The sequence below is a fragment of the Lagopus muta genome, chromosome 5 (assembly GCF_023343835.1).
Source record: "Lagopus muta isolate bLagMut1 chromosome 5, bLagMut1 primary, whole genome shotgun sequence".
In the NCBI taxonomy this organism is placed as follows: Eukaryota; Metazoa; Chordata; class Aves; order Galliformes; family Phasianidae; genus Lagopus; species Lagopus muta.
This window is the reverse complement of record NC_064437.1, coordinates 30406237-30694594: the sequence shown is the minus strand read 5'-3', so window position 1 is coordinate 30694594 and position 288358 is coordinate 30406237. Positions and strand designations below refer to the sequence as shown.

At 39.5% G+C, this 288358-nt stretch overlaps 1 long non-coding RNA gene across 2 annotated transcripts; it reads right to left on the bottom strand.

The window, feature by feature from the left end:
- Window positions 1-71394: 71394 nt before the first annotated feature.
- On the bottom strand, window positions 71395-241881 carry LOC125692936 (uncharacterized). Of its 2 annotated transcripts, none has more exons than XR_007376939.1 (3): window positions 241811-241881; window positions 75791-75973; window positions 71395-75760 (listed from the first exon to the last, which is right to left on the bottom strand). It is a non-coding gene; the product is annotated as an uncharacterized LOC125692936 (long non-coding RNA). The 2 variants fall into 2 exon arrangements; XR_007376938.1 differs by lacking the exon at window positions 241811-241881 and adding an exon at window positions 237057-237171.
- Between the last annotated feature and the right edge of the window lie 46477 nt (window positions 241882-288358).

Genomic DNA, 288358 nt, shown 5'->3' with positions numbered 1-288358 from the left:
CAGCAGAGACTTGGACATAGTCCCCATCATATCCTTCTTTCAAATTCAAAATGTGTGGATTTGAAAGGTGGACTGATGAACAAAGTTTAGTCTAGTCATACCTTGAGAGTGGTGGTCATTGGCTCAATGTCTGGCTAGAGAAGTAACAAGTGGTGCTCCTCAGGGGTCGCTCTTTAATATCTTCAGCAGTGACATTGACAGTGGGATCAAGTACATTCTCATCAAGTTTGTGGATGACAGCAAGCTATGTGATAAGGTGAAGATGACTGAGGGATGGGATGCCACTGAGAGAGACTTAGCCAGCCTTTGTCAGTGGGACAAGGAGAAGCTCATGAGGTTCAAAAAATCCAAGTGCAGGGTACTGCACATGGGTAATGGCAACCAACCCCTTGTATCAGCACAAGTTGAAGGATGTCAGGACAGAGAACAGCCCTGCCACAATGGGCATAGGGATACTAGTAAGTAGCAAGTGGACATGAAGTAGCAGTGTGTACCCTCACAGCCCAGAAAGCCACTCCTGTCCTGGACTGCACCAAAAGAATCGTGGTCAGCAGGTCAAGGTAGATGATCCTGCCCCTCTGCTCTGCCTTGGTGAGACCACATCTGGAGTACTCCATCCTGAATGCAACCCTAGCATACTGCTGACCGTCCCTGTTTTGTATCGTCAGAAAAGTGTTACTATTGCCATGAAGTGACATATTACCTTTCATTAACCCTTACGTTTCCTAGATGATTGTGTTTTTTCTCCTTTTGTGACATCCATTCATCACCCTCTCAGTTGGAGGACTGATAGGATTGAGATCTTACTTCTTCACAAGTGATCTTACTTCTTTAGAAGTTTAAAGCAACTATTTCTTCTTCCTGGTGATTATAGCGATAGTGAATCTTTCAACTGAAATGTAAAACTCGGGGGTGTTGTAGAATAAATAGAGTAGATATGCTAAGCCAGTTTAAGTGACAACACTTTTCGGGAAGAGAGGATAAAGATAAGGAATGAAGCAAGTCATTAATCTGAGCAAAAGTGAAAAAAAAAAAAAAAATCAGGGGAGCAGAAAAATGAATAGATAGGGCACGCACGAATCAATAGCAGGACTGTCATTAAACTCAAAAGGAGGCAAGTTTTGTTCCCTAAAGAAGGACAATTTTTGCAATGACCCTCATTGTCCACTTTGCATCATATCTCTTTGAAATTCTAGGCCCCTTTCTTCCATCTTGAATGCAGGATTGCATATCTGCAATACTGTGAAACAAGAACATTCTGCCTCTAAAACAATTTTGCTCACACTTCCACCTGCTCACCCTGCCACATCATCTGCCTCCTGGAGCAGCCCAGCCTGGCCAAGGGGTGGATGGGGCCAGGCTGAATGAATGAATGAATGAATGAATGAATGAATGAATGAATGAATGAATGAATGAATGAATGGGGCCTTATACATACTTCTAGAATTAGTCCAAGCACAGTAATTTTTTTTCCCTACAGGTTAAAGACTGCTGATTAGCTGCTTACTTTTTAGAAAGTTCTCTGTCCTTAGTATTTACACGAGTCTTTTTCTGACCTGCCGTAAGCCCGTTAGTCCAAACCAGATAAGGAGTCTAATTTTACAGCTGGAGATAGTGTAACACTGTTACTAGTTGATACTTGCTATGTCATTGCATTCTAGGATTATGTAATAAACAAAAGAACTGCCTCATAGAAGAGAAGGACTTATTAATTACAATGCAGTAGTGATCTTGTTTTTGGTGTTATTATTGCATATGTATATCTGCCTTTGCATTGTTAGTTCTAGAAGATACTGTCTACAGGTATTGCTGACAATTAAAAAAAAAATAAAAAATTACAATTCTTATTTATTCTTGGAAATATATTTCTTTGCTTGCTATGAATCAGTTAATACTGAGGCACGATATTTTGCTGTGCTAGTGCACTTTATTGAATGTATCAAAGTACATAAGACATATTGATATTGGAACAAGTAAACACAGAAACAAAGACTGTGTCTAAAAAACCATTCCAAAGTTTTAGGAAGGAAGGATTATTATAGAATTCTGAGACTGCCTGATACAAGAAGAAAGTGGTTTAGGCAGATTCACATCATTTGACTTAACACACTCATTCTATATAAAAGAATTTAATCTCCAAGACTGGCAAGCCGAATTTTTAACAGGAACACTACAACGCAAATCAAAGAGCACTTCTGTTGTCATGCTATGTACTAACTGCCAGACACTTGTTTGCTTTACAAAATATGCATTAATTTATCAAATTACCCTGCAAAGTAAACAAAACTGAAGAAAACCTATGCATTTAAAGTGGTTAGGATTTGTCAAAGAAAAAATAGAAAAGGTTCAAAAGTAGCAAATCCAATTTTTGGTTCTTCAGAAACAAGCTCATTTCAGGTAAAAGCTATTAGCTACTGCTATGTAAAGAAAATACAATTGATAATGTTCAGTGTTACAAATAAGAACTAATTTTGAAAAGATAACTAGTGGATTTCATGATGGCATGACTACATGAGCGGATGAGGAAAATGCTTGATGTCATCTACCTTAAGGTCAGCAGAGACTTGGACATAGTCCCCATCATATCCTTCTTTTCTTTACAAATTCAAAATGTGTGGATTTGAAAGGTGGACTGATGAACAAAGTTTAGTCTAGTCATACCTTGAGAGTGGTGGTCATTGGCTCAATGTCTGGCTAGAGAAGTAACAAGTGGTGCTCCTCAGGGGTCGCTCTTTAATATCTTCAGCAGTGACATTGACAGTGGGATCAAGTACATTCTCATCAAGTTTGTGGATGACAGCAAGCTATGTGATAAGGTGAAGATGACTGAGGGATGGGATGCCACTGAGAGAGACTTAGCCAGCCTTTGTCAGTGGGACAAGGAGAAGCTCATGAGGTTCAAAAAATCCAAGTGCAGGGTACTGCACATGGGTAATGGCAACCAACCCCTTGTATCAGCACAAGTTGAAGGATGTCAGGACAGAGAACAGCCCTGCCACAATGGGCATAGGGATACTAGGAAATAGCAAGTGGACATGAAGTAGCAGTGTGTACCCTCACAGCCCAGAAAGCCACTCCTGTCCTGGACTGCACCAAAAGAATCGTGGTCAGCAGGTCAAGGTAGATGATCCTGCCCCTCTGCTCTGCCTTGGTGAGACCACATCTGGAGTACTCCATCCTGAATGCAACCCTAGCATACTGCTGACCGTCCCTGTTTTGTATCGTCAGAAAAGTGTTACTATTGCCATGAAGTGACATATTACCTTTCATTAACCCTTACGTTTCCGAGATGATTGTGTTTTTTCTCCTTTTGTGACATCCATTCGTCACCCTCTCAGTTGGAGGACTGATAGGATTGAGATCTTACTTCTTCACAAGTGATCTTACTTCTTTAGAAGTTTAAAGCAACTATTTCTTCTTCCTGGTGATTATAGCGATAGTGAATCTTTCAACTGAAATGTAAAACTCGGGGGTGTTGTAGAATAAATAGAGTAGATATGCTAAGCCAGTTTAAGTGACAACACTTTTCGGGAAGAGAGGATAAAGATAAGGAATGAAGCAAGTCATTAATCTGAGCAAAAGTGAAAAAAAAAAAAAAAATCAGGGGAGCAGAAAAATGAATAGATAGGGCACGCACGAATCAATAGCAGGACTGTCATTAAACTCAAAAGGAGGCAAGTTTTGTTCCCTAAAGAAGGACAATTTTTGCAATGACCCTCATTGTCCACTTTGCATCATATCTCTTTGAAATTCTAGGCCCCTTTCTTCCATCTTGAATGCAGGATTGCATATCTGCAATACTGTGAAACAAGAACATTCTGCCTCTAAAACAATTTTGCTCACACTTCCACCTGCTCACCCTGCCACATCATCTGCCTCCTGGAGCAGCCCAGCCTGGCCAAGGGGTGGATGGGGCCAGGCTGAATGAATGAATGAATGAATGAATGAATGAATGAATGAATGAATGAATGAATGAATGAATGAATGAATGGGGCCTTATACATACTTCTAGAATTAGTCCAAGCACAGTAATTTTTTTTCCCTACAGGTTAAAGACTGCTGATTAGCTGCTTACTTTTTAGAAAGTTCTCTGTCCTTAGTATTTACACGAGTCTTTTTCTGACCTGCCGTAAGCCCGTTAGTCCAAACCAGATAAGGAGTCTAATTTTACAGCTGGAGATAGTGTAACACTGTTACTAGTTGATACTTGCTATGTCATTGCATTCTAGGATTATGTAATAAACAAAAGAACTGCCTCATAGAAGAGAAGGACTTATTAATTACAATGCAGTAGTGATCTTGTTTTTGGTGTTATTATTGCATATGTATATCTGCCTTTGCATTGTTAGTTCTAGAAGATACTGTCTACAGGTATTGCTGACAATTAAAAAAAAAAATAAAAAATTACAATTCTTATTTATTCTTGGAAATATATTTCTTTGCTTGCTATGAATCAGTTAATACTGAGGCACGATATTTTGCTGTGCTAGTGCACTTTATTGAATGTATCAAAGTACATAAGACATATTGATATTGGAACAAGTAAACACAGAAACAAAGACTGTGTCTAAAAAACCATTCCAAAGTTTTAGGAAGGAAGGATTATTATAGAATTCTGAGACTGCCTGATACAAGAAGAAAGTGGTTTAGGCAGATTCACATCATTTGACTTAACACACTCATTCTATATAAAAGAATTTAATCTCCAAGACTGGCAAGCCGAATTTTTAACAGGAACACTACAACGCAAATCAAAGAGCACTTCTGTTGTCATGCTATGTACTAACTGCCAGACACTTGTTTGCTTTACAAAATATGCATTAATTTATCAAATTACCCTGCAAAGTAAACAAAACTGAAGAAAACCTATGCATTTAAAGTGGTTAGGATTTGTCAAAGAAAAAATAGAAAAGGTTCAAAAGTAGCAAATCCAATTTTTGGTTCTTCAGAAACAAGCTCATTTCAGGTAAAAGCTATTAGCTACTGCTATGTAAAGAAAATACAATTGATAATGTTCAGTGTTACAAATAAGAACTAATTTTGAAAAGATAACTAGTGGATTTCATGATGGCATGACTACATGAGCGGATGAGGAAAATGCTTGATGTCATCTACCTTAAGGTCAGCAGAGACTTGGACATAGTCCCCATCATATCCTTCTTTTCTTTACAAATTCAAAATGTGTGGATTTGAAAGGTGGACTGATGAACAAAGTTTAGTCTAGTCATACCTTGAGAGTGGTGGTCATTGGCTCAATGTCTGGCTAGAGAAGTAACAAGTGGTGCTCCTCAGGGGTCGCTCTTTAATATCTTCAGCAGTGACATTGACAGTGGGATCAAGTACATTCTCATCAAGTTTGTGGATGACAGCAAGCTATGTGATAAGGTGAAGATGACTGAGGGATGGGATGCCACTGAGAGAGACTTAGCCAGCCTTTGTCAGTGGGACAAGGAGAAGCTCATGAGGTTCAAAAAATCCAAGTGCAGGGTACTGCACATGGGTAATGGCAACCAACCCCTTGTATCAGCACAAGTTGAAGGATGTCAGGACAGAGAACAGCCCTGCCACAATGGGCATAGGGATACTAGGAAATAGCAAGTGGACATGAAGTAGCAGTGTGTACCCTCACAGCCCAGAAAGCCACTCCTGTCCTGGACTGCACCAAAAGAATCGTGGTCAGCAGGTCAAGGTAGATGATCCTGCCCCTCTGCTCTGCCTTGGTGAGACCACATCTGGAGTACTCCATCCTGAATGCAACCCTAGCATACTGCTGACCGTCCCTGTTTTGTATCGTCAGAAAAGTGTTACTATTGCCATGAAGTGACATATTACCTTTCATTAACCCTTACGTTTCCGAGATGATTGTGTTTTTTCTCCTTTTGTGACATCCATTCGTCACCCTCTCAGTTGGAGGACTGATAGGATTGAGATCTTACTTCTTCACAAGTGATCTTACTTCTTTAGAAGTTTAAAGCAACTATTTCTTCTTCCTGGTGATTATAGCGATAGTGAATCTTTCAACTGAAATGTAAAACTTGGGGGTGTTGTAGAATAAATAGAGTAGATATGCTAAGCCAGTTTAAGTGACAACACTTTTCGGGAAGAGAGGATAAAGATAAGGAATGAAGCAAGTCATTAATCTGAGCAAAAGTGAAAAAAAAAAAAAAATCAGGGGAGCAGAAAAATGAATAGATAGGGCACGCACGAATCAATAGCAGGACTGTCATTAAACTCAAAAGGAGGCAAGTTTTGTTCCCTAAAGAAGGACAATTTTTGCAATGACCCTCATTGTCCACTTTGCATCATATCTCTTTGAAATTCTAGGCCCCTTTCTTCCATCTTGAATGCAGGATTGCATATCTGCAATACTGTGAAACAAGAACATTCTGCCTCTAAAACAATTTTGCTCACACTTCCACCTGCTCACCCTGCCACATCATCTGCCTCCTGGAGCAGCCCAGCCTGGCCAAGGGGTGGATGGGGCCAGGCTGAATGAATGAATGAATGAATGAATGAATGAATGAATGAATGAATGAATGAATGAATGAATGAATGAATGAAGCCTTATACATACTTCTAGAATTAGTCCAAGCACAGTAATTTTTTTTCCCTACAGGTTAAAGACTGCTGATTAGCTGCTTACTTTTTAGAAAGTTCTCTGTCCTTAGTATTTACACGAGTCTTTTTCTGACCTGCCGTAAGCCCGTTAGTCCAAACCAGATAAGGAGTCTAATTTTACAGCTGGAGATAGTGTAACACTGTTACTAGTTGATACTTGCTATGTCATTGCATTCTAGGATTATGTAATAAACAAAAGAACTGCCTCATAGAAGAGAAGGACTTATTAATTACAATGCAGTAGTGATCTTGTTTTTGGTGTTATTATTGCATATGTATATCTGCCTTTGCATTGTTAGTTCTAGAAGATACTGTCTACAGGTATTGCTGACAATTAAAAAAAAAATAAAAAATTACAATTCTTATTTATTCTTGGAAATATATTTCTTTGCTTGCTATGAATCAGTTAATACTGAGGCACGATATTTTGCTGTGCTAGTGCACTTTATTGAATGTATCAAAGTACATAAGACATATTGATATTGTAAGAAGTAAACACAGAAACAAAGACTGTGTCTAAAAAACCATTCCAAAGTTTTAGGAAGGAAGGATTATTATAGAATTCTGAGACTGCCTGATACAAGAAGAAAGTGGTTTAGGCAGATTCACATCATTTGACTTAACACACTCATTCTATATAAAAGAATTTAATCTCCAAGACTGGCAAGCCGAATTTTTAACAGGAACACTACTACGCAAATCAAAGAGCACTTCTGTTGTCATGCTATGTACTAACTGCCAGACACTTGTTTGCTTTACAAAATATGCATTAATTTATCAAATTACCCTGCAAAGTAAACAAAACTGAAGAAAACCTATGCATTTAAAGTGGTTAGGATTTGTCAAAGAAAAAATAGAAAAGGTTCAAAAGTAGCAAATCCAATTTTTGGTTCTTCAGAAACAAGCTCATTTCAGGTAAAAGCTATTAGCTACTGCTATGTAAAGAAAATACAATTGATAATGTTCAGTGTTACAAATAAGAACTAATTTTGAAAAGATAACTAGTGGATTTCATGATGGCATGACTACATGAGCGGATGAGGAAAATGCTTGATGTCATCTACCTTAAGGTCAGCAGAGACTTGGACATAGTCCCCATCATATCCTTCTTTCAAATTCAAAATGTGTGGATTTGAAAGGTGGACTGATGAACAAAGTTTAGTCTAGTCATACCTTGAGAGTGGTGGTCATTGGCTCAATGTCTGGCTAGAGAAGTAACAAGTGGTGCTCCTCAGGGGTCGCTCTTTAATATCTTCAGCAGTGACATTGACAGTGGGATCAAGTACATTCTCATCAAGTTTGTGGATGACAGCAAGCTATGTGATAAGGTGAAGATGACTGAGGGATGGGATGCCACTGAGAGAGACTTAGCCAGCCTTTGTCAGTGGGACAAGGAGAAGCTCATGAGGTTCAAAAAATCCAAGTGCAGGGTACTGCACATGGGTAATGGCAACCAACCCCTTGTATCAGCACAAGTTGAAGGATGTCAGGACAGAGAACAGCCCTGCCACAATGGGCATAGGGATACTAGTAAGTAGCAAGTGGACATGAAGTAGCAGTGTGTACCCTCACAGCCCAGAAAGCCACTCCTGTCCTGGACTGCACCAAAAGAATCGTGGTCAGCAGGTCAAGGTAGATGATCCTGCCCCTCTGCTCTGCCTTGGTGAGACCACATCTGGAGTACTCCATCCTGAATGCAACCCTAGCATACTGCTGACCGTCCCTGTTTTGTATCGTCAGAAAAGTGTTACTATTGCCATGAAGTGACATATTACCTTTCATTAACCCTTACGTTTCCTAGATGATTGTGTTTTTTCTCCTTTTGTGACATCCATTCATCACCCTCTCAGTTGGAGGACTGATAGGATTGAGATCTTACTTCTTCACAAGTGATCTTACTTCTTTAGAAGTTTAAAGCAACTATTTCTTCTTCCTGGTGATTATAGCGATAGTGAATCTTTCAACTGAAATGTAAAACTCGGGGGTGTTGTAGAATAAATAGAGTAGATATGCTAAGCCAGTTTAAGTGACAACACTTTTCGGGAAGAGAGGATAAAGATAAGGAATGAAGCAAGTCATTAATCTGAGCAAAAGTGAAAAAAAAAAAAAAAATCAGGGGAGCAGAAAAATGAATAGATAGGGCACGCACGAATCAATAGCAGGACTGTCATTAAACTCAAAAGGAGGCAAGTTTTGTTCCCTAAAGAAGGACAATTTTTGCAATGACCCTCATTGTCCACTTTGCATCATATCTCTTTGAAATTCTAGGCCCCTTTCTTCCATCTTGAATGCAGGATTGCATATCTGCAATACTGTGAAACAAGAACATTCTGCCTCTAAAACAATTTTGCTCACACTTCCACCTGCTCACCCTGCCACATCATCTGCCTCCTGGAGCAGCCCAGCCTGGCCAAGGGGTGGATGGGGCCAGGCTGAATGAATGAATGAATGAATGAATGAATGAATGAATGAATGAATGAATGAATGAATGAATGGGGCCTTATACATACTTCTAGAATTAGTCCAAGCACAGTAATTTTTTTTCCCTACAGGTTAAAGACTGCTGATTAGCTGCTTACTTTTTAGAAAGTTCTCTGTCCTTAGTATTTACACGAGTCTTTTTCTGACCTGCCGTAAGCCCGTTAGTCCAAACCAGATAAGGAGTCTAATTTTACAGCTGGAGATAGTGTAACACTGTTACTAGTTGATACTTGCTATGTCATTGCATTCTAGGATTATGTAATAAACAAAAGAACTGCCTCATAGAAGAGAAGGACTTATTAATTACAATGCAGTAGTGATCTTGTTTTTGGTGTTATTATTGCATATGTATATCTGCCTTTGCATTGTTAGTTCTAGAAGATACTGTCTACAGGTATTGCTGACAATTAAAAAAAAAATAAAAAATTACAATTCTTATTTATTCTTGGAAATATATTTCTTTGCTTGCTATGAATCAGTTAATACTGAGGCACGATATTTTGCTGTGCTAGTGCACTTTATTGAATGTATCAAAGTACATAAGACATATTGATATTGGAACAAGTAAACACAGAAACAAAGACTGTGTCTAAAAAACCATTCCAAAGTTTTAGGAAGGAAGGATTATTATAGAATTCTGAGACTGCCTGATACAAGAAGAAAGTGGTTTAGGCAGATTCACATCATTTGACTTAACACACTCATTCTATATAAAAGAATTTAATCTCCAAGACTGGCAAGCCGAATTTTTAACAGGAACACTACAACGCAAATCAAAGAGCACTTCTGTTGTCATGCTATGTACTAACTGCCAGACACTTGTTTGCTTTACAAAATATGCATTAATTTATCAAATTACCCTGCAAAGTAAACAAAACTGAAGAAAACCTATGCATTTAAAGTGGTTAGGATTTGTCAAAGAAAAAATAGAAAAGGTTCAAAAGTAGCAAATCCAATTTTTGGTTCTTCAGAAACAAGCTCATTTCAGGTAAAAGCTATTAGCTACTGCTATGTAAAGAAAATACAATTGATAATGTTCAGTGTTACAAATAAGAACTAATTTTGAAAAGATAACTAGTGGATTTCATGATGGCATGACTACATGAGCGGATGAGGAAAATGCTTGATGTCATCTACCTTAAGGTCAGCAGAGACTTGGACATAGTCCCCATCATATCCTTCTTTTCTTTACAAATTCAAAATGTGTGGATTTGAAAGGTGGACTGATGAACAAAGTTTAGTCTAGTCATACCTTGAGAGTGGTGGTCATTGGCTCAATGTCTGGCTAGAGAAGTAACAAGTGGTGCTCCTCAGGGGTCGCTCTTTAATATCTTCAGCAGTGACATTGACAGTGGGATCAAGTACATTCTCATCAAGTTTGTGGATGACAGCAAGCTATGTGATAAGGTGAAGATGACTGAGGGATGGGATGCCACTGAGAGAGACTTAGCCAGCCTTTGTCAGTGGGACAAGGAGAAGCTCATGAGGTTCAAAAAATCCAAGTGCAGGGTACTGCACATGGGTAATGGCAACCAACCCCTTGTATCAGCACAAGTTGAAGGATGTCAGGACAGAGAACAGCCCTGCCACAATGGGCATAGGGATACTAGGAAATAGCAAGTGGACATGAAGTAGCAGTGTGTACCCTCACAGCCCAGAAAGCCACTCCTGTCCTGGACTGCACCAAAAGAATCGTGGTCAGCAGGTCAAGGTAGATGATCCTGCCCCTCTGCTCTGCCTTGGTGAGACCACATCTGGAGTACTCCATCCTGAATGCAACCCTAGCATACTGCTGACCGTCCCTGTTTTGTATCGTCAGAAAAGTGTTACTATTGCCATGAAGTGACATATTACCTTTCATTAACCCTTACGTTTCCGAGATGATTGTGTTTTTTCTCCTTTTGTGACATCCATTCGTCACCCTCTCAGTTGGAGGACTGATAGGATTGAGATCTTACTTCTTCACAAGTGATCTTACTTCTTTAGAAGTTTAAAGCAACTATTTCTTCTTCCTGGTGATTATAGCGATAGTGAATCTTTCAACTGAAATGTAAAACTCGGGGGTGTTGTAGAATAAATAGAGTAGATATGCTAAGCCAGTTTAAGTGACAACACTTTTCGGGAAGAGAGGATAAAGATAAGGAATGAAGCAAGTCATTAATCTGAGCAAAAGTGAAAAAAAAAAAAAAAATCAGGGGAGCAGAAAAATGAATAGATAGGGCACGCACGAATCAATAGCAGGACTGTCATTAAACTCAAAAGGAGGCAAGTTTTGTTCCCTAAAGAAGGACAATTTTTGCAATGACCCTCATTGTCCACTTTGCATCATATCTCTTTGAAATTCTAGGCCCCTTTCTTCCATCTTGAATGCAGGATTGCATATCTGCAATACTGTGAAACAAGAACATTCTGCCTCTAAAACAATTTTGCTCACACTTCCACCTGCTCACCCTGCCACATCATCTGCCTCCTGGAGCAGCCCAGCCTGGCCAAGGGGTGGATGGGGCCAGGCTGAATGAATGAATGAATGAATGAATGAATGAATGAATGAATGAATGAATGAATGAATGAATGAATGGGGCCTTATACATACTTCTAGAATTAGTCCAAGCACAGTAATTTTTTTTCCCTACAGGTTAAAGACTGCTGATTAGCTGCTTACTTTTTAGAAAGTTCTCTGTCCTTAGTATTTACACGAGTCTTTTTCTGACCTGCCGTAAGCCCGTTAGTCCAAACCAGATAAGGAGTCTAATTTTACAGCTGGAGATAGTGTAACACTGTTACTAGTTGATACTTGCTATGTCATTGCATTCTAGGATTATGTAATAAACAAAAGAACTGCCTCATAGAAGAGAAGGACTTATTAATTACAATGCAGTAGTGATCTTGTTTTTGGTGTTATTATTGCATATGTATATCTGCCTTTGCATTGTTAGTTCTAGAAGATACTGTCTACAGGTATTGCTGACAATTAAAAAAAAAAATAAAAAATTACAATTCTTATTTATTCTTGGAAATATATTTCTTTGCTTGCTATGAATCAGTTAATACTGAGGCACGATATTTTGCTGTGCTAGTGCACTTTATTGAATGTATCAAAGTACATAAGACATATTGATATTGTAAGAAGTAAACACAGAAACAAAGACTGTGTCTAAAAAACCATTCCAAAGTTTTAGGAAGGAAGGATTATTATAGAATTCTGAGACTGCCTGATACAAGAAGAAAGTGGTTTAGGCAGATTCACATCATTTGACTTAACACACTCATTCTATATAAAAGAATTTAATCTCCAAGACTGGCGAGCCGAATTTTTAACAGGAACACTACTACGCAAATCAAAGAGCACTTCTGTTGTCATGCTATGTACTAACTGCCAGACACTTGTTTGCTTTACAAAATATGCATTAATTTATCAAATTACCCTGCAAAGTAAACAAAACTGAAGAAAACCTATGCATTTAAAGTGGTTAGGATTTGTCAAAGAAAAAATAGAAAAGGTTCAAAAGTAGCAAATCCAATTTTTGGTTCTTCAGAAACAAGCTCATTTCAGGTAAAAGCTATTAGCTACTGCTATGTAAAGAAAATACAATTGATAATGTTCAGTGTTACAAATAAGAACTAATTTTGAAAAGATAACTAGTGGATTTCATGATGGCATGACTACATGAGCGGATGAGGAAAATGCTTGATGTCATCTACCTTAAGGTCAGCAGAGACTTGGACATAGTCCCCATCATATCCTTCTTTTCTTTACAAATTCAAAATGTGTGGATTTGAAAGGTGGACTGATGAACAAAGTTTAGTCTAGTCATACCTTGAGAGTGGTGGTCATTGGCTCAATGTCTGGCTAGAGAAGTAACAAGTGGTGCTCCTCAGGGGTCGCTCTTTAATATCTTCAGCAGTGACATTGACAGTGGGATCAAGTACATTCTCATCAAGTTTGTGGATGACAGCAAGCTATGTGATAAGGTGAAGATGACTGAGGGATGGGATGCCACTGAGAGAGACTTAGCCAGCCTTTGTCAGTGGGACAAGGAGAAGCTCATGAGGTTCAAAAAATCCAAGTGCAGGGTACTGCACATGGGTAATGGCAACCAACCCCTTGTATCAGCACAAGTTGAAGGATGTCAGGACAGAGAACAGCCCTGCCACAATGGGCATAGGGATACTAGGAAATAGCAAGTGGACATGAAGTAGCAGTGTGTACCCTCACAGCCCAGAAAGCCACTCCTGTCCTGGACTGCACCAAAAGAATCGTGGTCAGCAGGTCAAGGTAGATGATCCTGCCCCTCTGCTCTGCCTTGGTGAGACCACATCTGGAGTACTCCATCCTGAATGCAACCCTAGCATACTGCTGACCGTCCCTGTTTTGTATCGTCAGAAAAGTGTTACTATTGCCATGAAGTGACATATTACCTTTCATTAACCCTTACCTTTCCGAGATGATTGTGTTTTTTCTCCTTTTGTGACATCCATTCGTCACCCTCTCAGTTGGAGGACTGATAGGATTGAGATCTTACTTCTTCACAAGTGATCTTACTTCTTTAGAAGTTTAAAGCAACTATTTCTTCTTCCTGGTGATTATAGCGATAGTGAATCTTTCAACTGAAATGTAAAACTCGGGGGTGTTGTAGAATAAATAGAGTAGATATGCTAAGCCAGTTTAAGTGACAACACTTTTCGGGAAGAGAGGATAAAGATAAGGAATGAAGCAAGTCATTAATCTGAGCAAAAGTGAAAAAAAAAAAAAAAATCAGGGGAGCAGAAAAATGAATAGATAGGGCACGCACGAATCAATAGCAGGACTGTCATTAAACTCAAAAGGAGGCAAGTTTTGTTCCCTAAAGAAGGACAATTTTTGCAATGACCCTCATTGTCCACTTTGCATCATATCTCTTTGAAATTCTAGGCCCCTTTCTTCCATCTTGAATGCAGGATTGCATATCTGCAATACTGTGAAACAAGAACATTCTGCCTCTAAAACAATTTTGCTCACACTTCCACCTGCTCACCCTGCCACATCATCTGCCTCCTGGAGCAGCCCAGCCTGGCCAAGGGGTGGATGGGGCCAGGCTGAATGAATGAATGAATGAATGAATGAATGAATGAATGAATGAATGAATGAATGAATGAATGAATGGGGCCTTATACATACTTCTAGAATTAGTCCAAGCACAGTAATTTTTTTTCCCTACAGGTTAAAGACTGCTGATTAGCTGCTTACTTTTTAGAAAGTTCTCTGTCCTTAGTATTTACACGAGTCTTTTTCTGACCTGCCGTAAGCCCGTTAGTCCAAACCAGATAAGGAGTCTAATTTTACAGCTGGAGATAGTGTAACACTGTTACTAGTTGATACTTGCTATGTCATTGCATTCTAGGATTATGTAATAAACAAAAGAACTGCCTCATAGAAGAGAAGGACTTATTAATTACAATGCAGTAGTGATCTTGTTTTTGGTGTTATTATTGCATATGTATATCTGCCTTTGCATTGTTAGTTCTAGAAGATACTGTCTACAGGTATTGCTGACAATTAAAAAAAAAAATAAAAAATTACAATTCTTATTTATTCTTGGAAATATATTTCTTTGCTTGCTATGAATCAGTTAATACTGAGGCACGATATTTTGCTGTGCTAGTGCACTTTATTGAATGTATCAAAGTACATAAGACATATTGATATTGTAACAAGTAAACACAGAAACAAAGACTGTGTCTAAAAAACCATTCCAAAGTTTTAGGAAGGAAGGATTATTATAGAATTCTGAGACTGCCTGATACAAGAAGAAAGTGGTTTAGGCAGATTCACATCATTTGACTTAACACACTCATTCTATATAAAAGAATTTAATCTCCAAGACTGGCGAGCCGAATTTTTAACAGGAACACTACTACGCAAATCAAAGAGCACTTCTGTTGTCATGCTATGTACTAACTGCCAGACACTTGTTTGCTTTACAAAATATGCATTAATTTATCAAATTACCCTGCAAAGTAAACAAAACTGAAGAAAACCTATGCATTTAAAGTGGTTAGGATTTGTCAAAGAAAAAATAGAAAAGGTTCAAAAGTAGCAAATCCAATTTTTGGTTCTTCAGAAACAAGCTCATTTCAGGTAAAAGCTATTAGCTACTGCTATGTAAAGAAAATACAATTGATAATGTTCAGTGTTACAAATAAGAACTAATTTTGAAAAGATAACTAGTGGATTTCATGATGGCATGACTACATGAGCGGATGAGGAAAATGCTTGATGTCATCTACCTTAAGGTCAGCAGAGACTTGGACATAGTCCCCATCATATCCTTCTTTCAAATTCAAAATGTGTGGATTTGAAAGGTGGACTGATGAACAAAGTTTAGTCTAGTCATACCTTGAGAGTGGTGGTCATTGGCTCAATGTCTGGCTAGAGAAGTAACAAGTGGTGCTCCTCAGGGGTCGCTCTTTAATATCTTCAGCAGTGACATTGACAGTGGGATCAAGTACATTCTCATCAAGTTTGTGGATGACAGCAAGCTATGTGATAAGGTGAAGATGACTGAGGGATGGGATGCCACTGAGAGAGACTTAGCCAGCCTTTGTCAGTGGGACAAGGAGAAGCTCATGAGGTTCAAAAAATCCAAGTGCAGGGTACTGCACATGGGTAATGGCAACCAACCCCTTGTATCAGCACAAGTTGAAGGATGTCAGGACAGAGAACAGCCCTGCCACAATGGGCATAGGGATACTAGGAAATAGCAAGTGGACATGAAGTAGCAGTGTGTACCCTCACAGCCCAGAAAGCCACTCCTGTCCTGGACTGCACCAAAAGAATCGTGGTCAGCAGGTCAAGGTAGATGATCCTGCCCCTCTGCTCTGCCTTGGTGAGACCACATCTGGAGTACTCCATCCTGAATGCAACCCTAGCATACTGCTGACCGTCCCTGTTTTGTATCGTCAGAAAAGTGTTACTATTGCCATGAAGTGACATATTACCTTTCATTAACCCTTACGTTTCCGAGATGATTGTGTTTTTTCTCCTTTTGTGACATCCATTCGTCACCCTCTCAGTTGGAGGACTGATAGGATTGAGATCTTACTTCTTCACAAGTGATCTTACTTCTTTAGAAGTTTAAAGCAACTATTTCTTCTTCCTGGTGATTATAGCGATAGTGAATCTTTCAACTGAAATGTAAAACTCGGGGGTGTTGTAGAATACATAGAGTAGATATGCTAAGCCAGTTTAAGTGACAACACTTTTCGGGAAGAGAGGATAAAGATAAGGAATGAAGCAAGTCATTAATCTGAGCAAAAGTGAAAAAAAAAAAAAAATCAGGGGAGCAGAAAAATGAATAGATAGGGCACGCACGAATCAATAGCAGGACTGTCATTAAACTCAAAAGGAGGCAAGTTTTGTTCCCTAAAGAAGGACAATTTTTGCAATGACCCTCATTGTCCACTTTGCATCATATCTCTTTGAAATTCTAGGCCCCTTTCTTCCATCTTGAATGCAGGATTGCATATCTGCAATACTGTGAAACAAGAACATTCTGCCTCTAAAACAATTTTGCTCACACTTCCACCTGCTCACCCTGCCACATCATCTGCCTCCTGGAGCAGCCCAGCCTGGCCAAGGGGTGGATGGGGCCAGGCTGAATGAATGAATGAATGAATGAATGAATGAATGAATGAATGAATGAATGAATGAATGAATGAATGAATGGGGCCTTATACATACTTCTAGAATTAGTCCAAGCACAGTAATTTTTTTTCCCTACAGGTTAAAGACTGCTGATTAGCTGCTTACTTTTTAGAAAGTTCTCTGTCCTTAGTATTTACACGAGTCTTTTTCTGACCTGCCGTAAGCCCGTTAGTCCAAACCAGATAAGGAGTCTAATTTTACAGCTGGAGATAGTGTAACACTGTTACTAGTTGATACTTGCTATGTCATTGCATTCTAGGATTATGTAATAAACAAAAGAACTGCCTCATAGAAGAGAAGGACTTATTAATTACAATGCAGTAGTGATCTTGTTTTTGGTGTTATTATTGCATATGTATATCTGCCTTTGCATTGTTAGTTCTAGAAGATACTGTCTACAGGTATTGCTGACAATTAAAAAAAAAATAAAAAATTACAATTCTTATTTATTCTTGGAAATATATTTCTTTGCTTGCTATGAATCAGTTAATACTGAGGCACGATATTTTGCTGTGCTAGTGCACTTTATTGAATGTATCAAAGTACATAAGACATATTGATATTGTAAGAAGTAAACACAGAAACAAAGACTGTGTCTAAAAAACCATTCCAAAGTTTTAGGAAGGAAGGATTATTATAGAATTCTGAGACTGCCTGATACAAGAAGAAAGTGGTTTAGGCAGATTCACATCATTTGACTTAACACACTCATTCTATATAAAAGAATTTAATCTCCAAGACTGGCAAGCCGAATTTTTAACAGGAACACTACTACGCAAATCAAAGAGCACTTCTGTTGTCATGCTATGTACTAACTGCCAGACACTTGTTTGCTTTACAAAATATGCATTAATTTATCAAATTACCCTGCAAAGTAAACAAAACTGAAGAAAACCTATGCATTTAAAGTGGTTAGGATTTGTCAAAGAAAAAATAGGAAAGGTTCAAAAGTAGCAAATCCAATTTTTGGTTCTTCAGAAACAAGCTCATTTCAGGTAAAAGCTATTAGCTACTGCTATGTAAAGAAAATACAATTGATAATGTTCAGTGTTACAAATAAGAACTAATTTTGAAAAGATAACTAGTGGATTTCATGATGGCATGACTACATGAGCGGATGAGGAAAATGCTTGATGTCATCTACCTTAAGGTCAGCAGAGACTTGGACATAGTCCCCATCATATCCTTCTTTCAAATTCAAAATGTGTGGATTTGAAAGGTGGACTGATGAACAAAGTTTAGTCTAGTCATACCTTGAGAGTGGTGGTCATTGGCTCAGTGTCTGGCTAGAGAAGTAACAAGTGGTGCTCCTCAGGGGTCGCTCTTTAATATCTTCAGCAGTGACATTGACAGTGGGATCAAGTACATTCTCATCAAGTTTGTGGATGACAGCAAGCTATGTGATAAGGTGAAGATGACTGAGGGATGGGATGCCACTGAGAGAGACTTAGCCAGCCTTTGTCAGTGGGACAAGGAGAAGCTCATGAGGTTCAAAAAATCCAAGTGCAGGGTACTGCACATGGGTAATGGCAACCAACCCCTTGTATCAGCACAAGTTGAAGGATGTCAGGACAGAGAACAGCCCTGCCACAATGGGCATAGGGATACTAGTAAGTAGCAAGTGGACATGAAGTAGCAGTGTGTACCCTCACAGCCCAGAAAGCCACTCCTGTCCTGGACTGCACCAAAAGAATCGTGGTCAGCAGGTCAAGGTAGATGATCCTGCCCCTCTGCTCTGCCTTGGTGAGACCACATCTGGAGTACTCCATCCTGAATGCAACCCTAGCATACTGCTGACCGTCCCTGTTTTGTATCGTCAGAAAAGTGTTACTATTGCCATGAAGTGACATATTACCTTTCATTAACCCTTACGTTTCCGAGATGATTGTGTTTTTTCTCCTTTTGTGACATCCATTCGTCACCCTCTCAGTTGGAGGACTGATAGGATTGAGATCTTACTTCTTCACAAGTGATCTTACTTCTTTAGAAGTTTAAAGCAACTATTTCTTCTTCCTGGTGATTATAGCGATAGTGAATCTTTCAACTGAAATGTAAAACTCGGGGGTGTTGTAGAATACATAGAGTAGATATGCTAAGCCAGTTTAAGTGACAACACTTTTCGGGAAGAGAGGATAAAGATAAGGAATGAAGCAAGTCATTAATCTGAGCAAAAGTGAAAAAAAAAAAAAATCAGGGGAGCAGAAAAATGAATAGATAGGGCACGCACGAATCAATAGCAGGACTGTCATTAAACTCAAAAGGAGGCAAGTTTTGTTCCCTAAAGAAGGACAATTTTTGCAATGACCCTCATTGTCCACTTTGCATCATATCTCTTTGAAATTCTAGGCCCCTTTCTTCCATCTTGAATGCAGGATTGCATATCTGCAATACTGTGAAACAAGAACATTCTGCCTCTAAAACAATTTTGCTCACACTTCCACCTGCTCACCCTGCCACATCATCTGCCTCCTGGAGCAGCCCAGCCTGGCCAAGGGGTGGATGGGGCCAGGCTGAATGAATGAATGAATGAATGAATGAATGAATGAATGAATGAATGAATGGGGCCTTATACATACTTCTAGAATTAGTCCAAGCACAGTAATTTTTTTTCCCTACAGGTTAAAGACTGCTGATTAGCTGCTTACTTTTTAGAAAGTTCTCTGTCCTTAGTATTTACACGAGTCTTTTTCTGACCTGCCGTAAGCCCGTTAGTCCAAACCAGATAAGGAGTCTAATTTTACAGCTGGAGATAGTGTAACACTGTTACTAGTTGATACTTGCTATGTCATTGCATTCTAGGATTATGTAATAAACAAAAGAACTGCCTCATAGAAGAGAAGGACTTATTAATTACAATGCAGTAGTGATCTTGTTTTTGGTGTTATTATTGCATATGTATATCTGCCTTTGCATTGTTAGTTCTAGAAGATACTGTCTACAGGTATTGCTGACAATTAAAAAAAAAAATAAAAAATTACAATTCTTATTTATTCTTGGAAATATATTTCTTTGCTTGCTATGAATCAGTTAATACTGAGGCACGATATTTTGCTGTGCTAGTGCACTTTATTGAATGTATCAAAGTACATAAGACATATTGATATTGTAAGAAGTAAACACAGAAACAAAGACTGTGTCTAAAAAACCATTCCAAAGTTTTAGGAAGGAAGGATTATTATAGAATTCTGAGACTGCCTGATACAAGAAGAAAGTGGTTTAGGCAGATTCACATCATTTGACTTAACACACTCATTCTATATAAAAGAATTTAATCTCCAAGACTGGCAAGCCGAATTTTTAACAGGAACACTACTACGCAAATCAAAGAGCACTTCTGTTGTCATGCTATGTACTAACTGCCAGACACTTGTTTGCTTTACAAAATATGCATTAATTTATCAAATTACCCTGCAAAGTAAACAAAACTGAAGAAAACCTATGCATTTAAAGTGGTTAGGATTTGACAAAGAAAAAATAGGAAAGGTTCAAAAGTAGCAAATCCAATTTTTGGTTCTTCAGAAACAAGCTCATTTCAGGTAAAAGCTATTAGCTACTGCTATGTAAAGAAAATACAATTGATAATGTTCAGTGTTACAAATAAGAACTAATTTTGAAAAGATAACTAGTGGATTTCATGATGGCATGACTACATGAGCGGATGAGGAAAATGCTTGATGTCATCTACCTTAAGGTCAGCAGAGACTTGGACATAGTCCCCATCATATCCTTCTTTCAAATTCAAAATGTGTGGATTTGAAAGGTGGACTGATGAACAAAGTTTAGTCTAGTCATACCTTGAGAGTGGTGGTCATTGGCTCAGTGTCTGGCTAGAGAAGTAACAAGTGGTGCTCCTCAGGGGTCGCTCTTTAATATCTTCAGCACTGACACTGACAGTGGGATCAAGTACATTCTCATCAAGTTTGTGGATGACAGCAAGCTATGTGATAAGGTGAAGATGACTGAGGGATGGGATGCCACTGAGAGAGACTTAGCCAGCCTTTGTCAGTGGGACAAGGAGAAGCTCATGAGGTTCAAAAAATCCAAGTGCAGGGTACTGCACATGGGTAATGGCAACCAACCCCTTGTATCAGCACAAGTTGAAGGATGTCAGGACAGAGAACAGCCCTGCCACAATGGGCATAGGGATACTAGTAAGTAGCAAGTGGACATGAAGTAGCAGTGTGTACCCTCACAGCCCAGAAAGCCACTCCTGTCCTGGACTGCACCAAAAGAATCGTGGTCAGCAGGTCAAGGTAGATGATCCTGCCCCTCTGCTCTGCCTTGGTGAGACCACATCTGGAGTACTCCATCCTGAATGCAACCCTAGCATACTGCTGACCGTCCCTGTTTTGTATCGTCAGAAAAGTGTTACTATTGCCATGAAGTGACATATTACCTTTCATTAACCCTTACCTTTCCGAGATGATTGTGTTTTTTCTCCTTTTGTGACATCCATTCGTCACCCTCTCAGTTGGAGGACTGATAGGATTGAGATCTTACTTCTTCACAAGTGATCTTACTTCTTTAGAAGTTTAAAGCAACTATTTCTTCTTCCTGGTGATTATAGCGATAGTGAATCTTTCCACTGAAATGTAAAACTCGGGGGTGTTGTAGAATAAATAGAGTAGATATGCTAAGCCAGTTTAAGTGACAACACTTTTCGGGAAGAGAGGATAAAGATAAGGAATGAAGCAAGTCATTAATCTGAGCAAAAGTGAAAAAAAAAAAAAAAAATCAGGGGAGCAGAAAAATGAATAGATAGGGCACGCACGAATCAATAGCAGGACTGTCATTAAACTCAAAAGGAGGCAAGTTTTGTTCCCTAAAGAAGGACAATTTTTGCAATGACCCTCATTGTCCACTTTGCATCATATCTCTTTGAAATTCTAGGCCCCTTTCTTCCATCTTGAATGCAGGATTGCATATATGCAATACTGTGAAACAAGAACATTCTGCCTCTAAAACAATTTTGCTCACACTTCCACCTGCTCACCCTGCCACATCATCTGCCTTCTGAAGCAGCCCAGCCTGGCCAAGGGGTGGATGGGGCCAGGCTGAATGAATGAATGAATGAATGAATGAATGAATGAATGAATGAATGAATGGGGCCTTATACATACTTCTAGAATTAGTCCAAGCACAGTAATTTTTTTTCCCTACAGGTTAAAGACTGCTGATTAGCTGCTTACTTTTTAGAAAGTTCTCTGTCCTTAGTATTTACACGAGTCTTTTTCTGACCTGCCGTAAGCCCGTTAGTCCAAACCAGATAAGGAGTCTAATTTTACAGCTGGAGATAGTGTAACACTGTTACTAGTTGATACTTGCTATGTCATTGCATTCTAGGATTATGTAATAAACAAAAGAACTGCCTCATAGAAGAGAAGGACTTATTAATTACAATGCAGTAGTGATCTTGTTTTTGGTGTTATTATTGCATATGTATATCTGCCTTTGCATTGTTAGTTCTAGAAGATACTGTCTACAGGTATTGCTGACAATTAAAAAAAAAATAAAAAATTACAATTCTTATTTATTCTTGGAAATATATTTCTTTGCTTGCTATGAATCAGTTAATACTGAGGCACGATATTTTGCTGTGCTAGTGCACTTTATTGAATGTATCAAAGTACATAAGACATATTGATATTGTAAGAAGTAAACACAGAAACAAAGACTGTGTCTAAAAAACCATTCCAAAGTTTTAGGAAGGAAGGATTATTATAGAATTCTGAGACTGCCTGATACAAGAAGAAAGTGGTTTAGGCAGATTCACATCATTTGACTTAACACACTCATTCTATATAAAAGAATTTAATCTCCAAGACTGGCAAGCCGAATTTTTAACAGGAACACTACTACGCAAATCAAAGAGCACTTCTGTTGTCATGCTATGTACTAACTGCCAGACACTTGTTTGCTTTACAAAATATGCATTAATTTATCAAATTACCCTGCAAAGTAAACAAAACTGAAGAAAACCTATGCATTTAAAGTGGTTAGGATTTGTCAAAGAAAAAATAGAAAAGGTTCAAAAGTAGCAAATCCAATTTTTGGTTCTTCAGAAACAAGCTCATTTCAGGTAAAAGCTATTAGCTACTGCTATGTAAAGAAAATACAATTGATAATGTTCAGTGTTACAAATAAGAACTAATTTTGAAAAGATAACTAGTGGATTTCATGATGGCATGACTACATGAGCGGATGAGGAAAATGCTTGATGTCATCTACCTTAAGGTCAGCAGAGACTTGGACATAGTCCCCATCATATCCTTCTTTCAAATTCAAAATGTGTGGATTTGAAAGGTGGACTGATGAACAAAGTTTAGTCTAGTCATACCTTGAGAGTGGTGGTCATTGGCTCAGTGTCTGGCTAGAGAAGTAACAAGTGGTGCTCCTCAGGGGTCGCTCTTTAATATCTTCAGCACTGACACTGACAGTGGGATCAAGTACATTCTCATCAAGTTTGTGGATGACAGCAAGCTATGTGATAAGGTGAAGATGACTGAGGGATGGGATGCCACTGAGAGAGACTTAGCCAGCCTTTGTCAGTGGGACAAGGAGAAGCTCATGAGGTTCAAAAAATCCAAGTGCAGGGTACTGCACATGGGTAATGGCAACCAACCCCTTGTATCAGCACAAGTTGAAGGATGTCAGGACAGAGAACAGCCCTGCCACAATGGGCATAGGGATACTAGTAAGTAGCAAGTGGACATGAAGTAGCAGTGTGTACCCTCACAGCCCAGAAAGCCACTCCTGTCCTGGACTGCACCAAAAGAATCGTGGTCAGCAGGTCAAGGTAGATGATCCTGCCCCTCTGCTCTGCCTTGGTGAGACCACATCTGGAGTACTCCATCCTGAATGCAACCCTAGCATACTGCTGACCGTCCCTGTTTTGTATCGTCAGAAAAGTGTTACTATTGCCATGAAGTGACATATTACCTTTCATTAACCCTTACCTTTCCGAGATGATTGTGTTTTTTCTCCTTTTGTGACATCCATTCGTCACCCTCTCAGTTGGAGGACTGATAGGATTGAGATCTTACTTCTTCACAAGTGATCTTACTTCTTTAGAAGTTTAAAGCAACTATTTCTTCTTCCTGGTGATTATAGCGATAGTGAATCTTTCCACTGAAATGTAAAACTCGGGGGTGTTGTAGAATAAATAGAGTAGATATGCTAAGCCAGTTTAAGTGACAACACTTTTCGGGAAGAGAGGATAAAGATAAGGAATGAAGCAAGTCATTAATCTGAGCAAAAGTGAAAAAAAAAAAAAAAATCAGGGGAGCAGAAAAATGAATAGATAGGGCACGCACGAATCAATAGCAGGACTGTCATTAAACTCAAAAGGAGGCAAGTTTTGTTCCCTAAAGAAGGACAATTTTTGCAATGACCCTCATTGTCCACTTTGCATCATATCTCTTTGAAATTCTAGGCCCCTTTCTTCCATCTTGAATGCAGGATTGCATATATGCAATACTGTGAAACAAGAACATTCTGCCTCTAAAACAATTTTGCTCACACTTCCACCTGCTCACCCTGCCACATCATCTGCCTTCTGAAGCAGCCCAGCCTGGCCAAGGGGTGGATGGGGCCAGGCTGAATGAATGAATGAATGAATGAATGAATGAATGAATGAATGAATGAATGAATGAATGAATGAATGCGGCCTTATACATACTTCTAGAATTAGTCCAAGCACAGTAATTTTTTTTCCCTACAGGTTAAAGACTGCTGATTAGCTGCTTACTTTTTAGAAAGTTCTCTGTCCTTAGTATTTACACGAGTCTTTTTCTGACCTGCCGTAAGCCCGTTAGTCCAAACCAGATAAGGAGTCTAATTTTACAGCTGGAGATAGTGTAACACTGTTACTAGTTGATACTTGCTATGTCATTGCATTCTAGGATTATGTAATAAACAAAAGAACTGCCTCATAGAAGAGAAGGACTTATTAATTACAATGCAGTAGTGATCTTGTTTTTGGTGTTATTATTGCATATGTATATCTGCCTTTGCATTGTTAGTTCTAGAAGATACTGTCTACAGGTATTGCTGACAATTAAAAAAAAAATAAAAAATTACAATTCTTATTTATTCTTGGAAATATATTTCTTTGCTTGCTATGAATCAGTTAATACTGAGGCACGATATTTTGCTGTGCTAGTGCACTTTATTGAATGTATCAAAGTACATAAGACATATTGATATTGTAAGAAGTAAACACAGAAACAAAGACTGTGTCTAAAAAACCATTCCAAAGTTTTAGGAAGGAAGGATTATTATAGAATTCTGAGACTGCCTGATACAAGAAGAAAGTGGTTTAGGCAGATTCACATCATTTGACTTAACACACTCATTCTATATAAAAGAATTTAATCTCCAAGACTGGCAAGCCGAATTTTTAACAGGAACACTACTACGCAAATCAAAGAGCACTTCTGTTGTCATGCTATGTACTAACTGCCAGACACTTGTTTGCTTTACAAAATATGCATTAATTTATCAAATTACCCTGCAAAGTAAACAAAACTGAAGAAAACCTATGCATTTAAAGTGGTTAGGATTTGTCAAAGAAAAAATAGAAAAGGTTCAAAAGTAGCAAATCCAATTTTTGGTTCTTCAGAAACAAGCTCATTTCAGGTAAAAGCTATTAGCTACTGCTATGTAAAGAAAATACAATTGATAATGTTCAGTGTTACAAATAAGAACTAATTTTGAAAAGATAACTAGTGGATTTCATGATGGCATGACTACATGAGCGGATGAGGAAAATGCTTGATGTCATCTACCTTAAGGTCAGCAGAGACTTGGACATAGTCCCCATCATATCCTTCTTTCAAATTCAAAATGTGTGGATTTGAAAGGTGGACTGATGAACAAAGTTTAGTCTAGTCATACCTTGAGAGTGGTGGTCATTGGCTCAATGTCTGGCTAGAGAAGTAACAAGTGGTGCTCCTCAGGGGTCGCTCTTTAATATCTTCAGCAGTGACATTGACAGTGGGATCAAGTACATTCTCATCAAGTTTGTGGATGACAGCAAGCTATGTGATAAGGTGAAGATGACTGAGGGATGGGATGCCACTGAGAGAGACTTAGCCAGCCTTTGTCAGTGGGACAAGGAGAAGCTCATGAGGTTCAAAAAATCCAAGTGCAGGGTACTGCACATGGGTAATGGCAACCAACCCCTTGTATCAGCACAAGTTGAAGGATGTCAGGACAGAGAACAGCCCTGCCACAATGGGCATAGGGATACTAGTAAGTAGCAAGTGGACATGAAGTAGCAGTGTGTACCCTCACAGCCCAGAAAGCCACTCCTGTCCTGGACTGCACCAAAAGAATCGTGGTCAGCAGGTCAAGGTAGATGATCCTGCCCCTCTGCTCTGCCTTGGTGAGACCACATCTGGAGTACTCCATCCTGAATGCAACCCTAGCATACTGCTGACCGTCCCTGTTTTGTATCGTCAGAAAAGTGTTACTATTGCCATGAAGTGACATATTACCTTTCATTAACCCTTACGTTTCCGAGATGATTGTGTTTTTTCTCCTTTTGTGACATCCATTCGTCACCCTCTCAGTTGGAGGACTGATAGGATTGAGATCTTACTTCTTCACAAGTGATCTTACTTCTTTAGAAGTTTAAAGCAACTATTTCTTCTTCCTGGTGATTATAGCGATAGTGAATCTTTCAACTGAAATGTAAAACTCGGGGGTGTTGTAGAATAAATAGAGTAGATATGCTAAGCCAGTTTAAGTGACAACACTTTTCGGGAAGAGAGGATAAAGATAAGGAATGAAGCAAGTCATTAATCTGAGCAAAAGTGAAAAAAAAAAAAAAATCAGGGGAGCAGAAAAATGAATAGATAGGGCACGCACGAATCAATAGCAGGACTGTCATTAAACTCAAAAGGAGGCAAGTTTTGTTCCCTAAAGAAGGACAATTTTTGCAATGACCCTCATTGTCCACTTTGCATCATATCTCTTTGAAATTCTAGGCCCCTTTCTTCCATCTTGAATGCAGGATTGCATATCTGCAATACTGTGAAACAAGAACATTCTGCCTCTAAAACAATTTTGCTCACACTTCCACCTGCTCACCCTGCCACATCATCTGCCTCCTGGAGCAGCCCAGCCTGGCCAAGGGGTGGATGGGGCCAGGCTGAATGAATGAATGAATGAATGAATGAATGAATGAATGAATGAATGAATGAATGAATGGGGCCTTATACATACTTCTAGAATTAGTCCAAGCACAGTAATTTTTTTTCCCTACAGGTTAAAGACTGCTGATTAGCTGCTTACTTTTTAGAAAGTTCTCTGTCCTTAGTATTTACACGAGTCTTTTTCTGACCTGCCGTAAGCCCGTTAGTCCAAACCAGATAAGGAGTCTAATTTTACAGCTGGAGATAGTGTAACACTGTTACTAGTTGATACTTGCTATGTCATTGCATTCTAGGATTATGTAATAAACAAAAGAACTGCCTCATAGAAGAGAAGGACTTATTAATTACAATGCAGTAGTGATCTTGTTTTTGGTGTTATTATTGCATATGTATATCTGCCTTTGCATTGTTAGTTCTAGAAGATACTGTCTACAGGTATTGCTGACAATTAAAAAAAAAATAAAAAATTACAATTCTTATTTATTCTTGGAAATATATTTCTTTGCTTGCTATGAATCAGTTAATACTGAGGCACGATATTTTGCTGTGCTAGTGCACTTTATTGAATGTATCAAAGTACATAAGACATATTGATATTGTAAGAAGTAAACACAGAAACAAAGACTGTGTCTAAAAAACCATTCCAAAGTTTTAGGAAGGAAGGATTATTATAGAATTCTGAGACTGCCTGATACAAGAAGAAAGTGGTTTAGGCAGATTCACATCATTTGACTTAACACACTCATTCTATATAAAAGAATTTAATCTCCAAGACTGGCAAGCCGAATTTTTAAGAGGAACACTACTACGCAAATCAAAGAGCACTTCTGTTGTCATGCTATGTACTAACTGCCAGACACTTGTTTGCTTTACAAAATATGCATTAATTTATCAAATTACCCTGCAAAGTAAACAAAACTGAAGAAAACCTATGCATTTAAAGTGGTTAGGATTTGTCAAAGAAAAAATAGAAAAGGTTCAAAAGTAGCAAATCCAATTTTTGGTTCTTCAGAAACAAGCTCATTTCAGGTAAAAGCTATTAGCTACTGCTATGTAAAGAAAATACAATTGATAATGTTCAGTGTTACAAATAAGAACTAATTTTGAAAAGTTAACTAGTGGATTTCATGATGGCATGACTACATGAGCGGATGAGGAAAATGCTTGATGTCATCTACCTTAAGGTCAGCAGAGACTTGGACATAGTCCCCATCATATCCTTCTTTCAAATTCAAAATGTGTGGATTTGAAAGGTGGACTGATGAACAAAGTTTAGTCTAGTCATACCTTGAGAGTGGTGGTCATTGGCTCAGTGTCTGGCTAGAGAAGTAACAAGTGGTGCTCCTCAGGGGTCGCTCTTTAATATCTTCAGCAGTGACATTGACAGTGGGATCAAGTACATTCTCATCAAGTTTGTGGATGACAGCAAGCTATGTGATAAGGTGAAGATGACTGAGGGATGGGATGCCACTGAGAGAGACTTAGCCAGCCTTTGTCAGTGGGACAAGGAGAAGCTCATGAGGTTCAAAAAATCCAAGTGCAGGGTACTGCACATGGGTAATGGCAACCAACCCCTTGTATCAGCACAAGTTGAAGGATGTCAGGACAGAGAACAGCCCTGCCACAATGGGCATAGGGATACTAGGAAATAGCAAGTGGACATGAAGTAGCAGTGTGTACCCTCACAGCCCAGAAAGCCACTCCTGTCCTGGACTGCACCAAAAGAATCGTGGTCAGCAGGTCAAGGTAGATGATCCTGCCCCTCTGCTCTGCCTTGGTGAGACCACATCTGGAGTACTCCATCCTGAATGCAACCCTAGCATACTGCTGACCGTCCCTGTTTTGTATCGTCAGAAAAGTGTTACTATTGCCATGAAGTGACATATTACCTTTCATTAACCCTTACCTTTCCGAGATGATTGTGTTTTTTCTCCTTTTGTGACATCCATTCGTCACCCTCTCAGTTGGAGGACTGATAGGATTGAGATCTTACTTCTTCACAAGTGATCTTACTTCTTTAGAAGTTTAAAGCAACTATTTCTTCTTCCTGGTGATTATAGCGATAGTGAATCTTTCAACTGAAATGTAAAACTCGGGGGTGTTGTAGAATAAATAGAGTAGATATGCTAAGCCAGTTTAAGTGACAACACTTTTCGGGAAGAGAGGATAAAGATAAGGAATGAAGCAAGTCATTAATCTGAGCAAAAGTGAAAAAAAAAAAAAAAATCAGGGGAGCAGAAAAATGAATAGATAGGGCAGGCACAAATCAATAGCAGGACTGTCATTAAACTCAAAAGGAGGCAAGTTTTGTTCCCTAAAGAAGGACAATTTTTGCAATGACCCTCATTGTCCACTTTGCATCATATCTCTTTGAAATTCTAGGCCCCTTTCTTCCATCTTGAATGCAGGATTGCATATATGCAATACTGTGAAACAAGAACATTCTGCCTCTAAAACAATTTTGCTCACACTTCCACCTGCTCACCCTGCCACATCATCTGCCTCCTGGAGCAGCCCAGCCTGGCCAAGGGGTGGATGGGGCCAGGCTGAATGAATGAATGAATGAATGAATGAATGAATGAATGAATGAATGAATGAATGAATGAATGGGGCCTTATACATACTTCTAGAATTAGTCCAAGCACAGTAATTTTTTTTCCCTACAGGTTAAAGACTGCTGATTAGCTGCTTACTTTTTAGAAAGTTCTCTGTCCTTAGTATTTACACGAGTCTTTTTCTGACCTGCCGTAAGCCCGTTAGTCCAAACCAGATAAGGAGTCTAATTTTACAGCTGGAGATAGTGTAACACTGTTACTAGTTGATACTTGCTATGTCATTGCATTCTAGGATTATGTAATAAACAAAAGAACTGCCTCATAGAAGAGAAGGACTTATTAATTACAATGCAGTAGTGATCTTGTTTTTGGTGTTATTATTGCATATGTATATCTGCCTTTGCATTGTTAGTTCTAGAAGATACTGTCTACAGGTATTGCTGACAATTAAAAAAAAAATAAAAAATTACAATTCTTATTTATTCTTGGAAATATATTTCTTTGCTTGCTATGAATCAGTTAATACTGAGGCACGATATTTTGCTGTGCTAGTGCACTTTATTGAATGTATCAAAGTACATAAGACATATTGATATTGTAACAAGTAAACACAGAAACAAAGACTGTGTCTAAAAAACCATTCCAAAGTTTTAGGAAGGAAGGATTATTATAGAATTCTGAGACTGCCTGATACAAGAAGAAAGTGGTTTAGGCAGATTCACATCATTTGACTTAACACACTCATTCTATATAAAAGAATTTAATCTCCAAGACTGGCAAGCCGAATTTTTAACAGGAACACTACTACGCAAATCAAAGAGCACTTCTGTTGTCATGCTATGTACTAACTGCCAGACACTTGTTTGCTTTACAAAATATGCATTAATTTATCAAATTACCCTGCAAAGTAAACAAAACTGAAGAAAACCTATGCATTTAAAGTGGTTAGGATTTGTCAAAGAAAAAATAGAAAAGGTTCAAAAGTAGCAAATCCAATTTTTGGTTCTTCAGAAACAAGCTCATTTCAGGTAAAAGCTATTAGCTACTGCTATGTAAAGAAAATACAATTGATAATGTTCAGTGTTACAAATAAGAACTAATTTTGAAAAGTTAACTAGTGGATTTCATGATGGCATGACTACATGAGCGGATGAGGAAAATGCTTGATGTCATCTACCTTAAGGTCAGCAGAGACTTGGACATAGTCCCCATCATATCCTTCTTTCAAATTCAAAATGTGTGGATTTGAAAGGTGGACTGATGAACAAAGTTTAGTCTAGTCATACCTTGAGAGTGGTGGTCATTGGCTCAATGTCTGGCTAGAGAAGTAACAAGTGGTGCTCCTCAGGGGTCGCTCTTTAATATCTTCAGCAGTGACATTGACAGTGGGATCAAGTACATTCTCATCAAGTTTGTGGATGACAGCAAGCTATGTGATAAGGTGAAGATGACTGAGGGATGGGATGCCACTGAGAGAGACTTAGCCAGCCTTTGTCAGTGGGACAAGGAGAAGCTCATGAGGTTCAAAAAATCCAAGTGCAGGGTACTGCACATGGGTAATGGCAACCAACCCCTTGTATCAGCACAAGTTGAAGGATGTCAGGACAGAGAACAGCCCTGCCACAATGGGCATAGGGATACTAGTAAGTAGCAAGTGGACATGAAGTAGCAGTGTGTACCCTCACAGCCCAGAAAGCCACTCCTGTCCTGGACTGCACCAAAAGAATCGTGGTCAGCAGGTCAAGGTAGATGATCCTGCCCCTCTGCTCTGCCTTGGTGAGACCACATCTGGAGTACTCCATCCTGAATGCAACCCTAGCATACTGCTGACCGTCCCTGTTTTGTATCGTCAGAAAAGTGTTACTATTGCCATGAAGTGACATATTACCTTTCATTAACCCTTACCTTTCCGAGATGATTGTGTTTTTTCTCCTTTTGTGACATCCATTCGTCACCCTCTCAGTTGGAGGACTGATAGGATTGAGATCTTACTTCTTCACAAGTGATCTTACTTCTTTAGAAGTTTAAAGCAACTATTTCTTCTTCCTGGTGATTATAGCGATAGTGAATCTTTCCACTGAAATGTAAAACTCGGGGGTGTTGTAGAATAAATAGAGTAGATATGCTAAGCCAGTTTAAGTGACAACACTTTTCGGGAAGAGAGGATAAAGATAAGGAATGAAGCAAGTCATTAATCTGAGCAAAAGTGAAAAAAAAAAAAAAAATCAGGGGAGCAGAAAAATGAATAGATAGGGCACGCACGAATCAATAGCAGGACTGTCATTAAACTCAAAAGGAGGCAAGTTTTGTTCCCTAAAGAAGGACAATTTTTGCAATGACCCTCATTGTCCACTTTGCATCATATCTCTTTGAAATTCTAGGCCCCTTTCTTCCATCTTGAATGCAGGATTGCATATATGCAATACTGTGAAACAAGAACATTCTGCCTCTAAAACAATTTTGCTCACACTTCCACCTGCTCACCCTGCCACATCATCTGCCTCCTGGAGCAGCCCAGCCTGGCCAAGGGGTGGATGGGGCCAGGCTGAATGAATGAATGAATGAATGAATGAATGAATGAATGAATGAATGAATGGGGCCTTATACATACTTCTAGAATTAGTCCAAGCACAGTAATTTTTTTTCCCTACAGGTTAAAGACTGCTGATTAGCTGCTTACTTTTTAGAAAGTTCTCTGTCCTTAGTATTTACACGAGTCTTTTTCTGACCTGCCGTAAGCCCGTTAGTCCAAACCAGATAAGGAGTCTAATTTTACAGCTGGAGATAGTGTAACACTGTTACTAGTTGATACTTGCTATGTCATTGCATTCTAGGATTATGTAATAAACAAAAGAACTGCCTCATAGAAGAGAAGGACTTATTAATTACAATGCAGTAGTGATCTTGTTTTTGGTGTTATTATTGCATATGTATATCTGCCTTTGCATTGTTAGTTCTAGAAGATACTGTCTACAGGTATTGCTGACAATTAAAAAAAAAATAAAAAATTACAATTCTTATTTATTCTTGGAAATATATTTCTTTGCTTGCTATGAATCAGTTAATACTGAGGCACGATATTTTGCTGTGCTAGTGCACTTTATTGAATGTATCAAAGTACATAAGACATATTGATATTGGAACAAGTAAACACAGAAACAAAGACTGTGTCTAAAAAACCATTCCAAAGTTTTAGGAAGGAAGGATTATTATAGAATTCTGAGACTGCCTGATACAAGAAGAAAGTGGTTTAGGCAGATTCACATCATTTGACTTAACACACTCATTCTATATAAAAGAATTTAATCTCCAAGACTGGCAAGCCGAATTTTTAACAGGAACACTACTACGCAAATCAAAGAGCACTTCTGTTGTCATGCTATGTACTAACTGCCAGACACTTGTTTGCTTTACAAAATATGCATTAATTTATCAAATTACCCTGCAAAGTAAACAAAACTGAAGAAAACCTATGCATTTAAAGTGGTTAGGATTTGACAAAGAAAAAATAGAAAAGGTTCAAAAGTAGCAAATCCAATTTTTGGTTCTTCAGAAACAAGCTCATTTCAGGTAAAAGCTATTAGCTACTGCTATGTAAAGAAAATACAATTGATAATGTTCAGTGTTACAAATAAGAACTAATTTTGAAAAGATAACTAGTGGATTTCATGATGGCATGACTACATGAGCGGATGAGGAAAATGCTTGATGTCATCTACCTTAAGGTCAGCAGAGACTTGGACATAGTCCCCATCATATCCTTCTTTTCTTTACAAATTCAAAATGTGTGGATTTGAAAGGTGGACTGATGAACAAAGTTTAGTCTAGTCATACCTTGAGAGTGGTGGTCATTGGCTCAATGTCTGGCTAGAGAAGTAACAAGTGGTGCTCCTCAGGGGTCGCTCTTTAATATCTTCAGCAGTGACATTGACAGTGGGATCAAGTACATTCTCATCAAGTTTGTGGATGACAGCAAGCTATGTGATAAGGTGAAGATGACTGAGGGATGGGATGCCACTGAGAGAGACTTAGCCAGCCTTTGTCAGTGGGACAAGGAGAAGCTCATGAGGTTCAAAAAATCCAAGTGCAGGGTACTGCACATGGGTAATGGCAACCAACCCCTTGTATCAGCACAAGTTGAAGGATGTCAGGACAGAGAACAGCCCTGCCACAATGGGCATAGGGATACTAGTAAGTAGCAAGTGGACATGAAGTAGCAGTGTGTACCCTCACAGCCCAGAAAGCCACTCCTGTCCTGGACTGCACCAAAAGAATCGTGGTCAGCAGGTCAAGGTAGATGATCCTGCCCCTCTGCTCTGCCTTGGTGAGACCACATCTGGAGTACTCCATCCTGAATGCAACCCTAGCATACTGCTGACCGTCCCTGTTTTGTATCGTCAGAAAAGTGTTACTATTGCCATGAAGTGACATATTACCTTTCATTAACCCTTACGTTTCCGAGATGATTGTGTTTTTTCTCCTTTTGTGACATCCATTCGTCACCCTCTCAGTTGGAGGACTGATAGGATTGAGATCTTACTTCTTCACAAGTGATCTTACTTCTTTAGAAGTTTAAAGCAACTATTTCTTCTTCCTGGTGATTATAGCGATAGTGAATCTTTCCACTGAAATGTAAAACTCGGGGGTGTTGTAGAATAAATAGAGTAGATATGCTAAGCCAGTTTAAGTGACAACACTTTTCGGGAAGAGAGGATAAAGATAAGGAATGAAGCAAGTCATTAATCTGAGCAAAAGTGAAAAAAAAAAAAAAATCAGGGGAGCAGAAAAATGAATAGATAGGGCACGCACAAATCAATAGCAGGACTGTCATTAAACTCAAAAGGAGGCAAGTTTTGTTCCCTAAAGAAGGACAATTTTTGCAATGACCCTCATTGTCCACTTTGCATCATATCTCTTTGAAATTCTAGGCCCCTTTCTTCCATCTTGAATGCAGGATTGCATATCTGCAATACTGTGAAACAAGAACATTCTGCCTCTAAAACAATTTTGCTCACACTTCCACCTGCTCACCCTGCCACATCGTCTGCCTCCTGGAGCAGCCCAGCCTGGCCAAGGGGTGGATGGGGCCAGGCTGAATGAATGAATGAATGAATGAATGAATGAATGAATGAATGAATGAATGAATGAATGAATGGGGCCTTATACATACTTCTAGAATTAGTCCAAGCACAGTAATTTTTTTTCCCTACAGGTTAAAGACTGCTGATTAGCTGCTTACTTTTTAGAAAGTTCTCTGTCCTTAGTATTTACACGAGTCTTTTTCTGACCTGCCGTAAGCCCGTTAGTCCAAACCAGATAAGGAGTCTAATTTTACAGCTGGAGATAGTGTAACACTGTTACTAGTTGATACTTGCTATGTCATTGCATTCTAGGATTATGTAATAAACAAAAGAACTGCCTCATAGAAGAGAAGGACTTATTAATTACAATGCAGTAGTGATCTTGTTTTTGGTGTTATTATTGCATATGTATATCTGCCTTTGCATTGTTAGTTCTAGAAGATACTGTCTACAGGTATTGCTGACAATTAAAAAAAAAAATAAAAAATTACAATTCTTATTTATTCTTGGAAATATATTTCTTTGCTTGCTATGAATCAGTTAATACTGAGGCACGATATTTTGCTGTGCTAGTGCACTTTATTGAATGTATCAAAGTACATAAGACATATTGATATTGGAACAAGTAAACACAGAAACAAAGACTGTGTCTAAAAAACCATTCCAAAGTTTTAGGAAGGAAGGATTATTATAGAATTCTGAGACTGCCTGATACAAGAAGAAAGTGGTTTAGGCAGATTCACATCATTTGACTTAACACACTCATTCTATATAAAAGAATTTAATCTCCAAGACTGGCAAGCCGAATTTTTAACAGGAACACTACTACGCAAATCAAAGAGCACTTCTGTTGTCATGCTATGTACTAACTGCCAGACACTTGTTTGCTTTACAAAATATGCATTAATTTATCAAATTACCCTGCAAAGTAAACAAAACTGAAGAAAACCTATGCATTTAAAGTGGTTAGGATTTGACAAAGAAAAAATAGAAAAGGTTCAAAAGTAGCAAATCCAATTTTTGGTTCTTCAGAAACAAGCTCATTTCAGGTAAAAGCTATTAGCTACTGCTATGTAAAGAAAATACAATTGATAATGTTCAGTGTTACAAATAAGAACTAATTTTGAAAAGTTAACTAGTGGATTTCATGATGGCATGACTACATGAGCGGATGAGGAAAATGCTTGATGTCATCTACCTTAAGGTCAGCAGAGACTTGGGCATAGTCCCCATCATATCCTTCTTTTCAAATTCAAAATGTGTGGATTTGAAAGGTGGACTGATGAACAAAGTTTAGTCTAGTCATACCTTGAGAGTGGTGGTCATTGGCTCAATGTCTGGCTAGAGAAGTAACAAGTGGTGCTCCTCAGGGGTCGCTCTTTAATATCTTCAGCAGTGACATTGACAGTGGGATCAAGTACATTCTCATCAAGTTTGTGGATGACAGCAAGCTATGTGATAAGGTGAAGATGACTGAGGGATGGGATGCCACTGAGAGAGACTTAGCCAGCCTTTGTCAGTGGGACAAGGAGAAGCTCATGAGGTTCAAAAAATCCAAGTGCAGGGTACTGCACATGGGTAATGGCAACCAACCCCTTGTATCAGCACAAGTTGAAGGATGTCAGGACAGAGAACAGCCCTGCCACAATGGGCATAGGGATACTAGTAAGTAGCAAGTGGACATGAAGTAGCAGTGTGTACCCTCACAGCCCAGAAAGCCACTCCTGTCCTGGACTGCACCAAAAGAATCGTGGTCAGCAGGTCAAGGTAGATGATCCTGCCCCTCTGCTCTGCCTTGGTGAGACCACATCTGGAGTACTCCATCCTGAATGCAACCCTAGCATACTGCTGACCGTCCCTGTTTTGTATCGTCAGAAAAGTGTTACTATTGCCATGAAGTGACATATTACCTTTCATTAACCCTTACCTTTCCGAGATGATTGTGTTTTTTCTCCTTTTGTGACATCCATTCGTCACCCTCTCAGTTGGAGGACTGATAGGATTGAGATCTTACTTCTTCACAAGTGATCTTACTTCTTTAGAAGTTTAAAGCAACTATTTCTTCTTCCTGGTGATTATAGCGATAGTGAATCTTTCCACTGAAATGTAAAACTCGGGGGTGTTGTAGAATAAATAGAGTAGATATGCTAAGTCAGTTTAAGTGACAACACTTTTCGGGAAGAGAGGATAAAGATAAGGAATGAAGCAAGTCATTAATCTGAGCAAAAGTGAAAAAAAAAAAAAAATCAGGGGAGCAGAAAAATGAATAGATAGGGCAGGCACAAATCAATAGCAGGACTGTCATTAAACTCAAAAGGAGGCAAGTTTTGTTCCCTAAAGAAGGACAATTTTTGCAATGACCCTCATTGTCCACTTTGCATCATATCTCTTTGAAATTCTAGGCCCCTTTCTTCCATCTTGAATGCAGGATTGCATATATGCAATACTGTGAAACAAGAACATTCTGCCTCTAAAACAATTTTGCTCACACTTCCACCTGCTCACCCTGCCACATCATCTGCCTCCTGGAGCAGCCCAGCCTGGCCAAGGGGTGGATGGGGCCAGGCTGAATGAATGAATGAATGAATGAATGAATGAATGAATGAATGAATGAATGAATGAATGAATGGGGCCTTATACATACTTCTAGAATTAGTCCAAGCACAGTAATTTTTTTTCCCTACAGGTTAAAGACTGCTGATTAGCTGCTTACTTTTTAGAAAGTTCTCTGTCCTTAGTATTTACACGAGTCTTTTTCTGACCTGCCGTAAGCCCGTTAGTCCAAACCAGATAAGGAGTCTAATTTTACAGCTGGAGATAGTGTAACACTGTTACTAGTTGATACTTGCTATGTCATTGCATTCTAGGATTATGTAATAAACAAAAGAACTGCCTCATAGAAGAGAAGGACTTATTAATTACAATGCAGTAGTGATCTTGTTTTTGGTGTTATTATTGCATATGTATATCTGCCTTTGCATTGTTAGTTCTAGAAGATACTGTCTACAGGTATTGCTGACAATTAAAAAAAAAAATAAAAAATTACAATTCTTATTTATTCTTGGAAATATATTTCTTTGCTTGCTATGAATCAGTTAATACTGAGGCACGATATTTTGCTGTGCTAGTGCACTTTATTGAATGTATCAAAGTACATAAGACATATTGATATTGGAACAAGTAAACACAGAAACAAAGACTGTGTCTAAAAAACCATTCCAAAGTTTTAGGAAGGAAGGATTATTATAGAATTCTGAGACTGCCTGATACAAGAAGAAAGTGGTTTAGGCAGATTCACATCATTTGACTTAACACACTCATTCTATATAAAAGAATTTAATCTCCAAGACTGGCAAGCCGAATTTTTAACAGGAACACTACTACGCAAATCAAAGAGCACTTCTGTTGTCATGCTATGTACTAACTGCCAGACACTTGTTTGCTTTACAAAATATGCATTAATTTATCAAATTACCCTGCAAAGTAAACAAAACTGAAGAAAACCTATGCATTTAAAGTGGTTAGGATTTGACAAAGAAAAAATAGAAAAGGTTCAAAAGTAGCAAATCCAATTTTTGGTTCTTCAGAAACAAGCTCATTTCAGGTAAAAGCTATTAGCTACTGCTATGTAAAGAAAATACAATTGATAATGTTCAGTGTTACAAATAAGAACTAATTTTGAAAAGATAACTAGTGGATTTCATGATGGCATGACTACATGAGCGGATGAGGAAAATGCTTGATGTCATCTACCTTAAGGTCAGCAGAGACTTGGACATAGTCCCCATCATATCCTTCTTTTCTTTACAAATTCAAAATGTGTGGATTTGAAAGGTGGACTGATGAACAAAGTTTAGTCTAGTCATACCTTGAGAGTGGTGGTCATTGGCTCAATGTCTGGCTAGAGAAGTAACAAGTGGTGCTCCTCAGGGGTCGCTCTTTAATATCTTCAGCAGTGACATTGACAGTGGGATCAAGTACATTCTCATCAAGTTTGTGGATGACAGCAAGCTATGTGATAAGGTGAAGATGACTGAGGGATGGGATGCCACTGAGAGAGACTTAGCCAGCCTTTGTCAGTGGGACAAGGAGAAGCTCATGAGGTTCAAAAAATCCAAGTGCAGGGTACTGCACATGGGTAATGGCAACCAACCCCTTGTATCAGCACAAGTTGAAGGATGTCAGGACAGAGAACAGCCCTGCCACAATGGGCATAGGGATACTAGTAAGTAGCAAGTGGACATGAAGTAGCAGTGTGTACCCTCACAGCCCAGAAAGCCACTCCTGTCCTGGACTGCACCAAAAGAATCGTGGTCAGCAGGTCAAGGTAGATGATCCTGCCCCTCTGCTCTGCCTTGGTGAGACCACATCTGGAGTACTCCATCCTGAATGCAACCCTAGCATACTGCTGACCGTCCCTGTTTTGTATCGTCAGAAAAGTGTTACTATTGCCATGAAGTGACATATTACCTTTCATTAACCCTTACCTTTCCGAGATGATTGTGTTTTTTCTCCTTTTGTGACATCCATTCGTCACCCTCTCAGTTGGAGGACTGATAGGATTGAGATCTTACTTCTTCACAAGTGATCTTACTTCTTTAGAAGTTTAAAGCAACTATTTCTTCTTCCTGGTGATTATAGCGATAGTGAATCTTTCCACTGAAATGTAAAACTCGGGGGTGTTGTAGAATAAATAGAGTAGATATGCTAAGCCAGTTTAAGTGACAACACTTTTCGGGAAGAGAGGATAAAGATAAGGAATGAAGCAAGTCATTAATCTGAGCAAAAGTGAAAAAAAAAAAAAAAATCAGGGGAGCAGAAAAATGAATAGATAGGGCACGCACGAATCAATAGCAGGATTGTCATTAAACTCAAAAGGAGGCAAGTTTTGTTCCCTAAAGAAGGACAATTTTTGCAATGACCCTCATTGTCCACTTTGCATCATATCTCTTTGAAATTCTAGGCCCCTTTCTTCCATCTTGAATGCAGGATTGCATATCTGCAATACTGTGAAACAAGAACATTCTGCCTCTAAAACAATTTTGCTCACACTTCCACCTGCTCACCCTGCCACATCGTCTGCCTCCTGGAGCAGCCCAGCCTGGCCAAGGGGTGGATGGGGCCAGGCTGAATGAATGAATGAATGAATGAATGAATGAATGAATGAATGGGGCCTTATACATACTTCTAGAATTAGTCCAAGCACAGTAATTTTTTTTCCCTACAGGTTAAAGACTGCTGATTAGCTGCTTACTTTTTAGAAAGTTCTCTGTCCTTAGTATTTACACGAGTCTTTTTCTGACCTGCCGTAAGCCCGTTAGTCCAAACCAGATAAGGAGTCTAATTTTACAGCTGGAGATAGTGTAACACTGTTACTAGTTGATACTTGCTATGTCATTGCATTCTAGGATTATGTAATAAACAAAAGAACTGCCTCATAGAAGAGAAGGACTTATTAATTACAATGCAGTAGTGATCTTGTTTTTGGTGTTATTATTGCATATGTATATCTGCCTTTGCATTGTTAGTTCTAGAAGATACTGTCTACAGGTATTGCTGACAATTAAAAAAAAAATAAAAAATTACAATTCTTATTTATTCTTGGAAATATATTTCTTTGCTTGCTATGAATCAGTTAATACTGAGGCACGATATTTTGCTGTGCTAGTGCACTTTATTGAATGTATCAAAGTACATAAGACATATTGATATTGGAACAAGTAAACACAGAAACAAAGACTGTGTCTAAAAAACCATTCCAAAGTTTTAGGAAGGAAGGATTATTATAGAATTCTGAGACTGCCTGATACAAGAAGAAAGTGGTTTAGGCAGATTCACATCATTTGACTTAACACACTCATTCTATATAAAAGAATTTAATCTCCAAGACTGGCAAGCCGAATTTTTAACAGGAACACTACTACGCAAATCAAAGAGCACTTCTGTTGTCATGCTATGTACTAACTGCCAGACACTTGTTTGCTTTACAAAATATGCATTAATTTATCAAATTACCCTGCAAAGTAAACAAAACTGAAGAAAACCTATGCATTTAAAGTGGTTAGGATTTGACAAAGAAAAAATAGAAAAGGTTCAAAAGTAGCAAATCCAATTTTTGGTTCTTCAGAAACAAGCTCATTTCAGGTAAAAGCTATTAGCTACTGCTATGTAAAGAAAATACAATTGATAATGTTCAGTGTTACAAATAAGAACTAATTTTGAAAAGTTAACTAGTGGATTTCATGATGGCATGACTACATGAGCGGATGAGGAAAATGCTTGATGTCATCTACCTTAAGGTCAGCAGAGACTTGGGCATAGTCCCCATCATATCCTTCTTTTCAAATTCAAAATGTGTGGATTTGAAAGGTGGACTGATGAACAAAGTTTAGTCTAGTCATACCTTGAGAGTGGTGGTCATTGGCTCAATGTCTGGCTAGAGAAGTAACAAGTGGTGCTCCTCAGGGGTCGCTCTTTAATATCTTCAGCAGTGACATTGACAGTGGGATCAAGTACATTCTCATCAAGTTTGTGGATGACAGCAAGCTATGTGATAAGGTGAAGATGACTGAGGGATGGGATGCCACTGAGAGAGACTTAGCCAGCCTTTGTCAGTGGGACAAGGAGAAGCTCATGAGGTTCAAAAAATCCAAGTGCAGGGTACTGCACATGGGTAATGGCAACCAACCCCTTGTATCAGCACAAGTTGAAGGATGTCAGGACAGAGAACAGCCCTGCCACAATGGGCATAGGGATACTAGTAAGTAGCAAGTGGACATGAAGTAGCAGTGTGTACCCTCACAGCCCAGAAAGCCACTCCTGTCCTGGACTGCACCAAAAGAATCGTGGTCAGCAGGTCAAGGTAGATGATCCTGCCCCTCTGCTCTGCCTTGGTGAGACCACATCTGGAGTACTCCATCCTGAATGCAACCCTAGCATACTGCTGACCGTCCCTGTTTTGTATCGTCAGAAAAGTGTTACTATTGCCATGAAGTGACATATTACCTTTCATTAACCCTTACCTTTCCGAGATGATTGTGTTTTTTCTCCTTTTGTGACATCCATTCGTCACCCTCTCAGTTGGAGGACTGATAGGATTGAGATCTTACTTCTTCACAAGTGATCTTACTTCTTTAGAAGTTTAAAGCAACTATTTCTTCTTCCTGGTGATTATAGCGATAGTGAATCTTTCCACTGAAATGTAAAACTCGGGGGTGTTGTAGAATAAATAGAGTAGATATGCTAAGCCAGTTTAAGTGACAACACTTTTCGGGAAGAGAGGATAAAGATAAGGAATGAAGCAAGTCATTAATCTGAGCAAAAGTGAAAAAAAAAAAAAAATCAGGGGAGCAGAAAAATGAATAGATAGGGCACGCACGAATCAATAGCAGGACTGTCATTAAACTCAAAAGGAGGCAAGTTTTGTTCCCTAAAGAAGGACAATTTTTGCAATGACCCTCATTGTCCACTTTGCATCATATCTCTTTGAAATTCTAGGCCCCTTTCTTCCATCTTGAATGCAGGATTGCATATATGCAATACTGTGAAACAAGAACATTCTGCCTCTAAAACAATTTTGCTCACACTTCCACCTGCTCACCCTGCCACATCATCTGCCTCCTGGAGCAGCCCAGCCTGGCCAAGGGGTGGATGGGGCCAGGCTGAATGAATGAATGAATGAATGAATGAATGAATGAATGAATGAATGAATGAATGAATGAATGGGGCCTTATACATACTTCTAGAATTAGTCCAAGCACAGTAATTTTTTTTCCCTACAGGTTAAAGACTGCTGATTAGCTGCTTACTTTTTAGAAAGTTCTCTGTCCTTAGTATTTACACGAGTCTTTTTCTGACCTGCCGTAAGCCCGTTAGTCCAAACCAGATAAGGAGTCTAATTTTACAGCTGGAGATAGTGTAACACTGTTACTAGTTGATACTTGCTATGTCATTGCATTCTAGGATTATGTAATAAACAAAAGAACTGCCTCATAGAAGAGAAGGACTTATTAATTACAATGCAGTAGTGATCTTGTTTTTGGTGTTATTATTGCATATGTATATCTGCCTTTGCATTGTTAGTTCTAGAAGATACTGTCTACAGGTATTGCTGACAATTAAAAAAAAAAATAAAAAATTACAATTCTTATTTATTCTTGGAAATATATTTCTTTGCTTGCTATGAATCAGTTAATACTGAGGCACGATATTTTGCTGTGCTAGTGCACTTTATTGAATGTATCAAAGTACATAAGACATATTGATATTGTAAGAAGTAAACACAGAAACAAAGACTGTGTCTAAAAAACCATTCCAAAGTTTTAGGAAGGAAGGATTATTATAGAATTCTGAGACTGCCTGATACAAGAAGAAAGTGGTTTAGGCAGATTCACATCATTTGACTTAACACACTCATTCTATATAAAAGAATTTAATCTCCAAGACTGGCAAGCCGAATTTTTAACAGGAACACTACTACGCAAATCAAAGAGCACTTCTGTTGTCATGCTATGTACTAACTGCCAGACACTTGTTTGCTTTACAAAATATGCATTAATTTATCAAATTACCCCGCAAAGTAAACAAAACTGAAGAAAACCTATGCATTTAAAGTGGTTAGGATTTGTCAAAGAAAAAATAGAAAAGGTTCAAAAGTAGCAAATCCAATTTTTGGTTCTTCAGAAACAAGCTCATTTCAGGTAAAAGCTATTAGCTACTGCTATGTAAAGAAAATACAATTGATAATGTTCAGTGTTACAAATAAGAACTAATTTTGAAAAGATAACTAGTGGATTTCATGATGGCATGACTACATGAGCGGATGAGGAAAATGCTTGATGTCATCTACCTTAAGGTCAGCAGAGACTTGGACATAGTCCCCATCATATCCTTCTTTTCTTTACAAATTCAAAATGTGTGGATTTGAAAGGTGGACTGATGAACAAAGTTTAGTCTAGTCATACCTTGAGAGTGGTGGTCATTGGCTCAATGTCTGGCTAGAGAAGTAACAAGTGGTGCTCCTCAGGGGTCGCTCTTTAATATCTTCAGCAGTGACACTGACAGTGGGATCAAGTACATTCTCATCAAGTTTGTGGATGACAGCAAGCTATGTGATAAGGTGAAGATGACTGAGGGATGGGATGCCACTGAGAGAGACTTAGCCAGCCTTTGTCAGTGGGACAAGGAGAAGCTCATGAGGTTCAAAAAATCCAAGTGCAGGGTACTGCACATGGGTAATGGCAACCAACCCCTTGTATCAGCACAAGTTGAAGGATGTCAGGACAGAGAACAGCCCTGCCACAATGGGCATAGGGATACTAGTAAGTAGCAAGTGGACATGAAGTAGCAGTGTGTACCCTCACAGCCCAGAAAGCCACTCCTGTCCTGGACTGCACCAAAAGAATCGTGGTCAGCAGGTCAAGGTAGATGATCCTGCCCCTCTGCTCTGCCTTGGTGAGACCACATCTGGAGTACTCCATCCTGAATGCAACCCTAGCATACTGCTGACCGTCCCTGTTTTGTATCGTCAGAAAAGTGTTACTATTGCCATGAAGTGACATATTACCTTTCATTAACCCTTACCTTTCCGAGATGATTGTGTTTTTTCTCCTTTTGTGACATCCATTCGTCACCCTCTCAGTTGGAGGACTGATAGGATTGAGATCTTACTTCTTCACAAGTGATCTTACTTCTTTAGAAGTTTAAAGCAACTATTTCTTCTTCCTGGTGATTATAGCGATAGTGAATCTTTCAACTGAAATGTAAAACTCGGGGGTGTTGTAGAATAAATAGAGTAGATATGCTAAGCCAGTTTAAGTGACAACACTTTTCGGGAAGAGAGGATAAAGATAAGGAATGAAGCAAGTCATTAATCTGAGCAAAAGTGAAAAAAAAAAAAAAATCAGGGGAGCAGAAAAATGAATAGATAGGGCAGGCACAAATCAATAGCAGGACTGTCATTAAACTCAAAAGGAGGCAAGTTTTGTTCCCTAAAGAAGGACAATTTTTGCAATGACCCTCATTGTCCACTTTGCATCATATCTCTTTGAAATTCTAGGCCCCTTTCTTCCATCTTGAATGCAGGATTGCATATATGCAATACTGTGAAACAAGAACATTCTGCCTCTAAAACAATTTTGCTCACACTTCCACCTGCTCACCCTGCCACATCGTCTCCCTCCTGGAGCAGCCCAGCCTGGCCAAGGGGTGGATGGGGCCAGGCTGAATGAATGAATGAATGAATGAATGAATGAATGAATGAATGAATGAATGAATGAATGGGGCCTTATACATACTTCTAGAATTAGTCCAAGCACAGTAATTTTTTTTCCCTACAGGTTAAAGACTGCTGATTAGCTGCTTACTTTTTAGAAAGTTCTCTGTCCTTAGTATTTACACGAGTCTTTTTCTGACCTGCCGTAAGCCCGTTAGTCCAAACCAGATAAGGAGTCTAATTTTACAGCTGGAGATAGTGTAACACTGTTACTAGTTGATACTTGCTATGTCATTGCATTCTAGGATTATGTAATAAACAAAAGAACTGCCTCATAGAAGAGAAGGACTTATTAATTACAATGCAGTAGTGATCTTGTTTTTGGTGTTATTATTGCATATGTATATCTGCCTTTGCATTGTTAGTTCTAGAAGATACTGTCTACAGGTATTGCTGACAATTAAAAAAAAAAATAAAAAATTACAATTCCTATTTATTCTTGGAAATATATTTCTTTGCTTGCTATGAATCAGTTAATACTGAGGCACGATATTTTGCTGTGCTAGTGCACTTTATTGAATGTATCAAAGTACATAAGACATATTGATATTGGAACAAGTAAACACAGAAACAAAGACTGTGTCTAAAAAACCATTCCAAAGTTTTAGGAAGGAAGGATTATTATAGAATTCTGAGACTGCCTGATACAAGAAGAAAGTGGTTTAGGCAGATTCACATCATTTGACTTAACACACTCATTCTATATAAAAGAATTTAATCTCCAAGACTGGCAAGCCGAATTTTTAACAGGAACACTACTACGCAAATCAAAGAGCACTTCTGTTGTCATGCTATGTACTAACTGCCAGACACTTGTTTGCTTTACAAAATATGCATTAATTTATCAAATTACCCTGCAAAGTAAACAAAACTGAAGAAAACCTATGCATTTAAAGTGGTTAGGATTTGACAAAGAAAAAATAGAAAAGGTTCAAAAGTAGCAAATCCAATTTTTGGTTCTTCAGAAACAAGCTCATTTCAGGTAAAAGCTATTAGCTACTGCTATGTAAAGAAAATACAATTGATAATGTTCAGTGTTACAAATAAGAACTAATTTTGAAAAGTTAACTAGTGGATTTCATGATGGCATGACTACATGAGCGGATGAGGAAAATGCTTGATGTCATCTACCTTAAGGTCAGCAGAGACTTGGGCATAGTCCCCATCATATCCTTCTTTTCAAATTCAAAATGTGTGGATTTGAAAGGTGGACTGATGAACAAAGTTTAGTCTAGTCATACCTTGAGAGTGGTGGTCATTGGCTCAATGTCTGGCTAGAGAAGTAACAAGTGGTGCTCCTCAGGGGTCGCTCTTTAATATCTTCAGCAGTGACATTGACAGTGGGATCAAGTACATTCTCATCAAGTTTGTGGATGACAGCAAGCTATGTGATAAGGTGAAGATGACTGAGGGATGGGATGCCACTGAGAGAGACTTAGCCAGCCTTTGTCAGTGGGACAAGGAGAAGCTCATGAGGTTCAAAAAATCCAAGTGCAGGGTACTGCACATGGGTAATGGCAACCAACCCCTTGTATCAGCACAAGTTGAAGGATGTCAGGACAGAGAACAGCCCTGCCACAATGGGCATAGGGATACTAGGAAATAGCAAGTGGACATGAAGTAGCAGTGTGTACCCTCACAGCCCAGAAAGCCACTCCTGTCCTGGACTGCACCAAAAGAATCGTGGTCAGCAGGTCAAGGTAGATGATCCTGCCCCTCTGCTCTGCCTTGGTGAGACCACATCTGGAGTACTCCATCCTGAATGCAACCCTAGCATACTGCTGACCGTCCCTGTTTTGTATCGTCAGAAAAGTGTTACTATTGCCATGAAGTGACATATTACCTTTCATTAACCCTTACCTTTCCGAGATGATTGTGTTTTTTCTCCTTTTGTGACATCCATTCGTCACCCTCTCAGTTGGAGGACTGATAGGATTGAGATCTTACTTCTTCACAAGTGATCTTACTTCTTTAGAAGTTTAAAGCAACTATTTCTTCTTCCTGGTGATTATAGCGATAGTGAATCTTTCAACTGAAATGTAAAACTCGGGGGTGTTGTAGAATAAATAGAGTAGATATGCTAAGCCAGTTTAAGTGACAACACTTTTCGGGAAGAGAGGATAAAGATAAGGAATGAAGCAAGTCATTAATCTGAGCAAAAGTGAAAAAAAAAAAAAAATCAGGGGAGCAGAAAAATGAATAGATAGGGCAGGCACAAATCAATAGCAGGACTGTCATTAAACTCAAAAGGAGGCAAGTTTTGTTCCCTAAAGAAGGACAATTTTTGCAATGACCCTCATTGTCCACTTTGCATCATATCTCTTTGAAATTCTAGGCCCCTTTCTTCCATCTTGAATGCAGGATTGCATATATGCAATACTGTGAAACAAGAACATTCTGCCTCTAAAACAATTTTGCTCACACTTCCACCTGCTCACCCTGCCACATCGTCTGCCTCCTGGAGCAGCCCAGCCTGGCCAAGGGGTGGATGGGGCCAGGCTGAATGAATGAATGAATGAATGAATGAATGAATGAATGAATGAATGAATGAATGAATGGGGCCTTATACATACTTCTAGAATTAGTCCAAGCACAGTAATTTTTTTTCCCTACAGGTTAAAGACTGCTGATTAGCTGCTTACTTTTTAGAAAGTTCTCTGTCCTTAGTATTTACACGAGTCTTTTTCTGACCTGCCGTAAGCCCGTTAGTCCAAACCAGATAAGGAGTCTAATTTTACAGCTGGAGATAGTGTAACACTGTTACTAGTTGATACTTGCTATGTCATTGCATTCTAGGATTATGTAATAAACAAAAGAACTGCCTCATAGAAGAGAAGGACTTATTAATTACAATGCAGTAGTGATCTTGTTTTTGGTGTTATTATTGCATATGTATATCTGCCTTTGCATTGTTAGTTCTAGAAGATACTGTCTACAGGTATTGCTGACAATTAAAAAAAAAAATAAAAAATTACAATTCTTATTTATTCTTGGAAATATATTTCTTTGCTTGCTATGAATCAGTTAATACTGAGGCACGATATTTTGCTGTGCTAGTGCACTTTATTGAATGTATCAAAGTACATAAGACATATTGATATTGGAACAAGTAAACACAGAAACAAAGACTGTGTCTAAAAAACCATTCCAAAGTTTTAGGAAGGAAGGATTATTATAGAATTCTGAGACTGCCTGATACAAGAAGAAAGTGGTTTAGGCAGATTCACATCATTTGACTTAACACACTCATTCTATATAAAAGAATTTAATCTCCAAGACTGGCAAGCCGAATTTTTAACAGGAACACTACTACGCAAATCAAAGAGCACTTCTGTTGTCATGCTATGTACTAACTGCCAGACACTTGTTTGCTTTACAAAATATGCATTAATTTATCAAATTACCCTGCAAAGTAAACAAAACTGAAGAAAACCTATGCATTTAAAGTGGTTAGGATTTGACAAAGAAAAAATAGAAAAGGTTCAAAAGTAGCAAATCCAATTTTTGGTTCTTCAGAAACAAGCTCATTTCAGGTAAAAGCTATTAGCTACTGCTATGTAAAGAAAATACAATTGATAATGTTCAGTGTTACAAATAAGAACTAATTTTGAAAAGTTAACTAGTGGATTTCATGATGGCATGACTACATGAGCGGATGAGGAAAATGCTTGATGTCATCTACCTTAAGGTCAGCAGAGACTTGGGCATAGTCCCCATCATATCCTTCTTTTCAAATTCAAAATGTGTGGATTTGAAAGGTGGACTGATGAACAAAGTTTAGTCTAGTCATACCTTGAGAGTGGTGGTCATTGGCTCAATGTCTGGCTAGAGAAGTAACAAGTGGTGCTCCTCAGGGGTCGCTCTTTAATATCTTCAGCAGTGACATTGACAGTGGGATCAAGTACATTCTCATCAAGTTTGTGGATGACAGCAAGCTATGTGATAAGGTGAAGATGACTGAGGGATGGGATGCCACTGAGAGAGACTTAGCCAGCCTTTGTCAGTGGGACAAGGAGAAGCTCATGAGGTTCAAAAAATCCAAGTGCAGGGTACTGCACATGGGTAATGGCAACCAACCCCTTGTATCAGCACAAGTTGAAGGATGTCAGGACAGAGAACAGCCCTGCCACAATGGGCATAGGGATACTAGTAAGTAGCAAGTGGACATGAAGTAGCAGTGTGTACCCTCACAGCCCAGAAAGCCACTCCTGTCCTGGACTGCACCAAAAGAATCGTGGTCAGCAGGTCAAGGTAGATGATCCTGCCCCTCTGCTCTGCCTTGGTGAGACCACATCTGGAGTACTCCATCCTGAATGCAACCCTAGCATACTGCTGACCGTCCCTGTTTTGTATCGTCAGAAAAGTGTTACTATTGCCATGAAGTGACATATTACCTTTCATTAACCCTTACCTTTCCGAGATGATTGTGTTTTTTCTCCTTTTGTGACATCCATTCGTCACCCTCTCAGTTGGAGGACTGATAGGATTGAGATCTTACTTCTTCACAAGTGATCTTACTTCTTTAGAAGTTTAAAGCAACTATTTCTTCTTCCTGGTGATTATAGCGATAGTGAATCTTTCCACTGAAATGTAAAACTCGGGGGTGTTGTAGAATAAATAGAGTAGATATGCTAAGCCAGTTTAAGTGACAACACTTTTCGGGAAGAGAGGATAAAGATAAGGAATGAAGCAAGTCATTAATCTGAGCAAAAGTGAAAAAAAAAAAAAAAATCAGGGGAGCAGAAAAATGAATAGATAGGGCAGGCACAAATCAATAGCAGGACTGTCATTAAACTCAAAAGGAGGCAAGTTTTGTTCCCTAAAGAAGGACAATTTTTGCAATGACCCTCATTGTCCACTTTGCATCATATCTCTTTGAAATTCTAGGCCCCTTTCTTCCATCTTGAATGCAGGATTGCATATATGCAATACTGTGAAACAAGAACATTCTGCCTCTAAAACAATTTTGCTCACACTTCCACCTGCTCACCCTGCCACATCATCTGCCTCCTGGAGCAGCCCAGCCTGGCCAAGGGGTGGATGGGGCCAGGCTGAATGAATGAATGAATGAATGAATGAATGAATGAATGAATGAATGAATGAATGAATGAATGGGGCCTTATACATACTTCTAGAATTAGTCCAAGCACAGTAATTTTTTTTCCCTACAGGTTAAAGACTGCTGATTAGCTGCTTACTTTTTAGAAAGTTCTCTGTCCTTAGTATTTACACGAGTCTTTTTCTGACCTGCCGTAAGCCCGTTAGTCCAAACCAGATAAGGAGTCTAATTTTACAGCTGGAGATAGTGTAACACTGTTACTAGTTGATACTTGCTATGTCATTGCATTCTAGGATTATGTAATAAACAAAAGAACTGCCTCATAGAAGAGAAGGACTTATTAATTACAATGCAGTAGTGATCTTGTTTTTGGTGTTATTATTGCATATGTATATCTGCCTTTGCATTGTTAGTTCTAGAAGATACTGTCTACAGGTATTGCTGACAATTAAAAAAAAAAATAAAAAATTACAATTCTTATTTATTCTTGGAAATATATTTCTTTGCTTGCTATGAATCAGTTAATACTGAGGCACGATATTTTGCTGTGCTAGTGCACTTTATTGAATGTATCAAAGTACATAAGACATATTGATATTGGAACAAGTAAACACAGAAACAAAGACTGTGTCTAAAAAACCATTCCAAAGTTTTAGGAAGGAAGGATTATTATAGAATTCTGAGACTGCCTGATACAAGAAGAAAGTGGTTTAGGCAGATTCACATCATTTGACTTAACACACTCATTCTATATAAAAGAATTTAATCTCCAAGACTGGCAAGCCGAATTTTTAACAGGAACACTACTACGCAAATCAAAGAGCACTTCTGTTGTCATGCTATGTACTAACTGCCAGACACTTGTTTGCTTTACAAAATATGCATTAATTTATCAAATTACCCTGCAAAGTAAACAAAACTGAAGAAAACCTATGCATTTAAAGTGGTTAGGATTTGACAAAGAAAAAATAGAAAAGGTTCAAAAGTAGCAAATCCAATTTTTGGTTCTTCAGAAACAAGCTCATTTCAGGTAAAAGCTATTAGCTACTGCTATGTAAAGAAAATACAATTGATAATGTTCAGTGTTACAAATAAGAACTAATTTTGAAAAGATAACTAGTGGATTTCATGATGGCATGACTACATGAGCGGATGAGGAAAATGCTTGATGTCATCTACCTTAAGGTCAGCAGAGACTTGGACATAGTCCCCATCATATCCTTCTTTTCTTTACAAATTCAAAATGTGTGGATTTGAAAGGTGGACTGATGAACAAAGTTTAGTCTAGTCATACCTTGAGAGTGGTGGTCATTGGCTCAATGTCTGGCTAGAGAAGTAACAAGTGGTGCTCCTCAGGGGTCGCTCTTTAATATCTTCAGCAGTGACATTGACAGTGGGATCAAGTACATTCTCATCAAGTTTGTGGATGACAGCAAGCTATGTGATAAGGTGAAGATGACTGAGGGATGGGATGCCACTGAGAGAGACTTAGCCAGCCTTTGTCAGTGGGACAAGGAGAAGCTCATGAGGTTCAAAAAATCCAAGTGCAGGGTACTGCACATGGGTAATGGCAACCAACCCCTTGTATCAGCACAAGTTGAAGGATGTCAGGACAGAGAACAGCCCTGCCACAATGGGCATAGGGATACTAGTAAGTAGCAAGTGGACATGAAGTAGCAGTGTGTACCCTCACAGCCCAGAAAGCCACTCCTGTCCTGGACTGCACCAAAAGAATCGTGGTCAGCAGGTCAAGGTAGATGATCCTGCCCCTCTGCTCTGCCTTGGTGAGACCACATCTGGAGTACTCCATCCTGAATGCAACCCTAGCATACTGCTGACCGTCCCTGTTTTGTATCGTCAGAAAAGTGTTACTATTGCCATGAAGTGACATATTACCTTTCATTAACCCTTACGTTTCCGAGATGATTGTGTTTTTTCTCCTTTTGTGACATCCATTCGTCACCCTCTCAGTTGGAGGACTGATAGGATTGAGATCTTACTTCTTCACAAGTGATCTTACTTCTTTAGAAGTTTAAAGCAACTATTTCTTCTTCCTGGTGATTATAGCGATAGTGAATCTTTCAACTGAAATGTAAAACTCGGGGGTGTTGTAGAATAAATAGAGTAGATATGCTAAGCCAGTTTAAGTGACAACACTTTTCGGGAAGAGAGGATAAAGATAAGGAATGAAGCAAGTCATTAATCTGAGCAAAAGTGAAAAAAAAAAAAAAATCAGGGGAGCAGAAAAATGAATAGATAGGGCACGCACGAATCAATAGCAGGACTGTCATTAAACTCAAAAGGAGGCAAGTTTTGTTCCCTAAAGAAGGACAATTTTTGCAATGACCCTCATTGTCCACTTTGCATCATATCTCTTTGAAATTCTAGGCCCCTTTCTTCCATCTTGAATGCAGGATTGCATATCTGCAATACTGTGAAACAAGAACATTCTGCCTCTAAAACAATTTTGCTCACACTTCCACCTGCTCACCCTGCCACATCGTCTGCCTCCTGGAGCAGCCCAGCCTGGCCAAGGGGTGGATGGGGCCAGGCTGAATGAATGAATGAATGAATGAATGAATGAATGAATGAATGAATGAATGAATGGGGCCTTATACATACTTCTAGAATTAGTCCAAGCACAGTAATTTTTTTTCCCTACAGGTTAAAGACTGCTGATTAGCTGCTTACTTTTTAGAAAGTTCTCTGTCCTTAGTATTTACACGAGTCTTTTTCTGACCTGCCGTAAGCCCGTTAGTCCAAACCAGATAAGGAGTCTAATTTTACAGCTGGAGATAGTGTAACACTGTTACTAGTTGATACTTGCTATGTCATTGCATTCTAGGATTATGTAATAAACAAAAGAACTGCCTCATAGAAGAGAAGGACTTATTAATTACAATGCAGTAGTGATCTTGTTTTTGGTGTTATTATTGCATATGTATATCTGCCTTTGCATTGTTAGTTCTAGAAGATACTGTCTACAGGTATTGCTGACAATTAAAAAAAAAAATAAAAAATTACAATTCTTATTTATTCTTGGAAATATATTTCTTTGCTTGCTATGAATCAGTTAATACTGAGGCACGATATTTTGCTGTGCTAGTGCACTTTATTGAATGTATCAAAGTACATAAGACATATTGATATTGGAACAAGTAAACACAGAAACAAAGACTGTGTCTAAAAAACCATTCCAAAGTTTTAGGAAGGAAGGATTATTATAGAATTCTGAGACTGCCTGATACAAGAAGAAAGTGGTTTAGGCAGATTCACATCATTTGACTTAACACACTCATTCTATATAAAAGAATTTAATCTCCAAGACTGGCAAGCCGAATTTTTAACAGGAACACTACTACGCAAATCAAAGAGCACTTCTGTTGTCATGCTATGTACTAACTGCCAGACACTTGTTTGCTTTACAAAATATGCATTAATTTATCAAATTACCCTGCAAAGTAAACAAAACTGAAGAAAACCTATGCATTTAAAGTGGTTAGGATTTGACAAAGAAAAAATAGAAAAGGTTCAAAAGTAGCAAATCCAATTTTTGGTTCTTCAGAAACAAGCTCATTTCAGGTAAAAGCTATTAGCTACTGCTATCTAAAGAAAATACAATTGATAATGTTCAGTGTTACAAATAAGAACTAATTTTGAAAAGTTAACTAGTGGATTTCATGATGGCATGACTACATGAGCGGATGAGGAAAATGCTTGATGTCATCTACCTTAAGGTCAGCAGAGACTTGGGCATAGTCCCCATCATATCCTTCTTTTCAAATTCAAAATGTGTGGATTTGAAAGGTGGACTGATGAACAAAGTTTAGTCTAGTCATACCTTGAGAGTGGTGGTCATTGGCTCAATGTCTGGCTAGAGAAGTAACAAGTGGTGCTCCTCAGGGGTCGCTCTTTAATATCTTCAGCAGTGACATTGACAGTGGGATCAAGTACATTCTCATCAAGTTTGTGGATGACAGCAAGCTATGTGATAAGGTGAAGATGACTGAGGGATGGGATGCCAGTGAGAGAGACTTAGCCAGCCTTTGTCAGTGGGACAAGGAGAAGCTCATGAGGTTCAAAAAATCCAAGTGCAGGGTACTGCACATGGGTAATGGCAACCAACCCCTTGTATCAGCACAAGTTGAAGGATGTCAGGACAGAGAACAGCCCTGCCACAATGGGCATAGGGATACTAGTAAGTAGCAAGTGGACATGAAGTAGCAGTGTGTACCCTCACAGCCCAGAAAGCCACTCCTGTCCTGGACTGCACCAAAAGAATCGTGGTCAGCAGGTCAAGGTAGATGATCCTGCCCCTCTGCTCTGCCTTGGTGAGACCACATCTGGAGTACTCCATCCTGAATGCAACCCTAGCATACTGCTGACCGTCCCTGTTTTGTATCGTCAGAAAAGTGTTACTATTGCCATGAAGTGACATATTACCTTTCATTAACCCTTACGTTTCCGAGATGATTGTGTTTTTTCTCCTTTTGTGACATCCATTCGTCACCCTCTCAGTTGGAGGACTGATAGGATTGAGATCTTACTTCTTCACAAGTGATCTTACTTCTTTAGAAGTTTAAAGCAACTATTTCTTCTTCCTGGTGATTATAGCGATAGTGAATCTTTCAACTGAAATGTAAAACTCGGGGGTGTTGTAGAATAAATAGAGTAGATATGCTAAGCCAGTTTAAGTGACAACACTTTTCGGGAAGAGAGGATAAAGATAAGGAATGAAGCAAGTCATTAATCTGAGCAAAAGTGAAAAAAAAAAAAAAATCAGGGGAGCAGAAAAATGAATAGATAGGGCAGGCACAAATCAATAGCAGGACTGTCATTAAACTCAAAAGGAGGCAAGTTTTGTTCCCTAAAGAAGGACAATTTTTGCAATGACCCTCATTGTCCACTTTGCATCATATCTCTTTGAAATTCTAGGCCCCTTTCTTCCATCTTGAATGCAGGATTGCATATATGCAATACTGTGAAACAAGGACATTCTGCCTCTAAAACAATTTTGCTCACACTTCCACCTGCTCACCCTGCCACATCATCTGCCTCCTGGAGCAGCCCAGCCTGGCCAAGGGGTGGATGGGGCCAGGCTGAATGAATGAATGAATGAATGAATGAATGAATGAATGAATGAATGAATGAATGAATGAATGGGGCCTTATACATACTTCTAGAATTAGTCCAAGCACAGTAATTTTTTTTCCCTACAGGTTAAAGACTGCTGATTAGCTGCTTACTTTTTAGAAAGTTCTCTGTCCTTAGTATTTACACGAGTCTTTTTCTGACCTGCCGTAAGCCCGTTAGTCCAAACCAGATAAGGAGTCTAATTTTACAGCTGGAGATAGTGTAACACTGTTACTAGTTGATACTTGCTATGTCATTGCATTCTAGGATTATGTAATAAACAAAAGAACTGCCTCATAGAAGAGAAGGACTTATTAATTACAATGCAGTAGTGATCTTGTTTTTGGTGTTATTATTGCATATGTATATCTGCCTTTGCATTGTTAGTTCTAGAAGATACTGTCTACAGGTATTGCTGACAATTAAAAAAAAAAATAAAAAATTACAATTCTTATTTATTCTTGGAAATATATTTCTTTGCTTGCTATGAATCAGTTAATACTGAGGCACGATATTTTGCTGTGCTAGTGCACTTTATTGAATGTATCAAAGTACATAAGACATATTGATATTGTAACAAGTAAACACAGAAACAAAGACTGTGTCTAAAAAACCATTCCAAAGTTTTAGGAAGGAAGGATTATTATAGAATTCTGAGACTGCCTGATACAAGAAGAAAGTGGTTTAGGCAGATTCACATCATTTGACTTAACACACTCATTCTATATAAAAGAATTTAATCTCCAAGACTGGCAAGCCGAATTTTTAACAGGAACACTACTACGCAAATCAAAGAGCACTTCTGTTGTCATGCTATGTACTAACTGCCAGACACTTGTTTGCTTTACAAAATATGCATTAATTTATCAAATTACCCTGCAAAGTAAACAAAACTGAAGAAAACCTATGCATTTAAAGTGGTTAGGATTTGACAAAGAAAAAATAGAAAAGGTTCAAAAGTAGCAAATCCAATTTTTGGTTCTTCAGAAACAAGCTCATTTCAGGTAAAAGCTATTAGCTACTGCTATGTAAAGAAAATACAATTGATAATGTTCAGTGTTACAAATAAGAACTAATTTTGAAAAGTTAACGAGTGGATTTCATGATGGCATGACTACATGAGCGGATGAGGAAAATGCTTGATGTCATCTACCTTAAGGTCAGCAGAGACTTGGGCATAGTCCCCATCATATCCTTCTTTTCAAATTCAAAATGTGTGGATTTGAAAGGTGGACTGATGAACAAAGTTTAGTCTAGTCATACCTTGAGAGTGGTGGTCATTGGCTCAATGTCTGGCTAGAGAAGTAACAAGTGGTGCTCCTCAGGGGTCGCTCTTTAATATCTTCAGCAGTGACATTGACAGTGGGATCAAGTACATTCTCATCAAGTTTGTGGATGACAGCAAGCTATGTGATAAGGTGAAGATGACTGAGGGATGGGATGCCACTGAGAGAGACTTAGCCAGCCTTTGTCAGTGGGACAAGGAGAAGCTCATGAGGTTCAAAAAATCCAAGTGCAGGGTACTGCACATGGGTAATGGCAACCAACCCCTTGTATCAGCACAAGTTGAAGGATGTCAGGACAGAGAACAGCCCTGCCACAATGGGCATAGGGATACTAGTAAGTAGCAAGTGGACATGAAGTAGCAGTGTGTACCCTCACAGCCCAGAAAGCCACTCCTGTCCTGGACTGCACCAAAAGAATCGTGGTCAGCAGGTCAAGGTAGATGATCCTGCCCCTCTGCTCTGCCTTGGTGAGACCACATCTGGAGTACTCCATCCTGAATGCAACCCTAGCATACTGCTGACCGTCCCTGTTTTGTATCGTCAGAAAAGTGTTACTATTGCCATGAAGTGACATATTACCTTTCATTAACCCTTACGTTTCCGAGATGATTGTGTTTTTTCTCCTTTTGTGACATCCATTCGTCACCCTCTCAGTTGGAGGACTGATAGGATTGAGATCTTACTTCTTCACAAGTGATCTTACTTCTTTAGAAGTTTAAAGCAACTATTTCTTCTTCCTGGTGATTATAGCGATAGTGAATCTTTCAACTGAAATGTAAAACTCGGGGGTGTTGTAGAATAAATAGAGTAGATATGCTAAGCCAGTTTAAGTGACAACACTTTTCGGGAAGAGAGGATAAAGATAAGGAATGAAGCAAGTCATTAATCTGAGCAAAAGTGAAAAAAAAAAAAAAATCAGGGGAGCAGAAAAATGAATAGATAGGGCAGGCACAAATCAATAGCAGGACTGTCATTAAACTCAAAAGGAGGCAAGTTTTGTTCCCTAAAGAAGGACAATTTTTGCAATGACCCTCATTGTCCACTTTGCATCATATCTCTTTGAAATTCTAGGCCCCTTTCTTCCATCTTGAATGCAGGATTGCATATATGCAATACTGTGAAACAAGAACATTCTGCCTCTAAAACAATTTTGCTCACACTTCCACCTGCTCACCCTGCCACATCATCTGCCTCCTGGAGCAGCCCAGCCTGGCCAAGGGGTGGATGGGGCCAGGCTGAATGAATGAATGAATGAATGAATGAATGAATGAATGAATGAGGGGCCTTATACATACTTCTAGAATTAGTCCAAGCACAGTAATTTTTTTTCCCTACAGGTTAAAGACTGCTGATTAGCTGCTTACTTTTTAGAAAGTTCTCTGTCCTTGGTATTTACACGAGTCTTTTTCTGACCTGCCGTAAGCCCGTTAGTCCAAACCAGATAAGGAGTCTAATTTTACAGCTGGAGATAGTGTAACACTGTTACTAGTTGATACTTGCTATGTCATTGCATTCTAGGATTATGTAATAAACAAAAGAACTGCCTCATAGAAGAGAAGGACTTATTAATTACAATGCAGTAGTGATCTTGTTTTTGGTGTTATTATTGCATATGTATATCTGCCGTTGCATTGTTAGTTCTAGAAGATACTGTCTACAGGTATTGCTGACAATTAAAAAAAAAAAATAAAAAATTACAATTCTTATTTATTCTTGGAAATATATTTCTTTGCTTGCTATGAATCAGTTAATACTGAGGCACGATATTTTGCTGTGCTAGTGCACTTTTTTGAATGTATCAAAGTACATAAGACATATTGATATTGTAACAAGTAAACACAGAAACAAAGACTGTGTCTAAAAAACCATTCCAAAGTTTTAGGAAGGAAGGATTATTATAGAATTCTGAGACTGCCTGATACAAGAAGAAAGTGGTTTAGGCAGATTCACATCATTTGACTTAACACACTCATTCTATATAAAAGAATTTAATCTCCAAGACTGGCAAGCCGAATTTTTAACAGAAACACTACTACGCAAATCAAAGAGCACTTCTGTTGTCATGCTATGTACTAACTGCCAGACACTTGTTTGCTTTACAAAATATGCATTAATTTATCAAATTACCCCGCAAAATAAACAAAACTGAAGAAAACCTATGCATTTAAAGTGGTTAGGATTTGACAAAGAAAAAATAGGAAAGGTTCAAAAGTAGCAAATCCAATTTTTGGTTCTTCAGAAACAAGCTCATTTCAGGTAAAAGCTATTAGCTACTGCTATGTAAAGAAAATACAATTGATAATGTTCAGTGTTACAAATAAGAACTAATTTTGAAAAGTTAACTAGTGGATTTCATGATGGCATGACTACATGAGCGGATGAGGAAAATGCTTGATGTCATCTACCTTAAGGTCAGCAGAGACTTGGACATAGTCCCCATCATATCCTTCTTTTCAAATTCAAAATGTGTGGATTTGAAAGGTGGACTGATGAACAAAGTTTAGTCTAGTCATACCTTGAGAGTGGTGGTCATTGGCTCAATGTCTGGCTAGAGAAGTAACAAGTGGTGCTCCTCAGGGGTCGCTCTTTAATATCTTCAGCAGTGACATTGACAGTGGGATCAAGTACATTCTCATCAAGTTTGTGGATGACAGCAAGCTATGTGATAAGGTGAAGATGACTGAGGGATGGGATGCCACTGAGAGAGACTTAGCCAGCCTTTGTCAGTGGGACAAGGAGAAGCTCATGAGGTTCAAAAAATCCAAGTGCAGGGTACTGCACATGGGTAATGGCAACCAACCCCTTGTATCAGCACAAGTTGAAGGATGTCAGGACAGAGAACAGCCCTGCCACAATGGGCATAGGGATACTAGTAAGTAGCAAGTGGACATGAAGTAGCAGTGTGTACCCTCACAGCCCAGAAAGCCACTCCTGTCCTGGACTGCACCAAAAGAATCGTGGTCAGCAGGTCAAGGTAGATGATCCTGCCCCTCTGCTCTGCCTTGGTGAGACCACATCTGGAGTACTCCATCCTGAATGCAACCCTAGCATACTGCTGACCGTCCCTGTTTTGTATCGTCAGAAAAGTGTTACTATTGCCATGAAGTGACATATTACCTTTCATTAACCCTTACGTTTCCGAGATGATTGTGTTTTTTCTCCTTTTGTGACATCCATTCGTCACCCTCTCAGTTGGAGGACTGATAGGATTGAGATCTTACTTCTTCACAAGTGATCTTACTTCTTTAGAAGTTTAAAGCAACTATTTCTTCTTCCTGGTGATTATAGCGATAGTGAATCTTTCAACTGAAATGTAAAACTCGGGGGTGTTGTAGAATAAATAGAGTAGATATGCTAAGCCAGTTTAAGTGACAACACTTTTCGGGAAGAGAGGATAAAGATAAGGAATGAAGCAAGTCATTAATCTGAGCAAAAGTGAAAAAAAAAAAAAAAATCAGGGGAGCAGAAAAATGAATAGATAGGGCACGCACAAATCAATAGCAGGACTGTCATTAAACTCAAAAGGAGGCAAGTTTTGTTCCCTAAAGAAGGACAATTTTTGCAATGACCCTCATTGTCCACTTTGCATCATATCTCTTTGAAATTCTAGGCCCCTTTCTTCCATCTTGAATGCAGGATTGCATATATGCAATACTGTGAAACAAGAACATTCTGCCTCTAAAACAATTTTGCTCACACTTCCACCTGCTCACCCTGCCACATCATCTGCCTCCTGGAGCAGCCCAGCCTGGCCAAGGGGTGGATGGGGCCAGGCTGAATGAATGAATGAATGAATGAATGAATGAATGAATGAATGAATGGGGCCTTATACATACTTCTAGAATTAGTCCAAGCACAGTAATTTTTTTTCCCTACAGGTTAAAGACTGCTGATTAGCTGCTTACTTTTTAGAAAGTTCTCTGTCCTTAGTATTTACACGAGTCTTTTTCTGACCTGCCGTAAGCCCGTTAGTCCAAACCAGATAAGGAGTCTAATTTTACAGCTGGAGATAGTGTAACACTGTTACTAGTTGATACTTGCTATGTCATTGCATTCTAGGATTATGTAATAAACAAAAGAACTGCCTCATAGAAGAGAAGGACTTATTAATGGGCAATGGGATACAATGGGCATAGGGATACTAGAAAGTAGCAAGTGGACATGAAGTAGCAGTGTGTACCCTCACAGCCCAGAAAGCAAAATATCTTATGGCTCACTTAAATACTGTCCTTGCCCTGTATGTTTTAGCAAGTCACTTAAATTAGTGGTTGTAACACAAAGAAAAGCACGACAGTGATAGCAGAGTAGCAAGACCCCAGGCTGCAGTGAGTGAAAACTTGCTAAACAGAGCAGTCATGGAGACAGAAAGAAGAAACAAAAAACCTGCTTATCCTTGGAAGGCCTCAGCTATGCAGGGATCTCCAGATGAGATACCCTCACCTCCACTGCCAACACTTAAAAGAGGTCTGGGAAGAGGAAGATCCTGTCAATACCCATACTGGTCATTCATGTGCACTGCATACACTTCAGCTCCCCTGGCTTGGCTCTGCCCCATCTATTCATTTTTCTGCTCCCCTGATTTTTTTTTTTTTTTTTTCACTTTTGCTCAGATTAATGACTTGCTTCATTCCTTAACTTTATCCTCTCTTCCCGAAAAGTGTTGTCAGCAGGTCACAGCATCAGCAGATATGGCTTAGCATATCTACTCTATTTATTCTATAACACCCCCGAGTTTTACATTGTAGTTGAAAAATTCACTATCTCTATAACAACCTGGAAGAAGAAATAGTTGCTTTAAACTTCTAAAGAAGTAAGATCGCTTGTGAAGAAATAAGATCTCAATCCTTTCAGTCCTCCAACTGAGATTGTGACGAATGGATGTCACAAAAGGAGACAAAACACAATCATCTCGGAAATGTAAGGGTTAATGAAAGGTAATATGTCACTTCATGGCAATAATAACACTTTTCTGATCATACAAAACAGGGACGGTCAGCAGTATGCTAGGGTTGCATTCAGGATGGAGTACTCCAGATGTGGTCTCACATCTGAGTGCCCATATCTATGGGAGTGCAGACAGGGCTAGGCTCTGGGAGTTATATGCTCATATTCTGAATCCAGCAGGCCTACCGTCTCTTTCAGTAGTTCTCTAAAAGTATCGGACTTACCGTGCGAATGAAATGCCGTTTCTGCAGTGAGAAGCAGCAAGATGAGTATTTCATGGTCTCTGCTGCCATCTATTGTCACTTATTGGTACTAACAATTCTTGTTGGGATTCTCTTCATAACGGGAAACAGCACTTATGTACTATACTGTTGCAGGGACTTCAGAAGCTTGCTTCCTGTGACAAACCTAACTGCAGCTTTTCCATCTTTGAGTATGTACTGGGGATTATTGCCAAGCCCCAAGTAGGGGTATGAAAGAACAACAAAGGAATTCCATGAATTGTTATGGGCTGTGGATATATCCAGTTCTGCTTACTAATTTAAAAATAAAAATAAAATTAAAAAACAAAAATTCTATGCTTTGTGGAAAGCAGCATCTTCTCTTGAAATCTTATCTGTCTTAGGAAAAAACACCTTTGTTTCTCAGCTTTGGTGCTGTCTTGTTCTTGATATGCTTTGTGAATTAACATGACAGTTTTCTAATGACAGCTCTCTCCCACGATCATCCCAGCGAACATCTGCTGCATCAACACAGGAATCTTCCTGAATTTCATTTCTCTATGTGCAGATTTCCAGAAGAGTGCAATGGAACCAGCAACAGGTTTTGCAAGAATGGGACTTATTTATTTCTCTGATCCATACTCCAATAATATTATTGTGTAAATAAATATGAAGCTTGAATTTTGCCAAGTTTTGAACTTTGAATGGACTTTGGCCTGTTTAAAGAAAGAATGTTCCTGAGCCTTTTCAGCATCACCAATCATCCGGCTTGCCTGGGTGGCATTAGCTGAAGAGTCATTGTCTTGGGCTGAAGATAACGTGTCCTTAGTATACATGAGTAACAAAGCTTCTTAGTAACGTATGACTAAAACATAAAATGAGAAAGCATAACACTAGTGGGAATCTGGACCTTGCTTTTGTGAAGGGAATGCATCAGTGTCTGATTCAAGGGAAGCAGTTGCAATTTTGAAGGAGTTCTCCAGGTGTTTGCCAGAGGTTTTTGATGAAATATTGCTCTGTCTCTGGGGCTATAACCTTGTTTTTCCCTGTTTGTGTTAAAGGCAGATTTACAATTCGCAATCAGTTAATATTGTTTGATCCTTAATTTCAGTTTTATTTACTTTCTTGCCAGAGTAACCTGGCATGTACAAGAATTTATGTCTTCCTACTTGTTTTCTCGGGCCGTATTCAATTAATCCCAAAAAGTAAGCCATTATTGGTGTGTTTATTGGGGATTGGCTGCTTCTGTTGTTACAAAATCATCTACGGGCAGTAAGATGCACCCGCGTGGATATCATCCACGAAAGATAAACTTCTTTATCCTGCTCTCCTAGCTGTAATTTAACCAGTGGAACTGCTAGGGTAGACTTCCCAAATTCTCATCCTTCATTTATGCAAGCAGAAATTGTCCCCTCTTTCTCAGTAATTTACGCATTACTTTCATTCCGATGGGGAAGAGCTCTCTCTGGGCTCTTCCAGCCCCCCCTTCCCCATTTCTCTCTGAGTGGATCCCTGGATCCTACGGCCCTACTCCAGTGCCGTGACACTAACAGCTGCTGTTATTCCCAGTTTACCTCCTCCTCTCCAGAGGCTCCCAGTACCAACACTGGGATTCTCTCTGCAGAGGCTAGTCTCACTTCCAGTGCCCTGCCCTCTCCTCTCACCTCCCCCTTTGCAAGTAATGCTGTTTGCAGCAGAAGTCTCCGGCTGCAGCTCACTCTCTCACACCAAGTTCTGCTCGCGGGGAAACGGTGTGGGGGGTTGCTCTCACACCAGCACTGATTAACTCACTTTCTCTTTAACCCTTTTTCCTTTGTCGCACCCTCAGTTACACTTCCACATACCCTCCATTCTACTTCTGTATACCAGTAACAATTACCTTTCTTATACCACCAAAACAGTTTGTCTCATTCCTTTCAAAATCCACAAATCAAACCGCACAATTCTTCAACTTCCACAAACATCCAGCACTTGGTCTCTCCTGATTAGGTACTCAATTAGAAAACTGGTCCCACTATTCCCTTTATGTTCCTAGTTTCTTATTTAATATTCCTCCGGGCGCTCCTGCAACACCCTTCCAATGTGACAACATACACCTGAGAGGTGTTTTGTTCGTTTTTCTGTTTGTCTGTTTGGTTTGGTATTTTTTCTGGTGTGAGAGCAACCTCTCCACCACCGAATAACTAACTAACTAACTAACACTTGAGGAGCATACACATACATTATGGAATTTCGAGCGACCATTCTTTGTAGTGTGGTTCTCTGTGGCTCCACTTCTGTGTTTTGTGATGACAAGGGTAGAAGGGAAAAGCCTCTCTTAAAGAGGCAGCTGGAGATTCGAGGAGCGACAGATGCTGTGCTCTCAGGGAGCACTTTGGAAGAAGTAGGGAGAGATCCTTTCTGGACTGCGCAGTAAATAACCCCCTGCGGAGGAAAGGCAGCAGGCTGAATTCGGACGTTCTGGGCTTCAGAACGGCACAACTTCGCTCTCACGGCTCGGAAGTGGCACTCGCTCCGGAAGCGGCACTTGCTCCGCAGCGCAACTTGGTCCTGAGCGCCTGCTGTTGCTGACCGAGTAGCGGTACTATCCAGCTGCCTCTTTAAGAGAGGCTTTTCCCTTCTACCCTTGTCATCACAAAACACAGAAGTGGAGCCACAGAGAACCACACTACAAAGAATTGTGGCTCGAAATGAAGGCACGGACACAACATTCAGAGCCAGGCGTAGTTCATTCTGCATAGATGTACGCACGGCGAAGTCCAAACCGCTCCTTTCGGATGTGCGGAGAAGAGCCCGCAGATCGGAGAAAAGCCCCCGGCTGCAGTGGCGCTTTCTCGGGTACGGTTTAACAAGACACCGCGGCTGGAGGCTGAAAGCCGCAGTCGGCGATAAGCGCGATTCTCGGGCAGCAACGGCAATCGCTCCGGAGCAGTTCACCGCGAGTGCCACTTCCGAGCCGTGAGAGCGAAGTTGTGCCGTTCTGAAGCCCAGAACGTCCGAATTCAGCCTGCTGCCTTTCCTCCGCAGGGGGTTATTTACTGCGCAGTCCAGAAAGGATCTCTCCCGACTTCTTCCAAAGTGCTCCCTGAGAGCACAGCATCTGTCGCTCCTCGAATCTCCAGCTGCCTCTTTAAGAGAGGCTTTTCCCTTCTACCCTTGTCATCACAAAACACAGAAGTGGAGCCACAGAGAACCACACTACAAAGAATTGTGGCTCGAAATGAAGGCACGGACACAACATTCAGAGCCAGGCGTAGTTCATTCTGCATAGATGTACGCACGGCGAAGTCCAAACCGCTCCTTTCGGATGTGCGGAGAAGAGCCCGCAGATCGGAGAAAAGCCCCCGGCTGCAGTGGCGCTTTCTCGGGTACGGTTTAACAAGACACCGCGGCTGGAGGCTGAAAGCCGCAGTCGGCGATAAGCGCGATTCTCGGGCAGCAACGGCAATCGCTCCGGAGCAGTTCACCGCGAGTGCCACTTCCGAGCCGTGAGAGCGAAGTTGTGCCGTTCTGAAGCCCAGAACGTCCGAATTCAGCCTGCTGCCTTTCCTCCGCAGGGGGTTATTTACTGCGCAGTCCAGAAAGGATCTCTCCCGACTTCTTCCAAAGTGCTCCCTGAGAGCACAGCATCTGTCGCTCCTCGAATCTCCAGCTGCCTCTTTAAGAGAGGCTTTTCCCTTCTACCCTTGTCATCACAAAACACAGAAGTGGAGCCACAGAGAACCACACTACAAAGAATTGTGGCTCGAAATGAAGGCACGGACACAACATTCAGAGCCAGGCGTAGTTCATTCTGCATAGATGTACGCACGGCGAAGTCCAAACCGCTCCTTTCGGATGTGCGGAGAAGAGCCCGCAGATCGGAGAAAAGCCCCCGGCTGCAGTGGCGCTTTCTCGGGTACGGTTTAACAAGACACCGCGGCTGGAGGCTGAAAGCCGCAGTCGGCGATAAGCGCGATTCTCGGGCAGCAACGGCAATCGCTCCGGAGCAGTTCACCGCGAGTGCCACTTCCGAGCCGTGAGAGCGAAGTTGTGCCGTTCTGAAGCCCAGAACGTCCGAATTCAGCCTGCTGCCTTTCCTCCGCAGGGGGTTATTTACTGCGCAGTCCAGAAAGGATCTCTCCCGACTTCTTCCAAAGTGCTCCCTGAGAGCACAGCATCTGTCGCTCCTCGAATCTCCAGCTGCCTCTTTAAGAGAGGCTTTTCCCTTCTACCCTTGTCATCACAAAACACAGAAGTGGAGCCACAGAGAACCACACTACAAAGAATTGTGGCTCGAAATGAAGGCACGGACACAACATTCAGAGCCAGGCGTAGTTCATTCTGCATAGATGTACGCACGGCGAAGTCCAAACCGCTCCTTTCGGATGTGCGGAGAAGAGCCCGCAGATCGGAGAAAAGCCCCCGGCTGCAGTGGCGCTTTCTCGGGTACGGTTTAACAAGACACCGCGGCTGGAGGCTGAAAGCCGCAGTCGGCGATAAGCGCGATTCTCGGGCAGCAACGGCAATCGCTCCGGAGCAGTTCACCGCGAGTGCCACTTCCGAGCCGTGAGAGCGAAGTTGTGCCGTTCTGAAGCCCAGAACGTCCGAATTCAGCCTGCTGCCTTTCCTCCGCAGGGGGTTATTTACTGCGCAGTCCAGAAAGGATCTCTCCCGACTTCTTCCAAAGTGCTCCCTGAGAGCACAGCATCTGTCGCTCCTCGAATCTCCAGCTGCCTCTTTAAGAGAGGCTTTTCCCTTCTACCCTTGTCATCACAAAACACAGAAGTGGAGCCACAGAGAACCACACTACAAAGAATTGTGGCTCGAAATGAAGGCACGGACACAACATTCAGAGCCAGGCGTAGTTCATTCTGCATAGATGTACGCACGGCGAAGTCCAAACCGCTCCTTTCGGATGTGCGGAGAAGAGCCCGCAGATCGGAGAAAAGCCCCCGGCTGCAGTCGCGCTTTCTCGGGTACGGTTTAACAAGACACCGCGGCTGGAGGCTGAAAGCCGCAGTCGGCGATAAGCGCGATTCTCGGGCAGCAACGGCAATCGCTCCGGAGCAGTTCACCGCGAGTGCCACTTCCGAGCCTTTGAGCGAAGTTGTGCCGTTCTGAAGCCCAGAACGTCCGAATTCAGCCTGCTGCCTTTCCTCCGCAGGGGGTTATTTACTGCGCAGTCCAGAAAGGATCTCTCCCGACTTCTTCCAAAGTGCTCCCTGAGAGCACAGCATCTGTCGCTCCTCGAATCTCCAGCTGCCTCTTTAAGAGAGGCTTTTCCCTTCTACCCTTGTCATCACAAAACACAGAAGTGGAGCCACAGAGAACCACACTACAAAGAATTGTGGCTCGAAATGAAGGCACGGACACAACATTCAGAGCCAGGCGTAGTTCATTCTGCATAGATGTACGCACGGCGAAGTCCAAACCGCTCCTTTCGGATGTGCGGAGAAGAGCCCGCAGATCGGAGAAAAGCCCCCGGCTGCAGTCGCGCTTTCTCGGGTACGGTTTAACAAGACACCGCGGCTGGAGGCTGAAAGCCGCAGTCGGCGATAAGCGCGATTCTCGGGCAGCAACGGCAATCGCTCCGGAGCAGTTCACCGCGAGTGCCACTTCCGAGCCGTGAGGGCGAAGTTGTGCCGTTCTGAAGCCCAGAACGTCCGAATTCAGCCTGCTGCCTTTCCTCCGCAGGGGGTTATTTACTGCGCAGTCCAGAAAGGATCTCTCCCGACTTCTTCCAAAGTGCTCCCTGAGAGCACAGCATCTGTCGCTCCTCGAATCTCCAGCTGCCTCTTTAAGAGACGCTTTTCCCTTCTACCCTTGTCATCACAAAACACAGAAGTGGAGCCACAGAGAACCACACTACAAAGAATTGTGGCTCGAAATGAAGGCACGGACACAACATTCAGAGCCAGGCGTAGTTCATTCTGCATAGATGTACGCACGGCGAAGTCCAAACCGCTCCTTTCGGATGTGCGGAGAAGAGCCCGCAGATCGGAGAAAAGCCCCCGGCTGCAGTGGCGCTTTCTCGGGTACGGTTTAACAAGACACCGCGGCTGGAGGCTGAAAGCCGCAGTCGGCGATAAGCGCGATTCTCGGGCAGCAACGGCAATCGCTCCGGAGCAGTTCACCGCGAGTGCCACTTCCGAGCCGTGAGAGCGAAGTTGTGCCGTTCTGAAGCCCAGAACGTCCGAATTCAGCCTGCTGCCTTTCCTCCGCAGGGGGTTATTTACTGCGCAGTCCAGAAAGGATCTCTCCCGACTTCTTCCAAAGTGCTCCCTGAGAGCACAGCATCTGTCGCTCCTCGAATCTCCAGCTGCCTCTTTAAGAGAGGCTTTTCCCTTCTACCCTTGTCATCACAAAACACAGAAGTGGAGCCACAGAGAACCACACTACAAAGAATTGTGGCTCGAAATGAAGGCACGGACACAACATTCAGAGCCAGGCGTAGTTCATTCTGCATAGATGTACGCACGGCGAAGTCCAAACCGCTCCTTTCGGATGTGCGGAGAAGAGCCCGCAGATCGGAGAAAAGCCCCCGGCTGCAGTGGCGCTTTCTCGGGTACGGTTTAACAAGACACCGCGGCTGGAGGCTGAAAGCCGCAGTCGGCGATAAGCGCGATTCTCGGGCAGCAACGGCAATCGCTCCGGAGCAGTTCACCGCGAGTGCCACTTCCGAGCCGTGAGAGCGAAGTTGTGCCGTTCTGAAGCCCAGAACGTCCGAATTCAGCCTGCTGCCTTTCCTCCGCAGGGGGTTATTTACTGCGCAGTCCAGAAAGGATCTCTCCCGACTTCTTCCAAAGTGCTCCCTGAGAGCACAGCATCTGTCGCTCCTCGAATCTCCAGCTGCCTCTTTAAGAGAGGCTTTTCCCTTCTACCCTTGTCATCACAAAACACAGAAGTGGAGCCACAGAGAACCACACTACAAAGAATTGTGGCTCGAAATGAAGGCACGGACACAACATTCAGAGCCAGGCGTAGTTCATTCTGCATAGATGTACGCACGGCGAAGTCCAAACCGCTCCTTTCGGATGTGCGGAGAAGAGCCCGCAGATCGGAGAAAAGCCCCCGGCTGCAGTGGCGCTTTCTCGGGTACGGTTTAACAAGACACCGCGGCTGGAGGCTGAAAGCCGCAGTCGGCGATAAGCGCGATTCTCGGGCAGCAACGGCAATCGCTCCGGAGCAGTTCACCGCGAGTGCCACTTCCGAGCCGTGAGAGCGAAGTTGTGCCGTTCTGAAGCCCAGAACGTCCGAATTCAGCCTGCTGCCTTTCCTCCGCAGGGGGTTATTTACTGCGCAGTCCAGAAAGGATCTCTCCCGACTTCTTCCAAAGTGCTCCCTGAGAGCACAGCATCTGTCGCTCCTCGAATCTCCAGCTGCCTCTTTAAGAGAGGCTTTTCCCTTCTACCCTTGTCATCACAAAACACAGAAGTGGAGCCACAGAGAACCACACTACAAAGAATTGTGGCTCGAAATGAAGGCACGGACACAACATTCAGAGCCAGGCGTAGTTCATTCTGCATAGATGTACGCACGGCGAAGTCCAAACCGCTCCTTTCGGATGTGCGGAGAAGAGCCCGCAGATCGGAGAAAAGCCCCCGGCTGCAGTGGCGCTTTCTCGGGTACGGTTTAACAAGACACCGCGGCTGGAGGCTGAAAGCCGCAGTCGGCGATAAGCGCGATTCTCGGGCAGCAACGGCAATCGCTCCGGAGCAGTTCACCGCGAGTGCCACTTCCGAGCCGTGAGAGCGAAGTTGTGCCGTTCTGAAGCCCAGAACGTCCGAATTCAGCCTGCTGCCTTTCCTCCGCAGGGGGTTATTTACTGCGCAGTCCAGAAAGGATCTCTCCCGACTTCTTCCAAAGTGCTCCCTGAGAGCACAGCATCTGTCGCTCCTCGAATCTCCAGCTGCCTCTTTAAGAGAGGCTTTTCCCTTCTACCCTTGTCATCACAAAACACAGAAGTGGAGCCACAGAGAACCACACTACAAAGAATTGTGGCTCGAAATGAAGGCACGGACACAACATTCAGAGCCAGGCGTAGTTCATTCTGCATAGATGTACGCACGGCGAAGTCCAAACCGCTCCTTTCGGATGTGCGGAGAAGAGCCCGCAGATCGGAGAAAAGCCCCCGGCTGCAGTGGCGCTTTCTCGGGTACGGTTTAACAAGACACCGCGGCTGGAGGCTGAAAGCCGCAGTCGGCGATAAGCGCGATTCTCGGGCAGCAACGGCAATCGCTCCGGAGCAGTTCACCGCGAGTGCCACTTCCGAGCCGTGAGAGCGAAGTTGTGCCGTTCTGAAGCCCAGAACGTCCGAATTCAGCCTGCTGCCTTTCCTCCGCAGGGGGTTATTTACTGCGCAGTCCAGAAAGGATCTCTCCCGACTTCTTCCAAAGTGCTCCCTGAGAGCACAGCATCTGTCGCTCCTCGAATCTCCAGCTGCCTCTTTAAGAGAGGCTTTTCCCTTCTACCCTTGTCATCACAAAACACAGAAGTGGAGCCACAGAGAACCACACTACAAAGAATTGTGGCTCGAAATGAAGGCACGGACACAACATTCAGAGCCAGGCGTAGTTCATTCTGCATAGATGTACGCACGGCGAAGTCCAAACCGCTCCTTTCGGATGTGCGGAGAAGAGCCCGCAGATCGGAGAAAAGCCCCCGGCTGCAGTCGCGCTTTCTCGGGTACGGTTTAACAAGACACCGCGGCTGGAGGCTGAAAGCCGCAGTCGGCGATAAGCGCGATTCTCGGGCAGCAACGGCAATCGCTCCGGAGCAGTTCACCGCGAGTGCCACTTCCGAGCCGTGAGAGCGAAGTTGTGCCGTTCTGAAGCCCAGAACGTCCGAATTCAGCCTGCTGCCTTTCCTCCGCAGGGGGTTATTTACTGCGCAGTCCAGAAAGGATCTCTCCCGACTTCTTCCAAAGTGCTCCCTGAGAGCACAGCATCTGTCGCTCCTCGAATCTCCAGCTGCCTCTTTAAGAGACGCTTTTCCCTTCTACCCTTGTCATCACAAAACACAGAAGTGGAGCCACAGAGAACCACACTACAAAGAATTGTGGCTCGAAATGAAGGCACGGACACAACATTCAGAGCCAGGCGTAGTTCATTCTGCATAGATGTACGCACGGCGAAGTCCAAACCGCTCCTTTCGGATGTGCGGAGAAGAGCCCGCAGATCGGAGAAAAGCCCCCGGCTGCAGTGGCGCTTTCTCGGGTACGGTTTAACAAGACACCGCGGCTGGAGGCTGAAAGCCGCAGTCGGCGATAAGCGCGATTCTCGGGCAGCAACGGCAATCGCTCCGGAGCAGTTCACCGCGAGTGCCACTTCCGAGCCGTGAGAGCGAAGTTGTGCCGTTCTGAAGCCCAGAACGTCCGAATTCAGCCTGCTGCCTTTCCTCCGCAGGGGGTTATTTACTGCGCAGTCCAGAAAGGATCTCTCCCGACTTCTTCCAAAGTGCTCCCTGAGAGCACAGCATCTGTCGCTCCTCGAATCTCCAGCTGCCTCTTTAAGAGAGGCTTTTCCCTTCTACCCTTGTCATCACAAAACACAGAAGTGGAGCCACAGAGAACCACACTACAAAGAATTGTGGCTCGAAATGAAGGCACGGACACAACATTCAGAGCCAGGCGTAGTTCATTCTGCATAGATGTACGCACGGCGAAGTCCAAACCGCTCCTTTCGGATGTGCGGAGAAGAGCCCGCAGATCGGAGAAAAGCCCCCGGCTGCAGTGGCGCTTTCTCGGGTACGGTTTAACAAGACACCGCGGCTGGAGGCTGAAAGCCGCAGTCGGCGATAAGCGCGATTCTCGGGCAGCAACGGCAATCGCTCCGGAGCAGTTCACCGCGAGTGCCACTTCCGAGCCGTGAGAGCGAAGTTGTGCCGTTCTGAAGCCCAGAACGTCCGAATTCAGCCTGCTGCCTTTCCTCCGCAGGGGGTTATTTACTGCGCAGTCCAGAAAGGATCTCTCCCGACTTCTTCCAAAGTGCTCCCTGAGAGCACAGCATCTGTCGCTCCTCGAATCTCCAGCTGCCTCTTTAAGAGAGGCTTTTCCCTTCTACCCTTGTCATCACAAAACACAGAAGTGGAGCCACAGAGAACCACACTACAAAGAATGGTCGCTCGAAATTCCATAATGTATGTGTATGCTCCTCAAGTGTTAGTTAGTTAGTTAGTTATTCGGTGCTGGAGAGGTTGCTCTCACACCAGAAAAAATACCAAACCAGACAAACAGAAAAACGAACAAAACACCTCTCAGGTGTATGTTGTCACATTGGAAGGGTGTTGCAGGAGCGCCCGGAGGAATATTAAATAAGAAACTAGGAACATAAAGGGAATAGTGGGACCAGTTTTCTAATTGAGTACCTAATCAGGAGAGACCAAGTGCTGGATGTTTGTGGAAGTTGAAGAATTGTGCGGTTTGATTTGTGGATTTTGAAAGGAATGAGACAAACTGTTTTGGTGGTATAAGAAAGGTAATTGTTACTGGTATACAGAAGTAGAATGGAGGGTATGTGGAAGTGTAACTGAGGGTGCGACAAAGGAAAAAGGGTTAAAGAGAAAGTGAGTTAATCAGTGCTGGTGTGAGAGCAACCCCCCACACCGTTTCCCCGCGAGCAGAACTTGGTGTGAGAGAGTGAGCTGCAGCCGGAGACTTCTGCTGCAAACAGCATTACTTGCAAAGGGGGAGGTGAGAGGAGAGGGCAGGGCACTGGAAGTGAGACTAGCCTCTGCAGAGAGAATCCCAGTGTTGGTACTGGGAGCCTCTGGAGAGGAGGAGGTAAACTGGGAATAACAGCAGCTGTTAGTGTCACGGCACTGGAGTAGGGCCGTAGGATCCAGGGATCCACTCAGAGAGAAATGGGGAAGGGGGGGCTGGAAGAGCCCAGAGAGAGCTCTTCCCCATCGGAATGAAAGTAATGCGTAAATTACTGAGAAAGAGGGGACAATTTCTGCTTGCATAAATGAAGGATGAGAATTTGGGAAGTCTACCCTAGCAGTTCCACTGGTTAAATTACAGCTAGGAGAGCAGGATAAAGAAGTTTATCTTTCGTGGATGATATCCACGCGGGTGCATCTTACTGCCCGTAGATGATTTTGTAACAACAGAAGCAGCCAATCCCCAATAAACACACCAATAATGGCTTACTTTTTGGGATTAATTGAATACGGCCCGAGAAAACAAGTAGGAAGACATAAATTCTTGTACATGCCAGGTTACTCTGGCAAGAAAGTAAATAAAACTGAAATTAAGGATCAAACAATATTAACTGATTGCGAATTGTAAATCTGCCTTTAACACAAACAGGGAAAAACAAGGTTATAGCCCCAGAGACAGAGCAATATTTCATCAAAAACCTCTGGCAAACACCTGGAGAACTCCTTCAAAATTGCAACTGCTTCCCTTGAATCAGACACTGATGCATTCCCTTCACAAAAGCAAGGTCCAGATTCCCACTAGTGTTATGCTTTCTCATTTTATGTTTTAGTCATACGTTACTAAGAAGCTTTGTTACTCATGTATACTAAGGACACGTTATCTTCAGCCCAAGACAATGACTCTTCAGCTAATGCCACCCAGGCAAGCCGGATGATTGGTGATGCTGAAAAGGCTCAGGAACATTCTTTCTTTAAACAGGCCAAAGTCCATTCAAAGTTCAAAACTTGGCAAAATTCAAGCTTCATATTTATTTACACAATAATATTATTGGAGTATGGATCAGAGAAATAAATAAGTCCCATTCTTGCAAAACCTGTTGCTGGTTCCATTGCACTCTTCTGGAAATCTGCACATAGAGAAATGAAATTCAGGAAGATTCCTGTGTTGATGCAGCAGATGTTCGCTGGGATGATCGTGGGAGAGAGCTGTCATTAGAAAACTGTCATGTTAATTCACAAAGCATATCAAGAACAAGACAGCACCAAAGCTGAGAAACAAAGGTGTTTTTTCCTAAGACAGATAAGATTTCAAGAGAAGATGCTGCTTTCCACAAAGCATAGAATTTTTGTTTTTTAATTTTATTTTTATTTTTAAATTAGTAAGCAGAACTGGATATATCCACAGCCCATAACAATTCATGGAATTCCTTTGTTGTTCTTTCATACCCCTACTTGGGGCTTGGCAATAATCCCCAGTACATACTCAAAGATGGAAAAGCTGCAGTTAGGTTTGTCACAGGAAGCAAGCTTCTGAAGTCCCTGCAACAGTATAGTACATAAGTGCTGTTTCCCGTTATGAAGAGAATCCCAACAAGAATTGTTAGTACCAATAAGTGACAATAGATGGCAGCCGAGACCATGAAATACTCATCTTGCTGTATCTCACTGCAGAAACGGCATTTCATTCGCACGGTAAGTCCGATACTTTTAGAGAACTACTGAAAGAGACGGTAGGCCAGCTGGATTCAGAATATGAGAATATAACTCCCAGAGCCTAGCCCTGTCTGCACTCCCATAGATATGGGCACTCAGATGTGAGACCACATCTGGAATACTCCATCCTGAATGCAACACTAGCATACTGCTGACCGTCCCTGTTTTGTATGATCAGAAAAGTGTTATTATTGCCATGAAGTGACATATTACCTTTCATTAACCCTTACATTTCCGAGATGATTGTGTTTTGTCTCCTTTTGTGACATCCATTCGTCACCCTCTCAGTTGGAGGACTGATAGCATTGAGATCTTATTTCTTCACAAGCGATCTTACTTCTTTAGAAGTTTAAAGCAACTATTTCTTCTTCCAGGTTGTTATAGAGATAGTGAATTTTTCAACTGCAATGTAAAACTCGGGGGTGTTATAGAATAAATAGAGTAGATATGCTAAGCCAGTTTAAGTGACAACACTTTTCGGGAAGAGAGGATAAAGTTAAGGAATGAAGCAAGTCATTAATCTGAGCAAAAGTGAAAAAAAAAAAAAAAAAAATCAGGGGAGCAGAAAAATGGATAGATGGGGCAGGCACAAATCAATAGCAGGACTGTCATTGAAATCAACAGGAGGCAAGTTTTGTTCCCCAAAGAAGGACAATTTTTGCAATGACCCTCATTGTCCACTTTGCATCATATCTCTTTGAAATTCTAGGCCCATTCCTTCCATCTTGAATGCAGGATTGCATATCTGTAATTCTGTGAAACAAGAACATTCTGCCTCTAAAACAATTTTGCTCACACTTCCGCCTGCTCACCCTGCCACATCATCTGCCTCCTGGAGCAGCCCAGCCTGGCCAAGGGATGGATGAGACTGATCAATTTCCTCAAATTATGAGCCACACTGATATTACTGATAAATACAAACGTTCAGATAATAGATGCAAAATATATTATATTGCATAAACATCATCTTTAAATGATATAAAAAATTAGTCTCACCATCTTATTTGTCTGATAAATTGACAAATAATTTAGAAGGACATGGAAGAAGATGAATGGGCGAAACACATCCATCTGTTCCAATAACAAGTAAAGTGCTGTAAGTTTCCCTTGAATTTGTCGAATAACCTGCACAGATCTTCAAAAAACATTGTGAATTCTAACCAAAATGTATCTGTTACAGAGGGATTAAACCATTATAAGTATATATAGTATAAAGTACATACAGTACTAAACATTTTGAAAAAGGCAATGAAAAATGAAAATTTGTATAGAATTAAAATTGAGATTTTGAAGTAGTGAGTGAATGGTAATCAAAGAAATAAAGTGAAAATTTAGATTTTGTTGAATCCCAGGGAGTATACTCATGCAGGCAGTCCAGTTCGCTAATGTAGCTATCATTTCATATGGTCCTAAACTAAACCCATATGGTCCTAAACCCTAAACCCAACCCTAACCCTACCGTAAACGTAACCCTACCCTAATCCTAACCCTAATCCTATCCCTAACCCAAACCCATACCCTAACACTTACTCTAACCCTAACACTAACCCTAACCCTAAACCTAACCGTAACCCTAACCCTAACCCTAAACCAAACCCTAACCCTTACCTTAACCCTAACCCTAACCCTAACCCTAACTCTAACCCTAACCCTAACATTACCCTAACCCTAACCCTAACCCTACCCTAACCCTAACCCTAACCCTAACCCTACCCTTAACCCAATCCTAAACCTAACCCTAACCCTAAACCTAACCCCAACACTAAACCTACCTTAACCCTAAACCCAAGCCTAACCCTACCCTAAAGCTAACCCTAACCCTACCCTAACCCTACCCTAAACCCAAACCTAACCCTAACAATAACCCTAATCCTAAACCTAACCCTAACCCTAACCCTAACCCTAACCCTAACCCTAACCCTAACTCTAACCCTAACCCTAAACCTACTCCTAACCCAAATCCTAAACCTAACCCTAACCCTAACCTTAACGACAACCCTAATCCTACCTTAACCCTAAACCCAACCCTAACCCTACCCTAAACCTAACCCTAACCCTAACCCTAACCCTAACCCTAACCGTAACCCTACTTCTAACCCAAATCCTAACCCTAACCCTAACTTTAACCTAACCCTAACCCTAACCCTAACCCTAACCCTACCCTAACCCTGACCCTAACCCTAACCGTAACCCTACCCTAACCCTACACATACCCCTACCCCTAACCCTAACCCTAACCCTACCCTAACCCCAACCCTAACCCTAACCCTAAACCTAACCCTAACCCTAACCCTAACCCTAACCCTAACCCTAACCCTAACCCTAAACCTAACCCCAACCCAAAACCCAACCCTAACCCTAACCCTTACCCTAACCCTAATCCTAACTGTAACCCTAACCCTAACACTTACACTAACCCTAATCATAAATGTAACCCTAACCCTAATCCTAACCCTACCCTAACCCTAACCCTAACCCTACCCTAACCCTAACCCTAACCCTAAACCTAACCGCACCCTAACCCTAACCCTAACCCTAACCCTAACCCTAACCCTAACCCTAACCCTAACCCTAACCCTAACCCTAACCCTAACCCTAACCCTAACCCTAACCCTAACCCTACCCTAACCCTAACCCTTACCCTAACCCTAACCCTAACCCTAACCCTACCCTAACCCTAACCCTAACCCTAACCCTACCCTAACCCTAACCCTAACCCTAACCCTAACCCTAACCCCAACCCTAACCCTAACCCTAACCCTAACCCTAATTATTCGTCAATTTATCAGAATAACAGTACTATACATTTTGAAAAATTCAATGAAAAATGAAAATTTGTATAGAATTGAAATTGAGATTTTGAAGTAGTGAGTGAATGGTAATCAAAGAAATAAAGTGAAAATTTAGATTTTGTTGAATCCCAGGGAGTATACTCATGCAGGCAGTCCAGTTCGCTAATGTATCTGTCTTTTCATATGGTCCTAAACTTCTACATTAGATTCAGTTGTTGCTTGCCTGCTTGTAGTCAGAACTCCAGAGAGATTTCCCTTTGGAATGTTAAAAATTGAGTTCTCCTGAATCAGCTTCCACAAAACAAATGTTCCTCACACAAACTTCCTCACACAAGGCTACTTTGTAAGAAGAAAAAGATTAAATACAAGGCAAAATATCTCCTGGCTCACTTAAATACTGTCCTTGCCCTGTAAGTTTTAGCAAGTCACTTAAATTAGTGGTTGTAACACAATGAAAAGCACGACAGTGATAGCAGAGTAGCAAGACCCCAGGCTGCAGTGAGTGAAAACTTGCTAAACAGAGCAGTCATGGAGACAGAAAGAAGGAACAAAAAACCTGCTTATCCTTGGAAGGCCTCAGCTATGCAGGGATCTCCAGATGAGATACCCTCACCTCCACTGCCAACACTTAAAAGAGGTCTGGGAAGAGGAAGATCCTGTCAATACCCATACTGGTCATTCATGTGCACTGCATACACTTCAGCTCCCCTGGCTTGGCCCTGCCTTACTACTAGGTGCTCAATCACTGTTTCAAGCCCAAGAGATGGGGCTGTCTACAGGTATTGCTGACAATTAAAAAAAAAAAATAAAAAATTACAATTCTTATTTATTCTTGGAAATATATTTCTTTGCTTGCTATGAATCAGTTAATACTGAGGCACAATATTTTGCTGTGCTAGTGCACTTTTTTGAATGTATCAAAGTACATAAGACATATTGATATTGGAACAAGTAAACACAGAAACAAAGACTGTGTCTAAAAAACCATTCCAAAGTTTTAGGAAGGAAGGATTATTATAGAATTCTGAGACTGCCTGATACAAGAAGAAAGTGGTTTAGGCAGATTCACATCATTTGACTTAACACACTCATTCTATATAAAAGAATTTAATCTCCAAGACTGGCAAGCCGAATTTTTAACAGAAACACTACTACGCAAATCAAAGAGCACTTCTGTTGTCATGCTATGTACTAACTGCCAGACACTTGTTTGCTTTACAAAATATGCATTAATTTATCAAATTACCCCGCAAAATAAACAAAACTGAAGAAAACCTATGCATTTAAAGTGGTTAGGATTTGTCAAAGAAAAAATAGGAAAGGTTCAAAAGTAGCAAATCCAATTTTTGGTTCTTCAGAAACAAGCTCATTTCAGGTAAAAGCTATTAGCTACTGCTATGTAAAGAAAATACAATTGATAATGTTCAGTGTTACAAATAAGAACTAATTTTGAAAAGTTAACTAGTGGATTTCATGATGGCATGACTACATGAGCGGATGAGGAAAATGCTTGATGTCATCTACCTTAAGGTCAGCAGAGACTTGGACATAGTCCCCATCATATCCTTCTTTCCAAATTCAAAATGTGTGGATTTGAAAGGTGGACCGATGAACAAAGTTTAGTCTAGTCATACCTTGAGAGTGGTGGTCATTGGCTCAATGTCTGGCTAGAGAAGTAACAAGTGGTGCTCCTCAGGGGTCGCTCTTTAATATCTTCAGCAGTGACATTGACAGTGGGATCAAGTACATTCTCATCAAGTTTGTGGATGACAGCAAGCTATGTGATAAGGTGAAGATGACTGAGGGATGGGATGCCAGTGAGAGAGACTTAGCCAGCCTTTGTCAGTGGGACAAGGAGAAGCTCATGAGGTTCAAAAAATCCAAGTGCAGGGTACTGCACATGGGTAATGGCAACCAACCCCTTGTATCAGCACAAGTTGAAGGATGTCAGGACAGAGAACAGCCCTGCCACAATGGGCATAGGGATACTAGGAAATAGCAAGTGGACATGAAGTAGCAGTGTGTACCCTCACAGCCCAGAAAGCCACTCCTGTCCTGGACTGCACCAAAAGAATCGTGGTCAGCAGGTCAAGGTAGATGATCCTGCCCCTCTGCTCTGCCTTGGTGAGACCACATCTGGAGTACTCCATCCTGAATGCAACCCTAGCATACTGCTGACCGTCCCTGTTTTGTATCGTCAGAAAAGTGTTACTATTGCCATGAAGTGACATATTACCTTTCATTAACCCTTACGTTTCCTAGATGATTGTGTTTTTTCTCCTTTTGTGACATCCATTCGTCACCCTCTCAGTTGGAGGACTGATAGGATTGAGATCTTACTTCTTCACAAGTGATCTTACTTCTTTAGAAGTTTAAAGCAACTATTTCTTCTTCCTGGTGATTATAGCGATAGTGAATCTTTCAACTGAAATGTAAAACTCGGGGGTGTTGTAGAATAAATAGAGTAGATATGCTAAGCCAGTTTAAGTGACAACACTTTTCGGGAAGAGAGGATAAAGATAAGGAATGAAGCAAGTCATTAATCTGAGTAAAAGTGAAAAAAAAAAAAAAATCAGGGGAGCAGAAAAATGAATAGATAGGGCAGGCACAAATCAATAGCAGGACTGTCATTAAACTCAAAAGGAGGCAAGTTTTGTTCCCTAAAGAAGGACAATTTTTGCAATGACCCTCATTGTCCACTTTGCATCATATCTCTTTGAAATTCTAGGCCCCTTTCTTCCATCTTGAATGCAGGATTGCATATATGCAATACTGTGAAACAAGAACATTCTGCCTCTAAAACAATTTTGCTCACACTTCCACCTGCTCACCCTGCCACATCATCTGCCTCCTGGAGCAGCCCAGCCTGGCCAAGGGGTGGATGGGGCCAGGCTGAATGAATGAATGAATGAATGAATGAATGAATGAATGAATGAATGAATGAATGAATGGGGCCTTATACATACTTCTAGAATTAGTCCAAGCACAGTAATTTTTTTTCCCTACAGGTTAAAGACTGCTGATTAGCTGCTTACTTTTTAGAAAGTTCTCTGTCCTTGGTATTTACACGAGTCTTTTTCTGACCTGCCGTAAGCCCGTTAGTCCAAACCAGATAAGGAGTCTAATTTTACAGCTGGAGATAGTGTAACACTGTTACTAGTTGATACTTGCTATGTCATTGCATTCTAGGATTATGTAATAAACAAAAGAACTGCCTCATAGAAGAGAAGGACTTATTAATTACAATGCAGTAGTGATCTTGTTTTTGGTGTTATTATTGCATATGTATATCTGCCGTTGCATTGTTAGTTCTAGAAGATACTGTCTACAGGTATTGCTGACAATTAAAAAAAAAAAATAAAAAATTACAATTCTTATTTATTCTTGGAAATATATTTCTTTGCTTGCTATGAATCAGTTAATACTGAGGCACGATATTTTGCTGTGCTAGTGCACTTTTTTGAATGTATCAAAGTACATAAGACATATTGATATTGGAACAAGTAAACACAGAAACAAAGACTGTGTCTAAAAAACCATTCCAAAGTTTTAGGAAGGAAGGATTATTATAGAATTCTGAGACTGCCTGATACAAGAAGAAAGTGGTTTAGGCAGATTCACATCATTTGACTTAACACACTCATTCTATATAAAAGAATTTAATCTCCAAGACTGGCAAGCCGAATTTTTAACAGAAACACTACTACGCAAATCAAAGAGCACTTCTGTTGTCATGCTATGTACTAACTGCCAGACACTTGTTTGCTTTACAAAATATGCATTAATTTATCAAATTACCCCGCAAAATAAACAAAACTGAAGAAAACCTATGCATTTAAAGTGGTTAGGATTTGTCAAAGAAAAAATAGGAAAGGTTCAAAAGTAGCAAATCCAATTTTTGGTTCTTCAGAAACAAGCTCATTTCAGGTAAAAGCTATTAGCTACTGCTATGTAAAGAAAATACAATTGATAATGTTCAGTGTTACAAATAAGAACTAATTTTGAAAAGATAACGAGTGGATTTCATGATGGCATGACTACATGAGCGGATGAGGAAAATGCTTGATGTCATCTACCTTAAGGTCAGCAGAGACTTGGACATAGTCCCCATCATATCCTTCTTTTCAAATTCAAAATGTGTGGATTTGAAAGGTGGACTGATGAACAAAGTTTAGTCTAGTCATACCTTGAGAGTGGTGGTCATTGGCTCAATGTCTGGCTAGAGAAGTAACAAGTGGTGCTCCTCAGGGGTCGCTCTTTAATATCTTCAGCAGTGACATTGACAGTGGGATCAAGTACATTCTCATCAAGTTTGTGGATGACAGCAAGCTATGTGATAAGGTGAAGATGACTGAGGGATGGGATGCCACTGAGAGAGACTTAGCCAGCCTTTGTCAGTGGGACAAGGAGAAGCTCATGAGGTTCAAAAAATCCAAGTGCAGGGTACTGCACATGGGTAATGGCAACCAACCCCTTGTATCAGCACAAGTTGAAGGATGTCAGGACAGAGAACAGCCCTGCCACAATGGGCATAGGGATACTAGGAAATAGCAAGTGGACATGAAGTAGCAGTGTGTACCCTCACAGCCCAGAAAGCCACTCCTGTCCTGGACTGCACCAAAAGAATCGTGGTCAGCAGGTCAAGGTAGATGATCCTGCCCCTCTGCTCTGACTTGGTGAGACCACATCTGGAGTACTCCATCCTGAATGCAACCCTAGCATACTGCTGACCGTCCCTGTTTTGTATCGTCAGAAAAGTGTTACTATTGCCATGAAGTGACATATTACCTTTCATTAACCCTTACGTTTCCTAGATGATTGTGTTTTTTCTCCTTTTGTGACATCCATTCGTCACCCTCTCAGTTGGAGGACTGATAGGATTGAGATCTTACTTCTTCACAAGTGATCTTACTTCTTTAGAAGTTTAAAGCAACTATTTCTTCTTCCTGGTGATTATAGCGATAGTGAATCTTTCAACTGAAATGTAAAACTCGGGGGTGTTGTAGAATAAATAGAGTAGATATGCTAAGCCAGTTTAAGTGACAACACTTTTCGGGAAGAGAGGATAAAGATAAGGAATGAAGCAAGTCATTAATCTGAGTAAAAGTGAAAAAAAAAAAAAAAAATCAGGGGAGCAGAAAAATGAATAGATAGGGCAGGCACAAATCAATAGCAGGACTGTCATTAAACTCAAAAGGAGGCAAGTTTTGTTCCCTAAAGAAGGACAATTTTTGCAATGACCCTCATTGTCCACTTTGCATCATATCTCTTTGAAATTCTAGGCCCCTTTCTTCCATCTTGAATGCAGGATTGCATATATGCAATACTGTGAAACAAGAACATTCTGCCTCTAAAACAATTTTGCTCACACTTCCACCTGCTCACCCTGCCACATCATCTGCCTCCTGGAGCAGCCCAGCCTGGCCAAGGGGTGGATGGGGCCAGGCTGAATGAATGAATGAATGAATGAATGAATGAATGAATGAATGAATGAATGAATGGGGCCTTATACATACTTCTAGAATTAGTCCAAGCACAGTAATTTTTTTTCCCTACAGGTTAAAGACTGCTGATTAGCTGCTTACTTTTTAGAAAGTTCTCTGTCCTTGGTATTTACACGAGTCTTTTTCTGACCTGCCGTAAGCCCGTTAGTCCAAACCAGATAAGGAGTCTAATTTTACAGCTGGAGATAGTGTAACACTGTTACTAGTTGATACTTGCTATGTCATTGCATTCTAGGATTATGTAATAAACAAAAGAACTGCCTCATAGAAGAGAAGGACTTATTAATTACAATGCAGTAGTGATCTTGTTTTTGGTGTTATTATTGCATATGTATATCTGCCGTTGCATTGTTAGTTCTAGAAGATACTGTCTACAGGTATTGCTGACAATTAAAAAAAAAAAATAAAAAATTACAATTCTTATTTATTCTTGGAAATATATTTCTTTGCTTGCTATGAATCAGTTAATACTGAGGCACGATATTTTGCTGTGCTAGTGCACTTTTTTGAATGTATCAAAGTACATAAGACATATTGATATTGGAACAAGTAAACACAGAAACAAAGACTGTGTCTAAAAAACCATTCCAAAGTTTTAGGAAGGAAGGATTATTATAGAATTCTGAGACTGCCTGATACAAGAAGAAAGTGGTTTAGGCAGATTCACATCATTTGACTTAACACACTCATTCTATATAAAAGAATTTAATCTCCAAGACTGGCAAGCCGAATTTTTAACAGAAACACTACTACGCAAATCAAAGAGCACTTCTGTTGTCATGCTATGTACTAACTGCCAGACACTTGTTTGCTTTACAAAATATGCATTAATTTATCAAATTACCCCGCAAAATAAACAAAACTGAAGAAAACCTATGCATTTAAAGTGGTTAGGATTTGTCAAAGAAAAAATAGGAAAGGTTCAAAAGTAGCAAATCCAATTTTTGGTTCTTCAGAAACAAGCTCATTTCAGGTAAAAGCTATTAGCTACTGCTATGTAAAGAAAATACAATTGATAATGTTCAGTGTTACAAATAAGAACTAATTTTGAAAAGATAACGAGTGGATTTCATGATGGCATGACTACATGAGCGGATGAGGAAAATGCTTGATGTCATCTACCTTAAGGTCAGCAGAGACTTGGACATAGTCCCCATCATATCCTTCTTTTCAAATTCAAAATGTGTGGATTTGAAAGGTGGACTGATGAACAAAGTTTAGTCTAGTCATACCTTGAGAGTGGTGGTCATTGGCTCAATGTCTGGCTAGAGAAGTAACAAGTGGTGCTCCTCAGGGGTCGCTCTTTAATATCTTCAGCAGTGACATTGACAGTGGGATCAAGTACATTCTCATCAAGTTTGTGGATGACAGCAAGCTATGTGATAAGGTGAAGATGACTGAGGGATGGGATGCCACTGAGAGAGACTTAGCCAGCCTTTGTCAGTGGGACAAGGAGAAGCTCATGAGGTTCAAAAAATCCAAGTGCAGGGTACTGCACATGGGTAATGGCAACCAACCCCTTGTATCAGCACAAGTTGAAGGATGTCAGGACAGAGAACAGCCCTGCCACAATGGGCATAGGGATACTAGGAAATAGCAAGTGGACATGAAGTAGCAGTGTGTACCCTCACAGCCCAGAAAGCCACTCCTGTCCTGGACTGCACCAAAAGAATCGTGGTCAGCAGGTCAAGGTAGATGATCCTGCCCCTCTGCTCTGCCTTGGTGAGACCACATCTGGAGTACTCCATCCTGAATGCAACCCTAGCATACTGCTGACCGTCCCTGTTTTGTATCGTCAGAAAAGTGTTACTATTGCCATGAAGTGACATATTACCTTTCATTAACCCTTACCTTTCCGAGATGATTGTGTTTTTTCTCCTTTTGTGACATCCATTCGTCACCCTCTCAGTTGGAGGACTGATAGGATTGAGATCTTACTTCTTCACAAGTGATCTTACTTCTTTAGAAGTTTAAAGCAACTATTTCTTCTTCCTGGTGATTATAGCGATAGTGAATCTTTCAACTGAAATGTAAAACTCGGGGGTGTTGTAGAATAAATAGAGTAGATATGCTAAGCCAGTTTAAGTGACAACACTTTTCGGGAAGAGAGGATAAAGATAAAGAATGAAGCAAGTCATTAATCTGAGCAAAAGTGAAAAAAAAAAAAAAATCAGGGGAGCAGAAAAATGAATAGATAGGGCACGCACGAATCAATAGCAGGACTGTCATTAAACTCAAAAGGAGGCAAGTTTTGTTCCCTAAAGAAGGACAATTTTTGCAATGACCCTCATTGTCCACTTTGCATCATATCTCTTTGAAATTCTAGGCCCCTTTCTTCCATCTTGAATGCAGGATTGCATATATGCAATACTGTGAAACAAGAACATTCTGCCTCTAAAACAATTTTGCTCACACTTCCACCTGCTCACCCTGCCACATCATCTGCCTCCTGGAGCAGCCCAGCCTGGCCAAGGGGTGGATGGGGCCAGGCTGAATGAATGAATGAATGAATGAATGAATGAATGAATGAATGAATGGGGCCTTATACATACTTCTAGAATTAGTCCAAGCACAGTAATTTTTTTCCCTACAGGTTAAAGACTGCTGATTAGCTGCTTACTTTTTAGAAAGTTCTCTGTCCTTAGTATTTACACGAGTATTTTTCTGACCTGCCGTAAGCCCGTTAGTCCAAACCAGATAAGGAGTCTAATTTTACAGCTGGAGATAGTGTAACACTGTTACTAGTTGATACTTGCTATGTCATTGCATTCTAGGATTATGTAATAAACAAAAGAACTGCCTCATAGAAGAGAAGGACTTATTAATTACAATGCAGTAGTGATCTTGTTTTTGGTGTTATTATTGCATATGTATATCTGCCTTTGCATTGTTAGTTCTAGAAGATACTGTCTACAGGTATTGCTGACAATTAAAAAAAAAAAATAAAAAATTACAATTCTTATTTATTCTTGGAAATATATTTCTTTGCTTGCTATGAATCAGTTAATACTGAGGCACGATATTTTGCTGTGCTAGTGCACTTTTTTGAATGTATCAAAGTACATAAGACATATTGATATTGGAACAAGTAAACACAGAAACAAAGACTGTGTCTAAAAAACCATTCCAAAGTTTTAGGAAGGAAGGATTATTATAGAATTCTGAGACTGCCTGATACAAGAAGAAAGTGGTTTAGGCAGATTCACATCATTTGACTTAACACACTCATTCTATATAAAAGAATTTAATCTCCAAGACTGGCAAGCCGAATTTTTAACAGAAACACTACTACGCAAATCAAAGAGCACTTCTGTTGTCATGCTATGTACTAACTGCCAGACACTTGTTTGCTTTACAAAATATGCATTAATTTATCAAATTACCCCGCAAAGTAAACAAAACTGAAGAAAACCTATGCATTTAAAGTGGTTAGGATTTGACAAAGAAAAAATAGGAAAGGTTCAAAAGTAGCAAATCCAATTTTTGGTTCTTCAGAAACAAGCTCATTTCAGGTAAAAGCTATTAGCTACTGCTATGTAAAGAAAATACAATTGATAATGTTCAGTGTTACAAATAAGAACTAATTTTGAAAAGATAACTAGTGGATTTCATGATGGCATGACTACATGAGCGGATGAGGAAAATGCTTGATGTCATCTACCTTAAGGTCAGCAGAGACTTGGACATAGTCCCCATCATATCCTTCTTTTCAAATTCAAAATGTGTGGATTTGAAAGGTGGACTGATGAACAAAGTTTAGTCTAGTCATACCTTGAGAGTGGTGGTCATTGGCTCAATGTCTGGCTAGAGAAGTAACAAGTGGTGCTCCTCAGGGGTCGCTCTTTAATATCTTCAGCAGTGACATTGACAGTGGGATCAAGTACATTCTCATCAAGTTTGTGGATGACAGCAAGCTATGTGATAAGGTGAAGATGACTGAGGGATGGGATGCCACTGAGAGAGACTTAGCCAGCCTTTGTCAGTGGGACAAGGAGAAGCTCATGAGGTTCAAAAAATCCAAGTGCAGGGTACTGCACATGGGTAATGGCAACCAACCCCTTGTATCAGCACAAGTTGAAGGATGTCAGGACAGAGAACAGCCCTGCCACAATGGGCATAGGGATACTAGGAAATAGCAAGTGGACATGAAGTAGCAGTGTGTACCCTCACAGCCCAGAAAGCCACTCCTGTCCTGGACTGCACCAAAAGAATCGTGGTCAGCAGGTCAAGGTAGATGATCCTGCCCCTCTGCTCTGCCTTGGTGAGACCACATCTGGAGTACTCCATCCTGAATGCAACCCTAGCATACTGCTGACCGTCCCTGTTTTGTATCGTCAGAAAAGTGTTACTATTGCCATGAAGTGACATATTACCTTTCATTAACCCTTACGTTTCCTAGATGATTGTGTTTTTTCTCCTTTTGTGACATCCATTCGTCACCCTCTCAGTTGGAGGACTGATAGGATTGAGATCTTACTTCTTCACAAGTGATCTTACTTCTTTAGAAGTTTAAAGCAACTATTTCTTCTTCCTGGTGATTATAGCGATAGTGAATCTTTCAACTGAAATGTAAAACTCGGGGGTGTTGTAGAATAAATAGAGTAGATATGCTAAGCCAGTTTAAGTGACAACACTTTTCGGGAAGAGAGGATAAAGATAAGGAATGAAGCAAGTCATTAATCTGAGTAAAAGTGAAAAAAAAAAAAAAATCAGGGGAGCAGAAAAATGAATAGATAGGGCAGGCACAAATCAATAGCAGGACTGTCATTAAACTCAAAAGGAGGCAAGTTTTGTTCCCTAAAGAAGGACAATTTTTGCAATGACCCTCATTGTCCACTTTGCATCATATCTCTTTGAAATTCTAGGCCCCTTTCTTCCATCTTGAATGCAGGATTGCATATATGCAATACTGTGAAACAAGAACATTCTGCCTCTAAAACAATTTTGCTCACACTTCCACCTGCTCACCCTGCCACATCATCTGCCTCCTGGAGCAGCCCAGCCTGGCCAAGGGGTGGATGGGGCCAGGCTGAATGAATGAATGAATGAATGAATGAATGAATGAATGAATGAATGAATGAATGGGGCCTTATACATACTTCTAGAATTAGTCCAAGCACAGTAATTTTTTTCCCTACAGGTTAAAGACTGCTGATTAGCTGCTTACTTTTTAGAAAGTTCTCTGTCCTTAGTATTTACACGAGTATTTTTCTGACCTGCCGTAAGCCCGTTAGTCCAAACCAGATAAGGAGTCTAATTTTACAGCTGGAGATAGTGTAACACTGTTACTAGTTGATACTTGCTATGTCATTGCATTCTAGGATTATGTAATAAACAAAAGAACTGCCTCATAGAAGAGAAGGACTTATTAATTACAATGCAGTAGTGATCTTGTTTTTGGTGTTATTATTGCATATGTATATCTGCCTTTGCATTGTTAGTTCTAGAAGATACTGTCTACAGGTATTGCTGACAATTAAAAAAAAAAAATAAAAAATTACAATTCTTATTTATTCTTGGAAATATATTTCTTTGCTTGCTATGAATCAGTTAATACTGAGGCACGATATTTTGCTGTGCTAGTGCACTTTTTTGAATGTATCAAAGTACATAAGACATATTGATATTGGAACAAGTAAACACAGAAACAAAGACTGTGTCTAAAAAACCATTCCAAAGTTTTAGGAAGGAAGGATTATTATAGAATTCTGAGACTGCCTGATACAAGAAGAAAGTGGTTTAGGCAGATTCACATCATTTGACTTAACACACTCATTCTATATAAAAGAATTTAATCTCCAAGACTGGCAAGCCGAATTTTTAACAGGAACACTACTACGCAAATCAAAGAGCACTTCTGTTGTCATGCTATGTACTAACTGCCAGACACTTGTTTGCTTTACAAAATATGCATTAATTTATCAAATTACCCCGCAAAGTAAACAAAACTGAAGAAAACCTATGCATTTAAAGTGGTTAGGATTTGACAAAGAAAAAATAGGAAAGGTTCAAAAGTAGCAAATCCAATTTTTGGTTCTTCAGAAACAAGCTCATTTCAGGTAAAAGCTATTAGCTACTGCTATGTAAAGAAAATACAATTGATAATGTTCAGTGTTACAAATAAGAACTAATTTTGAAAAGATAACGAGTGGATTTCATGATGGCATGACTACATGAGCGGATGAGGAAAATGCTTGATGTCATCTACCTTAAGGTCAGCAGAGACTTGGACATAGTCCCCATCATATCCTTCTTTTCAAATTCAAAATGTGTGGATTTGAAAGGTGGACTGATGAACAAAGTTTAGTCTAGTCATACCTTGAGAGTGGTGGTCATTGGCTCAATGTCTGGCTAGAGAAGTAACAAGTGGTGCTCCTCAGGGGTCGCTCTTTAATATCTTCAGCAGTGACATTGACAGTGGGATCAAGTACATTCTCATCAAGTTTGTGGATGACAGCAAGCTATGTGATAAGGTGAAGATGACTGAGGGATGGGATGCCACTGAGAGAGACTTAGCCAGCCTTTGTCAGTGGGACAAGGAGAAGCTCATGAGGTTCAAACAATCCAAGTGCAGGGTACTGCACATGGGTAATGGCAACCAACCCCTTGTATCAGCACAAGTTGAAGGATGTCAGGACAGAGAACAGCCCTGCCACAATGGGCATAGGGATACTAGGAAATAGCAAGTGGACATGAAGTAGCAGTGTGTACCCTCACAGTCCAGAAAGCCACTCCTGTCCTGGACTGCACCAAAAGAATCGTGGTCAGCAGGTCAAGGTAGATGATCCTGCCCCTCTGCTCTGCCTTGGTGAGACCACATCTGGAGTACTCCATCCTGAATGCAACCCTAGCATACTGCTGACCGTCCCTGTTTTGTATCGTCAGAAAAGTGTTACTATTGCCATGAAGTGACATATTACCTTTCATTAACCCTTACGTTTCCTAGATGATTGTGTTTTTTCTCCTTTTGTGACATCCATTCGTCACCCTCTCAGTTGGAGGACTGATAGGATTGAGATCTTACTTCTTCACAAGTGATCTTACTTCTTTAGAAGTTTAAAGCAACTATTTCTTCTTCCTGGTGATTATAGCGATAGTGAATCTTTCAACTGAAATGTAAAACTCGGGGGTGTTGTAGAATAAATAGAGTAGATATGCTAAGCCAGTTTAAGTGACAACACTTTTCGGGAAGAGAGGATAAAGATAAGGAATGAAGCAAGTCATTAATCTGAGTAAAAGTGAAAAAAAAAAAAAAAATCAGGGGAGCAGAAAAATGAATAGATAGGGCACGCACGAATCAATAGCAGGACTGTCATTAAACTCAAAAGGAGGCAAGTTTTGTTCCCTAAAGAAGGACAATTTTTGCAATGACCCTCATTGTCCACTTTGCATCATATCTCTTTGAAATTCTAGGCCCCTTTCTTCCATCTTGAATGCAGGATTGCATATATGCAATACTGTGAAACAAGAACATTCTGCCTCTAAAACAATTTTGCTCACACTTCCACCTGCTCACCCTGCCACATCATCTGCCTCCTGGAGCAGCCCAGCCTGGCCAAGGGGTGGATGGGGCCAGGCTGAATGAATGAATGAATGAATGAATGAATGAATGAATGAATGAATGAATGAATGGGGCCTTATACATACTTCTAGAATTAGTCCAAGCACAGTAATTTTTTTCCCTACAGGTTAAAGACTGCTGATTAGCTGCTTACTTTTTAGAAAGTTCTCTGTCCTTAGTATTTACACGAGTCTTTTTCTGACCTGCCGTAAGCCCGTTAGTCCAAACCAGATAAGGAGTCTAATTTTACAGCTGGAGATAGTGTAACACTGTTACTAGTTGATACTTGCTATGTCATTGCATTCTAGGATTATGTAATAAACAAAAGAACTGCCTCATAGAAGAGAAGGACTTATTAATTACAATGCAGTAGTGATCTTGTTTTTGGTGTTATTATTGCATATGTATATCTGCCTTTGCATTGTTAGTTCTAGAAGATACTGTCTACAGGTATTGCTGACAATTAAAAAAAAAAAATAAAAAATTACAATTCTTATTTATTCTTGGAAATATATTTCTTTGCTTGCTATGAATCAGTTAATACTGAGGCACGATATTTTGCTGTGCTAGTGCACTTTTTTGAATGTATCAAAGTACATAAGACATATTGATATTGGAACAAGTAAACACAGAAACAAAGACTGTGTCTAAAAAACCATTCCAAAGTTTTAGGAAGGAAGGATTATTATAGAATTCTGAGACTGCCTGATACAAGAAGAAAGTGGTTTAGGCAGATTCACATCATTTGACTTAACACACTCATTCTATATAAAAGAATTTAATCTCCAAGACTGGCAAGCCGAATTTTTAACAGGAACACTACTACGCAAATCAAAGAGCACTTCTGTTGTCATGCTATGTACTAACTGCCAGACACTTGTTTGCTTTACAAAATATGCATTAATTTATCAAATTACCCCGCAAAGTAAACAAAACTGAAGAAAACCTATGCATTTAAAGTGGTTAGGATTTGACAAAGAAAAAATAGGAAAGGTTCAAAAGTAGCAAATCCAATTTTTGGTTCTTCAGAAACAAGCTCATTTCAGGTAAAAGCTATTAGCTACTGCTATGTAAAGAAAATACAATTGATAATGTTCAGTGTTACAAATAAGAACTAATTTTGAAAAGATAACTAGTGGATTTCATGATGGCATGACTACATGAGCGGATGAGGAAAATGCTTGATGTCATCTACCTTAAGGTCAGCAGAGACTTGGACATAGTCCCCATCATATCCTTCTTTTCAAATTCAAAATGTGTGGATTTGAAAGGTGGACTGATGAACAAAGTTTAGTCTAGTCGTACCTTGAGAGTGGTGGTCATTGGCTCAATGTCTGGCTAGAGAAGTAACAAGTGGTGCTCCTCAGGGGTCAGTACTGGGACCAATGCTCTTTAATATCTTCAGCAGTGACATTGACAGTGGGATCAAGTACATTCTCATCAAGTTTGTGGATGACAGCAAGCTATGTGATAAGGTGAAGATGACTGAGGGATGGGATGCCACTGAGAGAGACTTAGCCAGCCTTTGTCAGTGGGACAAGGAGAAGCTCATGAGGTTCAAAAAATCCAAGAGCAGGGTACTGCACATGGGTAATGGCAACCAACCCCTTGTATCAGCACAAGTTGAAGGATGTCAGGACAGAGAACAGCCCTGCCACAATGGGCATAGGGATACTAGGAAATAGCAAGTGGACATGAAGTAGCAGTGTGTACCCTCACAGCCCAGAAAGCCACTCCTGTCCTGGACTGCACCAAAAGAATCGTGGTCAGCAGGTCAAGGTAGATGATCCTGCTCCTCTGCTCTGCCTTGGTGAGACCACATCTGGAGTACTCCATCCTGAATGCAACCCTAGCATACTGCTGACCGTCCCTGTTTTGTATCGTCAGAAAAGTGTTACTATTGCCATGAAGTGACATATTACCTTTCATTAACCCTTACGTTTCCTAGATGATTGTGTTTTTTCTCCTTTTGTGACATCCATTCGTCACCCTCTCAGTTGGAGGACTGATAGGATTGAGATCTTACTTCTTCACAAGTGATCTTACTTCTTTAGAAGTTTAAAGCAACTATTTCATCTTCCTGGTGATTATAGCGATAGTGAATCTTTCAACTGAAATGTAAAACTCGGGGGTGTTGTAGAATAAATAGAGTAGATATGCTAAGCCAGTTTAAGTGACAACACTTTTCGGGAAGAGAGGATAAAGATAAGGAATGAAGCAAGTCATTAATCTGAGCAAAAGTGAAAAAAAAAAAAAAAAATCAGGGGAGCAGAAAAATGAATAGATAGGGCAGGCACAAATCAATAGCAGGACAGTCATTAAACTCAAAAGGAGGCAAGTTTTGTTCCCTAAAGAAGGACAATTTTTGCAATGACCCTCATTGTCCACTTTGCATCATATCTCTTTGAAATTCTAGGCCCCTTTCTTCCATCTTGAATGCAGGATTGCATATATGCAATACTGTGAAACAAGAACATTCTGCCTCTAAAACAATTTTGCTCACACTTCCACCTGCTCACCCTGCCACATCATCTGCCTCCTGGAGCAGCCCAGCCTGGCCAAGGGGTGGATGGGGCCAGGCTGAATGAATGAATGAATGAATGAATGAATGAATGAATGAATGAATGAATGAATGAATGGGGCCTTATACATACTTCTAGAATTAGTCCAAGCACAGTAATTTTTTTCCCTACAGGTTAAAGACTGCTGATTAGCTGCTTACTTTTTAGAAAGTTCTCTGTCCTTAGTATTTACACGAGTCTTTTTCTGACCTGCCGTAAGCCCGTTAGTCCAAACCAGATAAGGAGTCTAATTTTACAGCTGGAGATAGTGTAACACTGTTACTAGTTGATACTTGCTATGTCATTGCATTCTAGGATTATGTAATAAACAAAAGAACTGCCTCATAGAAGAGAAGGACTTATTAATTACAATGCAGTAGTGATCTTGTTTTTGGTGTTATTATTGCATATGTATATCTGCCTTTGCATTGTTAGTTCTAGAAGATACTGTCTACAGGTATTGCTGACAAATAAAAAAAAAAAATAAAAAATTACAATTCTTATTTATTCTTGGAAATATATTTCTTTGCTTGCTATGAATCAGTTAATACTGAGGCACGATATTTTGCTGTGCTAGTGCACTTTTTTGAATGTATCAAAGTACATAAGACATATTGATATTGGAACAAGTAAACACAGAAACAAAGACTGTGTCTAAAAAACCATTCCAAAGTTTTAGGAAGGAAGGATTATTATAGAATTCTGAGACTGCTTGATACAAGAAGAAAGTGGTTTAGGCAGATTCACATCATTTGACTTAACACACTCATTCTATATAAAAGAATTTAATCTCCAAGACTGGCAAGCCGAATTTTTAACAGGAACACTACTACGCAAATCAAAGAGCACTTCTGTTGTCATGCTATGTACTAACTGCCAGACACTTGTTTGCTTTACAAAATATGCATTAATTTATCAAATTACCCCGCAAAATAAACAAAACTGAAGAAAACCTATGCATTTAAAGTGGTTAGGATTTGACAAAGAAAAAATAGAAAAGGTTCAAAAGTAGCAAATCCAATTTTTGGTTCTTCAGAAACAAGCTCATTTCAGGTAAAAGCTATTAGCTACTGCTATGTAAAGAAAATACAATTGATAATGTTCAGTGTTACAAATAAGAACTAATTTTGAAAAGATAACGAGTGGATTTCAAGATGGCATGACTACATGAGCGGATGAGGAAAATGCTTGATGTCATCTACCTTAAGGTCAGCAGAGACTTGGACATAGTCCCCATCATATCCTTCTTTTCAAATTCAAAATGTGTGGATTTGAAAGGTGGACTGATGAACAAAGTTTAGTCTAGTCGTACCTTGGGAGTGGTGGTCATTGGCTCAATGTCTGGCTAGAGAAGTAACAAGTGGTGCTCCTCAGGGGTCAGTACTGGGACCAATGCTCTTTAATATCTTCAGCAGTGACATTGACAGTGGGATCAAGTACATTCTCATCAAGTTTGTGGATGACAGCAAGCTATGTGATAAGGTGAAGATGACTGAGGGATGGGATGCCACTGAGAGAGACTTAGCCAGCCTTTGTCAGTGGGACAAGGAGAAGCTCATGAGGTTCAAAAAATCCAAGTGCAGGGTACTGCACATGGGTAATGGCAACCAACCCCTTGTATCAGCACAAGTTGAAGGATGTCAGGACAGAGAACAGCCCTGCCACAATGGGCATAGGGATACTAGGAAATAGCAAGTGGACATGAAGTAGCAGTGTGTACCCTCACAGCCCAGAAAGCCACTCCTGTCCTGGACTGCACCAAAAGAATCGTGGTCAGCAGGTCAAGGTAGATGATCCTGCCCCTCTGCTCTGCCTTGGTGAGACCACATCTGGAGTACTCCATCCTGAATGCAACCCTAGCATACTGCTGACCGTCCCTGTTTTGTATCGTCAGAAAAGTGTTACTATTGCCATGAAGTGACATATTACCTTTCATTAACCCTTACCTTTCCGAGATGATTGTGTTTTTTCTCCTTTTGTGACATCCATTCGTCACCCTCTCAGTTGGAGGACTGATAGGATTGAGATCTTACTTCTTCACAAGTGATCTTACTTCTTTAGAAGTTTAAAGCAACTATTTCTTCTTCCTGGTGATTATAGCGATAGTGAATCTTTCAACTGAAATGTAAAACTCGGGGGTGTTGTAGAATAAATAGAGTAGATATGCTAAGCCAGTTTAAGTGACAACACTTTTCGGGAAGAGAGGATAAAGATAAGGAATGAAGCAAGTCATTAATCTGAGCAAAAGTGAAAAAAAAAAAAAAAATCAGGGGAGCAGAAAAATGAATAGATAGGGCACGCACGAATCAATAGCAGGACTGTCATTAAACTCAAAAGGAGGCAAGTTTTGTTCCCTAAAGAAGGACAATTTTTGCAATGACCCTCATTGTCCACTTTGCATCATATCTCTTTGAAATTCTAGGCCCCTTTCTTCCATCTTGAATGCAGGATTGCATATATGCAATACTGTGAAACAAGAACATTCTGCCTCTAAAACAATTTTGCTCACACTTCCACCTGCTCACCCTGCCACATCATCTGCCTCCTGGAGCAGCCCAGCCTGGCCAAGGGGTGGATGGGGCCAGGCTGAATGAATGAATGAATGAATGAATGAATGAATGAATGAATGAATGAATGAATGAATGGGGCCTTATACATACTTCTAGAATTAGTCCAAGCACAGTAATTTTTTTTCCCTACAGGTTAAAGACTGCTGATTAGCTGCTTACTTTTTAGAAAGTTCTCTGTCCTTAGTATTTACACGAGTCTTTTTCTGACCTGCCGTAAGCCCGTTAGTCCAAACCAGATAAGGAGTCTAATTTTACAGCTGGAGATAGTGTAACACTGTTACTAGTTGATACTTGCTATGTCATTGCATTCTAGGATTATGTAATAAACAAAAGAACTGCCTCATAGAAGAGAAGGACTTATTAATTACAATGCAGTAGTGATCTTGTTTTTGGTGTTATTATTGCATATGTATATCTGCCTTTGCATTGTTAGTTCTAGAAGATACTGTCTACAGGTATTGCTGACAATTAAAAAAAAAAAATAAAAAATTACAATTCTTATTTATTCTTGGAAATATATTTCTTTGCTTGCTATGAATCAGTTAATACTGAGGCACGATATTTTGCTGTGCTAGTGCACTTTTTTGAATGTATCAAAGTACATAAGACATATTGATATTGTAACAAGTAAACACAGAAACAAAGACTGTGTCTAAAAAACCATTCCAAAGTTTTAGGAAGGAAGGATTATTATAGAATTCTGAGACTGCCTGATACAAGAAGAAAGTGGTTTAGGCAGATTCACATCATTTGACTTAACACACTCATTCTATATAAAAGAATTTAATCTCCAAGACTGGCAAGCCGAATTTTTAACAGGAACACTACTACGCAAATCAAAGAGCACTTCTGTTGTCATGCTATGTACTAACTGCCAGACACTTGTTTGCTTTACAAAATATGCATTAATTTATCAAATTACCCCGCAAAGTAAACAAAACTGAAGAAAACCTATGCATTTAAAGTGGTTAGGATTTGACAAAGAAAAAATAGGAAAGGTTCAAAAGTAGCAAATCCAATTTTTGGTTCTTCAGAAACAAGCTCATTTCAGGTAAAAGCTATTAGCTACTGCTATCTAAAGAAAATACAATTGATAATGTTCAGTGTTACAAATAAGAACTAATTTTGAAAAGATAACTAGTGGATTTCATGATGGCATGACTACATGAGCGGATGAGGAAAATGCTTGATGTCATCTACCTTAAGGTCAGCAGAGACTTGGACATAGTCCCCATCATATCCTTCTTTTCAAATTCAAAATGTGTGGATTTGAAAGGTGGACTGATGAACAAAGTTTAGTCTAGTCATACCTTGAGAGTGGTGGTCATTGGCTCAATGTCTGGCTAGAGAAGTAACAAGTGGTGCTCCTCAGGGGTCAGTACTGGGACCAATGCTCTTTAATATCTTCAGCAGTGACATTGACAGTGGGATCAAGTACATTCTCATCAAGTTTGTGGATGACAGCAAGCTATGTGATAAGGTGAAGATGACTGAGGGATGGGATGCCACTGAGAGAGACTTAGCCAGCCTTTGTCAGTGGGACAAGGAGAAGCTCATGAGGTTCAAAAAATCCAAGTGCAGGGTACTGCACATGGGTAATGGCAACCAACCCCTTGTATCAGCACAAGTTGAAGGATGTCAGGACAGAGAACAGCCCTGCCACAATGGGCATAGGGATACTAGGAAATAGCAAGTGGACATGAAGTAGCAGTGTGTACCCTCACAGCCCAGAAAGCCACTCCTGTCCTGGACTGCACCAAAAGAATCGTGGTCAGCAGGTCAAGGTAGATGATCCTGCCCCTCTGCTCTGCCTTGGTGAGACCAAATCTGGAGTACTCCATTCTGAATGCAACCCTAGCATACTGCTGACCGTCCCTGTTTTGTATCGTCAGAAAAGTGTTACTATTGCCATGAAGTGACATATTACCTTTCATTAACCCTTACGTTTCCTAGATGATTGTGTTTTTTCTCCTTTTGTGACATCCATTCGTCACCCTCTCAGTTGGAGGACTGATAGGATTGAGATCTTACTTCTTCACAAGTGATCTTACTTCTTTAGAAGTTTAAAGCAACTATTTCTTCTTCCTGGTGATTATAGCGATAGTGAATCTTTCCACTGAAATGTAAAACTCGGGGGTGTTGTAGAATAAATAGAGTAGATATGCTAAGCCAGTTTAAGTGACAACACTTTTTGGGAAGAGAGGATAAAGATAAGGAATGAAGCAAGTCATTAATCTGAGCAAAAGTGGAAAAAAAAAAAAATCAGGGGAGCAGAAAAATGAATAGATAGGGCACGCACGAATCAATAGCAGGACTGTCATTAAACTCAAAAGGAGGCAAGTTTTGTTCCCTAAAGAAGGACAATTTTTGCAATGACCCTCATTGTCCACTTTGCATCATATCTCTATGAAATTCTAGGCCCCTTTCTTCCATCTTGAATGCAGGATTGCATATATGCAATACTGTGAAACAAGAACATTCTGCCTCTAAAACAATTTTGCTCACACTTCCAACTGCTCACCCTGCCACATCATCTGCCTCCTGGAGCAGCCCAGCCTGGCCAAGGGGTGGATGGGGCCAGGCTGAATGAATGAATGAATGAATGAATGAATGAATGAATGAATGAATGAATGAATGAATGAATGGGGCCTTATACATACTTCTAGAATTAGTCCAAGCACAGTAATTTTTTTTCCCTACAGGTTAAAGACTGCTGATTAGCTGCTTACTTTTTAGAAAGTTCTCTGTCCTTAGTATTTACACGAGTCTTTTTCTGACCTGCCGTAAGCCCGTTAGTCCAAACCAGATAAGGAGTCTAATTTTACAGCTGGAGATAGTGTAACACTGTTACTAGTTGATACTTGCTATGTCATTGCATTCTAGGATTATGTAATAAACAAAAGAACTGCCTCATAGAAGAGAAGGACTTATTAATTACAATGCAGTAGTGATCTTGTTTTTGGTGTTATTATTGCATATGTATATCTGCCTTTGCATTGTTAGTTCTAGAAGATACTGTCTACAGGTATTGCTGACAATTAAAAAAAAAAAATAAAAAATTACAATTCTTATTTATTCTTGGAAATATATTTCTTTGCTTGCTATGAATCAGTTAATACTGAGGCACGATATTTTGCTGTGCTAGTGCACTTTTTTGAATGTATCAAAGTACATAAGACATATTGATATTGTAACAAGTAAACACAGAAACAAAGACTGTGTCTAAAAAACCATTCCAAAGTTTTAGGAAGGAAGGATTATTATAGAATTCTGAGACTGCCTGATACAAGAAGAAAGTGGTTTAGGCAGATTCACATCATTTGACTTAACACACTCATTCTATATAAAAGAATTTAATCTCCAAGACTGGCAAGCCGAATTTTTAACAGGAACACTACTACGCAAATCAAAGAGCACTTCTGTTGTCATGCTATGTACTAACTGCCAGACACTTGTTTGCTTTACAAAATATGCATTAATTTATCAAATTACCCCGCAAAATAAACAAAACTGAAGAAAACCTATGCATTTAAAGTGGTTAGGATTTGACAAAGAAAAAATAGGAAAGGTTCAAAAGTAGCAAATCCAATTTTTGGTTCTTCAGAAACAAGCTCATTTCAGGTAAAAGCTATTAGCTACTGCTATGTAAAGAAAATACAATTGATAATGTTCAGTGTTACAAATAAGAACTAATTTTGAAAAGATAACTAGTGGATTTCATGATGGCATGACTACATGAGCGGATGAGGAAAATGCTTGATGTCATCTACCTTAAGGTCAGCAGAGACTTGGACATAGTCCCCATCATATCCTTCTTTTCAAATTCAAAATGTGTGGATTTGAAAGGTGGACTGATGAACAAAGTTTAGTCTAGTCATACCTTGAGAGTGGTGGTCATTGGCTCAATGTCTGGCTAGAGAAGTAACAAGTGGTGCTCCTCAGGGGTCAGTACTGGGACCAATGCTCTTTAATATCTTCAGCAGTGACATTGACAGTGGGATCAAGTACATTCTCATCAAGTTTGTGGATGACAGCAAGCTATGTGATAAGGTGAAGATGACTGAGGGATGGGATGCCACTGAGAGAGACTTAGCCAGCCTTTGTCAGTGGGACAAGGAGAAGCTCATGAGGTTCAAAAAATCCAAGTGCAGGGTACTGCACATGGGTAATGGCAACCAACCCCTTGTATCAGCACAAGTTGAAGGATGTCAGGACAGAGAACAGCCCTGCCACAATGGGCATAGGGATACTAGGAAATAGCAAGTGGACATGAAGTAGCAGTGTGTACCCTCACAGCCCAGAAAGCCACTCCTGTCCTGGACTGCACCAAAAGAATCGTGGTCAGCAGGTCAAGGTAGATGATCCTGCCCCTCTGCTCTGCCTTGGTGAGACCACATCTGGAGTACTCCATCCTGAATGCAACCCTAGCATACTGCTGACCGTCCCTGTTTTGTATCGTCAGAAAAGTGTTACTATTGCCATGAAGTGACATATTACCTTTCATTAACCCTTACCTTTCCGAGATGATTGTGTTTTTTCTCCTTTTGTGACATCCATTCGTCACCCTCTCAGTTGGAGGACTGATAGGATTGAGATCTTACTTCTTCACAAGTGATCTTACTTCTTTAGAAGTTTAAAGCAACTATTTCTTCTTCCTGGTGATTATAGCGATAGTGAATCTTTCAACTGAAATGTAAAACTCGGGGGTGTTGTAGAATAAATAGAGTAGATATGCTAAGCCAGTTTAAGTGACAACACTTTTCGGGAAGAGAGGATAAAGATAAGGAATGAAGCAAGTCATTAATCTGAGCAAAAGTGAAAAAAAAAAAAAAATCAGGGGAGCAGAAAAATGAATAGATAGGGCACGCACAAATCAATAGCAGGACTGTCATTAAACTCAAAAGGAGGCAAGTTTTGTTCCCTAAAGAAGGACAATTTTTGCAATGACCCTCATTGTCCACTTTGCATCATATCTCTTTGAAATTCTAGGCCCCTTTCTTCCATCTTGAATGCAGGATTGCATATATGCAATACTGTGAAACAAGAACATTCTGCCTCTAAAACAATTTTGCTCACACTTCCACCTGCTCACCCTGCCACATCATCTGCCTCCTGGAGCAGCCCAGCCTGGCCAAGGGGTGGATGGGGCCAGGCTGAATGAATGAATGAATGAATGAATGAATGAATGAATGAATGAATGAATGAATGAATGGGGCCTTATACATACTTCTAGAATTAGTCCAAGCACAGTAATTTTTTTTCCCTACAGGTTAAAGACTGCTGATTAGCTGCTTACTTTTTAGAAAGTTCTCTGTCCTTGGTATTTACACGAGTCTTTTTCTGACCTGCCGTAAGCCCGTTAGTCCAAACCAGATAAGGAGTCTAATTTTACAGCTGGAGATAGTGTAACACTGTTACTAGTTGATACTTGCTATGTCATTGCATTCTAGGATTATGTAATAAACAAAAGAACTGCCTCATAGAAGAGAAGGACTTATTAATTACAATGCAGTAGTGATCTTGTTTTTGGTGTTATTATTGCATATGTATATCTGCCGTTGCATTGTTAGTTCTAGAAGATACTGTCTACAGGTATTGCTGACAATTAAAAATAAAAAATAAAAAATTACAATTCTTATTTATTCTTGGAAATATATTTCTTTGCTTGCTATGAATCAGTTAATACTGAGGCACGATATTTTGCTGTGCTAGTGCACTTTTTTGAATGTATCAAAGTACATAAGACATATTGATATTGGAACAAGTAAACACAGAAACAAAGACTGTGTCTAAAAAACCATTCCAAAGTTTTAGGAAGGAAGGATTATTATAGAATTCTGAGACTGCCTGATACAAGAAGAAAGTGGTTTAGGCAGATTCACATCATTTGACTTAACACACTCATTCTATATAAAAGAATTTAATCTCCAAGACTGGCAAGCCGAATTTTTAACAGAAACACTACTACGCAAATCAAAGAGCACTTCTGTTGTCATGCTATGTACTAACTGCCAGACACTTGTTTGCTTTACAAAATATGCATTAATTTATCAAATTACCCCGCAAAATAAACAAAACTGAAGAAAACCTATGCATTTAAAGTGGTTAGGATTTGTCAAAGAAAAAATAGGAAAGGTTCAAAAGTAGCAAATCCAATTTTTGGTTCTTCAGAAACAAGCTCATTTCAGGTAAAAGCTATTAGCTACTGCTATGTAAAGAAAATACAATTGATAATGTTCAGTGTTACAAATAAGAACTAATTTTGAAAAGTTAACTAGTGGATTTCATGATGGCATGACTACATGAGCGGATGAGGAAAATGCTTGATGTCATCTACCTTAAGGTCAGCAGAGACTTGGACATAGTCCCCATCATATCCTTCTTTTCAAATTCAAAATGTGTGGATTTGAAAGGTGGACTGATGAACAAAGTTTAGTCTAGTCATACCTTGAGAGTGGTGGTCATTGGCTCAATGTCTGGCTAGAGAAGTAACAAGTGGTGCTCCTCAGGAGTCGCTCTTTAATATCTTCAGCAGTGACATTGACAGTGGGATCAAGTACATTCTCATCAAGTTTGTGGATGACAGCAAGCTATGTGATAAGGTGAAGATGACTGAGGGATGGGATGCCACTGAGAGAGACTTAGCCAGCCTTTGTCAGTGGGACAAGGAGAAGCTCATGAGGTTCAAAAAATCCAAGTGCAGGGTACTGCACATGGGTAATGGCAACCAACCCCTTGTATCAGCACAAGTTGAAGGATGTCAGGACAGAGAACAGCCCTGCCACAATGGGCATAGGGATACTAGGAAATAGCAAGTGGACATGAAGTAGCAGTGTGTACCCTCACAGCCCAGAAAGCCACTCCTGTCCTGGACTGCACCAAAAGAATCGTGGTCAGCAGGTCAAGGTAGATGATCCTGCCCCTCTGCTCTGACTTGGTGAGACCACATCTGGAGTACTCCATCCTGAATGCAACCCTAGCATACTGCTGACCGTCCCTGTTTTGTATCGTCAGAAAAGTGTTACTATTGCCATGAAGTGACATATTACCTTTCATTAACCCTTACCTTTCCGAGATGATTGTGTTTTTTCTCCTTTTGTGACATCCATTCGTCACCCTCTCAGTTGGAGGACTGATAGGATTGAGATCTTACTTCTTCACAAGTGATCTTACTTCTTTAGAAGTTTAAAGCAACTATTTCTTCTTCCTGGTGATTATAGCGATAGTGAATCTTTCAACTGAAATGTAAAACTCGGGGGTGTTGTAGAATAAATAGAGTAGATATGCTAAGCCAGTTTAAGTGACAACACTTTTCGGGAAGAGAGGATAAAGATAAGGAATGAAGCAAGTCATTAATCTGAGCAAAAGTGAAAAAAAAAAAAAAAATCAGGGGAGCAGAAAAATGAATAGATAGGGCAGGCACAAATCAATAGCAGGACTGTCATTAAACTCAAAAGGAGGCAAGTTTTGTTCCCTAAAGAAGGACAATTTTTGCAATGACCCTCATTGTCCACTTTGCATCATATCTCTTTGAAATTCTAGGCCCCTTTCTTCCATCTTGAATGCAGGATTGCATATATGCAATACTGTGAAACAAGAACATTCTGCCTCTAAAACAATTTTGCTCACACTTCCACCTGCTCACCCTGCCACATCATCTGCCTCCTGGAGCAGCCCAGCCTGGCCAAGGGGTGGATGGGGCCAGGCTGAATGAATGAATGAATGAATGAATGAATGAATGAATGAATGAATGAATGAATGAATGAATGAATGGGGCCTTATACATACTTCTAGAATTAGTCCAAGCACAGTAATTTTTTTTCCCTACAGGTTAAAGACTGCTGATTAGCTGCTTACTTTTTAGAAAGTTCTCTGTCCTTGGTATTTACACGAGTCTTTTTCTGACCTGCCGTAAGCCCGTTAGTCCAAACCAGATAAGGAGTCTAATTTTACAGCTGGAGATAGTGTAACACTGTTACTAGTTGATACTTGCTATGTCATTGCATTCTAGGATTATGTAATAAACAAAAGAACTGCCTCATAGAAGAGAAGGACTTATTAATTACAATGCAGTAGTGATCTTGTTTTTGGTGTTATTATTGCATATGTATATCTGCCGTTGCATTGTTAGTTCTAGAAGATACTGTCTACAGGTATTGCTGACAATTAAAAAAAAAAAATAAAAAATTACAATTCTTATTTATTCTTGGAAATATATTTCTTTGCTTGCTATGAATCAGTTAATACTGAGGCACGATATTTTGCTGTGCTAGTGCACTTTTTTGAATGTATCAAAGTACATAAGACATATTGATATTGTAACAAGTAAACACAGAAACAAAGACTGTGTCTAAAAAACCATTCCAAAGTTTTAGGAAGGAAGGATTATTATAGAATTCTGAGACTGCCTGATACAAGAAGAAAGTGGTTTAGGCAGATTCACATCATTTGACTTAACACACTCATTCTATATAAAAGAATTTAATCTCCAAGACTGGCAAGCCGAATTTTTAACAGAAACACTACTACGCAAATCAAAGAGCACTTCTGTTGTCATGCTATGTACTAACTGCCAGACACTTGTTTGCTTTACAAAATATGCATTAATTTATCAAATTACCCCGCAAAATAAACAAAACTGAAGAAAACCTATGCATTTAAAGTGGTTAGGATTTGACAAAGAAAAAATAGGAAAGGTTCAAAAGTAGCAAATCCAATTTTTGGTTCTTCAGAAACAAGCTCATTTCAGGTAAAAGCTATTAGCTACTGCTATGTAAAGAAAATACAATTGATAATGTTCAGTGTTACAAATAAGAACTAATTTTGAAAAGTTAACTAGTGGATTTCATGATGGCATGACTACATGAGCGGATGAGGAAAATGCTTGATGTCATCTACCTTAAGGTCAGCAGAGACTTGGACATAGTCCCCATCATATCCTTCTTTTCAAATTCAAAATGTGTGGATTTGAAAGGTGGACTGATGAACAAAGTTTAGTCTAGTCATACCTTGAGAGTGGTGGTCATTGGCTCAATGTCTGGCTAGAGAAGTAACAAGTGGTGCTCCTCAGGGGTCGCTCTTTAATATCTTCAGCAGTGACATTGACAGTGGGATCAAGTACATTCTCATCAAGTTTGTGGATGACAGCAAGCTATGTGATAAGGTGAAGATGACTGAGGGATGGGATGCCACTGAGAGAGACTTAGCCAGCCTTTGTCAGTGGGACAAGGAGAAGCTCATGAGGTTCAAACAATCCAAGTGCAGGGTACTGCACATGGGTAATGGCAACCAACCCCTTGTATCAGCACAAGTTGAAGGATGTCAGGACAGAGAACAGCCCTGCCACAATGGGCATAGGGATACTAGGAAATAGCAAGTGGACATGAAGTAGCAGTGTGTACCCTCACAGCCCAGAAAGCCACTCCTGTCCTGGACTGCACCAAAAGAATCGTGGTCAGCAGGTCAAGGTAGATGATCCTGCCCCTCTGCTCTGCCTTGGTGAGACCACATCTGGAGTACTCCATCCTGAATGCAACCCTAGCATACTGCTGACCGTCCCTGTTTTGTATCGTCAGAAAAGTGTTACTATTGCCATGAAGTGACATATTACCTTTCATTAACCCTTACCTTTCCGAGATGATTGTGTTTTTTCTCCTTTTGTGACATCCATTCGTCACCCTCTCAGTTGGAGGACTGATAGGATTGAGATCTTACTTCTTCACAAGTGATCTTACTTCTTTAGAAGTTTAAAGCAACTATTTCTTCTTCCTGGTGATTATAGCGATAGTGAATCTTTCAACTGAAATGTAAAACTCGGGGGTGTTGTAGAATAAATAGAGTAGATATGCTAAGCCAGTTTAAGTGACAACACTTTTCGGGAAGAGAGGATAAAGATAAGGAATGAAGCAAGTCATTAATCTGAGCAAAAGTGAAAAAAAAAAAAAAAATCAGGGGAGCAGAAAAATGAATAGATAGGGCAGGCACAAATCAATAGCAGGACTGTCATTAAACTCAAAAGGAGGCAAGTTTTGTTCCCTAAAGAAGGACAATTTTTGCAATGACCCTCATTGTCCACTTTGCATCATATCTCTTTGAAATTCTAGGCCCCTTTCTTCCATCTTGAATGCAGGATTGCATATATGCAATACTGTGAAACAAGAACATTCTGCCTCTAAAACAATTTTGCTCACACTTCCACCTGCTCACCCTGCCACATCATCTGCCTCCTGGAGCAGCCCAGCCTGGCCAAGGGGTGGATGGGGCCAGGCTGAATGAATGAATGAATGAATGAATGAATGAATGAATGAATGAATGAATGAATGAATGGGGCCTTATACATACTTCTAGAATTAGTCCAAGCACAGTAATTTTTTTTCCCTACAGGTTAAAGACTGCTGATTAGCTGCTTACTTTTTAGAAAGTTCTCTGTCCTTGGTATTTACACGAGTCTTTTTCTGACCTGCCGTAAGCCCGTTAGTCCAAACCAGATAAGGAGTCTAATTTTACAGCTGGAGATAGTGTAACACTGTTACTAGTTGATACTTGCTATGTCATTGCATTCTAGGATTATGTAATAAACAAAAGAACTGCCTCATAGAAGAGAAGGACTTATTAATTACAATGCAGTAGTGATCTTGTTTTTGGTGTTATTATTGCATATGTATATCTGCCGTTGCATTGTTAGTTCTAGAAGATACTGTCTACAGGTATTGCTGACAATTAAAAAAAAAAAATAAAAAATTACAATTCTTATTTATTCTTGGAAATATATTTCTTTGCTTGCTATGAATCAGTTAATACTGAGGCACGATATTTTGCTGTGCTAGTGCACTTTTTTGAATGTATCAAAGTACATAAGACATATTGATATTGGAACAAGTAAACACAGAAACAAAGACTGTGTCTAAAAAACCATTCCAAAGTTTTAGGAAGGAAGGATTATTATAGAATTCTGAGACTGCCTGATACAAGAAGAAAGTGGTTTAGGCAGATTCACATCATTTGACTTAACACACTCATTCTATATAAAAGAATTTAATCTCCAAGACTGGCAAGCCGAATTTTTAACAGAAACACTACTACGCAAATCAAAGAGCACTTCTGTTGTCATGCTATGTACTAACTGCCAGACACTTGTTTGCTTTACAAAATATGCATTAATTTATCAAATTACCCCACAAAATAAACAAAACTGAAGAAAACCTATGCATTTAAAGTGGTTAGGATTTGACAAAGAAAAAATAGGAAAGGTTCAAAAGTAGCAAATCCAATTTTTGGTTCTTCAGAAACAAGCTCATTTCAGGTAAAAGCTATTAGCTACTGCTATGTAAAGAAAATACAATTGATAATGTTCAGTGTTACAAATAAGAACTAATTTTGAAAAGTTAACTAGTGGATTTCATGATGGCATGACTACATGAGCGGATGAGGAAAATGCTTGATGTCATCTACCTTAAGGTCAGCAGAGACTTGGACATAGTCCCCATCATATCCTTCTTTTCAAATTCAAAATGTGTGGATTTGAAAGGTGGACTGATGAACAAAGTTTAGTCTAGTCATACCTTGAGAGTGGTGGTCATTGGCTCAATGTCTGGCTAGAGAAGTAACAAGTGGTGCTCCTCAGGGGTCGCTCTTTAATATCTTCAGCAGTGACATTGACAGTGGGATCAAGTACATTCTCATCAAGTTTGTGGATGACAGCAAGCTATGTGATAAGGTGAAGATGACTGAGGGATGGGATGCCACTGAGAGAGACTTAGCCAGCCTTTGTCAGTGGGACAAGGAGAAGCTCATGAGGTTCAAACAATCCAAGTGCAGGGTACTGCACATGGGTAATGGCAACCAACCCCTTGTATCAGCACAAGTTGAAGGATGTCAGGACAGAGAACAGCCCTGCCACAATGGGCATAGGGATACTAGGAAATAGCAAGTGGACATGAAGTAGCAGTGTGTACCCTCACAGCCCAGAAAGCCACTCCTGTCCTGGACTGCACCAAAAGAATCGTGGTCAGCAGGTCAAGGTAGATGATCCTGCCCCTCTGCTCTGCCTTGGTGAGACCACATCTGGAGTACTCCATCCTGAATGCAACCCTAGCATACTGCTGACCGTCCCTGTTTTGTATCGTCAGAAAAGTGTTACTATTGCCATGAAGTGACATATTACCTTTCATTAACCCTTACCTTTCCGAGATGATTGTGTTTTTTCTCCTTTTGTGACATCCATTCGTCACCCTCTCAGTTGGAGGACTGATAGGATTGAGATCTTACTTCTTCACAAGTGATCTTACTTCTTTAGAAGTTTAAAGCAACTATTTCTTCTTCCTGGTGATTATAGCGATAGTGAATCTTTCAACTGAAATGTAAAACTCGGGGGTGTTGTAGAATAAATAGAGTAGATATGCTAAGCCAGTTTAAGTGACAACACTTTTCGGGAAGAGAGGATAAAGATAAGGAATGAAGCAAGTCATTAATCTGAGTAAAAGTGAAAAAAAAAAAAAAAATCAGGGGAGCAGAAAAATGAATAGATAGGGCAGGCACAAATCAATAGCAGGACTGTCATTAAACTCAAAAGGAGGCAAGTTTTGTTCCCTAAAGAAGGACAATTTTTGCAATGACCCTCATTGTCCACTTTGCATCATATCTCTTTGAAATTCTAGGCCCCTTTCTTCCATCTTGAATGCAGGATTGCATATATGCAATACTGTGAAACAAGAACATTCTGCCTCTAAAACAATTTTGCTCACACTTCCACCTGCTCACCCTGCCACATCATCTGCCTCCTGGAGCAGCCCAGCCTGGCCAAGGGGTGGATGGGGCTAGGCTGAATGAATGAATGAATGAATGAATGAATGAATGAATGAATGAATGAATGAATGGGGCCTTATACATACTTCTAGAATTAGTCCAAGCACAGTAATTTTTTTCCCTACAGGTTAAAGACTGCTGATTAGCTGCTTACTTTTTAGAAAGTTCTCTGTCCTTAGTATTTACACGAGTCTTTTTCTGACCTGCCGTAAGCCCGTTAGTCCAAACCAGATAAGGACTCTAATTTTACAGCTGGAGATAGTGTAACACTGTTACTAGTTGATACTTGCTATGTCATTGCATTCTAGGATTATGTAATAAACAAAAGAACTGCCTCATAGAAGAGAAGGACTTATTAATTACAATGCAGTAGTGATCTTGTTTTTGGTGTTATTATTGCATATGTATATCTGCCTTTGCATTGTTAGTTCTAGAAGATACTGTCTACAGGTATTGCTGACAATTAAAAAAAAAAATAAAAAATTACAATTCTTATTTATTCTTGGAAATATATTTCTTTGCTTGCTATGAATCAGTTAATACTGAGGCACGATATTTTGCTGTGCTAGTGCACTTTTTTGAATGTATCAAAGTACATAAGACATATTGATATTGGAACAAGTAAACACAGAAACAAAGACTGTGTCTAAAAAACCATTCCAAAGTTTTAGGAAGGAAGGATTATTATAGAATTCTGAGACTGCCTGATACAAGAAGAAAGTGGTTTAGGCAGATTCACATCATTTGACTTAACACACTCATTCTATATAAAAGAATTTAATCTCCAAGACTGGCAAGCCGAATTTTTAACAGAAACACTACTACGCAAATCAAAGAGCACTTCTGTTGTCATGCTATGTACTAACTGCCAGACACTTGTTTGCTTTACAAAATATGCATTAATTTATCAAATTACCCCGCAAAATAAACAAAACTGAAGAAAACCTATGCATTTAAAGTGGTTAGGATTTGACAAAGAAAAAATAGGAAAGGTTCAAAAGTAGCAAATCCAATTTTTGGTTCTTCAGAAACAAGCTCATTTCAGGTAAAAGCTATTAGCTACTGCTATGTAAAGAAAATACAATTGATAATGTTCAGTGTTACAAATAAGAACTAATTTTGAAAAGTTAACTAGTGGATTTCATGATGGCATGACTACATGAGCGGATGAGGAAAATGCTTGATGTCATCTACCTTAAGGTCAGCAGAGACTTGGACATAGTCCCCATCATATCCTTCTTTTCAAATTCAAAATGTGTGGATTTGAAAGGTGGACTGATGAACAAAGTTTAGTCTAGTCATACCTTGAGAGTGGTGGTCATTGGCTCAATGTCTGGCTAGAGAAGTAACAAGTGGTGCTCCTCAGGGGTCGCTCTTTAATATCTTCAGCAGTGACATTGACAGTGGGATCAAGTACATTCTCATCAAGTTTGTGGATGACAGCAAGCTATGTGATAAGGTGAAGATGACTGAGGGATGGGATGCCACTGAGAGAGACTTAGCCAGCCTTTGTCAGTGGGACAAGGAGAAGCTCATGAGGTTCAAACAATCCAAGTGCAGGGTACTGCACATGGGTAATGGCAACCAACCCCTTGTATCAGCACAAGTTGAAGGATGTCAGGACAGAGAACAGCCCTGCCACAATGGGCATAGGGATACTAGGAAATAGCAAGTGGACATGAAGTAGCAGTGTGTACCCTCACAGCCCAGAAAGCCACTCCTGTCCTGGACTGCACCAAAAGAATCGTGGTCAGCAGGTCAAGGTAGATGATCCTGCCCCTCTGCTCTGCCTTGGTGAGACCACATCTGGAGTACTCCATCCTGAATGCAACCCTAGCATACTGCTGACCGTCCCTGTTTTGTATCGTCAGAAAAGTGTTACTATTGCCATGAAGTGACATATTACCTTTCATTAACCCTTACCTTTCCGAGATGATTGTGTTTTTTCTCCTTTTGTGACATCCATTCGTCACCCTCTCAGTTGGAGGACTGATAGGATTGAGATCTTACTTCTTCACAAGTGATCTTACTTCTTTAGAAGTTTAAAGCAACTATTTCTATTTCCTGGTGATTATAGCGATAGCGAATCTTTCAACTGAAATGTAAAACTCGGGGGTGTTGTAGAATAAATAGAGTAGATATGCTAAGCCAGTTTAAGTGACAACACTTTTCGGGAAGAGAGGATAAAGATAAGGAATGAAGCAAGTCATTAATCTGAGTAAAAGTGAAAAAAAAAAAAAAAATCAGGGGAGCAGAAAAATGAATAGATAGGGCAGGCACAAATCAATAGCAGGACTGTCATTAAACTCAAAAGGAGGCAAGTTTTGTTCCCTAAAGAAGGACAATTTTTGCAATGACCCTCATTGTCCACTTTGCATCATATCTCTTTGAAATTCTAGGCCCCTTTCTTCCATCTTGAATGCAGGATTGCATATATGCAATACTGTGAAACAAGAACATTCTGCCTCTAAAACAATTTTGCTCACACTTCCACCTGCTCACCCTGCCACATCATCTGCCTCCTGGAGCAGCCCAGCCTGGCCAAGGGGTGGATGGGGCTAGGCTGAATGAATGAATGAATGAATGAATGAATGAATGAATGAATGAATGAATGAATGAATGGGGCCTTATACATACTTCTAGAATTAGTCCAAGCACAGTAATTTTTTTCCCTACAGGTTAAAGACTGCTGATTAGCTGCTTACTTTTTAGAAAGTTCTCTGTCCTTAGTATTTACACGAGTCTTTTTCTGACCTGCCGTAAGCCCGTTAGTCCAAACCAGATAAGGAGTCTAATTTTACAGCTGGAGATAGTGTAACACTGTTACTAGTTGATACTTGCTATGTCATTGCATTCTAGGATTATGTAATAAACAAAAGAACTGCCTCATAGAAGAGAAGGACTTATTAATTACAATGCAGTAGTGATCTTGTTTTTGGTGTTATTATTGCATATGTATATCTGCCTTTGCATTGTTAGTTCTAGAAGATACTGTCTACAGGTATTGCTGACAATTAAAAAAAAAAATAAAAAATTACAATTCTTATTTATTCTTGGAAATATATTTCTTTGCTTGCTATGAATCAGTTAATACTGAGGCACGATATTTTGCTGTGCTAGTGCACTTTTTTGAATGTATCAAAGTACATAAGACATATTGATATTGGAACAAGTAAACACAGAAACAAAGACTGTGTCTAAAAAACCATTCCAAAGTTTTAGGAAGGAAGGATTATTATAGAATTCTGAGACTGCCTGATACAAGAAGAAAGTGGTTTAGGCAGATTCACATCATTTGACTTAACACACTCATTCTATATAAAAGAATTTAATCTCCAAGACTGGCAAGCCGAATTTTTAACAGAAACACTACTACGCAAATCAAAGAGCACTTCTGTTGTCATGCTATGTACTAACTGCCAGACACTTGTTTGCTTTACAAAATATGCATTAATTTATCAAATTACCCCGCAAAATAAACAAAACTGAAGAAAACCTATGCATTTAAAGTGGTTAGGATTTGACAAAGAAAAAATAGGAAAGGTTCAAAAGTAGCAAATCCAATTTTTGGTTCTTCAGAAACAAGCTCATTTCAGGTAAAAGCTATTAGCTACTGCTATGTAAAGAAAATACAATTGATAATGTTCAGTGTTACAAATAAGAACTAATTTTGAAAAGTTAACTAGTGGATTTCATGATGGCATGACTACATGAGCGGATGAGGAAAATGCTTGATGTCATCTACCTTAAGGTCAGCAGAGACTTGGACATAGTCCCCATCATATCCTTCTTTTCAAATTCAAAATGTGTGGATTTGAAAGGTGGACTGATGAACAAAGTTTAGTCTAGTCATACCTTGAGAGTGGTGGTCATTGGCTCAATGTCTGGCTAGAGAAGTAACAAGTGGTGCTCCTCAGGGGTCGCTCTTTAATATCTTCAGCAGTGACATTGACAGTGGGATCAAGTACATTCTCATCAAGTTTGTGGATGACAGCAAGCTATGTGATAAGGTGAAGATGACTGAGGGATGGGATGCCACTGAGAGAGACTTAGCCAGCCTTTGTCAGTGGGACAAGGAGAAGCTCATGAGGTTCAAACAATCCAAGTGCAGGGTACTGCACATGGGTAATGGCAACCAACCCCTTGTATCAGCACAAGTTGAAGGATGTCAGGACAGAGAACAGCCCTGCCACAATGGGCATAGGGATACTAGGAAATAGCAAGTGGACATGAAGTAGCAGTGTGTACCCTCACAGCCCAGAAAGCCACTCCTGTCCTGGACTGCACCAAAAGAATCGTGGTCAGCAGGTCAAGGTAGATGATCCTGCCCCTCTGCTCTGCCTTGGTGAGACCACATCTGGAGTACTCCATCCTGAATGCAACCCTAGCATACTGCTGACCGTCCCTGTTTTGTATCGTCAGAAAAGTGTTACTATTGCCATGAAGTGACATATTACCTTTCATTAACCCTTACCTTTCCGAGATGATTGTGTTTTTTCTCCTTTTGTGACATCCATTCGTCACCCTCTCAGTTGGAGGACTGATAGGATTGAGATCTTACTTCTTCACAAGTGATCTTACTTCTTTAGAAGTTTAAAGCAACTATTTCTTCTTCCTGGTGATTATAGCGATAGTGAATCTTTCAACTGAAATGTAAAACTCGGGGGTGTTGTAGAATAAATAGAGTAGATATGCTAAGCCAGTTTAAGTGACAACACTTTTCGGGAAGAGAGGATAAAGATAAGGAATGAAGCAAGTCATTAATCTGAGTAAAAGTGAAAAAAAAAAAAAAAATCAGGGGAGCAGAAAAATGAATAGATAGGGCAGGCACAAATCAATAGCAGGACTGTCATTAAACTCAAAAGGAGGCAAGTTTTGTTCCCTAAAGAAGGACAATTTTTGCAATGACCCTCATTGTCCACTTTGCATCATATCTCTTTGAAATTCTAGGCCCCTTTCTTCCATCTTGAATGCAGGATTGCATATATGCAATACTGTGAAACAAGAACATTCTGCCTCTAAAACAATTTTGCTCACACTTCCACCTGCTCACCCTGCCACATCATCTGCCTCCTGGAGCAGCCCAGCCTGGCCAAGGGGTGGATGGGGCTAGGCTGAATGAATGAATGAATGAATGAATGAATGAATGAATGAATGAATGAATGGGGCCTTATACATACTTCTAGAATTAGTCCAAGCACAGTAATTTTTTTCCCTACAGGTTAAAGACTGCTGATTAGCTGCTTACTTTTTAGAAAGTTCTCTGTCCTTAGTATTTACACGAGTCTTTTTCTGACCTGCCGTAAGCCCGTTAGTCCAAACCAGATAAGGACTCTAATTTTACAGCTGGAGATAGTGTAACACTGTTACTAGTTGATACTTGCTATGTCATTGCATTCTAGGATTATGTAATAAACAAAAGAACTGCCTCATAGAAGAGAAGGACTTATTAATTACAATGCAGTAGTGATCTTGTTTTTGGTGTTATTATTGCATATGTATATCTGCCTTTGCATTGTTAGTTCTAGAAGATACTGTCTACAGGTATTGCTGACAATTAAAAAAAAAAATAAAAAATTACAATTCTTATTTATTCTTGGAAATATATTTCTTTGCTTGCTATGAATCAGTTAATACTGAGGCACGATATTTTGCTGTGCTAGTGCACTTTTTTGAATGTATCAAAGTACATAAGACATATTGATATTGGAACAAGTAAACACAGAAACAAAGACTGTGTCTAAAAAACCATTCCAAAGTTTTAGGAAGGAAGGATTATTATAGAATTCTGAGACTGCCTGATACAAGAAGAAAGTGGTTTAGGCAGATTCACATCATTTGACTTAACACACTCATTCTATATAAAAGAATTTAATCTCCAAGACTGGCAAGCCGAATTTTTAACAGAAACACTACTACGCAAATCAAAGAGCACTTCTGTTGTCATGCTATGTACTAACTGCCAGACACTTGTTTGCTTTACAAAATATGCATTAATTTATCAAATTACCCCGCAAAATAAACAAAACTGAAGAAAACCTATGCATTTAAAGTGGTTAGGATTTGACAAAGAAAAAATAGGAAAGGTTCAAAAGTAGCAAATCCAATTTTTGGTTCTTCAGAAACAAGCTCATTTCAGGTAAAAGCTATTAGCTACTGCTATGTAAAGAAAATACAATTGATAATGTTCAGTGTTACAAATAAGAACTAATTTTGAAAAGTTAACTAGTGGATTTCATGATGGCATGACTACATGAGCGGATGAGGAAAATGCTTGATGTCATCTACCTTAAGGTCAGCAGAGACTTGGACATAGTCCCCATCATATCCTTCTTTTCAAATTCAAAATGTGTGGATTTGAAAGGTGGACTGATGAACAAAGTTTAGTCTAGTCATACCTTGAGAGTGGTGGTCATTGGCTCAATGTCTGGCTAGAGAAGTAACAAGTGGTGCTCCTCAGGGGTCGCTCTTTAATATCTTCAGCAGTGACATTGACAGTGGGATCAAGTACATTCTCATCAAGTTTGTGGATGACAGCAAGCTATGTGATAAGGTGAAGATGACTGAGGGATGGGATGCCACTGAGAGAGACTTAGCCAGCCTTTGTCAGTGGGACAAGGAGAAGCTCATGAGGTTCAAACAATCCAAGTGCAGGGTACTGCACATGGGTAATGGCAACCAACCCCTTGTATCAGCACAAGTTGAAGGATGTCAGGACAGAGAACAGCCCTGCCACAATGGGCATAGGGATACTAGGAAATAGCAAGTGGACATGAAGTAGCAGTGTGTACCCTCACAGCCCAGAAAGCCACTCCTGTCCTGGACTGCACCAAAAGAATCGTGGTCAGCAGGTCAAGGTAGATGATCCTGCCCCTCTGCTCTGCCTTGGTGAGACCACATCTGGAGTACTCCATCCTGAATGCAACCCTAGCATACTGCTGACCGTCCCTGTTTTGTATCGTCAGAAAAGTGTTACTATTGCCATGAAGTGACATATTACCTTTCATTAACCCTTACCTTTCCGAGATGATTGTGTTTTTTCTCCTTTTGTGACATCCATTCGTCACCCTCTCAGTTGGAGGACTGATAGGATTGAGATCTTACTTCTTCACAAGTGATCTTACTTCTTTAGAAGTTTAAAGCAACTATTTCTTCTTCCTGGTGATTATAGCGATAGTGAATCTTTCAACTGAAATGTAAAACTCGGGGGTGTTGTAGAATAAATAGAGTAGATATGCTAAGCCAGTTTAAGTGACAACACTTTTCGGGAAGAGAGGATAAAGATAAGGAATGAAGCAAGTCATTAATCTGAGTAAAAGTGAAAAAAAAAAAAAAAATCAGGGGAGCAGAAAAATGAATAGATAGGGCAGGCACAAATCAATAGCAGGACTGTCATTAAACTCAAAAGGAGGCAAGTTTTGTTCCCTAAAGAAGGACAATTTTTGCAATGACCCTCATTGTCCACTTTGCATCATATCTCTTTGAAATTCTAGGCCCCTTTCTTCCATCTTGAATGCAGGATTGCATATATGCAATACTGTGAAACAAGAACATTCTGCCTCTAAAACAATTTTGCTCACACTTCCACCTGCTCACCCTGCCACATCATCTGCCTCCTGGAGCAGCCCAGCCTGGCCAAGGGGTGGATGGGGCTAGGCTGAATGAATGAATGAATGAATGAATGAATGAATGAATGAATGAATGAATGAATGAATGAATGAATGGGGCCTTATACATACTTCTAGAATTAGTCCAAGCACAGTAATTTTTTTCCCTACAGGTTAAAGACTGCTGATTAGCTGCTTACTTTTTAGAAAGTTCTCTGTCCTTAGTATTTACACGAGTCTTTTTCTGACCTGCCGTAAGCCCGTTAGTCCAAACCAGATAAGGAGTCTAATTTTACAGCTGGAGATAGTGTAACACTGTTACTAGTTGATACTTGCTATGTCATTGCATTCTAGGATTATGTAATAAACAAAAGAACTGCCTCATAGAAGAGAAGGACTTATTAATTACAATGCAGTAGTGATCTTGTTTTTGGTGTTATTATTGCATATGTATATCTGCCTTTGCATTGTTAGTTCTAGAAGATACTGTCTACAGGTATTGCTGACAATTAAAAAAAAAAATAAAAAATTACAATTCTTATTTATTCTTGGAAATATATTTCTTTGCTTGCTATGAATCAGTTAATACTGAGGCACGATATTTTGCTGTGCTAGTGCACTTTTTTGAATGTATCAAAGTACATAAGACATATTGATATTGGAACAAGTAAACACAGAAACAAAGACTGTGTCTAAAAAACCATTCCAAAGTTTTAGGAAGGAAGGATTATTATAGAATTCTGAGACTGCCTGATACAAGAAGAAAGTGGTTTAGGCAGATTCACATCATTTGACTTAACACACTCATTCTATATAAAAGAATTTAATCTCCAAGACTGGCAAGCCGAATTTTTAACAGAAACACTACTACGCAAATCAAAGAGCACTTCTGTTGTCATGCTATGTACTAACTGCCAGACACTTGTTTGCTTTACAAAATATGCATTAATTTATCAAATTACCCCGCAAAGTAAACAAAACTGAAGAAAACCTATGCATTTAAAGTGGTTAGGATTTGACAAAGAAAAAATAGAAAAGGTTCAAAAGTAGCAAATCCAATTTTTGGTTCTTCAGAAACAAGCTCATTTCAGGTAAAAGCTATTAGCTACTGCTATCTAAAGAAAATACAATTGATAATGTTCAGTGTTACAAATAAGAACTAATTTTGAAAAGTTAACTAGTGGATTTCATGATGGCATGACTACATGAGCGGATGAGGAAAATGCTTGATGTCATCTACCTTAAGGTCAGCAGAGACTTGGACATAGTCCCCATCATATCCTTCTTTTCAAATTCAAAATGTGTGGATTTGAAAGGTGGACTGATGAACAAAGTTTAGTCTAGTCATACCTTGAGAGTGGTGGTCATTGGCTCAATGTCTGGCTAGAGAAGTAACAAGTGGTGCTCCTCAGGGGTCGCTCTTTAATATCTTCAGCAGTGACATTGACAGTGGGATCAAGTACATTCTCATCAAGTTTGTGGATGACAGCAAGCTATGTGATAAGGTGAAGATGACTGAGGGATGGGATGCCACTGAGAGAGACTTAGCCAGCCTTTGTCAGTGGGACAAGGAGAAGCTCATGAGGTTCAAACAATCCAAGTGCAGGGTACTGCACATGGGTAATGGCAACCAACCCCTTGTATCAGCACAAGTTGAAGGATGTCAGGACAGAGAACAGCCCTGCCACAATGGGCATAGGGATACTAGGAAATAGCAAGTGGACATGAAGTAGCAGTGTGTACCCTCACAGCCCAGAAAGCCACTCCTGTCCTGGACTGCACCAAAAGAATCGTGGTCAGCAGGTCAAGGTAGATGATCCTGCCCCTCTGCTCTGCCTTGGTGAGACCACATCTGGAGTACTCCATCCTGAATGCAACCCTAGCATACTGCTGACCGTCCCTGTTTTGTATCGTCAGAAAAGTGTTACTATTGCCATGAAGTGACATATTACCTTTCATTAACCCTTACCTTTCCGAGATGATTGTGTTTTTTCTCCTTTTGTGACATCCATTCGTCACCCTCTCAGTTGGAGGACTGATAGGATTGAGATCTTACTTCTTCACAAGTGATCTTACTTCTTTAGAAGTTTAAAGCAACTATTTCTTCTTCCTGGTGATTATAGCGATAGTGAATCTTTCAACTGAAATGTAAAACTCGGGGGTGTTGTAGAATAAATAGAGTAGATATGCTAAGCCAGTTTAAGTGACAACACTTTTCGGGAAGAGAGGATAAAGATAAGGAATGAAGCAAGTCATTAATCTGAGCAAAAGTGAAAAAAAAAAAAAAAATCAGGGGAGCAGAAAAATGAATAGATAGGGCAGGCACAAATCAATAGCAGGACTGTCATTAAACTCAAAAGGAGGCAAGTTTTGTTCCCTAAAGAAGGACAATTTTTGCAATGACCCTCATTGTCCACTTTGCATCATATCTCTTTGAAATTCTAGGCCCCTTTCTTCCATCTTGAATGCAGGATTGCATATATGCAATACTGTGAAACAAGAACATTCTGCCTCTAAAACAATTTTGCTCACACTTCCACCTGCTCACCCTGCCACATCATCTGCCTCCTGGAGCAGCCCAGCCTGGCCAAGGGGTGGATGGGGCCAGGCTGAATGAATGAATGAATGAATGAATGAATGAATGAATGAATGAATGAATGAATGAATGGGGCCTTATACATACTTCTAGAATTAGTCCAAGCACAGTAATTTTTTTCCCTACAGGTTAAAGACTGCTGATTAGCTGCTTACTTTTTAGAAAGTTCTCTGTCCTTAGTATTTACACGAGTCTTTTTCTGACCTGCCGTAAGCCCGTTAGTCCAAACCAGATAAGGAGTCTAATTTTACAGCTGGAGATAGTGTAACACTGTTACTAGTTGATACTTGCTATGTCATTGCATTCTAGGATTATGTAATAAACAAAAGAACTGCCTCATAGAAGAGAAGGACTTATTAATTACAATGCAGTAGTGATCTTGTTTTTGGTGTTATTATTGCATATGTATATCTGCCTTTGCATTGTTAGTTCTAGAAGATACTGTCTACAGGTATTGCTGACAATTAAAAAAAAAAAATAAAAAATTACAATTCTTATTTATTCTTGGAAATATATTTCTTTGCTTGCTATGAATCAGTTAATACTGAGGCACGATATTTTGCTGTGCTAGTGCACTTTTTTGAATGTATCAAAGTACATAAGACATATTGATATTGGAACAAGTAAACACAGAAACAAAGACTGTGTCTAAAAAACCATTCCAAAGTTTTAGGAAGGAAGGATTATTATAGAATTCTGAGACTGCCTGATACAAGAAGAAAGTGGTTTAGGCAGATTCACATCATTTGACTTAACACACTCATTCTATATAAAAGAATTTAATCTCCAAGACTGGCAAGCCGAATTTTTAACAGAAACACTACTACGCAAATCAAAGAGCACTTCTGTTGTCATGCTATGTACTAACTGCCAGACACTTGTTTGCTTTACAAAATATGCATTAATTTATCAAATTACCCCGCAAAGTAAACAAAACTGAAGAAAACCTATGCATTTAAAGTGGTTAGGATTTGACAAAGAAAAAATAGGAAAGGTTCAAAAGTAGCAAATCCAATTTTTGGTTCTTCAGAAACAAGCTCATTTCAGGTAAAAGCTATTAGCTACTGCTATGTAAAGAAAATACAATTGATAATGTTCAGTGTTACAAATAAGAACTAATTTTGAAAAGATAACTAGTGGATTTCATGATGGCATGACTACATGAGCGGATGAGGAAAATGCTTGATGTCATCTACCTTAAGGTCAGCAGAGACTTGGACATAGTCCCCATCATATCCTTCTTTTCAAATTCAAAATGTGTGGATTTGAAAGGTGGACTGATGAACAAAGTTTAGTCTAGTCATACCTTGAGAGTGGTGGTCATTGGCTCAATGTCTGGCTAGAGAAGTAACAAGTGGTGCTCCTCAGGGGTCGCTCTTTAATATCTTCAGCAGTGACATTGACAGTGGGATCAAGTACATTCTCATCAAGTTTGTGGATGACAGCAAGCTATGTGATAAGGTGAAGATGACTGAGGGATGGGATGCCACTGAGAGAGACTTAGCCAGCCTTTGTCAGTGGGACAAGGAGAAGCTCATGAGGTTCAAACAATCCAAGTGCAGGGTACTGCACATGGGTAATGGCAACCAACCCCTTGTATCAGCACAAGTTGAAGGATGTCAGGACAGAGAACAGCCCTGCCACAATGGGCATAGGGATACTAGGAAATAGCAAGTGGACATGAAGTAGCAGTGTGTACCCTCACAGCCCAGAAAGCCACTCCTGTCCTGGACTGCACCAAAAGAATCGTGGTCAGCAGGTCAAGGTGATGATCCTGCCCCTCTGCTCTGCCTTGGTGAGACCACATCTGGAGTACTCCATCCTGAATGCAACCCTAGCATACTGCTGACCGTCCCTGTTTTGTATCGTCAGAAAAGTGTTACTATTGCCATGAAGTGACATATTACCTTTCATTAACCCTTACCTTTCCGAGATGATTGTGTTTTTTCTCCTTTTGTGACATCCATTCGTCACCCTCTCAGTTGGAGGACTGATAGGATTGAGATCTTACTTCTTCACAAGTGATCTTACTTCTTTAGAAGTTTAAAGCAACTATTTCTTCTTCCTGGTGATTATAGCGATAGTGAATCTTTCAACTGAAATGTAAAACTCGGGGGTGTTGTAGAATAAATAGAGTAGATATGCTAAGCCAGTTTAAGTGACAACACTTTTCGGGAAGAGAGGATAAAGATAAGGAATGAAGCAAGTCATTAATCTGAGCAAAAGTGAAAAAAAAAAAAAAAAATCAGGGGAGCAGAAAAATGAATAGATAGGGCAGGCACAAATCAATAGCAGGACTGTCATTAAACTCAAAAGGAGGCAAGTTTTGTTCCCTAAAGAAGGACAATTTTTGCAATGACCCTCATTGTCCACTTTGCATCATATCTCTTTGAAATTCTAGGCCCCTTTCTTCCATCTTGAATGCAGGATTGCATATATGCAATACTGTGAAACAAGAACATTCTGCCTCTAAAACAATTTTGCTCACACTTCCACCTGCTCACCCTGCCACATCATCTGCCTCCTGGAGCAGCCCAGCCTGGCCAAGGGGTGGATGGGGCCAGGCTGAATGAATGAATGAATGAATGAATGAATGAATGAATGAATGAATGAATGGGGCCTTATACATACTTCTAGAATTAGTCCAAGCACAGTAATTTTTTTCCCTACAGGTTAAAGACTGCTGATTAGCTGCTTACTTTTTAGAAAGTTCTCTGTCCTTAGTATTTACACGAGTCTTTTTCTGACCTGCCGTAAGCCCGTTAGTCCAAACCAGATAAGGAGTCTAATTTTACAGCTGGAGATAGTGTAACACTGTTACTAGTTGATACTTGCTATGTCATTGCATTCTAGGATTATGTAATAAACAAAAGAACTGCCTCATAGAAGAGAAGGACTTATTAATTACAATGCAGTAGTGATCTTGTTTTTGGTGTTATTATTGCATATGTATATCTGCCTTTGCATTGTTAGTTCTAGAAGATACTGTCTACAGGTATTGCTGACAATTAAAAAAAAAAATAAAAAATTACAATTCTTATTTATTCTTGGAAATATATTTCTTTGCTTGCTATGAATCAGTTAATACTGAGGCACGATATTTTGCTGTGCTAGTGCACTTTTTTGAATGTATCAAAGTACATAAGACATATTGATATTGGAACAAGTAAACACAGAAACAAAGACTGTGTCTAAAAAACCATTCCAAAGTTTTAGGAAGGAAGGATTATTATAGAATTCTGAGACTGCCTGATACAAGAAGAAAGTGGTTTAGGCAGATTCACATCATTTGACTTAACACACTCATTCTATATAAAAGAATTTAATCTCCAAGACTGGCAAGCCGAATTTTTAACAGAAACACTACTACGCAAATCAAAGAGCACTTCTGTTGTCATGCTATGTACTAACTGCCAGACACTTGTTTGCTTTACAAAATATGCATTAATTTATCAAATTACCCCGCAAAGTAAACAAAACTGAAGAAAACCTATGCATTTAAAGTGGTTAGGATTTGACAAAGAAAAAATAGGAAAGGTTCAAAAGTAGCAAATCCAATTTTTGGTTCTTCAGAAACAAGCTCATTTCAGGTAAAAGCTATTAGCTACTGCTATGTAAAGAAAATACAATTGATAATGTTCAGTGTTACAAATAAGAACTAATTTTGAAAAGATAACTAGTGGATTTCATGATGGCATGACTACATGAGCGGATGAGGAAAATGCTTGATGTCATCTACCTTAAGGTCAGCAGAGACTTGGACATAGTCCCCATCATATCCTTCTTTTCAAATTCAAAATGTGTGGATTTGAAAGGTGGACTGATGAACAAAGTTTAGTCTAGTCATACCTTGAGAGTGGTGGTCATTGGCTCAATGTCTGGCTAGAGAAGTAACAAGTGGTGCTCCTCAGGGGTCGCTCTTTAATATCTTCAGCAGTGACATTGACAGTGGGATCAAGTACATTCTCATCAAGTTTGTGGATGACAGCAAGCTATGTGATAAGGTGAAGATGACTGAGGGATGGGATGCCACTGAGAGAGACTTAGCCAGCCTTTGTCAGTGGGACAAGGAGAAGCTCATGAGGTTCAAACAATCCAAGTGCAGGGTACTGCACATGGGTAATGGCAACCAACCCCTTGTATCAGCACAAGTTGAAGGATGTCAGGACAGAGAACAGCCCTGCCACAATGGGCATAGGGATACTAGGAAATAGCAAGTGGACATGAAGTAGCAGTGTGTACCCTCACAGCCCAGAAAGCCACTCCTGTCCTGGACTGCACCAAAAGAATCGTGGTCAGCAGGTCAAGGTAGATGATCCTGCCCCTCTGCTCTGCCTTGGTGAGACCACATCTGGAGTACTCCATCCTGAATGCAACCCTAGCATACTGCTGACCGTCCCTGTTTTGTATCGTCAGAAAAGTGTTACTATTGCCATGAAGTGACATATTACCTTTCATTAACCCTTACCTTTCCGAGATGATTGTGTTTTTTCTCCTTTTGTGACATCCATTCGTCACCCTCTCAGTTGGAGGACTGATAGGATTGAGATCTTACTTCTTCACAAGTGATCTTACTTCTTTAGAAGTTTAAAGCAACTATTTCTATTTCCTGGTGATTATAGCGATAGCGAATCTTTCAACTGAAATGTAAAACTCGGGGGTGTTGTAGAATAAATAGAGTAGATATGCTAAGCCAGTTTAAGTGACAACACTTTTCGGGAAGAGAGGATAAAGATAAGGAATGAAGCAAGTCATTAATCTGAGTAAAAGTGAAAAAAAAAAAAAAAATCAGGGGAGCAGAAAAATGAATAGATAGGGCAGGCACAAATCAATAGCAGGACTGTCATTAAACTCAAAAGGAGGCAAGTTTTGTTCCCTAAAGAAGGACAATTTTTGCAATGACCCTCATTGTCCACTTTGCATCATATCTCTTTGAAATTCTAGGCCCCTTTCTTCCATCTTGAATGCAGGATTGCATATATGCAATACTGTGAAACAAGAACATTCTGCCTCTAAAACAATTTTGCTCACACTTCCACCTGCTCACCCTGCCACATCATCTGCCTCCTGGAGCAGCCCAGCCTGGCCAAGGGGTGGATGGGGCCAGGCTGAATGAATGAATGAATGAATGAATGAATGAATGAATGAATGAATGGGGCCTTATACATACTTCTAGAATTAGTCCAAGCACAGTAATTTTTTTCCCTACAGGTTAAAGACTGCTGATTAGCTGCTTACTTTTTAGAAAGTTCTCTGTCCTTGGTGTTTACACGAGTCTTTTTCTGACCTGCCGTAAGCCCGTTAGTCCAAACCAGATAAGGAGTCTAATTTTACAGCTGGAGATAGTGTAACATTGTTACTAGTTGATACTTGCTATGTCATTGCATTCTAGGATTATGTAATAAACAAAAGAACTGCCTCATAGAAGAGAAGGACTTATTAATTACAATGCAGTAGTGATCTTGTTTTTGGTGTTATTATTGCATATGTATATCTGCCTTTGCATTGTTAGTTCTAGAAGATACTGTCTACAGGTATTGCTGACAATTAAAAAAAAAAAATAAAAAATTACAATTCTTATTTATTCTTGGAAATATATTTCTTTGCTTGCTATGAATCAGTTAATACTGAGGCACGATATTTTGCTGTGCTAGTGCACTTTTTTGAATGTATCAAAGTACATAAGACATATTGATATTGGAACAAGTAAACACAGAAACAAAGACTGTGTCTAAAAAACCATTCCAAAGTTTTAGGAAGGAAGGATTATTATAGAATTCTGAGACTGCCTGATACAAGAAGAAAGTGGTTTAGGCAGATTCACATCATTTGACTTAACACACTCATTCTATATAAAAGAATTTAATCTCCAAGACTGGCAAGCCGAATTTTTAACAGAAACACTACTACGCAAATCAAAGAGCACTTCTGTTGTCATGCTATGTACTAACTGCCAGACACTTGTTTGCTTTACAAAATATGCATTAATTTATCAAATTACCCCGCAAAATAAACAAAACTGAAGAAAACCTATGCATTTAAAGTGGTTAGGATTTGTCAAAGAAAAAATAGAAAAGGTTCAAAAGTAGCAAATCCAATTTTTGGTTCTTCAGAAACAAGCTCATTTCAGGTAAAAGCTATTAGCTACTGCTATGTAAAGAAAATACAATTGATAATGTTCAGTGTTACAAATAAGAACTAATTTTGAAAAGTTAACTAGTGGATTTCATGATGGCATGACTACATGAGCGGATGAGGAAAATGCTTGATGTCATCTACCTTAAGGTCAGCAGAGACTTGGACATAGTCCCCATCATATCCTTCTTTTCAAATTCAAAATGTGTGGATTTGAAAGGTGGACTGATGAACAAAGTTTAGTCTAGTCATACCTTGAGAGTGGTGGTCATTGGCTCAATGTCTGGCTAGAGAAGTAACAAGTGGTGCTCCTCAGGGGTCGCTCTTTAATATCTTCAGCAGTGACATTGACAGTGGGATCAAGTACATTCTCATCAAGTTTGTGGATGACAGCAAGCTATGTGATAAGGTGAAGATGACTGAGGGATGGGATGCCACTGAGAGAGACTTAGCCAGCCTTTGTCAGTGGGACAAGGAGAAGCTCATGAGGTTCAAACAATCCAAGTGCAGGGTACTGCACATGGGTAATGGCAACCAACCCCTTGTATCAGCACAAGTTGAAGGATGTCAGGACAGAGAACAGCCCTGCCACAATGGGCATAGGGATACTAGGAAATAGCAAGTGGACATGAAGTAGCAGTGTGTACCCTCACAGCCCAGAAAGCCACTCCTGTCCTGGACTGCACCAAAAGAATCGTGGTCAGCAGGTCAAGGTAGATGATCCTGCCCCTCTGCTCTGCCTTGGTGAGACCACATCTGGAGTACTCCATCCTGAATGCAACCCTAGCATACTGCTGACCGTCCCTGTTTTGTATCGTCAGAAAAGTGTTACTATTGCCATGAAGTGACATATTACCTTTCATTAACCCTTACCTTTCCGAGATGATTGTGTTTTTTCTCCTTTTGTGACATCCATTCGTCACCCTCTCAGTTGGAGGACTGATAGGATTGAGATCTTACTTCTTCACAAGTGATCTTACTTCTTTAGAAGTTTAAAGCAACTATTTCTTCTTCCTGGTGATTATAGCGATAGCGAATCTTTCAACTGAAATGTAAAACTCGGGGGTGTTGTAGAATAAATAGAGTAGATATGCTAAGCCAGTTTAAGTGACAACACTTTTCGGGAAGAGAGGATAAAGATAAGGAATGAAGCAAGTCATTAATCTGAGCAAAAGTGAAAAAAAAAAAAAAAATCAGGGGAGCAGAAAAATGAATAGATAGGGCACGCACAAATCAATAGCAGGACTGTCATTGAACTCAAAAGGAGGCAAGTTTTGTTCCCTAAAGAAGGACAATTTTTGCAATGACCCTCATTGTCCACTTTGCATCATATCTCTTTGAAATTCTAGGCCCCTTTCTTCCATCTTGAATGCAGGATTGCATATATGCAATACTGTGAAACAAGAACATTCTGCCTCTAAAACAATTTTGCTCACACTTCCACCTGCTCACCCTGCCACATCATCTGCCTCCTGGAGCAGCCCAGCCTGGCCAAGGGGTGGATGGGGCCAGGCTGAATGAATGAATGAATGAATGAATGAATGAATGAATGAATGAATGAATGAATGAATGAATGAATGGGGCCTTATACATACTTCTAGAATTAGTCCAAGCACAGTAATTTTTTTCCCTACAGGTTAAAGACTGCTGATTAGCTGCTTACTTTTTAGAAAGTTCTCTGTCCTTGGTATTTACACGAGTCTTTTTCTGACCTGCCGTAAGCCCGTTAGTCCAAACCAGATAAGGAGTCTAATTTTACAGCTGGAGATAGTGTAACATTGTTACTAGTTGATACTTGCTATGTCATTGCATTCTAGGATTATGTAATAAACAAAAGAACTGCCTCATAGAAGAGAAGGACTTATTAATTACAATGCAGTAGTGATCTTGTTTTTGGTGTTATTATTGCATATGTATATCTGCCTTTGCATTGTTAGTTCTAGAAGATACTGTCTACAGGTATTGCTGACAATTAAAAAAAAAAAATAAAAAATTACAATTCTTATTTATTCTTGGAAATATATTTCTTTGCTTGCTATGAATCAGTTAATACTGAGGCACGATATTTTGCTGTGCTAGTGCACTTTTTTGAATGTATCAAAGTACATAAGACATATTGATATTGGAACAAGTAAACACAGAAACAAAGACTGTGTCTAAAAAACCATTCCAAAGTTTTAGGAAGGAAGGATTATTATAGAATTCTGAGACTGCCTGATACAAGAAGAAAGTGGTTTAGGCAGATTCACATCATTTGACTTAACACACTCATTCTATATAAAAGAATTTAATCTCCAAGACTGGCAAGCCGAATTTTTAACAGAAACACTACTACGCAAATCAAAGAGCACTTCTGTTGTCATGCTATGTACTAACTGCCAGACACTTGTTTGCTTTACAAAATATGCATTAATTTATCAAATTACCCCGCAAAATAAACAAAACTGAAGAAAACCTATGCATTTAAAGTGGTTAGGATTTGTCAAAGAAAAAATAGAAAAGGTTCAAAAGTAGCAAATCCAATTTTTGGTTCTTCAGAAACAAGCTCATTTCAGGTAAAAGCTATTAGCTACTGCTATGTAAAGAAAATACAATTGATAATGTTCAGTGTTACAAATAAGAACTAATTTTGAAAAGTTAACTAGTGGATTTCATGATGGCATGACTACATGAGCGGATGAGGAAAATGCTTGATGTCATCTACCTTAAGGTCAGCAGAGACTTGGACATAGTCCCCATCATATCCTTCTTTTCAAATTCAAAATGTGTGGATTTGAAAGGTGGACTGATGAACAAAGTTTAGTCTAGTCATACCTTGAGAGTGGTGGTCATTGGCTCAATGTCTGGCTAGAGAAGTAACAAGTGGTGCTCCTCAGGGGTCGCTCTTTAATATCTTCAGCAGTGACATTGACAGTGGGATCAAGTACATTCTCATCAAGTTTGTGGATGACAGCAAGCTATGTGATAAGGTGAAGATGACTGAGGGATGGGATGCCACTGAGAGAGACTTAGCCAGCCTTTGTCAGTGGGACAAGGAGAAGCTCATGAGGTTCAAACAATCCAAGTGCAGGGTACTGCACATGGGTAATGGCAACCAACCCCTTGTATCAGCACAAGTTGAAGGATGTCAGGACAGAGAACAGCCCTGCCACAATGGGCATAGGGATACTAGGAAATAGCAAGTGGACATGAAGTAGCAGTGTGTACCCTCACAGCCCAGAAAGCCACTCCTGTCCTGGACTGCACCAAAAGAATCGTGGTCAGCAGGTCAAGGTAGATGATCCTGCCCCTCTGCTCTGCCTTGGTGAGACCACATCTGGAGTACTCCATCCTGAATGCAACCCTAGCATACTGCTGACCGTCCCTGTTTTGTATCGTCAGAAAAGTGTTACTATTGCCATGAAGTGACATATTACCTTTCATTAACCCTTACCTTTCCGAGATGATTGTGTTTTTTCTCCTTTTGTGACATCCATTCGTCACCCTCTCAGTTGGAGGACTGATAGGATTGAGATCTTACTTCTTCACAAGTGATCTTACTTCTTTAGAAGTTTAAAGCAACTATTTCTTCTTCCTGGTGATTATAGCGATAGTGAATCTTTCAACTGAAATGTAAAACTCGGGGGTGTTGTAGAATAAATAGAGTAGATATGCTAAGCCAGTTTAAGTGACAACACTTTTCGGGAAGAGAGGATAAAGATAAGGAATGAAGCAAGTCATTAATCTGAGCAAAAGTGAAAAAAAAAAAAAAATCAGGGGAGCAGAAAAATGAATAGATAGGGCAGGCACAAATCAATAGCAGGACTGTCATTAAACTCAAAAGGAGGCAAGTTTTGTTCCCTAAAGAAGGACAATTTTTGCAATGACCCTCATTGTCCACTTTGCATCATATCTCTTTGAAATTCTAGGCCCCTTTCTTCCATCTTGAATGCAGGATTGCATATATGCAATACTGTGAAACAAGAACATTCTGCCTCTAAAACAATTTTGCTCACACTTCCACCTGCTCACCCTGCCACATCATCTGCCTCCTGGAGCAGCCCAGCCTGGCCAAGGGGTGGATGGGGCCAGGCTGAATGAATGAATGAATGAATGAATGAATGAATGAATGAATGAATGAATGAATGAATGAATGAATGAATGGGGCCTTATACATACTTCTAGAATTAGTCCAAGCACAGTAATTTTTTTTCCCTACAGGTTAAAGACTGCTGATTAGCTGCTTACTTTTTAGAAAGTTCTCTGTCCTTGGTATTTACACGAGTCTTTTTCTGACCTGCCGTAAGCCCGTTAGTCCAAACCAGATAAGGAGTCTAATTTTACAGCTGGAGATAGTGTAACACTGTTACTAGTTGATACTTGCTATGTCATTGCATTCTAGGATTATGTAATAAACAAAAGAACTGCCTCATAGAAGAGAAGGACTTATTAATTACAATGCAGTAGTGATCTTGTTTTTGGTGTTATTATTGCATATGTATATCTGCCTTTGCATTGTTAGTTCTAGAAGATACTGTCTACAGGTATTGCTGACAATTAAAAAAAAAAAAATAAAAAATTACAATTCTTATTTATTCTTGGAAATATATTTCTTTGCTTGCTATGAATCAGTTAATACTGAGGCACGATATTTTGCTGTGCTAGTGCACTTTTTTGAATGTATCAAAGTACATAAGACATATTGATATTGGAACAAGTAAACACAGAAACAAAGACTGTGTCTAAAAAACCATTCCAAAGTTTTAGGAAGGAAGGATTATTATAGAATTCTGAGACTGCCTGATACAAGAAGAAAGTGGTTTAGGCAGATTCACATCATTTGACTTAACACACTCATTCTATATAAAAGAATTTAATCTCCAAGACTGGCAAGCCGAATTTTTAACAGAAACACTACTACGCAAATCAAAGAGCACTTCTGTTGTCATGCTATGTACTAACTGCCAGACACTTGTTTGCTTTACAAAATATGCATTAATTTATCAAATTACCCCGCAAAATAAACAAAACTGAAGAAAACCTATGCATTTAAAGTGGTTAGGATTTGTCAAAGAAAAAATAGAAAAGGTTCAAAAGTAGCAAATCCAATTTTTGGTTCTTCAGAAACAAGCTCATTTCAGGTAAAAGCTATTAGCTACTGCTATGTAAAGAAAATACAATTGATAATGTTCAGTGTTACAAATAAGAACTAATTTTGAAAAGTTAACTAGTGGATTTCATGATGGCATGACTACATGAGCGGATGAGGAAAATGCTTGATGTCATCTACCTTAAGGTCAGCAGAGACTTGGACATAGTCCCCATCATATCCTTCTTTTCAAATTCAAAATGTGTGGATTTGAAAGGTGGACTGATGAACAAAGTTTAGTCTAGTCATACCTTGAGAGTGGTGGTCATTGGCTCAATGTCTGGCTAGAGAAGTAACAAGTGGTGCTCCTCAGGGGTCGCTCTTTAATATCTTCAGCAGTGACATTGACAGTGGGATCAAGTACATTCTCATCAAGTTTGTGGATGACAGCAAGCTATGTGATAAGGTGAAGATGACTGAGGGATGGGATGCCACTGAGAGAGACTTAGCCAGCCTTTGTCAGTGGGACAAGGAGAAGCTCATGAGGTTCAAAAAATCCAAGTGCAGGGTACTGCACATGGGTAATGGCAACCAACCCCTTGTATCAGCACAAGTTGAAGGATGTCAGGACAGAGAACAGCCCTGCCACAATGGGCATAGGGATACTAGGAAATAGCAAGTGGACATGAAGTAGCAGTGTGTACCCTCACAGCCCAGAAAGCCACTCCTGTCCTGGACTGCACCAAAAGAATCGTGGTCAGCAGGTCAAGGTGATGATCCTGCCCCTCTGCTCTGCCTTGGTGAGACCACATCTGGAGTACTCCATCCTGAATGCAACCCTAGCATACTGCTGACCGTCCCTGTTTTGTATCGTCAGAAAAGTGTTACTATTGCCATGAAGTGACATATTACCTTTCATTAACCCTTACCTTTCCGAGATGATTGTGTTTTTTCTCCTTTTGTGACATCCATTCGTCACCCTCTCAGTTGGAGGACTGATAGGATTGAGATCTTACTTCTTCACAAGTGATCTTACTTCTTTAGAAGTTTAAAGCAACTATTTCTTCTTCCTGGTGATTATAGCGATAGTGAATCTTTCAACTGAAATGTAAAACTCGGGGGTGTTGTAGAATAAATAGAGTAGATATGCTAAGCCAGTTTAAGTGACAACACTTTTCGGGAAGAGAGGATAAAGATAAGGAATGAAGCAAGTCATTAATCTGAGCAAAAGTGAAAAAAAAAAAAAAAAATCAGGGGAGCAGAAAAATGAATAGATAGGGCAGGCACAAATCAATAGCAGGACTGTCATTAAACTCAAAAGGAGGCAAGTTTTGTTCCCTAAAGAAGGACAATTTTTGCAATGACCCTCATTGTCCACTTTGCATCATATCTCTTTGAAATTCTAGGCCCCTTTCTTCCATCTTGAATGCAGGATTGCATATATGCAATACTGTGAAACAAGAACATTCTGCCTCTAAAACAATTTTGCTCACACTTCCACCTGCTCACCCTGCCACATCATCTGCCTCCTGGAGCAGCCCAGCCTGGCCAAGGGGTGGATGGGGCCAGGCTGAATGAATGAATGAATGAATGAATGAATGAATGAATGAATGAATGAATGAATGAATGAATGAATGAATGGGGCCTTATACATACTTCTAGAATTAGTCCAAGCACAGTAATTTTTTTCCCTACAGGTTAAAGACTGCTGATTAGCTGCTTACTTTTTAGAAAGTTCTCTGTCCTTAGTATTTACACGAGTCTTTTTCTGACCTGCCGTAAGCCCGTTAGTCCAAACCAGATAAGGAGTCTAATTTTACAGCTGGAGATAGTGTAACACTGTTACTAGTTGATACTTGCTATGTCATTGCATTCTAGGATTATGTAATAAACAAAAGAACTGCCTCATAGAAGAGAAGGACTTATTAATTACAATGCAGTAGTGATCTTGTTTTTGGTGTTATTATTGCATATGTATATCTGCCTTTGCATTGTTAGTTCTAGAAGATACTGTCTACAGGTATTGCTGACAATTAAAAAAAAAAAATAAAAAATTACAATTCTTATTTATTCTTGGAAATATATTTCTTTGCTTGCTATGAATCAGTTAATACTGAGGCACGATATTTTGCTGTGCTAGTGCACTTTTTTGAATGTATCAAAGTACATAAGACATATTGATATTGGAACAAGTAAACACAGAAACAAAGACTGTGTCTAAAAAACCATTCCAAAGTTTTAGGAAGGAAGGATTATTATAGAATTCTGAGACTGCCTGATACAAGAAGAAAGTGGTTTAGGCAGATTCACATCATTTGACTTAACACACTCATTCTATATAAAAGAATTTAATCTCCAAGACTGGCAAGCCGAATTTTTAACAGAAACACTACTACGCAAATCAAAGAGCACTTCTGTTGTCATGCTATGTACTAACTGCCAGACACTTGTTTGCTTTACAAAATATGCATTAATTTATCAAATTACCCCGCAAAGTAAACAAAACTGAAGAAAACCTATGCATTTAAAGTGGTTAGGATTTGACAAAGAAAAAATAGGAAAGGTTCAAAAGTAGCAAATCCAATTTTTGGTTCTTCAGAAACAAGCTCATTTCAGGTAAAAGCTATTAGCTACTGCTATGTAAAGAAAATACAATTGATAATGTTCAGTGTTACAAATAAGAACTAATTTTGAAAAGATAACTAGTGGATTTCATGATGGCATGACTACATGAGCGGATGAGGAAAATGCTTGATGTCATCTACCTTAAGGTCAGCAGAGACTTGGACATAGTCCCCATCATATCCTTCTTTTCAAATTCAAAATGTGTGGATTTGAAAGGTGGACTGATGAACAAAGTTTAGTCTAGTCATACCTTGAGAGTGGTGGTCATTGGCTCAATGTCTGGCTAGAGAAGTAACAAGTGGTGCTCCTCAGGGGTCGCTCTTTAATATCTTCAGCAGTGACATTGACAGTGGGATCAAGTACATTCTCATCAAGTTTGTGGATGACAGCAAGCTATGTGATAAGGTGAAGATGACTGAGGGATGGGATGCCACTGAGAGAGACTTAGCCAGCCTTTGTCAGTGGGACAAGGAGAAGCTCATGAGGTTCAAACAATCCAAGTGCAGGGTACTGCACATGGGTAATGGCAACCAACCCCTTGTATCAGCACAAGTTGAAGGATGTCAGGACAGAGAACAGCCCTGCCACAATGGGCATAGGGATACTAGGAAATAGCAAGTGGACATGAAGTAGCAGTGTGTACCCTCACAGCCCAGAAAGCCACTCCTGTCCTGGACTGCACCAAAAGAATCGTGGTCAGCAGGTCAAGGTGATGATCCTGCCCCTCTGCTCTGCCTTGGTGAGACCACATCTGGAGTACTCCATCCTGAATGCAACCCTAGCATACTGCTGACCGTCCCTGTTTTGTATCGTCAGAAAAGTGTTACTATTGCCATGAAGTGACATATTACCTTTCATTAACCCTTACCTTTCCGAGATGATTGTGTTTTTTCTCCTTTTGTGACATCCATTCGTCACCCTCTCAGTTGGAGGACTGATAGGATTGAGATCTTACTTCTTCACAAGTGATCTTACTTCTTTAGAAGTTTAAAGCAACTATTTCTTCTTCCTGGTGATTATAGCGATAGTGAATCTTTCAACTGAAATGTAAAACTCGGGGGTGTTGTAGAATAAATAGAGTAGATATGCTAAGCCAGTTTAAGTGACAACACTTTTCGGGAAGAGAGGATAAAGATAAGGAATGAAGCAAGTCATTAATCTGAGCAAAAGTGAAAAAAAAAAAAAAAAATCAGGGGAGCAGAAAAATGAATAGATAGGGCAGGCACAAATCAATAGCAGGACTGTCATTAAACTCAAAAGGAGGCAAGTTTTGTTCCCTAAAGAAGGACAATTTTTGCAATGACCCTCATTGTCCACTTTGCATCATATCTCTTTGAAATTCTAGGCCCCTTTCTTCCATCTTGAATGCAGGATTGCATATATGCAATACTGTGAAACAAGAACATTCTGCCTCTAAAACAATTTTGCTCACACTTCCACCTGCTCACCCTGCCACATCATCTGCCTCCTGGAGCAGCCCAGCCTGGCCAAGGGGTGGATGGGGCCAGGCTGAATGAATGAATGAATGAATGAATGAATGAATGAATGAATGAATGAATGAATGGGGCCTTATACATACTTCTAGAATTAGTCCAAGCACAGTAATTTTTTTCCCTACAGGTTAAAGACTGCTGATTAGCTGCTTACTTTTTAGAAAGTTCTCTGTCCTTAGTATTTACACGAGTCTTTTTCTGACCTGCCGTAAGCCCGTTAGTCCAAACCAGATAAGGAGTCTAATTTTACAGCTGGAGATAGTGTAACACTGTTACTAGTTGATACTTGCTATGTCATTGCATTCTAGGATTATGTAATAAACAAAAGAACTGCCTCATAGAAGAGAAGGACTTATTAATTACAATGCAGTAGTGATCTTGTTTTTGGTGTTATTATTGCATATGTATATCTGCCTTTGCATTGTTAGTTCTAGAAGATACTGTCTACAGGTATTGCTGACAATTAAAAAAAAAAATAAAAAATTACAATTCTTATTTATTCTTGGAAATATATTTCTTTGCTTGCTATGAATCAGTTAATACTGAGGCACGATATTTTGCTGTGCTAGTGCACTTTTTTGAATGTATCAAAGTACATAAGACATATTGATATTGGAACAAGTAAACACAGAAACAAAGACTGTGTCTAAAAAACCATTCCAAAGTTTTAGGAAGGAAGGATTATTATAGAATTCTGAGACTGCCTGATACAAGAAGAAAGTGGTTTAGGCAGATTCACATCATTTGACTTAACACACTCATTCTATATAAAAGAATTTAATCTCCAAGACTGGCAAGCCGAATTTTTAACAGAAACACTACTACGCAAATCAAAGAGCACTTCTGTTGTCATGCTATGTACTAACTGCCAGACACTTGTTTGCTTTACAAAATATGCATTAATTTATCAAATTACCCCGCAAAGTAAACAAAACTGAAGAAAACCTATGCATTTAAAGTGGTTAGGATTTGACAAAGAAAAAATAGGAAAGGTTCAAAAGTAGCAAATCCAATTTTTGGTTCTTCAGAAACAAGCTCATTTCAGGTAAAAGCTATTAGCTACTGCTATGTAAAGAAAATACAATTGATAATGTTCAGTGTTACAAATAAGAACTAATTTTGAAAAGATAACTAGTGGATTTCATGATGGCATGACTACATGAGCGGATGAGGAAAATGCTTGATGTCATCTACCTTAAGGTCAGCAGAGACTTGGACATAGTCCCCATCATATCCTTCTTTTCAAATTCAAAATGTGTGGATTTGAAAGGTGGACTGATGAACAAAGTTTAGTCTAGTCATACCTTGAGAGTGGTGGTCATTGGCTCAATGTCTGGCTAGAGAAGTAACAAGTGGTGCTCCTCAGGGGTCGCTCTTTAATATCTTCAGCAGTGACATTGACAGTGGGATCAAGTACATTCTCATCAAGTTTGTGGATGACAGCAAGCTATGTGATAAGGTGAAGATGACTGAGGGATGGGATGCCACTGAGAGAGACTTAGCCAGCCTTTGTCAGTGGGACAAGGAGAAGCTCATGAGGTTCAAACAATCCAAGTGCAGGGTACTGCACATGGGTAATGGCAACCAACCCCTTGTATCAGCACAAGTTGAAGGATGTCAGGACAGAGAACAGCCCTGCCACAATGGGCATAGGGATACTAGGAAATAGCAAGTGGACATGAAGTAGCAGTGTGTACCCTCACAGCCCAGAAAGCCACTCCTGTCCTGGACTGCACCAAAAGAATCGTGGTCAGCAGGTCAAGGTAGATGATCCTGCCCCTCTGCTCTGCCTTGGTGAGACCACATCTGGAGTACTCCATCCTGAATGCAACCCTAGCATACTGCTGACCGTCCCTGTTTTGTATCGTCAGAAAAGTGTTACTATTGCCATGAAGTGACATATTACCTTTCATTAACCCTTACCTTTCCGAGATGATTGTGTTTTTTCTCCTTTTGTGACATCCATTCGTCACCCTCTCAGTTGGAGGACTGATAGGATTGAGATCTTACTTCTTCACAAGTGATCTTACTTCTTTAGAAGTTTAAAGCAACTATTTCTATTTCCTGGTGATTATAGCGATAGCGAATCTTTCAACTGAAATGTAAAACTCGGGGGTGTTGTAGAATAAATAGAGTAGATATGCTAAGCCAGTTTAAGTGACAACACTTTTCGGGAAGAGAGGATAAAGATAAGGAATGAAGCAAGTCATTAATCTGAGTAAAAGTGAAAAAAAAAAAAAAAATCAGGGGAGCAGAAAAATGAATAGATAGGGCAGGCACAAATCAATAGCAGGACTGTCATTAAACTCAAAAGGAGGCAAGTTTTGTTCCCTAAAGAAGGACAATTTTTGCAATGACCCTCATTGTCCACTTTGCATCATATCTCTTTGAAATTCTAGGCCCCTTTCTTCCATCTTGAATGCAGGATTGCATATATGCAATACTGTGAAACAAGAACATTCTGCCTCTAAAACAATTTTGCTCACACTTCCACCTGCTCACCCTGCCACATCATCTGCCTCCTGGAGCAGCCCAGCCTGGCCAAGGGGTGGATGGGGCCAGGCTGAATGAATGAATGAATGAATGAATGAATGAATGAATGAATGAATGAATGAATGGGGCCTTATACATACTTCTAGAATTAGTCCAAGCACAGTAATTTTTTTCCCTACAGGTTAAAGACTGCTGATTAGCTGCTTACTTTTTAGAAAGTTCTCTGTCCTTGGTGTTTACACGAGTCTTTTTCTGACCTGCCGTAAGCCCGTTAGTCCAAACCAGATAAGGAGTCTAATTTTACAGCTGGAGATAGTGTAACATTGTTACTAGTTGATACTTGCTATGTCATTGCATTCTAGGATTATGTAATAAACAAAAGAACTGCCTCATAGAAGAGAAGGACTTATTAATTACAATGCAGTAGTGATCTTGTTTTTGGTGTTATTATTGCATATGTATATCTGCCTTTGCATTGTTAGTTCTAGAAGATACTGTCTACAGGTATTGCTGACAATTAAAAAAAAAAAATAAAAAATTACAATTCTTATTTATTCTTGGAAATATATTTCTTTGCTTGCTATGAATCAGTTAATACTGAGGCACGATATTTTGCTGTGCTAGTGCACTTTTTTGAATGTATCAAAGTACATAAGACATATTGATATTGGAACAAGTAAACACAGAAACAAAGACTGTGTCTAAAAAACCATTCCAAAGTTTTAGGAAGGAAGGATTATTATAGAATTCTGAGACTGCCTGATACAAGAAGAAAGTGGTTTAGGCAGATTCACATCATTTGACTTAACACACTCATTCTATATAAAAGAATTTAATCTCCAAGACTGGCAAGCCGAATTTTTAACAGAAACACTACTACGCAAATCAAAGAGCACTTCTGTTGTCATGCTATGTACTAACTGCCAGACACTTGTTTGCTTTACAAAATATGCATTAATTTATCAAATTACCCCGCAAAATAAACAAAACTGAAGAAAACCTATGCATTTAAAGTGGTTAGGATTTGTCAAAGAAAAAATAGAAAAGGTTCAAAAGTAGCAAATCCAATTTTTGGTTCTTCAGAAACAAGCTCATTTCAGGTAAAAGCTATTAGCTACTGCTATGTAAAGAAAATACAATTGATAATGTTCAGTGTTACAAATAAGAACTAATTTTGAAAAGTTAACTAGTGGATTTCATGATGGCATGACTACATGAGCGGATGAGGAAAATGCTTGATGTCATCTACCTTAAGGTCAGCAGAGACTTGGACATAGTCCCCATCATATCCTTCTTTTCAAATTCAAAATGTGTGGATTTGAAAGGTGGACTGATGAACAAAGTTTAGTCTAGTCATACCTTGAGAGTGGTGGTCATTGGCTCAATGTCTGGCTAGAGAAGTAACAAGTGGTGCTCCTCAGGGGTCGCTCTTTAATATCTTCAGCAGTGACATTGACAGTGGGATCAAGTACATTCTCATCAAGTTTGTGGATGACAGCAAGCTATGTGATAAGGTGAAGATGACTGAGGGATGGGATGCCACTGAGAGAGACTTAGCCAGCCTTTGTCAGTGGGACAAGGAGAAGCTCATGAGGTTCAAACAATCCAAGTGCAGGGTACTGCACATGGGTAATGGCAACCAACCCCTTGTATCAGCACAAGTTGAAGGATGTCAGGACAGAGAACAGCCCTGCCACAATGGGCATAGGGATACTAGGAAATAGCAAGTGGACATGAAGTAGCAGTGTGTACCCTCACAGCCCAGAAAGCCACTCCTGTCCTGGACTGCACCAAAAGAATCGTGGTCAGCAGGTCAAGGTAGATGATCCTGCCCCTCTGCTCTGCCTTGGTGAGACCACATCTGGAGTACTCCATCCTGAATGCAACCCTAGCATACTGCTGACCGTCCCTGTTTTGTATCGTCAGAAAAGTGTTACTATTGCCATGAAGTGACATATTACCTTTCATTAACCCTTACCTTTCCGAGATGATTGTGTTTTTTCTCCTTTTGTGACATCCATTCGTCACCCTCTCAGTTGGAGGACTGATAGGATTGAGATCTTACTTCTTCACAAGTGATCTTACTTCTTTAGAAGTTTAAAGCAACTATTTCTTCTTCCTGGTGATTATAGCGATAGCGAATCTTTCAACTGAAATGTAAAACTCGGGGGTGTTGTAGAATAAATAGAGTAGATATGCTAAGCCAGTTTAAGTGACAACACTTTTCGGGAAGAGAGGATAAAGATAAGGAATGAAGCAAGTCATTAATCTGAGCAAAAGTGAAAAAAAAAAAAAAAATCAGGGGAGCAGAAAAATGAATAGATAGGGCACGCACAAATCAATAGCAGGACTGTCATTGAACTCAAAAGGAGGCAAGTTTTGTTCCCTAAAGAAGGACAATTTTTGCAATGACCCTCATTGTCCACTTTGCATCATATCTCTTTGAAATTCTAGGCCCCTTTCTTCCATCTTGAATGCAGGATTGCATATATGCAATACTGTGAAACAAGAACATTCTGCCTCTAAAACAATTTTGCTCACACTTCCACCTGCTCACCCTGCCACATCATCTGCCTCCTGGAGCAGCCCAGCCTGGCCAAGGGGTGGATGGGGCCAGGCTGAATGAATGAATGAATGAATGAATGAATGAATGAATGAATGAATGAATGAATGAATGAATGAATGGGGCCTTATACATACTTCTAGAATTAGTCCAAGCACAGTAATTTTTTTCCCTACAGGTTAAAGACTGCTGATTAGCTGCTTACTTTTTAGAAAGTTCTCTGTCCTTGGTATTTACACGAGTCTTTTTCTGACCTGCCGTAAGCCCGTTAGTCCAAACCAGATAAGGAGTCTAATTTTACAGCTGGAGATAGTGTAACATTGTTACTAGTTGATACTTGCTATGTCATTGCATTCTAGGATTATGTAATAAACAAAAGAACTGCCTCATAGAAGAGAAGGACTTATTAATTACAATGCAGTAGTGATCTTGTTTTTGGTGTTATTATTGCATATGTATATCTGCCTTTGCATTGTTAGTTCTAGAAGATACTGTCTACAGGTATTGCTGACAATTAAAAAAAAAAAATAAAAAATTACAATTCTTATTTATTCTTGGAAATATATTTCTTTGCTTGCTATGAATCAGTTAATACTGAGGCACGATATTTTGCTGTGCTAGTGCACTTTTTTGAATGTATCAAAGTACATAAGACATATTGATATTGGAACAAGTAAACACAGAAACAAAGACTGTGTCTAAAAAACCATTCCAAAGTTTTAGGAAGGAAGGATTATTATAGAATTCTGAGACTGCCTGATACAAGAAGAAAGTGGTTTAGGCAGATTCACATCATTTGACTTAACACACTCATTCTATATAAAAGAATTTAATCTCCAAGACTGGCAAGCCGAATTTTTAACAGAAACACTACTACGCAAATCAAAGAGCACTTCTGTTGTCATGCTATGTACTAACTGCCAGACACTTGTTTGCTTTACAAAATATGCATTAATTTATCAAATTACCCCGCAAAATAAACAAAACTGAAGAAAACCTATGCATTTAAAGTGGTTAGGATTTGTCAAAGAAAAAATAGAAAAGGTTCAAAAGTAGCAAATCCAATTTTTGGTTCTTCAGAAACAAGCTCATTTCAGGTAAAAGCTATTAGCTACTGCTATGTAAAGAAAATACAATTGATAATGTTCAGTGTTACAAATAAGAACTAATTTTGAAAAGTTAACTAGTGGATTTCATGATGGCATGACTACATGAGCGGATGAGGAAAATGCTTGATGTCATCTACCTTAAGGTCAGCAGAGACTTGGACATAGTCCCCATCATATCCTTCTTTTCAAATTCAAAATGTGTGGATTTGAAAGGTGGACTGATGAACAAAGTTTAGTCTAGTCATACCTTGAGAGTGGTGGTCATTGGCTCAATGTCTGGCTAGAGAAGTAACAAGTGGTGCTCCTCAGGGGTCGCTCTTTAATATCTTCAGCAGTGACATTGACAGTGGGATCAAGTACATTCTCATCAAGTTTGTGGATGACAGCAAGCTATGTGATAAGGTGAAGATGACTGAGGGATGGGATGCCACTGAGAGAGACTTAGCCAGCCTTTGTCAGTGGGACAAGGAGAAGCTCATGAGGTTCAAACAATCCAAGTGCAGGGTACTGCACATGGGTAATGGCAACCAACCCCTTGTATCAGCACAAGTTGAAGGATGTCAGGACAGAGAACAGCCCTGCCACAATGGGCATAGGGATACTAGGAAATAGCAAGTGGACATGAAGTAGCAGTGTGTACCCTCACAGCCCAGAAAGCCACTCCTGTCCTGGACTGCACCAAAAGAATCGTGGTCAGCAGGTCAAGGTAGATGATCCTGCCCCTCTGCTCTGCCTTGGTGAGACCACATCTGGAGTACTCCATCCTGAATGCAACCCTAGCATACTGCTGACCGTCCCTGTTTTGTATCGTCAGAAAAGTGTTACTATTGCCATGAAGTGACATATTACCTTTCATTAACCCTTACCTTTCCGAGATGATTGTGTTTTTTCTCCTTTTGTGACATCCATTCGTCACCCTCTCAGTTGGAGGACTGATAGGATTGAGATCTTACTTCTTCACAAGTGATCTTACTTCTTTAGAAGTTTAAAGCAACTATTTCTTCTTCCTGGTGATTATAGCGATAGTGAATCTTTCAACTGAAATGTAAAACTCGGGGGTGTTGTAGAATAAATAGAGTAGATATGCTAAGCCAGTTTAAGTGACAACACTTTTCGGGAAGAGAGGATAAAGATAAGGAATGAAGCAAGTCATTAATCTGAGCAAAAGTGAAAAAAAAAAAAAAATCAGGGGAGCAGAAAAATGAATAGATAGGGCAGGCACAAATCAATAGCAGGACTGTCATTAAACTCAAAAGGAGGCAAGTTTTGTTCCCTAAAGAAGGACAATTTTTGCAATGACCCTCATTGTCCACTTTGCATCATATCTCTTTGAAATTCTAGCCCCCTTTCTTCCATCTTGAATGCAGGATTGCATATATGCAATACTGTGAAACAAGAACATTCTGCCTCTAAAACAATTTTGCTCACACTTCCACCTGCTCACCCTGCCACATCATCTGCCTCCTGGAGCAGCCCAGCCTGGCCAAGGGGTGGATGGGGCCAGGCTGAATGAATGAATGAATGAATGAATGAATGAATGAATGAATGAATGAATGAATGGGGCCTTATACATACTTCTAGAATTAGTCCAAGCACAGTAATTTTTTTTCCCTACAGGTTAAAGACTGCTGATTAGCTGCTTACTTTTTAGAAAGTTCTCTGTCCTTGGTATTTACACGAGTCTTTTTCTGACCTGCCGTAAGCCCGTTAGTCCAAACCAGATAAGGAGTCTAATTTTACAGCTGGAGATAGTGTAACACTGTTACTAGTTGATACTTGCTATGTCATTGCATTCTAGGATTATGTAATAAACAAAAGAACTGCCTCATAGAAGAGAAGGACTTATTAATTACAATGCAGTAGTGATCTTGTTTTTGGTGTTATTATTGCATATGTATATCTGCCTTTGCATTGTTAGTTCTAGAAGATACTGTCTACAGGTATTGCTGACAATTAAAAAAAAAAAAATAAAAAATTACAATTCTTATTTATTCTTGGAAATATATTTCTTTGCTTGCTATGAATCAGTTAATACTGAGGCACGATATTTTGCTGTGCTAGTGCACTTTTTTGAATGTATCAAAGTACATAAGACATATTGATATTGGAACAAGTAAACACAGAAACAAAGACTGTGTCTAAAAAACCATTCCAAAGTTTTAGGAAGGAAGGATTATTATAGAATTCTGAGACTGCCTGATACAAGAAGAAAGTGGTTTAGGCAGATTCACATCATTTGACTTAACACACTCATTCTATATAAAAGAATTTAATCTCCAAGACTGGCAAGCCGAATTTTTAACAGAAACACTACTACGCAAATCAAAGAGCACTTCTGTTGTCATGCTATGTACTAACTGCCAGACACTTGTTTGCTTTACAAAATATGCATTAATTTATCAAATTACCCCGCAAAATAAACAAAACTGAAGAAAACCTATGCATTTAAAGTGGTTAGGATTTGTCAAAGAAAAAATAGAAAAGGTTCAAAAGTAGCAAATCCAATTTTTGGTTCTTCAGAAACAAGCTCATTTCAGGTAAAAGCTATTAGCTACTGCTATGTAAAGAAAATACAATTGATAATGTTCAGTGTTACAAATAAGAACTAATTTTGAAAAGTTAACTAGTGGATTTCATGATGGCATGACTACATGAGCGGATGAGGAAAATGCTTGATGTCATCTACCTTAAGGTCAGCAGAGACTTGGACATAGTCCCCATCATATCCTTCTTTTCAAATTCAAAATGTGTGGATTTGAAAGGTGGACTGATGAACAAAGTTTAGTCTAGTCATACCTTGAGAGTGGTGGTCATTGGCTCAATGTCTGGCTAGAGAAGTAACAAGTGGTGCTCCTCAGGGGTCGCTCTTTAATATCTTCAGCAGTGACATTGACAGTGGGATCAAGTACATTCTCATCAAGTTTGTGGATGACAGCAAGCTATGTGATAAGGTGAAGATGACTGAGGGATGGGATGCCACTGAGAGAGACTTAGCCAGCCTTTGTCAGTGGGACAAGGAGAAGCTCATGAGGTTCAAAAAATCCAAGTGCAGGGTACTGCACATGGGTAATGGCAACCAACCCCTTGTATCAGCACAAGTTGAAGGATGTCAGGACAGAGAACAGCCCTGCCACAATGGGCATAGGGATACTAGGAAATAGCAAGTGGACATGAAGTAGCAGTGTGTACCCTCACAGCCCAGAAAGCCACTCCTGTCCTGGACTGCACCAAAAGAATCGTGGTCAGCAGGTCAAGGTAGATGATCCTGCCCCTCTGCTCTGCCTTGGTGAGACCACATCTGGAGTACTCCATCCTGAATGCAACCCTAGCATACTGCTGACCGTCCCTGTTTTGTATCGTCAGAAAAGTGTTACTATTGCCATGAAGTGACATATTACCTTTCATTAACCCTTACCTTTCCGAGATGATTGTGTTTTTTCTCCTTTTGTGACATCCATTCGTCACCCTCTCAGTTGGAGGACTGATAGGATTGAGATCTTACTTCTTCACAAGTGATCTTACTTCTTTAGAAGTTTAAAGCAACTATTTCTTCTTCCTGGTGATTATAGCGATAGTGAATCTTTCAACTGAAATGTAAAACTCGGGGGTGTTGTAGAATAAATAGAGTAGATATGCTAAGCCAGTTTAAGTGACAACACTTTTCGGGAAGAGAGGATAAAGATAAGGAATGAAGCAAGTCATTAATCTGAGCAAAAGTGAAAAAAAAAAAAAAATCAGGGGAGCAGAAAAATGAATAGATAGGGCAGGCACAAATCAATAGCAGGACTGTCATTAAACTCAAAAGGAGGCAAGTTTTGTTCCCTAAAGAAGGACAATTTTTGCAATGACCCTCATTGTCCACTTTGCATCATATCTCTTTGAAATTCTAGGCCCCTTTCTTCCATCTTGAATGCAGGATTGCATATATGCAATACTGTGAAACAAGAACATTCTGCCTCTAAAACAATTTTGCTCACACTTCCACCTGCTCACCCTGCCACATCATCTGCCTCCTGGAGCAGCCCAGCCTGGCCAAGGGGTGGATGGGGCCAGGCTGAATGAATGAATGAATGAATGAATGAATGAATGAATGAATGAATGAATGAATGAATGGGGCCTTATACATACTTCTAGAATTAGTCCAAGCACAGTAATTTTTTTTCCCTACAGGTTAAAGACTGCTGATTAGCTGCTTACTTTTTAGAAAGTTCTCTGTCCTTGGTATTTACACGAGTCTTTTTCTGACCTGCCGTAAGCCCGTTAGTCCAAACCAGATAAGGAGTCTAATTTTACAGCTGGAGATAGTGTAACACTGTTACTAGTTGATACTTGCTATGTCATTGCATTCTAGGATTATGTAATAAACAAAAGAACTGCCTCATAGAAGAGAAGGACTTATTAATTACAATGCAGTAGTGATCTTGTTTTTGGTGTTATTATTGCATATGTATATCTGCCTTTGCATTGTTAGTTCTAGAAGATACTGTCTACAGGTATTGCTGACAATTAAAAAAAAAAAAATAAAAAATTACAATTCTTATTTATTCTTGGAAATATATTTCTTTGCTTGCTATGAATCAGTTAATACTGAGGCACGATATTTTGCTGTGCTAGTGCACTTTTTTGAATGTATCAAAGTACATAAGACATATTGATATTGGAACAAGTAAACACAGAAACAAAGACTGTGTCTAAAAAACCATTCCAAAGTTTTAGGAAGGAAGGATTATTATAGAATTCTGAGACTGCCTGATACAAGAAGAAAGTGGTTTAGGCAGATTCACATCATTTGACTTAACACACTCATTCTATATAAAAGAATTTAATCTCCAAGACTGGCAAGCCGAATTTTTAACAGAAACACTACTACGCAAATCAAAGAGCACTTCTGTTGTCATGCTATGTACTAACTGCCAGACACTTGTTTGCTTTACAAAATATGCATTAATTTATCAAATTACCCCGCAAAATAAACAAAACTGAAGAAAACCTATGCATTTAAAGTGGTTAGGATTTGTCAAAGAAAAAATAGAAAAGGTTCAAAAGTAGCAAATCCAATTTTTGGTTCTTCAGAAACAAGCTCATTTCAGGTAAAAGCTATTAGCTACTGCTATGTAAAGAAAATACAATTGATAATGTTCAGTGTTACAAATAAGAACTAATTTTGAAAAGTTAACTAGTGGATTTCATGATGGCATGACTACATGAGCGGATGAGGAAAATGCTTGATGTCATCTACCTTAAGGTCAGCAGAGACTTGGACATAGTCCCCATCATATCCTTCTTTTCAAATTCAAAATGTGTGGATTTGAAAGGTGGACTGATGAACAAAGTTTAGTCTAGTCATACCTTGAGAGTGGTGGTCATTGGCTCAATGTCTGGCTAGAGAAGTAACAAGTGGTGCTCCTCAGGGGTCGCTCTTTAATATCTTCAGCAGTGACATTGACAGTGGGATCAAGTACATTCTCATCAAGTTTGTGGATGACAGCAAGCTATGTGATAAGGTGAAGATGACTGAGGGATGGGATGCCACTGAGAGAGACTTAGCCAGCCTTTGTCAGTGGGACAAGGAGAAGCTCATGAGGTTCAAAAAATCCAAGTGCAGGGTACTGCACATGGGTAATGGCAACCAACCCCTTGTATCAGCACAAGTTGAAGGATGTCAGGACAGAGAACAGCCCTGCCACAATGGGCATAGGGATACTAGGAAATAGCAAGTGGACATGAAGTAGCAGTGTGTACCCTCACAGCCCAGAAAGCCACTCCTGTCCTGGACTGCACCAAAAGAATCGTGGTCAGCAGGTCAAGGTAGATGATCCTGCCCCTCTGCTCTGCCTTGGTGAGACCACATCTGGAGTACTCCATCCTGAATGCAACCCTAGCATACTGCTGACCGTCCCTGTTTTGTATCGTCAGAAAAGTGTTACTATTGCCATGAAGTGACATATTACCTTTCATTAACCCTTACCTTTCCGAGATGATTGTGTTTTTTCTCCTTTTGTGACATCCATTCGTCACCCTCTCAGTTGGAGGACTGATAGGATTGAGATCTTACTTCTTCACAAGTGATCTTACTTCTTTAGAAGTTTAAAGCAACTATTTCTTCTTCCTGGTGATTATAGCGATAGTGAATCTTTCAACTGAAATGTAAAACTCGGGGGTGTTGTAGAATAAATAGAGTAGATATGCTAAGCCAGTTTAAGTGACAACACTTTTCGGGAAGAGAGGATAAAGATAAGGAATGAAGCAAGTCATTAATCTGAGCAAAAGTGAAAAAAAAAAAAAAATCAGGGGAGCAGAAAAATGAATAGATAGGGCAGGCACAAATCAATAGCAGGACTGTCATTAAACTCAAAAGGAGGCAAGTTTTGTTCCCTAAAGAAGGACAATTTTTGCAATGACCCTCATTGTCCACTTTGCATCATATCTCTTTGAAATTCTAGGCCCCTTTCTTCCATCTTGAATGCAGGATTGCATATATGCAATACTGTGAAACAAGAACATTCTGCCTCTAAAACAATTTTGCTCACACTTCCACCTGCTCACCCTGCCACATCATCTGCCTCCTGGAGCAGCCCAGCCTGGCCAAGGGGTGGATGGGGCCAGGCTGAATGAATGAATGAATGAATGAATGAATGAATGAATGAATGAATGAATGAATGGGGCCTTATACATACTTCTAGAATTAGTCCAAGCACAGTAATTTTTTTTCCCTACAGGTTAAAGACTGCTGATTAGCTGCTTACTTTTTAGAAAGTTCTCTGTCCTTGGTATTTACACGAGTCTTTTTCTGACCTGCCGTAAGCCCGTTAGTCCAAACCAGATAAGGAGTCTAATTTTACAGCTGGAGATAGTGTAACACTGTTACTAGTTGATACTTGCTATGTCATTGCATTCTAGGATTATGTAATAAACAAAAGAACTGCCTCATAGAAGAGAAGGACTTATTAATTACAATGCAGTAGTGATCTTGTTTTAGGTGTTATTATTGCATATGTATATCTGCCTTTGCATTGTTAGTTCTAGAAGATACTGTCTACAGGTATTGCTGACAATTAAAAAAAAAAAAATAAAAAATTACAATTCTTATTTATTCTTGGAAATATATTTCTTTGCTTGCTATGAATCAGTTAATACTGAGGCACGATATTTTGCTGTGCTAGTGCACTTTTTTGAATGTATCAAAGTACATAAGACATATTGATATTGGAACAAGTAAACACAGAAACAAAGACTGTGTCTAAAAAACCATTCCAAAGTTTTAGGAAGGAAGGATTATTATAGAATTCTGAGACTGCCTGATACAAGAAGAAAGTGGTTTAGGCAGATTCACATCATTTGACTTAACACACTCATTCTATATAAAAGAATTTAATCTCCAAGACTGGCAAGCCGAATTTTTAACAGAAACACTACTACGCAAATCAAAGAGCACTTCTGTTGTCATGCTATGTACTAACTGCCAGACACTTGTTTGCTTTACAAAATATGCATTAATTTATCAAATTACCCCGCAAAATAAACAAAACTGAAGAAAACCTATGCATTTAAAGTGGTTAGGATTTGTCAAAGAAAAAATAGAAAAGGTTCAAAAGTAGCAAATCCAATTTTTGGTTCTTCAGAAACAAGCTCATTTCAGGTAAAAGCTATTAGCTACTGCTATGTAAAGAAAATACAATTGATAATGTTCAGTGTTACAAATAAGAACTAATTTTGAAAAGTTAACTAGTGGATTTCATGATGGCATGACTACATGAGCGGATGAGGAAAATGCTTGATGTCATCTACCTTAAGGTCAGCAGAGACTTGGACATAGTCCCCATCATATCCTTCTTTTCAAATTCAAAATGTGTGGATTTGAAAGGTGGACTGATGAACAAAGTTTAGTCTAGTCATACCTTGAGAGTGGTGGTCATTGGCTCAATGTCTGGCTAGAGAAGTAACAAGTGGTGCTCCTCAGGGGTCGCTCTTTAATATCTTCAGCAGTGACATTGACAGTGGGATCAAGTACATTCTCATCAAGTTTGTGGATGACAGCAAGCTATGTGATAAGGTGAAGATGACTGAGGGATGGGATGCCACTGAGAGAGACTTAGCCAGCCTTTGTCAGTGGGACAAGGAGAAGCTCATGAGGTTCAAACAATCCAAGTGCAGGGTACTGCACATGGGTAATGGCAACCAACCCCTTGTATCAGCACAAGTTGAAGGATGTCAGGACAGAGAACAGCCCTGCCACAATGGGCATAGGGATACTAGGAAATAGCAAGTGGACATGAAGTAGCAGTGTGTACCCTCACAGCCCAGAAAGCCACTCCTGTCCTGGACTGCACCAAAAGAATCGTGGTCAGCAGGTCAAGGTAGATGATCCTGCCCCTCTGCTCTGCCTTGGTGAGACCACATCTGGAGTACTCCATCCTGAATGCAACCCTAGCATACTGCTGACCGTCCCTGTTTTGTATCGTCAGAAAAGTGTTACTATTGCCATGAAGTGACATATTACCTTTCATTAACCCTTACCTTTCCGAGATGATTGTGTTTTTTCTCCTTTTGTGACATCCATTCGTCACCCTCTCAGTTGGAGGACTGATAGGATTGAGATCTTACTTCTTCACAAGTGATCTTACTTCTTTAGAAGTTTAAAGCAACTATTTCTTCTTCCTGGTGATTATAGCGATAGTGAATCTTTCAACTGAAATGTAAAACTCGGGGGTGTTGTAGAATAAATAGAGTAGATATGCTAAGCCAGTTTAAGTGACAACACTTTTCGGGAAGAGAGGATAAAGATAAGGAATGAAGCAAGTCATTAATCTGAGCAAAAGTGAAAAAAAAAAAAAAATCAGGGGAGCAGAAAAATGAATAGATAGGGCAGGCACAAATCAATAGCAGGACTGTCATTAAACTCAAAAGGAGGCAAGTTTTGTTCCCTAAAGAAGGACAATTTTTGCAATGACCCTCATTGTCCACTTTGCATCATATCTCTTTGAAATTCTAGGCCCCTTTCTTCCATCTTGAATGCAGGATTGCATATATGCAATACTGTGAAACAAGAACATTCTGCCTCTAAAACAATTTTGCTCACACTTCCACCTGCTCACCCTGCCACATCATCTGCCTCCTGGAGCAGCCCAGCCTGGCCAAGGGGTGGATGGGGCCAGGCTGAATGAATGAATGAATGAATGAATGAATGAATGAATGAATGAATGAATGAATGAATGAATGAATGAATGGGGCCTTATACATACTTCTAGAATTAGTCCAAGCACAGTAATTTTTTTTCCCTACAGGTTAAAGACTGCTGATTAGCTGCTTACTTTTTAGAAAGTTCTCTGTCCTTGGTATTTACACGAGTCTTTTTCTGACCTGCCGTAAGCCCGTTAGTCCAAACCAGATAAGGAGTCTAATTTTACAGCTGGAGATAGTGTAACACTGTTACTAGTTGATACTTGCTATGTCATTGCATTCTAGGATTATGTAATAAACAAAAGAACTGCCTCATAGAAGAGAAGGACTTATTAATTACAATGCAGTAGTGATCTTGTTTTTGGTGTTATTATTGCATATGTATATCTGCCTTTGCATTGTTAGTTCTAGAAGATACTGTCTACAGGTATTGCTGACAATTAAAAAAAAAAAAATAAAAAATTACAATTCTTATTTATTCTTGGAAATATATTTCTTTGCTTGCTATGAATCAGTTAATACTGAGGCACGATATTTTGCTGTGCTAGTGCACTTTTTTGAATGTATCAAAGTACATAAGACATATTGATATTGGAACAAGTAAACACAGAAACAAAGACTGTGTCTAAAAAACCATTCCAAAGTTTTAGGAAGGAAGGATTATTATAGAATTCTGAGACTGCCTGATACAAGAAGAAAGTGGTTTAGGCAGATTCACATCATTTGACTTAACACACTCATTCTATATAAAAGAATTTAATCTCCAAGACTGGCAAGCCGAATTTTTAACAGAAACACTACTACGCAAATCAAAGAGCACTTCTGTTGTCATGCTATGTACTAACTGCCAGACACTTGTTTGCTTTACAAAATATGCATTAATTTATCAAATTACCCCGCAAAATAAACAAAACTGAAGAAAACCTATGCATTTAAAGTGGTTAGGATTTGTCAAAGAAAAAATAGAAAAGGTTCAAAAGTAGCAAATCCAATTTTTGGTTCTTCAGAAACAAGCTCATTTCAGGTAAAAGCTATTAGCTACTGCTATGTAAAGAAAATACAATTGATAATGTTCAGTGTTACAAATAAGAACTAATTTTGAAAAGTTAACTAGTGGATTTCATGATGGCATGACTACATGAGCGGATGAGGAAAATGCTTGATGTCATCTACCTTAAGGTCAGCAGAGACTTGGACATAGTCCCCATCATATCCTTCTTTTCAAATTCAAAATGTGTGGATTTGAAAGGTGGACTGATGAACAAAGTTTAGTCTAGTCATACCTTGAGAGTGGTGGTCATTGGCTCAATGTCTGGCTAGAGAAGTAACAAGTGGTGCTCCTCAGGGGTCGCTCTTTAATATCTTCAGCAGTGACATTGACAGTGGGATCAAGTACATTCTCATCAAGTTTGTGGATGACAGCAAGCTATGTGATAAGGTGAAGATGACTGAGGGATGGGATGCCACTGAGAGAGACTTAGCCAGCCTTTGTCAGTGGGACAAGGAGAAGCTCATGAGGTTCAAAAAATCCAAGTGCAGGGTACTGCACATGGGTAATGGCAACCAACCCCTTGTATCAGCACAAGTTGAAGGATGTCAGGACAGAGAACAGCCCTGCCACAATGGGCATAGGGATACTAGGAAATAGCAAGTGGACATGAAGTAGCAGTGTGTACCCTCACAGCCCAGAAAGCCACTCCTGTCCTGGACTGCACCAAAAGAATCGTGGTCAGCAGGTCAAGGTAGATGATCCTGCCCCTCTGCTCTGCCTTGGTGAGACCACATCTGGAGTACTCCATCCTGAATGCAACCCTAGCATACTGCTGACCGTCCCTGTTTTGTATCGTCAGAAAAGTGTTACTATTGCCATGAAGTGACATATTACCTTTCATTAACCCTTACCTTTCCGAGATGATTGTGTTTTTTCTCCTTTTGTGACATCCATTCGTCACCCTCTCAGTTGGAGGACTGATAGGATTGAGATCTTACTTCTTCACAAGTGATCTTACTTCTTTAGAAGTTTAAAGCAACTATTTCTTCTTCCTGGTGATTATAGCGATAGTGAATCTTTCAACTGAAATGTAAAACTCGGGGGTGTTGTAGAATAAATAGAGTAGATATGCTAAGCCAGTTTAAGTGACAACACTTTTCGGGAAGAGAGGATAAAGATAAGGAATGAAGCAAGTCATTAATCTGAGCAAAAGTGAAAAAAAAAAAAAAATCAGGGGAGCAGAAAAATGAATAGATAGGGCAGGCACAAATCAATAGCAGGACTGTCATTAAACTCAAAAGGAGGCAAGTTTTGTTCCCTAAAGAAGGACAATTTTTGCAATGACCCTCATTGTCCACTTTGCATCATATCTCTTTGAAATTCTAGGCCCCTTTCTTCCATCTTGAATGCAGGATTGCATATATGCAATACTGTGAAACAAGAACATTCTGCCTCTAAAACAATTTTGCTCACACTTCCACCTGCTCACCCTGCCACATCATCTGCCTCCTGGAGCAGCCCAGCCTGGCCAAGGGGTGGATGGGGCCAGGCTGAATGAATGAATGAATGAATGAATGAATGAATGAATGAATGAATGAATGAATGAATGAATGGGGCCTTATACATACTTCTAGAATTAGTCCAAGCACAGTAATTTTTTTTCCCTACAGGTTAAAGACTGCTGATTAGCTGCTTACTTTTTAGAAAGTTCTCTGTCCTTGGTATTTACACGAGTCTTTTTCTGACCTGCCGTAAGCCCGTTAGTCCAAACCAGATAAGGAGTCTAATTTTACAGCTGGAGATAGTGTAACACTGTTACTAGTTGATACTTGCTATGTCATTGCATTCTAGGATTATGTAATAAACAAAAGAACTGCCTCATAGAAGAGAAGGACTTATTAATTACAATGCAGTAGTGATCTTGTTTTAGGTGTTATTATTGCATATGTATATCTGCCTTTGCATTGTTAGTTCTAGAAGATACTGTCTACAGGTATTGCTGACAATTAAAAAAAAAAAAATAAAAAATTACAATTCTTATTTATTCTTGGAAATATATTTCTTTGCTTGCTATGAATCAGTTAATACTGAGGCACGATATTTTGCTGTGCTAGTGCACTTTTTTGAATGTATCAAAGTACATAAGACATATTGATATTGTAACAAGTAAACACAGAAACAAAGACTGTGTCTAAAAAACCATTCCAAAGTTTTAGGAAGGAAGGATTATTATAGAATTCTGAGACTGCCTGATACAAGAAGAAAGTGGTTTAGGCAGATTCACATCATTTGACTTAACACACTCATTCTATATAAAAGAATTTAATCTCCAAGACTGGCAAGCCGAATTTTTAACAGAAACACTACTACGCAAATCAAAGAGCACTTCTGTTGTCATGCTATGTACTAACTGCCAGACACTTGTTTGCTTTACAAAATATGCATTAATTTATCAAATTACCCCGCAAAATAAACAAAACTGAAGAAAACCTATGCATTTAAAGTGGTTAGGATTTGTCAAAGAAAAAATAGGAAAGGTTCAAAAGTAGCAAATCCAATTTTTGGTTCTTCAGAAACAAGCTCATTTCAGGTAAAAGCTATTAGCTACTGCTATGTAAAGAAAATACAATTGATAATGTTCAGTGTTACAAATAAGAACTAATTTTGAAAAGTTAACTAGTGGATTTCATGATGGCATGACTACATGAGCGGATGAGGAAAATGCTTGATGTCATCTACCTTAAGGTCAGCAGAGACTTGGACATAGTCCCCATCATATCCTTCTTTTCAAATTCAAAATGTGTGGATTTGAAAGGTGGACTGATGAACAAAGTTTAGTCTAGTCATACCTTGAGAGTGGTGGTCATTGGCTCAATGTCTGGCTAGAGAAGTAACAAGTGGTGCTCCTCAGGGGTCGCTCTTTAATATCTTCAGCAGTGACATTGACAGTGGGATCAAGTACATTCTCATCAAGTTTGTGGATGACAGCAAGCTATGTGATAAGGTGAAGATGACTGAGGGATGGGATGCCACTGAGAGAGACTTAGCCAGCCTTTGTCAGTGGGACAAGGAGAAGCTCATGAGGTTCAAAAAATCCAAGTGCAGGGTACTGCACATGGGTAATGGCAACCAACCCCTTGTATCAGCACAAGTTGAAGGATGTCAGGACAGAGAACAGCCCTGCCACAATGGGCATAGGGATACTAGGAAATAGCAAGTGGACATGAAGTAGCAGTGTGTACCCTCACAGCCCAGAAAGCCACTCCTGTCCTGGACTGCACCAAAAGAATCGTGGTCAGCAGGTCAAGGTAGATGATCCTGCCCCTCTGCTCTGCCTTGGTGAGACCACATCTGGAGTACTCCATCCTGAATGCAACCCTAGCATACTGCTGACCGTCCCTGTTTTGTATCGTCAGAAAAGTGTTACTATTGCCATGAAGTGACATATTACCTTTCATTAACCCTTACCTTTCCGAGATGATTGTGTTTTTTCTCCTTTTGTGACATCCATTCGTCACCCTCTCAGTTGGAGGACTGATAGGATTGAGATCTTACTTCTTCACAAGTGATCTTACTTCTTTAGAAGTTTAAAGCAACTATTTCTTCTTCCTGGTGATTATAGCGATAGTGAATCTTTCAACTGAAATGTAAAACTCGGGGGTGTTGTAGAATAAATAGAGTAGATATGCTAAGCCAGTTTAAGTGACAACACTTTTCGGGAAGAGAGGATAAAGATAAGGAATGAAGCAAGTCATTAATCTGAGCAAAAGTGAAAAAAAAAAAAAAATCAGGGGAGCAGAAAAATGAATAGATAGGGCAGGCACAAATCAATAGCAGGACTGTCATTAAACTCAAAAGGAGGCAAGTTTTGTTCCCTAAAGAAGGACAATTTTTGCAATGACCCTCATTGTCCACTTTGCATCATATCTCTTTGAAATTCTAGGCCCCTTTCTTCCATCTTGAATGCAGGATTGCATATATGCAATACTGTGAAACAAGAACATTCTGCCTCTAAAACAATTTTGCTCACACTTCCACCTGCTCACCCTGCCACATCATCTGCCTCCTGGAGCAGCCCAGCCTGGCCAAGGGGTGGATGGGGCCAGGCTGAATGAATGAATGAATGAATGAATGAATGAATGAATGAATGAATGAATGAATGAATGAATGGGGCCTTATACATACTTCTAGAATTAGTCCAAGCACAGTAATTTTTTTTCCCTACAGGTTAAAGACTGCTGATTAGCTGCTTACTTTTTAGAAAGTTCTCTGTCCTTGGTATTTACACGAGTCTTTTTCTGACCTGCCGTAAGCCCGTTAGTCCAAACCAGATAAGGAGTCTAATTTTACAGCTGGAGATAGTGTAACACTGTTACTAGTTGATACTTGCTATGTCATTGCATTCTAGGATTATGTAATAAACAAAAGAACTGCCTCATAGAAGAGAAGGACTTATTAATTACAATGCAGTAGTGATCTTGTTTTTGGTGTTATTATTGCATATGTATATCTGCCGTTGCATTGTTAGTTCTAGAAGATACTGTCTACAGGTATTGCTGACAATTAAAAAAAAAAAAATAAAAAATTACAATTCTTATTTATTCTTGGAAATATATTTCTTTGCTTGCTATGAATCAGTTAATACTGAGGCACGATATTTTGCTGTGCTAGTGCACTTTTTTGAATGTATCAAAGTACATAAGACATATTGATATTGGAACAAGTAAACACAGAAACAAAGACTGTGTCTAAAAAACCATTCCAAAGTTTTAGGAAGGAAGGATTATTATAGAATTCTGAGACTGCCTGATACAAGAAGAAAGTGGTTTAGGCAGATTCACATCATTTGACTTAACACACTCATTCTATATAAAAGAATTTAATCTCCAAGACTGGCAAGCCGAATTTTTAACAGAAACACTACTACGCAAATCAAAGAGCACTTCTGTTGTCATGCTATGTACTAACTGCCAGACACTTGTTTGCTTTACAAAATATGCATTAATTTATCAAATTACCCCGCAAAATAAACAAAACTGAAGAAAACCTATGCATTTAAAGTGGTTAGGATTTGTCAAAGAAAAAATAGGAAAGGTTCAAAAGTAGCAAATCCAATTTTTGGTTCTTCAGAAACAAGCTCATTTCAGGTAAAAGCTATTAGCTACTGCTATGTAAAGAAAATACAATTGATAATGTTCAGTGTTACAAATAAGAACTAATTTTGAAAAGTTAACTAGTGGATTTCATGATGGCATGACTACATGAGCGGATGAGGAAAATGCTTGATGTCATCTACCTTAAGGTCAGCAGAGACTTGGACATAGTCCCCATCATATCCTTCTTTTCAAATTCAAAATGTGTGGATTTGAAAGGTGGACTGATGAACAAAGTTTAGTCTAGTCATACCTTGAGAGTGGTGGTCATTGGCTCAATGTCTGGCTAGAGAAGTAACAAGTGGTGCTCCTCAGGAGTCGCTCTTTAATATCTTCAGCAGTGACATTGACAGTGGGATCAAGTACATTCTCATCAAGTTTGTGGATGACAGCAAGCTATGTGATAAGGTGAAGATGACTGAGGGATGGGATGCCACTGAGAGAGACTTAGCCAGCCTTTGTCAGTGGGACAAGGAGAAGCTCATGAGGTTCAAAAAATCCAAGTGCAGGGTACTGCACATGGGTAATGGCAACCAACCCCTTGTATCAGCACAAGTTGAAGGATGTCAGGACAGAGAACAGCCCTGCCACAATGGGCATAGGGATACTAGGAAATAGCAAGTGGACATGAAGTAGCAGTGTGTACCCTCACAGCCCAGAAAGCCACTCCTGTCCTGGACTGCACCAAAAGAATCGTGGTCAGCAGGTCAAGGTAGATGATCCTGCCCCTCTGCTCTGCCTTGGTGAGACCACATCTGGAGTACTCCATCCTGAATGCAACCCTAGCATACTGCTGACCGTCCCTGTTTTGTATCGTCAGAAAAGTGTTACTATTGCCATGAAGTGACATATTACCTTTCATTAACCCTTACCTTTCCGAGATGATTGTGTTTTTTCTCCTTTTGTGACATCCATTCGTCACCCTCTCAGTTGGAGGACTGATAGGATTGAGATCTTACTTCTTCACAAGTGATCTTACTTCTTTAGAAGTTTAAAGCAACTATTTCTTCTTCCTGGTGATTATAGCGATAGTGAATCTTTCAACTGAAATGTAAAACTCGGGGGTGTTGTAGAATAAATAGAGTAGATATGCTAAGCCAGTTTAAGTGACAACACTTTTCGGGAAGAGAGGATAAAGATAAGGAATGAAGCAAGTCATTAATCTGAGTAAAAGTGAAAAAAAAAAAAAAAAATCAGGGGAGCAGAAAAATGAATAGATAGGGCAGGCACAAATCAATAGCAGGACTGTCATTAAACTCAAAAGGAGGCAAGTTTTGTTCCCTAAAGAAGGACAATTTTTGCAATGACCCTCATTGTCCACTTTGCATCATATCTCTTTGAAATTCTAGGCCCCTTTCTTCCATCTTGAATGCAGGATTGCATATATGCAATACTGTGAAACAAGAACATTCTGCCTCTAAAACAATTTTGCTCACACTTCCACCTGCTCACCCTGCCACATCATCTGCCTCCTGGAGCAGCCCAGCCTGGCCAAGGGGTGGATGGGGCCAGGCTGAATGAATGAATGAATGAATGAATGAATGAATGAATGAATGAATGAATGAATGAATGAATGGGGCCTTATACATACTTCTAGAATTAGTCCAAGCACAGTAATTTTTTTCCCTACAGGTTAAAGACTGCTGATTAGCTGCTTACTTTTTAGAAAGTTCTCTGTCCTTAGTATTTACACGAGTCTTTTTCTGACCTGCCGTAAGCCCGTTAGTCCAAACCAGATAAGGAGTCTAATTTTACAGCTGGAGATAGTGTAACACTGTTACTAGTTGATACTTGCTATGTCATTGCATTCTAGAATTATGTAATAAACAAAAGAACTGCCTCATAGAAGAGAAGGACTTATTAATTACAATGCAGTAGTGATCTTGTTTTTGGTGTTATTATTGCATATGTATATCTGCCTTTGCATTGTTAGTTCTAGAATATACTGTCTACAGGTATTGCTGACAATTAAAAAAAAAAAAAAAAAAAATTACAATTCTTATTTATTCTTGGAAATATATTTCTTTGCTTGCTATGAATCAGTTAATACTGAGGCACGATATTTTGCTGTGCTAGTGCACTTTTTTGAATGTATCAAAGTACATAAGACATATTGATATTGGAACAAGTAAACACAGAAACAAAGACTGTGTCTAAAAAACCATTCCAAAGTTTTAGGAAGGAAGGATTATTATAGAATTCTGAGACTGCCTGATACAAGAAGAAAGTGGTTTAGGCAGATTCACATCATTTGACTTAACACACTCATTCTATATAAAAGAATTTAATCTCCAAGACTGGCAAGCCGAATTTTTAACAGAAACACTACTACGCAAATCAAAGAGCACTTCTGTTGTCATGCTATGTACTAACTGCCAGACACTTGTTTGCTTTACAAAATATGCATTAATTTATCAAATTACCCCGCAAAATAAACAAAACTGAAGAAAACCTATGCATTTAAAGTGGTTAGGATTTGTCAAAGAAAAAATAGGAAAGGTTCAAAAGTAGCAAATCCAATTTTTGGTTCTTCAGAAACAAGCTCATTTCAGGTAAAAGCTATTAGCTACTGCTATGTAAAGAAAATACAATTGATAATGTTCAGTGTTACAAATAAGAACTAATTTTGAAAAGTTAACTAGTGGATTTCATGATGGCATGACTACATGAGCGGATGAGGAAAATGCTTGATGTCATCTACCTTAAGGTCAGCAGAGACTTGGACATAGTCCCCATCATATCCTTCTTTTCAAATTCAAAATGTGTGGATTTGAAAGGTGGACTGATGAACAAAGTTTAGTCTAGTCATACCTTGAGAGTGGTGGTCATTGGCTCAATGTCTGGCTAGAGAAGTAACAAGTGGTGCTCCTCAGGAGTCGCTCTTTAATATCTTCAGCAGTGACATTGACAGTGGGATCAAGTACATTCTCATCAAGTTTGTGGATGACAGCAAGCTATGTGATAAGGTGAAGATGACTGAGGGATGGGATGCCACTGAGAGAGACTTAGCCAGCCTTTGTCAGTGGGACAAGGAGAAGCTCATGAGGTTCAAAAAATCCAAGTGCAGGGTACTGCACATGGGTAATGGCAACCAACCCCTTGTATCAGCACAAGTTGAAGGATGTCAGGACAGAGAACAGCCCTGCCACAATGGGCATAGGGATACTAGGAAATAGCAAGTGGACATGAAGTAGCAGTGTGTACCCTCACAGCCCAGAAAGCCACTCCTGTCCTGGACTGCACCAAAAGAATCGTGGTCAGCAGGTCAAGGTAGATGATCCTGCCCCTCTGCTCTGCCTTGGTGAGACCACATCTGGAGTACTCCATCCTGAATGCAACCCTAGCATACTGCTGACCGTCCCTGTTTTGTATCGTCAGAAAAGTGTTACTATTGCCATGAAGTGACATATTACCTTTCATTAACCCTTACCTTTCCGAGATGATTGTGTTTTTTCTCCTTTTGTGACATCCATTCGTCACCCTCTCAGTTGGAGGACTGATAGGATTGAGATCTTACTTCTTCACAAGTGATCTTACTTCTTTAGAAGTTTAAAGCAACTATTTCTTCTTCCTGGTGATTATAGCGATAGTGAATCTTTCAACTGAAATGTAAAACTCGGGGGTGTTGTAGAATAAATAGAGTAGATATGCTAAGCCAGTTTAAGTGACAACACTTTTCGGGAAGAGAGGATAAAGATAAGGAATGAAGCAAGTCATTAATCTGAGTAAAAGTGAAAAAAAAAAAAAAAAATCAGGGGAGCAGAAAAATGAATAGATAGGGCAGGCACAAATCAATAGCAGGACTGTCATTAAACTCAAAAGGAGGCAAGTTTTGTTCCCTAAAGAAGGACAATTTTTGCAATGACCCTCATTGTCCACTTTGCATCATATCTCTTTGAAATTCTAGGCCCCTTTCTTCCATCTTGAATGCAGGATTGCATATATGCAATACTGTGAAACAAGAACATTCTGCCTCTAAAACAATTTTGCTCACACTTCCACCTGCTCACCCTGCCACATCATCTGCCTCCTGGAGCAGCCCAGCCTGGCCAAGGGGTGGATGGGGCCAGGCTGAATGAATGAATGAATGAATGAATGAATGAATGAATGAATGAATGAATGAATGAATGAATGAATGGGGCCTTATACATACTTCTAGAATTAGTCCAAGCACAGTAATTTTTTTCCCTACAGGTTAAAGACTGCTGATTAGCTGCTTACTTTTTAGAAAGTTCTCTGTCCTTAGTATTTACACGAGTCTTTTTCTGACCTGCCGTAAGCCCGTTAGTCCAAACCAGATAAGGAGTCTAATTTTACAGCTGGAGATAGTGTAACACTGTTACTAGTTGATACTTGCTATGTCATTGCATTCTAGGATTATGTAATAAACAAAAGAACTGCCTCATAGAAGAGAAGGACTTATTAATTACAATGCAGTAGTGATCTTGTTTTTGGTGTTATTATTGCATATGTATATCTGCCTTTGCATTGTTAGTTCTAGAAGATACTGTCTACAGGTATTGCTGACAATTAAAAAAAAAAAATAAAAAATTACAATTCTTATTTATTCTTGGAAATATATTTCTTTGCTTGCTATGAATCAGTTAATACTGAGGCACGATATTTTGCTGTGCTAGTGCACTTTTTTGAATGTATCAAAGTACATAAGACATATTGATATTGGAACAAGTAAACACAGAAACAAAGACTGTGTCTAAAAAACCATTCCAAAGTTTTAGGAAGGAAGGATTATTATAGAATTCTGAGACTGCCTGATACAAGAAGAAAGTGGTTTAGGCAGATTCACATCATTTGACTTAACACACTCATTCTATATAAAAGAATTTAATCTCCAAGACTGGCAAGCCGAATTTTTAACAGAAACACTACTACGCAAATCAAAGAGCACTTCTGTTGTCATGCTATGTACTAACTGCCAGACACTTGTTTGCTTTACAAAATATGCATTAATTTATCAAATTACCCCGCAAAGTAAACAAAACTGAAGAAAACCTATGCATTTAAAGTGGTTAGGATTTGACAAAGAAAAAATAGGAAAGGTTCAAAAGTAGCAAATCCAATTTTTGGTTCTTCAGAAACAAGCTCATTTCAGGTAAAAGCTATTAGCTACTGCTATCTAAAGAAAATACAATTGATAATGTTCAGTGTTACAAATAAGAACTAATTTTGAAAAGATAACTAGTGGATTTCATGATGGCATGACTACATGAGCGGATGAGGAAAATGCTTGATGTCATCTACCTTAAGGTCAGCAGAGACTTGGACATAGTCCCCATCATATCCTTCTTTTCAAATTCAAAATGTGTGGATTTGAAAGGTGGACTGATGAACAAAGTTTAGTCTAGTCATACCTTGAGAGTGGTGGTCATTGGCTCAATGTCTGGCTAGAGAAGTAACAAGTGGTGCTCCTCAGGGGTCGCTCTTTAATATCTTCAGCAGTGACATTGACAGTGGGATCAAGTACATTCTCATCAAGTTTGTGGATGACAGCAAGCTATGTGATAAGGTGAAGATGACTGAGGGATGGGATGCCACTGAGAGAGACTTAGCCAGCCTTTGTCAGTGGGACAAGGAGAAGCTCATGAGGTTCAAACAATCCAAGTGCAGGGTACTGCACATGGGTAATGGCAACCAACCCCTTGTATCAGCACAAGTTGAAGGATGTCAGGACAGAGAACAGCCCTGCCACAATGGGCATAGGGATACTAGGAAATAGCAAGTGGACATGAAGTAGCAGTGTGTACCCTCACAGCCCAGAAAGCCACTCCTGTCCTGGACTGCACCAAAAGAATCGTGGTCAGCAGGTCAAGGTAGATGATCCTGCCCCTCTGCTCTGCCTTGGTGAGACCACATCTGGAGTACTCCATCCTGAATGCAACCCTAGCATACTGCTGACCGTCCCTGTTTTGTATCGTCAGAAAAGTGTTACTATTGCCATGAAGTGACATATTACCTTTCATTAACCCTTACCTTTCCGAGATGATTGTGTTTTTTCTCCTTTTGTGACATCCATTCGTCACCCTCTCAGTTGGAGGACTGATAGGATTGAGATCTTACTTCTTCACAAGTGATCTTACTTCTTTAGAAGTTTAAAGCAACTATTTCTTCTTCCTGGTGATTATAGCGATAGTGAATCTTTCAACTGAAATGTAAAACTCGGGGGTGTTGTAGAATAAATAGAGTAGATATGCTAAGCCAGTTTAAGTGACAACACTTTTCGGGAAGAGAGGATAAAGATAAGGAATGAAGCAAGTCATTAATCTGAGTAAAAGTGAAAAAAAAAAAAAAATCAGGGGAGCAGAAAAATGAATAGATAGGGCAGGCACAAATCAATAGCAGGACTGTCATTAAACTCAAAAGGAGGCAAGTTTTGTTCCCTAAAGAAGGACAATTTTTGCAATGACCCTCATTGTCCACTTTGCATCATATCTCTTTGAAATTCTAGGCCCCTTTCTTCCATCTTGAATGCAGGATTGCATATATGCAATACTGTGAAACAAGAACATTCTGCCTCTAAAACAATTTTGCTCACACTTCCACCTGCTCACCCTGCCACATCATCTGCCTCCTGGAGCAGCCCAGCCTGGCCAAGGGGTGGATGGGGCCAGGCTGAATGAATGAATGAATGAATGAATGAATGAATGAATGAATGAATGAATGAATGAATGAATGGGGCCTTATACATACTTCTAGAATTAGTCCAAGCACAGTAATTTTTTTCCCTACAGGTTAAAGACTGCTGATTAGCTGCTTACTTTTTAGAAAGTTCTCTGTCCTTAGTATTTACACGAGTCTTTTTCTGACCTGCCGTAAGCCCGTTAGTCCAAACCAGATAAGGAGTCTAATTTTACAGCTGGAGATAGTGTAACATTGTTACTAGTTGATACTTGCTATGTCATTGCAGTCTAGGATTATGTAATAAACAAAAGAACTGCCTCATAGAAGAGAAGGACTTATTAATTACAATGCAGTAGTGATCTTGTTTTTGGTGTTATTATTGCATATGTATATCTGCCTTTGCATTGTTAGTTCTAGAAGATACTGTCTACAGGTATTGCTGACAATTAAAAAAAAAAAATAAAAAATTACAATTCTTATTTATTCTTGGAAATATATTTCTTTGCTTGCTATGAATCAGTTAATACTGAGGCACGATATTTTGCTGTGCTAGTGCACTTTTTTGAATGTATCAAAGTACATAAGACATATTGATATTGTAACAAGTAAACACAGAAACAAAGACTGTGTCTAAAAAACCATTCCAAAGTTTTAGGAAGGAAGGATTATTATAGAATTCTGAGACTGCCTGATACAAGAAGAAAGTGGTTTAGGCAGATTCACATCATTTGACTTAACACACTCATTCTATATAAAAGAATTTAATCTCCAAGACTGGCAAGCCGAATTTTTAACAGAAACACTACTACGCAAATCAAAGAGCACTTCTGTTGTCATGCTATGTACTAACTGCCAGACACTTGTTTGCTTTACAAAATATGCATTAATTTATCAAATTACCCCGCAAAGTAAACAAAACTGAAGAAAACCTATGCATTTAAAGTGGTTAGGATTTGACAAAGAAAAAATAGGAAAGGTTCAAAAGTAGCAAATCCAATTTTTGGTTCTTCAGAAACAAGCTCATTTCAGGTAAAAGCTATTAGCTACTGCTATCTAAAGAAAATACAATTGATAATGTTCAGTGTTACAAATAAGAACTAATTTTGAAAAGTTAACTAGTGGATTTCATGATGGCATGACTACATGAGCGGATGAGGAAAATGCTTGATGTCATCTACCTTAAGGTCAGCAGAGACTTGGACATAGTCCCCATCATATCCTTCTTTTCAAATTCAAAATGTGTGGATTTGAAAGGTGGACTGATGAACAAAGTTTAATCTAGTCATACCTTGAGAGTGGTGGTCATTGGCTCAATGTCTGGCTAGAGAAGTAACAAGTGGTGCTCCTCAGGGGTCGCTCTTTAATATCTTCAGCAGTGACATTGACAGTGGGATCAAGTACATTCTCATCAAGTTTGTGGATGACAGCAAGCTATGTGATAAGGTGAAGATGACTGAGGGATGGGATGCCACTGAGAGAGACTTAGCCAGCCTTTGTCAGTGGGACAAGGAGAAGCTCATGAGGTTCAAAAAATCCAAGTGCAGGGTACTGCACATGGGTAATGGCAACCAACCCCTTGTATCAGCACAAGTTGAAGGATGTCAGGACAGAGAACAGCCCTGCCACAATGGGCATAGGGATACTAGGAAATAGCAAGTGGACATGAAGTAGCAGTGTGTACCCTCACAGCCCAGAAAGCCACTCCTGTCCTGGACTGCACCAAAAGAATCGTGGTCAGCAGGTCAAGGTAGATGATCCTGCCCCTCTGCTCTGCCTTGGTGAGACCACATCTGGAGTACTCCATCCTGAATGCAACCCTAGCATACTGCTGACCGTCCCTGTTTTGTATCGTCAGAAAAGTGTTACTATTGCCATGAAGTGACATATTACCTTTCATTAACCCTTACCTTTCCGAGATGATTGTGTTTTTTCTCCTTTTGTGACATCCATTCGTCACCCTCTCAGTTGGAGGACTGATAGGATTGAGATCTTACTTCTTCAGAAGTGATCTTACTTCTTTAGAAGTTTAAAGCAACTATTTCTTCTTCCTGGTGATTATAGCGATAGCGAATCTTTCAACTGAAATGTAAAACTCGGGGGTGTTGTAGAATAAATAGAGTAGATATGCTAAGCCAGTTTAAGTGACAACACTTTTCGGGAAGAGAGGATAAAGATAAGGAATGAAGCAAGTCATTAATCTGAGTAAAAGTGAAAAAAAAAAAAAAAATCAGGGGAGCAGAAAAATGAATAGATAGGGCAGGCACAAATCAATAGCAGGACTGTCATTAAACTCAAAAGGAGGCAAGTTTTGTTCCCTAAAGAAGGACAATTTTTGCAATGACCCTCATTGTCCACTTTGCATCATATCTCTTTGAAATTCTAGGCCCCTTTCTTCCATCTTGAATGCAGGATTGCATATATGCAATACTGTGAAACAAGAACATTCTGCCTCTAAAACAATTTTGCTCACACTTCCACCTGCTCACCCTGCCACATCATCTGCGTCCTGGAGCAGCCCAGCCTGGCCAAGGGGTGGATGGGGCCAGGCTGAATGAATGAATGAATGAATGAATGAATGAATGAATGAATGAATGAATGAATGAATGAATGAATGGGGCCTTATACATACTTCTAGAATTAGTCCAAGCACAGTAATTTTTTTTTCCCTACAGGTTAAAGACTGCTGATTAGCTGCTTACTTTTTAGAAAGTTCTCTGTCCTTGGTATTTACACGAGTCTTTTTCTGACCTGCCGTAAGCCCGTTAGTCCAAACCAGATAAGGAGTCTAATTTTACAGCTGGAGATAGTGTAACATTGTTACTAGTTGATACTTGCTATGTCATTGCATTCTAGGATTATGTAATAAACAAAAGAACTGCCTCATAGAAGAGAAGGACTTATTAATTACAATGCAGTAGTGATCTTGTTTTTGGTGTTATTATTGCATATGTATATCTGCCTTTGCATTGTTAGTTCTAGAATATACTGTCTACAGGTATTGCTGACAATTAAAAAAAAAAAAAAAAAATTACAATTCTTATTTATTCTTGGAAATATATTTCTTTGCTTGCTATGAATCAGTTAATACTGAGGCACGATATTTTGCTGTGCTAGTGCACTTTTTTGAATGTATCAAAGTACATAAGACATATTGATATTGGAACAAGTAAACACAGAAACAAAGACTGTGTCTAAAAAACCATTCCAAAGTTTTAGGAAGGAAGGATTATTATAGAATTCTGAGACTGCCTGATACAAGAAGAAAGTGGTTTAGGCAGATTCACATCATTTGACTTAACACACTCATTCTATATAAAAGAATTTAATCTCCAAGACTGGCAAGCCGAATTTTTAACAGAAACACTACTACGCAAATCAAAGAGCACTTCTGTTGTCATGCTATGTACTAACTGCCAGACACTTGTTTGCTTTACAAAATATGCATTAATTTATCAAATTACCCCGCAAAATAAACAAAACTGAAGAAAACCTATGCATTTAAAGTGGTTAGGATTTGTCAAAGAAAAAATAGGAAAGGTTCAAAAGTAGCAAATCCAATTTTTGGTTCTGCAGAAACAAGCTCATTTCAGGTAAAAGCTATTAGCTACTGCTATGTAAAGAAAATACAATTGATAATGTTCAGTGTTACAAATAAGAACTAATTTTGAAAAGTTAACTAGTGGATTTCATGATGGCATGACTACATGAGCGGATGAGGAAAATGCTTGATGTCATCTACCTTAAGGTCAGCAGAGACTTGGACATAGTCCCCATCATATCCTTCTTTTCAAATTCAAAATGTGTGGATTTGAAAGGTGGACTGATGAACAAAGTTTAGTCTAGTCATACCTTGAGAGTGGTGGTCATTGGCTCAATGTCTGGCTAGAGAAGTAACAAGTGGTGCTCCTCAGGGGTCGCTCTTTAATATCTTCAGCAGTGACATTGACAGTGGGATCAAGTACATTCTCATCAAGTTTGTGGATGACAGCAAGCTATGTGATAAGGTGAAGATGACTGAGGGATGGGATGCCACTGAGAGAGACTTAGCCAGCCTTTGTCAGTGGGACAAGGAGAAGCTCATGAGGTTCAAACAATCCAAGTGCAGGGTACTGCACATGGGTAATGGCAACCAACCCCTTGTATCAGCACAAGTTGAAGGATGTCAGGACAGAGAACAGCCCTGCCACAATGGGCATAGGGATACTAGGAAATAGCAAGTGGACATGAAGTAGCAGTGTGTACCCTCACAGCCCAGAAAGCCACTCCTGTCCTGGACTGCACCAAAAGAATCGTGGTCAGCAGGTCAAGGTAGATGATCCTGCCCCTCTGCTCTGCCTTGGTGAGACCACATCTGGAGTACTCCATCCTGAATGCAACCCTAGCATACTGCTGACCGTCCCTGTTTTGTATCGTCAGAAAAGTGTTACTATTGCCATGAAGTGACATATTACCTTTCATTAACCCTTACCTTTCCGAGATGATTGTGTTTTTTCTCCTTTTGTGACATCCATTCGTCACCCTCTCAGTTGGAGGACTGATAGGATTGAGATCTTACTTCTTCACAAGTGATCTTACTTCTTTAGAAGTTTAAAGCAACTATTTCTTCTTCCTGGTGATTATAGCGATAGTGAATCTTTCAACTGAAATGTAAAACTCGGGGGTGTTGTAGAATAAATAGAGTAGATATGCTAAGCCAGTTTAAGTGACAACACTTTTCGGGAAGAGAGGATAAAGATAAGGAATGAAGCAAGTCATTAATCTGAGCAAAAGTGAAAAAAAAAAAAAAATCAGGGGAGCAGAAAAATGAATAGATAGGGCAGGCACAAATCAATAGCAGGACTGTCATTAAACTCAAAAGGAGGCAAGTTTTGTTCCCTAAAGAAGGACAATTTTTGCAATGACCCTCATTGTCCACTTTGCATCATATCTCTTTGAAATTCTAGGCCCCTTTCTTCCATCTTGAATGCAGGATTGCATATATGCAATACTGTGAAACAAGAACATTCTGCCTCTAAAACAATTTTGCTCACACTTCCAACTGCTCACCCTGCCACATCATCTGCCTCCTGGAGCAGCCCAGCCTGGCCAAGGGGTGGATGGGGCCAGGCTGAATGAATGAATGAATGAATGAATGAATGAATGAATGAATGAATGAATGAATGAATGAATGAATGAATGGGGCCTTATACATACTTCTAGAATTAGTCCAAGCACAGTAATTTTTTTTCCCTACAGGTTACAGACTGCTGATTAGCTGCTTACTTTTTAGAAAGTTCTCTGTCCTTAGTATTTACACGAGTCTTTTTCTGACCTGCCGTAAGCCCGTTAGTCCAAACCAGATAAGGAGTCTAATTTTACAGCTGGAGATAGTGTAACACTGTTACTAGTTGATACTTGCTATGTCATTGCATTCTAGGATTATGTAATAAACAAAAGAACTGCCTCATAGAAGAGAAGGACTTATTAATTACAATGCAGTAGTGATCTTGTTTTTGGTGTTTGTCTCGCTCCAATTTATAGGAGGGAGAGGAGGTTCTTTTATTATCTATATACCCGGCGTGAGATTAAGAAGCAACGGTTCAAATGTTGGTTCGACCAGTTTATTACAAATCTTAATCAGGGAAATGGGGAAGGGGAGGACGGACACTATTATGAATTAGGGTAATGGGGGAAGGGAAGGAGGGCGATAGAAAAGATAGAATAGAATATGCAAGGAGTCTTTATAGGCAGCAAGAGGGAGATAGTCACCACCATGGATCCAGCGAGGTTCGTAGTTCAGTCTTTGATCCTCAGTAGCGGTGGGTCATCAGGCAGAGTTGTCCTGTTGCCAATGACGACGAAGCACGACGAGAGACGACCATGGTGATGATGGCCCCTTTTCAATGGTTTCAAAGTGGTTGAGTCAGCTATCTTTGGAGTGACAGCTCAAATCCAAAGTGGTCGAGTCAGCTCTCCTTTGAGTGGCAGCTTCTGGCTCTGGGGCCTCAGCAGGAAACTCCTTTGCTCTTATCTTCCTGGCCTTGCCAGCAGATAAGAGGGAGCAGGGAGACGCCAACTTGTATCTTGCCTTCGCAGGATACAATGGCATTGTCCCTCAGACTTCCATAGCAAACAGGAGTTATTTGGTAACAGGCTAGATCTTCTGCCAGTAAACAATCCTGAGCACTATCTTCCGAAGGCAAACAGTTCCAAAGATGTAAAATTGTCCACACAGCGATGTTGATTGCCACACAACATCCATCACTTGCCTCCTCAACAAAATACCTAAGGAAGCAAACTTTGAGCCAAAAAACCAAAGAAGGATTCTCACACCACCCCGTGGCTCAAAGATTGCTTGAAATGAAGCATAAGTGACCCTCCACGGTGGTGAGGAAAAGAAAAGGGAGAAAATAAAAAGACAGCAAAGAAGCAGGAGGGAAGGAGGAGGGGGGGGAGAAGGGGGAAGATAATTGTTACACAATTACTACAAAAGATTTCTTGGGCTTAGTTACAAATGTTGCCCTGATCTGTTGGACTTGTCCACCATCAGTTGAAGTGGTTACAAAGTACATGGAGGATACAATACGTTGTATCAGTTGAATAAAACATGGAATCATACACAGTACAAACATAAGAGTTGCAACAACACACAGTAGATACAACAGGATACATTTGACCCATGGGCCACCTGGAAGCCAGGAAAAGAAATCTACGTCTAGGCTCTTCCAGGTTTGGACAGGAACATGGGCTATTTTCCGCATACACTGGGCAATTTGTTTAACAACTTTACCATTATCATCAATCTTTAGACAACAATCATTCAGTTTGCCACAGACACCACTCGGTGATATCCCAGGAGTGGTGACATGAATGTTACATGATGAATTAAAGGTAGAAAGTGAAAAGAGACAACCATACATTTAGCAATGACCACACATTTAACAATAACCAATAATAATAAATAAATAGGTAAAACAAACTTAGGTATTTGTGTCAGCTGCTTTCCCCACCCAGGAACTCCCAGTGTAAGCCAGGATCCAGATGGGAATTCTTCAGTAGAGGTTGTGGTGTTTATGAATAGCCATACAATACTACACTTCAGTTAATTCACTAAAAGTGTATCTAGTCTAATTTGACAATATGTAGACTTGCCATGTAATGTTTTCTAAGATGATTTAGTGTCTCGAGAACTTTACACTTGAGCATTTCCAAAGCAATTCAAATGCTGAGAGATATAAATATTAGTTTGGCAAGTTCAAGTATTCTAACAGTCCACAGAACTTTTCACAGGACAGTGTGTGCAGGATGCACCCACAGTACAAACCATCAAAGAGGGGTAATCCCAGAAACATACACTTCTCTTTTTAAAACTTAGGCACTTTCCAACAACCATGTTGGAAACCATGTTCCAATCAACATCCAACAATGTTTTGGATGGAACTCCTGGACTGGTGTGACACTGAAAAGCATCAGTGCAAAAGGCTTTCTGATAGATTTCTTTTGTGACCACATCTAACAGATATTAGATGGGTCCCTTGATTCATTTCCCAGTTTGTTAGGAATTTGGAAACACTGTGGAGGAGTTACATGGAAATCATAATCAGTTTGGTAAAAAAAGGGGTGAAAGAAGGGGTCAAAAGAAATGGTATCACTGTGCAGGGAGTACCAGTAAGCCAGGATGACCTGTAAAAAGCCCTGAACCCAGTTGTGAAGTTTAACAGATCCAAGGACTGATACCAATCACCACCCACACCCATAACAACAAAAAACATAACACTATTGCAACCAAAAAATGTAATCAAGAGGTACATTCTGTGTTCTAGCATGATCAAATCTTCAGTATTTCTGTCACAAAACACAAATAGTTAAAATCAGCTATTAGCCTTTTTGTGTTCTGTCAAGGTCCCACGGGGATCTTCTGTGAAATAAAACAAGACACCGACTTGCCCTTTTTGGGCTTTGTTAATATGGTTAAAAAATGAGGGAACAATCCAGCAAGTGTTGATTTCATATTCCTTTTTCGGGGTGTCTTTAGCCTTCCAAAGATATTTGTTAAGGGATCTTGTTAAGGTTAGGGGAACTGGCCTCAGGCTAGCTGAGTCAATCGACACAGTCTGGCCAGGGAGGTAAGAGTGTTTCCCTGGCTTATCAGCCACTAGATCGTGACTCACAGGGATAACTGGCAAGAGTGGTGGGGCCTTTGGACAGAAGGTGTTAAATCGACGATCTTGCTTCCCTTTGTTGTGAGCTTTCTCATGCATCCACCCTTCACCGCCCCCACCCCGCTCACTTGGGAGGGGCGGAGACATCAGTTTTGTAATGGCTTGGATAGCCGTTCAGGTTCCCTGGGAGAGACCCTAGGACCTGGGGTTTTGCTCTCCTCGAGATTCTGGAGCTTTTGTTCTGGCCACCAGTTAACTAATTTCTCTAACCTGACAGTGGGTAATCCATTCATCAAATCTCGTGGAACACCCTTTTGCCAGCCCAGTGTCCAGAGACGATTACGTTTATGATCAATATTTCTCCTACCTGTTTTTACGGACAGCGAGACCCTTCCAGTCCCACTGAGCTTTGAGCTAGGAGGCCTGGGGGCAAGGCTGACTGCTGCAAGTCTTACTTTTCTTGGCTCAAATTTAGTGGAGGAAGAAACCACTGGCCCATATTTCCTTCCATAGTTAATTAACTCTTGGGCAACCTCTCCCCAAGTCCATGCTTTGTTTCCTGACTGCATATAGTTGGGGGTTACAGTTCCTTCTAACACTGGCCGGGTCCTCTCTCCCTGAGACATAGCCTCTATTTTTCCTTGCAGTTGTATACCTATAGGTTTTAACGACTCTGGAAGCCCCTTAATTAAAGCAGTCATTCTCTCAGGATCAACAGGCATCATCATAGGTGATTCATGGTGTGGCTGCAGCTTTCTATCATACATCATTTGGAGACAAGCAGCCTTTTGAACACTCTCTACTAACTGATCAGTTGTTCCAGTAATGGCAAGAGGGTCTCCCCGTTCTAAAGGGTTGAGACCACCTGCCCAATAGGCAGCCCTTTGTGTCAATGACCAGGGAGCACGATTGTTACCAGTAGTTAAAAATACTCCTGGTCCCCAATAACCTTCTGCTTCCTTTTCTGTTAACCGAATCTGGTCACCACCAGTGAGGCTAACCCTCCATACATATTCTGTTTCTGATTCCCTTGAAGAGCGGCTAAAATCTTTCTTCAATTTTGCTAGTTCAGTGGCTGAGAAAGGAATTTCTTTAACATTCATTTGAGGATCTAAATCCTCACTGTTATCGAATGTGTATTCAGTTTTTATCAGAGGACGCAATGGGGCTATTGGAGTTTCTAATTTATCTAGCCTTTCCTTCTTTCCTGGTAGTTCCACCTGAGGAAAAGTTTTTTCTCGAGGCAAACTATGGGTGATGGTATGGCTGGCATGCTTACACGTTAGCAGTTCCTTAAAAGCCATTTGCAACAAAGCCGAATTACTCTTCTCTCTTTCTAATTGTTCCTCGAGGTTCACTATTTGATTCTGCAGAGTTTTTACCAATTCTTGTGTAACTCTAACCGATTCCTGTAGTGCTTCTATGGTTTGGAGTTCTGCCGAATGATTTTCATCTCGGAACTCCACGGCTGCTTTTAAAGTAGCCCCGAGTACGGCACAAATAAACGACTTTCCTTTTCCAGCTCGGGTTCGAGCATTGTTTTGCAGAACACTAATACGGTCCGAAACACTCTGCAAGTTATACCAGTTCTGTCGTGCCCAATCCATACCTGATAAAGAGGGTCGAGCACCATGTTTTTCTAAAAGATCAAATAATACATCTTCACTTTTCATGGTGGCAATGCTGTCGCTCATTTTTTCAATACAATGAGAGAACTACACTAAGGGAGGTGCACGTATTCAAAAGCTCAAGTGACTCCTTATCTCCCCAGGGAAACAGACACTTTACAAATGCAAATGCTCAAAGCACTCTTCCCTTTGTCTGAGGGGAGCACACAAAAAGATGCAAATTTCACACTTAAGTTACAAGACACTTAAAATCGCAAAATTCAGAGAGGTCTTCTCGAGGAGGCACACACTTAATCAAAATTAATTCATACGTCCCCGAGAGGTATACACATAAACTGTAAAGTTTCAGAATGTGGAGCGGTCTTCCTGGAGAAGGACTCACGTCTAAGTTTTCAAAACTATCGCTCCATGCAACTCCAGGAGGTGCACACAAAGAAAGTTTCAGACTATATCTGGAAGGACAACACTCTCACGGTGGGTATCCTGCAACGACTACGCCATTAAATAAATGTCTCGCTCCAATTTATAGGAGGGAGAGGAGGTTCTTTTATTATCTATATACCCGGCGTGAGATTAAGAAGCAACGGTTCAAATGTTGGTCCGACCAGTTTATTACAAATCTTAATCAGGGAAATGGGGAAGGGGAGGACGGACACTATTATGAATTAGGGTAATGGGGGAAGGGAAGGAGGGCGATAGAAAAGATAGAAAAGAATAAGCAAGGAGTCTTTATAGGCAGCAAGAGGGAGATAGTCACCACCATGGATCCAGCGAGGTTCGTAGTTCAGTCTTTGATCCTCAGTAGCGGTGGGTCATCAGGCAGAGTTGTCCTGTTGCCAATGACGACGAAGCACGACGAGAGACGACCATGGTGATGATGGCCCCTTTTCAATGGTTTCAAAGTGGTTGAGTCAGCTATCTTTGGAGTGACAGCTCAAATCCAAAGTGGTCGAGTCAGCTCTCCTTTGAGTGGCAGCTTCTGGCTCTGGGGCCTCAGCAGGAAACTCCTTTGCTCTTATCTTCCTGGCCTTGCCAGCAGATAAGAGGGAGCAGGGAGACGCCAACTTGTATCTTGCCTTCGCAGGATACAATGGCATTGTCCCTCAGACTTCCATAGCAAACAGGAGTTATTTGGTAACAGGCTAGATCTTCTGCCAGTAAACAATCCTGAGCACTATCTTCCGAAGGCAAACAGTTCCAAAGATGTAAAATTGTCCACACAGCGATGTTGATTGCCACACAACATCCATCACTTGCCTCCTCAACAAAATACCTAAGGAAGCAAACTTTGAGCCAAAAAACCAAAGAAGGATTCTCACAGTGTTATTATTGCATATGTATATCTGCCTTTGCATTGTTAGTTCTAGAAGATACTGTCTACAGGTATTGCTGACAATTAAAAAAAAAAAATAAAAAATTACAATTCTTATTTATTCTTGGAAATATATTTCTTTGCTTGCTATGAATCAGTTAATACTGAGGCACGATATTTTGCTGTGCTAGTGCACTTTTTTGAATGTATCAAAGTACATAAGACATATTGATATTGTAACAAGTAAACACAGAAACAAAGACTGTGTCTAAAAAACCATTCCAAAGTTTTAGGAAGGAAGGATTATTATAGAATTCTGAGACTGCCTGATACAAGAAGAAAGTGGTTTAGGCAGATTCACATCATTTGACATGGCAATACTATTGCCATGAAGTGACATTACCTTTCATTAACCCTTACGTTTCCTAGATGATTGTGTTTTTTCTCCTTTTGTGACATCCATTCGTCACCCTCTCAGTTGGAGGACTGATAGGATTGAGATCTTACTTCTTCACAAGCGATCTTACTTCTTTAGAAGTTTAAAGCAACTATTTCTTCTTCCAGGTTATTATAGATAGTGAATTTTTCAACTGCAATGTAAAACTCGGGGGTGTTGTAGAATAAATAGAGTAGATATGCTAAGCCAGTTTAAGTGACCTGCTGACAACACTTTTCGGGAAGAGAGGATAATGATAAGGAATGAAGCAAGTCATTAATCTGAGCAAAAGTGAAAAAAAAAATAAAAAAATCAGGGGAGCAGAAAAATGAATAGATGGGGCAGGGCCAAGCCAGGGGAGCTCAAGTGTATGCAGTGCACATGAATGACCAGTATGGGTATTGACAGGATCTTCCTCTTCCCAGACCTCATTTAAGTGTTGGCAGTGGAGGTGAGGGTATCTCATCTGGAGATCCCTGCATAGCTGAGGCCTTCCAAGGATAAGCAGGTTTTTTGTTCCTTCTTTCTGTCTCCATGACTGCTCTGTTTAGCAAGTTTTCACTCACTGCAGCCTGGGGTCTTGCTACTCTGCTATCACTGTCGTGCTTTTCATTGTGTTACAACCACTAATTTAAGTGACTTGCTAAAACTTACAGGGCAAGGACACTATTTAAGTGAGCCATAAGATATTTTGCTTTCTGGGCTGTGAGGGTACACACTGCTACTTCATGTCCACTTGCTATTTCCTAGTATCCCTATGCCCATTGTGGCAGGGCTGTTCTCTGTCCTGACATCCTTCAACTTGTGCTGATACAAGGGGTTGGTTGCCATTACCCATGTGCAGTACCCTGCACTTGGATTTTTTGAACCTCATGAGCTTCTCCTTGTCCCACTGACAAAGGCTGGCTAAGTCTCTCTCAGTGGCATCCCATCCCTCAGTCATCTTCACCTTATCACATAGCTTGCTGTCATCCACAAACTTGATGAGAATGTACTTGATCCCACTGTCAATGTCACTGCTGAAGATATTAAAGAGCGACCCCTGAGGAGCACCACTTGTTACTTCTCTAGCCAGACATTGAGCCAATGACCACCACTCTCAAGGTATGACTAGACTAAACTTTGTTCATCAGTCCACCTTTCAAATCCACACATTTTGAATTTGAAAAGAAGGATATGATGGGGACTATGTCCAAGTCTCTGCTGACCTTAAGGTAGATGACATCAAGCATTTTCCTCATCCGCTCATGTAGTCATGCCATCATGAAATCCACTAGTTAACTTTTCAAAATTAGTTCTTATTTGTAACACTGAACATTATCAATTGTATTTTCTTTAGATAGCAGTAGCTAATAGCTTTTACCTGAAATGAGCTTGTTTCTGAAGAACCAAAAATTGGATTTGCTACTTTTGAACCTTTCCTATTTTTTCTTTGACAAATCCTAACCACTTTAAATGCATAGGTTTTCTTCAGTTTTGTTTATTTTGCGGGGTAATTTGATAAATTAATGCATATTTTGTAAAGCAAACAAGTGTCTGGCAGTTAGTACATAGCATGACAACAGAAGTGCTCTTTGATTTGCGTAGTAGTGTTCCTGTTAAAAATTCGGCTTGCCAGTCTTGGAGATTAAATTCTTTTATACAGAATGAGTGTGTTAAGTCAAATGATGTGAATCTGCCTAAACCACTTTCTTCTTGTATCAGGCAGTCTCAGAATTCTATAATAATCCTTCCTTCCTAAAACTTTGGAATGGTTTTTTAGACACAGTCTTTGTTTCTGTGTTTACTTGTTACAATATCAATATGTCTTATGTACTTTGATACATTCAAAAAAGTGCACTAGCACAGCAAAATATCGTGCCTCAGTATTAACTGATTCATAGCAAGCAAAGAAATATATTTCCAAGAATAAATAAGAATTGTAATTTTTTATTTTTTTTTTTTAATTGTCAGCAATACCTGTAGACAGTATCTTCTAGAACTAACAATGCAAAGGCAGATATACATATGCAATAATAACACCAAAAACAAGATCACTACTGCATTGTAATTAATAAGTCCTTCTCTTCTATGAGGCAGTTCTTTTGTTTATTACATAATCCTAGAATGCAGTGACATAGCAAGTATCAACTAGTAACAGTGTTACACTATCTCCAGCTGTAAAATTAGACTCCTTATCTGGTTTGGACTAACGGGCTTACGGCAGGTCAGAAAAAGACTCGTGTAAATACTAAGGACAGAGAACTTTCTAAAAAGTAAGCAGCTAATCAGCAGTCTTTAACCTGTAGGGAAAAAAAATTACTGTGCTTGGACTAATTCTAGAAGTATGTATAAGGCCCCATTCATTCATTCATTCATTCATTCATTCATTCATTCATTCATTCATTCATTCATTCAGCCTGGCCCCATCCACCCCTTGGCCAGGCTGGGCTGCTCCAGGAGGCAGATGATGTGGCAGGGTGAGCAGGTGGAAGTGTGAGCAAAATTGTTTTAGAGGCAGAATGTTCTTGTTTCACAGTATTGCATATATGCAATCCTGCATTCAAGATGGAAGAAAGGGGCCTAGAATTTCAAAGAGATATGATGCAAAGTGGACAATGAGGGTCATTGCAAAAATTGTCCTTCTTTAGGGAACAAAACTTGCCTCCTTTTGAGTTTAATGACAGTCCTGCTATTGATTTGTGCCTGCCCTATCTATTCATTTTTCTGCTCCCCTGATTTTTTTTTTTTTTTTCACTTTTGCTCAGATTAATGACTTGCTTCATTCCTTATCTTTATCCTCTCTTCCCGAAAAGTGTTGTCACTTAAACTGGCTTAGCATATCTACTCTATTTATTCTACAACACCCCCGAGTTTTACATTTCAGTTGAAAGATTCACTATCGCTATAATCACCAGGAAGAAGAAATAGTTGCTTTAAACTTCTAAAGAAGTAAGATCACTTGTGAAGAAGTAAGATCTCAATCCTATCAGTCCTCCAACTGAGAGGGTGACGAATGGATGTCACAAAAGGAGAAAAAACACAATCATCTAGGAAACGTAAGGGTTAATGAAAGGTAATGTCACTTCATGGCAATAGTAACACTTTTCTGACGATACAAAACAGGGACGGTCAGCAGTATGCTAGGGTTGCATTCAGGATGGAGTACTCCAGATGTGGTCTCACCAAGGCAGAGCAGAGGGGCAGGATCATCTACCTTGACCTGCTGACCACGATTCTTTTGGTGCAGTCCAGGACAGGAGTGGCTTTCTGGGCTGTGAGGGTACACACTGCTACTTCATGTCCACTTGCTATTTCCTAGTATCCCTATGCCCATTGTGGCAGGGCTGTTCTCTGTCCTGACATCCTTCAACTTGTGCTGATACAAGGGGTTGGTTGCCATTACCCATGTGCAGTACCCTGCACTTGGATTTTTTGAACCTCATGAGCTTCTCCTTGTCCCACTGACAAAGGCTGGCTAAGTCTCTCTCAGTGGCATCCCATCCCTCAGTCATCTTCACCTTATCACATAGCTTGCTGTCATCCACAAACTTGATGAGAATGTACTTGATCCCACTGTCAATGTCACTGCTGAAGATATTAAAGAGCATTGGTCCCAGTACTGACCCCTGAGGAGCACCACTTGTTACTTCTCTAGCCAGACATTGAGCCAATGACCACCACTCTCAAGGTACGACTAGACTAAACTTTGTTCATCAGTCCACCTTTCAAATCCACACATTTTGAATTTGAAAAGAAGGATATGATGGGGACTATGTCCAAGTCTCTGCTGACCTTAAGGTAGATGACATCAAGCATTTTCCTCATCCGCTCATGTAGTCATGCCATCATGAAATCCACTAGTTATCTTTTCAAAATTAGTTCTTATTTGTAACACTGAACATTATCAATTGTATTTTCTTTACATAGCAGTAGCTAATAGCTTTTACCTGAAATGAGCTTGTTTCTGAAGAACCAAAAATTGGATTTGCTACTTTTGAACCTTTCCTATTTTTTCTTTGACAAATCCTAACCACTTTAAATGCATAGGTTTTCTTCAGTTTTGTTTATTTTGCGGGGTAATTTGATAAATTAATGCATATTTTGTAAAGCAAACAAGTGTCTGGCAGTTAGTACATAGCATGACAACAGAAGTGCTCTTTGATTTGCGTAGTAGTGTTCCTGTTAAAAATTCGGCTTGCCAGTCTTGGAGATTAAATTCTTTTATACAGAATGAGTGTGTTAAGTCAAATGATGTGAATCTGCCTAAACCACTTTCTTCTTGTATCAGGCAGTCTCAGAATTCTATAATAATCCTTCCTTCCTAAAACTTTGGAATGGTTTTTTAGACACAGTCTTTGTTTCTGTGTTTACATGTTACAATATCAATATGTCTTATGTACTTTGATACATTCAAAAAAGTGCACTAGCACAGCAAAATATCGTGCCTCAGTATTAACTGATTCATAGCAAGCAAAGAAATATATTTCCAAGAATAAATAAGAATTGTAATTTTTTATTTTTTTTTTTTAATTGTCAGCAATACCTGTAGACAGTATCTTCTAGAACTAACAATGCAAAGGCAGATATACATATGCAATAATAACACCAAAAACAAGATCACTACTGCATTGTAATTAATAAGTCCTTCTCTTCTATGAGGCAGTTCTTTTGTTTATTACATAATCCTAGAATGCAATGACATAGCAAGTATCAACTAGTAACAGTGTTACACTATCTCCAGCTGTAAAATTAGACTCCTTATCTGGTTTGGACTAACGGGCTTACGGCAGGTCAGAAAAAGACTCGTGTAAATACTAAGGACAGAGAACTTTCTAAAAAGTAAGCAGCTAATCAGCAGTCTTTAACCTGTAGGGAAAAAAAATTACTGTGCTTGGACTAATTCTAGAAGTATGTATAAGGCCCCATTCATTCATTCATTCATTCATTCATTCATTCATTCATTCATTCATTCATTCATTCATTCATTCAGCCTGGCCCCATCCACCCCTTGGCCAGGCTGGGCTGCTCCAGGAGGCAGATGATGTGGCAGGGTGAGCAGTTGGAAGTGTGAGCAAAATTGTTTTAGAGGCAGAATGTTCTTGTTTCACAGTATTGCATATATGCAATCCTGCATTCAAGATGGAAGAAAGGGGCCTAGAATTTCAAAGAGATATGATGCAAAGTGGACAATGAGGGTCATTGCAAAAATTGTCCTTCTTTAGGGAACAAAACTTGCCTCCTTTTGAGTTTAATGACAGTCCTGCTATTGATTCGTGCGTGCCCTATCTATTCATTTTTCTGCTCCCCTGATTTTTTTTTTTTTTTTCACTTTTGCTCAGATTAATGACTTGCTTCATTCCTTATCTTTATCCTCTCTTCCCGAAAAGTGTTGTCACTTAAACTGGCTTAGCATATCTACTCTATTTATTCTACAACACCCCCGAGTTTTACATTTCAGTTGAAAGATTCGCTATCGCTATAATCACCAGGAAGAAGAAATAGTTGCTTTAAACTTCTAAAGAAGTAAGATCACTTGTGAAGAAGTAAGATCTCAATCCTATCAGTCCTCCAACTGAGAGGGTGACGAATGGATGTCACAAAAGGAGAAAAAACACAATCATCTAGGAAACATAAGGGTTAATGAAAGGTAATATGTCACTTCATGGCAATAGTAACACTTTTCTGACGATACAAAACAGGGACGGTCAGCAGTATGCTAGGGTTGCATTCAGGATGGAGTACTCCAGATGTGGTCTCACCAAGGCAGAGCAGAGGGGCAGGATCATCTACCTTGACCTGCTGACCACGATTCTTTTGGTGCAGTCCAGGACAGGAGTGGCTTTCTGGGCTGTGAGGGTACACACTGCTACTTCATGTCCACTTGCTATTTCCTAGTATCCCTATGCCCATTGTGGCAGGGCTGTTCTCTGTCCTGACATCCTTCAACTTGTGCTGATACAAGGGGTTGGTTGCCATTACCCATGTGCAGTACCCTGCACTTGGATTTTTTGAACCTCATGAGCTTCTCCTTGTCCCACTGACAAAGGCTGGCTAAGTCTCTCTCAGTGGCATCCCATCCCTCAGTCATCTTCACCTTATCACATAGCTTGCTGTCATCCACAAACTTGATGAGAATGTACTTGATCCCACTGTCAATGTCACTGCTGAAGATATTAAAGAGCATTGGTCCCAGTACTGACCCCTGAGGAGCACCACTTGTTACTTCTCTAGCCAGACATTGAGCCAATGACCACCACTCTCAAGGTACGACTAGACTAAACTTTGTTCATCAGTCCACCTTTCAAATCCACACATTTTGAATTTGAAAAGAAGGATATGATGGGGACTATGTCCAAGTCTCTGCTGACCTTAAGGTAGATGACATCAAGCATTTTCCTCATCCGCTCATGTAGTCATGCCATCATGAAATCCACTAGTTATCTTTTCAAAATTAGTTCTTATTTGTAACACTGAACATTATCAATTGTATTTTCTTTACATAGCAGTAGCTAATAGCTTTTACCTGAAATGAGCTTGTTTCTGAAGAACCAAAAATTGGATTTGCTACTTTTGAACCTTTCCTATTTTTTCTTTGACAAATCCTAACCACTTTAAATGCATAGGTTTTCTTCAGTTTTGTTTATTTTGCGGGGTAATTTGATAAATTAATGCATATTTTGTAAAGCAAACAAGTGTCTGGCAGTTAGTACATAGCATGACAACAGAAGTGCTCTTTGATTTGCGTAGTAGTGTTCCTGTTAAAAATTCGGCTTGCCAGTCTTGGAGATTAAATTCTTTTATACAGAATGAGTGTGTTAAGTCAAATGATGTGAATCTGCCTAAACCACTTTCTTCTTGTATCAGGCAGTCTCAGAATTCTATAATAATCCTTCCTTCCTAAAACTTTGGAATGGTTTTTTAGACACAGTCTTTGTTTCTGTGTTTACATGTTACAATATCAATATGTCTTATGTACTTTGATACATTCAAAAAAGTGCACTAGCACAGCAAAATATCGTGCCTCAGTATTAACTGATTCATAGCAAGCAAAGAAATATATTTCCAAGAACAAATAAGAATTGTAATTTTTTATTTTTTTTTTTAATTGTCAGCAATACCTGTAGACAGTATCTTCTAGAACTAACAATGCAAAGGCAGATATACATATGCAATAATAACACCAAAAACAAGATCACTACTGCATTGTAATTAATAAGTCCTTCTCTTCTATGAGGCAGTTCTTTTGTTTATTACATAATCCTAGAATGCAATGACATAGCAAGTATCAACTAGTAACAGTGTTACACTATCTCCAGCTGTAAAATTAGACTCCTTATCTGGTTTGGACTAACCGGCTTACGGCAGGTCAGAAAAAGACTCGTGTAAATACTAAGGACAGAGAACTTTCTAAAAAGTAAGCAGCTAATCAGCAGTCTTTAACCTGTAGGGAAAAAAAATTACTGTGCTTGGACTAATTCTAGAAGTATGTATAAGGCCCCATTCATTCATTCATTCATTCATTCATTCATTCATTCATTCATTCATTCATTCATTCATTCATTCAGCCTGGCCCCATCCACCCCTTGGCCAGGCTGGGCTGCTCCAGGAGGCAGATGATGTGGCAGGGTGAGCAGGTGGAAGTGTGAGCAAAATTGTTTTAGAGGCAGAATGTTCTTGTTTCACAGTATTGCATATATGCAATCCTGCATTCAAGATGGAAGAAAGGGGCCTAGAATTTCAAAGAGATATGATGCAAAGTGGACAATGAGGGTCATTGCAAAAATTGTCCTTCTTTAGGGAACAAAACTTGCCTCCTTTTGAGTTTAATGACAGTCCTGCTATTGATTTGTGCGTGCCCTATCTATTCATTTTTCTGCTCCCCTGATTTTTTTTTTTTTTTTCACTTTTGCTCGGATTAATGACTTGCTTCATTCCTTATCTTTATCCTCTCTTCCCGAAAAGTGTTGTCACTTAAACTGGCTTAGCATATCTACTCTATTTATTCTACAACACCCCCGAGTTTTACATTTCAGTTGAAAGATTCGCTATCGCTATAATCACCAGGAAGAAGAAATAGTTGCTTTAAACTTCTAAAGAAGTAAGATCACTTGTGAAGAAGTAAGATCTCAATCCTATCAGTCCTCCAACTGAGAGGGTGACGAATGGATGTCACAAAAGGAGAAAAAACACAATCATCTAGGAAACGTAAGGGTTAATGAAAGGTAATATGTCACTTCATGGCAATAGTAACACTTTTCTGACGATACAAAACAGGGACGGTCAGCAGTATGCTAGGGTTGCATTCAGGATGGAGTACTCCAGATGTGGTCTCACCAAGGCAGAGCAGAGGGGCAGGATCATCTACCTTGACCTGCTGACCACGATTCTTTTGGTGCAGTCCAGGACAGGAGTGGCTTTCTGGGCTGTGAGGGTACACACTGCTACTTCATGTCCACTTGCTATTTCCTAGTATCCCTATGCCCATTGTGGCAGGGCTGTTCTCTGTCCTGACATCCTTCAACTTGTGCTGATACAAGGGGTTGGTTGCCATTACCCATGTGCAGTACCCTGCACTTGGATTTTTTGAACCTCATGAGCTTCTCCTTGTCCCACTGACAAAGGCTGGCTAAGTCTCTCTCAGTGGCATCCCATCCCTCAGTCATCTTCACCTTATCACATAGCTAGCTGTCATCCACAAACTTGATGAGAATGTACTTGATCCCACTGTCAATGTCACTGCTGAAGATATTAAAGAGCATTGGTCCCAGTACTGACCCCTGAGGAGCACCACTTGTTACTTCTCTAGCCAGACATTGAGCCAATGACCACCACTCTCAAGGTACGACTAGACTAAACTTTGTTCATCAGTCCACCTTTCAAATCCACACATTTTGAATTTGAAAAGAAGGATATGATGGGGACTATGTCCAAGTCTCTGCTGACCTTAAGGTAGATGACATCAAGCATTTTCCTCATCCGCTCATGTAGTCATGCCATCATGAAATCCACTAGTTATCTTTTCAAAATTAGTTCTTATTTGTAACACTGAACATTATCAATTGTATTTTCTTTAGATAGCAGTAGCTAATAGCTTTTACCTGAAATGAGCTTGTTTCTGAAGAACCAAAAATTGGATTTGCTACTTTTGAACCTTTCCTATTTTTTCTTTGTCAAATCCTAACCACTTTAAATGCATAGGTTTTCTTCAGTTTTGTTTACTTTGCGGGGTAATTTGATAAATTAATGCATATTTTGTAAAGCAAACAAGTGTCTGGCAGTTAGTACATAGCATGACAACAGAAGTGCTCTTTGATTTGCGTAGTAGTGTTCCTGTTAAAAATTCGGCTTGCCAGTCTTGGAGATTAAATTCTTTTATATAGAATGAGTGTGTTAAGTCAAATGATGTGAATCTGCCTAAACCACTTTCTTCTTGTATCAGGCAGTCTCAGAATTCTATAATAATCCTTCCTTCCTAAAACTTTGGAATGGTTTTTTAGACACAGTCTTTGTTTCTGTGTTTACTTGTTACAATATCAATATGTCTTATGTACTTTGATACATTCAAAAAAGTGCACTAGCACAGCAAAATATCGTGCCTCAGTATTAACTGATTCATAGCAAGCAAAGAAATATATTTCCAAGAATAAATAAGAATTGTAATTTTTTATTTTTTTTTTTTAATTGTCAGCAATACCTGTAGACAGTATCTTCTAGAACTAACAATGCAAAGGCAGATATACATATGCAATAATAACACCAAAAACAAGATCACTACTGCATTGTAATTAATAAGTCCTTCTCTTCTATGAGGCAGTTCTTTTGTTTATTACATAATCCTAGAATGCAATGACATAGCAAGTATCAACTAGTAACAGTGTTACACTATCTCCAGCTGTAAAATTAGACTCCTTATCTGGTTTGGACTAACGGGCTTACGGCAGGTCAGAAAAAGACTCGTGTAAATACTAAGGACAGAGAACTTTCTAAAAAGTAAGCAGCTAATCAGCAGTCTTTAACCTGTAGGGAAAAAAAATTACTGTGCTTGGACTAATTCTAGAAGTATGTATAAGGCCCCATTCATTCATTCATTCATTCATTCATTCATTCATTCATTCATTCATTCATTCATTCATTCATTCAGCCTGGCCCCATCCACCCCTTGGCCAGGCTGGGCTGCTCCAGGAGGCAGATGATGTGGCAGGGTGAGCAGGTGGAAGTGTGAGCAAAATTGTTTTAGAGGCAGAATGTTCTTGTTTCACAGTATTGCATATATGCAATCCTGCATTCAAGATGGAAGAAAGGGGCCTAGAATTTCAAAGAGATATGATGCAAAGTGGACAATGAGGGTCATTGCAAAAATTGTCCTTCTTTAGGGAACAAAACTTGCCTCCTTTTGAGTTTAATGACAGTCCTGCTATTGATTTGTGCCTGCCCTATCTATTCATTTTTCTGCTCCCCTGATTTTTTTTTTTTTTTTCACTTTTGCTCAGATTAATGACTTGCTTCATTCCTTATCTTTATCCTCTCTTCCCGAAAAGTGTTGTCACTTAAACTGGCTTAGCATATCTACTCTATTTATTCTACAACACCCCCGAGTTTTACATTTCAGTTGAAAGATTCACTATCGCTATAATCACCAGGAAGAAGAAATAGTTGCTTTAAACTTCTAAAGAAGTAAGATCACTTGTGAAGAAGTAAGATCTCAATCCTATCAGTCCTCCAACTGAGAGGGTGACGAATGGATGTCACAAAAGGAGAAAAAACACAATCATCTAGGAAACGTAAGGGTTAATGAAAGGTAATATGTCACTTCATGGCAATAGTAACACTTTTCTGACGATACAAAACAGGGACGGTCAGCAGTATGCTAGGGTTGCATTCAGGATGGAGTACTCCAGATGTGGTCTCACCAAGGCAGAGCAGAGGGGCAGGATCATCTACCTTGACCTGCTGACCACGATTCTTTTGGTGCAGTCCAGGACAGGAGTGGCTTTCTGGGCTGTGAGGGTACACACTGCTACTTCATGTCCACTTGCTATTTCCTAGTATCCCTATGCCCATTGTGGCAGGGCTGTTCTCTGTCCTGACATCCTTCAACTTGTGCTGATACAAGGGGTTGGTTGCCATTACCCATGTGCAGTACCCTGCACTTGGATTTTTTGAACCTCATGAGCTTCTCCTTGTCCCACTGACAAAGGCTGGCTAAGTCTCTCTCAGTGGCATCCCATCCCTCAGTCATCTTCACCTTATCACATAGCTTGCTGTCATCCACAAACTTGATGAGAATGTACTTGATCCCACTGTCAATGTCACTGCTGAAGATATTAAAGAGCATTGGTCCCAGTACTGACCCCTGAGGAGCACCACTTGTTACTTCTCTAGCCAGACATTGAGCCAATGACCACCACTCTCAAGGTACGACTAGACTAAACTTTGTTCATCAGTCCACCTTTCAAATCCACACATATTGAATTTGAAAAGAAGGATATGATGGGGACTATGTCCAAGTCTCTGCTGACCTTAAGGTAGATGACATCAAGCATTTTCCTCATCCGCTCATGTAGTCATGCCATCATGAAATCCACTAGTTATCTTTTCAAAATTAGTTCTTATTTGTAACACTGAACATTATCAATTGTATTTTCTTTACATAGCAGTAGCTAATAGCTTTTACCTGAAATGAGCTTGTTTCTGAAGAACCAAAAATTGGATTTGCTACTTTTGAACCTTTCCTATTTTTTCTTTGTCAAATCCTAACCACTTTAAATGCATAGGTTTTCTTCAGTTTTGTTTACTTTGCGGGGTAATTTGATAAATTAATGCATATTTTGTAAAGCAAACAAGTGTCTGGCAGTTAGTACATAGCATGACAACAGAAGTGCTCTTTGATTTGCGTAGTAGTGTTCCTGTTAAAAATTCGGCTTGCCAGTCTTGGAGATTAAATTCTTTTATATAGAATGAGTGTGTTAAGTCAAATGATGTGAATCTGCCTAAACCACTTTCTTCTTGTATCAGGCAGTCTCAGAATTCTATAATAATCCTTCCTTCCTAAAACTTTGGAATGGTTTTTTAGACACAGTCTTTGTTTCTGTGTTTACTTGTTACAATATCAATATGTCTTATGTACTTTGATACATTCAAAAAAGTGCACTAGCACAGCAAAATATCGTGCCTCAGTATTAACTGATTCATAGCAAGCAAAGAAATATATTTCCAAGAATAAATAAGAATTGTAATTTTTTATTTTTTTTTTTTAATTGTCAGCAATACCTGTAGACAGTATCTTCTAGAACTAACAATGCAAAGGCAGATATACATATGCAATAATAACACCAAAAACAAGATCACTACTGCATTGTAATTAATAAGTCCTTCTCTTCTATGAGGCAGTTCTTTTGTTTATTACATAATCCTAGAATGCAATGACATAGCAAGTATCAACTAGTAACAGTGTTACACTATCTCCAGCTGTAAAATTAGACTCCTTATCTGGTTTGGACTAACGGGCTTACGGCAGGTCAGAAAAAGACTCGTGTAAATACTAAGGACAGAGAACTTTCTAAAAAGTAAGCAGCTAATCAGCAGTCTTTAACCTGTAGGGAAAAAAAATTACTGTGCTTGGACTAATTCTAGAAGTATGTATAAGGCCCCATTCATTCATTCATTCATTCATTCATTCATTCATTCATTCATTCATTCATTCATTCATTCATTCAGCCTGGCCCCATCCACCCCTTGGCCAGGCTGGGCTGCTCCAGGAGGCAGATGATGTGGCAGGGTGAGCAGGTGGAAGTGTGAGCAAAATTGTTTTAGAGGCAGAATGTTCTTGTTTCACAGTATTGCATATATGCAATCCTGCATTCAAGATGGAAGAAAGGGGCCTAGAATTTCAAAGAGATATGATGCAAAGTGGACAATGAGGGTCATTGCAAAAATTGTCCTTCTTTAGGGAACAAAACTTGCCTCCTTTTGAGTTTAATGACAGTCCTGCTATTGATTTGTGCCTGCCCTATCTATTCATTTTTCTGCTCCCCTGATTTTTTTTTTTTTTTTCACTTTTGCTCAGATTAATGACTTGCTTCATTCCTTATCTTTATCCTCTCTTCCCGAAAAGTGTTGTCACTTAAACTGGCTTAGCATATCTACTCTATTTATTCTACAACACCCCCGAGTTTTACATTTCAGTTGAAAGATTCACTATCGCTATAATCACCAGGAAGAAGAAATAGTTGCTTTAAACTTCTAAAGAAGTAAGATCACTTGTGAAGAAGTAAGATCTCAATCCTATCAGTCCTCCAACTGAGAGGGTGACGAATGGATGTCACAAAAGGAGAAAAAACACAATCATCTAGGAAACGTAAGGGTTAATGAAAGGTAATATGTCACTTCATGGCAATAGTAACACTTTTCTGACGATACAAAACAGGGACGGTCAGCAGTATGCTAGGGTTGCATTCAGGATGGAGTACTCCAGATGTGGTCTCACCAAGGCAGAGCAGAGGGGCAGGATCATCTACCTTGACCTGCTGACCACGATTCTTTTGGTGCAGTCCAGGACAGGAGTGGCTTTCTGGGCTGTGAGGGTACACACTGCTACTTCATGTCCACTTGCTATTTCCTAGTATCCCTATGCCCATTGTGGCAGGGCTGTTCTCTGTCCTGACATCCTTCAACTTGTGCTGATACAAGGGGTTGGTTGCCATTACCCATGTGCAGTACCCTGCACTTGGATTTTTTGAACCTCATGAGCTTCTCCTTGTCCCACTGACAAAGGCTGGCTAAGTCTCTCTCAGTGGCATCCCATCCCTCAGTCATCTTCACCTTATCACATAGCTTGCTGTCATCCACAAACTTGATGAGAATGTACTTGATCCCACTGTCAATGTCACTGCTGAAGATATTAAAGAGCATTGGTCCCAGTACTGACCCCTGAGGAGCACCACTTGTTACTTCTCTAGCCAGACATTGAGCCAATGACCACCACTCTCAAGGTACGACTAGACTAAACTTTGTTCATCAGTCCACCTTTCAAATCCACACATTTTGAATTTGAAAAGAAGGATATGATGGGGACTATGTCCAAGTCTCTGCTGACCTTAAGGTAGATGACATCAAGCATTTTCCTCATCCGCTCATGTAGTCATGCCATCATGAAATCCACTAGTTATCTTTTCAAAATTAGTTCTTATTTGTAACACTGAACATTATCAATTGTATTTTCTTTACATAGCAGTAGCTAATAGCTTTTACCTGAAATGAGCTTGTTTCTGAAGAACCAAAAATTGGATTTGCTACTTTTGAACCTTTCCTATTTTTTCTTTGACAAATCCTAACCACTTTAAATGCATAGGTTTTCTTCAGTTTTGTTTATTTTGCGGGGTAATTTGATAAATTAATGCATATTTTGTAAAGCAAACAAGTGTCTGGCAGTTAGTACATAGCATGACAACAGAAGTGCTCTTTGATTTGCGTAGTAGTGTTCCTGTTAAAAATTCGGCTTGCCAGTCTTGGAGATTAAATTCTTTTATATAGAATGAGTGTGTTAAGTCAAATGATGTGAATCTGCCTAAACCACTTTCTTCTTGTATCAGGCAGTCTCAGAATTCTATAATAATCCTTCCTTCCTAAAACTTTGGAATGGTTTTTTAGACACAGTCTTTGTTTCTGTGTTTACTTGTTACAATATCAATATGTCTTATGTACTTTGATACATTCAAAAAAGTGCACTAGCACAGCAAAATATCGTGCCTCAGTATTAACTGATTCATAGCAAGCAAAGAAATATATTTCCAAGAATAAATAAGAATTGTAATTTTTTATTTTTTTTTTTTTAATTGTCAGCAATACCTGTAGACAGTATCTTCTAGAACTAACAATGCAAAGGCAGATATACATATGCAATAATAACACCAAAAACAAGATCACTACTGCATTGTAATTAATAAGTCCTTCTCTTCTATGAGGCAGTTCTTTTGTTTATTACATAATCCTAGAATGCAATGACATAGCAAGTATCAACTAGTAACAGTGTTACACTATCTCCAGCTGTAAAATTAGACTCCTTATCTGGTTTGGACTAACGGGCTTACGGCAGGTCAGAAAAAGACTCGTGTAAATACTAAGGACAGAGAACTTTCTAAAAAGTAAGCAGCTAATCAGCAGTCTTTAACCTGTAGGGAAAAAAAATTACTGTGCTTGGACTAATTCTAGAAGTATGTATAAGGCCCCATTCATTCATTCATTCATTCATTCATTCATTCATTCATTCATTCATTCATTCATTCAGCCTGGCCCCATCCACCCCTTGGCCAGGCTGGGCTGCTCCAGGAGGCAGATGATGTGGCAGGGTGAGCAGGTGGAAGTGTGAGCAAAATTGTTTTAGAGGCAGAATGTTCTTGTTTCACAGTATTGCATATATGCAATCCTGCATTCAAGATGGAAGAAAGGGGCCTAGAATTTCAAAGAGATATGATGCAAAGTGGACAATGAGGGTCATTGCAAAAATTGTCCTTCTTTAGGGAACAAAACTTGCCTCCTTTTGAGTTTAATGACAGTCCTGCTATTGATTTGTGCGTGCCCTATCTATTCATTTTTCTGCTCCCCTGATTTTTTTTTTTTTTTTTCACTTTTGCTCAGATTAATGACTTGCTTCATTCCTTATCTTTATCCTCTCTTCCCGAAAAGTGTTGCCACTTAAACTGGCTTAGCATATCTGCTCTATTTATTCTACAACACCCCCGAGTTTTACATTTCAGTTGAAAGATTCACTATCGCTATAATCACCAGGAAGAAGAAATAGTTGCTTTAAACTTCTAAAGAAGTAAGATCACTTGTGAAGAAGTAAGATCTCAATCCTATCAGTCCTCCAACTGAGAGGGTGACGAATGGATGTCACAAAAGGAGAAAAAACACAATCATCTCGGAAAGGTAAGGGTTAATGAAAGGTAATATGTCACTTCATGGCAATAGTAACACTTTTCTGACGATACAAAACAGGGACGGTCAGCAGTATGCTAGGGTTGCATTCAGGATGGAGTACTCCAGATGTGGTCTCACCAAGGCAGAGCAGAGGGGCAGGATCATCTACCTTGACCTGCTGACCACGATTCTTTTGGTGCAGTCCAGGACAGGAGTGGCTTTCTGGGCTGTGAGGGTACACACTGCTACTTCATGTCCACTTGCTATTTCCTAGTATCCCTATGCCCATTGTGGCAGGGCTGTTCTCTGTCCTGACATCCTTCAACTTGTGCTAATACAAGGGGTTGGTTGCCATTACCCATGTGCAGTACCCTGCACTTGGATTTTTTGAACCTCATGAGCTTCTCCTTGTCCCACTGACAAAGGCTGGCTAAGTCTCTCTCAGTGGCATCCCATCCCTCAGTCATCTTCACCTTATCACATAGCTTGCTGTCATCCACAAACTTGATGAGAATGTACTTGATCCCACTGTCAATGTCACTGCTGAAGATATTAAAGAGCGACCCCTGAGGAGCACCACTTGTTACTTCTCTAGCCAGACATTGAGCCAATGACCACCACTCTCAAGGTATGACTAGACTAAACTTTGTTCATCAGTCCACCTTTCAAATCCACACATTTTGAATTTGAAAAGAAGGATATGATGGGGACTATGTCCAAGTCTCTGCTGACCTTAAGGTAGATGACATCAAGCATTATCCTCATCCGCTCATGTAGTCATGCCATCATGAAATCCACTAGTTATCTTTTCAAAATTAGTTCTTATTTGTAACACTGAACATTATCAATTGTATTTTCTTTACATAGCAGTAGCTAATAGCTTTTACCTGAAATGAGCTTGTTTCTGAAGAACCAAAAATTGGATTTGCTACTTTTGAACCTTTCCTATTTTTTCTTTGTCAAATCCTAACCACTTTAAATGCATAGGTTTTCTTCAGTTTTGTTTATTTTGCGGGGTAATTTGATAAATTAATGCATATTTTGTAAAGCAAACAAGTGTCTGGCAGTTAGTACATAGCATGACAACAGAAGTGCTCTTTGATTTGCGTAGTAGTGTTTCTGTTAAAAATTCGGCTTGCCAGTCTTGGAGATTAAATTCTTTTATATAGAATGAGTGTGTTAAGTCAAATGATGTGAATCTGCCTAAACCACTTTCTTCTTGTATCAGGCAGTCTCAGAATTCTATAATAATCCTTCCTTCCTAAAACTTTGGAATGGTTTTTTAGACACAGTCTTTGTTTCTGTGTTTACTTGTTACAATATCAATATGTCTTATGTACTTTGATACATTCAAAAAAGTGCACTAGCACAGCAAAATATCGTGCCTCAGTATTAACTGATTCATAGCAAGCAAAGAAATATATTTCCAAGAATAAATAAGAATTGTAATTTTTTATTTTTTTTTTTTAATTGTCAGCAATACCTGTAGACAGTATCTTCTAGAACTAACAATGCAAAGGCAGATATACATATGCAATAATAACACCAAAAACAAGATCACTACTGCATTGTAATTAATAAGTCCTTCTCTTCTATGAGGCAGTTCTTTTGTTTATTACATAATCCTAGAATGCAATGACATAGCAAGTATCAACTAGTAACAGTGTTACACTATCTCCAGCTGTAAAATTAGACTCCTTATCTGGTTTGGACTAACGGGCTTACGGCAGGTCAGAAAAAGACTCGTGTAAATACTAAGGACAGAGAACTTTCTAAAAAGTAAGCAGCTAATCAGCAGTCTTTAACCTGTAGGGAAAAAAAATTACTGTGCTTGGACTAATTCTAGAAGTATGTATAAGGCCCCATTCATTCATTCATTCATTCATTCATTCATTCATTCATTCATTCATTCATTCAGCCTGGCCCCATCCACCCCTTGGCCAGGCTGGGCTGCTCCAGGAGGCAGATGATGTGGCAGGGTGAGCAGGTGGAAGTGTGAGCAAAATTGTTTTAGAGGCAGAATGTTCTTGTTTCACAGTATTGCATATATGCAATCCTGCATTCAAGATGGAAGAAAGGGGCCTAGAATTTCAAAGAGATATGATGCAAAGTGGACAATGAGGGTCATTGCAAAAATTGTCCTTCTTTAGGGAACAAAACTTGCCTCCTTTTGAGTTTAATGACAGTCCTGCTATTGATTTGTGCCTGCCCTATCTATTCATTTTTCTGCTCCCCTGATTTTTTTTTTTTTTTTTCACTTTTGCTCAGATTAATGACTTGCTTCATTCCTTATCTTTATCCTCTCTTCCCGAAAAGTGTTGCCACTTAAACTGGCTTAGCATATCTGCTCTATTTATTCTACAACACCCCCGAGTTTTACATTTCAGTTGAAAGATTCACTATCGCTATAATCACCAGGAAGAAGAAATAGTTGCTTTAAACTTCTAAAGAAGTAAGATCACTTGTGAAGAAGTAAGATCTCAATCCTATCAGTCCTCCAACTGAGAGGGTGACGAATGGATGTCACAAAAGGAGAAAAAACACAATCATCTCGGAAACGTAAGGGTTAATGAAAGGTAATATGTCACTTCATGGCAATAGTAACACTTTTCTGACGATACAAAACAGGGACGGTCAGCAGTATGCTAGGGTTGCATTCAGGATGGAGTACTCCAGATGTGGTCTCACCAAGGCAGAGCAGAGGGGCAGGATCATCTACCTTGACCTGCTGACCACGATTCTTTTGGTGCAGTCCAGGACAGGAGTGGCTTTCTGGGCTGTGAGGGTACACACTGCTACTTCATGTCCACTTGCTATTTCCTAGTATCCCTATGCCCATTGTGGCAGGGCTGTTCTCTGTCCTGACATCCTTCAACTTGTGCTAATACAAGGGGTTGGTTGCCATTACCCATGTGCAGTACCCTGCACTTGGATTTTTTGAACCTCATGAGCTTCTCCTTGTCCCACTGACAAAGGCTGGCTAAGTCTCTCTCAGTGGCATCCCATCCCTCAGTCATCTTCACCTTATCACATAGCTTGCTGTCATCCACAAACTTGATGAGAATGTACTTGATCCCACTGTCAATGTCACTGCTGAAGATATTAAAGAGCGACCCCTGAGGAGCACCACTTGTTACTTCTCTAGCCAGACATTGAGCCAATGACCACCACTCTCAAGGTATGACTAGACTAAACTTTGTTCATCAGTCCACCTTTCAAATCCACACATTTTGAATTTGAAAAGAAGGATATGATGGGGACTATGTCCAAGTCTCTGCTGACCTTAAGGTAGATGACATCAAGCATTATCCTCATCCGCTCATGTAGTCATGCCATCATGAAATCCACTAGTTATCTTTTCAAAATTAGTTCTTATTTGTAACACTGAACATTATCAATTGTATTTTCTTTACATAGCAGTAGCTAATAGCTTTTACCTGAAATGAGCTTGTTTCTGAAGAACCAAAAATTGGATTTGCTACTTTTGAACCTTTCCTATTTTTTCTTTGTCAAATCCTAACCACTTTAAATGCATAGGTTTTCTTCAGTTTTGTTTATTTTGCGGGGTAATTTGATAAATTAATGCATATTTTGTAAAGCAAACAAGTGTCTGGCAGTTAGTACATAGCATGACAACAGAAGTGCTCTTTGATTTGCGTAGTAGTGTTTCTGTTAAAAATTCGGCTTGCCAGTCTTGGAGATTAAATTCTTTTATATAGAATGAGTGTGTTAAGTCAAATGATGTGAATCTGCCTAAACCACTTTCTTCTTGTATCAGGCAGTCTCAGAATTCTATAATAATCCTTCCTTCCTAAAACTTTGGAATGGTTTTTTAGACACAGTCTTTGTTTCTGTGTTTACTTGTTACAATATCAATATGTCTTATGTACTTTGATACATTCAAAAAAGTGCACTAGCACAGCAAAATATCGTGCCTCAGTATTAACTGATTCATAGCAAGCAAAGAAATATATTTCCAAGAATAAATAAGAATTGTAATTTTTTATTTTTTTTTTTTAATTGTCAGCAATACCTGTAGACAGTATCTTCTAGAACTAACAATGCAAAGGCAGATATACATATGCAATAATAACACCAAAAACAAGATCACTACTGCATTGTAATTAATAAGTCCTTCTCTTCTATGAGGCAGTTCTTTTGTTTATTACATAATCCTAGAATGCAATGACATAGCAAGTATCAACTAGTAACAGTGTTACACTATCTCCAGCTGTAAAATTAGACTCCTTATCTGGTTTGGACTAACGGGCTTACGGCAGGTCAGAAAAAGACTCGTGTAAATACTAAGGACAGAGAACTTTCTAAAAAGTAAGCAGCTAATCAGCAGTCTTTAACCTGTAGGGAAAAAAAATTACTGTGCTTGGACTAATTCTAGAAGTATGTATAAGGCCCCATTCATTCATTCATTCATTCATTCATTCATTCATTCATTCATTCATTCATTCATTCATTCAGCCTGGCCCCATCCACCCCTTGGCCAGGCTGGGCTGCTCCAGGACGCAGATGATGTGGCAGGGTGAGCAGGTGGAAGTGTGAGCAAAATTGTTTTAGAGGCAGAATGTTCTTGTTTCACAGTATTGCATATATGCAATCCTGCATTCAAGATGGAAGAAAGGGGCCTAGAATTTCAAAGAGATATGATGCAAAGTGGACAATGAGGGTCATTGCAAAAATTGTCCTTCTTTAGGGAACAAAACTTGCCTCCTTTTGAGTTTAATGACAGTCCTGCTATTGATTTGTGCCTGCCCTATCTATTCATTTTTCTGCTCCCCTGATTTTTTTTTTTTTTTTTCACTTTTGCTCAGATTAATGACTTGCTTCATTCCTTATCTTTATCCTCTCTTCCCGAAAAGTGTTGCCACTTAAACTGGCTTAGCATATCTGCTCTATTTATTCTACAACACCCCCGAGTTTTACATTTCAGTTGAAAGATTCACTATCGCTATAATCACCAGGAAGAAGAAATAGTTGCTTTAAACTTCTAAAGAAGTAAGATCACTTGTGAAGAAGTAAGATCTCAATCCTATCAGTCCTCCAACTGAGAGGGTGACGAATGGATGTCACAAAAGGAGAAAAAACACAATCATCTCGGAAACGTAAGGGTTAATGAAAGGTAATATGTCACTTCATGGCAATAGTAACACTTTTCTGACGATACAAAACAGGGACGGTCAGCAGTATGCTAGGGTTGCATTCAGGATGGAGTACTCCAGATGTGGTCTCACCAAGGCAGAGCAGAGGGGCAGGATCATCTACCTTGACCTGCTGACCACGATTCTTTTGGTGCAGTCCAGGACAGGAGTGGCTTTCTGGGCTGTGAGGGTACACACTGCTACTTCATGTCCACTTGCTATTTCCTAGTATCCCTATGCCCATTGTGGCAGGGCTGTTCTCTGTCCTGACATCCTTCAACTTGTGCTAATACAAGGGGTTGGTTGCCATTACCCATGTGCAGTACCCTGCACTTGGATTTTTTGAACCTCATGAGCTTCTCCTTGTCCCACTGACAAAGGCTGGCTAAGTCTCTCTCAGTGGCATCCCATCCCTCAGTCATCTTCACCTTATCACATAGCTTGCTGTCATCCACAAACTTGATGAGAATGTACTTGATCCCACTGTCAATGTCACTGCTGAAGATATTAAAGAGCGACCCCTGAGGAGCACCACTTGTTACTTCTCTAGCCAGACATTGAGCCAATGACCACCACTCTCAAGGTATGACTAGACTAAACTTTGTTCATCAGTCCACCTTTCAAATCCACACATTTTGAATTTGAAAAGAAGGATATGATGGGGACTATGTCCAAGTCTCTGCTGACCTTAAGGTAGATGACATCAAGCATTATCCTCATCCGCTCATGTAGTCATGCCATCATGAAATCCACTAGTTATCTTTTCAAAATTAGTTCTTATTTGTAACACTGAACATTATCAATTGTATTTTCTTTACATAGCAGTAGCTAATAGCTTTTACCTGAAATGAGCTTGTTTCTGAAGAACCAAAAATTGGATTTGCTACTTTTGAACCTTTCCTATTTTTTCTTTGACAAATCCTAACCACTTTAAATGCATAGGTTTTCTTCAGTTTTGTTTATTTTGCGGGGTAATTTGATAAATTAATGCATATTTTGTAAAGCAAACAAGTGTCTGGCAGTTAGTACATAGCATGACAACAGAAGTGCTCTTTGATTTGCGTAGTAGTGTTTCTGTTAAAAATTCGGCTTGCCAGTCTTGGAGATTAAATTCTTTTATATAGAATGAGTGTGTTAAGTCAAATGATGTGAATCTGCCTAAACCACTTTCTTCTTGTATCAGGCAGTCTCAGAATTCTATAATAATCCTTCCTTCCTAAAACTTTGGAATGGTTTTTTAGACACAGTCTTTGTTTCTGTGTTTACTTGTTACAATATCAATATGTCTTATGTACTTTGATACATTCAAAAAAGTGCACTAGCACAGCAAAATATCGTGCCTCAGTATTAACTGATTCATAGCAAGCAAAGAAATATATTTCCAAGAATAAATAAGAATTGTAATTTTTTATTTTTTTTTTTTAATTGTCAGCAATACCTGTAGACAGTATCTTCTAGAACTAACAATGCAAAGGCAGATATACATATGCAATAATAACACCAAAAACAAGATCACTACTGCATTGTAATTAATAAGTCCTTCTCTTCTATGAGGCAGTTCTTTTGTTTATTACATAATCCTAGAATGCAATGACATAGCAAGTATCAACTAGTAACAGTGTTACACTATCTCCAGCTGTAAAATTAGACTCCTTATCTGGTTTGGACTAACGGGCTTACGGCAGGTCAGAAAAAGACTCGTGTAAATACTAAGGACAGAGAACTTTCTAAAAAGTAAGCAGCTAATCAGCAGTCTTTAACCTGTAGGGAAAAAAAATTACTGTGCTTGGACTAATTCTAGAAGTATGTATAAGGCCCCATTCATTCATTCATTCATTCATTCATTCATTCATTCATTCATTCATTCATTCATTCATTCATTCATTCAGCCTGGCCCCATCCACCCCTTGGCCAGGCTGGGCTGCTCCAGGAGGCAGATGATGTGGCAGGGTGAGCAGGTGGAAGTGTGAGCAAAATTGTTTTAGAGGCAGAATGTTCTTGTTTCACAGTATTGCATATATGCAATCCTGCATTCAAGATGGAAGAAAGGGGCCTAGAATTTCAAAGAGATATGATGCAAAGTGGACAATGAGGGTCATTGCAAAAATTGTCCTTCTTTAGGGAACAAAACTTGCCTCCTTTTGAGTTTAATGACAGTCCTGCTATTGATTTGTGCCTGCCCTATCTATTCATTTTTCTGCTCCCCTGATTTTTTTTTTTTTTTTTCACTTTTGCTCAGATTAATGACTTGCTTCATTCCTTATCTTTATCCTCTCTTCCCGAAAAGTGTTGCCACTTAAACTGGCTTAGCATATCTGCTCTATTTATTCTACAACACCCCCGAGTTTTACATTTCAGTTGAAAGATTCACTATCGCTATAATCACCAGGAAGAAGAAATAGTTGCTTTAAACTTCTAAAGAAGTAAGATCACTTGTGAAGAAGTAAGATCTCAATCCTATCAGTCCTCCAACTGAGAGGGTGACGAATGGATGTCACAAAAGGAGAAAAAACACAATCATCTCGGAAACGTAAGGGTTAATGAAAGGTAATATGTCACTTCATGGCAATAGTAACACTTTTCTGACGATACAAAACAGGGACGGTCAGCAGTATGCTAGGGTTGCATTCAGGATGGAGTACTCCAGATGTGGTCTCACCAAGGCAGAGCAGAGGGGCAGGATCATCTACCTTGACCTGCTGACCACGATTCTTTTGGTGCAGTCCAGGACAGGAGTGGCTTTCTGGGCTGTGAGGGTACACACTGCTACTTCATGTCCACTTGCTATTTCCTAGTATCCCTATGCCCATTGTGGCAGGGCTGTTCTCTGTCCTGACATCCTTCAACTTGTGCTAATACAAGGGGTTGGTTGCCATTACCCATGTGCAGTACCCTGCACTTGGATTTTTTGAACCTCATGAGCTTCTCCTTGTCCCACTGACAAAGGCTGGCTAAGTCTCTCTCAGTGGCATCCCATCCCTCAGTCATCTTCACCTTATCACATAGCTTGCTGTCATCCACAAACTTGATGAGAATGTACTTGATCCCACTGTCAATGTCACTGCTGAAGATATTAAAGAGCGACCCCTGAGGAGCACCACTTGTTACTTCTCTAGCCAGACATTGAGCCAATGACCACCACTCTCAAGGTATGACTAGACTAAACTTTGTTCATCAGTCCACCTTTCAAATCCACACATTTTGAATTTGAAAAGAAGGATATGATGGGGACTATGTCCAAGTCTCTGCTGACCTTAAGGTAGATGACATCAAGCATTATCCTCATCCGCTCATGTAGTCATGCCATCATGAAATCCACTAGTTATCTTTTCAAAATTAGTTCTTATTTGTAACACTGAACATTATCAATTGTATTTTCTTTACATAGCAGTAGCTAATAGCTTTTACCTGAAATGAGCTTGTTTCTGAAGAACCAAAAATTGGATTTGCTACTTTTGAACCTTTCCTATTTTTTCTTTGTCAAATCCTAACCACTTTAAATGCATAGGTTTTCTTCAGTTTTGTTTATTTTGCGGGGTAATTTGATAAATTAATGCATATTTTGTAAAGCAAACAAGTGTCTGGCAGTTAGTACATAGCATGACAACAGAAGTGCTCTTTGATTTGCGTAGTAGTGTTTCTGTTAAAAATTCGGCTTGCCAGTCTTGGAGATTAAATTCTTTTATATAGAATGAGTGTGTTAAGTCAAATGATGTGAATCTGCCTAAACCACTTTCTTCTTGTATCAGGTAGTCTCAGAATTCTATAATAATCCTTCCTTCCTAAAACTTTGGAATGGTTTTTTAGACACAGTCTTTGTTTCTGTGTTTACTTGTTACAATATCAATATGTCTTATGTACTTTGATACATTCAAAAAAGTGCACTAGCACAGCAAAATATCGTGCCTCAGTATTAACTGATTCATAGCAAGCAAAGAAATATATTTCCAAGAATAAATAAGAATTGTAATTTTTTATTTTTTTTTTTTAATTGTCAGCAATACCTGTAGACAGTATCTTCTAGAACTAACAATGCAAAGGCAGATATACATATGCAATAATAACACCAAAAACAAGATCACTACTGCATTGTAATTAATAAGTCCTTCTCTTCTATGAGGCAGTTCTTTTGTTTATTACATAATCCTAGAATGCAATGACATAGCAAGTATCAACTAGTAACAGTGTTACACTATCTCCAGCTGTAAAATTAGACTCCTTATCTGGTTTGGACTAACGGGCTTACGGCAGGTCAGAAAAAGACTCGTGTAAATACTAAGGACAGAGAACTTTCTAAAAAGTAAGCAGCTAATCAGCAGTCTTTAACCTGTAGGGAAAAAAAATTACTGTGCTTGGACTAATTCTAGAAGTATGTATAAGGCCCCATTCATTCATTCATTCATTCATTCATTCATTCATTCATTCATTCATTCATTCATTCATTCATTCATTCAGCCTGGCCCCATCCACCCCTTGGCCAGGCTGGGCTGCTCCAGGAGGCAGATGATGTGGCAGGGTGAGCAGGTGGAAGTGTGAGCAAAATTGTTTTAGAGGCAGAATGTTCTTGTTTCACAGTATTGCATATATGCAATCCTGCATTCAAGATGGAAGAAAGGGGCCTAGAATTTCAAAGAGATATGATGCAAAGTGGACAATGAGGGTCATTGCAAAAATTGTCCTTCTTTAGGGAACAAAACTTGCCTCCTTTTGAGTTTAATGACAGTCCTGCTATTGATTTGTGCCTGCCCTATCTATTCATTTTTCTGCTCCCCTGATTTTTTTTTTTTTTTTTCACTTTTGCTCAGATTAATGACTTGCTTCATTCCTTATCTTTATCCTCTCTTCCCGAAAAGTGTTGCCACTTAAACTGGCTTAGCATATCTGCTCTATTTATTCTACAACACCCCCGAGTTTTACATTTCAGTTGAAAGATTCACTATCGCTATAATCACCAGGAAGAAGAAATAGTTGCTTTAAACTTCTAAAGAAGTAAGATCACTTGTGAAGAAGTAAGATCTCAATCCTATCAGTCCTCCAACTGAGAGGGTGACGAATGGATGTCACAAAAGGAGAAAAAACACAATCATCTCGGAAACGTAAGGGTTAATGAAAGGTAATATGTCACTTCATGGCAATAGTAACACTTTTCTGACGATACAAAACAGGGACGGTCAGCAGTATGCTAGGGTTGCATTCAGGATGGAGTACTCCAGATGTGGTCTCACCAAGGCAGAGCAGAGGGGCAGGATCATCTACCTTGACCTGCTGACCACGATTCTTTTGGTGCAGTCCAGGACAGGAGTGGCTTTCTGGGCTGTGAGGGTACACACTGCTACTTCATGTCCACTTGCTATTTCCTAGTATCCCTATGCCCATTGTGGCAGGGCTGTTCTCTGTCCTGACATCCTTCAACTTGTGCTAATACAAGGGGTTGGTTGCCATTACCCATGTGCAGTACCCTGCACTTGGATTTTTTGAACCTCATGAGCTTCTCCTTGTCCCACTGACAAAGGCTGGCTAAGTCTCTCTCAGTGGCATCCCATCCCTCAGTCATCTTCACCTTATCACATAGCTTGCTGTCATCCACAAACTTGATGAGAATGTACTTGATCCCACTGTCAATGTCACTGCTGAAGATATTAAAGAGCGACCCCTGAGGAGCACCACTTGTTACTTCTCTAGCCAGACATTGAGCCAATGACCACCACTCTCAAGGTATGACTAGACTAAACTTTGTTCATCAGTCCACCTTTCAAATCCACACATTTTGAATTTGAAAAGAAGGATATGATGGGGACTATGTCCAAGTCTCTGCTGACCTTAAGGTAGATGACATCAAGCATTATCCTCATCCGCTCATGTAGTCATGCCATCATGAAATCCACTAGTTATCTTTTCAAAATTAGTTCTTATTTGTAACACTGAACATTATCAATTGTATTTTCTTTACATAGCAGTAGCTAATAGCTTTTACCTGAAATGAGCTTGTTTCTGAAGAACCAAAAATTGGATTTGCTACTTTTGAACCTTTCCTATTTTTTCTTTGTCAAATCCTAACCACTTTAAATGCATAGGTTTTCTTCAGTTTTGTTTATTTTGCGGGGTAATTTGATAAATTAATGCATATTTTGTAAAGCAAACAAGTGTCTGGCAGTTAGTACATAGCATGACAACAGAAGTGCTCTTTGATTTGCGTAGTAGTGTTTCTGTTAAAAATTCGGCTTGCCAGTCTTGGAGATTAAATTCTTTTATATAGAATGAGTGTGTTAAGTCAAATGATGTGAATCTGCCTAAACCACTTTCTTCTTGTATCAGGCAGTCTCAGAATTCTATAATAATCCTTCCTTCCTAAAACTTTGGAATGGTTTTTTAGACACAGTCTTTGTTTCTGTGTTTACTTGTTACAATATCAATATGTCTTATGTACTTTGATACATTCAAAAAAGTGCACTAGCACAGCAAAATATCGTGCCTCAGTATTAACTGATTCATAGCAAGCAAAGAAATATATTTCCAAGAATAAATAAGAATTGTAATTTTTTATTTTTTTTTTTTAATTGTCAGCAATACCTGTAGACAGTATCTTCTAGAACTAACAATGCAAAGGCAGATATACATATGCAATAATAACACCAAAAACAAGATCACTACTGCATTGTAATTAATAAGTCCTTCTCTTCTATGAGGCAGTTCTTTTGTTTATTACATAATCCTAGAATGCAATGACATAGCAAGTATCAACTAGTAACAGTGTTACACTATCTCCAGCTGTAAAATTAGACTCCTTATCTGGTTTGGACTAACGGGCTTACGGCAGGTCAGAAAAAGACTCGTGTAAATACTAAGGACAGAGAACTTTCTAAAAAGTAAGCAGCTAATCAGCAGTCTTTAACCTGTAGGGAAAAAAAATTACTGTGCTTGGACTAATTCTAGAAGTATGTATAAGGCCCCATTCATTCATTCATTCATTCATTCATTCATTCATTCATTCATTCATTCATTCATTCATTCAGCCTGGCCCCATCCACCCCTTGGCCAGGCTGGGCTGCTCCAGGAGGCAGATGATGTGGCAGGGTGAGCAGGTGGAAGTGTGAGCAAAATTGTTTTAGAGGCAGAATGTTCTTGTTTCACAGTATTGCATATATGCAATCCTGCATTCAAGATGGAAGAAAGGGGCCTAGAATTTCAAAGAGATATGATGCAAAGTGGACAATGAGGGTCATTGCAAAAATTGTCCTTCTTTAGGGAACAAAACTTGCCTCCTTTTGAGTTTAATGACAGTCCTGCTATTGATTTGTGCCTGCCCTATCTATTCATTTTTCTGCTCCCCTGATTTTTTTTTTTTTTTTTCACTTTTGCTCAGATTAATGACTTGCTTCATTCCTTATCTTTATCCTCTCTTCCCAAAAAGTGTTGCCACTTAAACTGGCTTAGCATATCTGCTCTATTTATTCTACAACACCCCCGAGTTTTACATTTCAGTTGAAAGATTCACTATCGCTATAATCACCAGGAAGAAGAAATAGTTGCTTTAAACTTCTAAAGAAGTAAGATCACTTGTGAAGAAGTAAGATCTCAATCCTATCAGTCCTCCAACTGAGAGGGTGACGAATGGATGTCACAAAAGGAGAAAAAACACAATCATCTAGGAAACGTAAGGGTTAATGAAAGGTAATATGTCACTTCATGGCAATAGTAACACTTTTCTGACGATACAAAACAGGGACGGTCAGCAGTATGCTAGGGTTGCATTCAGGATGGAGTACTCCAGATGTGGTCTCACCAAGGCAGAGCAGAGGGGCAGGATCATCTACCTTGACCTGCTGACCACGATTCTTTTGGTGCAGTCCAGGACAGGAGTGGCTTTCTGGGCTGTGAGGGTACACACTGCTACTTCATGTCCACTTGCTATTTCCTAGTATCCCTATGCCCATTGTGGCAGGGCTGTTCTCTGTCCTGACATCCTTCAACTTGTGCTGATACAAGGGGTTGGTTGCCATTACCCATGTGCAGTACCCTGCACTTGGATTTTTTGAACCTCATGAGCTTCTCCTTGTCCCACTGACAAAGGCTGGCTAAGTCTCTCTCACTGGCATCCCATCCCTCAGTCATCTTCACCTTATCACATAGCTTGCTGTCATCCACAAACTTGATGAGAATGTACTTGATCCCACTGTCAATGTCACTGCTGAAGATATTAAAGAGCGACCCCTGAGGAGCACCACTTGTTACTTCTCTAGCCAGACATTGAGCCAATGACCACCACTCTCAAGGTATGACTAGACTAAACTTTGTTCATCAGTCCACCTTTCAAATCCACACATTTTGAATTTGAAAAGAAGGATATGATGGGGACTATGTCCAAGTCTCTGCTGACCTTAAGGTAGATGACATCAAGCATTATCCTCATCCGCTCATGTAGTCATGCCATCATGAAATCCACTAGTTATCTTTTCAAAATTAGTTCTTATTTGTAACACTGAACATTATCAATTGTATTTTCTTTACATAGCAGTAGCTAATAGCTTTTACCTGAAATGAGCTTGTTTCTGAAGAACCAAAAATTGGATTTGCTACTTTTGAACCTTTCCTATTTTTTCTTTGTCAAATCCTAACCACTTTAAATGCATAGGTTTTCTTCAGTTTTGTTTATTTTGCGGGGTAATTTGATAAATTAATGCATATTTTGTAAAGCAAACAAGTGTCTGGCAGTTAGTACATAGCATGACAACAGAAGTGCTCTTTGATTTGCGTAGTAGTGTTTCTGTTAAAAATTCGGCTTGCCAGTCTTGGAGATTAAATTCTTTTATATAGAATGAGTGTGTTAAGTCAAATGATGTGAATCTGCCTAAACCACTTTCTTCTTGTATCAGGCAGTCTCAGAATTCTATAATAATCCTTCCTTCCTAAAACTTTGGAATGGTTTTTTAGACACAGTCTTTGTTTCTGTGTTTACTTGTTCCAATATCAATATGTCTTATGTACTTTGATACATTCAAAAAAGTGCACTAGCACAGCAAAATATCGTGCCTCAGTATTAACTGATTCATAGCAAGCAAAGAAATATATTTCCAAGAATAAATAAGAATTGTAATTTTTTATTTTTTTTTTTTAATTGTCAGCAATACCTGTAGACAGTATCTTCTAGAACTAACAATGCAAAGGCAGATATACATATGCAATAATAACACCAAAAACAAGATCACTACTGCATTGTAATTAATAAGTCCTTCTCTTCTATGAGGCAGTTCTTTTGTTTATTACATAATCCTAGAATGCAATGACATAGCAAGTATCAACTAGTAACAGTGTTACACTATCTCCAGCTGTAAAATTAGACTCCTTATCTGGTTTGGACTAACGGGCTTACGGCAGGTCAGAAAAAGACTCGTGTAAATACTAAGGACAGAGAACTTTCTAAAAAGTAAGCAGCTAATCAGCAGTCTTTAACCTGTAGGGAAAAAAAATTACTGTGCTTGGACTAATTCTAGAAGTATGTATAAGGCCCCATTCATTCATTCATTCATTCATTCATTCATTCATTCATTCATTCATTCATTCATTCATTCAGCCTGGCCCCATCCACCCCTTGGCCAGGCTGGGCTGCTCCAGGAGGCAGATGATGTGGCAGGGTGAGCAGGTGGAAGTGTGAGCAAAATTGTTTTAGAGGCAGAATGTTCTTGTTTCACAGTATTGCATATATGCAATCCTGCATTCAAGATGGAAGAAAGGGGCCTAGAATTTCAAAGAGATATGATGCAAAGTGGACAATGAGGGTCATTGCAAAAATTGTCCTTCTTTAGGGAACAAAACTTGCCTCCTTTTGAGTTTAATGACAGTCCTGCTATTGATTTGTGCGTGCCCTATCTATTCATTTTTCTGCTCCCCTGATTTTTTTTTTTTTTTTTCACTTTTGCTCAGATTAATGACTTGCTTCATTCCTTATCATTATCCTCTCTTCCCGAAAAGTGTTGCCACTTAAACTGGCTTAGCATATCTACTCTATTTATTCTACAACACCCCCGAGTTTTACATTTCAGTTGAAAGATTCACTATCGCTATAATCACCAGGAAGAAGAAATAGTTGCTTTAAACTTCTAAAGAAGTAAGATCACTTGTGAAGAAGTAAGATCTCAATCCTATCAGTCCTCCAACTGAGAGGGTGACGAATGGATGTCACAAAAGGAGAAAAAACACAATCATCTAGGAAACGTAAGGGTTAATGAAAGGTAATATGTCACTTCATGGCAATAGTAACACTTTTTTGACGATACAAAACAGGGACGGTCAGCAGTATGCTAGGGTTGCATTCAGGATGGAGTACTCCAGATGTGGTCTCACCAAGGCAGAGCAGAGGGGCAGGATCATCTACCTTGACCTGCTGACCACGATTCTTTTGGTGCAGTCCAGGACAGGAGTGGCTTTCTGGGCTGTGAGGGTACACACTGCTACTTCATGTCCACTTGCTATTTCCTAGTATCCCTATGCCCATTGTGGCAGGGCTGTTCTCTGTCCTGACATCCTTCAACTTGTGCTGATACAAGGGGTTGGTTGCCATTACCCATGTGCAGTACCCTGCACTTGGATTTTTTGAACCTCATGAGCTTCTCCTTGTCCCACTGACAAAGGCTGGCTAAGTCTCTCTCAGTGGCATCCCATCCCTCAGTCATCTTCACCTTATCACATAGCTTGCTGTCATCCACAAACTTGATGAGAATGTACTTGATCCCACTGTCAATGTCACTGCTGAAGATATTAAAGAGCATTGGTCCCAGTACTGACCCCTGAGGAGCACCACTTGTTACTTCTCTAGCCAGACATTGAGCCAATGACCACCACTCTCAAGGTACGACTAGACTAAACTTTGTTCATCAGTCCACCTTTCAAATCCACACATTTTGAATTTGAAAAGAAGGATATGATGGGGACTATGTCCAAGTCTCTGCTGACCTTAAGGTAGATGACATCAAGCATTTTCCTCATCCGCTCATGTAGTCATGCCATCATGAAATCCACTAGTTATCTTTTCAAAATTAGTTCTTATTTGTAACACTGAACATTATCAATTGTATTTTCTTTACATAGCAGTAGCTAATAGCTTTTACCTGAAATGAGCTTGTTTCTGAAGAACCAAAAATTGGATTTGCTACTTTTGAACCTTTCCTATTTTTTCTTTGTCAAATCCTAACCACTTTAAATGCATAGGTTTTCTTCAGTTTTGTTTACTTTGTGGGGTAATTTGATAAATTAATGCATATTTTGTAAAGCAAACAAGTGTCTGGCAGTTAGTACATAGCATGACAACAGAAGTGCTCTTTGATTTGCGTAGTAGTGTTCCTGTTAAAAATTCGGCTTGCCAGTCTTGGAGATTAAATTCTTTTATATAGAATGAGTGTGTTAAGTCAAATGATGTGAATCTGCCTAAACCACTTTCTTCTTGTATCAGGCAGTCTCAGAATTCTATAATAATCCTTCCTTCCTAAAACTTTGGAATGGTTTTTTAGACACAGTCTTTGTTTCTGTGTTTACTTGTTCCAATATCAATATGTCTTATGTACTTTGATACATTCAAAAAAGTGCACTAGCACAGCAAAATATCGTGCCTCAGTATTAACTGATTCATAGCAAGCAAAGAAATATATTTCCAAGAATAAATAAGAATTGTAATTTTTTATTTTTTTTTTTTAATTGTCAGCAATACCTGTAGACAGTATCTTCTAGAACTAACAATGCAAAGGCAGATATACATATGCAATAATAACACCAAAAACAAGATCACTACTGCATTGTAATTAATAAGTCCTTCTCTTCTATGAGGCAGTTCTTTTGTTTATTACATAATCCTAGAATGCAATGACATAGCAAGTATCAACTAGTAACAGTGTTACACTATCTCCAGCTGTAAAATTAGACTCCTTATCTGGTTTGGACTAACGGGCTTACGGCAGGTCAGAAAAAGACTCGTGTAAATACTAAGGACAGAGAACTTTCTAAAAAGTAAGCAGCTAATCAGCAGTCTTTAACCTGTAGGGAAAAAAAATTACTGTGCTTGGACTAATTCTAGAAGTATGTATAAGGCCCCATTCATTCATTCATTCATTCATTCATTCATTCATTCATTCATTCATTCATTCATTCATTCATTCAGCCTGGCCCCATCCACCCCTTGGCCAGGCTGGGCTGCTCCAGGAGGCAGATGATGTGGCAGGGTGAGCAGGTGGAAGTGTGAGCAAAATTGTTTTAGAGGCAGAATGTTCTTGTTTCACAGTATTGCATATATGCAATCCTGCATTCAAGATGGAAGAAAGGGGCCTAGAATTTCAAAGAGATATGATGCAAAGTGGACAATGAGGGTCATTGCAAAAATTGTCCTTCTTTAGGGAACAAAACTTGCCTCCTTTTGAGTTTAATGACAGTCCTGCTATTGATTTGTGCCTGCCCTATCTATTCATTTTTCTGCTCCCCTGATTTTTTTTTTTTTTTTTCACTTTTGCTCAGATTAATGACTTGCTTCATTCCTTATCTTTATCCTCTCTTCCCAAAAAGTGTTGTCACTTAAACTGGCTTAGCATATCTACTCTATTTATTCTACAACACCCCCGAGTTTTACATTTCAGTTGAAAGATTCGCTATCGCTATAATCACCAGGAAGAAGAAATAGTTGCTTTAAACTTCTAAAGAAGTAAGATCACTTCTGAAGAAGTAAGATCTCAATCCTATCAGTCCTCCAACTGAGAGGGTGACGAATGGATGTCACAAAAGGAGAAAAAACACAATCATCTCGGAAAGGTAAGGGTTAATGAAAGGTAATATGTCACTTCATGGCAATAGTAACACTTTTCTGACGATACAAAACAGGGACGGTCAGCAGTATGCTAGGGTTGCATTCAGGATGGAGTACTCCAGATGTGGTCTCACCAAGGCAGAGCAGAGGGGCAGGATCATCTACCTTGACCTGCTGACAACACTTTTCGGGAAGAGAGGATAAAGTTAAGGAATGAAGCAAGTCATTAATCTGAGCAAAAGTGAAAAAAAAAAAAAAAAATCAGGGGAGCAGAAAAATGAATAGATGGGGCAGGCACAAATCAATAGCAGGACTGTCATTGAACTCAACAGGAGGCAAGTTTTGTTCCCTAAAGAAGGACAATTTTTGCAATGACCCTCACTGCCCACTTTGCATCATACCTCTTTGAAATTCTAGGCCCCTTTCTTCCATCTTGAATGCAGGATTGCATATATGCAATACTGTGAAACAAGAACATTCTGCCTCTAAAACAATTTTGCTCACACTTCCGCCTGCTCACCCTGCCACATCATCTGCCTCCTGGAGCAGCCCAGCCTGGCCAAGGGATGGATGAGACTGATCAATTTCCTCAAATTATGAGCCACACTGATATTACTGATAAATACAAACGTTCAGATAATAGATGCAAAATATATTATATTGCATAAACATCATCTTTAAATGACATAAAAAATTAGTCTCACCATCTTGTTTGTCTGATAAATTGACAAATAATTTAGAAGGACATGGAAGAAGATGAATGGGCGAAACACATCCATCTGTTCCAATAACAAGTGAAGTGCTGTAAGTTTCCCTTGAATTTGTCGAATAACCTGCACAGATCTTCAAAAAACATTGTGAATTCTAACCAAAATGTATCTGTTACAGAGGAATTAAACCATTAGAAGTATATCTAGTATAAAGTACATACAGTACTAAACATTTTGAAAAAGGCAATGAAAAATGAAAATTTGTATAGAATTAAAATTGAGATTTTGAAGTAGTGAGTGAATGGCAATCAAAGAAATAAAGTGAAAATTTAGATTTTGTTGAATCCCAGGGAGTATACTCATGCAGGCAGTCCAGTTCACTAATGTAGCTGTATTTTCATATGGTCCTAAACTTCTACAGTAGATTCAGTTCTTGCTTGCCTGCTTGCCAGGAAGATCCTGTCAATACCCATACTGGTCATTCACGTGCACTGCATACACTTCAGCTCCCCTGGCTTGGCTCTGCCTTACTACGAGGTGCTCAATCACTGTTTCAAGCCCTGACTTAGCATTTCCACCACAGTGGTCATGCCTGTTCATGTGGCCAAAATCTCTCATACACTTGGATCTGAACATTATTTTAAAGGCAGAAAAATTATCCCAGTTTTTAATAAATAAATCCTGAATCATTCCTCATTTTAATGAAGTTTTTAATTAATCTTAATCATTCTCAATCTCTTTCTAACGCTAACCCTAACCCTTACACTAAACCTAACCCTAACACAAACCCTAACCCTTACCCTAACCCTTACCCTAACTTTATCCTAACCCTAACCCTAACCCTTACCCTTACCCTAACTTTACCCTAACCCTAACCCTACCCTAACCCTAACCATAACCGTACAATAACCCTAACCCTAACCCTAACCCGAACCCTAACCCGAACCCTAACCCTAATGCCACCCTAACCCTAACCCTACTCTAACCCTAACCATAACCCTAACCCTAAACCTAACCCTACCTTAACCCTAACCCTAACCCTTAACCTAGCCCTAACCCTACACTAACCCTAACCCTACCTTAACCATAACCCTAACCCTACCCTAAACCTAAACCTAACCAGACACTAACCATAACCCTAACCCCAACCCTAACCCTAACACTATCCTTAAACCCAACCCTAAACCTAACCCTTCCGTAACCCTAACCCTAACCCTACCCTAACCCTACCCTAATCCTAACCGTAACCCTAAACCTAACCCTTCCCTAACCCTAACCCTAATTCTAACCATACCCTAACCCTAACCCTAACCTTAACCCAAACCCTAACATTAACCCTAATCCTAAACCTAACCCTAACCATACCCAAACCCTAACCCTAACCCTAACCTCACCCTAAACTTAACTCTAACCCTAAACTTAACCCTAACACTAACCCTAACCCTAACCCTAACCGAAACCTAACCCTACTCTAACCCTAACCCTAACCTTAACCATATCCTAACACTAAGCATACACAAACCCTAACCCTAACCCTAACCCTTACCCTACCCTAAACCTAACCCTAACCCTAACCCTAATCCCAACCCTACCCTAAAGCTACCCTAACCCTAAACCTAACCCTAACCATACCCAAACCATAACCCTAACCCTAACCTCACCCTAACCCTAACTCTAACACTAAACTTAACCCTAAACTGAACACAAACCCTAACCCTAACCCGGACCTACCCCTAAACCTAACCCTACTCTAAACCTAACACTAACACTAACCCTAACCCTAACCATATCCTAACCCTAACCATACCCAAACCCTAAACCTAACCCTAACCCTTGCCCTAAAATTAACCCTACCCTAACCCTAACATTAACCCTAACAATAACCCTACTCTAACCCTAATCGTACCCTACCCCAACCCTATCCCTACCCTAAACCTAACCCTAACCTAACCCTAACCCTAAACCTAACCCTAACCCTACCCTAACTTTAAACCTAACCCTAATCCTAACCCTAAACTAACCCTAAAACTAACACTAACCCTAAGCATACCCAAAACCCTAACCCTAACCCTAACCCTAACTATAACCCTAACCCTAAATCTAACCTTAACCCTAATCCTAACCCTATCCCTACCCTAACCCTGACCCTAACCGTACCCTAACCCTAACCCTATCCCTACCCTAAACCTGCCCTAACCCTAACCCTAAACTTAACAAAAACCCTAACCCTAACCCTACCTTAACCCTAACCCTAACACTAACCCAAAACCTAACCCTAAACCTAACACTAACCCTAAACCTAACACTAACCCTAAACCTAACACTAACCCCACCTTAACGCTAACCCTAACACTAACCCTACAATAACCCTAACCCTACAGCAACCCTAACCCTAACTCTTACCCTACCCTAACCCAAACCCTAAATCGAATCCTACCCTAACCCTAACTCTACCCTAACCCTAACCCTATCCCTACCCTAACCCTAACCCTGACCCTAACCCTACACTAACCCTAACCCTAACCCTAAAGCTACCCCTAACCCTAACCCTACCCTAACCTTAACAAAAACCCTAACCCTAACACTACCCTAAACCTAACCCTAAGCCTAACCTTACCCTAATCTAACCCTAACCCTAACCCTAATCCTAACTCTATCCCTAACCCTAATCCTAACCCTAACCCTACCCTAACCCTAACCCCAACCCCAACCCTAACCCTATCCCTACCCTAACCCTAACCCTACCCTAACCGTAACCCTAATATTAACAAAAACCCTAACCCAAACCCTAACCCTAAAATTTTGCATCAAATTTTTAGCTGTCTTTTCATATGGTCCTAAACTTCTACATTAGATAAAGTTGTTGCTTGCCTGCTTGTAGTCTTAACTCCAGGGAGATTTCCCTTTGTAAGGCTTCATAATGTAACCATGATGAAAGACATATACATATAAAAAAAAAAGGAAAAAAAAAAAAAAAAAAAAAAAAGGAAATGCTAACTGGACTCACAGGCTCACAGTAAACACCCCAGAGAGCAACCTCCAGAAAGAGATCCCTCCTCAGTGGTAGTCAGCCCTTAAATGGGATCTCCACCCGTTCCTGGTAGCACTGGCAAATTGCTTTCACCTGTGCTCCCATGGCTGACTTATTGCTTGCCTCAGGTGGTCAATAAGAGGTCCAGGCTGTGATCAACAGTTCCCATACAACCATCACATTACTTGAGAGAGAAAACTCTCAGCTTCAAAATACTATCTTTTAACATAGTCACCACCACTAGCTATGCATTTTTGATGTGATTTAGCAATGAACATGAGCCTGCATGCTGCATTTGTAAAAATCTGCACCAGCAGAGGTAAACTACTGCTGTTGTCACCACTGCTGAAGTCCAACATCTACCAGCTCCCTGAGCTCATGTCCATTGTCTGGACTCCATCCAGCAAGTGTCGGTGAATGTTGGTGGGTACAATTTTTTCCATACGGACTTTACCAATGCAGAGCAGAGGGGCAGGATCATCTACCTTGACCTGCTGACAACACTTTTCGGGAAGAGAGGATAAAGTTAAGGAATGAAGCAAGTCATTAATCTGAGCAAAAGTGAAAAAAAAAAAAGAATCAGGGGAGCAGAAAAATGAATAGATGGGGCAGGCACAAATCAATAGCAGGACTGTCATTGAACTCAACAGGAGGCAAGTTTTGTTCCCTAAAGAAGGACAATTTTTGCAATGACCCTCACTGTCCACTTTGCATCATACCTCTTTGAAATTCTAGGCCCCTTTCTTCCATCTTGAATGCAGGATTGCATATATGCAATACTGTGAAACAAGAACATTCTGCCTCTAAAACAATTTTGCTCACACTTCCGCCTGCTCACCCTGCCACATCATCTGCCTCCTGGAGCAGCCCAGCCTGGCCAAGGGATGGATGAGACTGATCAATTTCCTCAAATTATGAGCCACACTGATATTACTGATAAATACAAACGTTCAGATAATAGATGCAAAATATATTATATTGCATAAACATCATCTTTAAATGACATAAAAAATTAGTCTCACCATCTTGTTTGTCTGATAAATTGACAAATAATTTAGAAGGACATGGAAGAAGATGAATGGGCGAAACACATCCATCTGTTCCAATAACAAGTGAAGTGCTGTAAGTTTCCCTTGAATTTGTCGAATGACCTGCACAGATCTTCAAAAAACATTGTGAATTCTAACCAAAATGTATCTGTTACAGAGGAATTAAACCATTAGAAGTATATATAGTATAAAGTACATACAGTACTAAACATTTTGAAAAAGGCATCGAAAAATGAAAATTTGTATAGAATTGAAATTGAGATTTTGAAGTAGTGAGTGAATGGTAATCAAAGAAATAAAGTGAAAATTTAGATTTTGTTGAATCCCAGGGAGTATACTCATGCAGGCAGTCCAGTTCGCTAATGTAGCTGTCTTTTCATATGGTCCTAAACTTCTACATTAGATTCAGTTCTTGCTTGCCTGCTTGTAGTCAGAACTCCAGAGAGATTTCCCTTTGGAATGTTAAAAATTGAGTTCTCCTGAATCAGCTTCCACAAAACAAATGTTCCTCATACAAACTTCCTCACACAAGGCTACTTTGTAAGAAGAAAAAAGATTAAATACAAGGCAAAATATCTCCTGGCTCACTTAAATACTGTCCTTGCCCTGTAAGTTTTAGCAAGTCACTTAAATTAGTGGTTGTAACACAATGAAAAGCACGACAGTGATAGCAGAGTAGCAAGACCCCAGGCTGCAGTGAGTGAAAACTTGCTAAACAGAGCAGTCATGGAGACAGAAAGAAGGAAAAAAAAAACCTGCTTATCCTTGGAAGGCCTCAGCTATGCAGGGATCTCCAGATGAGATACCCTCACCTCCACTGCCAACACTTAAATGAGGTCTGGGAAGAGGAAGATCCTGTCAATACCCATACTGGTCATTCATGTGCACTGCATACACTTCAGCTCCCCTGGCTTGGCCCTGCCTTACTACTAGGTGCTCAATCACTGTTTCAAGCCCTGACTTAGCATTTCCACCACAGTGGTCATGCCTGGTCATGTGGCCAAAATCTCTCATACACTTGGATCTGAACATTATTTTAAAGGCAGAAAAATTATCCCAGTCTTTAATAACGAAAAACTTCTGCCAAAGCCTTTGTGTGATCTGCACTGTATGCCATTGTAGAAGTTCAGTTCTGCAACAAACTGAGAGCAACAGACTAATGTTCATCAAATCCAGACTACAAGGTGTCTTTTTTCTGTCTGCCTTCCTTTTCCAAGACTCACAAACTGCATTTCAGGAATTGCTGTCAAGAGCGTCAAAAGTTATGCTTTTAAGAAAAGTTATCCGCTCATGGGTAAGGTATTCTGCCATGTATTCATTATAAAAAGAAGTTTAAAAAAAAAAAAAAGGATGTTGCAGATAAGAAGCATTAAGAATGACTTTACCACGTAATTGCAGCTTCTCTAGTCTAACGTTTCTTCAAAAAGGCTGGAGAAAGCAATATTTCTCAAAACAGGAGAAATTTCTTTACTCCTTTTTATTACTTTCTCAGAAAACTGTAACATTCCTACTACTATGGTAATATTGCAGGCTAGGGGCTTCTACAATCAATAGACGCACAAAGGTTAGGCTTCATAAGATAACCATGATGAAAAGATATATACATTTAAAAAGAAAAAAAAAAAAAAAAAAAAAAAGGAAAGGCTAACTGGACTCACAGGCTCACAGTAAACACCCCAGAGAGCAACCTCCAGAAAGAGATCCCTCCTCAGTGGTAGTCAGCCCTTAAATGGGATCTCCACCCGTTCCTGGTAGCACTGGCAAATTGCTTTCACCTGTGCTCCCATGGCTGACTTATTGCTTGCCTCAGGTGGTCAATAAGAGGTCCAGGCTGTGATCAACAGTTCCCATACAACCATCACATTACTTGAGAGAGAAAACTCTCAGCTTCAAAATACTATCTTTTAACATAGTCACCACCACTAGCTATGCATTTTTGATGTGATTTAGCAATGAACATGAGCCTGCATGCTGCATTTGTAAAAATCTGCACCAGCAGAGGTAAACTACTGCTGTTGTCACCACTGCTGAAGTCCAACATCTACCAGCTCCCTGAGCTCATGTCCATTGTCTGGACTCCATCCAGCAAGTGTCGGTGAATGTTGGTGGGTACAATTTTTTCCATACGGACTTTACCAATGCAGAGCAGAGGGGCAGGATCATCTACCTTGACCTGCTGACAACACTTTTCGGGAAGAGAGGATAAAGTTAAGGAATGAAGCAAGTCATTAATCTGAGCAAAAGTGAAAAAAAAAAAAAAATCAGGGGAGCAGAAAAATGAATAGATGGGGCAGGCACAAATCAATAGCAGGACTGTCATTGAATTCAACAGGAGGCAAGTTTTGTTCCCTAAAGAAGGACAATTTTTGCAATGACCCTCACTGTCCACTTTGCATCATACCTCTTTGAAATTCTAGGCCCCTTTCTTCCATCTTGAATGCAGGATTGCATATATGCAATACTGTGAAACAAGAACATTCTGCCTCTAAAACAATTTTGCTCACACTTCCACCTGCTCACCCTGCCACATCATCTGCCTCCTGGAGCAGCCCAGCCTGGCCAAGGGGTGGATGGGGCCAGGCTGAATGAATGAATGAATGAATGAATGAATGAATGAATGAATGAATGAATGAATGAATGAATGAATGAATGAATGGGGCCTTATACATACTTCTAGAATTAGTCCAAGCACATTAATTTTTTTTTCCCTACAGGTTAAAGACTGCTGATTAGCTGCTTACTTTTTAGAAAGTTCTCTGTCCTTAGTATTTACACGAGTCTTTTTCTGACCTGCCGTAAGCCCGTTAGTCCAAACCAGATAAGGAGTCTAATTTTACAGCTGGAGATAGTGTAACACTGTTACTAGTTGATACTTGCTATGTCATTGCATTCTAGGATTATGTAATAAACAAAAGAACTGCCTCATAGAAGAGAAGGACTTATTAATTACAATGCAGTAGTGATCTTGTTTTTGGTGTTATTATTGCATATGTATATCTGCCTTTGCATTGTTAGTTCTAGAAGATACTGTCTACAGGTATTGCTGACAATTAAAAAAAAAAATAAAAATTACAATTCTTATTTATTCTTGGAAATATATTTCTTTGCTTGCTATGAATCAGTTAATACTGAGGCACGATATTTTGCTGTGCTAGTGCACTTTATTGAATGTATCAAAGTACATAAGACATATTGATATTGTAACAAGTAAACACAGAAACAAAGACTGTGTCTAAAAAACCATTCCAAAGTTTTAGGAAGGAAGGATTATTATAGAATTCTGAGACTGCCTGATACAAGAAGAAAGTGGTTTAGGCAGATTCACATCATTTGACTTAACACACTCATTCTATATAAAAGAATTTAATCTCCAAGACTGGCAAGCCGAATTTTTAACAGAAACACTACTACGCAAATCAAAGAGCACTTCTGTTGTCATGCTATGTACTAACTGCCAGACACTTGTTTGCTTTACAAAATATGCATTAATTTATCAAATTACCCCGCAAAATAAACAAAACTGAAGAAAACCTATGCATTTAAAGTGGTTAGGATTTGTCAAAGAAAAAATAGAAAAGGTTCAAAAGTAGCAAATCCAATTTTTGGTTCTTCAGAAACAAGCTCATTTCAGGTAAAAGCTATTAGCTACTGCTATGTAAAGAAAATACAATTGATAATGTTCAGTGTTACAAATAAGAACTAATTTTGAAAAGTTAACTAGTGGATTTCATGATGGCATGACTACATGAGCGGATGAGGAAAATGCTTGATGTCATCTACCTTAAGGTCAGCAGAGACTTGGACATAGTCCCCATCATATCCTTCTTTTCAAATTCAAAATGTGTGGATTTGAAAGGTGGACTGATGAACAAAGTTTAGTCTAGTCATACCTTGAGAGTGGTGGTCATTGGCTCAATGTCTGGCTAGAGAAGTAACAAGTGGTGCTCCTCAGGGGTCGCTCTTTAATATCTTCAGCAGTGACATTGACAGTGGGATCAAGTACATTCTCATCAAGTTTGTGGATGACAGCAGGCTTATGTGATAAGGTGAAGATGACTGAGGGATGGGATGCCACTGAGAGAGACTTAGCCAGCCTTTGTCAGTGGGACAAGGAGAAGCTCATGAGGTTCAAAAAATCCAAGTGCAGGGTACTGCACATGGGTAATGGCAACCAACCCCTTGTATCAGCACAAGTTGAAGGATGTCAGGACAGAGAACAGCCCTGCCACAATGGGCATAGGGATACTAGGAAATAGCAAGTGGACATGAAGTAGCAGTGTGTACCCTCACAGCCCAGAAAGCCACTCCTGTTCTGGACTGCACCAAAAGAATCGTGGTCAGCAGGTCAAGGTAGATGATCCTGCCCCTCTGCTCTGCCTTGGTGAGACCACATCTGGAGTACTCCATCCTGAATGCAACCCTAGCATACTGCTGACCGTCCCTGTTTTGTATCGTCAGAAAAGTGTTACTATTGCCATGAAGTGACATATTACCTTTCATTAACCCTTACATTTCCTAGATGATTGTGTTTTTTCTCCTTTTGTGACATCCATTCGTCACCCTCTCAGTTGGAGGACTGATAGGATTGAGATCTTACTTCTTCACAAGTGATCTTACTTCTTTAGAAGTTTAAAGCAACTATTTCTTCTTCCTGGTGATTATAGCGATAGTGAATCTTTCAACTGAAATGTAAAACTCGGGGGTGTTATAGAATAAATAGAGTAGATATGCTAAGCCAGTTTAAGTGACAACACTTTTCGGGAAGAGAGGATAAAGATAAGGAATGAAGCAAGTCATTAATCTGAGCAAAAGTGAAAAAAAAAAAAAAAATCAGGGGAGCAGAAAAATGAATAGATAGGGCACGCACAAATCAATAGCAGGACTGTCATTAAACTCAAAAGGAGGCAAGTTTTGTTCCCTAAAGAAGGACAATTTTTGCAATGACCCTCATTGTCCACTTTGCATCATATCTCTTTGAAATTCTAGGCCCCTTTCTTCCATCTTGAATGCAGGATTGCATATATGCAATACTGTGAAACAAGAACATTCTGCCTCTAAAACAATTTTGCTCACACTTCCACCTGCTCACCCTGCCACATCATCTGCCTCCTGGAGCAGCCCAGCCTGGCCAAGGGGTGGATGGGGCCAGGCTGAATGAATGAATGAATGAATGAATGAATGAATGAATGAATGAATGAATGAATGAATGAATGAATGGGGCCTTATACATACTTCTAGAATTAGTCCAAGCACAGTAATTTTTTTTCCCTACAGGTTAAAGACTGCTGATTAGCTGCTTACTTTTTAGAAAGTTCTCTGTCCTTAGTATTTACACGAGTCTTTTTCTGACCTGCCGTAAGCCCGTTAGTCCAAACCAGATAAGGAGTCTAATTTTACAGCTGGAGATAGTGTAACACTGTTACTAGTTGATACTTGCTATGTCATTGCATTCTAGGATTATGTAATAAACAAAAGAACTGCCTCATAGAAGAGAAGGACTTATTAATTACAATGCAGTAGTGATCTTGTTTTTGGTGTTATTATTGCATATGTATATCTGCCTTTGCATTGTTAGTTCTAGAAGATACTGTCTACAGGTATTGCTGACAATTAAAAAAAAATAAAAAATTACAATTCTTATTTATTCTTGGAAATATATTTCTTTGCTTGCTATGAATCAGTTAATACTGAGGCACGATATTTTGCTGTGCTAGTGCACTTTATTGAATGTATCAAAGTACATAAGACATATTGATATTGTAACAAGTAAACACAGAAACAAAGACTGTGTCTAAAAAACCATTCCAAAGTTTTAGGAAGGAAGGATTATTATAGAATTCTGAGACTGCCTGATACAAGAAGAAAGTGGTTTAGGCAGATTCACATCATTTGACTTAACACACTCATTCTATATAAAAGAATTTAATCTCCAAGACTGGCAAGCCGAATTTTTAACAGAAACACTACTACGCAAATCAAAGAGCACTTCTGTTGTCATGCTATGTACTAACTGCCAGACACTTGTTTGCTTTACAAAATATGCATTAATTTATCAAATTACCCCGCAAAATAAACAAAACTGAAGAAAACCTATGCATTTAAAGTGGTTAGGATTTGTCAAAGAAAAAATAGGAAAGGTTCAAAAGTAGCAAATCCAATTTTTGGTTCTTCAGAAACAAGCTCATTTCAGGTAAAAGCTATTAGCTACTGCTCTCTAAAGAAAATACAATTGATAATGTTCAGTGTTACAAATAAGAACTAATTTTGAAAAGTTAACTAGTGGATTTCATGATGGCATGACTACATGAGCGGATGAGGATAATGCTTGATGTCATCTACCTTAAGGTCAGCAGAGACTTGGACATAGTCCCCATCATATCCTTCTTTTCAAATTCAAAATGTGTGGATTTGAAAGGTGGACTGATGAACAAAGTTTAGTCTAGTCATACCTTGAGAGTGGTGGTCATTGGCTCAATGTCTGGCTAGAGAAGTAACAAGTGGTGCTCCTCAGGGGTCGCTCTTTAATATCTTCAGCAGTGACATTGACAGTGGGATCAAGTACATTCTCATCAAGTTTGTGGATGACAGCAGGCTTATGTGATAAGGTGAAGATGACTGAGGGATGGGATGCCACTGAGAGAGACTTAGCCAGCCTTTGTCAGTGGGACAAGGAGAAGCTCATGAGGTTCAAAAAATCCAAGTGCAGGGTACTGCACATGGGTAATGGCAACCAACCCCTTGTATCAGCACAAGTTGAAGGATGTCAGGACAGAGAACAGCCCTGCCACAATGGGCATAGGGATACTAGGAAATAGCAAGTGGACATGAAGTAGCAGTGTGTACCCTCACAGCCCAGAAAGCCACTCCTGTTCTGGACTGCACCAAAAGAATCGTGGTCAGCAGGTCAAGGTAGATGATCCTGCCCCTCTGCTCTGCCTTGGTGAGACCACATCTGGAGTACTCCATCCTGAATGCAACCCTAGCATACTGCTGACCGTCCCTGTTTTGTATCGTCAGAAAAGTGTTACTATTGCCATGAAGTGACATATTACCTTTCATTAACCCTTACATTTCCTAGATGATTGTGTTTTTTCTCCTTTTGTGACATCCATTCGTCACCCTCTCAGTTGGAGGACTGATAGGATTGAGATCTTACTTCTTCACAAGTGATCTTACTTCTTTAGAAGTTTAAAGCAACTATTTCTTCTTCCTGGTGATTATAGCGATAGTGAATCTTTCAACTGAAATGTAAAACTCGGGGGTGTTATAGAATAAATAGAGTAGATATGCTAAGCCAGTTTAAGTGACAACACTTTTCGGGAAGAGAGGATAAAGATAAGGAATGAAGCAAGTCATTAATCTGAGCAAAAGTGAAAAAAAAAAAAAAAATCAGGGGAGCAGAAAAATGAATAGATAGGGCACGCACAAATCAATAGCAGGACTGTCATTGAATTCAACAGGAGGCAAGTTTTGTTCCCTAAAGAAGGACAATTTTTGCAATGACCCTCATTGTCCACTTTGCATCATATCTCTTTGAAATTCTAGGCCCCTTTCTTCCATCTTGAATGCAGGATTGCATATATGCAATACTGTGAAACAAGAACATTCTGCCTCTAAAACAATTTTGCTCACACTTCCACCTGCTCACCCTGCCACATCATCTGCCTCCTGGAGCAGCCCAGCCTGGCCAAGGGGTGGATGGGGCCAGGCTGAATGAATGAATGAATGAATGAATGAATGAATGAATGAATGAATGAATGAATGAATGAATGGGGCCTTATACATACTTCTAGAATTAGTCCAAGCACAGTAATTTTTTTTCCCTACAGGTTAAAGACTGCTGATTAGCTGCTTACTTTTTAGAAAGTTCTCTGTCCTTAGTATTTACACGAGTCTTTTTCTGACCTGCCGTAAGCCCGTTAGTCCAAACCAGATAAGGAGTCTAATTTTACAGCTGGAGATAGTGTAACACTGTTACTAGTTGATACTTGCTATGTCATTGCATTCTAGGATTATGTAATAAACAAAAGAACTGCCTCATAGAAGAGAAGGACTTATTAATTACAATGCAGTAGTGATCTTGTTTTTGGTGTTATTATTGCATATGTATATCTGCCTTTGCATTGTTAGTTCTAGAAGATACTGTCTACAGGTATTGCTGACAATTAAAAAAAAAAATAAAAAATTACAATTCTTATTTATTCTTGGAAATATATTTCTTTGCTTGCTATGAATCAGTTAATACTGAGGCACGATATTTTGCTGTGCTAGTGCACTTTATTGAATGTATCAAAGTACATAAGACATATTGATATTGGAACAAGTAAACACAGAAACAAAGACTGTGTCTAAAAAACCATTCCAAAGTTTTAGGAAGGAAGGATTATTATAGAATTCTGAGACTGCCTGATACAAGAAGAAAGTGGTTTAGGCAGATTCACATCATTTGACTTAACACACTCATTCTATATAAAAGAATTTAATCTCCAAGACTGGCAAGCCGAATTTTTAACAGAAACACTACTACGCAAATCAAAGAGCACTTCTGTTGTCATGCTATGTACTAACTGCCAGACACTTGTTTGCTTTACAAAATATGCATTAATTTATCAAATTACCCCGCAAAGTAAACAAAACTGAAGAAAACCTATGCATTTAAAGTGGTTAGGATTTGTCAAAGAAAAAATAGGAAAGGTTCAAAAGTAGCAAATCCAATTTTTGGTTCTTCAGAAACAAGCTCATTTCAGGTAAAAGCTATTAGCTACTGCTATGTAAAGAAAATACAATTGATAATGTTCAGTGTTACAAATAAGAACGAATTTTGAAAAGATAACTAGTGGATTTCATGATGGCATGACTACATGAGCGGATGAGGAAAATGCTTGATGTCATCTACCTTAAGGTCAGCAGAGACTTGGACATAGTCCCCATCATATCCTTCTTTTCAAATTCAAAATGTGTGGATTTGAAAGGTGGACTGATGAACAAAGTTTAGTCTAGTCATACCTTGAGAGTGGTGGTCATTGGCTCAATGTCTGGCTAGAGAAGTAACAAGTGGTGCTCCTCAGGGGTCGCTCTTTAATATCTTCAGCAGTGACATTGACAGTGGGATCAAGTACATTCTCATCAAGTTTGTGGATGACAGCAAGCTATGTGATAAGGTGAAGATGACTGAGGGATGGGATGCCACTGAGAGAGACTTAGCCAGCCTTTGTCAGTGGGACAAGGAGAAGCTCATGAGGTTCAAAAAATCCAAGTGCAGGGTACTGCACATGGGTAATGGCAACCAACCCCTTGTATCAGCACAAGTTGAAGGATGTCAGGACAGAGAACAGCCCTGCCACAATGGGCATAGGGATACTAGGAAATAGCAAGTGGACATGAAGTAGCAGTGTGTACCCTCACAGCCCAGAAAGCCACTCCTGTTCTGGACTGCACCAAAAGAATCGTGGTCAGCAGGTCAAGGTAGATGATCCTGCCCCTCTGCTCTGCCTTGGTGAGACCACATCTGGAGTACTCCATCCTGAATGCAACCCTAGCATACTGCTGACCGTCCCTGTTTTGTATCGTCAGAAAAGTGTTACTATTGCCATGAAGTGACATATTACCTTTCATTAACCCTTACCTTTCCGAGATGATTGTGTTTTTTCTCCTTTTGTGACATCCATTCGTCACCCTCTCAGTTGGAGGACTGATAGGATTGAGATCTTACTTCTTCACAAGTGATCTTACTTCTTTAGAAGTTTAAAGCAACTATTTCTTCTTCCTGGTGATTATAGCGATAGTGAATCTTTCAACTGAAATGTAAAACTCGGGGGTGTTGTAGAATAAATAGAGTAGATATGCTAAGCCAGTTTAAGTGACAACACTTTTCGGGAAGAGAGGATAAAGATAAGGAATGAAGCAAGTCATTAATCTGAGCAAAAGTGAAAAAAAAAAAAAAAACATCAGGGGAGCAGAAAAATGAATAGATAGGGCAGGCACAAATCAATAGCAGGACTGTCATTGAACTCAACAGGAGGCAAGTTTTGTTCCCTAAAGAAGGACAATTTTTGCAATGACCCTCATTGTCCACTTTGCATCATATCTCTTTGAAATTCTAGGCCCCTTTCTTCCATCTTGAATGCAGGATTGCATATATGCAATACTGTGAAACAAGAACATTCTGCCTCTAAAACAATTTTGCTCACACTTCCACCTGCTCACCCTGCCACATCATCTGCGTCCTGGAGCAGCCCAGCCTGGCCAAGGGGTGGATGGGGCCAGGCTGAATGAATGAATGAATGAATGAATGAATGAATGAATGAATGAATGGGGCCTTATACATACTTCTAGAATTAGTCCAAGCACAGTAATTTTTTTTCCCTACAGGTTAAAGACTGCTGATTAGCTGCTTACTTTTTAGAAAGTTCTCTGTCCTTAGTATTTACACGAGTCTTTTTCTGACCTGCCGTAAGCCCGTTAGTCCAAACCAGATAAGGAGTCTAATTTTACAGCTGGAGATAGTGTAACACTGTTACTAGTTGATACTTGCTATGTCATTGCATTCTAGGATTATGTAATAAACAAAAGAACTGCCTCATAGAAGAGAAGGACTTATTAATTACAATGCAGTAGTGATCTTGTTTTTGGTGTTATTATTGCATATGTATATCTGCCTTTGCATTGTTAGTTCTAGAAGATACTGTCTACAGGTATTGCTGACAATTAAAAAAAAAAAAAATAAAAAATTACAATTCTTATTTATTCTTGGAAATATATTTCTTTGCTTGCTATGAATCAGTTAATACTGAGGCACGATATTTTGCTGTGCTAGTGCACTTTATTGAATGTATCAAAGTACATAAGACATATTGATATTGGAACAAGTAAACACAGAAACAAAGACTGTGTCTAAAAAACCATTCCAAAGTTTTAGGAAGGAAGGATTATTATAGAATTCTGAGACTGCCTGATACAAGAAGAAAGTGGTTTAGGCAGATTCACATCATTTGACTTAACACACTCATTCTATATAAAAGAGTTTAATCTCCAAGACTGGCAAGCCGAATTTTTAACAGGAACACTACTACGCAAATCAAAGAGCACTTCTGTTGTCATGCTATGTACTAACTGCCAGACACTTGTTTGCTTTACAAAATATGCATTAATTTATCAAATTACCCCGCAAAATAAACAAAACTGAAGAAAACCTATGCATTTAAAGTGGTTAGGATTTGACAAAGAAAAAATAGGAAAGGTTCAAAAGTAGCAAATCCAATTTTTGGTTCTTCAGAAACAAGCTCATTTCAGGTAAAAGCTATTAGCTACTGCTATGTAAAGAAAATACAATTGATAATGTTCAGTGTTACAAATAAGAACTAATTTTGAAAAGTTAACTAGTGGATTTCATGATGGCATGACTACATGAGCGGATGAGGATAATGCTTGATGTCATCTACCTTAAGGTCAGCAGAGACTTGGACATAGTCCCCATCATATCCTTCTTTTCAAATTCAAAATGTGTGGATTTGAAAGGTGGACTGATGAACAAAGTTTAGTCTAGTCATACCTTGAGAGTGGTGGTCATTGGCTCAATGTCTGGCTAGAGAAGTAACAAGTGGTGCTCCTCAGGGGTCGCTCTTTAATATCTTCAGCAGTGACATTGACAGTGGGATCAAGTACATTCTCATCAAGTTTGTGGATGACAGCAAGCTATGTGATAAGGTGAAGATGACTGAGGGATGGGATGCCACTGAGAGAGACTTAGCCAGCCTTTGTCAGTGGGACAAGGAGAAGCTCATGAGGTTCAAACAATCCAAGTGCAGGGTACTGCACATGGGTAATGGCAACCAACCCCTTGTATCAGCACAAGTTGAAGGATGTCAGGACAGAGAACAGCCCTGCCACAATGGGCATAGGGATACTAGGAAATAGCAAGTGGACATGAAGTAGCAGTGTGTACCCTCACAGCCCAGAAAGCCACTCCTGTCCTGGACTGCACCAAAAGAATCGTGGTCAGCAGGTCAAGGTAGATGATCCTGCCCCTCTGCTCTGCCTTGGTGAGACCACATCTGGAGTACTCCATCCTGAATGCAACCCTAGCATACTGCTGACCGTCCCTGTTTTGTATCGTCAAAAAAGTGTTACTATTGCCATGAAGTGACATATTACCTTTCATTAACCCTTACCTTTCCGAGATGATTGTGTTTTTTCTCCTTTTGTGACATCCATTCGTCACCCTCTCAGTTGGAGGACTGATAGGATTGAGATCTTACTTCTTCACAAGTGATCTTACTTCTTTAGAAGTTTAAAGCAACTATTTCTTCTTCCTGGTGATTATAGCGATAGTGAATCTTTCAACTGAAATGTAAAACTCGGGGGTGTTGTAGAATAAATAGAGTAGATATGCTAAGCCAGTTTAAGTGACAACACTTTTCGGGAAGAGAGGATAAAGATAAGGAATGAAGCAAGTCATTAATCTGAGCAAAAGTGGAAAAAAAAAAAAAAAAATCAGGGGAGCAGAAAAATGAATAGATAGGGCAGGCACAAATCAATAGCAGGACTGTCATTGAACTCAACAGGAGGCAAGTTTTGTTCCCTAAAGAAGGACAATTTTTGCAATGACCCTCATTGTCCACTTTGCATCATATCTCTTTGAAATTCTAGGCCCCTTTCTTCCATCTTGAATGCAGGATTGCATATATGCAATACTGTGAAACAAGAACATTCTGCCTCTAAAACAATTTTGCTCACACTTCCACCTGCTCACCCTGCCACATCATCTGCCTCCTGGAGCAGCCCAGCCTGGCCAAGGGGTGGGTGGGGCCAGGCTGAATGAATGAATGAATGAATGAATGAATGAATGAATGAATGAATGAATGAATGAATGAATGAATGGGGCCTTATACATACTTCTAGAATTAGTCCAAGCACAGTAATTTTTTTTCCCTACAGGTTAAAGACTGCTGATTAGCTGCTTACTTTTTAGAAAGTTCTCTGTCCTTAGTATTTACACGAGTCTTTTTCTGACCTGCCGTAAGCCCGTTAGTCCAAACCAGATAAGGAGTCTAATTTTACAGCTGGAGATAGTGTAACACTGTTACTAGTTGATACTTGCTATGTCATTGCATTCTAGGATTATGTAATAAACAAAAGAACTGCCTCATAGAAGAGAAGGACTTATTAATTACAATGCAGTAGTGATCTTGTTTTTGGTGTTATTATTGCATATGTATATCTGCCTTTGCATTGTTAGTTCTAGAAGATACTGTCTACAGGTATTGCTGACAATTAAAAAAAAAAAATAAAACATTACAATTCTTATTTATTCTTGGAAATATATTTCTTTGCTTGCTATGAATCAGTTAATACTGAGGCACGATATTTTGCTGTGCTAGTGCACTTTATTGAATGTATCAAAGTACATAAGACATATTGATATTGTAACAAGTAAACACAGAAACAAAGACTGTGTCTAAAAAACCATTCCAAAGTTTTAGGAAGGAAGGATTATTATAGAATTCTGAGACTGCCTGATACAAGAAGAAAGTGGTTTAGGCAGATTCACATCATTTGACTTAACACACTCATTCTATATAAAAGAATTTAATCTCCAAGACTGGCAAGCCGAATTTTTAACAGGAACACTACTACGCAAATCAAAGAGCACTTCTGTTGTCATGCTATGTACTAACTGCCAGACACTTGTTTGCTTTACAAAATATGCATTAATTTATCAAATTACCCCACAAAGTAAACAAAACTGAAGAAAACCTATGCATTTAAAGTGGTTAGGATTTGACAAAGAAAAAATAGGAAAGGTTCAAAAGTAGCAAATCCAATTTTTGGTTCTTCAGAAACAAGCTCATTTCAGGTAAAAGCTATTAGCTACTGCTATGTAAAGAAAATACAATTGATAATGTTCAGTGTTACAAATAAGAACTAATTTTGAAAAGATAACTAGTGGATTTCATGATGGCATGACTACATGAGCGGATGAGGAAAATGCTTGATGTCATCTACCTTAAGGTCAGCAGAGACTTGGACATAGTCCCCATCATATCCTTCTTTTCAAATTCAAAATGTGTGGATTTGAAAGGTGGACTGATGAACAAAGTTTAGTCTAGTCGTACCTTGAGAGTGGTGGTCATTGGCTCAATGTCTGGCTAGAGAAGTAACAAGTGGTGCTCCTCAGGGGTCAGTACTGGGACCAATGCTCTTTAATATCTTCAGCAGTGACATTGACAGTGGGATCAAGTACATTCTCATCAAGTTTGTGGATGACAGCAAGCTATGTGATAAGGTGAAGATGACTGAGGGATGGGATGCCACTGAGAGAGACTTAGCCAGCCTTTGTCAGTGGGACAAGGAGAAGCTCATGAGGTTCAAAAAATCCAAGTGCAGGGTACTGCACATGGGTAATGGCAACCAACCCCTTGTATCAGCACAAGTTGAAGGATGTCAGGACAGAGAACAGCCCTGCCACAATGGGCATAGGGATACTAGGAAATAGCAAGTGGACATGAAGTAGCAGTGTGTACCCTCACAGCCCAGAAAGCCACTCCTGTCCTGGACTGCACCAAAAGAATCGTGGTCAGCAGGTCAAGGTAGATGATCCTGCCCCTCTGCTCTGCCTTGGTGAGACCACATCTGGAGTACTCCATCCTGAATGCAACCCTAGCATACTGCTGACCGTCCCTGTTTTGTATCGTCAAAAAAGTGTTACTATTGCCATGAAGTGACATATTACCTTTCATTAACCCTTACGTTTCCTAGATGATTGTGTTTTTTCTCCTTTTGTGACATCCATTCGTCACCCTCTCAGTTGGAGGACTGATAGGATTGAGATCTTACTTCTTCACAAGTGATCTTACTTCTTTAGAAGTTTAAAGCAACTATTTCTTCTTCCTGGTGATTATAGCGATAGTGAATCTTTCAACTGAAATGTAAAACTCGGGGGTGTTGTAGAATAAATAGAGTAGATATGCTAAGCCAGTTTAAGTGACAACACTTTTCGGGAAGAGAGGATAAAGATAAGGAATGAAGCAAGTCATTAATCTGAGCAAAAGTGGAAAAAAAAAAAAAAAAATCAGGGGAGCAGAAAAATGAATAGATAGGGCACGCACAAATCAATAGCAGGACTGTCATTGAACTCAACAGGAGGCAAGTTTTGTTCCCTAAAGAAGGACAATTTTTGCAATGACCCTCATTGTCCACTTTGCATCATATCTCTTTGAAATTCTAGGCCCCTTTCTTCCATCTTGAATGCAGGATTGCATATATGCAATACTGTGAAACAAGAACATTCTGCCTCTAAAACAATTTTGCTCACACTTCCACCTGCTCACCCTGCCACATCATCTGCCTCCTGGAGCAGCCCAGCCTGGCCAAGGGGTGGATGGGGCCAGGCTGAATGAATGAATGAATGAATGAATGAATGAATGAATGAATGAATGAATGAATGGGGCCTTATACATACTTCTAGAATTAGTCCAAGCACAGTAATTTTTTTTCCCTACAGGTTAAAGACTGCTGATTAGCTGCTTACTTTTTAGAAAGTTCTCTGTCCTTAGTATTTACACGAGTCTTTTTCTGACCTGCCGTAAGCCCGTTAGTCCAAACCAGATAAGGAGTCTAATTTTACAGCTGGAGATAGTGTAACACTGTTACTAGTTGATACTTGCTATGTCATTGCATTCTAGGATTATGTCATAAACAAAAGAACTGCCTCATAGAAGAGAAGGACTTATTAATTACAATGCAGTAGTGATCTTGTTTTTGGTGTTATTATTGCATATGTATATCTGCCTTTGCATTGTTAGTTCTAGAAGATACTGTCTACAGGTATTGCTGACAATTAAAAAAAAAAAATAAAAAATTACAATTCTTATTTATTCTTGGAAATATATTTCTTTGCTTGCTATGAATCAGTTAATACTGAGGCACGATATTTTGCTGTGCTAGTGCACTTTTTTGAATGTATCAAAGTACATAAGACATATTGATATTGTAACAAGTAAACACAGAAACAAAGACTGTGTCTAAAAAACCATTCCAAAGTTTTAGGAAGGAAGGATTATTATAGAATTCTGAGACTGCCTGATACAAGAAGAAAGTGGTTTAGGCAGATTCACATCATTTGACTTAACACACTCATTCTATATAAAAGAATTTAATCTCCAAGACTGGCAAGCCGAATTTTTAACAGAAACACTACTACGCAAATCAAAGAGCACTTCTGTTGTCATGCTATGTACTAACTGCCAGACACTTGTTTGCTTTACAAAATATGCATTAATTTATCAAATTACCCCGCAAAATAAACAAAACTGAAGAAAACCTATGCATTTAAAGTGGTTAGGATTTGTCAAAGAAAAAATAGGAAAGGTTCAAAAGTAGCAAATCCAATTTTTGGTTCTTCAGAAACAAGCTCATTTCAGGTAAAAGCTATTAGCTACTGCTATGTAAAGAAAATACAATTGATAATGTTCAGTGTTACAAATAAGAACTAATTTTGAAAAGTTAACTAGTGGATTTCATGATGGCATGACTACATGAGCGGATGAGGAAAATGCTTGATGTCATCTACCTTAAGGTCAGCAGAGACTTGGACATAGTCCCCATCATATCCTTCTTTTCAAATTCAAAATGTGTGGATTTGAAAGGTGGACTGATGAACAAAGTTTAGTCTAGTCATACCTTGAGAGTGGTGGTCATTGGCTCAATGTCTGGCTAGAGAAGTAACAAGTGGTGCTCCTCAGGGGTCGCTCTTTAATATCTTCAGCAGTGACATTGACAGTGGGATCAAGTACATTCTCATCAAGTTTGTGGATGACAGCAAGCTATGTGATAAGGTGAAGATGACTGAGGGATGGGATGCCACTGAGAGAGACTTAGCCAGCCTTTGTCTGTGGGACAAGGAGAAGCTCATGAGGTTCAAAAAATCCAAGTGCAGGGTACTGCACATGGGTAATGGCAACCAACCCCTTGTATCAGCACAAGTTGAAGGATGTCAGGACAGAGAACAGCCCTGCCACAATGGGCATAGGGATACTAGGAAATAGCAAGTGGACATGAAGTAGCAGTGTGTACCCTCACAGCCCAGAAAGCAAAATATCTCTTGGCTCACTTAAATACTGTCCTTGCCCTGTAAGTTTTAGCAAGTCACTTAAATTAGTGGTTGTAACACAATGAAAAGCACGACAGTGATAGCAGAGTAGCAAGACCCCAGGCTGCAGTGAGTGAAAACTTGCTAAACAGAGCAGTCATGGAGACAGAAAGAAGGAAAAAAAAACCTGCTTATCCTTGGAAGGACTCAGATATGCAGGGATCTCCAGATGAGATACCCTCACCTCCACTGCCAACACTTAAATGAGGTCTGGGAAGAGGAAGATCCTGTCAATACCCATACTGGTCATTCATGTGCACTGCATACACTTCAGCTCCCCTGGCTTGGCCCTGCCCCATCTATTCATTTTTCTGCTCCCCTGATTTTTTTTTTTTTTTTTTCACTTTTGCTCAGATTAATGACTTGCTTCATTCCTTAACTTTATCCTCTCTTCCCGAAAAGTGTTGTCAGCAGGTCACTTAAACTGGCTTAGCATATCTACTCTATTTATTCTACAACACCCCCGAGTTTTACATTTCAGTTGAAAGATTCACTATCGCTATAATCACCAGGAAGAAGAAATAGTTGCTTTAAACTTCTAAAGAAGTAAGATCACTTGTGAAGAAGTAAGATCTCAATCCTATCAGTCCTCCAACTGAGAGGGTGACGAATGGATGTCACAAAAGGAGACAAAACACAATCATCTCGGAAAGGTAAGGGTTAATGAAAGGTAATATGTCACTTCATGGCAATAATAACACTTTTCTGATCATACAAAACAGGGACGGTCAGCAGTATGCTAGTGTTGCATTCAGGATGGAGTACTCCAGATGTGGTCTCACATCTGAGTGCCCATATCTATGGGAGTGCAGACAGGGCTAGGCTCTGGGAGTTATATGCTCATATTCTGAATCCAGAAGGCCTACCGTCTCTTTCAGTAGTTCTCTAAAAGTATCGGACTTACCGTGCGAATGAAATGCCGTTTCTGCAGTGAGAAGCAGCAAGATGAGTATTTCATGGTCTCTGCTGCCATCTATTGTCACTTATTGGTACTAACAATTCTTGTTGGGATTCTCTTCATAACGGGAAACAGCACTTATGTACTGTGCACTTATGTACTAAGCACTGTTGCAGGGACTTCAGAAGCTTGCTTCCTGTGACAAACCTAACTGCAGCTTTTCCATCTTTGAGTATGTACTGGGGATTATTGCCAAGCCCCAAGTAGGGGTATGAAAGAACAACAAAGGAATTCCATGAATTGTTATGGGCTGTGGATATATCCAGTTCTGCTTACTAATTTAAAAATAAAAATAAAATTAAAAAACAAAAATTCTATGCTTTGTGGAAAGCAGCATCTTCTCTTGAAATCTTATCTGTCTTAGGAAAAAACACCTTTGTTTCTCAGCTTTGGTGCTGTCTTGTTCTTGATATGCTTTGTGAATTAACATGACAGTTTTCTAATGACAGCTCTCTCCCACGATCATCCCAGCGAACATCTGCTGCATCAACACAGGAATCTTCCTGAATTTCATTTCTCTATGTGCAGATTTCCGGAAGAGTGCAATGGAACCAGCAACAGGTTTTGCAAGAATGGGACTTATTTATTTCTCTGATCCATACTCCAATAATATTATTGTGTAAATAAATATGAAGCTTGAATTTTGCCAAGTTTTGAACTTTGAATGGACTTTGGCCTGTTTAAAGAAAGAATGTTCCTGAGCCTTTTCAGCATCACCAATCATCCGGCTTGCCTGGGTGGCATTAGCTGAAGAGTCATTGTCTTGGGCTGAAGATAACGTGTCCTTAGTATACATGAGTAACAAAGCTTCTTAGTAACGTATGACTAAAACATAAAATGAGAAAGCATAACACTAGTGGGAATCTGGACCTTGCTTTTGTGAAGGGAATGCATCAGTGTCTGATTCAAGGGAAGCAGTTGCAATTTTGAAGGAGTTCTCCAGGTGTTTGCCAGAGGTTTTTGATGAAATATTGCTCTGTCTCTGGGGCTATAACCTTGTTTTTCCCTGTTTGTGTTAAAGGCAGATTTACAATTCGCAATCAGTTAATATTGTTTGATCCTTAATTTCAGTTTTATTTACTTTCTTGCCAGAGTAACCTGGCATGTACAAGAATTTATGTCTTCCTACTTGTTTTCTCGGGCCGTATTCAATTAATCCCAAAAAGTAAGCCATTATTGGTGTGTTTATTGGGGATTGGCTGCTTCTGTTGTTACAAAATCATCTACGGGCAGTAAGATGCACCCGCGTGGATATCATCCACGAAAGATAAACTTCTTTATCCTGCTCTCCTAGCTGTAATTTAACCAGTGGAACTGCTAGGGTAGACTTCCCAAATTCTCATCCTTCATTTATGCAAGCAGAAATTGTCCCCTCTTTCTCAGTAATTTACGCATTACTTTCATTCCGATGGGGAAGAGCTCTCTCTGGGCTCTTCCAGCCCCCCCTTCCCCATTTCTCTCTGAGTGGATCCCTGGATCCTACGGCCCTACTCCAGTGCCGTGACACTAACAGCTGCTGTTATTCCCAGTTTACCTCCTCCTCTCCAGAGGCTCCCAGTACCAACACTGGGATTCTCTCTGCAGAGGCTAGTCTCACTTCCAGTGCCCTGCCCTCTCCTCTCACCTCCCCCTTTGCAAGTAATGCTGTTTGCAGCAGAAGTCTCCGGCTGCAGCTCACTCTCTCACACCAAGTTCTGCTCGCGGGGAAACGGTGTAGGGGGTTGCACCAGCACCAGCACTGATTAACTCACTTTCTCTTTAACCCTTTTTCCTTTGTCGCACCCTCAGTTACACTTCCACATACCCTCCATTCTACTTCTGTATACCAGTAACAATTACCTTTCTTATACCACCAAAACAGTTTGTCTCATTCCTTTCAAAATCCACAAATCAAACCGCACAATTCTTCAACTTCCACAAACATCCAGCACTTGGTCTCTCCTGATTAGGTACTCAATTAGAAAACTGGTCCCACTATTCCCTTTATGTTCCTAGTTTCTTATTTAATATTCCCCCGGGCGCTCCTGCAACACCCTTCCAATGTGACAACATACACCTGAGAGGTGTTTTGTTCGTTTTTCTGTTTGTCTGGTTTGGTATTTTTTCTGGTGTGAGAGCAACCTCTCCACCACCGAATAACTAACTAACTAACTAACACTTGAGGAGCATACACATACATTATGGAATTTCGAGCGACCATTCTTTGTAGTGTGGTTCTCTGTGGCTCCACTTCTGTGTTTTGTGATGACAAGGGTAGAAGGGAAAAGCCTCTCTTAAAGAGGCAGCTGGAGATTCGAGGAGCGACAGATGCTGTGCTCTCAGGGAGCACTTTGGAAAAAGTCGGGAGAGATCCTTTCTGACTGCGCAGTAAATAACCCCCTGCGGAGGAAAGGCAGCAGGCTGAATTCGGACGTTCTGGGCTTCAGAACGGCACAACTTCGCTCTCACGGCTCGGAAGTGGCACTCGCTCCGGAAGCGGCACTTGCTCCGCAGCGCAACTGGTCCGGAGCGCCTGCTGTTGCTGACCGAGTAGCGGTACTCTCCAGCTGCCTCTTTAAGAGAGGCTTTTCCCTTCTACCCTTGTCATCACAAAACACAGAAGTGGAGCCACAGAGAACCTAACTACAAAGAATTGTGGCTCGAAATGAAGGCACGGACACAACATTCAGAGCCAGGCGTAGTTCATTCTGCATAGATGTACGCACGGCGAAGTCCAAACCGCTCCTTTCGGATGTGCGGAGAAGAGCCCGCAGATCGGAGAAAAGCCCCCGGCTGCAGTCGCGCTTTCTCGGGTACGGTTTAACAAGACACCGCGGCTGGAGGCTGAAAGCCGCAGTCGGCGATAAGCGCGATTCTCGGGCAGCAACGGCAATCGCTCCGGAGCAGTTCACCGCGAGTGCCACTTCCGAGCCGTGAGAGCGAAGTTGTGCCGTTCTGAAGCCCAGAACGTCCGAATTCAGCCTGCTGCCTTTCCTCCGCAGGGGGTTATTTACTGCGCAGTCCAGAAAGGATCTCTCCCGACTTCTTCCAAAGTGCTCCCTGAGAGCACAGCATCTGTCGCTCCTCGAATCTCCAGCTGCCTCTTTAAGAGAGGCTTTTCCCTTCTACCCTTGTCATCACAAAACACAGAAGTGGAGCCACAGAGAACCACACTACAAAGAATGGTCGCTCGAAATTCCATAATGTATGTGTATGCTCCTCAAGTGTTAGTTAGTTAGTTATTCGGTGGTGGAGAGGTTGCTCTCACACCAGAAATAATACCAAACCAAACAGACAAACAGAAAAACGAACAAAACACCTCTCAGGTGTATGTTGTCACATTGGAAGGGTGTTGCAGGAGCGCCCGGGGGAATATTAAATAAGAAACTAGGAACATAAAGGACCAGTTTTCTAATTGAGTACCTAATCAGGAGAGACCAAGTGCTGGATGTTTGTGGAAGTTGAAGAATTGTGCGGTTTGATTTGTGGATTTTGAAAGGAATGAGACAAACTGTTTTGGTGGTATAAGAAAGGTAATTGTTACTGGTATACAGAAGTAGAATGGAGGGTATGTGGAAGTGTAACTGAGGGTGCGACAAAGGAAAAAGGGTTAAAGAGAAAGTGAGTTAATCAGTGCTGGTGCTGGTGCAACCCCCCACACCGTTTCCCCGCGAGCAGAACTTGGTGTGAGAGAGTGAGCTGCAGCCGGAGACTTCTGCTGCAAACAGCATTACTTGCAAAGGGGGAGGTGAGAGGAGAGGGCAGGGCACTGGAAGTGAGACTAGCCTCTGCAGAGAGAATCCCAGTGTTGGTACTGGGAGCCTCTGGAGAGGAGGAGGTAAACTGGGAATAACAGCAGCTGTTAGTGTCACGGCACTGGAGTAGGGCCGTAGGATCCAGGGATCCACTCAGAGAGAAATGGGGAAGGGGGGGCTGGAAGAGCCCAGAGAGAGCTCTTCCCCATCGGAATGAAAGTAATGCGTAAATTACTGAGAAAGAGGGGACAATTTCTGCTTGCATAAATGAAGGATGAGAATTTGGGAAGTCTACCCTAGCAGTTCCACTGGTTAAATTACAGCTAGGAGAGCAGGATAAAGAAGTTTATCTTTCGTGGATGATATCCACGCGGGTGCATCTTACTGCCCGTAGATGATTTTGTAACAACAGAAGCAGCCAATCCCCAATAAACACACCAATAATGGCTTACTTTTTGGGATTAATTGAATACGGCCCGAGAAAACAAGTAGGAAGACATAAATTCTTGTACATGCCAGGTTACTCTGGCAAGAAAGTAAATAAAACTGAAATTAAGGATCAAACAATATTAACTGATTGCGAATTGTAAATCTGCCTTTAACACAAACAGGGAAAAACAAGGTTATAGCCCCAGAGACAGAGCAATATTTCATCAAAAACCTCTGGCAAACACCTGGAGAACTCCTTCAAAATTGCAACTGCTTCCCTTGAATCAGACACTGATGCATTCCCTTCAACAAAAGCAAGGTCCAGATTCCCACTAGTGTTATGCTTTCTCATTTTATGTTTTAGTCATACGTTACTAAGAAGCTTTGTTACTCATGTATACTAAGGACACGTTATCTTCAGCCCAAGACAATGACTCTTCAGCTAATGCCACCCAGGCAAGCCGGATGATTGGTGATGCTGAAAAGGCTCAGGAACATTCTTTCTTTAAACAGGCCAAAGTCCATTCAAAGTTCAAAACTTGGCAAAATTCAAGCTTCATATTTATTTACACAATAATATTATTGGAGTATGGATCAGAGAAATAAATAAGTCCCATTCTTGCAAAACCTGTTGCTGGTTCCATTGCACTCTTCTGGAAATCTGCACATAGAGAAATGAAATTCAGGAAGATTCCTGTGTTGATGCAGCAGATGTTCGCTGGGATGATCGTGGGAGAGAGCTGTCATTAGAAAACTGTCATGTTAATTCACAAAGCATATCAAGAACAAGACAGCACCAAAGCTGAGAAACAAAGGTGTTTTTTCCTAAGACATAAGATTTCAAGAGAAGATGCTGCTTTCCACAAAGCATAGAATTTTTGTTTTTTAATTTTATTTTTATTTTTAAATTAGTAAGCAGAACTGGATATATCCACAGCCCATAACAATTCATGGAATTCCTTTGTTGTTCTTTCATACCCCTACTTGGGGCTTGGCAATAATCCCCAGTACATACTCAAAGATGGAAAAGCTGCAGTTAGGTTTGTCACAGGAAGCAAGCTTCTGAAGTCCCTGCAACAGTATAGTACATAAGTGCTGTTTCCCGTTATGAAGAGAATCCCAACAAGAATTGTTAGTACCAATAAGTGACAATAGATGGCAGCCGAGACCATGAAATACTCATCTTGCTGTATCTCACTGCAGAAAAGGCATTTCATTCGCACGGTAAGTCCGATACTTTTAGAGAACTACTGAAAGAGACGGTAGGCCAGCTGGATTCAGAATATGAGAATATAACTCCCAGAGCCTAGCCCTGTCTGCACTCCCATAGATATGGGCACTCAGATGTGAGACCACATCTGGAATACTCCATCCTGAATGCAACACTAGCATACTGCTGACCGTCCCTGTTTTGTATGATCAGAAAAGTGTTATTATTGCCATGAAGTGACATATTACCTTTCATTAACCCTTACATTTCCGAGATGATTGTGTTTTGTCTCCTTTTGTGACATCCATTCGTCACCCTCTCAGTTGGAGGACTGATAGCATTGAGATCTTATTTCTTCACAAGCGATCTTACTTCTTTAGAAGTTTAAAGCAACTATTTCTTCTTCCAGGTTGTTATAGAGATAGTGAATTTTTCAACTGCAATGTAAAACTCGGGGGTGTTATAGAATAAATAGAGTAGATATGCTAAGCCAGTTTAAGTGACAACACTTTTCGGGAAGAGAGGATAAAGTTAAGGAATGAAGCAAGTCATTAATCTGAGCAAAAGTGAAAAAAAAAAAAAAAAATCAGGGGAGCAGAAAAATGGATAGATGGGGCAGGCACAAATCAATAGCAGGACTGTCATTGAAATCAACAGGAGGCAAGTTTTGTTCCCCAAAGAAGGACAATTTTTGCAATGACCCTCATTGTCCACTTTGCATCATATCTCTTTGAAATTCTAGGCCCCTTTCTTCTATCTTGAATGCAGGATTGCATATCTGTAATTCTGTGAAACAAGAACATTCTGCCTCTAAAACAATTTTGCTCACACTTCCGCCTGCTCACCCTGCCACATCATCTGCCTCCTGGAGCAGCCCAGCCTGGCCAAGGGATGGATGAGACTGATCAATTTCCTCAAATTATGAGCCACACTGATATTACTGATAAATACAAACGTTCAGATAATAGATGCAAAATATATTATATTGCATAAACATCATCTTTAAATGATATAAAAAATTAGTCTCACCATCTTATTTGTCTGATAAATTGACAAATAATTTAGAAGGACATGGAAGAAGATGAATGGGCGAAACACATCCATCTGTTCCAATAACAAGTAAAGTGCTGTAAGTTTCCCTTGAATTTGTCGAATAACCTGCACAGATCTTCAAAAAACATTGTGAATTCTAACCAAAATGTATCTGTTACAGAGGGATTAAACCATTATAAGTATATATAGTATAAAGTACATACAGTACTAAACATTTTGAAAAAGGCAATGAAAAATGAAAATTTGTATAGAATTAAAATTGAGATTTTGAAGTAGTGAGTGAATGGTAATCAAAGAAATAAAGTGAAAATTTAGATTTTGTTGAATCCCAGGGAGTATACTCATGCAGGCAGTCCAGTTCGCTAATGTAGCTATCATTTCATATGGTCCTAAACTAAACCCATATGGTCCTAAACCCTAAACCCAACCCTAACCCTACCGTAAACCTAACCCTACCCTAATCCTAACCCTAATCCTAACCCTAACCCTAACCCATACCCTAACACTTACCCTAACCCTAACACTAACCCTAACCCTAAACCTAACCGTAACCCTAACCCTAACCCTAAACGAAACCCTAACCCTTACCTTAACCCTAACCCTAACCCTAACCCTAACTCTAACCCTAACCCTAACATTACCCTAACCCTAACCCTAACCCTACCCTAACCCTAACCCTAACCCTAACCCTACCCTTAACCCAATCCTAAAACTAACCCTAACCCTAAACCTAACCCCAACCCTAAACCTACCTTAACCCTAAACCCAAGCCTAACCCTACCCTAAAGCTAACCCTAACCCTACCCTAACCCTACCCTAAACCCAAACCTAACCCTAACAATAACCCTAATCCTAAACCTAACCCTAACCCTAACCCTAACCCTAACCCTAACCCTAACCCTAAACCTACTCCTAACCCAAATCCTAAACCTAACCCTAACCCTAACCTTAACGACAACCCTAATCCTACCTTAACCCTAAACCCAACCCTAACCCTACCCTAAACCTAACCCTAACCCTAACCCTAACCCTAACCCTAACCGTAACCCTACTCCTAACCCAAATCCTAACCCTAACCCTAACTTTAACCTAACCCTAACCCTAACCCTAACCCTAACCCTAACCCTAACCCTACCCTAACCCTGACCCTAACCCTAACCGTAACCCTACCCTAACCCTACCCATACCCCTACCCCTAACCGTAACCCTAACCCTACCCTAACCCCAACCCTAACCCTAACCCTAACCCTAACCCTAACCCTAACCCTAACCCTAAACCTAACCCCAACCCAAAACCCAACCCTAACCCTAACCCTTACCCTAACCCTAATCCTAACTGTAACCCTAACCCTAACACTTACACTAACCCTAATCATAAATGTAACCCTAACCCTAATCCTAACCCTACCCTAACCCTAACCCTAACCCTAACCCTAACCCTAACCCTAACCCTAACCCTACCCTAAACCTAACCCTAACCCTAAACCTAACCGCACCCTAACCCTAACCCTAACCCTAACCCTAACCCTAACCCTAACCCTAACCCTAACCCTAACCCTACCCTAACCCTAACCCTTACCCTAACCCTAACCCTAACCCTAACCCTACCCTAACCCTAACCCTAACCCTAACCCTACCCTAACCCTAACCCTAACCCTAACCCTAACCCTAACCCTAATTATTCGTCAATTTATCAGAATAACAGTACTATACATTTTGAAAAATTCAATGAAAAATGAAAATTTGTATAGAATTGAAATTGAGATTTTGAAGTTGTGAGTGAATGGTAATCAAAGAAATAAAGTGAAAATTTAGATTTTGTTGAATCCCAGGGAGTATACTCATGCAGGCAGTCCAGTTCGCTAATGTAGCTGTCTTTTCATATGGTCCTAAACTTCTACATTAGATTCAGTTGTTGCTTGCCTGCTTGTAGTCAGAACTCCAGAGAGATTTCCCTTTGGAATGTTAAAAATTGAGTTCTCCTGAATCAGCTTCCACAAAACAAATGTTCCTCATACAAACTTCCTCACACAAGGCTACTTTGTAAGAAGAAAAAAGATTAAATACAAGGCAAAATATCTCCTGGCTCACTTAAATACTGTCCTTGCCCTGTAAGTTTTAGCAAGTCACTTAAATTAGTGGTTGTAACACAATGAAAAGCACGACAGTGATAGCAGAGTAGCAAGACCCCAGGCTGCAGTGAGTGAAAACTTGCTAAACAGAGCAGTCATGGAGACAGAAAGAAGGAACAAAAAACCTGCTTATCCTTGGAAGGCCTCAGCTATGCAGGGATCTCCAGATGAGGTACCCTCACCTCCACTGCCAACACTTAAATGAGGTCTGGGAAGAGGAAGATCCTGTCAATACCCATACTGGTCATTCATGTGCACTGCATACACTTCAGCTCCCCTGGCTTGGCCCTGCCTTACTACTAGGTGCTCAATCACTGTTTCAAGCCCAAGAGATGGGGCTGTCTACAGGTATTGCTGACAATTAAAAAAAAAAAATAAAAAATTACAATTCTTATTTATTCTTGGAAATATATTTCTTTGCTTGCTATGAATCAGTTAATACTGAGGCACGATATTTTGCTGTGCTAGTGCACTTTTTTGAATGTATCAAAGTACATAAGACATATTGATATTGTAACAAGTAAACACAGAAACAAAGACTGTGTCTAAAAAACCATTCCAAAGTTTTAGGAAGGAAGGATTATTATAGAATTCTGAGACTGCCTGATACAAGAAGAAAGTGGTTTAGGCAGATTCACATCATTTGACTTAACACACTCATTCTATATAAAAGAATTTAATCTCCAAGACTGGCAAGCCGAATTTTTAACAGAAACACTACTACGCAAATCAAAGAGCACTTCTGTTGTCATGCTATGTACTAACTGCCAGACACTTGTTTGCTTTACAAAATATGCATTAATTTATCAAATTACCCCGCAAAATAAACAAAACTGAAGAAAACCTATGCATTTAAAGTGGTTAGGATTTGACAAAGAAAAAATAGGAAAGGTTCAAAAGTAGCAAATCCAATTTTTGGTTCTTCAGAAACAAGCTCATTTCAGGTAAAAGCTATTAGCTACTGCTATGTAAAGAAAATACAATTGATAATGTTCAGTGTTACAAATAAGAACTAATTTTGAAAAGTTAACTAGTGGATTTCATGATGGCATGACTACATGAGCGGATGAGGAAAATGCTTGATGTCATCTACCTTAAGGTCAGCAGAGACTTGGACATAGTCCCCATCATATCCTTCTTTTCAAATTCAAAATGTGTGGATTTGAAAGGTGGACTGATGAACAAAGTTTAGTCTAGTCATACCTTGAGAGTGGTGGTCATTGGCTCAATGTCTGGCTAGAGAAGTAACAAGTGGTGCTCCTCAGGGGTCGCTCTTTAATATCTTCAGCAGTGACATTGACAGTGGGATCAAGTACATTCTCATCAAGTTTGTGGATGACAGCAAGCTATGTGATAAGGTGAAGATGACTGAGGGATGGGATGCCACTGAGAGAGACTTAGCCAGCCTTTGTCAGTGGGACAAGGAGAAGCTCATGAGGTTCAAAAAATCCAAGTGCAGGGTACTGCACATGGGTAATGGCAACCAACCCCTTGTATCAGCACAAGTTGAAGGATGTCAGGACAGAGAACAGCCCTGCCACAATGGGCATAGGGATACTAGGAAATAGCAAGTGGACATGAAGTAGCAGTGTGTACCCTCACAGCCCAGAAAGCCACTCCTGTCCTGGACTGCACCAAAAGAATCGTGGTCAGCAGGTCAAGGTAGATGATCCTGCCCCTCTGCTCTGCCTTGGTGAGACCACATCTGGAGTACTCCATCCTGAATGCAACCCTAGCATACTGCTGACCGTCCCTGTTTTGTATCGTCAGAAAAGTGTTACTATTGCCATGAAGTGACATATTACCTTTCATTAACCCTTACCTTTCCGAGATGATTGTGTTTTTTCTCCTTTTGTGACATCCATTCGTCACCCTCTCAGTTGGAGGACTGATAGGATTGAGATCTTACTTCTTCACAAGTGATCTTACTTCTTTAGAAGTTTAAAGCAACTATTTCTTCTTCCTGGTGATTATAGCGATAGTGAATCTTTCAACTGAAATGTAAAACTCGGGGGTGTTGTAGAATAAATAGAGTAGATATGCTAAGCCAGTTTAAGTGACAACACTTTTCGGGAAGAGAGGATAAAGATAAGGAAAGAAGCAAGTCATTAATCTGAGCAAAAGTGAAAAAAAAAAAAAAAAATCAGGGGAGCAGAAAAATGAATAGATAGGGCACGCACAAATCAATAGCAGGACTGTCATTGAACTCAACAGGAGGCAAGTTTTGTTCCCTAAAGAAGGACAATTTTTGCAATGACCCTCATTGTCCACTTTGCATCATATCTCTTTGAAATTCTAGGCCCCTTTCTTCCATCTTGAATGCAGGATTGCATATATGCAATACTGTGAAACAAGAACATTCTGCCTCTAAAACAATTTTGCTCACACTTCCGCCTGCTCACCCTGCCACATCATCTGCCTCCTGGAGCAGCCCAGCCTGGCCAAGGGATGGATGAGACTGATCAATTTCCTCAAATTATGAGCCACACTGATATTACTGATAAATACAAACGTTCAGATAATAGATGCAAAATATATTATATTGCATAAACATCATCTTTAAATGATATAAAAAATTAGTCTCACCATCTTATTTGTCTGATAAATTGACAAATAATTTAGAAGGACATGGAAGAAGATGAATGGGCGAAACACATCCATCTGTTCCAATAACAAGTAAAGTGCTGTAAGTTTCCCTTGAATTTGTCGAATAACCTGCACAGATCTTCAAAAAACATTGTGAATTCTAACCAAAATGTATCTGTTACAGAGGGATTAAACCATTATAAGTATATATAGTATAAAGTACATACAGTACTAAACATTTTGAAAAAGGCAATGAAAAATGAAAATTTGTATAGAATTAAAATTGAGATTTTGAAGTAGTGAGTGAATGGTAATCAAAGAAATAAAGTGAAAATTTAGATTTTGTTGAATCCCAGGGAGTATACTCATGCAGGCAGTCCAGTTCGCTAATGTAGCTATCATTTCATATGGTCCTAAACTAAACCCATATGGTCCTAAACCCTAAACCCAACCCTAACCCTACCGTAAACCTAACCCTACCCTAATCCTAACCCTAATCCTAACCCTAACCCTAACCCATACCCTAACACTTACCCTAACCCTAACACTAACCCTAACCCTAAACCTAACCGTAACCCTAACCCTAACCCTAAACGAAACCCTAACCCTTACCTTAACCCTAACCCTAACCCTAACTCTAACCCTAACCCTAACATTACCCTAACCCTAACCCTAACCCTACCCTAACCCTAACCCTAACCCTAACCCTACCCTTAACCCAATCCTAAAACTAACCCTAACCCTAAACCTAACCCCAACCCTAAACCTACCTTAACCCTAAACCCAAGCCTAACCCTACCCTAAAGCTAACCCTAACCCTACCCTAACCCTACCCTAAACCCAAACCTAACCCTAACAATAACCCTAATCCTAAACCTAACCCTAACCCTAACCCTAACCCTAACCCTAACCCTAACCCTAACCCTAACCCTAAACCTACTCCTAACCCAAATCCTAAACCTAACCCTAACCCTAACCTTAACGACAACCCTAATCCTACCTTAACCCTAAACCCAACCCTAACCCTACCCTAAACCTAACCCTAACCCTAACCCTAACCCTAACCCTAACCCTAACCGTAACCCTACTCCTAACCCAAATCCTAACCCTAACCCTAACTTTAACCTAACCCTAACCCTAACCCTAACCCTAACCCTAACCCTAACCCTACCCTAACCCTGACCCTAACCCTAACCGTAACCCTACCCTAACCCTACCCATACCCCTACCCCTAACCGTAACCCTAACCCTACCCTAACCCCAACCCTAACCCTAACCCTAACCCTAACCCTAACCCTAACCCTAACCCTAACCCTAAACCTAACCCCAACCCAAAACCCAACCCTAACCCTAACCCTTACCCTAACCCTAATCCTAACTGTAACCCTAACCCTAACACTTACACTAACCCTAATCATAAATGTAACCCTAACCCTAATCCTAACCCTACCCTAACCCTAACCCTAACCCTAACCCTAACCCTAACCCTAACCCTACCCTAACCCTAACCCTAACCCTAAACCTAACCGCACCCTAACCCTAACCCTAACCCTAACCCTAACCCTAACCCTAACCCTAACCCTAACCCTAACCCTAACCCTAACCCTACCCTAACCCTAACCCTAACCCTAACCCTAACCCTAAACCTAACCGCACCCTAACCCTAACCCTAACCCTAACCCTAACCCTAACCCTAACCCTAACCCTACCCTAACCCTAACCCTTACCCTAACCCTAACCCTAACCCTAACCCTACCCTAACCCTAACCCTAACCCTAACCCTACCCTAACCCTAACCCTAACCCTAACCCTAACCCTAACCCTAACCCTAATTATTCGTCAATTTATCAGAATAACAGTACTATACATTTTGAAAAATTCAATGAAAAATGAAAATTTGTATAGAATTGAAATTGAGATTTTGAAGTTGTGAGTGAATGGTAATCAAAGAAATAAAGTGAAAATTTAGATTTTGTTGAATCCCAGGGAGTATACTCATGCAGGCAGTCCAGTTCGCTAATGTAGCTGTCTTTTCATATGGTCCTAAACTTCTACATTAGATTCAGTTGTTGCTTGCCTGCTTGTAGTCAGAACTCCAGAGAGATTTCCCTTTGGAATGTTAAAAATTGAGTTCTCCTGAATCAGCTTCCACAAAACAAATGTTCCTCATACAAACTTCCTCACACAAGGCTACTTTGTAAGAAGAAAAAAGATTAAATACAAGGCAAAATATCTCCTGGCTCACTTAAATACTGTCCTTGCCCTGTAAGTTTTAGCAAGTCACTTAAATTAGTGGTTGTAACACAATGAAAAGCACGACAGTGATAGCAGAGTAGCAAGACCCCAGGCTGCAGTGAGTGAAAACTTGCTAAACAGAGCAGTCATGGAGACAGAAAGAAGGAACAAAAAACCTGCTTATCCTTGGAAGGCCTCAGCTATGCAGGGATCTCCAGATGAGATACCCTCACCTCCACTGCCAACACTTAAATGAGGTCTGGGAAGAGGAAGATCCTGTCAATACCCATACTGGTCATTCATGTGCACTGCATACACTTCAGCTCCCCTGGCTTGGCCCTGCCTTACTACTAGGTGCTCAATCACTGTTTCAAGCCCAAGAGATGGGGCTGTCTACAGGTATTGCTGACAATTAAAAAAAAAAATAAAAAATTACAATTCTTATTTATTCTTGGAAATATATTTCTTTGCTTGCTATGAATCAGTTAATACTGAGGCACGATATTTTGCTGTGCTAGTGCACTTTTTTGAATGTATCAAAGTACATAAGACATATTGATATTGTAACAAGTAAACACAGAAACAAAGACTGTGTCTAAAAAACCATTCCAAAGTTTTAGGAAGGAAGGATTATTATAGAATTCTGAGACTGCCTGATACAAGAAGAAAGTGGTTTAGGCAGATTCACATCATTTGACTTAACACACTCATTCTATATAAAAGAATTTAATCTCCAAGACTGGCAAGCCGAATTTTTAACAGAAACACTACTACGCAAATCAAAGAGCACTTCTGTTGTCATGCTATGTACTAACTGCCAGACACTTGTTTGCTTTACAAAATATGCATTAATTTATCAAATTACCCCGCAAAATAAACAAAACTGAAGAAAACCTATGCATTTAAAGTGGTTAGGATTTGTCAAAGAAAAAATAGGAAAGGTTCAAAAGTAGCAAATCCAATTTTTGGTTCTTTCTGGTGAAAGAGAAAGCCCAGGCTTTCTGGGCTGTGAGGGTACACACTGCTACTTCATGTCCACTTGCTATTTCCTAGTATCCCTATGCCCATTGTGGCAGGGCTGTTCTCTGTCCTGACATCCTTCAACTTGTGCTGATACAAGGGGTTGGTTGCCATTACCCATGTGCAGTACCCTGCACTTGGATTTTTTGAACCTCATGAGCTTCTCCTTGTCCCACTGACAAAGGCTGGCTAAGTCTCTCTCAGTGGCATCCCATCCCTCAGTCATCTTCACCTTATCACATAGCTTGCTGTCATCCACAAACTTGATGAGAATGTACTTGATCCCACTGTCAATGTCACTGCTGAAGATATTAAAGAGCATTGGTCCCAGTACTGACCCCTGAGGAGCACCACTTGTTACTTCTCTAGCCAGACATTGAGCCAATGACCACCACTCTCAAGGTACGACTAGACTAAACTTTGTTCATCAGTCCACCTTTCAAATCCACACATTTTGAATTTGAAAAGAAGGATATGATGGGGACTATGTCCAAGTCTCTGCTGACCTTAAGGTAGATGACATCAAGCATTTTCCTCATCCGCTCATGTAGTCATGCCATCATGAAATCCACTAGTTATCTTTTCAAAATTAGTTCTTATTTGTAACACTGAACATTATCAATTGTATTTTCTTTACATAGCAGTAGCTAATAGCTTTTACCTGAAATGAGCTTGTTTCTGAAGAACCAAAAATTGGATTTGCTACTTTTGAACCTTTCCTATTTTTTCTTTGTCAAATCCTAACCACTTTAAATGCATAGGTTTTCTTCAGTTTTGTTTACTTTGCGGGGTAATTTGATAAATTAATGCATATTTTGTAAAGCAAACAAGTGTCTGGCAGTTAGTACATAGCATGACAACAGAAGTGCTCTTTGATTTGCGTAGTAGTGTTCCTGTTAAAAATTCGGCTTGCCAGTCTTGGAGATTAAATTCTTTTATATAGAATGAGTGTGTTAAGTCAAATGATGTGAATCTGCCTAAACCACTTTCTTCTTGTATCAGGCAGTCTCAGAATTCTATAATAATCCTTCCTTCCTAAAACTTTGGAATGGTTTTTTAGACACAGTCTTTGTTTCTGTGTTTACTTGTTACAATATCAATATGTCTTATGTACTTTGATACATTCAAAAAAGTGCACTAGCACAGCAAAATATCGTGCCTCAGTATTAACTGATTCATAGCAAGCAAAGAAATATATTTCCAAGAATAAATAAGAATTGTAATTTTTTTTTTTTTTTTATTTGTCAGCAATACCTGTAGACAGTATCTTCTAGAACTAACAATGCAAAGGCAGATATACATATGCAATAATAACACCAAAAACAAGATCACTACTGCATTGTAATTAATAAGTCCTTCTCTTCTATGAGGCAGTTCTTTTGTTTATTACATAATCCTAGAATGCAATGACATAGCAAGTATCAACTAGTAACAGTGTTACACTATCTCCAGCTGTAAAATTAGACTCCTTATCTGGTTTGGACTAACGGGCTTACGGCAGGTCAGAAAAAGACTCGTGTAAATACTAAGGACAGAGAACTTTCTAAAAAGTAAGCAGCTAATCAGCAGTCTTTAACCTGTAGGGAAAAAAAATTACTGTGCTTGGACTAATTCTAGAAGTATGTATAAGGCCCCATTCATTCATTCATTCATTCATTCATTCATTCATTCATTCATTCATTCATTCATTCATTCATTCATTCATTCAGCCTGGCCCCATCCACCCCTTGGCCAGGCTGGGCTGCTCCAGGAGGCAGATGATGTGGCAGGGTGAGCAGGTGGAAGTGTGAGCAAAATTGTTTTAGAGGCAGAATGTTCTTGTTTCACAGTATTGCATATATGCAATCCTGCATTCAAGATGGAAGAAAGGGGCCTAGAATTTCAAAGAGATATGATGCAAAGTGGACAATGAGGGTCATTGCAAAAATTGTCCTTCTTTAGGGAACAAAACTTGCCTCCTTTTGAGTTTAATGACTGTCCTGCTATTGATTTGTGCCTGCCCTATCTATTCATTTTTCTGCTCCCCTGATTTTTTTTTTTTTTTTTCACTTTTGCTCAGATTAATGACTTGCTTCATTCCTTATCTTTATCCTCTCTTCCCGAAAAGTGTTGTCACTTAAACTGGCTTAGCATATCTACTCTATTTATTCTACAACACCCCCGAGTTTTACATTTCAGTTGAAAGATTCACTATCGCTATAATCACCAGGAAGAAGAAATAGTTGCTTTAAACTTCTAAAGAAGTAAGATCACTTGTGAAGAAGTAAGATCTCAATCCTATCAGTCCTCCAACTGAGAGGGTGACGAATGGATGTCACAAAAGGAGAAAAAACACAATCATCTCGGAAAGGTAAGGGTTAATGAAAGGTAATATGTCACTTCATGGCAATAGTAACACTTTTCTGACGATACAAAACAGGGACGGTCAGCAGTATGCTAGGGTTGCATTCAGGATGGAGTACTCCAGATGTGGTCTCACCAAGGCAGAGCAGAGGGGCAGGATCATCTACCTTGACCTGCTGACCACGATTCTTTTGGTGCAGTCCAGGACAGGAGTGGCTTTCTGGGCTGTGAGGGTACACACTGCTACTTCATGTCCACTTGCTATTTCCTAGTATCCCTATGCCCATTGTGGCAGGGCTGTTCTCTGTCCTGACATCCTTCAACTTGTGCTGATACAAGGGGTTGGTTGCCATTACCCATGTGCAGTACCCTGCACTTGGATTTTTTGAACCTCATGAGCTTCTCCTTGTCCCACTGACAAAGGCTGGCTAAGTCTCTCTCAGTGGCATCCCATCCCTCAGTCATCTTCACCTTATCACATAGCTTGCTGTCATCCACAAACTTGATGAGAATGTACTTGATCCCACTGTCAATGTCACTGCTGAAGATATTAAAGAGCGACCCCTGAGGAGCACCACTTGTTACTTCTCTAGCCAGACATTGAGCCAATGACCACCACTCTCAAGGTATGACTAGACTAAACTTTGTTCATCAGTCCACCTTTCAAATCCACACATTTTGAATTTGAAAAGAAGGATATGATGGGGACTATGTCCAAGTCTCTGCTGACCTTAAGGTAGATGACATCAAGCATTTTCCTCATCCGCTCATGTAGTCATGCCATCATGAAATCCACTAGTTATCTTTTCAAAATTCGTTCTTATTTGTAACACTGAACATTATCAATTGTATTTTCTTTACATAGCAGTAGCTAATAGCTTTTACCTGAAATGAGCTTGTTTCTGAAGAACCAAAAATTGGATTTGCTACTTTTGAACCTTTCCTATTTTTTCTTTGTCAAATCCTAACCACTTTAAATGCATAGGTTTTCTTCAGTTTTGTTTACTTTGCGGGGTAATTTGATAAATTAATGCATATTTTGTAAAGCAAACAAGTGTCTGGCAGTTAGTACATAGCATGACAACAGAAGTGCTCTTTGATTTGCGTAGTAGTGTTCCTGTTAAAAATTCGGCTTGCCAGTCTTGGAGATTAAATTCTTTTATATAGAATGAGTGTGTTAAGTCAAATGATGTGAATCTGCCTAAACCACTTTCTTCTTGTATCAGGCAGTCTCAGAATTCTATAATAATCCTTCCTTCCTAAAACTTTGGAATGGTTTTTTAGACACAGTCTTTGTTTCTGTGTTTACTTGTTACAATATCAATATGTCTTATGTACTTTGATACATTCAATAAAGTGCACTAGCACAGCAAAATATCGTGCCTCAGTATTAACTGATTCATAGCAAGCAAAGAAATATATTTCCAAGAATAAATAAGAATTGTAATTTTTTTTTTTTTTTTTTATTTGTCAGCAATACCTGTAGACAGTATCTTCTAGAACTAACAATGCAAAGGCAGATATACATATGCAATAATAACACCAAAAACAAGATCACTACTGCATTGTAATTAATAAGTCCTTCTCTTCTATGAGGCAGTTCTTTTGTTTATTACATAATCCTAGAATGCAATGACATAGCAAGTATCAACTAGTAACAGTGTTACACTATCTCCAGCTGTAAAATTAGACTCCTTATCTGGTTTGGACTAACGGGCTTACGGCAGGTCAGAAAAAGACTCGTGTAAATACTAAGGACAGAGAACTTTCTAAAAAGTAAGCAGCTAATCAGCAGTCTTTAACCTGTAGGGAAAAAAAATTACTGTGCTTGGACTAATTCTAGAAGTATGTATAAGGCCCCATTCATTCATTCATTCATTCATTCATTCATTCATTCATTCATTCATTCAGCCTGGCCCCATCCACCCCTTGGCCAGGCTGGGCTGCTCCAGGACGCAGATGATGTGGCAGGGTGAGCAGGTGGAAGTGTGAGCAAAATTGTTTTAGAGGCAGAATGTTCTTGTTTCACAGTATTGCATATATGCAATCCTGCATTCAAGATGGAAGAAAGGGGCCTAGAATTTCAAAGAGATATGATGCAAAGTGGACAATGAGGGTCATTGCAAAAATTGTCCTTCTTTAGGGAACAAAACTTGCCTCCTTTTGAGTTTAATGACAGTCCTGCTATTGATTTGTGCGTGCCTTATCTATTCATTTTTCTGCTCCCCTGATTTTTTTTTTTTTTTTCACTTTTGCTCAGATTAATGACTTGCTTCATTCCTTATCTTTATCCTCTCTTCCCGAAAAGTGTTGTCACTTAAACTGGCTTAGCATATCTACTCTATTTATTCTACAACACCCCCGAGTTTTACATTTCAGTTGAAAGATTCACTATCGCTATAATCACCAGGAAGAAGAAATAGTTGCTTTAAACTTCTAAAGAAGTAAGATCACTTGTGAAGAAGTAAGATCTCAATCCTATCAGTCCTCCAACTGAGAGGGTGACGAATGGATGTCACAAAAGGAGAAAAAACACAATCATCTCGGAAAGGTAAGGGTTAATGAAAGGTAATATGTCACTTCATGGCAATAGTAACACTTTTCTGACGATACAAAACAGGGACGGTCAGCAGTATGCTAGGGTTGCATTCAGGATGGAGTACTCCAGATGTGGTCTCACCAAGGCAGAGCAGAGGGGCAGGATCATCTACCTTGACCTGCTGACCACGATTCTTTTGGTGCAGTCCAGGACAGGAGTGGCTTTCTGGGCTGTGAGGGTACACACTGCTACTTCATGTCCACTTGCTATTTCCTAGTATCCCTATGCCCATTGTGGCAGGGCTGTTCTCTGTCCTGACATCCTTCAACTTGTGCTGATACAAGGGGTTGGTTGCCATTACCCATGTGCAGTACCCTGCACTTGGATTTTTTGAACCTCATGAGCTTCTCCTTGTCCCACTGACAAAGGCTGGCTAAGTCTCTCTCAGTGGCATCCCATCCCTCAGTCATCTTCACCTTATCACATAGCTTGCTGTCATCCACAAACTTGATGAGAATGTACTTGATCCCACTGTCAATGTCACTGCTGAAGATATTAAAGAGCGACCCCTGAGGAGCACCACTTGTTACTTCTCTAGCCAGACATTGAGCCAATGACCACCACTCTCAAGGTATGACTAGACTAAACTTTGTTCATCAGTCCACCTTTCAAATCCACACATTTTGAATTTGAAAAGAAGGATATGATGGGGACTATGTCCAAGTCTCTGCTGACCTTAAGGTAGATGACATCAAGCATTTTCCTCATCCGCTCATGTAGTCATGCCATCATGAAATCCACTAGTTATCTTTTCAAAATTAGTTCTTATTTGTAACACTGAACATTATCAATTGTATTTTCTTTACATAGCAGTAGCTAATAGCTTTTACCTGAAATGAGCTTGTTTCTGAAGAACCAAAAATTGGATTTGCTACTTTTGAACCTTTCCTATTTTTTCTTTGTCAAATCCTAACCACTTTAAATGCATAGGTTTTCTTCAGTTTTGTTTACTTTGCGGGGTAATTTGATAAATTAATGCATATTTTGTAAAGCAAACAAGTGTCTGGCAGTTAGTACATAGCATGACAACAGAAGTGCTCTTTGATTTGCGTAGTAGTGTTCCTGTTAAAAATTCGGCTTGCCAGTCTTGGAGATTAAATTCTTTTATATAGAATGAGTGTGTTAAGTCAAATGATGTGAATCTGCCTAAACCACTTTCTTCTTGTATCAGGCAGTCTCAGAATTCTATAATAATCCTTCCTTCCTAAAACTTTGGAATGGTTTTTTAGACACAGTCTTTGTTTCTGTGTTTACTTGTTACAATATCAATATGTCTTATGTACTTTGATACATTCAAAAAAGTGCACTAGCACAGCAAAATATCGTGCCTCAGTATTAACTGATTCATAGCAAGCAAAGAAATATATTTCCAAGAATAAATAAGAATTGTAATTTTTTTTTTTTTTTTTATTTGTCAGCAATACCTGTAGACAGTATCTTCTAGAACTAACAATGCAAAGGCAGATATACATATGCAATAATAACACCAAAAACAAGATCACTACTGCATTGTAATTAATAAGTCCTTCTCTTCTATGAGGCAGTTCTTTTGTTTATTACATAATCCTAGAATGCAATGACATAGCAAGTATCAACTAGTAACAGTGTTACACTATCTCCAGCTGTAAAATTAGACTCCTTATCTGGTTTGGACTAACGGGCTTACGGCAGGTCAGAAAAAGACTCGTGTAAATACTAAGGACAGAGAACTTTCTAAAAAGTAAGCAGCTAATCAGCAGTCTTTAACCTGTAGGGAAAAAAAATTACTGTGCTTGGACTAATTCTAGAAGTATGTATAAGGCCCCATTCATTCATTCATTCATTCATTCATTCATTCATTCATTCATTCATTCATTCATTCATTCATTCATTCATTCAGCCTGGCCCCATCCACCCCTTGGCCAGGCTGGGCTGCTCCAGGACGCAGATGATGTGGCAGGGTGAGCAGGTGGAAGTGTGAGCAAAATTGTTTTAGAGGCAGAATGTTCTTGTTTCACAGTATTGCATATATGCAATCCTGCATTCAAGATGGAAGAAAGGGGCCTAGAATTTCAAAGAGATATGATGCAAAGTGGACAATGAGGGTCATTGCAAAAATTGTCCTTCTTTAGGGAACAAAACTTGCCTCCTGTTGAGTTCAATGACAGTCCTGCTATTGATTTGTGCGTGCCCTATCTATTCATTTTTCTGCTCCCCTGATTTTTTTTTTTTTTTTCACTTTTGCTCAGATTAATGACTTGCTTCATTCCTTATCTTTATCCTCTCTTCCCGAAAAGTGTTGTCACTTAAACTGGCTTAGCATATCTACTCTATTTATTCTACAACACCCCCGAGTTTTACATTTCAGTTGAAAGATTCACTATCGCTATAATCACCAGGAAGAAGAAATAGTTGCTTTAAACTTCTAAAGAAGTAAGATCACTTGTGAAGAAGTAAGATCTCAATCCTATCAGTCCTCCAACTGAGAGGGTGACGAATGGATGTCACAAAAGGAGAAAAAACACAATCATCTCGGAAAGGTAAGGGTTAATGAAAGGTAATATGTCACTTCATGGCAATAGTAACACTTTTCTGACGATACAAAACAGGGACGGTCAGCAGTATGCTAGGGTTGCATTCAGGATGGAGTACTCCAGATGTGGTCTCACCAAGGCAGAGCAGAGGGGCAGGATCATCTACCTTGACCTGCTGACCACGATTCTTTTGGTGCAGTCCAGGACAGGAGTGGCTTTCTGGGCTGTGAGGGTACACACTGCTACTTCATGTCCACTTGCTATTTCCTAGTATCCCTATGCCCATTGTGGCAGGGCTGTTCTCTGTCCTGACATCCTTCAACTTGTGCTGATACAAGGGGTTGGTTGCCATTACCCATGTGCAGTACCCTGCACTTGGATTTTTTGAACCTCATGAGCTTCTCCTTGTCCCACTGACAAAGGCTGGCTAAGTCTCTCTCACTGGCATCCCATCCCTCAGTCATCTTCACCTTATCACATAGCTTGCTGTCATCCACAAACTTGATGAGAATGTACTTGATCCCACTGTCAATGTCACTGCTGAAGATATTAAAGAGCATTGGTCCCAGTACTGACCCCTGAGGAGCACCACTTGTTACTTCTCTAGCCAGACATTGAGCCAATGACCACCACTCTCAAGGTACGACTAGACTAAACTTTGTTCATCAGTCCACCTTTCAAATCCACACATTTTGAATTTGAAAAGAAGGATATGATGGGGACTATGTCCAAGTCTCTGCTGACCTTAAGGTAGATGACATCAAGCATTTTCCTCATCCGCTCATGTAGTCATGCCATCATGAAATCCACTAGTTATCTTTTCAAAATTAGTTCTTATTTGTAACACTGAACATTATCAATTGTATTTTCTTTACATAGCAGTAGCTAATAGCTTTTACCTGAAATGAGCTTGTTTCTGAAGAACCAAAAATTGGATTTGCTACTTTTGAACCTTTCCTATTTTTTCTTTGTCAAATCCTAACCACTTTAAATGCATAGGTTTTCTTCAGTTTTGTTTACTTTGCGGGGTAATTTGATAAATTAATGCATATTTTGTAAAGCAAACAAGTGTCTGGCAGTTAGTACATAGCATGACAACAGAAGTGCTCTTTGATTTGCGTAGTAGTGTTCCTGTTAAAAATTCGGCTTGCCAGTCTTGGAGATTAAATTCTTTTATATAGAATGAGTGTGTTAAGTCAAATGATGTGAATCTGCCTAAACCACTTTCTTCTTGTATCAGGCAGTCTCAGAATTCTATAATAATCCTTCCTTCCTAAAACTTTGGAATGGTTTTTTAGACACAGTCTTTGTTTCTGTGTTTACTTGTTACAATATCAATATGTCTTATGTACTTTGATACATTCAAAAAAGTGCACTAGCACAGCAAAATATCGTGCCTCAGTATTAACTGATTCATAGCAAGCAAAGAAATATATTTCCAAGAATAAATAAGAATTGTAATTTTTTTTTTTTTTTTAATTGTCAGCAATACCTGTAGACAGTATCTTCTAGAACTAACAATGCAAAGGCAGATATACATATGCAATAATAACACCAAAAACAAGATCACTACTGCATTGTAATTAATAAGTCCTTCTCTTCTATGAGGCAGTTCTTTTGTTTATTACATAATCCTAGAATGCAATGACATAGCAAGTATCAACTAGTAACAGTGTTACACTATCTCCAGCTGTAAAATTAGACTCCTTATCTGGTTTGGACTAACGGGCTTACGGCAGGTCAGAAAAAGACTCGTGTAAATACTAAGGACAGAGAACTTTCTAAAAAGTAAGCAGCTAATCAGCAGTCTTTAACCTGTAGGGAAAAAAAATTACTGTGCTTGGACTAATTCTAGAAGTATGTATAAGGCCCCATTCATTCATTCATTCATTCATTCATTCATTCATTCATTCATTCATTCATTCATTCATTCATTCATTCAGCCTGGCCCCATCCACCCCTTGGCCAGGCTGGGCTGCTCCAGGACGCAGATGATGTGGCAGGGTGAGCAGGTGGAAGTGTGAGCAAAATTGTTTTAGAGGCAGAATGTTCTTGTTTCACAGTATTGCATATATGCAATCCTGCATTCAAGATGGAAGAAAGGGGCCTAGAATTTCAAAGAGATATGATGCAAAGTGGACAATGAGGGTCATTGCAAAAATTGTCCTTCTTTAGGGAACAAAACTTGCCTCCTTTTGAGTTTAATGACAGTCCTGCTATTGATTTGTGCGTGCCCTATCTATTCATTTTTCTGCTCCCCTGATTTTTTTTTTTTTTTTCACTTTTGCTCAGATTAATGACTTGCTTCATTCCTTATCTTTATCCTCTCTTCCCGAAAAGTGTTGTCACTTAAACTGGCTTAGCATATCTACTCTATTTATTCTACAACACCCCCGAGTTTTACATTTCAGTTGAAAGATTCACTATCGCTATAATCACCAGGAAGAAGAAATAGTTGCTTTAAACTTCTAAAGAAGTAAGATCACTTGTGAAGAAGTAAGATCTCAATCCTATCAGTCCTCCAACTGAGAGGGTGACGAATGGATGTCACAAAAGGAGAAAAAACACAATCATCTCGGAAAGGTAAGGGTTAATGAAAGGTAATATGTCACTTCATGGCAATAGTAACACTTTTCTGACGATACAAAACAGGGACGGTCAGCAGTATGCTAGGGTTGCATTCAGGATGGAGTACTCCAGATGTGGTCTCACCAAGGCAGAGCAGAGGGGCAGGATCATCTACCTTGACCTGCTGACCACGATTCTTTTGGTGCAGTCCAGGACAGGAGTGGCTTTCTGGGCTGTGAGGGTACACACTGCTACTTCATGTCCACTTGCTATTTCCTAGTATCCCTATGCCCATTGTGGCAGGGCTGTTCTCTGTCCTGACATCCTTCAACTTGTGCTGATACAAGGGGTTGGTTGCCATTACCCATGTGCAGTACCCTGCACTTGGATTTTTTGAACCTCATGAGCTTCTCCTTGTCCCACTGACAAAGGCTGGCTAAGTCTCTCTCAGTGGCATCCCATCCCTCAGTCATCTTCACCTTATCACATAGCTTGCTGTCATCCACAAACTTGATGAGAATGTACTTGATCCCACTGTCAATGTCACTGCTGAAGATATTAAAGAGCATTGGTCCCAGTACTGACCCCTGAGGAGCACCACTTGTTACTTCTCTAGCCAGACATTGAGCCAATGACCACCACTCTCAAGGTACGACTAGACTAAACTTTGTTCATCAGTCCACCTTTCAAATCCACACATTTTGAATTTGAAAAGAAGGATATGATGGGGACTATGTCCAAGTCTCTGCTGACCTTAAGGTAGATGACATCAAGCATTTTCCTCATCCGCTCATGTAGTCATGCCATCATGAAATCCACTAGTTATCTTTTCAAAATTAGTTCTTATTTGTAACACTGAACATTATCAATTGTATTTTCTTTACATAGCAGTAGCTAATAGCTTTTACCTGAAATGAGCTTGTTTCTGAAGAACCAAAAATTGGATTTGCTACTTTTGAACCTTTCCTATTTTTTCTTTGTCAAATCCTAACCACTTTAAATGCATAGGTTTTCTTCAGTTTTGTTTACTTTGCGGGGTAATTTGATAAATTAATGCATATTTTGTAAAGCAAACAAGTGTCTGGCAGTTAGTACATAGCATGACAACAGAAGTGCTCTTTGATTTGCGTAGTAGTGTTCCTGTTAAAAATTCGGCTTGCCAGTCTTGGAGATTAAATTCTTTTATATAGAATGAGTGTGTTAAGTCAAATGATGTGAATCTGCCTAAACCACTTTCTTCTTGTATCAGGCAGTCTCAGAATTCTATAATAATCCTTCCTTCCTAAAACTTTGGAATGGTTTTTTAGACACAGTCTTTGTTTCTGTGTTTACTTGTTCCAATATCAATATGTCTTATGTACTTTGATACATTCAAAAAAGTGCACTAGCACAGCAAAATATCGTGCCTCAGTATTAACTGATTCATAGCAAGCAAAGAAATATATTTCCAAGAATAAATAAGAATTGTAATTTTTTTTTTTTTTTTAATTGTCAGCAATACCTGTAGACAGTATCTTCTAGAACTAACAATGCAAAGGCAGATATACATATGCAATAATAACACCAAAAACAAGATCACTACTGCATTGTAATTAATAAGTCCTTCTCTTCTATGAGGCAGTTCTTTTGTTTATTACATAATCCTAGAATGCAATGACATAGCAAGTATCAACTAGTAACAGTGTTACACTATCTCCAGCTGTAAAATTAGACTCCTTATCTGGTTTGGACTAACGGGCTTACGGCAGGTCAGAAAAAGACTCGTGTAAATACTAAGGACAGAGAACTTTCTAAAAAGTAAGCAGCTAATCAGCAGTCTTTAACCTGTAGGGAAAAAAAATTACTGTGCTTGGACTAATTCTAGAAGTATGTATAAGGCCCCATTCATTCATTCATTCATTCATTCATTCATTCATTCATTCATTCATTCATTCATTCAGCCTGGCCCCATCCACCCCTTGGCCAGGCTGGGCTGCTCCAGGACGCAGATGATGTGGCAGGGTGAGCAGGTGGAAGTGTGAGCAAAATTGTTTTAGAGGCAGAATGTTCTTGTTTCACAGTATTGCATATATGCAATCCTGCATTCAAGATGGAAGAAAGGGGCCTAGAATTTCAAAGAGATATGATGCAAAGTGGACAATGAGGGTCATTGCAAAAATTGTCCTTCTTTAGGGAACAAAACTTGCCTCCTTTTGAGTTTAATGACAGTCCTGCTATTGATTTGTGCGTGCCCTATCTATTCATTTTTCTGCTCCCCTGATTTTTTTTTTTTTTTTCACTTTTGCTCAGATTAATGACTTGCTTCATTCCTTATCTTTATCCTCTCTTCCCGAAAAGTGTTGTCACTTAAACTGGCTTAGCATATCTACTCTATTTATTCTACAACACCCCCGAGTTTTACATTTCAGTTGAAAGATTCACTATCGCTATAATCACCAGGAAGAAGAAATAGTTGCTTTAAACTTCTAAAGAAGTAAGATCACTTGTGAAGAAGTAAGATCTCAATCCTATCAGTCCTCCAACTGAGAGGGTGACGAATGGATGTCACAAAAGGAGAAAAAACACAATCATCTCGGAAAGGTAAGGGTTAATGAAAGGTAATATGTCACTTCATGGCAATAGTAACACTTTTCTGACGATACAAAACAGGGACGGTCAGCAGTATGCTAGGGTTGCATTCAGGATGGAGTACTCCAGATGTGGTCTCACCAAGGCAGAGCAGAGGGGCAGGATCATCTACCTTGACCTGCTGACCACGATTCTTTTGGTGCAGTCCAGGACAGGAGTGGCTTTCTGGGCTGTGAGGGTACACACTGCTACTTCATGTCCACTTGCTATTTCCTAGTATCCCTATGCCCATTGTGGCAGGGCTGTTCTCTGTCCTGACATCCTTCAACTTGTGCTGATACAAGGGGTTGGTTGCCATTACCCATGTGCAGTACCCTGCACTTGGATTTTTTGAACCTCATGAGCTTCTCCTTGTCCCACTGACAAAGGCTGGCTAAGTCTCTCTCAGTGGCATCCCATCCCTCAGTCATCTTCACCTTATCACATAGCTTGCTGTCATCCACAAACTTGATGAGAATGTACTTGATCCCACTGTCAATGTCACTGCTGAAGATATTAAAGAGCATTGGTCCCAGTACTGACCCCTGAGGAGCACCACTTGTTACTTCTCTAGCCAGACATTGAGCCAATGACCACCACTCTCAAGGTACGACTAGACTAAACTTTGTTCATCAGTCCACCTTTCAAATCCACACATTTTGAATTTGAAAAGAAGGATATGATGGGGACTATGTCCAAGTCTCTGCTGACCTTAAGGTAGATGACATCAAGCATTTTCCTCATCCGCTCATGTAGTCATGCCATCATGAAATCCACTAGTTATCTTTTCAAAATTAGTTCTTATTTGTAACACTGAACATTATCAATTGTATTTTCTTTACATAGCAGTAGCTAATAGCTTTTACCTGAAATGAGCTTGTTTCTGAAGAACCAAAAATTGGATTTGCTACTTTTGAACCTTTCCTATTTTTTCTTTGTCAAATCCTAACCACTTTAAATGCATAGGTTTTCTTCAGTTTTGTTTACTTTGCGGGGTAATTTGATAAATTAATGCATATTTTGTAAAGCAAACAAGTGTCTGGCAGTTAGTACATAGCATGACAACAGAAGTGCTCTTTGATTTGCGTAGTAGTGTTCCTGTTAAAAATTCGGCTTGCCAGTCTTGGAGATTAAATTCTTTTATATAGAATGAGTGTGTTAAGTCAAATGATGTGAATCTGCCTAAACCACTTTCTTCTTGTATCAGGCAGTCTCAGAATTCTATAATAATCCTTCCTTCCTAAAACTTTGGAATGGTTTTTTAGACACAGTCTTTGTTTCTGTGTTTACTTGTTACAATATCAATATGTCTTATGTACTTTGATACATTCAAAAAAGTGCACTAGCACAGCAAAATATCGTGCCTCAGTATTAACTGATTCATAGCAAGCAAAGAAATATATTTCCAAGAATAAATAAGAATTGTAATTTTTTTTTTTTTTTTTATTTGTCAGCAATACCTGTAGACAGTATCTTCTAGAACTAACAATGCAAAGGCAGATATACATATGCAATAATAACACCAAAAACAAGATCACTACTGCATTGTAATTAATAAGTCCTTCTCTTCTATGAGGCAGTTCTTTTGTTTATTACATAATCCTAGAATGCAATGACATAGCAAGTATCAACTAGTAACAGTGTTACACTATCTCCAGCTGTAAAATTAGACTCCTTATCTGGTTTGGACTAACGGGCTTACGGCAGGTCAGAAAAAGACTCGTGTAAATACTAAGGACAGAGAACTTTCTAAAAAGTAAGCAGCTAATCAGCAGTCTTTAACCTGTAGGGAAAAAAAATTACTGTGCTTGGACTAATTCTAGAAGTATGTATAAGGCTTCATTCATTCATTCATTCATTCATTCATTCATTCATTCATTCATTCATTCATTCATTCAGCCTGGCCCCATCCACCCCTTGGCCAGGCTGGGCTGCTCCAGGAGGCAGATGATGTGGCAGGGTGAGCAGGTGGAAGTGTGAGCAAAATTGTTTTAGAGGCAGAATGTTCTTGTTTCACAGTATTGCATATATGCAATCCTGCATTCAAGATGGAAGAAAGGGGCCTAGAATTTCAAAGAGATATGATGCAAAGTGGACAATGAGGGTCATTGCAAAAATTGTCCTTCTTTAGGGAACAAAACTTGCCTCCTTTTGAGTTTAATGACAGTCCTGCTATTGATTTGTGCGTGCCCTATCTATTCATTTTTCTGCTCCCCTGATTTTTTTTTTTTTTTTCACTTTTGCTCAGATTAATGACTTGCTTCATTCCTTATCTTTATCCTCTCTTCCCGAAAAGTGTTGTCACTTAAACTGGCTTAGCATATCTACTCTATTTATTCTACAACACCCCCGAGTTTTACATTTCAGTTGAAAGATTCACTATCGCTATAATCACCAGGAAGAAGAAATAGTTGCTTTAAACTTCTAAAGAAGTAAGATCACTTCTGAAGAAGTAAGATCTCAATCCTATCAGTCCTCCAACTGAGAGGGTGACGAATGGATGTCACAAAAGGAGAAAAAACACAATCATCTCGGAAAGGTAAGGGTTAATGAAAGGTAATATGTCACTTCATGGCAATAGTAACACTTTTCTGACGATACAAAACAGGGACGGTCAGCAGTATGCTAGGGTTGCATTCAGGATGGAGTACTCCAGATGTGGTCTCACCAAGGCAGAGCAGAGGGGCAGGATCATCTACCTTGACCTGCTGACCACGATTCTTTTGGTGCAGTCCAGGACAGGAGTGGCTTTCTGGGCTGTGAGGGTACACACTGCTACTTCATGTCCACTTGCTATTTCCTAGTATCCCTATGCCCATTGTGGCAGGGCTGTTCTCTGTCCTGACATCCTTCAACTTGTGCTGATACAAGGGGTTGGTTGCCATTACCCATGTGCAGTACCCTGCACTTGGATTTTTTGAACCTCATGAGCTTCTCCTTGTCCCACTGACAAAGGCTGGCTAAGTCTCTCTCAGTGGCATCCCATCCCTCAGTCATCTTCACCTTATCACATAGCTTGCTGTCATCCACAAACTTGATGAGAATGTACTTGATCCCACTGTCAATGTCACTGCTGAAGATATTAAAGAGCATTGGTCCCAGTACTGACCCCTGAGGAGCACCACTTGTTACTTCTCTAGCCAGACATTGAGCCAATGACCACCACTCTCAAGGTACGACTAGACTAAACTTTGTTCATCAGTCCACCTTTCAAATCCACACATTTTGAATTTGAAAAGAAGGATATGATGGGGACTATGTCCAAGTCTCTGCTGACCTTAAGGTAGATGACATCAAGCATTTTCCTCATCCGCTCATGTAGTCATGCCATCATGAAATCCACTAGTTATCTTTTCAAAATTAGTTCTTATTTGTAACACTGAACATTATCAATTGTATTTTCTTTACATAGCAGTAGCTAATAGCTTTTACCTGAAATGAGCTTGTTTCTGAAGAACCAAAAATTGGATTTGCTACTTTTGAACCTTTCCTATTTTTTCTTTGTCAAATCCTAACCACTTTAAATGCATAGGTTTTCTTCAGTTTTGTTTACTTTGCGGGGTAATTTGATAAATTAATGCATATTTTGTAAAGCAAACAAGTGTCTGGCAGTTAGTACATAGCATGACAACAGAAGTGCTCTTTGATTTGCGTAGTAGTGTTTCTGTTAAAAATTCGGCTTGCCAGTCTTGGAGATTAAATTCTTTTATATAGAATGAGTGTGTTAAGTCAAATGATGTGAATCTGCCTAAACCACTTTCTTCTTGTATCAGGCAGTCTCAGAATTCTATAATAATCCTTCCTTCCTAAAACTTTGGAATGGTTTTTTAGACACAGTCTTTGTTTCTGTGTTTACTTGTTACAATATCAATATGTCTTATGTACTTTGATACATTCAAAAAAGTGCACTAGCACAGCAAAATATCGTGCCTCAGTATTAACTGATTCATAGCAAGCAAAGAAATATATTTCCAAGAATAAATAAGAATTGTAATTTTTTATTTTTTTTTTTTAATTGTCAGCAATACCTGTAGACAGTATCTTCTAGAACTAACAATGCAAAGGCAGATATACATATGCAATAATAACACCAAAAACAAGATCACTACTGCATTGTAATTAATAAGTCCTTCTCTTCTATGAGGCAGTTCTTTTGTTTATTACATAATCCTAGAATGCAATGACATAGCAAGTATCAACTAGTAACAGTGTTACACTATCTCCAGCTGTAAAATTAGACTCCTTATCTGGTTTGGACTAACGGGCTTACGGCAGGTCAGAAAAAGACTCGTGTAAATACTAAGGACAGAGAACTTTCTAAAAAGTAAGCAGCTAATCAGCAGTCTTTAACCTGTAGGGAAAAAAAATTACTGTGCTTGGACTAATTCTAGAAGTATGTATAAGGCCCCATTCATTCATTCATTCATTCATTCATTCATTCATTCATTCATTCATTCATTCATTCATTCAGCCTGGCCCCATCCACCCCTTGGCCAGGCTGGGCTGCTCCAGGACGCAGATGATGTGGCAGGGTGAGCAGGTGGAAGTGTGAGCAAAATTGTTTTAGAGGCAGAATGTTCTTGTTTCACAGTATTGCATATATGCAATCCTGCATTCAAGATGGAAGAAAGGGGCCTAGAATTTCAAAGAGATATGATGCAAAGTGGACAATGAGGGTCATTGCAAAAATTGTCCTTCTTTAGGGAACAAAACTTGCCTCCTTTTGAGTTTAATGACAGTCCTGCTATTGATTTGTGCGTGCCCTATCTATTCATTTTTCTGCTCCCCTGATTTTTTTTTTTTTTTTTCACTTTTGCTCAGATTAATGACTTGCTTCATTCCTTATCTTTATCCTCTCTTCCCGAAAAGTGTTGTCACTTAAACTGGCTTAGCATATCTACTCTATTTATTCTACAACACCCCCGAGTTTTACATTTCAGTTGAAAGATTCACTATCGCTATAATCACCAGGAAGAAGAAATAGTTGCTTTAAACTTCTAAAGAAGTAAGATCACTTGTGAAGAAGTAAGATCTCAATCCTATCAGTCCTCCAACTGAGAGGGTGACGAATGGATGTCACAAAAGGAGAAAAAACACAATCATCTCGGAAAGGTAAGGGTTAATGAAAGGTAATATGTCACTTCATGGCAATAGTAACACTTTTCTGACGATACAAAACAGGGACGGTCAGCAGTATGCTAGGGTTGCATTCAGGATGGAGTACTCCAGATGTGGTCTCACCAAGGCAGAGCAGAGGGGCAGGATCATCTACCTTGACCTGCTGACCACGATTCTTTTGGTGCAGTCCAGGACAGGAGTGGCTTTCTGGGCTGTGAGGGTACACACTGCTACTTCATGTCCACTTGCTATTTCCTAGTATCCCTATGCCCATTGTGGCAGGGCTGTTCTCTGTCCTGACATCCTTCAACTTGTGCTGATACAAGGGGTTGGTTGCCATTACCCATGTGCAGTACCCTGCACTTGGATTTTTTGAACCTCATGAGCTTCTCCTTGTCCCACTGACAAAGGCTGGCTAAGTCTCTCTCAGTGGCATCCCATCCCTCAGTCATCTTCACCTTATCACATAGCTTGCTGTCATCCACAAACTTGATGAGAATGTACTTGATCCCACTGTCAATGTCACTGCTGAATAAAGAGCATTGGTCCCAGTACTGACCCCTGAGGAGCACCACTTGTTACTTCTCTAGCCAGACATTGAGCCAATGACCACCACTCTCAAGGTACGACTAGACTAAACTTTGTTCATCAGTCCACCTTTCAAATCCACACATTTTGAATTTGAAAAGAAGGATATGATGGGGACTATGTCCAAGTCTCTGCTGACCTTAAGGTAGATGACATCAAGCATTTTCCTCATCCGCTCATGTAGTCATGCCATCATGAAATCCACTAGTTATCTTTTCAAAATTAGTTCTTATTTGTAACACTGAACATTATCAATTGTATTTTCTTTACATAGCAGTAGCTAATAGCTTTTACCTGAAATGAGCTTGTTTCTGAAGAACCAAAAATTGGATTTGCTACTTTTGAACCTTTCCTATTTTTTCTTTGTCAAATCCTAACCACTTTAAATGCATAGGTTTTCTTCAGTTTTGTTTACTTTGCGGGGTAATTTGATAAATTAATGCATATTTTGTAAAGCAAACAAGTGTCTGGCAGTTAGTACATAGCATGACAACAGAAGTGCTCTTTGATTTGCGTAGTAGTGTTTCTGTTAAAAATTCGGCTTGCCAGTCTTGGAGATTAAATTCTTTTATATAGAATGAGTGTGTTAAGTCAAATGATGTGAATCTGCCTAAACCACTTTCTTCTTGTATCAGGCAGTCTCAGAATTCTATAATAATCCTTCCTTCCTAAAACTTTGGAATGGTTTTTTAGACACAGTCTTTGTTTCTGTGTTTACTTGTTCCAATATCAATATGTCTTATGTACTTTGATACATTCAAAAAAGTGCACTAGCACAGCAAAATATCGTGCCTCAGTATTAACTGATTCATAGCAAGCAAAGAAATATATTTCCAAGAATAAATAAGAATTGTAATTTTTTATTTTTTTTTTTTAATTGTCAGCAATACCTGTAGACAGTATCTTCTAGAACTAACAATGCAAAGGCAGATATACATATGCAATAATAACACCAAAAACAAGATCACTACTGCATTGTAATTAATAAGTCCTTCTCTTCTATGAGGCAGTTCTTTTGTTTATTACATAATCCTAGAATGCAATGACATAGCAAGTATCAACTAGTAACAGTGTTACACTATCTCCAGCTGTAAAATTAGACTCCTTATCTGGTTTGGACTAACGGGCTTACGGCAGGTCAGAAAAAGACTCGTGTAAATACTAAGGACAGAGAACTTTCTAAAAAGTAAGCAGCTAATCAGCAGTCTTTAACCTGTAGGGAAAAAAAATTACTGTGCTTGGACTAATTCTAGAAGTATGTATAAGGCCCCATTCATTCATTCATTCATTCATTCATTCATTCATTCATTCATTCATTCATTCATTCATTCAGCCTGGCCCCATCCACCCCTTGGCCAGGCTGGGCTGCTCCAGGAGGCAGATGATGTGGCAGGGTGAGCAGGTGGAAGTGTGAGCAAAATTGTTTTAGAGGCAGAATGTTCTTGTTTCACAGTATTGCATATATGCAATCCTGCATTCAAGATGGAAGAAAGGGGCCTAGAATTTCAAAGAGATATGATGCAAAGTGGACAATGAGGGTCATTGCAAAAATTGTCCTTCTTTAGGGAACAAAACTTGCCTCCTTTTGAGTTTAATGACAGTCCTGCTATTGATTTGTGCGTGCCCTATCTATTCATTTTTCTGCTCCCCTGATTTTTTTTTTTTTTTTTTCACTTTTGCTCAGATTAATGACTTGCTTCATTCCTTATCTTTATCCTCTCTTCCCGAAAAGTGTTGTCACTTAAACTGGCTTAGCATATCTACTCTATTTATTCTACAACACCCCCGAGTTTTACATTTCAGTTGAAAGATTCACTATCGCTATAATCACCAGGAAGAAGAAATAGTTGCTTTAAACTTCTAAAGAAGTAAGATCACTTGTGAAGAAGTAAGATCTCAATCCTATCAGTCCTCCAACTGAGAGGGTGACGAATGGATGTCACAAAAGGAGAAAAAACACAATCATCTCGGAAAGGTAAGGGTTAATGAAAGGTAATATGTCACTTCATGGCAATAGTAACACTTTTCTGACGATACAAAACAGGGACGGTCAGCAGTATGCTAGGGTTGCATTCAGGATGGAGTACTCCAGATGTGGTCTCACCAAGGCAGAGCAGAGGGGCAGGATCATCTACCTTGACCTGCTGACCACGATTCTTTTGGTGCAGTCCAGGACAGGAGTGGCTTTCTGGGCTGTGAGGGTACACACTGCTACTTCATGTCCACTTGCTATTTCCTAGTATCCCTATGCCCATTGTGGCAGGGCTGTTCTCTGTCCTGACATCCTTCAACTTGTGCTGATACAAGGGGTTGGTTGCCATTACCCATGTGCAGTACCCTGCACTTGGATTTTTTGAACCTCATGAGCTTCTCCTTGTCCCACTGACAAAGGCTGGCTAAGTCTCTCTCAGTGGCATCCCATCCCTCAGTCATCTTCACCTTATCACATAGCTTGCTGTCATCCACAAACTTGATGAGAATGTACTTGATCCCACTGTCAATGTCACTGCTGAAGATATTAAAGAGCATTGGTCCCAGTACTGACCCCTGAGGAGCACCACTTGTTACTTCTCTAGCCAGACATTGAGCCAATGACCACCACTCTCAAGGTACGACTAGACTAAACTTTGTTCATCAGTCCACCTTTCAAATCCACACATTTTGAATTTGAAAAGAAGGATATGATGGGGACTATGTCCAAGTCTCTGCTGACCTTAAGGTAGATGACATCAAGCATTTTCCTCATCCGCTCATGTAGTCATGCCATCATGAAATCCACTAGTTATCTTTTCAAAATTAGTTCTTATTTGTAACACTGAACATTATCAATTGTATTTTCTTTACATAGCAGTAGCTAATAGCTTTTACCTGAAATGAGCTTGTTTCTGAAGAACCAAAAATTGGATTTGCTACTTTTGAACCTTTCCTATTTTTTCTTTGTCAAATCCTAACCACTTTAAATGCATAGGTTTTCTTCAGTTTTGTTTACTTTGCGGGGTAATTTGATAAATTAATGCATATTTTGTAAAGCAAACAAGTGTCTGGCAGTTAGTACATAGCATGACAACAGAAGTGCTCTTTGATTTGCGTAGTAGTGTTTCTGTTAAAAATTCGGCTTGCCAGTCTTGGAGATTAAATTCTTTTATATAGAATGAGTGTGTTAAGTCAAATGATGTGAATCTGCCTAAACCACTTTCTTCTTGTATCAGGCAGTCTCAGAATTCTATAATAATCCTTCCTTCCTAAAACTTTGGAATGGTTTTTTAGACACAGTCTTTGTTTCTGTGTTTACTTGTTACAATATCAATATGTCTTATGTACTTTGATACATTCAAAAAAGTGCACTAGCACAGCAAAATATCGTGCCTCAGTATTAACTGATTCATAGCAAGCAAAGAAATATATTTCCAAGAATAAATAAGAATTGTAATTTTTTATTTTTTTTTTTAATTGTCAGCAATACCTGTAGACAGTATCTTCTAGAACTAACAATGCAAAGGCAGATATACATATGCAATAATAACACCAAAAACAAGATCACTACTGCATTGTAATTAATAAGTCCTTCTCTTCTATGAGGCAGTTCTTTTGTTTATTACATAATCCTAGAATGCAATGACATAGCAAGTATCAACTAGTAACAGTGTTACACTATCTCCAGCTGTAAAATTAGACTCCTTATCTGGTTTGGACTAACGGGCTTACGGCAGGTCAGAAAAAGACTCGTGTAAATACTAAGGACAGAGAACTTTCTAAAAAGTAAGCAGCTAATCAGCAGTCTTTAACCTGTAGGGAAAAAAAATTACTGTGCTTGGACTAATTCTAGAAGTATGTATAAGGCCCCATTCATTCATTCATTCATTCATTCATTCATTCATTCATTCATTCATTCATTCAGCCTGGCCCCATCCACCCCTTGGCCAGGCTGGGCTGCTCCAGGACGCAGATGATGTGGCAGGGTGAGCAGGTGGAAGTGTGAGCAAAATTGTTTTAGAGGCAGAATGTTCTTGTTTCACAGTATTGCATATATGCAATCCTGCATTCAAGATGGAAGAAAGGGGCCTAGAATTTCAAAGAGATATGATGCAAAGTGGACAATGAGGGTCATTGCAAAAATTGTCCTTCTTTAGGGAACAAAACTTGCCTCCTTTTGAGTTTAATGACAGTCCTGCTATTGATTTGTGCGTGCCCTATCTATTCATTTTTCTGCTCCCCTGATTTTTTTTTTTTTTTTTTCACTTTTGCTCAGATTAATGACTTGCTTCATTCCTTATCTTTATCCTCTCTTCCCGAAAAGTGTTGTCACTTAAACTGGCTTAGCATATCTACTCTATTTATTCTACAACACCCCCGAGTTTTACATTTCAGTTGAAAGATTCACTATCGCTATAATCACCAGGAAGAAGAAATAGTTGCTTTAAACTTCTAAAGAAGTAAGATCACTTGTGAAGAAGTAAGATCTCAATCCTATCAGTCCTCCAACTGAGAGGGTGACGAATGGATGTCACAAAAGGAGAAAAAACACAATCATCTAGGAAACGTAAGGGTTAATGAAAGGTAATATGTCACTTCATGGCAATAGTAACACTTTTCTGACGATACAAAACAGGGACGGTCAGCAGTATGCTAGGGTTGCATTCAGGATGGAGTACTCCAGATGTGGTCTCACCAAGGCAGAGCAGAGGGGCAGGATCATCTACCTTGACCTGCTGACCACGATTCTTTTGGTGCAGTCCAGGACAGGAGTGGCTTTCTGGGCTGTGAGGGTACACACTGCTACTTCATGTCCACTTGCTATTTCCTAGTATCCCTATGCCCATTGTGGCAGGGCTGTTCTCTGTCCTGACATCCTTCAACTTGTGCTGATACAAGGGGTTGGTTGCCATTACCCATGTGCAGTACCCTGCACTTGGATTTTTTGAACCTCATGAGCTTCTCCTTGTCCCACTGACAAAGGCTGGCTAAGTCTCTCTCAGTGGCATCCCATCCCTCAGTCATCTTCACCTTATCACATAGCTTGCTGTCATCCACAAACTTGATGAGAATGTACTTGATCCCACTGTCAATGTCACTGCTGAAGATATTAAAGAGCATTGGTCCCAGTACTGACCCCTGAGGAGCACCACTTGTTACTTCTCTAGCCAGACATTGAGCCAATGACCACCACTCTCAAGGTACGACTAGACTAAACTTTGTTCATCAGTCCACCTTTCAAATCCACACATTTTGAATTTGAAAAGAAGGATATGATGGGGACTATGTCCAAGTCTCTGCTGACCTTAAGGTAGATGACATCAAGCATTTTCCTCATCCGCTCATGTAGTCATGCCATCATGAAATCCACTAGTTATCTTTTCAAAATTAGTTCTTATTTGTAACACTGAACATTATCAATTGTATTTTCTTTACATAGCAGTAGCTAATAGCTTTTACCTGAAATGAGCTTGTTTCTGAAGAACCAAAAATTGGATTTGCTACTTTTGAACCTTTCCTATTTTTTCTTTGTCAAATCCTAACCACTTTAAATGCATAGGTTTTCTTCAGTTTTGTTTACTTTGCGGGGTAATTTGATAAATTAATGCATATTTTGTAAAGCAAACAAGTGTCTGGCAGTTAGTACATAGCATGACAACAGAAGTGCTCTTTGATTTGCGTAGTAGTGTTCCTGTTAAAAATTCGGCTTGCCAGTCTTGGAGATTAAATTCTTTTATATAGAATGAGTGTGTTAAGTCAAATGATGTGAATCTGCCTAAACCACTTTCTTCTTGTATCAGGCAGTCTCAGAATTCTATAATAATCCTTCCTTCCTAAAACTTTGGAATGGTTTTTTAGACACAGTCTTTGTTTCTGTGTTTACTTGTTCCAATATCAATATGTCTTATGTACTTTGATACATTCAAAAAAGTGCACTAGCACAGCAAAATATCGTGCCTCAGTATTAACTGATTCATAGCAAGCAAAGAAATATATTTCCAAGAATAAATAAGAATTGTAATTTTTTATTTTTTTTTTTTAATTGTCAGCAATACCTGTAGACAGTATCTTCTAGAACTAACAATGCAAAGGCAGATATACATATGCAATAATAACACCAAAAACAAGATCACTACTGCATTGTAATTAATAAGTCCTTCTCTTCTATGAGGCAGTTCTTTTGTTTATTACATAATCCTAGAATGCAATGACATAGCAAGTATCAACTAGTAACAGTGTTACACTATCTCCAGCTGTAAAATTAGACTCCTTATCTGGTTTGGACTAACGGGCTTACGGCAGGTCAGAAAAAGACTCGTGTAAATACTAAGGACAGAGAACTTTCTAAAAAGTAAGCAGCTAATCAGCAGTCTTTAACCTGTAGGGAAAAAAAATTACTGTGCTTGGACTAATTCTAGAAGTATGTATAAGGCCCCATTCATTCATTCATTCATTCATTCATTCATTCATTCATTCATTCATTCATTCATTCATTCATTCATTCAGCCTGGCCCCATCCACCCCTTGGCCAGGCTGGGCTGCTCCAGGACGCAGATGATGTGGCAGGGTGAGCAGGTGGAAGTGTGAGCAAAATTGTTTTAGAGGCAGAATGTTCTTGTTTCACAGTATTGCATATATGCAATCCTGCATTCAAGATGGAAGAAAGGGGCCTAGAATTTCAAAGAGATATGATGCAAAGTGGACAATGAGGGTCATTGCAAAAATTGTCCTTCTTTAGGGAACAAAACTTGCCTCCTTTTGAGTTTAATGACAGTCCTGCTATTGATTTGTGCCTGCCCTATCTATTCATTTTTCTGCTCCCCTGATTTTTTTTTTTTTTTTTCACTTTTGCTCAGATTAATGACTTGCTTCATTCCTTATCTTTATCCTCTCTTCCCGAAAAGTGTTGTCACTTAAACTGGCTTAGCATATCTACTCTATTTATTCTACAACACCCCCGAGTTTTACATTTCAGTTGAAAGATTCACTATCGCTATAATCACCAGGAAGAAGAAATAGTTGCTTTAAACTTCTAAAGAAGTAAGATCACTTGTGAAGAAGTAAGATCTCAATCCTATCAGTCCTCCAACTGAGAGGGTGACGAATGGATGTCACAAAAGGAGAAAAAACACAATCATCTCGGAAAGGTAAGGGTTAATGAAAGGTAATATGTCACTTCATGGCAATAGTAACACTTTTCTGACGATACAAAACAGGGACGGTCAGCAGTATGCTAGGGTTGCATTCAGGATGGAGTACTCCAGATGTGGTCTCACCAAGGCAGAGCAGAGGGGCAGGATCATCTACCTTGACCTGCTGACCACGATTCTTTTGGTGCAGTCCAGGACAGGAGTGGCTTTCTGGGCTGTGAGGGTACACACTGCTACTTCATGTCCACTTGCTATTTCCTAGTATCCCTATGCCCATTGTGGCAGGGCTGTTCTCTGTCCTGACATCCTTCAACTTGTGCTGATACAAGGGGTTGGTTGCCATTACCCATGTGCAGTACCCTGCACTTGGATTTTTTGAACCTCATGAGCTTCTCCTTGTCCCACTGACAAAGGCTGGCTAAGTCTCTCTCAGTGGCATCCCATCCCTCAGTCATCTTCACCTTATCACATAGCTTGCTGTCATCCACAAACTTGATGAGAATGTACTTGATCCCACTGTCAATGTCACTGCTGAAGATATTAAAGAGCATTGGTCCCAGTACTGACCCCTGAGGAGCACCACTTGTTACTTCTCTAGCCAGACATTGAGCCAATGACCACCACTCTCAAGGTACGACTAGACTAAACTTTGTTCATCAGTCCACCTTTCAAATCCACACATTTTGAATTTGAAAAGAAGGATATGATGGGGACTATGTCCAAGTCTCTGCTGACCTTAAGGTAGATGACATCAAGCATTTTCCTCATCCGCTCATGTAGTCATGCCATCATGAAATCCACTAGTTATCTTTTCAAAATTAGTTCTTATTTGTAACACTGAACATTATCAATTGTATTTTCTTTACATAGCAGTAGCTAATAGCTTTTACCTGAAATGAGCTTGTTTCTGAAGAACCAAAAATTGGATTTGCTACTTTTGAACCTTTCCTATTTTTTCTTTGTCAAATCCTAACCACTTTAAATGCATAGGTTTTCTTCAGTTTTGTTTACTTTGCGGGGTAATTTGATAAATTAATGCATATTTTGTAAAGCAAACAAGTGTCTGGCAGTTAGTACATAGCATGACAACAGAAGTGCTCTTTGATTTGCGTAGTAGTGTTTCTGTTAAAAATTCGGCTTGCCAGTCTTGGAGATTAAATTCTTTTATATAGAATGAGTGTGTTAAGTCAAATGATGTGAATCTGCCTAAACCACTTTCTTCTTGTATCAGGCAGTCTCAGAATTCTATAATAATCCTTCCTTCCTAAAACTTTGGAATGGTTTTTTAGACACAGTCTTTGTTTCTGTGTTTACTTGTTACAATATCAATATGTCTTATGTACTTTGATACATTCAAAAAAGTGCACTAGCACAGCAAAATATCGTGCCTCAGTATTAACTGATTCATAGCAAGCAAAGAAATATATTTCCAAGAATAAATAAGAATTGTAATTTTTTATTTTTTTTTTTTAATTGTCAGCAATACCTGTAGACAGTATCTTCTAGAACTAACAATGCAAAGGCAGATATACATATGCAATAATAACACCAAAAACAAGATCACTACTGCATTGTAATTAATAAGTCCTTCTCTTCTATGAGGCAGTTCTTTTGTTTATTACATAATCCTAGAATGCAATGACATAGCAAGTATCAACTAGTAACAGTGTTACACTATCTCCAGCTGTAAAATTAGACTCCTTATCTGGTTTGGACTAACGGGCTTACGGCAGGTCAGAAAAAGACTCGTGTAAATACTAAGGACAGAGAACTTTCTAAAAAGTAAGCAGCTAATCAGCAGTCTTTAACCTGTAGGGAAAAAAAATTACTGTGCTTGGACTAATTCTAGAAGTATGTATAAGGCCCCATTCATTCATTCATTCATTCATTCATTCATTCATTCATTCATTCATTCATTCATTCATTCATTCATTCAGCCTGGCCCCATCCACCCCTTGGCCAGGCTGGGCTGCTCCAGGACGCAGATGATGTGGCAGGGTGAGCAGGTGGAAGTGTGAGCAAAATTGTTTTAGAGGCAGAATGTTCTTGTTTCACAGTATTGCATATATGCAATCCTGCATTCAAGATGGAAGAAAGGGGCCTAGAATTTCAAAGAGATATGATGCAAAGTGGACAATGAGGGTCATTGCAAAAATTGTCCTTCTTTAGGGAACAAAACTTGCCTCCTTTTGAGTTTAATGACAGTCCTGCTATTGATTTGTGCGTGCCCTATCTATTCATTTTTCTGCTCCCCTGATTTTTTTTTTTTTTTTTTCACTTTTGCTCAGATTAATGACTTGCTTCATTCCTTATCTTTATCCTCTCTTCCCGAAAAGTGTTGTCACTTAAACTGGCTTAGCATATCTACTCTATTTATTCTACAACACCCCCGAGTTTTACATTTCAGTTGAAAGATTCACTATCGCTATAATCACCAGGAAGAAGAAATAGTTGCTTTAAACTTCTAAAGAAGTAAGATCACTTGTGAAGAAGTAAGATCTCAATCCTATCAGTCCTCCAACTGAGAGGGTGACGAATGGATGTCACAAAAGGAGAAAAAACACAATCATCTCGGAAACGTAAGGGTTAATGAAAGGTAATATGTCACTTCATGGCAATAGTAACACTTTTCTGACGATACAAAACAGGGACGGTCAGCAGTATGCTAGGGTTGCATTCAGGATGGAGTACTCCAGATGTGGTCTCACCAAGGCAGAGCAGAGGGGCAGGATCATCTACCTTGACCTGCTGACCACGATTCTTTTGGTGCAGTCCAGGACAGGAGTGGCTTTCTGGGCTGTGAGGGTACACACTGCTACTTCATGTCCACTTGCTATTTCCTAGTATCCCTATGCCCATTGTGGCAGGGCTGTTCTCTGTCCTGACATCCTTCAACTTGTGCTGATACAAGGGGTTGGTTGCCATTACCCATGTGCAGTACCCTGCACTTGGATTTTTTGAACCTCATGAGCTTCTCCTTGTCCCACTGACAAAGGCTGGCTAAGTCTCTCTCAGTGGCATCCCATCCCTCAGTCATCTTCACCTTATCACATAGCTTGCTGTCATCCACAAACTTGATGAGAATGTACTTGATCCCACTGTCAATGTCACTGCTGAAGATATTAAAGAGCATTGGTCCCAGTACTGACCCCTGAGGAGCACCACTTGTTACTTCTCTAGCCAGACATTGAGCCAATGACCACCACTCTCAAGGTACGACTAGACTAAACTTTGTTCATCAGTCCACCTTTCAAATCCACACATTTTGAATTTGAAAAGAAGGATATGATGGGGACTATGTCCAAGTCTCTGCTGACCTTAAGGTAGATGACATCAAGCATTTTCCTCATCCGCTCATGTAGTCATGCCATCATGAAATCCACTAGTTATCTTTTCAAAATTAGTTCTTATTTGTAACACTGAACATTATCAATTGTATTTTCTTTACATAGCAGTAGCTAATAGCTTTTACCTGAAATGAGCTTGTTTCTGAAGAACCAAAAATTGGATTTGCTACTTTTGAACCTTTCCTATTTTTTCTTTGTCAAATCCTAACCACTTTAAATGCATAGGTTTTCTTCAGTTTTGTTTACTTTGCGGGGTAATTTGATAAATTAATGCATATTTTGTAAAGCAAACAAGTGTCTGGCAGTTAGTACATAGCATGACAACAGAAGTGCTCTTTGATTTGCGTAGTAGTGTTCCTGTTAAAAATTCGGCTTGCCAGTCTTGGAGATTAAATTCTTTTATATAGAATGAGTGTGTTAAGTCAAATGATGTGAATCTGCCTAAACCACTTTCTTCTTGTATCAGGCAGTCTCAGAATTCTATAATAATCCTTCCTTCCTAAAACTTTGGAATGGTTTTTTAGACACAGTCTTTGTTTCTGTGTTTACTTGTTACAATATCAATATGTCTTATGTACTTTGATACATTCAAAAAAGTGCACTAGCACAGCAAAATATCGTGCCTCAGTATTAACTGATTCATAGCAAGCAAAGAAATATATTTCCAAGAATAAATAAGAATTGTAATTTTTTATTTTTTTTTTTAATTGTCAGCAATACCTGTAGACAGTATCTTCTAGAACTAACAATGCAAAGGCAGATATACATATGCAATAATAACACCAAAAACAAGATCACTACTGCATTGTAATTAATAAGTCCTTCTCTTCTATGAGGCAGTTCTTTTGTTTATTACATAATCCTAGAATGCAATGACATAGCAAGTATCAACTAGTAACAGTGTTACACTATCTCCAGCTGTAAAATTAGACTCCTTATCTGGTTTGGACTAACGGGCTTACGGCAGGTCAGAAAAAGACTCGTGTAAATACTAAGGACAGAGAACTTTCTAAAAAGTAAGCAGCTAATCAGCAGTCTTTAACCTGTAGGGAAAAAAAATTACTGTGCTTGGACTAATTCTAGAAGTATGTATAAGGCTTCATTCATTCATTCATTCATTCATTCATTCATTCATTCATTCATTCATTCATTCATTCATTCAGCCTGGCCCCATCCACCCCTTGGCCAGGCTGGGCTGCTCCAGGAGGCAGATGATGTGGCAGGGTGAGCAGGTGGAAGTGTGAGCAAAATTGTTTTAGAGGCAGAATGTTCTTGTTTCACAGTATTGCATATATGCAATCCTGCATTCAAGATGGAAGAAAGGGGCCTAGAATTTCAAAGAGATATGATGCAAAGTGGACAATGAGGGTCATTGCAAAAATTGTCCTTCTTTAGGGAACAAAACTTGCCTCCTTTTGAGTTTAATGACAGTCCTGCTATTGATTTGTGCGTGCCCTATCTATTCATTTTTCTGCTCCCCTGATTTTTTTTTTTTTTTTTTCACTTTTGCTCAGATTAATGACTTGCTTCATTCCTTATCTTTATCCTCTCTTCCCGAAAAGTGTTGTCACTTAAACTGGCTTAGCATATCTACTCTATTTATTCTACAACACCCCCGAGTTTTACATTTCAGTTGAAAGATTCACTATCGCTATAATCACCAGGAAGAAGAAATAGTTGCTTTAAACTTCTAAAGAAGTAAGATCACTTGTGAAGAAGTAAGATCTCAATCCTATCAGTCCTCCAACTGAGAGGGTGACGAATGGATGTCACAAAAGGAGAAAAAACACAATCATCTCGGAAAGGTAAGGGTTAATGAAAGGTAATATGTCACTTCATGGCAATAGTAACACTTTTCTGACGATACAAAACAGGGACGGTCAGCAGTATGCTAGGGTTGCATTCAGGATGGAGTACTCCAGATGTGGTCTCACCAAGGCAGAGCAGAGGGGCAGGATCATCTACCTTGACCTGCTGACCACGATTCTTTTGGTGCAGTCCAGGACAGGAGTGGCTTTCTGGGCTGTGAGGGTACACACTGCTACTTCATGTCCACTTGCTATTTCCTAGTATCCCTATGCCCATTGTGGCAGGGCTGTTCTCTGTCCTGACATCCTTCAACTTGTGCTGATACAAGGGGTTGGTTGCCATTACCCATGTGCAGTACCCTGCACTTGGATTTTTTGAACCTCATGAGCTTCTCCTTGTCCCACTGACAAAGGCTGGCTAAGTCTCTCTCAGTGGCATCCCATCCCTCAGTCATCTTCACCTTATCACATAGCTTGCTGTCATCCACAAACTTGATGAGAATGTACTTGATCCCACTGTCAATGTCACTGCTGAAGATATTAAAGAGCATTGGTCCCAGTACTGACCCCTGAGGAGCACCACTTGTTACTTCTCTAGCCAGACATTGAGCCAATGACCACCACTCTCAAGGTACGACTAGACTAAACTTTGTTCATCAGTCCACCTTTCAAATCCACACATTTTGAATTTGAAAAGAAGGATATGATGGGGACTATGTCCAAGTCTCTGCTGACCTTAAGGTAGATGACATCAAGCATTTTCCTCATCCGCTCATGTAGTCATGCCATCATGAAATCCACTAGTTATCTTTTCAAAATTAGTTCTTATTTGTAACACTGAACATTATCAATTGTATTTTCTTTACATAGCAGTAGCTAATAGCTTTTACCTGAAATGAGCTTGTTTCTGAAGAACCAAAAATTGGATTTGCTACTTTTGAACCTTTCCTATTTTTTCTTTGTCAAATCCTAACCACTTTAAATGCATAGGTTTTCTTCAGTTTTGTTTACTTTGCGGGGTAATTTGATAAATTAATGCATATTTTGTAAAGCAAACAAGTGTCTGGCAGTTAGTACATAGCATGACAACAGAAGTGCTCTTTGATTTGCGTAGTAGTGTTCCTGTTAAAAATTCGGCTTGCCAGTCTTGGAGATTAAATTCTTTTATATAGAATGAGTGTGTTAAGTCAAATGATGTGAATCTGCCTAAACCACTTTCTTCTTGTATCAGGCAGTCTCAGAATTCTATAATAATCCTTCCTTCCTAAAACTTTGGAATGGTTTTTTAGACACAGTCTTTGTTTCTGTGTTTACTTGTTCCAATATCAATATGTCTTATGTACTTTGATACATTCAAAAAAGTGCACTAGCACAGCAAAATATCGTGCCTCAGTATTAACTGATTCATAGCAAGCAAAGAAATATATTTCCAAGAATAAATAAGAATTGTAATTTTTTATTTTTTTTTTTAATTGTCAGCAATACCTGTAGACAGTATCTTCTAGAACTAACAATGCAAAGGCAGATATACATATGCAATAATAACACCAAAAACAAGATCACTACTGCATTGTAATTAATAAGTCCTTCTCTTCTATGAGGCAGTTCTTTTGTTTATTACATAATCCTAGAATGCAATGACATAGCAAGTATCAACTAGTAACAGTGTTACACTATCTCCAGCTGTAAAATTAGACTCCTTATCTGGTTTGGACTAACGGGCTTACGGCAGGTCAGAAAAAGACTCGTGTAAATACTAAGGACAGAGAACTTTCTAAAAAGTAAGCAGCTAATCAGCAGTCTTTAACCTGTAGGGAAAAAAAATTACTGTGCTTGGACTAATTCTAGAAGTATGTATAAGGCCCCATTCATTCATTCATTCATTCATTCATTCATTCATTCATTCATTCATTCATTCATTCATTCATTCAGCCTGGCCCCATCCACCCCTTGGCCAGGCTGGGCTGCTCCAGGAGGCAGATGATGTGGCAGGGTGAGCAGGTGGAAGTGTGAGCAAAATTGTTTTAGAGGCAGAATGTTCTTGTTTCACAGTATTGCATATATGCAATCCTGCATTCAAGATGGAAGAAAGGGGCCTAGAATTTCAAAGAGATATGATGCAAAGTGGACAATGAGGGTCATTGCAAAAATTGTCCTTCTTTAGGGAACAAAACTTGCCTCCTTTTGAGTTTAATGACAGTCCTGCTATTGATTTGTGCGTGCCCTATCTATTCATTTTTCTGCTCCCCTGATTTTTTTTTTTTTTTTCACTTTTGCTCAGATTAATGACTTGCTTCATTCCTTATCTTTATCCTCTCTTCCCGAAAAGTGTTGTCACTTAAACTGGCTTAGCATATCTACTCTATTTATTCTACAACACCCCCGAGTTTTACATTTCAGTTGAAAGATTCACTATCGCTATAATCACCAGGAAGAAGAAATAGTTGCTTTAAACTTCTAAAGAAGTAAGATCACTTGTGAAGAAGTAAGATCTCAATCCTATCAGTCCTCCAACTGAGAGGGTGACGAATGGATGTCACAAAAGGAGAAAAAACACAATCATCTCGGAAAGGTAAGGGTTAATGAAAGGTAATATGTCACTTCATGGCAATAGTAACACTTTTCTGACGATACAAAACAGGGACGGTCAGCAGTATGCTAGGGTTGCATTCAGGATGGAGTACTCCAGATGTGGTCTCACCAAGGCAGAGCAGAGGGGCAGGATCATCTACCTTGACCTGCTGACCACGATTCTTTTGGTGCAGTCCAGGACAGGAGTGGCTTTCTGGGCTGTGAGGGTACACACTGCTACTTCATGTCCACTTGCTATTTCCTAGTATCCCTATGCCCATTGTGGCAGGGCTGTTCTCTGTCCTGACATCCTTCAACTTGTGCTGATACAAGGGGTTGGTTGCCATTACCCATGTGCAGTACCCTGCACTTGGATTTTTTGAACCTCATGAGCTTCTCCTTGTCCCACTGACAAAGGCTGGCTAAGTCTCTCTCAGTGGCATCCCATCCCTCAGTCATCTTCACCTTATCACATAGCTTGCTGTCATCCACAAACTTGATGAGAATGTACTTGATCCCACTGTCAATGTCACTGCTGAAGATATTAAAGAGCATTGGTCCCAGTACTGACCCCTGAGGAGCACCACTTGTTACTTCTCTAGCCAGACATTGAGCCAATGACCACCACTCTCAAGGTACGACTAGACTAAACTTTGTTCATCAGTCCACCTTTCAAATCCACACATTTTGAATTTGAAAAGAAGGATATGATGGGGACTATGTCCAAGTCTCTGCTGACCTTAAGGTAGATGACATCAAGCATTTTCCTCATCCGCTCATGTAGTCATGCCATCATGAAATCCACTAGTTATCTTTTCAAAATTAGTTCTTATTTGTAACACTGAACATTATCAATTGTATTTTCTTTACATAGCAGTAGCTAATAGCTTTTACCTGAAATGAGCTTGTTTCTGAAGAACCAAAAATTGGATTTGCTACTTTTGAACCTTTCCTATTTTTTCTTTGTCAAATCCTAACCACTTTAAATGCATAGGTTTTCTTCAGTTTTGTTTACTTTGCGGGGTAATTTGATAAATTAATGCATATTTTGTAAAGCAAACAAGTGTCTGGCAGTTAGTACATAGCATGACAACAGAAGTGCTCTTTGATTTGCGTAGTAGTGTTCCTGTTAAAAATTCGGCTTGCCAGTCTTGGAGATTAAATTCTTTTATATAGAATGAGTGTGTTAAGTCAAATGATGTGAATCTGCCTAAACCACTTTCTTCTTGTATCAGGCAGTCTCAGAATTCTATAATAATCCTTCCTTCCTAAAACTTTGGAATGGTTTTTTAGACACAGTCTTTGTTTCTGTGTTTACTTGTTACAATATCAATATGTCTTATGTACTTTGATACATTCAAAAAAGTGCACTAGCACAGCAAAATATCGTGCCTCAGTATTAACTGATTCATAGCAAGCAAAGAAATATATTTCCAAGAATAAATAAGAATTGTAATTTTTTATTTTTTTTTTTTTAATTGTCAGCAATACCTGTAGACAGTATCTTCTAGAACTAACAATGCAAAGGCAGATATACATATGCAATAATAACACCAAAAACAAGATCACTACTGCATTGTAATTAATAAGTCCTTCTCTTCTATGAGGCAGTTCTTTTGTTTATTACATAATCCTAGAATGCAATGACATAGCAAGTATCAACTAGTAACAGTGTTACACTATCTCCAGCTGTAAAATTAGACTCCTTATCTGGTTTGGACTAACGGGCTTACGGCAGGTCAGAAAAAGACTCGTGTAAATACTAAGGACAGAGAACTTTCTAAAAAGTAAGCAGCTAATCAGCAGTCTTTAACCTGTAGGGAAAAAAAATTACTGTGCTTGGACTAATTCTAGAAGTATGTATAAGGCCCCATTCATTCATTCATTCATTCATTCATTCATTCATTCATTCATTCATTCATTCATTCAGCCTGGCCCCATCCACCCCTTGGCCAGGCTGGGCTGCTCCAGGAGGCAGATGATGTGGCAGGGTGAGCAGGTGGAAGTGTGAGCAAAATTGTTTTAGAGGCAGAATGTTCTTGTTTCACAGTATTGCATATATGCAATCCTGCATTCAAGATGGAAGAAAGGGGCCTAGAATTTCAAAGAGATATGATGCAAAGTGGACAATGAGGGTCATTGCAAAAATTGTCCTTCTTTAGGGAACAAAACTTGCCTCCTTTTGAGTTTAATGACAGTCCTGCTATTGATTTGTGCCTGCCCTATCTATTCATTTTTCTGCTCCCCTGATTTTTTTTTTTTTTTTTCACTTTTGCTCAGATTAATGACTTGCTTCATTCCTTATCTTTATCCTCTCTTCCCGAAAAGTGTTGTCACTTAAACTGGCTTAGCATATCTACTCTATTTATTCTACAACACCCCCGAGTTTTACATTTCAGTTGAAAGATTCACTATCGCTATAATCACCAGGAAGAAGAAATAGTTGCTTTAAACTTCTAAAGAAGTAAGATCACTTGTGAAGAAGTAAGATCTCAATCCTATCAGTCCTCCAACTGAGAGGGTGACGAATGGATGTCACAAAAGGAGAAAAAACACAATCATCTCGGAAAGGTAAGGGTTAATGAAAGGTAATATGTCACTTCATGGCAATAGTAACACTTTTCTGACGATACAAAACAGGGACGGTCAGCAGTATGCTAGGGTTGCATTCAGGATGGAGTACTCCAGATGTGGTCTCACCAAGGCAGAGCAGAGGGGCAGGATCATCTACCTTGACCTGCTGACCACGATTCTTTTGGTGCAGTCCAGGACAGGAGTGGCTTTCTGGGCTGTGAGGGTACACACTGCTACTTCATGTCCACTTGCTATTTCCTAGTATCCCTGTGCCCATTGTGGCAGGGCTGTTCTCTGTCCTGACATCCTTCAACTTGTGCTGATACAAGGGGTTGGTTGCCATTACCCATGTGCAGTACCCTGCACTTGGATTTTTTGAACCTCATGAGCTTCTCCTTGTCCCACTGACAAAGGCTGGCTAAGTCTCTCTCAGTGGCATCCCATCCCTCAGTCATCTTCACCTTATCACATAGCTTGCTGTCATCCACAAACTTGATGAGAATGTACTTGATCCCACTGTCAATGTCACTGCTGAAGATATTAAAGAGCATTGGTCCCAGTACTGACCCCTGAGGAGCACCACTTGTTACTTCTCTAGCCAGACATTGAGCCAATGACCACCACTCTCAAGGTACGACTAGACTAAACTTTGTTCATCAGTCCACCTTTCAAATCCACACATTTTGAATTTGAAAAGAAGGATATGATGGGGACTATGTCCAAGTCTCTGCTGACCTTAAGGTAGATGACATCAAGCATTTTCCTCATCCGCTCATGTAGTCATGCCATCATGAAATCCACTAGTTATCTTTTCAAAATTAGTTCTTATTTGTAACACTGAACATTATCAATTGTATTTTCTTTACATAGCAGTAGCTAATAGCTTTTACCTGAAATGAGCTTGTTTCTGAAGAACCAAAAATTGGATTTGCTACTTTTGAACCTTTTCTATTTTTTCTTTGTCAAATCCTAACCACTTTAAATGCATAGGTTTTCTTCAGTTTTGTTTACTTTGCGGGGTAATTTGATAAATTAATGCATATTTTGTAAAGCAAACAAGTGTCTGGCAGTTAGTACATAGCATGACAACAGAAGTGCTCTTTGATTTGCGTAGTAGTGTTCCTGTTAAAAATTCGGCTTGCCAGTCTTGGAGATTAAATTCTTTTATATAGAATGAGTGTGTTAAGTCAAATGATGTGAATCTGCCTAAACCACTTTCTTCTTGTATCAGGCAGTCTCAGAATTCTATAATAATCCTTCCTTCCTAAAACTTTGGAATGGTTTTTTAGACACAGTCTTTGTTTCTGTGTTTACTTGTTACAATATCAATATGTCTTATGTACTTTGATACATTCAAAAAAGTGCACTAGCACAGCAAAATATCGTGCCTCAGTATTAACTGATTCATAGCAAGCAAAGAAATATATTTCCAAGAATAAATAAGAATTGTAATTTTTTATTTTTTTTTTTTAATTGTCAGCAATACCTGTAGACAGTATCTTCTAGAACTAACAATGCAAAGGCAGATATACATATGCAATAATAACACCAAAAACAAGATCACTACTGCATTGTAATTAATAAGTCCTTCTCTTCTATGAGGCAGTTCTTTTGTTTATTACATAATCCTAGAATGCAATGACATAGCAAGTATCAACTAGTAACAGTGTTACACTATCTCCAGCTGTAAAATTAGACTCCTTATCTGGTTTGGACTAACGGGCTTACGGCAGGTCAGAAAAAGACTCGTGTAAATACTAAGGACAGAGAACTTTCTAAAAAGTAAGCAGCTAATCAGCAGTCTTTAACCTGTAGGGAAAAAAAATTACTGTGCTTGGACTAATTCTAGAAGTATGTATAAGGCCCCATTCATTCATTCATTCATTCATTCATTCATTCATTCATTCATTCATTCATTCATTCAGCCTGGCCCCATCCACCCCTTGGCCAGGCTGGGCTGCTCCAGGAGGCAGATGATGTGGCAGGGTGAGCAGGTGGAAGTGTGAGCAAAATTGTTTTAGAGGCAGAATGTTCTTGTTTCACAGTATTGCATATATGCAATCCTGCATTCAAGATGGAAGAAAGGGGCCTAGAATTTCAAAGAGATATGATGCAAAGTGGACAATGAGGGTCATTGCAAAAATTGTCCTTCTTTAGGGAACAAAACTTGCCTCCTTTTGAGTTTAATGACAGTCCTGCTATTGATTTGTGCCTGCCCTATCTATTCATTTTTCTGCTCCCCTGATTTTTTTTTTTTTTTTTTCACTTTTGCTCAGATTAATGACTTGCTTCATTCCTTATCTTTATCCTCTCTTCCCGAAAAGTGTTGTCACTTAAACTGGCTTAGCATATCTACTCTATTTATTCTACAACACCCCCGAGTTTTACATTTCAGTTGAAAGATTCACTATCGCTATAATCACCAGGAAGAAGAAATAGTTGCTTTAAACTTCTAAAGAAGTAAGATCACTTGTGAAGAAGTAAGATCTCAATCCTATCAGTCCTCCAACTGAGAGGGTGACGAATGGATGTCACAAAAGGAGAAAAAACACAATCATCTCGGAAAGGTAAGGGTTAATGAAAGGTAATATGTCACTTCATGGCAATAGTAACACTTTTCTGACGATACAAAACAGGGACGGTCAGCAGTATGCTAGGGTTGCATTCAGGATGGAGTACTCCAGATGTGGTCTCACCAAGGCAGAGCAGAGGGGCAGGATCATCTACCTTGACCTGCTGACCACGATTCTTTTGGTGCAGTCCAGGACAGGAGTGGCTTTCTGGGCTGTGAGGGTACACACTGCTACTTCATGTCCACTTGCTATTTCCTAGTATCCCTATGCCCATTGTGGCAGGGCTGTTCTCTGTCCTGACATCCTTCAACTTGTGCTGATACAAGGGGTTGGTTGCCATTACCCATGTGCAGTACCCTGCACTTGGATTTTTTGAACCTCATGAGCTTCTCCTTGTCCCACTGACAAAGGCTGGCTAAGTCTCTCTCAGTGGCATCCCATCCCTCAGTCATCTTCACCTTATCACATAGCTTGCTGTCATCCACAAACTTGATGAGAATGTACTTGATCCCACTGTCAATGTCACTGCTGAAGATATTAAAGAGCATTGGTCCCAGTACTGACCCCTGAGGAGCACCACTTGTTACTTCTCTAGCCAGACATTGAGCCAATGACCACCACTCTCAAGGTACGACTAGACTAAACTTTGTTCATCAGTCCACCTTTCAAATCCACACATTTTGAATTTGAAAAGAAGGATATGATGGGGACTATGTCCAAGTCTCTGCTGACCTTAAGGTAGATGACATCAAGCATTTTCCTCATCCGCTCATGTAGTCATGCCATCATGAAATCCACTAGTTATCTTTTCAAAATTAGTTCTTATTTGTAACACTGAACATTATCAATTGTATTTTCTTTACATAGCAGTAGCTAATAGCTTTTACCTGAAATGAGCTTGTTTCTGAAGAACCAAAAATTGGATTTGCTACTTTTGAACCTTTCCTATTTTTTCTTTGTCAAATCCTAACCACTTTAAATGCATAGGTTTTCTTCAGTTTTGTTTACTTTGCGGGGTAATTTGATAAATTAATGCATATTTTGTAAAGCAAACAAGTGTCTGGCAGTTAGTACATAGCATGACAACAGAAGTGCTCTTTGATTTGCGTAGTAGTGTTCCTGTTAAAAATTCGGCTTGCCAGTCTTGGAGATTAAATTCTTTTATATAGAATGAGTGTGTTAAGTCAAATGATGTGAATCTGCCTAAACCACTTTCTTCTTGTATCAGGCAGTCTCAGAATTCTATAATAATCCTTCCTTCCTAAAACTTTGGAATGGTTTTTTAGACACAGTCTTTGTTTCTGTGTTTACTTGTTACAATATCAATATGTCTTATGTACTTTGATACATTCAAAAAAGTGCACTAGCACAGCAAAATATCGTGCCTCAGTATTAACTGATTCATAGCAAGCAAAGAAATATATTTCCAAGAATAAATAAGAATTGTAATTTTTTATTTTTTTTTTTTAATTGTCAGCAATACCTGTAGACAGTATCTTCTAGAACTAACAATGCAAAGGCAGATATACATATGCAATAATAACACCAAAAACAAGATCACTACTGCATTGTAATTAATAAGTCCTTCTCTTCTATGAGGCAGTTCTTTTGTTTATTACATAATCCTAGAATGCAATGACATAGCAAGTATCAACTAGTAACAGTGTTACACTATCTCCAGCTGTAAAATTAGACTCCTTATCTGGTTTGGACTAACGGGCTTACGGCAGGTCAGAAAAAGACTCGTGTAAATACTAAGGACAGAGAACTTTCTAAAAAGTAAGCAGCTAATCAGCAGTCTTTAACCTGTAGGGAAAAAAAATTACTGTGCTTGGACTAATTCTAGAAGTATGTATAAGGCTTCATTCATTCATTCATTCATTCATTCATTCATTCATTCATTCATTCATTCATTCATTCATTCATTCATTCAGCCTGGCCCCATCCACCCCTTGGCCAGGCTGGGCTGCTCCAGGAGGCAGATGATGTGGCAGGGTGAGCAGGTGGAAGTGTGAGCAAAATTGTTTTAGAGGCAGAATGTTCTTGTTTCACAGTATTGCATATATGCAATCCTGCATTCAAGATGGAAGAAAGGGGCCTAGAATTTCAAAGAGATATGATGCAAAGTGGACAATGAGGGTCATTGCAAAAATTGTCCTTCTTTAGGGAACAAAACTTGCCTCCTTTTGAGTTTAATGACAGTCCTGCTATTGATTTGTGCCTGCCCTATCTATTCATTTTTCTGCTCCCCTGATTTTTTTTTTTTTTTTTTCACTTTTGCTCAGATTAATGACTTGCTTCATTCCTTATCTTTATCCTCTCTTCCCGAAAAGTGTTGTCACTTAAACTGGCTTAGCATATCTACTCTATTTATTCTACAACACCCCCGAGTTTTACATTTCAGTTGAAAGATTCACTATCGCTATAATCACCAGGAAGAAGAAATAGTTGCTTTAAACTTCTAAAGAAGTAAGATCACTTCTGAAGAAGTAAGATCTCAATCCTATCAGTCCTCCAACTGAGAGGGTGACGAATGGATGTCACAAAAGGAGAAAAAACACAATCATCTCGGAAAGGTAAGGGTTAATGAAAGGTAATATGTCACTTCATGGCAATAGTAACACTTTTCTGACGATACAAAACAGGGACGGTCAGCAGTATGCTAGGGTTGCATTCAGGATGGAGTACTCCAGATGTGGTCTCACCAAGGCAGAGCAGAGGGGCAGGATCATCTACCTTGACCTGCTGACCACGATTCTTTTGGTGCAGTCCAGGACAGGAGTGGCTTTCTGGGCTGTGAGGGTACACACTGCTACTTCATGTCCACTTGCTATTTCCTAGTATCCCTATGCCCATTGTGGCAGGGCTGTTCTCTGTCCTGACATCCTTCAACTTGTGCTGATACAAGGGGTTGGTTGCCATTACCCATGTGCAGTACCCTGCACTTGGATTTTTTGAACCTCATGAGCTTCTCCTTGTCCCACTGACAAAGGCTGGCTAAGTCTCTCTCAGTGGCATCCCATCCCTCAGTCATCTTCACCTTATCACATAGCTTGCTGTCATCCACAAACTTGATGAGAATGTACTTGATCCCACTGTCAATGTCACTGCTGAATAAAGAGCATTGGTCCCAGTACTGACCCCTGAGGAGCACCACTTGTTACTTCTCTAGCCAGACATTGAGCCAATGACCACCACTCTCAAGGTACGACTAGACTAAACTTTGTTCATCAGTCCACCTTTCAAATCCACACATTTTGAATTTGAAAAGAAGGATATGATGGGGACTATGTCCAAGTCTCTGCTGACCTTAAGGTAGATGACATCAAGCATTTTCCTCATCCGCTCATGTAGTCATGCCATCATGAAATCCACTAGTTATCTTTTCAAAATTAGTTCTTATTTGTAACACTGAACATTATCAATTGTATTTTCTTTACATAGCAGTAGCTAATAGCTTTTACCTGAAATGAGCTTGTTTCTGAAGAACCAAAAATTGGATTTGCTACTTTTGAACCTTTCCTATTTTTTCTTTGTCAAATCCTAACCACTTTAAATGCATAGGTTTTCTTCAGTTTTGTTTACTTTGCGGGGTAATTTGATAAATTAATGCATATTTTGTAAAGCAAACAAGTGTCTGGCAGTTAGTACATAGCATGACAACAGAAGTGCTCTTTGATTTGCGTAGTAGTGTTCCTGTTAAAAATTCGGCTTGCCAGTCTTGGAGATTAAATTCTTTTATATAGAATGAGTGTGTTAAGTCAAATGATGTGAATCTGCCTAAACCACTTTCTTCTTGTATCAGGCAGTCTCAGAATTCTATAATAATCCTTCCTTCCTAAAACTTTGGAATGGTTTTTTAGACACAGTCTTTGTTTCTGTGTTTACTTGTTCCAATATCAATATGTCTTATGTACTTTGATACATTCAAAAAAGTGCACTAGCACAGCAAAATATCGTGCCTCAGTATTAACTGATTCATAGCAAGCAAAGAAATATATTTCCAAGAATAAATAAGAATTGTAATTTTTTATTTTTTTTTTTTAATTGTCAGCAATACCTGTAGACAGTATCTTCTAGAACTAACAATGCAAAGGCAGATATACATATGCAATAATAACACCAAAAACAAGATCACTACTGCATTGTAATTAATAAGTCCTTCTCTTCTATGAGGCAGTTCTTTTGTTTATTACATAATCCTAGAATGCAATGACATAGCAAGTATCAACTAGTAACAGTGTTACACTATCTCCAGCTGTAAAATTAGACTCCTTATCTGGTTTGGACTAACGGGCTTACGGCAGGTCAGAAAAAGACTCGTGTAAATACTAAGGACAGAGAACTTTCTAAAAAGTAAGCAGCTAATCAGCAGTCTTTAACCTGTAGGGAAAAAAAATTACTGTGCTTGGACTAATTCTAGAAGTATGTATAAGGCTTCATTCATTCATTCATTCATTCATTCATTCATTCATTCATTCATTCATTCATTCATTCATTCATTCAGCCTGGCCCCATCCACCCCTTGGCCAGGCTGGGCTGCTCCAGGAGGCAGATGATGTGGCAGGGTGAGCAGGTGGAAGTGTGAGCAAAATTGTTTTAGAGGCAGAATGTTCTTGTTTCACAGTATTGCATATATGCAATCCTGCATTCAAGATGGAAGAAAGGGGCCTAGAATTTCAAAGAGATATGATGCAAAGTGGACAATGAGGGTCATTGCAAAAATTGTCCTTCTTTAGGGAACAAAACTTGCCTCCTTTTGAGTTTAATGACAGTCCTGCTATTGATTTGTGCCTGCCCTATCTATTCATTTTTCTGCTCCCCTGATTTTTTTTTTTTTTTTTTCACTTTTGCTCAGATTAATGACTTGCTTCATTCCTTATCTTTATCCTCTCTTCCCGAAAAGTGTTGTCACTTAAACTGGCTTAGCATATCTACTCTATTTATTCTACAACACCCCCGAGTTTTACATTTCAGTTGAAAGATTCACTATCGCTATAATCACCAGGAAGAAGAAATAGTTGCTTTAAACTTCTAAAGAAGTAAGATCACTTCTGAAGAAGTAAGATCTCAATCCTATCAGTCCTCCAACTGAGAGGGTGACGAATGGATGTCACAAAAGGAGAAAAAACACAATCATCTCGGAAAGGTAAGGGTTAATGAAAGGTAATATGTCACTTCATGGCAATAGTAACACTTTTCTGACGATACAAAACAGGGACGGTCAGCAGTATGCTAGGGTTGCATTCAGGATGGAGTACTCCAGATGTGGTCTCACCAAGGCAGAGCAGAGGGGCAGGATCATCTACCTTGACCTGCTGACCACGATTCTTTTGGTGCAGTCCAGGACAGGAGTGGCTTTCTGGGCTGTGAGGGTACACACTGCTACTTCATGTCCACTTGCTATTTCCTAGTATCCCTATGCCCATTGTGGCAGGGCTGTTCTCTGTCCTGACATCCTTCAACTTGTGCTGATACAAGGGGTTGGTTGCCATTACCCATGTGCAGTACCCTGCACTTGGATTTTTTGAACCTCATGAGCTTCTCCTTGTCCCACTGACAAAGGCTGGCTAAGTCTCTCTCAGTGGCATCCCATCCCTCAGTCATCTTCACCTTATCACATAGCTTGCTGTCATCCACAAACTTGATGAGAATGTACTTGATCCCACTGTCAATGTCACTGCTGAATAAAGAGCATTGGTCCCAGTACTGACCCCTGAGGAGCACCACTTGTTACTTCTCTAGCCAGACATTGAGCCAATGACCACCACTCTCAAGGTACGACTAGACTAAACTTTGTTCATCAGTCCACCTTTCAAATCCACACATTTTGAATTTGAAAAGAAGGATATGATGGGGACTATGTCCAAGTCTCTGCTGACCTTAAGGTAGATGACATCAAGCATTTTCCTCATCCGCTCATGTAGTCATGCCATCATGAAATCCACTAGTTATCTTTTCAAAATTAGTTCTTATTTGTAACACTGAACATTATCAATTGTATTTTCTTTACATAGCAGTAGCTAATAGCTTTTACCTGAAATGAGCTTGTTTCTGAAGAACCAAAAATTGGATTTGCTACTTT